The sequence below is a fragment of the Anolis sagrei genome, chromosome 4 (assembly GCF_037176765.1).
Source record: "Anolis sagrei isolate rAnoSag1 chromosome 4, rAnoSag1.mat, whole genome shotgun sequence".
Lineage (NCBI taxonomy): Eukaryota > Metazoa > Chordata > Lepidosauria > Squamata > Dactyloidae > Anolis > Anolis sagrei.
Window position 1 is genome coordinate 71,675,709 of NC_090024.1, and position 288,358 is coordinate 71,964,066.

At 39.1% G+C, this 288,358-nt stretch overlaps 2 protein-coding genes across 6 annotated transcripts in view; both read right to left on the bottom strand.

The window, feature by feature from the left end:
- Nucleotides 1–5,283, bottom strand: part of CBLN2 (cerebellin 2 precursor) — a 10,224-nt gene extending 4,941 nt beyond the window's left edge. For both annotated transcript variants that reach the window (XM_060774991.2, XM_060774990.2), the window contains exons 1-3: nucleotides 4,734–5,283; nucleotides 4,427–4,491; nucleotides 1,937–2,398 (exon numbers count right to left, since the gene is read on the bottom strand). In XM_060774991.2, the coding sequence (XP_060630974.1) occupies nucleotides 1,937–2,257 (321 nt within the window). In that variant the 5' untranslated portion in view covers nucleotides 2,258–2,398; nucleotides 4,427–4,491; nucleotides 4,734–5,283. The remainder of the gene's footprint in view (nucleotides 1–1,936; nucleotides 2,399–4,426; nucleotides 4,492–4,733) is intronic.
- A 66,107-nt stretch (nucleotides 5,284–71,390) lies between these two features.
- On the bottom strand, nucleotides 71,391–197,080 carry NETO1 (neuropilin and tolloid like 1). 4 transcript variants are annotated; one of them, XM_060774987.2, is made up of 11 exons: nucleotides 195,522–197,075; nucleotides 188,950–189,003; nucleotides 186,505–186,642; nucleotides 179,114–179,362; nucleotides 121,592–121,633; nucleotides 121,351–121,478; nucleotides 104,765–104,993; nucleotides 89,052–89,165; nucleotides 77,510–78,068; nucleotides 75,739–75,813; nucleotides 71,391–71,968 (listed from the first exon to the last, which is right to left on the bottom strand). In XM_060774987.2, the coding sequence occupies exons 1-10, from the start codon at nucleotides 195,547–195,549 to the stop codon at nucleotides 75,753–75,755; spliced, it is 1,602 nt and encodes a 533-aa protein (XP_060630970.1). In that variant the 5' UTR covers nucleotides 195,550–197,075; the 3' UTR covers nucleotides 71,391–71,968; nucleotides 75,739–75,752. The 4 variants fall into 4 exon arrangements, 3 of the variants coding, with proteins under 3 accessions (XP_060630970.1, XP_060630971.2, XP_060630972.1); XR_009631427.2 differs by lacking the exons at nucleotides 71,391–71,968; nucleotides 75,739–75,813; nucleotides 104,765–104,993 and having other exon boundaries at nucleotides 77,983–78,068; nucleotides 195,522–197,077; XM_060774988.2 differs by lacking the exons at nucleotides 71,391–71,968; nucleotides 75,739–75,813; nucleotides 77,510–78,068; nucleotides 89,052–89,165 and adding an exon at nucleotides 108,032–108,177 and having other exon boundaries at nucleotides 104,906–104,993; nucleotides 195,522–197,080.
- Nucleotides 197,081–288,358: the final 91,278 nt, after the last annotated feature.

The window sequence follows — 288,358 nt, forward strand, 5'->3', positions numbered from 1 at the left end:
GAAGAAGGGTCAATAAAGGATAACACTGATAAGGCTGTAGGGAAAGATCACTAAGTTCTGGACTCTGGAATGGATGGATTTAGACAGCTGGCTCTGAAGAACAAGATGGCAATGAGGTGGAGGAGAAGCTAAAAACAGTGAGATGCCATTGTGCCAAGTTGAGCATCCCTTATCTGAAATCTAACCCTGAAAGTCTTCAAAATTGTTCACATGGGTGTCTGAGATAGTGTATGTACCCAAATTTGTTTTGCACACAATTGTTTATAAAATTACCTTCACTGTTTGTGCACAAGATGTATCATTCATATACACAGTGTACATGAAAGATACATTAATTTTCTGTCCCCCACCATCAAGATACCTCATTATGCCCATATATTCTTTTTAAAAAAAACCAAAAACCAGAACATCTGAAATCTGAAACACTCCTGGTTCTAAGTATTTTGATATAAGGCTGTCAACCTGTACCAAGAACCTTTGCTTCCTGCACAAAAATTATTAAAAATATTGTGTATAAAATTACCCTTATTTCAAGATATTTCATTATCCGTATGCAAGTACAGGCAGTCCTCAAGTTACAAACAAGATAGTTCTTAAGTTGAATTTGTTTGTAAGTCGGAACATGTACATTTTTAAGTGTAACTCCAGCCATATATGTACATATGTGTGTGTATGTGTATGTATGTATGTATGTATGTGTGTATATACATATATACATACATACATACATACATGCTTTTGATAGCATAGGGAAGGGTTATCACACCTATGGTATTTGTTTTGCTGTCTGTGCCCATTAAGAGGATTTCACCTCACTTTGTTCCCCTGACAATTGGATTTTGAAAAATGTGGCTTGTTGTGGAAACAAGGCTTGGTGAGAAAGCTTCAGTGGAGAGCCCTTTTCCCCATGAACTCCTTCTGGTGTGAATTTCCCTTCCTAGGGTCAGTTTTTCTCATATCCTGTTGTCTTACCCTATTCTTAAGTATGGATTGTTCATTAGCTGGATGTTTGTAACTACTGAACTGCCTGAATTCCAAAATCTGGAAGAGGGGAAATCCAAAAATCTGAAAAAACTGTTTCCAACCATTTCAGATAAAGGATACTCAAGTTATATCAAAGGGGCTAGAGCAGGCACGGGCAAACTTCGGCCCACCATCCAGGGGTTTTGGACTTTTGGAAAGGCCTTTTCCTTTTTCCCCCTCAGCTGCTTAAGCTTAAATGGCTGAGAGGGAAAAGGATGGGGTTTGAGGCTGTTAGGAGCCCCTGGCGGCGCAGTGGGCTAAACTGCTGAGCTGCTGAACATGTGGACCATAAGGTCACAGGTTCGAATCCAGGGAGCGGCATGAGCTCCTGCTGTTAGGCCCAGCTTTTGCCAACCTAGCAGTTTGAAAACATGTGAATGTGAATAGATCAATAGATACAGCTTTGGTGGAAAGGTAAGGGTGCTCCATGCAGTCATGCCAGCCACATGAGGTGCTTATGGACAACATCGGCTCTTCGGCTTAGAAATGGAGATGAGTACCAACCCCCAGAGTTGGACACGACTGGACTTAATGTCAGGGGAAAACCTTTACCTTTAGCTGAGACTGTTAGGAAATGTGATTGAAGTCCAAAACCACTGGAGGGGGGGGGGAAGTTTGCCCATGTCTGGGCTAGAGTGCAGCCAGAAGTTAAGGGAGGGGGGTCACAAGAGCCATGCAGGAGGAATGCCAAAGAAGAGATCCAAAGAAGGACCACCATAGCTGCCAGGGAAAAGGACAAAGAGGGCAAGAGAGGTGGAGCAAGGTGAGCCAGGAAGGTAGTGATGTTCTCAATCCCAGGGCGTGGTAGATGGAGTGGGCGGGGCCGGGCTTGTGTGGGCGGGGCTTCGTCGTCGGGGGGCGGGGCTAGCGCGGGAGCGGCCGGGAGGGGAAGGGAGGGGAGCGCGCGCCTGACCTGGTCGAAGTAGATGGTCATGGTGCGGTTGCTCATCTCGGAGGGCTCGTGGTTGGTGCTGCGCGTGGCCGAGAAGGCCACCTTGGCGCTGCCGGAGCGGACGGAGATGCCGAGCGAGGAGGTGATGGCGCCGTCGGCCGAGGGGCTGGAGTCGCACACCACCAGGCACTTGCCCTCCAGCACGATGGGCTCCGTGTCGTTCAGCGCCGCCACGGCCGACCGGGCGCAGGGCAGGAAGAGCGCCCCCAGCAGGAGCAGCAAGGCCGCCACCAAGCAGCAGCCCCCGCCCACGCCGCCCTCGGACAGGCGCCGCCCGGGCATCTTGCCGCCCAGGCCAGCCGAAGGAGGGAGAGCGAGCGCGAGCGAGGCTCTTGGAAAGGCAGGGGAGGAGGGCCGGCTCTTTTCCCGCGCTTTTCTCCCCTCACAGGAAGGCGGGCGGCGGGGCGTCGGTGCTGCGGCAGCCTGCGGAAAGGGAAGAGCCGGGAGAAAAGGCAGCCGTCAGGGAGGAAACGGGCGTCGGAAGGAAGGAAGGAAGGGCGAGCTGAGCCGCTCTCCTCAGGCCTCCCTTCTTCATACAGTGGCAAACACACTTCCCCAGTGCGCGTGCACGAGGGTCTCTTCGAAGGCGGAGACCCCGACGGCCCTCGTCCCTCAGCGTCCTGCTCCTTTTTACCATGCCTCAAGGACAGATTTGGCACCCAATTAGACATATTTATACCCAATTAGACATATTTATATATACGAGTACGCACAGACATGCATATCTTGTGTCTATGTGTGGCAGAGGGGAAGCCACTCTCTCTCACACACACACATATACACACACATTTGTGTGCGCGCGCGTGTATCAATGGGACCCGGCTGTGCAGGAGGCAGGGTCAAAAAGCGCGGGATGCTGAAGGAGGAGGACAGGCGAGGTCTCTCCCCTCTTCGAAGACCTCTTTCCCGCTTGGATCCCAACACACTGCAGTCAATATAGAGGCCAGCACACATCCTCATTAACACGTGAATAAGTGATTCCCCCCCCCCCCCCATAATATATCATAGCTACTGCAGGATTCATATCCGCATGACTAGTTAGTGATAGCTATACATAGTCATCTTCGCCCAACACCTTTGTGCAACTTAATATAATAATATGATAAGATTTTTTTTTCATGTCAGGAGCGACTTGAGAAACTGCAAGTGGCTTCTGGTGTGAGAGAATTGGCCGTCTGCAAGGACGTTACCCAGGAGACGCCCGGATGTTTGATGTTTTACCATCCTTGTGGGAGGCTTCTCTTATGCCCCCCCCCCATGGGGAGCTGGAGCTGACAGGAGGAGCTCAATCCGCTCTCCGCGGATTCGAACCGCTGACCTGTGGGTCAGCAGTCCTGCCTGCACAAGGGTTTAGCCCATTGCGCCACGGGGGCTCCTTTTCAGTCAGTGACTAGTATTAAAGTGTGTGTGTGTGTGTGTGCTATCCGGTTGGAAAAGGGGGTCTTCAAAGACGGGAGGGACTCATCCTTCAGTGTGTATGTGTACGTTAGGGGTCTTCAAAAACGGGGAGACGCATCCTTACACACAACACACGCTAAAGGATGAGTCTTCCCCTTTATGAAGACCCCTTTTCCGCTCGGAAGACACACACACACGTTAGTATCGATGCAGTACAGGTTTCCAAATCCTGCTCTGAAGTGAGAGCCGGGTTGGAGTTCTTTCTCACGAGGTTGGCGCGGTTTCCGGCTGACCCCCGTGCGCTCTCTCGGGTCTTTTCGTCCCAAAGGAAAGCAGAGACGCGCCCGGCATAGCCTATCCTCCTTCATTCAGACAAAACACAGGTCTCAACCTTTGCTTCCACCGGCCAATAGCTCTCGCAACCCCTGAGGATGCCTGCCATAGATGCAGGCGAAACGTCAGGAGAGAATTCTCCTAGAACATGGCCATATAGCCCAAAAAACCCACAACAACCGACTCTCACACAGTTCAAAAGCTCCTCTCCCCCTCCTTTACATTTTCCTCCCCCAGCCAGCATATAAAAACCTCTTTTTTTCCTTCCCCCCTCTCTCTTCCCTCCCCCTTCTTTTACATTCTGCCCCAAAACAAGCCATCCCCGTTTTATCTGGTGTTGATTTCCGAGCGCTTAGGCATTTTCATGCGTCAGGATTTGGTTGTGTTTGAATGAGGTCCCTTCCCAGCCTTGTTTCAATTGTATCTTATTAAGGGGGTGGGGAGAGGTCCTGTCGGCGGATTTCCCAACACTGACCCAATAATCTCAGGACCAACTCTGCCCTCGTAACTTTTCCTCGTCTCGATCGCCAGGTTGTCAACCCGGAGAGAAAGAAGGAAAGGAGATCTAGGCAAGGTTCTCGCAAAGCACGAGTGGGCTTCCTATTCCCAAAGTTCCAAGGCAACCCCATCCATCCCTCCGGACGCCCCTTCTTTCCTCCCCCTTCCGTGGCTCCCACCCCGGGCTTGGTCTTTCCCCCGAAAAGGGTGGAGGGGGTCTACCTGGCAGGTCCATGGCGGGAAGCGAGTCAGGCGCAGAGGCGGCCGTCGTCCGGGAAGTTGCCTCGCTTGGAGAGAATGAATGAGCGCAGGGTTAGCTTGTTGCCAGGAGGGAGGAAGCGCCTTCGCCCGCCCATCGCCGAGGAGCCCCCCCCTCCCCGCCTTCCCCCCTTCTCTCCCGACACATCCGCGTTCACCCCAGAGAAACTCCCGCAAGATCTCTCTTTCTCTCTCTCTCTCTCAACACCCCCACTTCTCTGTTTGCGCTTACACACAACGATCTGGACACATCAGGGCATCGCAAACACACCTGGCGCGCTCCTTCTCCCCGGGATGGCCCCGAGACGCCTTGGATCTCCTGGCAGAACTTTCTCCGGATCCCTCCAAAGGGAAGCTAATCAGTAGATCCGCATCGTCTTCTTGAAGGGTGGGTCCTCTCCTCTCCCCCCGCCCGCCAATCCCTTTCCCAAAACCACGGCGGGAAAGTCGAGGGCGCTGTCTTCTTGGGCAAGGGATGGGACCTCTCTTCCGAGCGAGAAGCTCCAGTCCCGACCTGGGCAAGAGGCAGGCGGAGTGGGACGGAGGCAGAGGCGCGGCCCCTTAAAAACCTCTGGAAGGAAGACGGGGCTCGCGGAGCACAGGCGCCTTGTTAACTTGGGCTTCCTGCGCCCTCTTTTCTTTTCTTTTTTTCCTTCCCTTGGAATACCCTGGAATTAGACGTCTGGGGGAAGGAGCTAGGCGCGTCTTTGGAGGGGGGAGCGACTTATATGGCTGGGAGGAAAGAGCGAGGGCTTCAAATGTGGGGGTGGGGCGCCACCTAGCGACCACAAAGCGCTTTCGCCACCACTAGGCTTGGAAGGGAAAGGGATCCTGTGGAGGTGGGTGGGTTGTTTGGGTTGGAGACAGAGCCATGGGAGAGGGATTCCCGGGGAGAGCGAAGGGGGAGAAAGGGAGGGTGAACTTCCAGTTACATCCTCTGTCGCCTTCCCTCCCCTCCTCTCTTCCCTCTCCTAGATTTCTTTCTCCCTTCTAGAAGCCTGGGTAGATCTCCCTTCTGCTTTGCTCAACCTAAGGCTGCCCTGATGAGAAATGCGGCAGTCAAGGTTATCAGCAGTTATTATTGGCTGCAAAAATGTTTCTCACAGCTCGGCTTGTGCGGCAACAGCTGCTGCTGAGCTGAGTATCTAGGGATGGACAAACCAGACAAAAGGAGAAGGTGGGAGATAGATGTGCTAAAGCAGCCGTGGCCTCGGGGACACTTTTCTTCTCTCCCTTTGTTTTAGGTGTATTTAAAATCAACAGCTTAATGCCTGAACGCCTCTCAGAGCCTTTCCTTATCCATGAACAGATATTAATTAGTCATCAGGCTTAATTAATAGGAGGCAGCATTTACTTGGAGACTGTTTCAGGGCTGGTTAATAATGTGAAGGCTCAAGCCTGTCCAAAGTAAAGTGACAATGATCAAGAGACCTCTGGGATGTCAAAAGCATGTCTGTGTTTCCACACCATTAGCACCACAATTCAGGAATGGGTATCTAAGGCACAGCCTTCTGAAGCCCTGACATCTTTCTTTTATGAATGTTGTTAGTGTGTGGAATCTGGAGTTCTTTCCTTTGTGAACTAATATTCGCAGTGTCACATCAAACATGCAACTGGAAGAATATGAAGATGCACAGAAGAAAAATGTCCCAGATCTAAACAATGCAGGTCTTTAAAGCTCTTATAATCATAATCAACCAGAGAAAACAAATATATGTTGTAATTATATAAAATCAATTGATAAAATGAGCTTTACATGGAACTCAATAACCATCTATGATCACTGCCTCCCCTGGTCACTCTGCCAAGAAGGTTATACATCAGAGACATCAGAGATTATCTCATGAACCTCTGCTTTGTCTCCTTCTGAATAACATGCTGGTGGGAATGGAATTCAACTACTCCAGTTGTCCACAACTAAAGAAAGTTGGTGAGTGAGGCTGAAGGTGGTAGCTACCTTTTACTTGCTCCTTTACTCTCCTAGTAGGGTGGAACCTGATATCTTTGGCAGAATCACCCAGAGAGATATGAGGTGGAAATTGCATAGTATTGTTTTAGAAGAGGACAAATGAGCAGCTGCAAAAAATGTCAACCATCACATGTCAAACAGCTGAGCAGTTGTGCAAAGGCAGAATATCTGCAAAGTGTTAGTTCTCATCAGGTTGACTTTGACTTGTAGTGACCCCATGAGGTCAATGTAACTACCATGAGAGACTACTAAGAGACTCAGCTATCAATTGCAAATTCAGGAATATGGCCTACATGGCTAAATCAATCCACATACAGTGTGGTCTTTCTCTTGAATTGCCTTCTCCTTTGCCAAGCATTATCTTTTCTAAGGAATCACAACATCTAGTTATATGTCCAAAGTATGACGGCCTCCATTTAGTCACCTTTGCCTCTAATGAGACTGGAGGTTTGACTTCCTTATTTTCTTATTCATTTGTCTTCTTAGCAGTCCATGGTACCCAATGAATTCCTTTTAGCTTACTTCACTATCCAAATTTAGCATCCATGTATATAAACTTGAAATTATATGATTGGGATGAACTTGATTTTAATTATGTAGCTTCACACTTGAGGATCATAGAGGAAAATGCCAAGAAGAGGGATGAAGCAAGAAAAAGGTAACTCCTTGTCACTCTCTCACTTGCTCTGCTCATTTGCCCTTTGTCTCAGGACAGTGGAAACTGAATTAATTGAATTTAATGCTGATCAACATGCTGCTCGGAAAAAGAATGCAGAATATGTGTGACCAGATATGACCAACTCTCTGACTCTTGAGTAGGCAGAAGTGTCTCTGAGCCCATCTATGTTGGCCGGGAATGAATGTACTTCATGGTGTCCACATGAGACACACAGTCCATTTGCCTTAAAGTGACAAAAGGACACTTACCATTTGAGTCCAGTGTAACTGTAAATATTTGGATCACTTCCTATTTGGAAGTGCCATCTTCCATCTTTCTTTCCCTAGGGTTGGGCAGCCCAGAGACATGGGACAGCACTTATTTTTCTCTGTCATTCTGGCCTTAGTGGTGCCTGTTGAATATGAACATGATAATGGTCTCCACTCAGCGCCAGTAGTGATGATAGCTGGAGCGATAAGGCAATCAAAGAAGGGAGCAGAAAGGAGGAAGGGAGTCCGCCTTTACTCCTCTCCTTTCTCGTATTGCTTCACTTTTCTGGTTATTGTCATTACAGGTGGCCATCTGTTGGGGGTGCTTTAAATGTGATTTTCCTGCTTCTTGGCAGGGGGTTAGACTGGATGGCCCAAGAAGTCTCTTCCAATTCTATGATTCTATAATGGTGACCACTGCCATTTTCATGTCTGGTGGTCCCTGCTAAAGCCAGAAGAACAGGAGCAAGTAAGGATGGTAGGCCAGTGGCTCCAAACTAGTTATGGCATGGCTGGGCTGTGTGGCAGCCATCCAGCCACCAGACTGGCTCAGGGCCATGCACTGCAGACAGCTGCCAGCCCCAAGCCAACCCAGCAGTATGGGTGTGAAGACTCTGGCAATGCTGACCTGGAGTACCCCACTCTGAATCAGCATCACCTTTTGTAGCACACATAGTTGGCCCCTTCTTCTCTTTCTCTCAATCTCTGTTCCTCTAAGTTGCATCATGTCTTCAGTCCTTTCCTTTTGCTCTGAAGCTCAGAAAGAGTGATCAAGAGAAAGAAGGTAGAACTTTACTTATTTGCATACCTCCTTGTCAACTCCAGAAGCAGCAAAGTTCAGAGGAGAAAACACTGTATCTTGGAGACCTTGGGACTTCTCAGCTGGGCAAGATCTGTCTACTCTTTTTTTTGCCTCTGCTGACAAGGATAGGGAAAGAACAAAAGAACACCAGCTTCTTCCTGCCTAATTAATCGGCTGCTCCCCCCTCAAAACTGAAGCAGCTTTCTTTTCTAGTACATGTTCAGTGCCATGTCTAGTTAGGCTTTCAGTCCTTCTCCATTAAGTTCCTAGTTATTCTTTGTTTTGATTCCTCATTCTTCTTGAGCATGAGAGATTATTATAAATACAATTCATTTTCTCAAGTAAGTAGAATTATAGCACCTTAAACATTTGAACTACAGAGTGTACCCACTGAATTATGGAATGGCCACAACTTTTTCTCCCCTTGTTGACATTTTTATTCTGCAAGTGCCTTATTCAGAGGATTTTATAGGGGTGTCTTCATTTTGCAGCCCTCCTGTGCTTTCCCTTCACTTCTTCCATGTTTTTTCTTACCAGGGGAAAAAAGGGTCTGTTGAGGCATAAAAGATAGAACAGCTGCACTCTGCCTTTTGATTGGTATTCGTAGGTAGTCTAGAAGAAACAGTTGGTGTTCTTTGAACTAAGAAATGCAATAAAATTAACAGATTTAAATCCATGTGGTAGCTTTTGAAATACAGATTGGGGAAAATGACAGTCTTGCACTGACTCCAATATTCTTCAGTCAAGTGGTCTTCAGATGGTTCAGAGTGCAAGTCCCATTATCACCATTGCATATGTTTCAGGTATGTCAGACTGCAATCCTCATTATATATTAATTACAATGATTGTAGTTTGACATACCTGAGAACAACTGGATGGGGAACACTTCACTCTGACGGCTCTCGGGAATGATCATATCAGTCAAATGCCCAAATAGTTAAAATGGTCCTTGAGTTAAAATGGTCAATTACACTTCCCAAAATGTTATTGTCCAAGCTATCATAATTACTGCAATTAAGGTAAACAATTTATCACTTAATTCTCTAATAGAAATAACATAAAAGGAGCAAAGTTTCAGCATTGAACTACAGAATGGGATCTTTGTTCTCAATGAGTTTGGAACCCAAATTTCATCATAAAAGACATTATAGAGGAAAGAAAAGGAAATGGAGAAAGGAAAATAAAGAACTGTCATTGGCCTAATTCAACTTGAACAGCACTTATTTTAATTCAACACTAAAATGACAATTTGGCACAGCAGAACTTTAGCAATATTTCTGGATCATAATCCATAGATTAGATGAAGTAGGGCAGTGGCTAGACATATATATCTGTAATCTTAAAAGAAGCCACACTTGACGCAGGGGACAGATTCATAAAAACTGGAGTTTTAAGATAATTCTTGTGAGTGGCTGATCTGGGAATTGCTGAAAAATCGCATCACTACATAGATGAAGGAGCATAGAAGACTTTAAAAATATGTCCCAGAGTCCATTTCTTCAATTCTGTTGCACCATATGCTCTGCACATGCTGTCTTCATAAAATGTAACTCCAATGAGTTATAAAAACCCTTCTTATTCTTGAGGAAAAATGATGAGGGATCTACAACGGGGAACCATTACAAAGCATTTACAACTTAGTCATGTTTCTTTAAGTGGCAAAGTTCTGCAGTAAAAGTGACTCAGAGTCTAGATAAAAGAAAATGGTCCTTTACCAGTAGATCCTTTGGATGAATAACTTCATTGCACCAAACTATTTTATATTTTATTGTTATTGGTTTTTCAGTATCACTAGACAGCAAGTAGTGGTATATTATAACCTTACTTAACATCTAATAGTAAAAAGAGTGTGCATTCGTGTAGTGGCCACCATACTCAAGTACTATAGATTCCACTTAATTTTGTTGAATTTAAGAATATTTGTTGTAAAAGTAAACACTAGTGACATGTGCAAGTTTTGGATGTGAAGGTACTTTTCTGAGCAATGGGCAATGGCTATATCCAGCTGACAGCAACATAAGTAGAGTTCTTCCTTTAAAACCATTGAATCAATAGTAGCACATTTAAGTTTACAGAGTAACATGAAAATGTGCATCATTCATTGCCACTGCCCATTTTTTTTTTAAAAAACTGCCCAAATAGGATGCTAGCCATGGGCACTGACTATCCACATGCATTGCACTATATACAAAGATAATGTTACTCCAGCAGCAGATACTTCTCTTACACATAAGGGGTTCAAGATTTCTCTCATAGTGTCATTTTGTCTACTAATGATCCATATGAGATAATAGTCTCTCCAACTGAAATGTATTTTAGTCAACATGTTCTTTGTTCTCATATGCTTCCTTCTGTCAAGGAGCCATACTCTTGAGAAAGGAAGCATCAGGAAAATGTGGATTTTAAAAAAATGAAATGTACTTCAGCAGCTTGCAAACTGGTCAGCGTACATCCTATGTAGCCTATGTAAGAATAATCCTGTAGTGGGACTGGTAATAATTATTACCAAAATTATTAAAATTACTGTAGATGATAGTCTCTGTTTAGATTGTTGTTGTTGTTGTTATTCCCCACTTTATCTCCCCAATGGGGACTCAAAGAGTTACATATCAGAAGAGAAATAAAAAAAAATCTGATAAAAATCTAACTAAATTTGTCCAACCAAAGGTATAAAGAGACTTATTGATTGTTGCCTATTAAATGTTTGTTGATATTCAAACTTGGTTTTTTTTTTGGGGGGGGGGGGGGCTGGTTCAGCAGGAGCAGCAGATCTCACCTAAACCACATATTCCAGCCACCTCTGGGTGAAACACCATCATCTGGGAGGAATCTCTGAACCTCAGGGTTGCTCTGTGGCCAGCTTCCTTGGTTGAAAACACTACAACCCCAAGAGGAATCCCTGCAGTATTAGGGCTACTCACAGGCCAACCACAAACCGGTTGTCCAGAGGATGGGGTGGTCTCTGGGTCTGACAGAACAGACCCAGAGACCCCCCGCCCCAGGACAACAAATATATCCCCAGCCCCATGATCAGATGATACTCCAAGTTCCAAATTCCCATTTTTCTCCAAATGTGTAGCAGAAAGTACTCACACTTAAATCTTCCCTCGTAAACCACCTGGGGAAACCTATTTAAGGCACCACTCTATCCCAACTTTCAAGTCTCCCCAATTGACAGTGTAGGATAGGCAAAAGTAAATCCCCATTGAGTGGGAAAATTCCTACCAGACCCAGATGTGATCAGTAAAACTTACACTGGGAAAGGAGTTGGGAGGATGGGATGATCAATTGCAATAAGGTGGAAGAAGAAGCTAAGCTTAAATAGGCTTTAAACCTTACCCCTTCTCCCACAGTTTTGGAATGTAGTACCAGAACTGATTACATGGTAGCCCATAGCCTATGAAGGTTATCGAAGTGAGGGGAAATTAAATTATATGTAGGAAGGCTCCACTTACCTGTTGGGTTGAGAATCAGAGCACTGTCAGAAAATAAAATTGGTTGAGCACTGTCAGAAAGTGAAATTAATTGAAAAGTGGAACACAGCTTATTTTTGCATGCAAATGCATTTGGATTGCTGAAAAACATAAATAACATACTGTATAACACTTTTGAAGGTGTGATAAGACAACAAAACCTTTCAAAAACCATATTCAAGAATAGCTTTCACATATATGAACCAAAAAACATGTGCTCCCTAAGTAAACTTTTTTGTAATGCCTTCACGGTGCAATAGATCTCAGATTTATGGCTACAAAACCCCCCAAAAATAATGAGAATATTCAATAAAAACAAAGTTGATTTTTTAAAATAAAGTATTTCATTCCTGGAGGACAAAATGAAGATCTTGATTTCCTCCTACTTTTGTAAAAACTCAGAACTTTTTCTAGTCCCCATGCATGATATATTCTTGCAAGGTATCGCAGTCCTCCTGCTGACACCACCACCCTTTCCCCTCTTTGCTGATATAAAAATATTGATCCTAGTTATCATGTTTCTTTTCTGTCCAGCAAATGAAATGAGATTCTTGGCTCCAGAAATTTATGTATTTACATTTCATATCAACACGTATAGACTTTAAGCAGTATAAAAAGAGTAGAATGATATGTTTTGTGATATGGTATCTGTTTATTATTATATAATTATGTGTTGTCCTTTAGTTCTGAAATTACACTGTTGAATTTATGTAGACCCTGAAGAAAACTATTGAAATATATATAGACCAAAACTTGTTGGACTTTTTCCAAAATGGAAACAACCATCCATTAAGCACTTGGAGATGTGTCTCCCCTTTCCAACCTGTGGCTTGTATTGGGTGCTCCCCAGTTTTTGGCTGTTATTCATAGTGTATTTTGCCTAGTAATGGCCCATATGGGATAACAGCCTCTCTGACAGAAAGATCTTTTAATCAATATCGTCTTTGTTCTCATATCCTACCTGTACCAAGGAACTATGCCCTCCAGGGAGTCTCTTAAATGAATCATCATCATAATGTACAGAGCAAGAACAAAATGCCTTTATCCAGTAGACCTTTATGATCAGAATCCATTTTAAAGTTAGAGTCTAAATCAAGGTAGTTTTGTAATAGCATTCACCCAAATTCGGTTATAAAGACGTCAGCAGAACTTCATGTTCAACTCATGAACATCTCTGATGCTATCGGCTATGTTCAGGAGCATGGCTTACATAGATGCACCCTCACATTTTGGCCTCCATTCATTCAGGGAAATTTTTAAGCAGAGTTTTAAAAAGTTACTTTTGGAGACTAGCACACCCAGAATCCCCTTGTCAGTTTCTAGATTCTCAACACAGAGTATTAGGGAAATGAATATACAGAGGGAATTTTATTTTTCAGTTCAGTAAAGGATTAATGGGTAATGTTTATGAAATGCTGTTTGATGTCTACCATAAGAGGTGTATCCCCTTTAAACAACAACACAAAGAAATCCAGAAAAATATTTCAGGATTAAAACGACAAAAGGACTTTGGAGATCATTGTGGATATAATTGCTATAAATTTGAATGTGAAGTATTTTAATTTTATAGTAATAATAATTGTTTACTAGTCGTACAATAATGGGTTGGTGTAAATGATGGCAAAAATTAACAACCAGAAGTTGGCTCAAATGACCACAACTGTAGTGTTATTATAGCTCTATAAACTGGCCTAGTATTGGGTCACTAGATTAAACCCAGAGATTGTTTCACCCACACTCAAAGAAGAATGGAGTGAAGCAAACAGAAGAAGAATAATTGAGGAATATTTCCACTGTGTGGTTCTCTATCATATGAAGTGAGATGGATGACAACCATAAACTGGGCATGGCCCTCTATGCCTCCTCTCTACAACGTCCTGAAATGTTTCCCTGTTCCATGGGTCTAGCTCTTACTCACAATCTGCATCATTTCCCATGTCAAACCAAGAATGAATCCAAAGCAACCAGATACCAACAAGCCAGTATGCGTTTCCAAGCACAGCTCTCCTGAATTTATGCTTTCCAAGTGGACCTGACTGAAGCATGTATATGTGACTTCAAGGGAAGCACTCCTAATGCAGAGAAAATGGAAGTTCTGTTTCCCCATGCTCTCTGGAGCAGTCCACAAATCGGTCCCAAATAATATGGAACTTGTTGCATGTTATTAGTTAAAAGACATTAAACCAAGTCCCACTAATTTTAATGGCTCTTCTCCATACATGTCTAGTCTCAGTTCAACTATTAACAAGCTTAAACTGATTTACAATGTTTGCCATGATACAGTAATTGCTGGAGATAAAGTGGTTACTATGCTGACTATCTAGATAGGCAACCTTTTGGCAATCGGTGTTAAGGTATGTAAAATCCTTGCACATTATTAAAGGAACTTTATTTATCTAAAAAAGTGTGAGCATAGAATTTGTATTTGAATAGGAATAGAAATATCGACTCATCAGCGAACAACTGCATAAATACAGTATCAATTGTATGTCAATTACAGTGACCCAGAAGGCATGGTTAGTTTCGTAAAACATGAAGACCTTTCACATATGACAATGATGGCACCATTATTGTGCTTTGCCTATCATGGTTTATTTATTTATTTACTGTATTTATACCCCACTCTTCTCAATCTTGTAGGGGACTCAAGGTGGCTTACTTGTATAGGCAGCAATTTGATGCCAAAACACACATAATGAAACATATAATTATTGTTTTAATGATTAAAACAATCATTAAAAACATATAAAACCTTAAAACCACATATTAAAAATCACACAATTCAATATCTGCGTCAATTCCAATTTGTCATTGCCCAACTTACTTGTCCGAATGCATCTCCCCTTACGAACCATTGAGGGCTTTAAGATTGTCTGGGAAGCCCTGCTCTCGATCCCGCCTTCGTCACAAGTACGTCTGGTGGGGATGAGAGACAGGGCCTTCTCAGTGGTAGCCCCTCAGCTATGGAATGCCCTTTCTAGGGAGATCAGATCGGCTTCTTCGCTCCTAACATTTCAGAAAAAAACTCAAGACATGGCTATTCGAGCAAGAATTTGCAAATATTGAGACATAGGAAATGGAATAACAGACATAGGAAATGGAATAACTACACAATGGGACTGGACAATATTTTTATGAGTATTTATTGATTTATATTTTATTGCTGTTGTTATGATTTTATGGATGTTAACGTTTTTATGAGCCCCGGGTGGCGCAGTGGGTTCAACCGCTGAGCAGCTACACTTGTTGACCAAAAGGTCACAGATTTGAATCCGGGGAGTGGTGTGAGCTTCCACTGTCAGCCCCAGCTTCTGCCAGCCTAGCAGTTCAAAAACATAGAAATGTGAGTAGATCAATAGGTACCCCTCTGGTGGGAAAGTAGTGGTGCTCCATACAGTCATGCTGGCGACATGACCTTGGAGGTGTCTACGGACAATGCCAGCTCTTCAGCTTAGAAATAGAGATGAGCACCAACCCCCAGAGTCAGACATGACTAGACAATGTCAGGGGAAAACCTTTACCTTACCTTTAATGTTCTTATATTGTACTTGTGTTTTTGTGGCATTCAATCTTTGCCTTGTAAACTGCCTCAAGTCGCTGGAAGGCTGAGAGGTATACACATATAGCAAATAAATAAATAAATAAAAATTCCATTATTTTTCTTATTGCACTGATAAATTACTCACTGAATGCTTGGTTGCACACCCATGTCTTTTACCTTTTCCTAAAGGTCAGGAGGGAGGGGGCTCATCTAATTTCACTCAGGAGGGAGTTCAATAGCCATGGGGACACCACTGAGAAGGCCCTGTCTCTCGTCCCTGCCAACCGCACCTGTGAAAAAGGCGGGACTGAGAGCAGGGCCTCCCCAGAAGATCTTAACCTCCTAGCTGGCTCATAGATGTAAACTGGGCCAGAAACATTTCGGGCTCTATAGGCTAAAGCCAGCACTTTGAATTGTGCTCAGTAGCAGACTGGAAGACAGTGGAGCTGATGCATCAGGATGGTGAGCAGCACTCTATGGTTCCATCTTACAGCATCTTGGGAAAGTTGGGAAAGAATGGGTGGGGGGGGGGGAGGGTTAAGATTCTTAGCTAATCCCTCCAAAGTATAACCCCATAATCTCACAGAATGCTCCCATAGCAGTTTAAGAGGAGTCATAGCCCTATATTTCTGTAGTGGCGAAAGGGACCCTGATCAGGCAGCACTCTATGCTACAACCTTTTCTTATATGTCCCACTTGTATGTTTATTGCAAACCATCCTGCCCTGGGAAAGTCTTCTGAAAGCTAATTTACTGTTTTGTCCAATTTCAGGAAATAGCGGTTTCTCCCAGTGATCAACACACATGAATTATTTTGTCATTATAGTTCATTATAGAAGCATGCATCTTCTTTGCAAATTCATGTATTAAAAGCACCTGCAGAGGGCATTTTAGGACCATTATCACAGTATACCCATCATCCTTTTGATTTCTGCTCCTACAGAAATGCTGGATGATGTATCACAAAAAGCCGGATCCATTTGTTCATTGCCTTTATCCACCATTGCTTTGGAAAATAAATTTTATACCATTATTCTAAGCCTGCAGGACAAGACAAAATGTCTTATCAGGTATTCTGAAAGGAAAGTTGTAAAATGAACCAAACAATTAAGTGATGCTGTCTTCAGAACATGAAGTTATATCAGTGCTTGTTAAAATATTCTGATCTAAAACACATTGCAGAGAAGGCAATGTACTCAGTAGTGTTGTTATGTTAATTCTTGGCAGCTCTCTGCTGTCTGCCAGTTGCAAAACTACTCATTTATTGTAAATCAATAATTTATCTGCTTGTAATAAGTGAAAAAAGAAGCAGAAGTTTGTTGTTTTTCTTTTTTACCAAGTCATCAGGGAAGTGTTATATGAAAAAATGAAAGCAGAGAACAACCAGGTTGCTTCAAGTTTTCTTTAAACTGTTCTTGGCTGGTAAAGTTGGAAGATTCAGTTTGGCTGGCAAAACAAGCATTTCACTGCCACAAATCAAATGTCTAATTTAATATCACTCATCAATATATTTTTTCTATTTTCTTCAGACTTATTGATTGTTTTTCACATAATTATGTTCCAGAAGTTCCAAAGATTGCCATGCCAGCCTCTGTTCAGTTTAGAAAAATTCAACCAGCTGATCTTCAGATCAATGCTTGCAATAGAGCTTGGAAAAGTTATCTTTTTAACTACATTGCTCAGAATCCCCAAAGGGTTCTAAATGCTGTAGTCCAACAAAGCACCTTTCCTAAGCTTTGGCAATGAATATTAGGGAAGTGGGATCTTGTACACTCCTGCTTGTGTTGATTCTAAAAGTAATGATTGCATTAAAAGAAATATATGTTAGTCAAACAGATGATCCTCTGCATAATTGCTGATGAACAATCACTCTCTTTTGCCCCATTTGTTAGAATGACTGCCTTGCTTCTGGTGATCTATGACAAAGTTCCAAGGTGAGATCTGAGAAATATTCTATTAGACCAGTGGTTCCCAACCTTTTTTTAACCAGGGACCACTTGACCAAGGACCACTTTGACCAAGGACCACTTTAACCAGGGACCACTCTCCAACATTAGTACCAAAAGGGCTACGAATCAGTTTTTGGTCAGCTTTAGATTCAGTTTGGTTATTTGGGGTGCTGATTCTGAAAATTGCATTGGATAGACCACATCAGCTCTAGTTTCTGATACAGAGCATATGCCATCCAGTAGTTGCCATCTGTTTGCCCACATAAAAACATATTTAATAATCAAGAGCTGACGTGGTCTATCCAATACAATTTTTTGAATCAGCACCCCAAAAAACCCCAGGACCAGGCCTAAAAATGGTCCCCACTTCCAGATGCCCCCACTTCCAGATGCCACATGGAATGGATCTGCTCAGGGGGAGGGAGAAAGAGAAGCAGCAGCAGTCAGGAGGCTTGTTGTCTTGCCTTTCATGGGTACTCAACCTCTCCCCTCCCGACATCCCTGTTGCCTTGGCGCTATAAGAGGATTTTGCGAGACCAGTCACTCTCGTTGCAATAGTGTAGTAACAGTGAGGCCACGAGCCATACTTTAGTTCTTGGGGATCACTGGTAGGTCACGGACCATAGGTTGGGAACCACTCAGCAAAGGAGCATTTTCAGAACTTTGTGTTTCCCCATTTCCTTCCTATCTCGATCCCTAATCTTAGATTATTCCAAAAATCTGTATCTTGTGTTGACTTTATGATAAGATCAGATGGCCATATGTGTTGAACCTGGATGGAGCCTGGGCTTCCTTCACCATACACAATTATAGAATTATGATTTCATTTTAATTCTCATGGCAATATGAGGTTTGTAATTTGGTATGCTATCAGAGCTCTCTGGCTGATAATTCTAAATACTCCTCCCTAAACTGTAAATCCCATAGTTCGATAGGATGTTGCCATGGCAGTCAGAGTGGAATCATGCCACTATGTATTGTAGTGTGAAAGGATCCCTGGTTAGATGAAATTTTCTCCCAGCTAGGAAGGTATAATACAAGTGCCATTCAAACTAAGTATTATTTAAATAATCACATATAACTCTCCTACACTTGAAAAATGTACAGTAGCTTATTTTAGACTTTCTGAAACACTGGAATAACCTCACATGTATAAAATTATGATTTTAATATATAGAATTCAATAAGCACAAGCTTATACCGATTTATACCGTCCAGGGAGTAGTTAAAATCCTTGGAGAAAATTTGTAATTGTCTTGCTAACAACAGGAATCAGTTAACTGATTTTCCATAAAAATAGTACATTTTGTTTTTAGAATTCAATCTAAGGACAGATGGAGTCAATGTGAGAAACATAATTACCCTTCTGAGAATTAACACCACCTTTTCTGCTAAGTTCAAGCCGATTTTAAAAAGTTCCAATCTACTAAAGAAGGTGCCATGACATAGCCTACGTCAAGGCAATTCCTAGTTTATTAATGGCAATACTTTCCCAGATCTCTCAAAATGGGAGCTCTTGTTCTTTTGAAAAATCTCTTCTGAAAGTCCAGTAGCTGATGCATAATTTACACAGTCTAAAGGGTATCCTTCAGTAATGTATTATCTGGACACACAGAAAGAAAACCTTATACACACTGCGTATAAAAAATTAAACAATGTGACCCAATGAACTCCACAAGTGATTTCATTCAGCTCAGATTTGCTTCATATATCATAGATTCTTGATTCTTTCTTCTAACCACTTTTCAATTCACTTTACTATTTCCCCAACAAATTCAAGAGGCTTGATTTTCAAAACAGCTTTTCTTGAATCTGTGGCATCTTAAATATGTAAACCAAATATTGTCAGGTCCTCCTTCTAGTCAATCTTATTCTCCTTAAATTTGGTGACAAACCAAATTTGTTACTTTTATTCTCCATGTTCAACTCATTTAATAGTTAATGAATTTTCTGAGCATAAATATTGTTACATTCCAATGTTATGCTTCAACGAACACCACAACATTCTTGTCCCACCCACTTGCTTGTAAAACAGGGGAAATCATCCAAAGGTCTACAGATACTCTTGTGATCCCACAAACTTCATAGATTTTTCTTTGGCCATAGAGGAAGGGACACATCCACACATATGCATAGGTAAGTGCTGCATATGTTGAAGCAAAGAGACAACACAGTTCATTTCATTATTATTTATGAAAGTATATCTGAATGGAGGGAAGGCATTAAAGGAAAAGATGAAGTACTTTGGCTGTATAATGAGAAGACAGGATACCTTGGAGAAGATAACGTTGCTGGGGAAAATGGAAGGAAAAAGAAAGAGGGGGCTACCAAGGGCAAGATGGATGGATGTTCTTCTTAAAGTGACTGACTCGACCTTGAAGAACTTGAAGGCTGACGATGGACAACAGGAAGCTCTGGCATGGGCTGGTCCATGAGGTCATGAAAAGTAGGAAGCAACTGATCGAATAAACAAAAATATCTGAATGTATTATTTCACAGACTCAGTTGAAAGAGAACAGAAGAGCCATCTACCAAGATATTGCCATCCAAATCTCTGTCCAAAGAAGCAGAGCCCACCACCCACCAAGACAGTCTATTCTATTATTGAACAGATATTAGTGCCAAGAAGTTTGTCCCATTGCTTAAATTGATTGTAATTTGAATCTGTTGCTTTGTGATTTGATCTCTATAACAACTGGAAACAGGCTTGCTCCATGTTCTGTATGGCATCTCTTCAAAAATTTAAAGTCATGAAGAAATCACCTCCAGACTGGATGGCCCATGAGGTCTCTTCCAACTCTATGATTCTTTGATTCTAAGATAGGATCCTGAGAGCATCCAACGCATTGCATGGGAGTTTTTTGGCCCCTTACTCATCTGCAGCCAAGGATCCTGTTGAATGCCATCACATGATGCAGACCATGACCCCACCCCATTGATGGCTGAAGTGGCGAGGAAGCATTGCAAGAAGCTTCTTCACCAACCACTGTAAGAAATGGACTTTTGGAAAGCTGTGACAGAGCTACTCACAGTTTTTGGGCTTTCCTCCAGTCTGAAAGCCCAAAAACCGTGAAAGGGGGAAAGGGCAAAGCAGTATTGCATGTTGCCACACTTTCCCCTGTCTGATGGGGAAAGGGACAGAGCACCATCATACCTTGCCCTGATGCCCCCATGTAATTGGGGAAGGAGGAAGGATGTGCAGGTCATTGTGAGGCATCATGCACACCTTCCATTTTGCCAGTGATTGCCAGTGAAATAGAATGGGGGGGGGGGGGGAGAGGCATTGGTATGATGAGGTCCTTATAAAGTTGACTACGGAGCATGAAAATCGCTCTTTCATTAGCTACAACCACAAATTATTTTAACATTAAGGTTTTCTATTATTTAGACATATTCATATTGCCTTTTCTATAATGAGACTATTTGTATCTAACTGGTGTTCTACTGTTCACCGAGGAGAGTTATTACTTAGAAATATTTTTATTTCAAGCAGATGAAAGTTATCATTAGATGCCTATTTTATGTATCTACTAGAGCATAGTAGTGTTACATTTTGGTCTGCTCCTATAGCATAATTCTAGCTTTACCATACAAGAATCACTTGTATGTGATTCTTATAATCACTTATAAAGACAACTCTTTATAATTATCACATCTCTGGTAACACAGGATCTCCTATAACTATTTCTGATGGAGAAAAATCAGAGTAGGATGTAGCCTAGTCATCACCATTATGATCAGCACATCCTTACGTGCCCACAAGGTCCTAACATTAATGAATCACTGCGGAAATGAGTCACATTGTATAGCTTCTAATATAATTTCAAAACCTGTCCTAAGATGTCTATTTTAGACCAAACTTCAATTGTTATTCCCAATTATAATGGACCTACTGAAACAGTAGGATTTATCTAAACACTGACTTGCCATTTAACAATGCATTTAATGGGTCTAGTGAGATTGGGCACTGCAATTGGTTGTAGGCGGTGGACTGAAGCATTTTGCCTGCTGAAGACAGTAGGGCTGACATTCTCATCCATAACCACATTCATTTGAAATGCCAGCAGCTTAGTGATGTTACTGGAATTTCTATAATATGAGTTGTATTCATATTTAGTCAGATTTTCCAAAAGACTCATTTTAATCATTTTAGTCATAACTGTGTTCCATTGTTATGAGTGGGCCTACACAATTTATTACTAAGTCTGGATTCAACCAGCACATTTAGCATCAGTATATAGATACTTCTAAGAAGCTATATCAGCAAATAGCTCCAATGCTAGTATCTAAATATTTCTGCTTCACTTAGCAGCATATCATTGCCACTGCAGGACTCATTTACACATAACTAGTTAGTGATAGCTATACATAGTCATCTTAGCCCAAAAAACACCTTTGTGCAACTTCATATGGTGATATGATAAGTATTTTTTTAATGTGTCAGGAGCGACTTGAGAAATTGCAAGTCGCTTCTGGTGTGAGAGAATTGGCCGTCTGTAAGGATGTTGCCCAGGGTATGCTGGATGTTTGATATTTTACCATTCTTGTGGGAGGCTTCTCTCATGTCCCCACATGGGGACCCAGAGCTAACAGAGGGAGCTCATTCACACTCTCCCCGGATTCGAACCTGTGACCTGTCGGTCTTCAGTCCTGCTGGCACAAGAGTTTAACACATTGTGCCACCGGGAGCTCCACATGATATGAATGGAATGGTGCAAACAATGGCAACAATTATTATCACAGTTTATGATTAGCTGCTAATATTAATTTAATTACTTGAAAAATCAATTTACATTCTGCCTTGATTAGGGTAGAATGCAGATGTATCTTTCTCTAATGTAAATAGTCATTCTAAGGAGAAAGTATATATCTGTTTCTGTATTCAACCATAAAGTTTGCCACCAGAGAGAGAGAGAGAGAGAGGGAAACTGGGGGCAAGCTTCAAGGTGGATGCGTCATGTTTCAAGGCAAAATGGTGCGAAAAAAATACGAATGCATAACCTTTGAGGAGCATTTCTGCAATGTAATGTGCATTAACAAGGAGAATCAGTACATTACCAAGAGGCTTTAAGCACTTATACTTATATAGCTGTGTAACCATGGCCAATCATTATGAAACAGTGGATGCCCATTAAGTGCTAGGACTGACCACATTAAAAGCATTATCATCATCATCTGAAAAGAGATGGAAGATTGTTATTCATCAGCAACGACCAGAAATGAAGTCTGAAATGCTTAATGTTATGCATTAAGAAGTGTAGTAACATTGACAGAAATCATATTGCTGGCACACATATCTCAATGTCTCATAATTCACACATTAATCTTATCCACAGTATGTTGGGATGTGGAGTACTTTGTATTCTTGGAGTAAGCTCAGCATTGTTTCATAGTAACATAAATCTTCTGAATCATTAAAGGTGGAAAAGGAAATTAGACCAATTAAATGTCACACTAAAGGGTAAATGGTAGGAGCTGCTAAACAGGAGTTCACTCACACATTAAGTACAGCTACAGTTGTAGGTTAATATGCAGTGGAAATACCAAAGGGCTGATGTAAAAGAAGCTGAGAAATTAATATATACACAGCAGATCAGAGACTTAATGACTCTATTCTCACTGAGGATAGTAGTTCTCTTGGTTCAATGGAAGACGTTGGTCACTTCTCACTGTTCATTGGTTCCTCTTCTTGTATTGATATGTCTGCAGTCATCCACCCAGACTCTAATTACAACCATTCCATTTTAGTCACTTTTAAAAAATGTTTCCAAATGCTATGAGCTTCTCGAATGTGGTACAAATCACTTCTAACTATAAAATAAACTAAGGACTTCACCATTCTTACCAAAACAAATATCCTAGAATGCTTCCAGCCTTCTTCAGTGATCGAGTCCCATGTTGGCCATCACATGACATTGGCCGAGGCCCTGCCACCAACTGGGATGGGGGAAGTGTCCATGAATGCCTCTCCCCAAACTTGGGAGCCTTCCTGTGTTGTGCTGCCTCCAATGGAGACAGTACACTTCTGCCCTGTTTGGGCAATGATCCCCCCATGCCATGAAGGAAGTGTTGCCATACCAGAGCAGCACACATGGCAGAGGAGCTGCCCCTCACATCTGCCATTTCACCACACTTGCTGGTGCAATGGTACAGGCAGGCTCCCACATGTGATAAAGTTATAAAACTGTTATTGTCATACTACAAAAATGTGAAGTTATTCCACAGAATTTTGCAGCTATATACAGTATAACTTATTTGTACCTTAGTGACTGAAAAAAGGACATTAATGACAAGTTATGTTTTCAAGCTTTCTACCCCCCCCCCCCCCGGGTGTGTGGAATATGGGAAGCAGTGTGGATCAGAACAACTCCACTGAACCCCTGACTTAATTTGGATTTCATAACTTCAGCAACTACATGCAAAGGGTCGAATAAATGAGTCATCTGCTTAGAAAGAGCTACCTTTAATATTATTTTCAAAGTCCAATTTCCAAAAGAATAGCAACAATTTCTAATGTGGTTTGTCTCAGCAATTGCCTATTTCATATGTTTTCAAGTAAACTTTAGGGCATGTTTGATTAAATTGCCTTTATGGTTCTGAGCTTTGCTTTTCACTTAACGTCCTTCCAGCTTTCAGTTTGCTGTTCAAGCAATCTTCACTTACAAAGTGTGCATTGGGGGAAAATTTGAATCACTTTTATTGGCTTCAGGGTGATACTAAACCATAAGACCTACAACAGGTAAGGGCAGAAATTTCCATCATGCACACTATGATGAGGAAAGGGGGGAAATCCCCTCTCCTTTCTCATATACCCTGTGTATGTCAATATATTTTAAATAACTACATGCACTACCATATTTTTTATTTTTATACATAAAGACTAAACTGCACAGTATGCTAAATACGTAGTACACACACTATCTATCTTTCTTCAATGAAAGCTCATGCTGGTTTGGTTGAGATTAGGACTACTGTGCACTGCTAAGGAAGGCTTAAACCTTCCCTCAACAGCCATTCCCACCACTCACACACAAGCTTTAAAAGAAAAAAATACCCACAGTGGTAACAATTGAGATTCCTTTTTGAAATCCTTAGTTAGAATCAGGAAATTTAAGGAGGAAATGCCTGAGAGAAGGTTTAACCTTTTCCTAGCCATGTATGGTGGTTCCAGTTCATCTTGACCAGGCATGTAATGACCATATATACTCATGTATAAGTCAAGCACACGTATAACTCAAGAACAAATTTTAGGGCCAAAATTATGGATTTTGATTAGACCTGTGGATAAGTTGAGGGTTATTCAATGGAGAGAAGAGAAGAAAATTCCAATAGTACCGGGGGGGGGGGCACATCTGGTTGTCACCACTACTGCCACCATTTCCCAACCCAGAGTAGAAAGGGACAGTGTTCCTGTTACTTTCTCCCAATATCATAGAATCATAGAGTTGAAAGAGACCCCAAGAGCTATCTGGTCTCACCTCCTGACAGCCAGGAACGCACCATGGCAATCCAGCCTTTGCTTGAAAAACCTTCAGAGAAGGAGACTCCACTGTGTTCCAAACATCATATTCCAATGCCGAGCAGCTCTTGCCTTCTTGAATTGTGCTCTCCAGAACTCTACATAGTATTCCAGATGCTAAGGAGGGACCACTCTTTCATCATCCTACAGAGAAGGATATGATTTTTTAAAATTAAATTAAGGTACATTTGTCACATTGACCCAAGTGTTTTGGTTTGATTTTTTTTAAAAAAAAAATAAAGCTGTACATGAGTTTATAGGGCATTATAGGGCAAATGACAGAAAATAAGGCTGAACTGCCTTGTCTTTCCTAAAAAAGTAGAAAAAGGTTTATGTGACAATTCACATAAACAAACTATTCACAAACTATTCACAAAATTCACAAACTATTAACATTAGGAGCTTTTGGCTGAAACTGTGTATTTGCAGGAAGAAAGGTCAGCTACAGGTTGTATGATGTATATAGTTAAGATGAGAAGGGGGAGTAGGTGCAGGAGATAGAAAAGAGAGAAGAAGGCAGATAGCAGAAGAGACGGGGGAGGGGGGAGGTGATAAAATAAAGACAGAAGACTACAAAGGAGAAATGAGAGAGGAAGTGTTAATGACATATAGAGTGGTGAAGCAGAAGAGAGACTAAGGAGAAAGATTATGGATGCAATTTTTCAATAATTCCCTCCAGAAAAGAAGCAAAAAGTAATTTTACCAGTTTTCCTCCATCTGCAAGACAGTCTTCAAAATCTATTTACACTTCTGGGATGACAAAGTTGTTTTATGTGAAAATATAGCTTCTTGTATAGAAAACCACCTTTGTATGCAGAAAATGCTTATTCTGGGCAAAATTTGGATTTTTAATGAAGAAAAAAATATTTTTTGACAGGCAACAGCTTTTCCTGCACATAAATTCAGTATTTCTGTGAAAAGATTTTCTGCATGTGTGTTTTGTGGAAGTTACAGAGGAGTTCAGTGGAAAGAATGCAAGTAGAGTCCAGATAGTTGACATACAGAATGAAATAAGGTCAATACATGTGCACACACCAGAGAGGAGTATCCCAAATTTAATATTGATATAAATTATTACTATGTTAATAATTACAAATGGATATAGGAATCTTTGTACATAATTTAATTATTTTTTGGAAATGACTAGATTTCAGCCAAAAAATCAAGAGGTTTGTTTCATAGTCGGAGGAGGCACGAGCATTTACCCTTTGTTTGATTAAAAACACACTGGTACAGATAGAAAACAGGAGAAACCCTTCTAGTCAGAAAAGGAGAAAAGCTACTAGTAAAATGCCACTGTTTCTGCACTGAATAAGAGCAGCCATTTAAGTGTTGAGATAAACTCCAGCATTTGAAGGTAAGCATTTCTCAGAGAGATGGTCTTCTTAGGATGCTGTTGTTTTCTATATAACAAATAATGTGCCAACTGTCTTGAATCTATTGTGAATACAAAGTACTTTTCTTTCCCGTTTTTCTCCTCAGAGTTCTTTCTTTCTTTCCTTCTTTCTTTCTTGAAGTATATCCTTAAAAAGTAAGTGAAGAAAGAATGTGAAAGATACAAAGCCCTGAATAGCAACTGAATGGTAAACCGTTCTCCTGAGAAACAGCAGACAAGGAACCTAGTAACTCCCCAAATATCTGGTTCTATAAAATATATCTGAAGACATATAAAAGTATGATTCTGTTTTATTGAGCATTTGGACACTGCTTCTTAAAAATAATTCATGAGTCACATAGCATATCAATTATTAAATTGATATATCATCATGATGAAGGATGGGGATGGGTCTAATTGGCTATTTGTTTGTGGGAAAAAGTTTTTAATACCTTCCCTATCTCTATTTGTGTGTGTTCATTTTTAATTCATTCACTTTCATTTGCTGGATCAGAGAAATTAATCCCATCCCCCCCCCAAATCTCAAAACAAGGAGGAGGCCAAGGGAGACATCCAATCATCAATAGATGGGAAGTTTGTAATTATACTAACATAATATCATTATAAACAACCACTACAATTAACTTTAGTGTAATCAAGATCTACTTTTCAATGCAAGCATAATTAATGAAAGTTGTTTAGGGCAAGCATAGTATAATAGTATCTTTTCCCTGATGTGCGTCCATCTCTAAACTGAATAGAAAGTTCAGGGCAATCTAATATTCATGGGATCCAAAGTTATTTGAATATCTATACAGAAGTTTACCTGTGTTACCTCCATGTCTACCCTAAATGTACAGAGAAAAGGGGACAGCAGATACTCATTTGTTAGCTACCTCTCTAACATTGTTAGCTGCATCCCTAACTTCAGGTTCCCTATGCCAGCTAATTAATGTAGATTTGGAAGTGAAGCCAAACTACAGGCCAGGCCGGTTCAGGGCATATCACTGAGGCAGTTCTGTTCTCAGTACCTCTCTTTCCAGTAAACACAGAACTTACTTCTGAACAAGTTAGAGACTTTCTCTTAAAATTGTGAAGTGCATATATGGACCACATGGTGAAGACTCTACAGTTAGGTACAACTTTGATTATCTCTATGGTTAGAGAGCATTATGTACCAGAACACTGCATGTGACCAGAATAGAGCCTATGAGTTATGTAAGGCCTGAATGCCCTCTCACATGCCTTTTTAATTTTTACAGTGTGACCCATTCTTCCACCCTCAGTGCAGTGTGAGTTTATTTGATTACTTTTAAGCCTAGTAGAAATGTTCCCCTCTTCCCTTGTTTTTTCCCCTACCCCATATTGTATCTTATGAACTTTGGCCTTTGGCCTTTGATGGTGTCCCTAAGGATGTCATTGGGCAGTTTACAGGGAGAGAATGTAAGACTTTGGTGTTAATGTGGGACCCTCATGGTGTAAGGTACGACTCTGGAATGTTCTCCACAGGTAATATGACCAGGTGGAATGAATTGGGAAGGAGTCCACCTTAGAAGTGATAATTTGTTCTCACTTCTAAGGTCTTGCAACTGTATTCCAGTAAGTGACTGGCTGGAGAGCAACCCAACTATTGGACTTCTCTCAGCATCCAGGTGCTTTACTCAAGGTTGAAAAGATAGTCTAAAATAGACATATGGTCTCTGTTGAACACATATAAGGATGCCCACTCCTCTTGCATCTTTCAGTTCCAAACAATTTAAAATAGCATGTAGGTTGAAAAATGTGGACCTTATTCAACTCAGTCTTTGTGTTTGATCTCATTATTTCAAGGTTATGTTCAGGTTCAAAGGCACCAAGGTACAAAGAATAAAGAGGGGAATGCCTCTAGACCATGGCCTATAGCCCGAAAAAACCTACAACAACCCAAAGAGGGGAAGGACTAAATCCAATGTTTAGCCCTGAGTGGACCAATTAAATCAATGGCACATTTTAATCAATAAATATATGAATGTATAACTGGGTTAGTAGATTCACCTGAGCTGGGATTAACAATGGAATTAATCCCTAAATTATTATATTTCTAAAACACATTTTAAGTGTTTCACCAGAATATTTTCCAAACAGGTCACAGAGGAAGGTTTCTATTCTCATTCCAAATCCAACAAACAGCAAAGTAAAAGACCAAAAAGGTATTATTGGTTAGGAAACCAGAGTAATCACTTGAAAGTATCCATAATTGTTTGAGTCCACAGTTCTCTCTGGATGTAGGTGAACTACAATTCCAAAACTCAAGGTCAATGCCCACCAAATGCTTCTGGTATTTTCTGTTGGTCATGGGAGTTCTGTGTGCCAAATTTGGTTCAATTCCATTGCTGGTGGAGTTCAGAATGCTCTTTGATTGTAGATGAACTATAAATGCCAGCAACTACAACTCCCAAATGCTAAAATCAATTCTGCCCCCCCCCCCCCAGCTCAGCCCCACCAGTATTCAGATTTGGGCATATTGGGTATTTGTGCCAAATTTGGTCCAATTAATGAAAATACATCCTGCATATCAGATATTTACTTTACAATTTGTAACAGTAGCAAAATTACAATTATGAAGTATCCACAAAAATAATGTTATGGTCGGAGGTCATCACAACATGAGGAACTGTATTAAGGAATTGTGGCATTAGGAAGGTTGAGGACCACTGCCTTAGCAGATCACAATGGAGTTACTTTCCTTGAAAACTGCTCCTAAAAGTACTCAAACTGTTCTTCTGAACTGTTGAATGTCTTACGAATTTGCTGATAGCTGGTTATAATTACCAGCCAGTAAAGCCAACCACATCATTAGGAAGGAAACTGCAGAGCCAAGAGGCTAATGAAACATATTGCTCAGGTATTTCTTTCTCTTTGTAATTAATTTAACACCATAAGGGAAATTTGTCTCCTTCTCAGACAATTATATGCCCATTTTATTTTGATACCATATTGCACTTCAGATAGCCATGGGGAAATCCATGACTGGAATTTTGAATTCCGTTTTTGGGAATAGACTACATTCTATAATTAAAGAAGCTGTCAATATCTATAGCAGCCAGTTGAGATACAGAAAATTTCGACACTTTCTTGGTTCATAAGAATGATACCATCTGGTTGCAGGTGGAAATTAATAGTTCCAAAGGTATTTGGGGCTTAAACTCACTCGGAAGCAGAAACATGATGCTTGGGGCTACTTAGCAATGGAAAACGTTGTACGATTATGAGGCAGGGGATGTTGAATTAATATCAGTCTTGGAAAAAAAACCCACCGCATTTTAAAAACTGAAAGGTAGGGGAAATATGATATGATATGTTGAGCATATATCTAGTTAAGGTACTTCTAAGAAGTGGTAAAATGTTATAGGGTGCAATTTTTTCATATTTTAATAGACAAACATTCACAGAAAAGACCTAATAAGGGGAGAAAGGAGGCAGAAGACAGAAGATATTTAGAACTAGAGATGAAACCACGTTGGAATGTTTGCATGGGTCATAGTAGATGTTAGCCTAAATTAACTTGTTAGTCCAAGTTGGTATAGATATATTGCATCAAAATATTCCACTGATAAGCTGTAGTTGGAATTCACCAAGAGGATTCTAGCCCTAGTGTCAGTAAATATAGGATACAACTCTCATGTTGCCTGATAACAGGAAATATTGGCTCACATAAAGACAAATAAAATTGAAGAATATTGGTTAGGGCCACAGTTAACCTTTCCTATGCAATCTCTCTCAGATACAGATAAATTAGGAAAGGGGAAGGATACAAGAGAAAGGGGAATTCAGAAAGAGATTGTAAAAGGCCAGCATGATGCTTTACCTCCTCAGATCTTTCTAAGATTGCAGATAATTTAGGGCAATATGGTGGAAAGCCTTTGTTTCTGGAATATTCTCTTAGGCCCCAGTTACATTACCATGGAATCCATTTTCAGAATGCAGATTAACTGCATTGAACTGGATTATATGGCAGTGTAGACTCATATAATTTAGTTCAAAACAGGAAATCTGCATTCAGAAATTGGATTAGATGGCAGTGGAGATCCAGGCTGAATCAGGACAAAAGAATTTTGGTCACATCTACACTGTCAAATAATCCAATGTAGGAATCATGTTAGCCTGGTGCGTCCATAGAATGCATACAGGCCAATGAGATTGAACCCAGAGTAAGCCACTTAATCCGGGTTGACCACAAGTTTTGAAAAATACCAGGAAGTGTTTCAGTAGTGGAGAATGCCATGTCAAGTCCCCATGTGGGAATCAAGATTGGGTCACCACAGCTATTTCTAGGCTGCTCATGCTCAGGCAGCTTAGTAAAGTGGGGCAGTGGTGCCTTCTTGTCCACAGCACCCCACCCCACCCCCCCACCCCAAAATCAGAAACAGAAAATTCTTCCATTCCAGTTTCTTTCTCATTTTGGAAGCATCAGTGCTTTGGAGAATGGGAGGGGGCTTATTCCTCCAGAATGAGGAAGAAACAGGAAAGAAGACACTGCAACAATGGTAAGGGATAATTGTCTGTAGTTGGGGGTGCTGGGAGGGAGGGAAACAGAGCCCATGCTCAGCCCTATGTAAATAGCTTTGGTACAGCTGAACTGTCGAACCAGCCACCTACTATGGAGGTGACTTAAGGAAGCCTTGTATGGATAGGATGCAGCTTGGAACCAGCCAGTTCCAACTGTATTATGTGCTTGTGTGGAAGGGCACTATTTGATTCTTCCTTCCTGAGATGGGGTGTATCATTCAAAATTTCATATAGCTTCATTGTAGCATCAGCAGGACAACACCAGCTCACTTCTCCTAGCTTTGTTGTTTATTCGTTCAGTCTTTTCCAACTCTTTGTGACCTCATGGACCAGCCCATGCTAGAGCTCCCTGTCAGCTGTCACCACCCTCAGTTTCTTCAAGGTCAAGCCAGTCACTACAAGGATGCCATCCATCCATTTTGTCCTTGGTCAGCCCCTCTTCCTTTTTTCTTCTTCCAGCTACAGAACAGTAAATGGTCATGGTAGCATTTCAGGACACTTGAAATCTGCCTTCAGGAAAGGAAGGGAGGGAACACGCAGAACTATGTGATCAAAGTAGTAATGTTTTATTTGCATGATATAGCTTCCCATTCACTATGATGTAATGTTTGGTTTATTTTATTTATTTATTTATTTATTTATTTATTTATTTCCTATATTTAAACCCTTCCCTTCTCCCCGTGAAAGGGGACTCAGGGCGGCCTAACAAAAGCATCATAACAAAAGCATCATCATAAAAACAACCACAGTACAATCAAAATCTTAAAAATTAAAACAACAATTAAAACAATTAATTAAGACACATCCATTAAAATAAAAATCCAAAAACCAGCCTGGGTCAATTTATTGCCATAAGTTGTGTGATCTTCTTCCACTTGCTGCTCAATGATCAAATGCTTGGTCCCATAACCAGGTCTTGATTTTCCTTCTAAAAGACAACAGGGAGGTGACCAATCTGATATCTCTAGGAAGGGTTTTCCACAGGGGAGGGGCCACTGCTGAGAAGGCCCTGTCTCTCGTCCTCATCAACCATGTCTGCAATCGTGGTGGGATCGAGAGCAGGTCCTCTCCTGAAGATCTTAAACTTCGTGATGGTTTGTGGCAGGAGATACATTCGGACAGGTAGTCTGGGCCAGAACCATTTAGGGCTTTAAAGGTTAAAACCAGCACTTTGAATTGTGCTCGGAAGCTGATCCGTAGCCAGGAGTTGTGTGTTCCCTTGCTCCGGTGAGCAACCTGGCTGCCGATCGTTGGACTAGTTGAAGCTTCCGGGCAGTCTTCAACGGCAGCCCCATGTAGAGTGTGCTGCAGTAGTCTGTTCAGGATGCAACAAGAGAAAGGACCACCGTGGCCAAGTCAGACTTCTCAAGTAATGGCAAAGCTGGCGCACAAGTTTTAATTGTGCAAAAGCTCTCTCAGCTACCCCCGAGACCTGGGGTTCCAGGATCAGCTATGACTCCAGGATCACTCCTAAACTGCCAACCTGTGTCTTCAGGGGGAGTGTAACCCCGTCTAACACAGGCTGTAACCCTATCCCCTGTTCTGCCTTTCAACTGACCAGGAGTACCTCTGTCTGGTCTGGATTTGTACACATCCACTACCCATCAAAACTTGGAAGTAACCTTATAAGCAAAGTGCGTACTTATAGTATGTTATTCTGTTTTGACAAAGAAATTGCATTTCAAAAGCAGTAAAAAGGAGGGATGGTATCAAATTGGGGTAAATTTTCCCCAGTTACTTTTAGAAAAATAAAGCCATTTTTGTCCATTTAGATACATTTTGAAATAATGTTTATGTAGTTCTCTTCTCAATTTTCTTTCTACTCCATGAGAAAAGTGAAAAAAATATAATAGGTAGTGCAAAATACAATCACTCTCGACCACAAGTGACTGCAATACCTTAATAAAACAAATTGAATAGGAAATAATTGAAAACTAACGTTTTATGTTCTGGTAATTCTCTGCTTGTCCAACCAAGCTGGTGAATTTAATAGCAATTGAACAATGATATGGGAGGTATCAGGTTTTGCTGCTAAATGCATGAGAAGGAGCAGAATACCATAAAACCATGATGACAATTAAGACATAAGATAAAATAGTGGATAAATCTTTCCCCCTTATTTGAATTGTAATGTGAGAAACCTAATCCAGCAGAAACTGAAATAAACTGAAATAAACTATGCTCCATTGCATGCACTTAGGATCTGACCTAGCAGAATATGGCATATCAAGGTTGCTGATAATGGCTAGCTTCCTTCAAAGGCAATGAGCTTAGATAAAGATTTTGGTAGTCCCTTTTATTGCCCTTATATATTATTTAACTTTATTACAAATCAAAAATTTTATAAGCCATCTCAGTTTAATATGAGCTGCCGATTCCTTTATAGCTGTCTTCTTAAGACACCATCATTTTGATTTTGCAAGGAAAAGTTCTTTAATACAAGGAAGAAAATGAATGGGACCTCAAGCAGCTAGACTACAAGGTTCAATAGTCTCATGTAATTGAAAATTGTAATGATTACTTATGTAGCCATGTGTATGCCATCTCAGTATAGAAGAGGACACATTATGAACTTTCTCAACTAGAATGAGGTCGCATAAAAATTATAGACCCTTTGAAGCTCACTCTTATGGCCCATATCTTTCTGTTTCATCAAGTAAAAAAAGTTGTTTGCACTTTCAAAGGTCATATCCACCTGTTCAGTGATAATCGATACACATAATAATAGTGAAAAAGGTGTTTGTGGCGGAGGTGTCCACTTACAAAACAGCCTCCCACCTCTACAAACAGGAATACTTCAAAGTGTTTGAAGGCCAGGACATCCGTTGGGAGACCAAGGTGCTTCTTTATAAAGCTATTGTCCTCCCAACCCTGCTATATGCCTGTGAAACGTGGTCTGTCTACAGACGTCACACTCAACTCCTGGAGTGATTCCATCAGTGTTGCCTCCAAAAAATCCTGCAAATCTCTTGGGAAGACAGACGGACAAATGTCAGCATGTTGGAAAAAGCAAAGACCACCAGCATTGAAGCGATAGTCCTACGCCATCAGCTCTGCTGGACTGGTCATGTTATTCGAATGCCTGATTACCATCTCCCAAAGCAGTTACTACACTCCCACTCAAGAATGAGAAATATAATGTTGGTGGACAGGAAAAGAGATTTAAAGACGGGCTTAAATCCAACCTTAAAACCCATGGCATGGACAGGTTTTAAGGTTGGGACTAGGAAACTCTAGCCCTTGAGCGCTGTAACTGGAGGTCAGCTGTGACCAGAAGTGCTGCAGAATTTGAAAAGGTACGAATGTAGGGCAAAAGGAAGAAATGTGCCAAGAGGAAGGCACATCAAGCCAACCCTGACTGGGACCTCCTTCCACCTGGAAACTGATGTCTTCACTACAGGAGAACATGCGGATCAAGCCAACTACAAACCCACCGCCAAGACACTACACTTGGTGGACAATCAGCCTCGGGCTATGAGGGATCACCTAATTATAGTTCCAAGAGCTGAGAAGCTTTCAAAGGCACTTCCTCAACTAACATTGCAGGTTATAGCAGACGCCATGAACAACGTTGCCAATGTCTTCCCTAAACACACAAGAAATGCTTTTATTCAGGGAGAATTTCATCCTAGATTGGATGTGTTTCCTCCACCACAGGAAGGCATCCCGGGGTTTCTTGTGTGGAATTTGCCTGACCCCACTGACCGATTCTCCCTTCATCCTTTCCTACCCTTTCCTATAGCACACAGCAAACACAAAGAAATTGACCAGCAACTGAACAAACTGGAGGGGTTTGGGGACTGACCCAACAGGATGGAAGTTGTAGTTCACCCTGCATCAAGGCAGAGCACAGTGACTCCCCCCCCCCCTTTGATAATGGACCTGGATCACATTTTGCATGTAGAACCCCCATGAACAGGTTTAGGGAAACTGACCTTGATTTATAGGAGTTGTAGTTCACCAACATCCAGAGAGCACTGTGAACCCAACCAACGATGGATCTGGACCAAACTTGCCATGGATGATGGGATTTGCAGTAGCTTCACCCACTGTGATCCCCTCAAATGATGGACATGGACCAAACTTGGCACACAGACTCGCCGTGACCAAGAGAACATACAGGAGACATTTGAGGAAAATTGAACACAATTTATGGGAGTTATAGTTCACCTTCATCCAGGAAATTGTGACCTCTATCGACAATGGACAAGAACCAAACTTGGCACAGAGAAGCCCCATGACCAACTGAACATACTGGAGAGGATTGGGGGGAACTGACCTTCATTTCAGAGAGTTGTAGTTTACCCACATCCAGAGAGCACTGAACCCAGCCAACAACGGATCTGGACCAAACTTGGCACACAGACCCAACATGGCCAACTGAGAAACTGGCAGGCGGTTTGGTAGTGATTGCCCTGGGAATCTGGGAGTTGTAGTTCACTCTTATCTAGATATCACTGAACCCAGCTGATGTTGGATCTGAACCAAACTTGGCACACAGACCCAACATGGCCTTCTTTGAATAATGAAAAGAAAAACGGGTTCCCTTGGAACTGAAGAGACCAATATCCACTAATTGCAGTAATGCAAATATATCTAAATGAACTCAATGTATGCATACAAATACAAATGACAATAAAACATAGGATTGTTACATTCACATCAAACAGAAATAATTTGTTTTTTTCTTGAAAGATGAAAAAGTCTTCTTCACGTGTGTGGAAGTAATCCTTGTGTCTTTACTACAGACGAGTAGACTACAGGCCCTTGCACAATGAATGTCCTATTTTCTCGTTTAGATACATTTGCGTTTTGATACATTACTGCAGTTAATGGATATTGGTCTCTTGAACTGAATAATGGCAGGGTTTGGGAAGGATTGGCTCATGATTGTGGGAATTGTAGTTTATCCACATCCTTGTGCATTTTCTAATGGGAGCATTAATTAAAAAAAACAAAATGAAAGACTGGCTATTTTCGAATAAATACTGTTACACATCATGATATTTCCAAACTTTGTAAAACAAACAATGTCTTTCTCAAATAACCTGGGCACCGCCAGCTCCCCAAGCTAGTGATCAATATAATAGATAAGTTGTAGTTCAGTTTGTTCTTTTGAGTCACCCAGCAAATAGATTTCATGTTAGCCACAGTGTCTACATATTTTCTGAGTTCAAATTACAAAAGTGAAATACAGTCTGACATAAGAGAAGTGCAGAACCACACGGAACACATAAAACAAATCTAAGTGATTTTTTGTATAAAGGAAGTCAGATTTTGGACAGCACTTCGAGAAGAGCAATGCAAGCCTAAAGGCAAAAATCTATAACCCGCCATTACTACAACAAAACATATTGACATATTGAACTCAGAGTCAGTTCATAGATGAACTTCACTTATAAAATGTACAATATTCTAAAACTGAACAGATTTCTAGAGTAGCATTTTCTTGTTTTCATTTTTTTAAAAAACCAGAGGCCTCATCTACACTGATGAGTTTTAAACTGGTATTGAAAAAGATGGAACTAGTTTGAGCCCAGATGGTGAAAGCAAACCACAGAGCACTGATACACATTAAGGACTTCCTTTCACAGACTATTGTGGGAATTTATTGTCTGGCTGCAGACGTTTGGCACTAGCTTCAAACTGCATTAAGTGGTCAGTGTAGAAGGGGACTGACTGTAAAAGAATTATTGTAAAGAAAAAGTAGAGCAGGCCTGCACGGCTTGAAGCCCTTCAAGTGTTTTGGACATCAGCTTCCAGAATTCCTGACCATTGAACAAGCTAGCTAGCAGAGGTGTGCATTTTTTTATTAGCCCTCATAATTTGGATCAAATTTGTTAAATTCGTACTTACAAGGCGATATCTGATACATGGACATGGCTCACACCAAAAAATTAAGAATTAAAATTAACCCATACTTTTTTGTTTCAGTTTTGTAAATCTCGGGAGGCTTGCAAAGTCAGTTTCATATTCAGTGCAAGGAAGTGAAGATAAAAGCAAAGCCAAAGGCTGTCTTACTGTCTTGCCTTTCCTCTGTAAATTAATGGAGTCTCGCCATTAGGAGCGGGAGGAGGTGGGAGTAGTGTTTTTTGAGAACAGCACAGAACTCTGAGAAATGTAGTTTGGGAAGCCAGGAGCCCTATGCTAAAGAATTCAAAAGGCCCTGCCCTAAACTAAATTTCCCAGAATGCAGTGCACTGCTCAACATCAGATATATTTGCCCCTCCATAGCCAGCCAGAGTTCCAATAAATTATGATTTCTGTTCCTGAATTATAAATGTCATATTCCCAATTGGTTCTATCATAAAAATATGGCAAACATTTATTAAAATGCAAAAACTAGTTGTTTCCTATTCACATTCATGTTTGTGGTATCTTTGCCACAATAATACATGCCCCAAAACCCACCTGAAAATTCAGACAGTTGCACAAAGGGGCATAAGGAACTGGACAGAACATCTTCCTGTGCCCTGCCTGTCAGAACTTCAGAACTTTCTCAGTATAGCTGAGTATAGCTCAGTATAGTAACTCTCTCAGTATAGCTGCCCAGATTTTAAAGAGGGTTTCAAGGACAGCCATCATAGGACTTCATCTCATGGGATATGTGAAGCACTTGGGATAGTTGGTTTTCTCTTAAGTTTCACAACACCCCATTTAGAAATTAAATGGATGATTTTCCCACTCCCATCACACCTTCTCCTTTTCTCCACTTTCTTTAGGATTTGTAAATTTGATTTGCCATTGTAGAGATTTGTTTTTTCCCATTATCCCTCCAGGATTTTGATTATCTTTTTTAATGGTTTAAATTAACCCTGATCTTTCCTCAAGCCTCTGCATTTCAATCATAGGATGTGGTTTACAATGAGGGAAACTGACATTTTGGCTCCTCACACACAGCATTATCATTTTAGTTACAAGCAGGTAACAGGGATTAACATCACACAAGGAAATTGGCCATTTTGCCCACCTCTACATGGGGAATTTAAAAATAATTTGATTGGCAACTGGTTAGGAATTGTTGGGGAAATCAACACTTTAGAGGTGGCAAAATCCCTCAACCCCACTGTTGAAATTTGCATTGTGTGAACGGCACCATGGGTTGCCATTTCTTAAATGTGTCGAACTACTGATTTTGGTGTGTGGGATGAAGTCTCAAATCATGACATTGTGGCTGTGTGTTTGGTGCAGGATGTCTTCCAACTCTCCTCTTCAGAAAATCACTTGCTACATGTGGAAAATGAAAGATGTGAAGATACAAGGATTTGTTTTCTTCAGGTCTTTGAATGCCTCGATCGATCTTGATTTGAATTGAGCCACTCACTATGCTTAGGTTCTTTTGAGGAATCTGACCTGTTGATTTCCCCAAAATATCATCCGATATAACAAATTGCTTTTCCTGGAAATTTCCTGGGGTACAGCTTTACCTTTTCAAAGTAACTGTAGAACTGCAAAATGATTTGGTATTTAACTGACTAACATCCACACCAGAAGTGGACATCTGATCAATTCTAATTAGTACTCCTTCATTTTGGCACTTTTAGCTAGTAAAATCCAGGAAAATCCCATTAAATGAAAACTGCTCCTTCAGACTCATAGAACGTATTAATTCTGGGCCAGATAGATAAAAAGATCTTTGCATCCCCTATCTGAAGCATGATTGTCCAGAAACATTTTTCAATGGGGCAAAATGGTATCCTGAGATGGGTTTTAAGCAACTTTTAATGTGACTATAAGTGATTTTAATGTTTGTATATATTTATGGTTTTATGTCCTAGCATTGAATGTTTGCCGTGTATATGTTGTGCTCCACCCTGATTCCCCTGCAGGGTGAGAAGGGCAGAATATAAATGTTTTAAATAAATTTAAATAAATAATCTCTTTAACTAATTAAAGCTCAATTCTGAAAATCTTATTGGGAATCGATGCATACATTCAATTGTTCCATAATTTAACTTTTTTTCAGGGAAGATGTGAACATATGTTGCTAGAATATTATATCATGATCTATCTGATGGAACTCTTGGGAGAGTCTCCTGTTTTGGTGAGTCCTGACATATGGATCTGTTTGCTCATCCATTTGGCTGCAGATGCTTTTTGAGAAAGCCACTGCTGCCCTCTAGTGGATTATTATCACCTCTTTTAAAGGCTTTTTCTTTTTTCTTGGCTTGCCACATCACATGTGACATGATCAAGATAGATCTTCGCTTAAATTTATAAAAGAAAATGAACATACTTGCAAATATGTTCAACCAGACTAGAAAGTGCACTTTAATCACCTTTCAAATATTTTACATTTATATGTATATTTGGAATGTATCTGTGATCAAGACAGCCCAGATAGCACTTTTCCCCACAATTCCCAATACAATTAATCAGACCAGGAAGTATACACAACAAATCCTGCATATCCGATCAAAACTTAATTTAGGAGACTTTCAGATCCCAGCTACACTGCCATATAATACAGTTCCAAACTGCATTATATGGCCCTATAGATGGGCTTGCGTCTAATGAAGTTTAGTTGTCTTTGGTAGCACCTTCACTTTGTTTGATAAGGGGGAAATTGCCTGAAACGAGGGCTGGCTGATGGCTAACCTGGCTATACACCTATCATGCCAAGTGAAGGAAATGTAGAAATAGCACTGTGGCTTCCCCTGGTTTTTAATGTTGCCATTTGGGAAGAGGGATTTTGAAATAAAAAGTGATTGAGGCTTTTACGCTTCCCTACTGGCATACCTTGATCCTGATCTTGAAAAGCAAAACAGAAAAGGAGCTTACGCTGTACACCACCAATTTAGTATAGCATACAGTTTGGCTCTCAGTGGTTTGTTTTACAGGTATATGGATGCTCTAAAAGACCTTGTCCCAGAGACTTTAGTGAAAGGCCTTTCACACTGCACAGTAATAGAACTATGATTGCACTTTGACTGCCATGTATCCATCTTATGGAATCCTGAGATTTGCAGTTTAGGGATGAGATGAAGGCAGTCCGTGGTTTATGAGCAAGAGAAGCTCTGTAGGTTTGTTCTTAAGTTGAATTTGTATGTAAGTTGGAACAGGTACATTAAAAATGTTGTTCATTCGTTCAGTCGTCTCCGACTCTTCGTGACCTCATGGACCAGCCCACGCCAGAGCTCCCTGTCGGCCGTCACCACCCCCAGCTCCTTCAAGGTCAGTCCAGTCACTTCAAGGATGCCATCCATTAAAAGTGTAACTCCAGCCAATTTCATCTAAATTTTGGATAGCATAGGGAAAGATCAACACCCATGTAATGTTTGTTTTGCTATCTGTGCCCTTGTCAGAAGATTTCACCTCACTTTCTGTTTCTGTGACAATTGATTTTTGAAAAATTTGGATTGTTGTGGGAACAGGGGTTGATGATACAGCTTCAGTGGAGACACATTTTCCTCATGATAACTCTTACAGGAGTGAATTTCCCTTCCTAGGGGTAGATTGCCTGTATTTAGAATTGCCAGCCAGAGAATTCTGCTGCCTTACCAAACTACAACTCCAAGGATTCTGCAGAATGTAGCCATACACTTTGCTTCAAAGTGTTTTAATTGTGCAGTGTGAGAGGCGCTGGGTAAAATACTCCTATCTATTGAGTCCAGGCTTTCCTTAATGCTATGCCAAGCAACTTTTTGCAACCACATGGTACCTTAGAAAGTGCTTTTTCTTCATTATATAGGTTTGACTGTCTAAACTTTAGGACCAGCACAGTAAAAACAGAAGAGAGTAAACATTCATTTATTTATGAAGATTAGAACAAGTACCATCTGATATATTAATTCCTGTATCTGTATATAGTTTTTTAAAAAGCTTTTTGTTTCCAGTTATAATAGTCATTGTCATAAAGATACAGCTTGATTAAATTATGTTTTTCCATAACTGGAAATGATGACTATCTGTGCAAGAATCTCATTAATACTATATTATATTTGAAAATCAAATATTTGTTATTGTGTTCCTTTTTTGTAACTGAAAAATATCTTCAGATAAATCCATTTTACAAAATCTTAAAAAAGGACAACAACAATAAATCTTGACAGGTACAAGAATAAATGAAAAGGGCACCAAAATTTAACATTATATTTATGCAAGGTCAGATTAAATAAGATGTTTAACCTGTCTCTAAGTGGACCAGAGCCTCTGGAAAGAATGTTTACCAGCTCTAGTCACAACAATGTGATTTTGATGCCCATAATATGACTATCAATCCTCCAGAGTTTGCAAGGGAGGCAAGTGGATGTGATACAAGTCTTCACCAGCGTATGATAAATTTTGAGATAAAATGACTATAGAAAAGATATTTACACAGAAGTTGGCCCATTTATTTATTTATTTATTTAGACCATTTCTACCCCGCCCTTCTCACCCCCAAGGGGGGACTCATGGCAGCTAACACAGGCAACTATTCAATGCCAACAGTATCAAAACAATAATATAAAACAGCAATATAAAATCCATTACATAATAATTAAGCAGTGATATTAATTAAAATTACATAACCACATAGAACAGATCACATAATCACAGGTCATAAAGCCATATAGAGCTCTTAAAAGTTAAAGCAACATATTGAATTATGTCCAGAAGCAAACTAATGAATGCTAATTAAATAGTTACAAAGAAGGTATGACATTACTCCTATAAATTTATCAACAATTTAAAACTAGAATGGTTCCTCACCTCTAACTCTTTTACTGAGAAATTAAAAGTCCTTGCTACCTGTCAGCAAATCTGGATTCTGTTGGAGGTCCTACTGTCACCTTTTGGTTACCTAAGTACCTAATTCATGATGGTGGTTAAACCAGACTAAGGACTTTGTCACATTAGGAGATATTCAATTCTGAGACTGTATGAGAATGATTTCCAATGAGTCCCAATACATGACATTTGGCCAATCCTGTTGGTAATCCATCTAAATTCATCTGCAAAACATCGCAGAAACGGGGCATTTCCAGACAATATTCTAATCATAGTCTTTGAAAGACTACGTAGTTTTCCGTCTCTGAAGTTCTGGTTTTGCATGTGATTGGGAAATCAGTATGCATCCCATCAGCAATGATATGACTTGTCATCAGGAGGAATGTCTGGTGGACAGTTATTTTGATCTCGGAATTTTCATGACAAAAGCAGATGTCATTTCTGTTTCAGACATCAAAGGGGAAAGATCTCTGGGAGTAAGAAAATCAAGAATCACAGCTTCACCTCAGTTTGGTACCAGAATCTGTGAACTTTCTTCCTCTGCTGTATCTGTATTGCAGTGACAGACTTTATAGTCATATATAATTAATCAATAATGTATTGTCGAAAACTTTCATGGCCAGAATCACAAGAGTGTTGTGTGGTTTCTGGGTTGTATGGTATAAAGGTTTAGAGGCTTCTTTGGGAATAAAATCCCACAAGCTGACACCAATTATAATGGTAGGGGCTATTTAAATAATAAATCCCAGCAGCTGTGCACCAGTTGTATAGGAATGTGGCTTCTCTAATTAAAAATCAAAATCAAAAAGCTGTAATAGAGCTGTAAGAAAGCTGGAACTATCTTCTGGTCGAAAAAAACTTCTAAAAGAACTCCGGCCACCACCAAACTTAAAAGCAAAGTTAAGCCCTTGGCTTACTTGAAATATCTTAGGCAAAATTGTGCTGGATTAGCACTCAGGCTTGTGCTCTGAGGTAACACTGAAAAAATTACTTCTTTAAAATATACGCTGCCACCTTTTGATTGTTGCAGGAAACTGCTTTTAAAACTTCACCCACAGAGGCACACATGAGGCAGATGTTGTGAACAATAAAACAATGATGTTTATTTAAGAGAACTTGAACAAAACAGGCATTAAGCTTAGCTGTTCTGAAGTATTGATTTAAAAGCATGTGGTTTCTTTAAGCAGTTCAAATTTAGTTGCACATAAACACTCCTCTCTCCCTCCAGAAATTACTGACAGGATTCTTATCTGCCTAGCAATCCTAAACTCCTCCACATATAGTCCTTTCCTGGATCTATCTATTCACTCCTCCACCAGCTATCTTCCCTAATAGCTGTAGAATCTTCTCACTAGCTATCTCTGCTAGCTAACTGACCAATTTCAGGCCTCTCTCACTATTCTCTTCTCCACTCCAAACTCCTAACTCTTACTTCTTTGACACCCAGATTCAATCTGAGCTGACAGGGTTTTAAAACACACCCTTAAAATCCTTTTTTCCCCTTTTCTAAGTTAAGCTCTGCCCACTCTCTCCCAGCCAAACACTAACTCCCCTCATTTCCCTCCAAGCTGTTTCTAAGCATGCCAGGAAATGAGTATCTAAAATGGATTCCCCCGGCACCCTTTCCAAAATGGCTGCTGAACTTCCTGGGCCTACTTTTCTAGGCTTTTCCTAGCCTAACAGGTAGGGAATTTCTACCTGTTGTGTGGTTTCTGGGTTGTATGGCCATATTCTAGCAGTATTTTCTCCTGACATTTTGCCTGCATCTGTGGCTGGCATCTTCAGAAGAACCTCTAAAGATGCCAGCCACAGATGCAAGTGAAACATCACAAGAAAATACTGTTAGAACGCTGCCATACAACCCAGAAACCACACAACATTCCAATCAATAATGTATTGTTTCGAAATCTGATAAGATTAGATTCCTCAGAACTCTGTATTCATGCAGAAAGGTATTGATCAAGTGAATGTATTTACTGTGCAGTCACAAGTACATTTTCAAATCTTCCAAGAATGGTTGTCTAGGACTTGGAGGCTACGTTACTTCACAGATTTAGATTTTTTTTAAAGTCACAGAGTGACTTAGGGAGTCTTTTAAATGGATTGGGAGGGACCAGCCTTCCAAGGTGTGATGGAACAAAGCATGGTATTTTCTGAAGTTAGGAAAATAGTATTTGGGTTTCATGGGGTTAGTATGCATCCCATCTGCATTCAGTATGTATTCAGTCAGAAAAAAACGATGGGATATAAACTGATAGAAACAGAGTATTTCCTAATGTGATGAGGTCCAAGGTCCAAGGAGAGTTAATGTCAATGCTCCTCTTAATCATTCCTAAGTCTTGGAATCTCAAGATTTTTATATGGGAAATAAGCAGACTCTTTAGTAATCTTTTAGATGGTTTATTATACACATTCATAAATATACAAGCATACATTCTCATGAGGGAGAAACAAAGATATATCAGTGGCTGAGTGCTTGCTTTTATCTTATGTTTTATTGTATGTAAGGCACCAGACATTCATTATACATCATATGGTTGTTAGGATATTACACTTTCATAAGGATGGAGCCTGTGTTTCTCTTTGCAGCCATTGTAGTGGTTAACAGAGGGATATTATCCTTCTAAACCATATAACTTAAATCATGTAGTTAAGTATGCATTCTCAGCTGCTAAATACTTTAACCAGTCTTCCCTGTACACACAACCATTCAAAGGTTAATTTCCTTCAGCATTGTGAGATCTTAACAACATCCATAACAACCATTAAACACCTAACCCTTGTCATGACCATGTTCCATCTGTAACTATATGTGAAAGACCATATGGATCCAGTATAGGATCATTTACAGAACCATCACCAAGACTCTTCCTCTGGAAGACAATGATACTTGCCCACAAATTACCACCCATTATAATGGAACATAGCTCTAAGTAAACCACACCAGCATGGGCTATCTTCCAGCCCATCTTTCAGCATGTTTGGGCTGTTTATCAGTCTTAGGAATAAACCAACCAGTGTTCGTCATGTGCACACCTCTGTAGTATTCTAGAAGTCTCTGGTTGCCTGCCATCAGGTATCATACCTGATAGAAGTTATTCTCAGACATCTACTGATATATTGTAGTGCTATTATAGGTCTCATATCATATTATTAACATTATAGAAGATGTTTTTTCCCAGAATTCAGGCAGTGGTGTCAATGAGGTTGGTGTCATTCAATGTAGTAACTCATGGTATCATCCCTAGAGACTTCCTCTATATTAAACCATAATACTAGAATCTTCAATTATTTGCCCCTCCACCTCTCCTGCATCCTGAAATTGAGGGGATGATCCCATCTTAGCACATTCAAGGAAGGTGGTGAGAAGAAGAAGAATTGCTGTGAAATCCAGTCAAGATGGGATGAAGAGAACTCTTCAGTGACCCAAGAGACTAAAGACATTCAACATTATCTGGTTGCTTCCCCTTCCTCTTTGTCCATCCACTCTCCTAACCCTCTCTGACGATGTTACCTGACACAGCCCACCCTCTCTGCACCCCTTTACTGCCATTGCTTCATGTACCTCTAAGCTCTCTATGAAACACATGAACACATTCTAATATTATGCCATACTCTATAAGTTACATCAGGTTACAGTATGTATAGGTTTTTTTCCCCCAGGCTACAAAGATGGCAACTGAATATATCTGGTTTGTAATAAGTTAACTAGCCTGTATTCCAATACTGTTGAAGATTTGAACTACGTATTATCAAGGTTAGCCCCTCAAAGAGTTTATTGCAAAATTCTAGTAAGGCAATTGATCTCAAGTGAAGTCAGGTGCAAAACTACCAGTAGCGGGAAGAAGAGAAGAACCAACCACTAAACCTCATTTCATATATTGGGACACAATGTCAATCAGATGATTCATCGTGGTAGTGTTGATTAAATGCCTCTACAGCTTGGAGAATAATGTGACTAAGTCAGAAATGTACAAATAGAAAGAAATGGGGTGTGAGAAACAAAAACACAATGAAATGGTCAGAGAAATGTAATGGAAGTACAGGTTGCGCATCCATTATCTGGAATTATGAAATGCAATATACTCCAAAATCCAAAGATGTCCACATGTGTGGCTGAGATTCTGACATCCACATTTTCTGGTGGTTCAATGTATAAATATTTTGTTTCATGCATATTTTAAAAAATGTATAAAATTACTTTCAGGCTATGTGTTTAAGGTGTACATGAAACATAAATGAATGTCATACTTTTTCAAGATATATCAATTATGTATATGTGAATATAGGAATTCTAAAATAAAACAAACAATCCAGAGTCAAAAACACTTCTGATCCCAAGCATTCCAATACTGATTACTCAATCTGTATTGCATTGCACCCAGAACAGGAAAAGCATTGCCATTTTGTTTCCTGCAATTTTTTTTTTAGAGAATGTTCATTTTAACAGAAATATATCTCCTTCTTTGCCATTAGATGTCTCTGCTCTACTTTAAAAAGCAGATTCTCTTTCTGCTTCTACTATATATATTTGCTTTGAGCTGCTTTCCTCTTTTTGTTTTATCTTATTAAACTCAACAGTTCTGGTGAATGAACACTCGGTGTTGGATGGAGTTTTTGTTTAAACAGAATATTGGAACACATTCACAAAATAACTCGGGGGGATATGTTTAATAACAACTGAAGAAAAGAATCACAAAGACAATTTTTAATCTTTTTGGTTCTTTGATCGTATAACTCTTTAAATATCTAAGACCAAATAAAATTAGATCTAAGAGCCAGTGTGAAAAAATGATGGACAAGGATCAAGAAAACCCATGCATAAATCTCCAGGCATGCACAAAAGTAACTAAATGATGTAATACAAGACCCTACTCCCCGGTTTATTCCAAAGCCAAGTGTGGTAGAACATGCAGTCTACTGAGCTCAATGGAGGAAGGATGAGACAATGAATACAACAACAACAATAATAATAATAATAATAATAACACCACAAGCTTGATGACATGGACAAGCGTTATCATTTAATTATACTACAAATTTCTTTACAAGCTCTTTTGCCAGAACTGCTTTGGAATATTAACCAGTCACAAGAAAGGAAACAAAATCAAAAATATATTTTGAGGGAAATTATTGAAATTCTAGTCTTATGCATACCACAGGTTATGCAAAGTATAGTAATAGCAGCTCATATTTTCATTAGAAGTTTTCTTGTCTTTGGACAGTCAAAAACAAATACTTAGGAATTGCTATGTGAGCGATTTTGCTAAATGTATTATCTGCTATAATATGGCAGTATTCCATTTGCTGCTAGTTAGAATCATAAATCTAATTTAAAATTATTTAACTATGCTATGAAATTGGGGATAGGGAAAAATCCCCATTTTCAGAGAGTATGTGCAAGCTGAGGAAAGCTTTCATCTGCAGAAAATGTCACTTTAGGTCAAACTGGCCAGGTAGGCACACATAGATAAGCAGATTAAGTTCTTATGAGCCCCATTCCAAAGATTAGGAATTCTATCCTGCAACAGCCTAGATTTACATAGACTTCAAGGTACAGTTTGTTCTCAGTGTGCAGCTGGCAGAAACCACTTCAAAAATTGTATAATTTACAAGCATATTTTCTTTATGGGTATCTTTAGTGAATCAATAAATTCAGATGCTAAAATCTTACAATATTATACAAACTTAGAACATTGAGAATTATGGAACATGGTGTTAAAGACATTATCAATAGTTCACCATAGGAAGAAAAAAATCTGGTAAATTAACTGACTGAAACATTGCCTGAAAATTGTGACCTACCTAATAAATCAATAGAACCTTCTTAAATGTACAGTTATGTGCTATTAATATGGAGAGCAGAATCAAAAAAGTCAGGCTTGATAGTCTATGTGAGTAAGTTTGATTTAATCCACTTAGCCAGTGGTTCTCAACCTGGGGTCCCCAGATGTTTTTGGTCTTCAACTCCCAGAAATCCTAACAGCTGGTAAACTGGCTGGGATTTTGGGAGTTGTAGGCCAAAAACATTTGGGGAACCCCAGGTTGAGAACCACTGCGTTTAGCTATTAGTTATAGACTAATTAGCAATGACTTACACGCCAGAGACCTCTGCGATGTACTTCTCACATGAGCCATGACAATAACTGATGACTGCTGGACAGACCACCAATTAATTCGATCCACAAGGGTTGTCAAGATCACTCCCAAAGAAAGACTCCAAGGAAGAAAGATAAAAAAAATAAACACACAAGCCCTTCAAGAGCACTGTAAATGAGCCCTTCTCCAAGCAACACTTCAGAATCATCTACCCATGGAGCACCCTGAAAATGTTAAGGAACATTGGAATAAACTGAAGACCTCTATCATTACAGCCTGTGAAACAGGCATTGGATATCAAATGTGACACATTAGGACTAGTTTGATGAGAATGAAAAGGAAAGCCTTCCAAACATGGCAAAGAGACCTAAACTATGCCTCTAAGAAAAAGATCTACACTAGTGCAAAAGCTGAGGTCCAAAGAAGAACCAGAGAACTCAAGAGCACCTGGTGGACAAAAAAGGCGCAAGAAATTCAAAGCTTGTCCATGGGATTTTTCAAAGTTCATCTATGACCCAACAAATCTTTGTATATACCCTTCATGCTCATCCAATGGAACCAAACTTCTAAAGGACAAAAAATCAATTGTGCTGCATTAGAAAAAGCATTGCCATAACCTCCATAACTATAATTTCAATGTGGCTGAAGAAGTTATCTCACAAATCCCACAACAGCAAACCAGGGAATGAGCTTGCACCGCTGCTGCCTTGGAGGAAGTCAGTAAAGCCATCAACCAATTTTTAAAAATGCCAGTAGTCATGTGCTGACACAACACCACAAGCTCATTGAAAAAGTGTGGGTGATCGAGAACATCCCAGCAGACTTGAAGGATGCCATTATCATTGATTATTATTATTAATAATATTAAACTTTATTTGTACCCCGCTAGCATCTCCCGAAGGACTCGATGTGGCTTACAAAGGCCAAGGCCTCAATACACAACACAACAATACACTTAAAGCAAATTAAAAACAAATTAAAGCAGTATTAAGACAACAAGAAAACAAGCAATAAACAATACATCATCAAGATAAAACTGGGCCAGGCCAGAGTAAAGGGTACAGGATTAAAAAGTGCTGATGTGACAGGTAATATGTTTTCAAAAAGGGAGAAAGAATAGACTGTGGAAATGATTGAGGTATCCCCCTTTTAAGCTCTGCTAGGAAAATCCTCACAAGAATCTTCACAAACTGCCTTCCACCTATTTCAGAAGAAATCCTCTCTTAATCCAGAATGGCTTCTGCCCCTCTAGAGGAACAGTAAATATGATTCTCACTGCACAACAGCTCCAAGAAAAATGCAGGGAACAAAATCAAACCCTGTATATGGAATCCATCGACCTTGCAAAGGCCTTCAACACAATGAATTGTAATGCTCTCTAGGCCATCCTTCTGAAAATCAGATGCCCTGATACATTTGTGAGCATTCTGCAGCTTAGCCATGATGACATGATGGCAACTGTATCAATATCATAGACAGTGAAAAGTGAATGCAATCATATATGCCTTAATTCTGGATTATGGAACATACCCAAGACAACCTGCTTGATGTATGAGAGCGCCACCTAGAATGCCCTGATGTTTTCCAGTCGTGGCCCCTTTCTAAATTCTTCCTCCTTTTTAGAAGGGCTGACTACTGGCTAATATAGACAAAGAACAAGAAGTTGCCTAATCTCCCATTTGAGTGATAGAAGATGACTGAACTACCACCTGAATCTCACTTCAATATTAGTAATAGAATAGCATTATCAACCATTCCTAAAGAAGCAGAAATGTGTTGGATAAGGTGACTAACTGGCGTGCAGTCCACCGTTTGTTGTGGTGGGGCTCGATGGACTTTCCCAAACACCAAAAAACAAATCAACAGAACAAGAGAGCCAAGCAACGGTTCTTAATTTTTTATGCTAAGTATCAGTTGAATGCAATCTATTTAAAAAGTGGCTAGCCTTGATTCTCTTAATAGTGGAAATTTGCTGTCTTTTCTTTATGACCAGAGAAGGGGTTATCCTAAAATTTTGGGGAGGCCAAGGGTCACAAAACAAGTTTTGGGTCTCTTTGAATCTCTAGGGTCACACTTTGCTCATTCAACCAACATTGGCAAAGTTGGCAAAGGCCTAATGTCCAACAGAAGACAATTTTAGGGGAAGAGACTACTGTTCTCTGCAACCTACTTCCTGAGTTAATTCCCTAACTGTTCTTAGGGTTCATCCATACTACACAATGATAGCATTTTAGCTGTCATAGCAACATCCAACAAAATTCTTGGATGTATAGCTTGGAGAGGGGCATTCAGAATTATCAGCCTGAAAAAATATATCCAAAATCTGCACTCCAAGGATGCATTCATAGTTTCTGCAGTAATCATCAATATTCCTGTACAAATGCCACATCCTGATTGAAGACTGTTCCTTCATTGTTTGATTTGTTCACAGTTGTACTCTGAAATGGAAATCACTGGAGCCATGTGGTCCTGGAGAAAAAAATAATAAAGCAAAGTCTTTCACAGTTGCCATGCTGCACTTCTGTTGGTGGCTGCTCTTTGCTTCAAGTTAGGGTGAGGTGGGGGCAGCTTAACATGCCATCTGTTCCTTCTAAGAGAGAACAAGCATCATGAACTGTAGTTAATGCTGTTGGTGTAAAAGAGAGGGAGGATGTTATAAAACCGCACACTGGAAGATATAAACATGCTTTAAAACATGAATGAGTCCAATCAGCACAAGATGTATCTTTTACTCACCATCTGTTCTTGAAAGATGAGAGCAAAATGTGTTATTAAATAATATGCCAACAAAACATTGGCTCAACACATTGATTCAGCAGTCTTAAAAAACTGGCATCAGATTGGACTGATAGTAGGGATTGACAGAGTCAAATGGATACCATCTTTGTCCCCACATCTATTCTGGAATGCTATCACAGAGTCCATTAACATCACCTGCAACATCAGAAGTCCATTTAGCTATTCTCCCTCCAATGTGTTCTCCTTCCAATGTGATATATGTCATTCTATGCCAGCTATGCCCCTGTATACTCGATATTAGCCAAATTGAACAGTCTCTATGCATGAAAATAACAGGCACAAATCTGATCTTAGAAATGGCATAACCCCAAACCCAGTTGTGAAACATTTCAACCTTCTACGTACAAGATTTAAATGCATGGACTTTGGACAAGAAAATTACAAAGGATGAACAAAAAGAGAAACAAGTGAAATGAATTATGTTTACAAATTCCAATACATTAACAGAGGTATGAACAAAGACAGTTGCTTCGTGGTATACTACATGCCTTTTTCTATTGTTGAACGAGAAGATTCATGCATAAAAATATATCCAGATAGTGAATGTGATTCAGGATGGTAGATGTAATGTACTGACTTACTATGCAGGGCAGGTGTAAGGGATGACTGTACAGTATCAGGGATGGCTGTAAAAGGCCAAACATCGGGCAGCCATTTTGTTAGCCCAGAGCTGAGGGAGTGGAGCAAGCAGACAGCCATTTTGTGAGGACAGAGCTGAGGGAACGGAGCCAGCAGGCACCGCCTGATTGGTCAATAGTCCTGGGGCAGGCATGTAGCCGGGGGGGGGGCCCTCGGGGGGCTTCAGCCCCCCCCCGAAATTCTCATGGTGGTTCGCGAAAAGGCCTTACTGGTGCATTATTTAAACTGTTATGTTTATTAATATCATGATTTGATCACCATTCTCAATATATCCCATATGTATGGGGGTATTGGGGTAATGATACAAAAGGTTTGCTAGGCTAGACCCTCTTTCACTCAGACTCAGCCCCCCCCGAAACTCAGCCCCCCCCCCCCGAAATGAAATCCTGGCTACGGGCCTGTCCTGGGGGGAATCTGCTCAGTGAAGGAAGTGGACAGAGCTAAGCTGAGGCAAGAAGACAAGGAACTATTTTTATGTCAGTCTGGTTTAGAGAACTGTAGAACTAGTGTGGTTTGTGGAACTGTGTGAGAAGGACACAGTTCTGGGACTGTGCTGGAATAGCCAGTCTGAGTTTAAGACCTAAGGGCTGAAGAGAAGCAGGGAGCTTGGGGGAAAGGGCAGTGTTGTCTGCTGCAGGCTGCCTTTGACCTCAGCTCCTGGTGACTGGCTCCTTACAGACTCAGGCCCTGACTGCCTGGCTGAAGCAAGGCCCAGCAGAAACACCTGCTGCCTCCAGAGGCTGGGGCATAAAAGGAGGATGCCAGCAGGGGACCAGGCACACAGCGCCATCCAAGACAGCCAAAGAAGACCTTGGGACAGTGGTTCTTGGCCTGTGGGTCCCTGCGTGTTTTGGCCTGCAGCTCCCAGAAATTCCAGCCAATTTACCAGCTATTGGGATTTTTGGGAGTTGAGGGCCAGTGCACCTGGGGGTCTGCAGGTTGAGAGGCACTGCCATAGGATCCTGACTGGGGAAGGAGGAGACGCTAGTAGGTGCTTAAAGGATGTGTCATTTGTGTATGGGGTTATTATGATTTAATATGTTTAAAGGTTTTAAATGGTATTTATATACTTATTGTTTCTAGTGATTGTATGTTATGTTTTATATGGTTTGTATAATGAGGCACTGAATTTTTGCTTAGATGTATGATGTATGCTGCTCTGAGTCCCCTGAGGGATGAGAAGAGTGGGATAGAAACGAAGTAAATAAAAAGGCAGCTAGTGCCTGGTAGGGCAATAGGCAAGGAGTGCCTGGAGCCTAAAGCCTTGCAGTCTCAGTAAGGGCTGTAAAGGAGGAGGGAGGTTTAGTTTTAGTAGAGAAGTGAAACTTGTGGAAAAGTTTTAAAATAGTTACCTCGGGGAGGAGCTATTGGTTAAACAGACCCCATTGTGAGTGGGCAGTTTAGTTTTAGGGGTTTTTAAGAAACAAGTCTAAAAGTCTCCCATTTCAATGTTCTAGTGTTGAACCAGCAATTCAAGACTTGAATGATTTCTGTAACCCTCAAGCATTGTTCCAGTAATCTTCTGTGCCTGTATAAATAAACATTTTTCTCTGTTTGAACCAAATAAACATCTCTGTGTGCCTCACATACAAGCAACACATATAAGAAGGTAGCCTATGAAGTAATCTTAAATTGGTGGCAGCAAAAATAAACATCACAGTAATTCTATAACAGGGTAGGATTTCAAATAAGGCCCTTATCCTGCCCAGTCTTTTACATTTCATTTCATTTCAATTGGTTCAGCTCGAGGATGTGGACAAGATCCTTGGAGAGGCGAGGCCAAACACATGCATCCTAGACCCCTGCCCTTCCTGGCTGTTGAAGGAAGCCAAAGGGGGTCTGGCAGAGTGGGTCAAGGTGATGGCTAATGCCTCCCTGCAGGAAGGCAAGATTCCAGCCAGCCTAAAACAGGCTGTTATAAAACTGCTGTTGAAAAAAACTATCACTGGACCCCACTCAATTAGTCAAATATCGGCCAGTATCCAATCTCCCCTACTTGGGCAAAGTCATGGAACGTGTGGTGGCTTCGCAACTCCAGGGGTTCCTGGTAGACACTGATTATCTTGATCCAGCACAGTCTGGTTTTAGGCCGGGACATGGTACTGAAACAGCCTTAGTAGATGATCTACGGCGGGAGCTAGACAGGGGGAGTGTGTCTCTGTTAGTTCTGCTGGACCTCTCAGAGGCCTTCAATACCGTTGACCACGGTATCCTTCTGAGACACCTCGCAGAAATGGGACTCGAAGGTATTGCTTTGCAGTGGCTCCAGTCCTTCCTGGAGGGACAATCACTGAAGGTGTTATTGGGTGACACCTGTTCGGCTCCACAACCATTGTTTTGTGGAGTCCCTCAGGGCTCAGTACTGTCCCCGATGTTATTTAACATCTACATGAAGTCACTGGGGGAGATCATCCGGAGTTTCAGACTAAGATGTTATCTGTATGCAGATGACGTCCAAATCTGTCACTTCTTCCCACCTGTTACTAAGGAGGCTGTTCAGACCTTGAATCGGTGCTTGGCTGCTGTGTTGGACTGGATGAGGGCTAACAAATTGAAATTGAATCCAGACAAGACAGAGGTCCTCCTGGTCAGTTGAAAGGCCAAACAGGGCATAGGGTTACAGCCTGTGTTGGATGGGGTTACACTCCCCCTGAAGATGCAGGTTCTCAGCTTGGGAGTGATCCTGGATTTATCGCTGAGCCTGGAACCCCAGGTCTCAGCGGTGGCCAGGGGAGCTTTTGCACAGTTAAAGCTTGTGCACCAGTTGTGCCCATACCTTGGGAAGTCTGACTTGGCCATGGTGGTCCACGCTCTGGTTACATCCCGAATAGATTACTGTAATACACTCTACGTGGGGTTGCCTTTGAAGACTGTTCGGAGACTTCAACTAGTCCAATGGGCAGCAGCCAGATTACTCACCGGAGTGCCATACAGGGAGCATACCACCCCCTGCTGCGTCAGCTTCACTGGCTGCCGGTCCACCTCCGAGCACAATTCAAATTGCTGGTCTTGGCCTATAAAACCCTATATGGCCCAGCTTACTTATCCAAACGTATCTCTCTTTACGTTCCACTTCATAATTTAAGATCTACTGGGGAGACCCTGCTCTCGGTCCCACCAGAGTCTCAAATGCGTCTGATGGGGACGAGGGACAGGGCCTTCTTGGTGGTGACCCCCCGCTAATGGAATTCACTCCCCAGCAAGATTAGATTGGCGTCCTCCCTCCTTACTTTTAGGAAAAACCTAAAGACATGGTTTTGGAGCCAGGCCTTTGGCTTGGGGGCACAACAGCACTTTAGGCACTGAACTTGGACAATAGGGTTGTTTGAAAATTGGAAATGGCTTTATGACCTGTGATTATGTGATCTGTTCTATCTGGTTATGTAATTTTAATTAATATCACTGCTTAATTGTTATGTAATGGATTTTATATTGCTTATATTGTTGTTTTGATACTGTTGGCATTGAATAGTTGCCTGTGTTAGCCGACCTGAGTCCCCCCCTCGGGGGTGAGAAGGGTGGGGTAGAAATGGTCTAAATAAATAAATAATTTTGGTGACAGCGGTGGGATTTCCAAAATAATTGGTGGGATATATCAAATAGACTGACCCCAATGTGCTATAGTAGAGCTCTATGTAATTCAGCATGGTAGGGTTCTATGTCTATATTAAAATTCCTATGTCAGGATAGGGGTGAAAATTGCTGGAAGAAACTTTAACAACCTCAGATATGCAGATGACACCACTCTGATGGCCGAAAGTGAGGAGGAGCTGAGGAGACTTCTAATCAAGGTGAAAGAAGAAAGCGCAAAAGCCGGGTTGTAGCTAAACATAAAAAACCCAAGATTATGGCAACAAGAATGATTGACAACTGGGAAATAGAGGGAGAAAATGTGGAGGCCATGACAGACTTTGTATTTCTAGGTGCAAAGATTACTGCAGATGCAGACTGTGGCCAGGAAATCAGAAGACACTTACTTCTTGGGAGGAGAGCAATGTCCAATCTCGATAAAATAGTAAAGAGCAGAGACATCACACTGGCAACAAAGATCCGCATGGTCAAAGCCATGGTATTCCTTGTAGTAACCTACGGATGTGAGAGCTGGACCTTAGGGAAGGCTGAGCGAAGGAAGATAGATGCTTTTGAGCTGTGGTGTTGGAGGAAATTTCTGAGAGTGCCTTGGACTGCGAGAAGATCCAACCAGTCTATCCTCCAGGAAATAAAGCCTTACTGCTCACTGGAGTGAAGGATACTAGGGACAAAGTTGAAGTACTTTGGCTACATCATGAGGAGAAAGCAAAGCCTAGAGAAGGCAATTATGCTGGGGAAAGTAGAAGGTAAAAGGAAGAGGGGCCGACCAAGGGCAAGATGGATGGATGGCATCCTTGAAGCAAATGGACTGACCTTGAAGGAGCTGGGGGTGGTGACGGCCGACAGGGAGCTCTGGCGTGGGCTGGTCCATGAGGTCACGAAGAGTCGGAGATGACTGAACGAATGAACAACAACATCAAATAGACTGGCCCCAATGTGCTATAGTAGAGCTCTATGTAATTCAGCATGGTAGGGTTCTATGTCTATATTAAAATTCCTATGTCAGGATAGAAAAAGTGTTGGTCAGAAATGTATACATGCCCAAACAATTGATAACTATCCCTTTAATGCCAAAATAGAAGTTGCATAGCACCAAAACTATCAGACTTCATTTTTGCACTTTGGCAGGCTTAATTTCAATCTGAAGAGCTACTATGTCTAAAAATGCCATCCATTTCCAGCAAACTAAACAAAATATTATTTCTTGATATAAAGTGACAATCAATGGGAGGCACATTCTCCTCCAATAACATTAGAATATTGACAACATTCCAGTTTCAAAGTAAAGCTGAGCACATCACATACAATTTTGTCAACAAGAAGGTAATGGGTGATGAAATCTGTAATAAGATTTGGACCTGCACTCAGAACTTTACTAAGGTTAATGAAGGCCTTCCGTAATAAGTCTGTCAGTAATTCTTTCACAGAAATAAAAAAACACGTATTTCCAAAAATTAGAGAAAGGATAAATTTGGCAATTTCTGTCCACCTTTTAACTTGATGCAGCACTGGCAATATTGAGCAGAATGGTCTGAAATTCAATAGCTTTATAGACTCCATAAAATAGATCATAGATAAAAAGTCATGACAATTATCTCAACCGGCGCAACATTTATAAGGCATAGGGTTTTGAGATTTATAAATAGAAGTAATGAAAAAGTAATTTTGTTTATGTTTTCTGATATTTTCCCCCCAAAACACAGTCTTGGTCATGAAACAGTTAATGCAAAGATGTTCTCTGCAGCAAAAAGTTATTCAGCTTGGCAGGGAAACTTCGCAAATATTTTTTGATTAATGAGTGGCAAAACAAAATAGTCAGCATACATCACAACTGGAACTTTGCCTAGTTCAAGAGTACAGTCATGGAGAGAGAACAAGAGAAGCCATCCCTTGTACTACCTTACTGGTTTAAAAGTTAAATTGCAAAGGAGCTAAAATATATCCTTGTCAGACCTCTCAAAAGGTATAGCACTGCATCTTGTTAGTGCTCTACATAGGCATAACTCTGTCACCATAAGGCCTTGGATGCTTTCAATATGATGTTCTCTTTCTTCTTGATCTACGCACTTCTCTGAGCCATTCATTATTATGATCTCGGCATTTCCTAGCTCTCCAGATATTGAGAGCACATGACGTCCAAATAAGAAATGCTTCCTTTTGAAGCTTCTTTCTGTCAGCTAATATATGCCATTGGATCGGGGCCAAAGCTGATGTATTGGAATATTGTGCAAGAAGGTCAATGTGTGTGTATGTGGGGATGGGGAGGGGGAACAGGATGAGGGATTCCAGCTCTAAAATGTTGTTGCCAGAATCTACCATAGTTCTTGTAAAGAACTATATGTATAATATGTACAGAGCAGCTTCTCATTTGGGAGGAATTTTAGATGAATTTCTAAGTCATAGAATAATGCCTGTTTCCCTATGAAGACTTACAAATTCTCCATTCTCCATTTGCTGACAGTATTTTGAGTCTTTCTTTGAAGTCCTTGGTGACTTGAGTAATTGTTTCAGAAAGAGGATAAGGATGAACTGTATTCAACTAGCCCAACACTCTTTCATATTGAAGGATTTCTAAGACAAAATCATGGGTCATATCTGAGCAGACTCATTATTTAATTTCTACTTATAGGCATTTATTGAAAGTCAATTCTAGCTTGCAATAAAATTTCCTAAGCTGCTTGGATATTCCCTGTAGATGTCCCATTCTATGCACAGTTCTTCTCTGAATGTGAATAGTATATACCAGATTCTAGCAAACCTGATGCCACAGAAACTTTATCTCATACTTTAGAACATTTTTACTTGACCTAAGTTCCCTATTATTCTTTTTTCCCAAGAAAAACGAAGTTTCCAAACACTGGCCCCTGAAAGGTGTTAGGCACATTTTTTGATATCTGATATCCAAACTCTAAAAAGAATGCTTGGGACTATGAAATTGATAATTGTTTGAAGTATAGTCCTTTAAAAAAAAGTTTAAGATTTTGCATATATGTAAAACTAGGAAATTCAAAAATAAGGAGAAAAAAGGGGGAAAAAGTAAAAAAAGAAAAAAGTAAAGAAGAAAAGAAAGAAAGTAAATTTGGTTTTGCTTCTTGTCTTCTTCATCATGGTTATCTCCCTGCTCTCCAGCCATTTACTTCATGTCTTGTTGTGCACTTATTCTCTTCATTCCTTTTCCCCAGGCAGCATTTCTTGTGTTCTTCTATTATTCTATGTCGTCTTTCTTTTCTTTCTAAGTATAGTCTTTTATAATCAACAATTCCCTAATTTCATTTACTTCAGTTCTAGCACCATAACTCTTCCTGCCCAGTTTGTAAACAATCACTTTTGAGAGAGAGAGAATTTTTAAATTGATTTTCCTTTCCTGTCATCTTGGCAACTTTTATTGAACAATGTGTTCTTGACAAAACCAATTTCAAATTATACCCACCTTATTTTAACATTCAACAAATAAGATGTTTTGCAGATGAGTCATCAGTGCCCTTGATACACTCTTGCTCATGGTGGATGATCGGCTGCTACTAAAAATCACATATTTAGTTGAAGGCAAAAGTTGAAGGCAAAAGCTATGCAGGGTCAGCTCCGATTAGTACTTGGATGGAAAATTCTCAATGAATACTTAGTGTTGTAGACCATATTTCAGAGGAAGGAAATTAGGTGAAACTAGGAATTCTCCCACTGAACCTCCTTCTTCAATCTATATGTAACTCAGAGAGAACTTACTGTTGAGGTTTAAAGCAAGTTTAATGAAAAAAAATCTTGATGCTTTCATTTTCCACGCAGAAATGCACTATCACTTTGGAATAGGAAGAACAACAACCATACTCCAGTGATTTCTATCTACAGCTCTTGAGTTTCATTAACACATCTATGAGGACAATTAGAATAGCAACTTTAGTATCTAGGATGATCATGAAGATGAAAACCAGACTTGATCACAACAATACAAATAATGGACATATGCTTAAGTACTGTAAGTAAGGTAAGCAGAGGAGAAACTTAAACACCCTTGAAATGGGAGAAAATGTATTTTTTCTCATTTGTTGCCACTATCTTACCAAACCACCTCTCTAATGAAGGCTTATCTTGAAATGCAAATAGAATTTTGGGAAAGGATTTTTAAAACAAACTTTTGTCTCCTTACCTATCACCTCTTAGTTTTGAAAAAAAATAGATGAACATCCTTGTATTGTATTAGGTACATGTAAGAGCCATTTAAGTGGAAATAAGACTCAAGTTATTTGTCATCAGTGAAAAATGGTCTTGGAGGCAAGTACTTTGCTAATTATGAACCATCTGGCTTTACAAGAGAACTCGGCACTTCCAAAGTATCCACAGGCAAAAAGGATGTGTTTTACCTGTTAAAATAATGCAAACACGTACCACCATATGGTAGAGTTTAGGTAAGTAATGTGATAAATTAGTTGAATACATCCCCTTTTTTCAAGACAGATGTTAGGAGGAGATTATGGTCTAAATTATTGAGAATATAGTACAATTTAAAATTCACACATTTTTTAAAAAACAGATAATTACTTAAAGTCAAGAAACATCAAAGCTCAATGTAAATTTTACAAGCCACACCCTCAACCCTTCTCATAAATATCATACTCTTTCATATGGTGACAAAATAAAGGAGACTGTATTGGTTAAAATGAAGAGATGGGATTTTGTCCAGTTTATGAGGACCCCATAAATTTCACAGGTTTTTCTTAGACAAATCCTCAGAGGAAGATTTTCCAGTGATAAGTAACATGTGATGACTTGTAATACAAATAGGAATCCGTCTTTCTATCAGATTTGAACAGTTTGATGGCCCACTGCAAAAATTGTCAAACATGGAATGTGACTTTATGAATTTATCCAACAAAAATAAGGATTTTGTAACTATTCAAGTTATAGACAGCTGATTCAGACAGAAGAGGCATAGAACAGACAGGAAGAAGTTTTTTTTTTAGTCCCGCAATCACCACAGCCACATTTGGTGGGGACAAGCAGAGAACCTTTTCAGTAGCTGCTACAAGAGTGTGGAATTCTCTTCCACAAATGGCTGGATTGATCCCACTTTCTTTTTCTTCTGTCAACCAGTTGAGACATTTCTATTCACCCAGGTCTTTGTTAACAATCTATCCGAGAGGGTTCTTTTATTAAAGCGTGCTGTATTTTTATCATTACTACTATATTTTATGAAGGCTACTCCATTTCTTCGATGTTCCTCTTGTCCGCAGTAGTAGATCTGGTGGTCATCTGATGTGAAGTGGCCCATTCCAGTCCATTTCAGTTCGCTGACCCCCAGAATGTCTATCTTTAGTTTTGACATCTCACCAATAACAACATCCAATTTGCCCTGGCTCATAGATCTTACATTCCAGGTTCCTATGGTGTGTTGATCTTTAGAGCATCGGATTCGTCGTTCACCTCCAGTACCGTCGGCCGCTAGCCTTCCTTTCGGCTTTGAGCTAGCTGCGTCATCACATCTGGGGCTAGTTGAACTTATCCTCTGCTCCTCCCCAGTAGCATTTTGGCCATCTTCCGACCTGGGAGTCCCATCTTCCAATGGCATACCGACATATCTCTGGTTGTACTGGTCCATTTAGTTTTCTTGGCAAGGATACTGGAGTGGTTTGCCATTGCCTTCCCCAGGGATACCAAGCCACCTTGTCTCTCTCCTGAGGAATCTGTACAAGGACCAAGTAGCAACAGTCAGAACTGACCACGGAACAACAGACTGGTTCAAGATTGGGAAAGGCGTACGGCAAGGCTGCATACTCTCACCCAACCTTTTTAACTTGTATGCAGAACACATCATGCGATGTGCGGGGCTGGATGAATGCAAAGCTGGGGTGAAAATTGCTGGAAGAAACATTAACAACCTCAGATATGCAGATGACACCACTCTGATGGCCGAAAGCGAGGAGGAGCTGAGGAGCCTTCTAATCAAGGTGAAAGAAGAAAGCGCAAAAGCCGGGTTGCAGCTAAACGTCAAAAAAACCAAGATTATGGCAACAAGAATGATTGACAACTGGAAAATAGAGGGAGAAACCGTAGAGGCCGTGACAGACTTTGTATTTCTAGGTGCAAAGGTTACTGCAGATGCAGACTGTAGCCAGGAAATCAGAAGACGCTTACTTCTTGGGAGGAGAGCAATGTCCAGTCTCGATAAAATAGTGAAGAGTAGAGACATCAGACTGGCAACAAAGATCCGCCTAGTCAAAGCCATGGTATTCCCTGTAGTAACCTACGGATGTGAGAGCTGGACCTTAGGGAAGGCTGAGCGAAGGAAGATCGATGCTTTTGAGCTGTGGTGTTGGAGGAAAGTGCTGAGAGTGCCTTGGACTGCGAGAAGATCCAACCAGTCCATCCTCCAGGAAATAAAGCCCGACTACTCACTGGAGGGAAAGATACTAGAGACAAAGTTGAAGTACTTTGGCCACATCATGAGGAGACAGGAAAGCCTAGAGAAGACAATTATGCTGGGGAAAGTGGAAGGCAAAAGGAAGAGGGGCCGACCAAGGGCAAGATGGATGGATGGCATCCTTGAAGTGACTGGACTGACCTTGAGGGAGCTGGGGGTGGTAACGGCCGACAGGGAGCTCTGGCGTAGGCTGGTCCATGAGGTCACGAAGAGTCGGAGACGACTGAACGAATGAACAACAACTATATTTTATTTTTAGTTATGTCATTTCAAATCTGCTCTTCCATCCACCACTCCCAAAGCAGCTTTCTTAACCTGACAGAATCTCCTTTACACCAATACTAAATTATCTACTCAAGAGCAGAAGACAATTATAGTGGGGACAAAGTACTGTTGACTTCAAAAGCTCTTGCTGAGGCTGGCCAAAGGTTAACATAAAGTTGAGTTTCATCTATTATACTCTGTTTTTTAGTTGGTTATTTATTATTTTTATAGTCACTCTTTTATATTCACTTATAAAGGAACACAGAATTCCATAATAACTACTAGGGCTGGGCGGTTTTGTTCGTTAATTTTGTAATTTGTTAATAATTCGTTATTTTTCTTGAATACGAAGCGATAACCATCCAGGAGCAACTAAAAAACGAAACGAATTTTTAAAGCTATTTTGTAATTGTTTTGTAATTGTTTCGTTATTATTTTAGCTCCCGGGCTGCAAAGGGGCCCGAGCAGGGGCAAGGAGAAGGGAAGACAGGCGAGAGAGAGAGACTGAGAGAGCAAGCTCCCTTCCCGGCCTGGCTTCCTCCCCTCGCTCCCCTGGCTCCCCCCGCCCCCTTCTTCCCCCTTTTCCCGGCTCACCTGGGCATGCACACCCCACACATGCCCGGCCCGGCGCAGGGGTGGTCCGGCGTGCCCGCTCGGCAGGGCCCTGGCATCCGCCGCCCTGGGAAAGACCCCCGCCCAGCAGCAGCAGCAAGGCCGGCGATGCTGCGGTTGCTGACTCCCCCGATCGCCTCCCCCGCCGGGAAAAGGAAACGCAGGAGGAGGTGCAGCAACGAGACGGAGGCGACCGCCCGGTTGGTAGGGAGGGAGAGGGAGGGAGGGATAGAGAGGGGGCGGACTAAAACTATTATTAAAAACTATTATTATTAAAACTATTATTTAAAAAACTAATATTTTCATGTTGCGCAACCGCGTCTGCCATTTTAACGAATTGATTCATTAATAATAACGAAATTTCGTAAATACCGAACTTTTAAAAAGGAAAATTTTGTAATTATTTTAAATATCGAAACAAAAAAAACCCCCAAATACAAATCGATTTTAGAAACAAATTTTTGCATTGTTACCCAGGCCTAATAACTACCTAGCAAAATAACCCCCCAAAGAACATTTTCCTGCTTGTAATCAACTGCAATATTTAGCTACACTGCATTGCAATTTCAACAATGAAGTATTATTTCATTTCTTTTTTGGGGGTGTAACTTAAAATTTTAGTTATATTTATAGTTATGAGGTGTAGACAACAAAAGGTGGTAGAAAAATACCATCTATTTCCAGTATTAGATATCCTGCTGCCTTGTGCTCTGCTTATGATATTGGGAGAACAGTTATGCTGATGTGGAAATAATGCATTTTGTACCACAGTTCAGCAACTTGTGTCATTTAGTTTTTTAAAGTATAATTAGAATTGATGCTTTTTTGGTTATATTTTAGGAATGAAAAATTAAAGAGTGGAGAGAAGGCTGAATTTAATTCTATTTACATAGTCATAAGTTGGCGTTCAATCTCTTGAAATCCCATGGGTTTCTTTCTCTCCTTCCCTCCTTCCTATTGATCATGTTCACATCTAATTACATCAGCACTTCAGAAATTGAGTTTAACTCATTTCCACTGAAGCTTTTCTTTAGATTTCAGAAGTTTTAGTCAAGGTGCTATAGTCCTTTAGCAATAATATATTAGAAAAGCAGAGTGATGCTTTTGTTTTAGTGCCAACATTTCTGTTCACCTCATTTGAATTTTCTTCTGCTCCAGAGTAGGAAATTCAGTATTGATGTAAAGGAGTTGCTTTGTTGAATTTCTGTGCTGGAAACAACAGCTGTGTTTACTTGGCAGAGACTATCCATATTGGCCTCTGAGAGAGCACAAATATGGTCTATCTTACACAAGTACATATACATAAAGCACTGGTTTAATTCAAACCAACCTGGAAATGAAATCAAGAAGTCTTTTGTGATTCTCGGAACTCCCAGGAAATACTTTAAAATGAAGAAAACATCATATGAAAGTCCAAAATGAAATTGGTTTGGGGTTTCCAGAAACATTTTTTGGCATCTGGAGGCACAAATAGGTTGCTATCTTGATTCTCTTCATCATTTAAGATTCACGTCTTTTTTGCTTCTCTTGGAAAAGTTTGAAATTCACAGGAACATCAGCAATAAGTAAATTTCATTTTCAGAGGTAGCAAACAATACCATTTTTGTGGAAAATTATAACAGAAAGTTCAAAAAATGCTTAAATGTGCAGTTGCCTTGAGGCTTTGGAAATGTAACTACTTGCCTACTTGTTTTTCAGTTGATATGATGTTGGCACCAGGATATGCTTGTCAGCTGTTCCATAATTTTCTGAGATGTGGATGAAAAGAATATTAAAAGCAAAGGGAAATGAATGGTGATTTGTCTTTTTATCCTGAGTTTGTATAACAGATGCTTTCTGAATGTTGTGTCATGGAAACAGAATACATTTTTCCTCTCTGGATAAAATAGGGCAGAAAACCTGAGCAAATGATCTGTTGAATCCTTTTAAGTCACTTTCCTTCATCATGGCAGATTAAAAGATGTTTGTTATGTGTAGCATGAAATATCTGGAAAGAGATGAAAGCTGCTTCTGTTTAAACCACACAATCACCTTTACCAGAAGTGCTGGTATGGAGATATGCAGATGTATTAGTGAGGTTGGAAGTGTAGTCTTGGACTTTGTAGGATAAACTGGACTGCTATGTCCCAAGAATTTGCAATCTGTCAGATCATAACACCACATTTATAACTAGCACGAAGCATACACAGAAAATTAAATTAAAAATATCACCCTGTAATATAATTTATTTTATTAATCTATATGAAATTCAAAAATGTTAAAAGGACTCCAGATCTTTTATCATGTTGGTTATTTGGAATATAAATATGACTTAGCAATGCATACAGACAATTGTAGCAGCCATTCTAGAAAATACTACAACACCTACAAATGCAGATAATGGTATATACTGATTTTTAGAGAATTTCAGCAGCAATGCTACACAATGCTTCAAAAGTCACCAAGTGATGAAATACAGAATGTCAATTTTTCATCTTGGAACTTCAAAATATTTTGGATTACTAATCTGAACCAACTAATACTTGATGTTTTAGATTTGAAATATGTCCCGGGAATGTTAAATGAGTCAAAACCAATTTGTTTGACTTCCAATTGTATCTTGTCAATACGCTAACACCTGTGCCTGGCAGTGCAACGTTTGTTATGGGAGTGAGGCTTGGTCTTATCTATTCAAGTCAGAAGTTAGAAACTTTTTTCTGGGAAAGGCATATTCCTGTAACATTCCTCTGTTCTAACTCCAATCTATCAAACCTTTGACCAAAGACTAGGAATGCCAGTGTTGCTATTGAGAGAGAAAAGATTCAAGTACTTAATTTATCAATTTCAGATTTTAAAATACACAAAAAGACAAAGAAAAGAAAAGCTGCCAATTCCTCTGAAGTACTTGAAGAATGTAACACGTGCTTGCTGTGTGGATTGGTCTTCAGTGTCCAGTGCTGCAACCACTATTGTCCATTTTCTGGTAGTCAGGTCACCTCTCTATCGCATTCCAAAAAATTCCAAATACCATCTGAAAAGTGGTTCCAAAGCCATTCATACTGTATCATTGTAATGTTTCATACTGTATCATTGTAATGTTGAGCCAAGATCTAGATTCCATGAGAATTCCTCTAGTAAGTTCAATAAAGATGCAGAAGTATGAGAACAGGCATATTACAACTCAGGATTGAAGAATACCTGCAATTAAATGGGGCATAGATATCTTATTGCTTTTAATTACCAAAATGAATATCCTGCCAACATATAAAACGAGAGCACTTCTGAAAAATTGGAGTAGGGAAAACTTGCCAAATGTACTTTTTAAAATAGTTTATTACAGCCACTGTATCGACAGTCCTTTAGTACTGTTCCCTTTTATCCAGAGCTTATCAAACAACACTGCTCTATCAGATTGGAACTGCATTAGTTTACTGGGAGCTTATCACAAATGTGTGGTTCTCCCAGTGCTGTATTTGCAGCACCATTGTGGGGTCATTTGGATATTGGTGGGTATACATGCCTCATTCTGCATGGTTTCATAGTGGGTGCAGTTTGGACGTGGATTCATTGATTCTTCCATGGGAATTCCCTAGTTATCTCCACCAGAAGAATGTGAGACCACTTCTGGTGTCTGGGCTGGGAGAACTGCATTCTTTTTCTCTAGCAAATATTTTACAGTATTTACTAAAACATATTCACAATAAAGTTATTAACTCAATAGTATTACGGACTAATGCTCAAAAAAGCACTCCGTTCATAAAAAGTTGAAATAATAAATATACAAAACTTTGAAGAACAATGTATGAAAACAGACTGGAAAGTGTTGGTTCATTGGGGAAAGCATAGGAAAGCAATGGTGGAATTGATCTGTTGTATGTTCATCTTCCTGATCTAGGCAGGGAGTGAGAGCAATTACATAATGGTACAACTGGCTTCTCTATTTTGTAAAAAAATGTGGAATGAGAGAGGGAGCCAACAGTGTAGTATGAATGGTATTTCTGTATTTCAAATGTGAGAAAGCAAACACATGAAATAACACCATTACAACACAAATACAGTGATGGCGTGAAAGAGTGCATTGCCATTCTGCTTCCTTTCCAATTACAGGAAAAGTGGTTTTCTAGTGTACCTGAGATAAGGATTCTCTCAGGTGTTTGAGAGCTGGATTCCAGCAAATAAGCTACTACTTAATGCTTTGTAGCAGCAGGTTGATGTACAAGCATTATTGCTGAGGATTAACCACATTCATTCAGTGTATGTGAGGAGGAAAAAGAAAACCTAACTATTCCCAGGGAACCTTAGGCAAGGCTCTTTAGCTACCTGCATTATAAGTCCCAAATGATATTTTGGAAAAATGTACCTGTTTAAAAATGAACAAAAACTCCCATAATTTATTAAGAAGTGCTGAGACATACTTTTTTTTCTGAGTATTCTTCAAGAATGTTTTTCATATAACTCTTACTCCTAAAATGTTGCTGTTGGATGGGTAGTCAATATACTTTCCAATATTAATTGGCAACATTTGGTTAAAATGTACAGGCATGAACTTACCACATGTCACCATCTTCTTTAGGATCAATGTGTCTTCTCTCATCCAGAAACTTCATTAGACTATAATCCAGCTGCCTTATCCTGTAGTCCAGGAGGAGAGCAGTAGAAAGACATTCTGTCTTTTCAATTAATTAGAAGACAATCAATGTTTGGCTGCCCATTCCTTTTTTAAAAAATAAGTAAGAGAATTGTATTTTCACTTATATCCTTGCAGGAATTTGGATGCTTGCCAAGTTCCTTGGTGATGTTTGTGAAATTAATATTTCTCTGGGAAACTTTGATCAAATGGTTCACATGTTTGTTATTATAAAAGTGATATCCAGTAAGGTTGCTGTAAACATGGATTTCTCAAAACCAACTTATGCCAGACTACTCTTATCTCTTTTTTCAATAGAGTTACAAGCTTGGTAGATGCAGGGAATGATATGGATGTAGCATATCTTGATTTCAGTAAGGCCTCCGACAAAGTCCCCAATGACATTCTTGCAAGTGAAATAGTCAAATGTGGGCTAGGCAATGCTATTATTAGGTGGATCTGAAATTGGTTAAGTGACTGAACCCAAAGGGTACTCACCAATTGTTCCTCTTCATCCTGGAAAGTGACTAGTGGAGTGCCACAGGGTTTGGTCCTGGGGCCAGTACTGTTCAACATCTTTATTAATGACTTGGATGAAGGTTTAGAGGGTGTGCTTATCAAATTTGCAGATGACACCAAATTAGGAGGGATAGCTAATACTCCAGATGATAGGATCACAATTCAAAATTACCTTAACAGGTTAGAAAGCTGGACCAAAATTAACAAACTGAATTTCAACAAGGGCAAATGTAAAATACTAGACTCGGGCAGAAAAAAATGAAATACAAAGATACAGAATGGGTGATGCCTGGCTCATCATACTGCATTGGTTAGACCTCGCCTGGAATGTTGTGCCCAATTCTGAGCACCACAGTTCAAGAGATATTGACAGTCTGGAAGATGTTCAGAGGAAGGCAATAAAACGATCAAAGGTCTGGAGACCATGTTCTATGAGGAGTGTCTTAAAGAACTGGGTGTGTTTAGCCAGCAGAAAAGAAGACTGAGAGGAGACATGATAGCCATGTATAAATATATGAAAGGGTGTCATAAGGAAGAGGGAGCATGCTTGTTTTCTGCTGCCCTTGAAACTAGGGGCGCATCTAGACAGCCCCTTTAATGTGGGAGTTACCACAATAAAAAGGGGGCTGTTCAGATGTTGTCCTGGACAAACCTGAATTAATTTGCCACAAATCAGGAAAAACCCTGGTTTGTAGCAAATTAATTTGTTAGTGGGTTTATTCCTGCTTGGAAGGTGTGGGATAAACCCACTACTTCCAGTGTCTGGACTGCAGTCCACACAATATTCCCATGGTTTTCTGGGCTAAATTAGCACAGAAAACTGAGAGAATACCAACTTCCTCCCCAAAAGACCCCAAAAGCAGTGTAAAAAAAACAAAAGAACATACCTGGCCTCCATTAGAGGGCTGCCAGAGCTCTCCTGGCACATAGAAAGAAGGGGGGGGGAGGAAAATCGCTCCTGCCCCTCCCCTTTCTTCTGGCATGTCATTTGTATGTGCCAGGAGAACTCTGGCAGCCATCTAATGGAGGCAGGATAAGTAATTTTATTTTTTTTACTCTGCTTTTGGGATCTTTTTGAGAGGGGGTTAGAGTGTCCGGGAATTCTCCCAGAAAGTTCTGGAAGAACATCTGGACACCCACCCCAGAAAGCACATGCTTTCTGGGGTGAGTGTGGATAGGGGCCCAGGAACATTCACATTTTTTAAACATGAATGCTCCTGGGATAATGGGCTGTGTGGAAGCACCCTAGGACTAGGAGCAATGGGTTCAAATTACAGGAAAGGAGATTCCGCTTGAATTAGGAAAAACTTCTCGACCATATGAGCAGTTCAACAGTGGAATTCTCTGCCTCAGAGTGTGGTGGAAACTCATGCCTTGGAAATTTTTAAACAGTCTGGATGACCATCTGTTCAAGATACTTTAGTTGTGCTTTTCCTGCATGGCAGGAGGTTGGAGTAGATGGTCCACGTGCTCTCTTCCAATTCTATTATTCTATGACTCTATGATTTGTAGCAAAATATTCTGAAAACCTTTTTTCAATGTTTCAAAGAAGCAATCCTGCTCCCCCCCCCCCCCACACACACAAAAAGCATAGTCTTAAGAGATCCAGTCGGTCAGGGTCTCTAAGACTATGGGCACTAAATGCAGCTTGGAACTGGCATGAAAAATGTGTGTGTGTGTGTTCGCATGTTTGTGTGTGTGTATAATCTTTGAATGCTCATGTTTCATCAGATCCCATAGTCTCAGTAAAATAAATTCTGTTCTCCACTACTTTTCTAAGATGAAAATAAGCATCTAGAAATATAGTATTGTGCATTAGGAAAAGAGCTTTTCATTAAATCACGATGGAACTTACTGTTCAGAACACAGTACAAAGAATTTGACCTTTAAGGAGGCATAGTGTCCCCAAGTGTAATATTAGGATATTTAAACAGAGATCAGTACTAGTAAAGAAAATAGAAGCAATAAATTAAAAATAATAGGTGTGTGTGTATATATATATATGGGGGGATGAATAATATGGTGCAGTTGCTCTTAGCATGAGAGAAAACAATAAAATAAATGCTTTTTAAAAGCTACAGTGACTTGATTGCACGGAAGCAGAACCACTGAAATCCTTAGTCTAAGCAGACTTGTATTATGCTTCTAGATTTTGGAGCTCAAGGAAGGAACAACATGAGGACAATGTTTATTTCTACCAGTCCAAATGTCATGCACTAATATGGAAAGCAAGTGTATAAGTGTGCAGAAAAAAAGGAAAGAGTATCTCACACCCAAGTCTCTTAGGAGAATATAAAACTATACAGAAAATACAGTGGTAGCATGTGAGAGTTACCAGCTGCAAAAGTGAATAAGATTTCTGTACCTTTAACAATTGTTTAGGAAGGGAAATGTCAGTCTGTGAAACTTGTCATGTAAGCAACACTTACCAATGATTCCTCTTCTTCTCTTTTGCTTTCTAACACCTTGTTACAGTTGTCATTGGCCTAATTTACACTTGCCATCCAGGTGTGAAAAAGAAAGGCTCCCGGTAACAGAATTTAGTTTTTAGGGTCATTTTATATTTGGAGGGGTTTGTCCCATATCTGTGCTTCTAATTACAGTATGACTAAGAAATTTAAGCAAGTTTTCCATGGCTTTCATCTGTTTCTACTTTTTTGTGTGCTGTAGGTTGCTGGGTTAGGATCAACACATGGGAGCTCTATACTCCATTGGGTCTGGAGCCCCCAGTGGCGCAGTGGGTTAAATACTTGTGCCGGCAGGACTGCTGACAGATGAAATTAGGCCATCGGATTGAGTTCCCTCTGTCAACTCCAGCTCCTCATGAGGGGACATGAGAGAAACCTCCCACAGAATGGTAAAACATCAAACATCCGGGTGTCCCCTGGACAACATCCTTGCAGATGGCCAATTCTCTCACATCAGAAGTGACTTCCAGTTTCTCAAGTCACTCCTGACATGAAAAAAACTCAATTGGATTAACAGAGAGAGTGTTAAGGAGTGCAAGTCAAAATCTTTCATCTCCTCTCCTCTGCCAAAGTTAATAAGGAATTATCAGCTTTGCCATTTTATATGAACATCCAGAACAATATTAAAAAATGAGGATTTGATTAAAGGAAAGTTTTCATTTGGATAAAGATATTTTTAAATTAAAATCCCCTCACAATGTACCAAATACAGAATATTTTTAAATTAACAAATATTGGAATGGAAAAAATGAGTTTGGTTTACTCGAAATTATCTAATTTTCCAGTCTTGTTTGGAAAATGTTGTGTTGAGATTACCAATGAGTGGAAAACATTTCAAACAAATGTTCAATATGTTCATGTTTGCTTATGTCAAGTGAACTAGATATAAGCCTTTTAGTTGTACAAAACTCTTCATAACAAATATCAGGTAGAACCACTTTTTTTACCAGTTCTGTACAACATATATGCTTTTTTTCAAGTTTCAGTTGTTGTTATGTGCCTTCATGTTAAGCCTGATTTGTGACAACCCTATTATCGAGTTTTCTTAGCAGTATAGCATTCATCAATTTTTCCAGTAACATTTACAGTTCTTTTATGAAATTACCAAAATGAATCTAGTCATGAACCGGCAAGTGAACTACAGGCTTACTTTTAGATTGCAACTCCTGTTCTTTAATGTGAAAAGTGTCAGCCATTTACAAATACTCCTAACATGTAGTGTACTACAATCCTATGAATATCTATTTGGAAAGTAAGTCATGTTGAACTTAATAGGACTTACATTTGAGTATGCATACATAGGATTGCATTGAAAAAGAAGCACACATTTATATATGACATATATTTATTTTGAGAAAAATAGTTTAAAAATAGTCCTCAAAATTTTCTCATCATTTTCTGATGTTAGATATTTGGATATTATCACATCAATATCCAATATCTGCATAAAATACTTGGCATCTATTGATTTTTCAGTATGTTGTGGTTAAAATGTGGCATGTAATATTTAACACTGGGCCATTTGTGTTTAGTTTCTAGCAGCATTTGCAATCATCCTTAGCATATAAGTGTCAATAGTTTATCATAGCCATTTGTCAATCTCGAGGTCATCAGGAGATCCCAATGTGTCTAAACTTTGTTAAGCACTTGCTTTTTCAGTTTTGAATTCCATTTTACATTCAAAAGGTGAATTTAACATTTCTCATTCAATGTTGTGAAAGTCTACATTCATCTCTATGTGCACTCAAACCTGATATTGTTGGTATCTCTACTGGATAAGGTATGGTATATAATTCTCACTCTGATCCCATGAGGTGGAGTTGAAGAGGATTGAACATATGTTCACATGTGCACACATTCCTTAAAAAACAGTGAAACATCACCATAATGTTTGGGAGGAACAAAATCACTTCACTCCTAGTTCTCTTTTGCATGGCAGATGGCTGAGCAGCAGGACCTCAGTGTTTAAACAATATAGATGAGTAAGTTCCACACATGTAGTCTTAGTTATAAGTCAGCATGTGTGCATTGTAAACCCATTCTGAAAACTTGTGCGGAAGGATTATTTGCTGAAGTGAAATAAAAAGGACTTTAAAACTCAGTGTAAGAAATTATTATACATTGTTTTATGTATCTTTATATAAAAAGTTACAATTAGCAAGCATATGACACAAAGAAATGGATAGGAACAGCAGTAATATGAATGCATGCTTTTTACAATGTATCTCATCAAAGGGATTTCTTGCCATTGCTGTCTGGCCAACTCAAATATTCAGCAACGTACATGCAAATCAGTTTCTGAGAGTCAAATTCAGTTATATTGTTAGATTTATATCTAACAAATATTTCTAGTGAAGTGATTGTGAATGGGTAAATACCTGATTTAATCGTTTATTCCTGAAATTGGGTAATATTGTCTTCGTAACAAAATATAACAAAGCAAACAAAAAGTATAAATAAAGGAAAAACTGTAATAGTAAGAATAAATGATAGCAATGATAAGTAATAAGAGTCTTATTGCCATCCGTTAGGTTTACTCATTACTGACTGATGATTTTTTTCATGAAATTGGAATAGCTGGTCAGAGTCCAGAACATCTCTAGCTGGTAGTTCCAGGGCCGATTTTCACAATTCACTGTAGCATATTCAAAATCACTCAGGATCGCACTATTCTCAAGCAGTCTACATAATGAAAACAATGTACATATAACAAATTCAATGTAAATAATCATATCTGACATGACACATAATACAGCAGTACATAAGAAGGACATTAACTGGATGCCATGTTTAAAAAAATAATCCCAAACACACTCACTTGAAAATGTGTTCTATGGAAATATGCAGAATGCAACCTGCAGTATCTATGGCCTGAATTTTATACCTTAAAGCACTCACTTCAAAGTGTTTTACATGAACATAATCATACATATTATCTATATATCTGCCAAATAATTGAGATACTACAGGTTGAGTATCCATTGTCTAAAATTGTAAAATCTGAAATAGTCCAAAATTATCCTCATGGGCAACTGAGATAGTGAGACCTTTGTTTTTTGATAGTTCACTATTTTTTTCATGCACTAAATTACTAAAAATATTGTATTAAGTTACTTTCTGACTGTGTGAACAATATGTACATGAAGCAGAATTTTGTGTTTAGTCTTGATTTCGATCTCCAAGATATTTCATTAAGTGCATATATACAAAACAGGTATTCCAAAATCCTTCCCCTAAAAATCCAAAATCCATGACACTTCTACTCCCAGGCATTTCAGATAAGGGATTCTCAACCAGTACAAGAAATGTGTGGGAAACATTTCTTGTATGTGCAGACAGTCATGTAAAACACTCTTCATACAAAATGCTGTATATGCTGAGGTTTGATTGACAGGCACGTACACACAGAACTTCTATCCCCTGTCTATCTATAAATTAGCCAATATTTCTGAATTAATAGGTTTAGAATTAGGATGTAAAGATATAAACCTGTTCTGATTCAGAGAATAATAGTCAACAGATTGCAGCTGATTCCTATGTTTTTCTGGTGCCACAAGGTAAGTTTTGTAAGCTGCAATGAGAGGGCAGGGGGGCTCTACTGATGCATTTGTAACCAGAGGTCATAAAACTACAGCATATATGAATGGCAGAAATTGTTTATGATGGGAGGTGCAACACTGAGTAGTGTTTATCCATATCATTATCATTTCATAATCCATATAAAAAGAACTACTGATTTGGTGTCAGGTTGCAAATTCCATCACAAACCCGGGTAAACATTAAGGTGGTCCTCTTAAAACTTATCACTTTGTTCAATAAACATCGAGACAGGGCTTTTTTAATTAAGAAATTTTGTGTGCAGAGAGATTCTCCTTATAGGATTTTTTTTTAATTGAGCTACATCCTTAAAATTTACTCAAGCCTTTAATACATTTTCTTCCTAGCTTTAAGCTCTGCAAAAATGTCATTTTCTCCTGCTTCTGCACACTTTAGCCATTATATTCTGATTTATTTTAATTATTTATGTATTCAACTACTGCATATAAACACTAAAGGGCAAGATGGATCTGTCCTGTGGATCTCAGGATTAGAGCAGGATGATACTTGATTGAATCATTGGGTCTAATATTAGCTTGACTAACAATTAGCTAATCTGTTGTTATTGATAGCACAAGAAGAGCAAACTAGTCCGAACAGTAGCAGGACCTTGCTCCAAGATGTTGACTTAAATCTGTTTGTTAGTCCCAACTGAGGTAGAATTGTTGATTCAATGAAACACACATAAATAATGCTTTAATAAATTCAGTTTGATTTTTCTCTGTGTTTGTGTACAGAGTTGCCTGTCGATTTATTTCGATCCCATGGGTTTCATAAGCTTTTATGAATGGTCAGAGGTGTTTTTGCTAGTTCCTTATTCTGAGGTTCCATCTACACTGTCAAATAATGCAGTTTGAAACTGCATCATATGGTCAGTGTGGTCTCATATAATGCAGTTCAATGCCAATGAAGCAAAATATAGCAATGTAAATGGGATTTGTAATATACTCTACAGCTCCTGATATTGGTTGGCATTCCCCACCTCTAAGTCTTTTTTATAGAACCTCTTAACCACTGCATGTTGTGTGTATGTTTATGTGCCTTCAAGTTCCCTTTTGATGTATGGGAACCCCATGGAATTACACAAGGTTTTCCTGCACAAGGAATACCCAGAGTTGATTTTTAGTTTCTTCCTCTGAAATATAGCATGCAGCATCTGGTAATCACATGCGGTCTCACATCTAGCTACTAACTAAGGCTAACCCTGCTTCGCTTTCAAATCAGATGGATTCTGACTGTAACTTGCAAAAAAAAATGGCCATTGTACTCTCCTTTATACTTAAATTTTATTTATTATGAAAAGATATTTTAATGCAACTAATTATTCAGTTTTAGTAAAAATAGGTTTTAAAACAAAGAGCACTGAGCCATTTGTTTTAAAGGCAGCTTCTAAATGAAATGAGTTTCTTAGGAAAGGTCCTGTTTGTAGTATGAATACAAATAATGGAATTAAACTGAAAAATTTCCCACCTCTAAAAGCCTCCAAACTGTGGTTATTTTTTACCTTACTTTTTCCATTTATAAACAATAGGAAGTTTAATGATTTTACCCCTAGTATCTAAATACAGGGTGTGTTAACATTTCTTTCATAAACACTTCACACATTTCAGAACATATACAAAGTGACTTGAGTGGTTATACTGGAAAGCTAGGCAATACATGGAGGTCTCCTACTCATTTATTTGGATTATTAGAGAAAATTAGTTGTGCTCAGCAGGATGGAACAGAAATAGTTTCCCCTAATCCTGAAGACACTGGCTTCTGGAGTGGCTGGGAGGGCTTCAGAGGTACAACAGAGTAACATGGATCTTTTGAGTGTTTTGCATAGAATTTTTAAAAAATCAACATATCTGTTCACACACTTCAGAAAACAGCATGTAAACTGAAAATGGAACGTGATATAAATGGAATAGCTGGGTTAAATTCTTACAAGCTAGCTGTTAGTAAAGCATTTTCTGAATGTTTTGTTTCAAATCTTAGTTTGACTAAGCATTTAAGTGTTCTCAAACAAACAGCCTGATTCACAGCTCTTGAGGCGTTAGTATCAGTGCTAATCTCATTGCAGGGGCAAGCTTTTATATGATCTCCAAAAAGCAGTTATTTTAATCTCGCCTTCCATTTACTTTCTGGCTGGTTATTCAAGGCAGAAACTTACCTAGTGATAAACAAAGGGATGTGTACGACCTTTGCTACTTCATATATATTTGTGAATGTCCAAACAGCAGTGTAGGAATTAAACAGCACTGTGCATTGGGTTCTGATATTCAAAAATCTCACTGCAACTCTGCCACAAAGATATGGTCTGTCATGTTTAGACATATAAGAGAATGCATACAGCCCTGGGTTTGAAATTGAGATGCTATATCCCACAACTCTTATTTAAAAACTTCCAACCAAGATTGTTAGGATAGAACAGAGTAACCTTCTGTACACCTGAAGGAAACCTGGGATACCCTTTCAAAACAAAGAGATCTACACTTAAGACTCTTTCTATTCATTCAGCGTGGATCAGGCTGTAAGTTATTATTTGTTGAGATACTTTAAATATAATTTGCTTAAATAAAGTGAATGTTCATGGCCAAGCATCTGTTTAAAATTCAAGCTTAAAATGGAGGTTATATACAGCAAAACGTTATAATGCATAGTGACTTATAGGTTTTATACTGGCCTCTTGGATGTAATTCTGAATTCTTTGTAGGCTTAAAGCATAGCACCATTTTCAAACAAAACAACACATACATAAAAGCACACACATACATACACACAAAGCAAATGATAAACAGCAGTCAGACTTATTTGGAAGAAAACAAATGGAATGCAAGTGATGAAAAATTGAGAGCTATATATTTACTTACCTTTAGTCTGTCTTTTACACCCTAGTTGTGTTGTACTCAGATTCATGTTTGTTTAGAGACCCAATGAGGCAGAACCTGGAATGTTATGGCTATTTCATTCAACATAATAATGTTCACATAGAAAAAAGAAATATATGCATATACATTCTTAATTGAAAGTATACCTTAGAAACCTGATAAAATTGATCCAAGACACTTAAAACTGGCATGCAGGTAGAAAAAAATAATGTTCTTGTTAACATAACCAACCCTTAAAGTAACTGTTCTCATGCTCCATTTTAAGCCAATGGGACTACTGACAGATAACTTTAAGAGTCTGGTGTCTCTAGTGACTTGTATGTACAAAACTGAAACAAGGGGCATGTAAAGAGAACAACAAATCACATAGAGATAGAAAAACATGCATATGAAACACAAATCTCTTTTAAAGGTTCTGATTTCAAATACCTTGTATGCGAGTGCTTTTGTTTTTGTGGTTAGTTGCAGAATTTTAAACCATTCTTATTTACAGGCATTCAAGATGCAATACATAGCAAAAGATGTTCCAGGTCAATAGATAAAACAGAAATCATGCCAAACTTGAATTAGGAAAGTTATTCTCTACTACACTGTTTCCCATAAGGAGTTTTAAGAGAAAATCAAGCTAAAGCAATATAAAAATTATGCTGTAGTCTAAATGACAAATAATTTGGACAAGCAGCGATTATATGGTCAGCAATAGAAATCTTATTGTAATACTTTGAAAGATTGATATTGGCTATATTAAAAAGCTGTGTTTCATGTTAAAGATTGGTTTCTCTCACTGATCTATTCTGAATCAAACAGTATTTCTGTGATTTCAGAGTACTTAGATTTTTCAACTACATTGAAGCCATGGTAATACTGACTTTTCCAAGAAAACTTCCCTTTTTGCTGCAAAATAGTCTTTGCACAGTAAAATATACCTGTCTTTTCTTTCATGTGTGTGTGCGTGCATATAAATACAATTTAAACTTTTTTTAAAAAAATAAAAAATGTAATTATAGAGAGCTTTTGATAAAAGACAGAAGACCAAACTAAATATGACATAGAAGATTGATATTTAGGAAGTCCTACTTAAAAGCAAAAGTGACATAGTGGCTTAGTGTTGATCTTTCCCTAATCTACAACACTCTATCCAAAAGCAGCTACTGAACTTGGTTGGAAGAAGAACCATTCTCTATATCACACCAATAACTGCTTCAGAATGGTAGAAACTAGTTCAGGGAAAAGCAGTGGAGGGGATAAGCTAAGCATCAATACTCAATTTTCAAAGGAGCAGTATAGTTCCAATTTTTTCTAGTTAGTGAAATAAACTCAGAAAACCATTAGTAATGTGGGTGAGCCCAATTGTAAATTTTCTATGGTCCCATTTCATTTGGCCCAAAAAGGAAAAAATGGAAAGACTGAAAGACCTATTTGTATAACATATGTCAATCTGACTAATAAATAATTGATAAATATATAAATGATTTTCAATAATAGCTTTGTATTCTTGGCAAGATATGTCTTTTACTTTTTTACTTCCATTTGGTGGTAGCCTCCAAACCCTCCCCTTTTTGTGCATATATTCATACCACAAACTATGTAAATGCATCTTGGGTAGAGAAATAATGTAAAGAACTGATATAAGATGATCTGAACTCTAAATGGAAGTATAAATTAGAGAACAGAAAGAAAGAGAGAGAGAAAAATGTGGGATTGAACCCAGTCCTTACACAACAGTCTTCATCAAAAATCTATTGATACTGACCGCTGGACAGCTTTATCGTGTCTGGACAGCCTGTGACTCGTGGTTGGTACCTCTTCGATTTCATCGATCTCACACGCATCTGCTGCATCTTGTGAATAGCTATGTTTCATGACAAGAATATTTCTTCGGTTCATGGGTTGGATCAGGGGCTTTACAGGCTGAGGTTGAATTTCTGTCAAGATAGGCGTATCTCTTGTGCTGAGGTTACTACGGCTGCCCTTAGTGCTAGATAACTGTGATCCACAGTGATGGTCATGAATGCATTTTGAAGATGATCTACGCAGTTTATGATAATTTTCAAAATCATCTGCAACATCTGCAAGGTCCGCTGTAGCCCCTGTTCCTCTAAGAGTGCATAACTCATAGTGAGGAGGCTCAAACACCTCCTGGAATACTGTTTGATCAAAGTCTGCTTTCCTCTGGACAAATCTTTTACGAGGCTGTTTGACTTGTACTATAACAGAGATAATGATAAGGAGAACCACAATACAACAGGTCACCCCAATTACTGTCCCACTGGTATTGGTAAGCTGGTCCAACAGGTTGGCTTTTCTCTTCTCTGTGGAATGCAGGAGAAGGAAATAAAACAGATAAACAGCAGAATTAATATACATCAAAACAAAAAGTAATGTTCCTTTTGATAGTTATCACCAACACATTGCCATTTGTACTATTATAAAGGAGATTAACTGAAAGACAAATTCAAAATGACACAAATGGTGAAGTCTCATCATTAATGGCAACCATCCAAAATGGTTCTGGCCATATACAAGTTAAAACTTGTCTATGTAACACTGATAAAAACTTTCTCAAAACTATGTGCAATGGCTTTCTTTTTAAGATGGTGTGACTGGTCTAGGAATTCTACTGTTCCCAAACTAGTGTCTTCCAGAAAACCCTTCCAGGATCAGGAAGATCAGCACGGTACAATTAATAGACAGGACAGATGTTCAAACTCCTTAATTAATAGAAGCTGTCCAGGAGAAGCAGCAAGACCCATAGATTCCCCCTGTGGGAGTGTGTGAGGTTATAGCCTCTCCAAAAAGACAGCACCCATTAGACAGGAGATGAACGCACACATTATCGTTAGTGGCTGTTCTTATCAGTTACAAATGCTGGCCAATCCAACTATGTTTTTTTTTTTTCATTTTGTTTTTATTTCTATTTTATTTCCTTTCCCACACCCTTGGAGTTAGTTGCAACAAAGAAATAAGGAACAAAGAAAGACAAGGATACTTACGCTGCTGGATAGAGGAGGGAAGAAAGAATCTAACTGAATTCTGGACAGACTGGCAAGTACATTAATTGAAAGGATCTAATGAGTTATCCTTTTGAAACAAATTCATTGGAAAGACAGCCGAAATGAAGGTAGATTTAACAAAGCAATAAGATCATTTTGAAGTGAAACTAACAAACATATTAAGAAAGAGAGAAAAGTGGTGGATTTCTGTTGAAGAAAAAAAATTCAAATAAAATATAAAGTACTTTTTTGTTATAAAGCAACAAATAATTTGCTCAGCTGTGATTGCAAGTTATCAGATTGAAGAAGGGGAGTGGGAGAATCCAGAGAAATTTGACCTTGGGAAAAGTGCAGCCATAACATTCCACTTTGCTCTATGCTTCTAAGAAATGAGAGACTTTGTTTCTTTAACAGTCAAATAGTAAGCATAAAGAAGGTGACACCCTGTTGTCAAGTGAATTAGGTCATATAGTGTTTTAACTAACCCAAATGAATAATGATGAATAAAGGAACAAAAGAAGACAGCCAAAGGCAAATGAAGCTGCAAATTGAGAAGTTGATTGAATGTGTGGATAGTGTTAATAAAAGACTATACGATATTTTGTGGATAGAGTCAATAAAAGACTATATGATATTTTGAAAGGGGTCAGAGAATTCGATGCCAAATTGGAAATTTTAGCTCACAAATTGAACCAATCAGAAAAAACAAAACACAAAGGGAGGTGATGATGGAGGAGGTAAAGCATCACACAGGAGGGAATCAACCACAGCAGCAACCTTCAATAAGAGTTTTGAAAGAAACTATACCACCACAACAATTGGACCAGCCACTTAAATTTCTTGAGGTTGCTCAAAATTTGAGAAAAATGCTGCAGATTTATGAGATAAATTTTGAGTGTGACACCGAGAATACAATCCTTAGAGATGTAGTTAAGATATCCAAGAACAAATCAAGAGATTTTATTTCTAGGTGGCAACTGGAAGAGCCAGTAAAATGGATTACAAGAAAAATATAGCTTTGAACGACTATGGATAGACTACAGGACTTTGGCTAAAAATAAATATCAATAAGAAAGGGAACCTTACATGTGACTGATTAAGTATTAAAGGCAATAGCTATATCAGGATTTGTTGACCAAAAATATGTAGACTGTCCTATAGCTACATTGTGTATTGTCTGAATCTCTACATTTAAGAACCCGGGACTATAATTAAAATATGGAATGTTTATATAAAAATACAAATTTTATGTAATACATCTACCCACACCTAAGAGATTTTGAAATGTGATGATTCAATATCTCTTAAATAGGTAAGTACATAGAAATACCTAAGTGCTATGTAATGTTAAGGGGGAAGAATGGTAGCCGTAATGATATACAGCAAATTTTGTTTCTACAATACTAACTTCCTACAGACTATCTTGAACTTTTAGATTTCTTAGGTAATAATTAGAATTAGATAAAGATCTAAAAGAAACAGTCTGACAAGAATAGTCAAGATGGATTTTTAAAGAAGAAGGCTGGAAAAGAAGAATTGTATGAGAAAACACAAGAAGACATTAGAGGAAATTACTATCAGATTTAAAACTGACTGATAATATCACCCCTCTCTTTGTTATACATATGAACTTTTAAATAGCTTTTAAATACCTTAAGTAATGAAAATAAGTGTAATGGAAATGAAAAACTAGATGTAATAATTATAACTACTACATACATTATCTTTTTTTCCTACCTCCACACCACTCCCCTGCAAATGGTGTGCAAGACTTAATTTACTAACAATAAGTTCACTACCCGTACCTCCCCTTTCTTTTGCCCCAACCTCCATGCCCCCTTGTATGTGTGTGAAAATAATATGGAAACGTCTAATAATATATATACACAAACACAAAAAAACCCATGTGAAATAGCAATGGGAGAAATACCCCCTGCCTACAAAGAGCAAATTCCCAGATGGTATTTAATGGAAGTGGTATCTTCCCTTTCCAGATATTTTTGGAACAATAATTTCAGCCTACACAACTTCACTTTGGTTCAAGGAATACAGTTTTCCTAACAATATAAAAGTAAAATAGAAGCCCAGATAGAAGTCTAGGCCAAATGAGGGTCTTCCTCCTTCTGTTTTTTTTTTTTCTAAAGCAGGTCATTAAACATTCCAAGAAAATCAGTGAAGAAATGAATATTATTAAATTGTGCTGTAAACTACCCTCAACTCTAGCCTTTCCAAAATCAAGGAAAGAAAGTCAAACACATTTACCATACTATGTATAAGTCAACCTCGTGTTGGTGTTGGGGCAACATTATTGGATTTTCATGTGACCTGTGAGTAAATCATGCATCATTCTGTGAAGGGAAAGTGTCAATACTTCATTGTAGGGTGGGGGGGACCTGCCATGGCTACCACAAGTATTTATCAACCCAGGTATTCCAAAATCCCAAAAGCAATGTCATGGTGGGGAGACTAGATGGGAATGGTGTTTCTTTTAGATTCTCACAGGATTGATCTTGCCTTTGGCCACTTACACAGAGAAGAGAGTGGTTCCTTTTTTTTTTTTTTTTTTTTTGAGAAGAGGTAAGGTACAGTAGTCACATAGACCTATGGATAAGTCAAGTTTTTCAGGTTAATGTTTTGACCAGAATTTCAAGATTTATACATGGGTATGTAGGTACCATCTGGAGCTGCCTCCTTTACTTTATCTTATGGTGAGCATTGGACATTTCATGTGAAGCCATGCTCAGAAATAAAATGGATATTGTATGGCATGGAGTTTGAAACAATGACTTCAAAGGTTTATTGTTTATAACAGATTAACTAATTGGTAAACTAGCATCAGTTTATGGAGTTTAAATAGAAATGCTCCTACCTCCTTGAAACTTACCTCAAGTCTAAACATTAATGATGTATTTGAAATTACTATTGTTAGATAACATTTAGCTGACTGAGGAGGAACAGCAAAACTTATTAGAAATATGCTCACCCAAAATGGAAAAAAATACCTTCTCTGTAAGTCATTACTTACCCTTTTACTCTAAGAAGCAGTTTAAGGTTCATGAATATAAATCTGTAGTGCATCACTGCTCTACAGCCAGAGAACAATCTTCTCAGGCTTCTTGTCACAGCTGTTCATTCTGGTAGCATAAATTTTCCTTGCTGTGCTCCAGTGACCATGTGATTATCACTATATGCTGAACTGATTTCCAAGTCTTGCCAAAACTTGTTTTAAAATAGCACCACTACTTAGTAAAGTGAAAAGTTTTGCAAAACAAATGGTTCTTCAACAGATTTCAAAAGATTCTTACTGCTGGTGTGCCTCAGACAGAGAAAGAATTGGGGATATTTTTTCCTCATTTTTCTTCTCAAAGGTATCAACAAGTAAATTACAAAAATTACAAAATAGCAGTTTCTGCATTGGATATAGCATTTTCTCTACAGAAATGAACTGGATTTTCTGTGCAAAATAGACTGAAATATCTTTACAGAATAGGATATGCATAAAAATCTCTTCACAGAAAAATAATGTTTTCTGCACAAAACAACGTGTCCATTTTGTAATTCCAATGGCAAAAATTCTTGTCATTGTTTCTCAAGGAAAAAAAGTCAATTCTTAACCCCCCCCCCCCAGAAGGAAATGATGGTGTGGAGAAGAGGGCACTAGGGAAAAAAGCTGTAAAGTTAATGGAAAAGCATTGGGTTTCCATGTATCTTACGAACTTTGATACCTTTGGAGCTTCTTATCATATGGGCCCTGGGAAATGCTATCTTACTGGCTACTGTGGAAGGTTCTAGATTAGCAATAATTCCATGGATAGTCAAATGGGTAGTTGCATAGCCTTTTGACTTGTATGACTTCTATGTTGGAAAATGTGTTGTAAGATTCAAAAACTCATAATGATGCAGGCATATTATTTCAGTAATAAATGTAAAGAAATGCATTAGTATTAATTTTTCCCCAGAATATTACTAAAGAGTAAAGAACATGGGTTTTCAGCCATTTGTGACAAGTTTGCAAGCTCTACTGAAACTTTCAAAATTCTCAGTACATATACATGCATCTCTCCATATATCTCCCATCCCCTTTTGCGACCCACTAGTGCTTTGACCCCTCCTATCAGTCTCCCCCTTTCTCGGTTCCATGCCTCTTAAATTTACCTGTGTTTTTAAACTGTATTTTTTTTAAAAAAATATCTAATTTGTTTTTTAATAACTGCCTCACTGGGGAGCTGTGTTTCCCTTTCCCAGGGCGCTTGTGTTCTGCTTTGTGCTGGTCAGTGGCCATAAAAAAATTGTATTGTAAGTTTAGGTCTTGATGAATGTGCACATGCATGTAAACACACATTCACAGAACCTAGTCTGATAAAGAGTTGTGAAAAATTCAAAAGACTGCACATTTTGTTGCATTTAATTAAGGTATTAGCCAATTTGTATATATTTTTATATGCTTCTACCTTACTGTTACAATATCTTTCCTTTGGTTTCTCTCTCCCCCCCCCCCCTTCCTATTGTGCCAAAGAACAGAAAAACACCTAAGAAGCAATGCTGAATTCAACCAAAGGGGATGGGCTATGGCTTGACTACAGAAGCAGAAGAGAAGGATTTGGTGGTATAATTATCTCTGTCTATTTAATACGTATGGGAGACTTTAAGAAATGCAGTAATTACATGAATATAAAACTGAATCAATGGCTGGATTTCGTAAAATATAAATATATAAATAAAATGGGATCAATGATAAGTCTACCTGCATAAATAATGCATCTTCAACTCTATAATTTCAAGGCTTTCATTGAAAAGAAATGTTTTTTTATCCTAAAATGTAAAGGCTCTCTAAATGGCTTTTCAGAAAATTGAACAGCAAGGCTCTCATTTCATTTGGGTTACATTGGATACAATATCATGTACCATAAAATGTTTTCAATTTGAGAAGAGAAGTAAGCCTGAAAATGGCAGGATGCTTTCTTGTCCCTGTAGAAAGGCTAAAAATATCAATGTCTGGCCCATAGTATAATTTGTTTGGTAGAAGAATGCCTAAGGGTGGAGAGCCAATGCAACTCTAAATAGTGAACATAAAAAAATGTTATTACTCAGTATGCTTAATATGTTGGAAAATAAACCACAGGGAAATGTCTAAGTGAGAAAATGTGGAAATGAAATTATTTATTTGTGAAATTTTTGAGCATTTAGGAAATATTGATATAGGGAAAAGTATTTCTTCTTTCCATTATCCACAAGATCATTTAAACTAGCTCAAGAGGAGGAAAGGGGAGAAAATGGAGATGAACGTTTGTCTTGTAGTCTCTTTAAAAACTGATAATTGCAAAGTGAAGAGCACCAAGAACTGAAAACATGTTTTCAACAAAAACAGGGATTCACATTTGCTTTTACTGAGGAGACTGGCAAAGTAGGATTTACAAAAACCCTAAAACAAAACATTACTTCTGATATCCCTATTAAGGACTGTAGAAATCTATCAATCCCCTTCTTTCTATATCCATGCAGGAGGGGGCCAGTTTCCTGGGTTTACAAATTTCTTGTTGTGCTCACTGTAGCATAAGAGCCACCGTAACCCTATTCATCTTTTTTCAGTGCAGTAAGCTATTTTAGCAGCTAGAGATGAAGTGTTAGTCTGCTTCTTGTATCCCTATCCATTGCCAGTTTAAAAGATTAAGGTAGCACATGAGAGCTATTCAGACATTTTCTCATACTGGTATACTAAAAGCATGGAGGAAAGAATGGAACCATAATTTCTGTCCCCATACATTGCTCATATCTGTCCAAGCAGCTTCTTTGAGTGATTATGATCCATTTTCAGTGGATTCAACCACTGGTGTTTTGTTTGTTTGTTTGTTTGTTTTGTTCAAGAAGTATCTAGTTACTAGATACCTAGAATTGAACAAGTTTTTAAAATCATCATCTGACACTATTGACTCATATTTAGCATGTGTTTCACAAAGACCCCCCAGATCCTTTTCACTCATAACACTTTGATGCCAAATATAATATATTCCATATTTTTGTATTTCATCTTTGAAATAATGATTATACTATGTTCTTTTTAAAAAGTATTGTATGAAAGTTGGTTTAAAGTTCAGTTTGCATATACCACCTATATAGGCAAACATTGTAAGGCTTGTGATTAGTTCCCTCCCTAAAATCCTTAATTATTGACTTTAAATCACAAGATATAGAAAGGATAGAAAATTTATATTGCCTGCTCCCTGAGAATTCTAGATCAACCAAGGATGTTGTTATTATCCTGGAACTCTCTTCCTCACCCCTGTTACCTTGTCTCAAACCTTTTAGTATGGAATCTACGAACAATTCAGGTTGAGATCTTTGCACAGCTGAAGCTCTGCCTTAGATGAAAATACTAGCATTCTCAATTGCATATTTTGTAGGGACTCAACATTTGACAATTGAACATACATGAGCTTTTTCTGCTGTGATGTATATATCAGGTGGTTGTAGGTGGGGAGATACTGGGTATAGTCTATATTCCACTGTCATTATGTATAGTTTTATGTGCATAAAAGGAATGGTGTAAAAGCTGGTAAACTTCATGGATATCATCAAGTCACTAACAAAATGATACTGGTTATGATGGCTCATGATGACTGTAAGTACAAAAACTTGGAAGCAGCTGTTCTTGTGAATGGATGAAGAGTTCCAGAATGAATTAGGAGTGTAAATGCTCTGATTTCTGCTTTCCAGGATTGAAAGAATCTTCAATAAATTCATGTAATCTACCAACATCAGCTATAATAGCTAAAGAGAATGACTATTATCAAAAGCAGAACATCTCTGAATACCACTTATTGTGGAGAACCGCAGGGAGAAGGTGGTGGCTTCAGGGTAAAGATGAGTATTCTCTGTGGAAAGCAATCTCTGTGGAAAAATCTACTTTTTTAGACTGCAACTCCCAGAACCCTACAGCTAGAAAGACCAGTTGCATATCACCTTCTGCTATTTTGTGCAGTTAGGTTTAGCTGTCATTCAGAACCTCAGGTCATATTTCTGATATTGCACAGAGGATAATAGGGACAAACTTGTGCTACAAAACAGATTACTTTATAAAGCCACTACGACATTAGTCAACAGAGAGAAGCTTAATGACTCAGTACCTATATTGGGATTTGGATGTTATTTCTTAAATCAGTTTTGCTTACCTTTATAACTTTGGATAGTTCTACCTGATCATCCCGCTCAGCTCAGTTCAACTTATTGTTTTAATTTCCAGTTTTATTTGCAAATAAATTTTCTTCCAAAAGCACACCAAAAGTGCCCATTCCTATCTAACTTACCCCAAAGTGCTACTAGTTGTATACTATCAGAAAAGAAGGTAAATAAGGATACATTTTTCAGACACTTTTAATGGATAATACATACACACCTTATATTTTGTACTTCCCAACTAAAAACGAAGATTGGGATGTTTGCTGTTTGTCATAACAATGCCCCCATTTACAAATCATTTCATGACAGTCTGTAAATATGTTTTGACTTTTAATTCAGCTTGATTTTCCTGGGAGGCATAGCTTTGACATGAAAAGCCATTGTAAAACAAATAGATAGCTGTTGACTTGCTGGCAGGAGCCTTTACTTGTGACCAGCATGATATTTGAAAATACTTCTCCATTTCCTAGTAAACTGCTGTTACAGCTAGAGATTAGTTCCAGTGTCTTACAACTGAATCATGAAAATGTAAAAACACAATTTTCCAGAAGATGAAGCGAACTGTACACAAATCAGTACTGCCAAATCTTTTTCAGTTTTCTTCACATATTGATTACCTGAAAGAGGTTTGTGTATTGAAAGAGTTTCCAGTTGGATCCATTCCCACAGACTGTGCTTCCTCAATCCTGTTGCTTGAGTTCTATCCATTACACTTGGATATCCAAGCATGGGAGCCTACATCCTTAAAAGCTTCTACAGCAGGTGTTGATAGTTCACAGTCTTCCAGTTCTTGTTAGACTGGAACTATCATCATCCCTACCCAGTATGGTTGAAGGGGTTATGGGATCTGAGGTACAGGAGCATCAAGAATGATTCATTTCTGGCATACACACTTAAGATTCCCCTAGGAGTAGAAATTCTGGTTGCAAAGTTTTCTTGTGAAAGCATATACGGGAAGAGTTCTATGTAAGAATGTTTCCTAGTCCAGTGTGTGGATATTGTGGGAGCAAAGGCAGTGAGGTATGTGAGACTTTGAAAATGGGCCCCAGTATTGTATTTGTTATGCCTCTGTGAATACATATGTAACATATGATGAGGTATCAGTCAACTGGAACTCAGAATTTGAGATCCTGGGATTGTAGGGCTGAAAGCAATCATGACAACATAATTGCTGAATATACAAATGAACAATCCCAATGATTCAGGTATATGAAAGACACATTGTGTTTACAATAAATACAAAATATTGTTGTTCTATGGTGATATTTTAGATGTTAACAAATCTATTCTTAGTTACATCCCGTCTGGACTGTAACACGCTCTATGTGGGGCTGCCTCTGAGTAGTGCTTGGAAACTTCAGCTGGTCCAAAGGGTGCAGCCTGGTTCTTAATTGGGGCTGGCTACAAGAGCAGACAACCCCCCCCCCCCCCATTACAGCAGCTCCACTGGCTGCCAGCCTGTTTCTGGGCACAGTTCAAAGTACTGGCTATGACCTTTAAAGTCATAGATGGCTCAGGTCCAGGCTATTTGGCTGGCCATATCTCCTTGTACAAACCTGCCCGGGCCCTGAGATCTTCAGGAGAGGCCCTTCTCTCGGTCCCACCTATGTCTCTCGGTCCCACCTAAGCTTAATTAATGGGAATGAGAGAGAGGACCTTCTAAGTGGTTGCCCCTCAACTCTCGAACTCCCTGCCCAAGGAAGCCAGAATGGCCCACTCCCTGCTGTCCTTCCAGCGGCAGGGTAAAATGTTTTTATTCAGGCAGGCTTTTAAAGATGAAAAGATCAAGTCAGGGGGTGCTGTGGCTTTAACTTTGAATATGCATTGAATATGTTTGAATGGTTTTTTCTGAATTTTTAATATTGTTAATTTAATTCTCTTTTAATGTTTAGATATTTGTATATTTTAAATTGTGTACTAATGCTTTTATGTTAAGCCGCTTTGAGTACCCTTCGGGAGAGATAAAACAGGGTATAAATAAATACACTACTACTACTACTACTAATAATAATAATAATAGTCTGTTTGGTTTTGAACAAAAAATCAATTTTTTCTACTCAATTTCTTTTGTCAGATTTGAGTGGAATGGACTATTACACTCACATATTGTACAAATTTTCTCACATGAAATAGTATAATAGTATTATATATAATATGCCATGTTTACCTACACTTTTAAAATTATTTTAAAAAGAAAGCCACATGAACCACAACCTAAGTGAAACATTATCACAAAGGTATCACAAAGCCCCTGTGATCAACATCTATTTTATGGTAGACTTTGACCCTTGTTTCTTTTATAAGTTATTCGTTATAAAAAAAATCACCCAGATCTAGATGACGAGGTTTTAATGTAGTACAATCAGTTCCCATTAGAAAATGAATTTTAGTCTGTAAAAATGCTTGCTCTCAGACAAGAACAAAAGAAATGAGTTTTTGCTGTTTCTGAGTATTATTTTATCATCAAAAAATGGGCAGCTTTATACATATTACTGGCATCAAATGTACAATTATACCCGCAATATGAAGAAATGTGTTTTCTCAATAAGCAGATGCCTCAATAAAATTTCATAGCAGAAACAGGCAGAAAGGAAAGATGATGCATGGATAAAACCATTTTCCCTTGACTACTGTGTTCATATGAAAAAGTTCAAAGGCTCACATTTATCAAGGCAATGTTTTAGCTTTGTACCAGGAAGTCCTAAATATGGTGATCTCTATACATGGTGGAGATCAAATCTTCCCATCATAATCATGAGCTCAACTGCAGTATGCTCTTTTAAAAATTAGTATGGTGTTTCACAAGCAGTGATAATCCAGTTACTAGTCTTAGCTATGACACACTGAAGTTCCAACTCAATTTTAAAACTGTACCCTCCTCGTCTCTCTCTTCTTTTAAATGCATATACCATGCATGGAAATTTAAGGTGCAGTGAAATACACATTCATGTATTTATTCAAGCATCACTGGAAGTCATTCAGAAACTACAGATAGCAAAAGGACACACACACACAACAAATGGATTATTGTTATGAATGGTTAGGTATTACTTGACAATGACAATAGGGCAGTGAAAGAAATAATCCATCATTTTTCCAATTTCATTTCCATCTATCTATATTTACCTTTGCAGTGGTTTTCATCCCATGGATACACACAGTTCTGAAGTCCATTGCAGACTAATGTATTATTAATACACATATTACTATGGCAAAAGAATGTGTTGGCTTCACAGGGGGCTAAAAGAAGAGAGAGAAAATGCATCAGTGGTAACCCAAAACATATTTCTATGCCCTCACCCACAAGCAACAAGGCAATTAGACAACCTAACATAGTCAAACAAGGTTTTCTTTAATCCTTTTTTAATCCACAAAGCTGTAAACATTGAAAACATATCAAGAATTCCAGTGAAACCTCAGAGTAGGATCTTTTGTGGTTCAAATATCAGCATTTCATTACTCTGCTTAACCTTTCCTGGAAATATCAATAATTATGGAGATGATGATACTGATGAGCAAATTACGTATGAACATGCAGGTTTATTTTGCATAATTTATACATTTTGGAATACAGTTATTCTTGGAATAGGACTTTGTTTCTTATTCATATCATTCAGTCCAGAACTAATACCTCAAATAAAATTGCCCACAAATTGTAAAGATGATTGTACTGGAGATTATTGAAGTTACCATTCCAATGTCTGCAAGTCAAGCTTCATGTACATGATATTCTACCACACAGAACCACTTATGGGCACATAGAAAAAAATGCCAACAGGAGGCTAACTATCCCTGGCAGCAGCCAGCATTTTCTCACCCAGGCATTCAAAAGGACCAGATATGGTAGAGAGAGCAGAAAAGGATGGTGCTTAGTTTGGGTTCTCCCAGGATGGATTAAGCTCTTGCCTTTTGCCATGCTACTCAAAGTAGGTTATTATTCCTTTGTTGCTGAGAGATAAGGTACCGTATTTGCAATGACCTTTGGATAAGTCAACCCAGGTTTTTGGGGTGAATTTTAAAATTAAAATGTTTAGACTTATACATGAGTAGGCACATTATTTTTGCAATCTACTCACGAATCTGTTAAAAGAGGGGCTTGTTATTATCAAGGGGAATTGGTAACTACTGTAGACATGAGAGAGAGAGAGAAGGGGGAACTAATATAATATACTGGATCTGAAAATTTGTATTTCAACTTTGACTTCTCTAGAGCACAATGCTGTGACTGAAAAATAAGGGCCCTTCCATACAGACCCAAAACCCATGATGGGTTGTCAATTACTCCAGAATAAATAAATAAATAAAAACACCTCAACAGATCCAAACCTTACTACAAGGTCTGGCTCTGTTGAGGTGTTAGGCCTGGGGGGACTGACTCTCAGGGCTGCCTTCCATGATCCTGAGGTCCAAGCTCCATTGTTATCCTAGTTCTTCAGACTGAAGGAGCAGGAGGCACCCTACATTACCCTCTTGGATCCCAGCTTTCCCTGTAAATTTACCGGAGGGGCCGGGCTGCATCCTCAGGTCCCTTGGAGAGAGCTTCCAAAATGCCAAAAGACTTATGAGGAACTTTGGAAAGGGGAGGGGGCATTTTACAGGGAAATCGTGGGGGTGGGGTTGAACCTCTGGTTGACCCAGGAGGTCATGTTCTAGGAAAACCTGTAGTTTAGGCCCAATGATTCCTTTCATGTTTATGGTCTGAAAGGAATCTAAGGTCAAACAAGGAGAGCAATCATTCATCACAAAGAACATTCCAGTGGAATGTTCAAGCATGTATACTTCTTTAAAATAGGCAGATAAGAAAGTATAGCTACAATAAGTACAGTATGTTTGCCTTTCTGATATTGCATGAACAAGATTTTCACAGTCCTTGAGCAGAAAGCAAACCACAGTAGCCTAAGGCTCACAAACCAGTAGAATCAAGTTGCTAATATCACTAAAGCCCCAGGATGAAAGTATAACCGGAGGCCATGTTCTTCATTTCAGTATTCACAGGCAAACCCAATGTTCTCAATGAGAATTTTACAACTCAGTGGGGATTGTGCCATTTCTGCAAGTTCACAGAGTCTAAATTAAGGTTATTCCCCTAGCATAATTATACATTTTTATGTTCACACAGTTAGACTACTACTTGCATAATTGTACATGCAATCATTTCTAAATTTGAATTAAAAGGATAAGAGGGGGGGAAAAAACCCATACGTATTTTTTTTTACAATTTAGGTTGAAATGTTTAAAATATTTAAAGCATTTATGTTTTATCCTGTATTCATCTGTGGCAGAAAGTAAATGCAAGATACATACATAGTTTTACACCTGAAGATATAGTGTGCTCTCTCTCTCTCTCTCTCTCTCTCTCTCTGTATGTATATATGTGTATGTGTGTGAAAATATTTTGTATGTATGTATCTGTATGTATTTTCGAAGATGGCTCCCACTTCCATGCTAAATATCAAAATGCTAAGATGCACTGCTGCATTAATTAGTGCCTTGAGGAATATTGTATAAAACTAAGAAAAATATTTCAATAATATGTAATAAATTAAACATAAATTTAATAAGTGTTATTTGGAGAATGTTAACAAGTTAACAGTAAAAATGCAAAAAAAAGTGGAAAGTGATTTTTTTTTCTGCTGTTATTAGTTCTGCCCCAATGATCATGCTGCAAAAACAAATTTCAAAGGAAAAACTCAGAAAGTATGATCAATCTAAAAGGGTCTTAAGGTTTCCATTTAAAAGACTGAGGAAAACATATCAAAACAAAATGTTAACAAAAAGATCTCTTCTACAATCCCAGGCATAGTGACCCTGCTGAGAGAGGAGTATATAATTCACTCCAAAATCACAACAAACAGCATTTGCAGTATACAAATATATAAAGAATATGTTTCTTCTTCAGTCGTATCTTCTTATAAGATACAGTTACAGATCGGTTTAGTCTTCCTTTTTGGGTTGTTCCTACTCACACATATAGTGCGAAGTAAGTTACATAGGGAAGATCTGAATTCTTTTTGTTTCTGTGATTTAAGGAAACTTCATTTTTTTTCACAAAAAAGTATAGTAAAACAATTTTTCTTGAGTCCCCCAGATAATACGGCTACTGTCCATGCCAATTGGGGGATAATGTGAGTTGCAGTCTCAAAAATAATTTTTCATAGTTTGATTCATGCAAGCTATTGGCATTTCACTTGAGATTATTAGACAGAAAAAAATGATGTAGGTCTGTGGCTTAATCCAGTAAATCAGTGTCTGTGATCTTCTTAGTTTCTGTTGCAAACACTGGCATTGAACACAAGGTGGCAAACTAAGTCTAGGATCCAAAGATATATGTCAATTCTCAAAATATGTATTAATCCGATCACTCTTTTTCCACAAGTGGTTTTTCTTCAACCACCCCACCACCCCCGACAATGATTAAAGACAAAAATATCAAACAATATGATCCACATATTTATTTATGTACATTAAGACCATGGGTATGCAGAAATTCCCTCTTCAGTATTTATTCTTATTGCTTTCTCTTTTTTTTAAACTGAGTATTGAATGTTTCCATTAATTTTAAACTGCTTTGTTTTAATGCTTTTTATAACAATTATGAATGAATGTGAGCCCCTTGGAGATGCCATGATTTTTTTATATCTTTATTTTTCAGTCCAAATATTTGCAGTGGCACCATTTTTAAATTTACCATTTTTCATTGCATCGGTGGCCTAAAATCTGTTTGCACCATTTTTGCAGATAAAACGTAACTAGATATACCATAGATCAGCATGTGCAATTGATTAAAAATGTTTCAGAAATCATTACACAATTAGGGGGCTCTGGCATTTCATTTCTAATGTAATAATAACAATAATAATAATTTTATACCCCACCACCATCTCCCTAAAGGGACTCGGTGCTGCTTACAAGGGGGGGGGGGTGAGTGTTTCTAAAGTATATTTAGTGAAAATTTCATTACTGTAACAAGAGTAACATAACCTTGTTATTATTTTGTTATAGTAATAGTGCACTGGGGAAACTTCAGGGGCTATTTGCGTGAAACTTGCTACAAAGGTAGACCACATTAACCACTGTTAGCCCATCAAGTTTCAGAATGTTTCACTTATCCATGGATTTTGGGGGATTTTCAAAGTTTTTATAAACATTTTTGTAAAAAAAAAAACCTACAAGAGCTATCTTCTTGAATTTTCTATACAATGATGCAAGATAACAGGGGATCATTCCCCTAACTTTCTGAAATATTAATACATTTAAAAGTTTTGACAACAGTTTTTTTTAAAAAAACCAAAACAGCCTTCTCATGGAATGTCTCTCATATTTTCCAGTTCTACATTTTCATAGAATCCTAGAGTTGGAGGGGACCCCCAAGGGCCATCTAGTCCAATTCCCTTTTTCCAGGCAGAAGGGCACCATCAAAACCCTCCTGACAGATGGCCACCCAGCCTCTAAACTAATTAATATATCTCCCCTACTGAGTTGGAAGGGACCCCCAAGGGTACCTCCAGAGAGGGGAAAGCATCAACATAATCTCAGGGAGCCAGTTGCCCCTGGCCACCATTGCTATTTTCCCACACAGCTACTCAAAAAGACCTTTGCCATTCTACTCAATGAAAGGGATCATTTTGATCTAAGTTAAGATACAGTACTAACTTTTATATAAAAAAGCAACCATCTCGGAGTTGAGTAGCAAAATAATAATAATAATTAGTCTCTAAGAGACTCTAAAAGTAGCACTGACTGCCTATATTTATTTACTATTTATTTACTATATTTATATCCTATTTTCTCTTACCCCAAAGTGGACTCAGAGTGGCTTTTTTGGTAATTCCTTGAGAGAAAGTGCCAAACAGTTGCCACTACTGCCCATATATTGAAAAAGTCCAGAAGTGGTGCCACAGAAGAGAGACTAGAGAGATGCTTTTTTAGGATCTCACAGAATGAACTAAGCTCTTTCCTTTCACTATTTGGCTGAGAGAATGTTAAGGTTTCTTTTTGATAATTGTTAAGATACAGTACTGATACAGTTATGTGGATAAGTCAGCCTAGGCTTTGGGGGGTCAACATTTTGATTACAACTTTTAGACTTCTAGAGTTTATACAGTACATATACCAAGTTTAAATGGTATTACTGAATAGCATTGTAAACCATCCACCTAGGACCATTTCTGCATTAAGTTTCTTCTGAAATGAGTCCAGTAAAAGAACTATATTGAAGTCATACTTACAGTGATGATAGAATTTACACATTTTTACATTTTCTTCCTCCTAGGCAGTCATTTATACTTGTCTTCATTTTTATTTTTCATTTTAAGCTTGGTACTCTAATCTATCTGGTTTTTCCTGAATTTTAATTTCCTTCCTATGCAGCTGAAGCACCTTCACAGGCACGAACTATATTATAAAATGTTTGGTTAATGCAGTAAAATACCATTTTAATAAAACTATGTTAGCTACTTACACTCAGACACAAGAATTAATATAGAACAATCCAACAAACAGTGAATTCAAGGGCATTCATTTCTGCTTTCATGAGACACAGCAAAGACTACTTTAAATAAATCTGTACAAAATTATCCTTAGAATCATAGAATTGGAAGAGACCACATGGGCCATCTAGTCCAACCCCCCTGCCATTCAGGAAAAGCACAAAGTTCCCCTGACAGATGGCCATCCAGCCTGTTTAAAATCTTTCACAGAAGGAGCTTCCACCACACTCTGAAGCAGAGAGTTCCACAGCTGAACACGTCTTACTGTCAGGAAGTTATTCCTAATGTTCAGGTGGAATCTCATTTTGAGATTTGAATCCATCGCTCCAAGTCCTAGTTTCAAGGGCAGCAAAAAAAAAAAAAAAAAAAAAAAAAAAAAAAAAAAAACCTAAACCCATCCATCATTAAGTGCCTTCTCTTTTAGTATTCCTGTCCATGGGATCATGCTCAGTATTTCCTTAAATATCCTGGTCAGCTCTCCTAAAGTCTAGAATGCATATTTGACTTTTCATAGGGCCCTTCCACACAGCTGAATAAAATCCCACATTTTCTGCTTTGAACTGGAATATATGGCAGTGTGAACTCAGATAGCCCAGTTCAAAGCAGATATTGTGGGATTTTCTGCCTTGATATTCTGGGTTACATGGCTGTGTGGAAGGGCCCTTTGACTCACCCTTCCTTTGTATCACAAACTCCAGGAGCACATGGTCATTCCCACCTAAGGATCCCACCACTTCCACTCCATTGACCAGATCCCCAGTGTTGTTTAGGATCAGATCAAAAATCGATGATACCCTTGTTGCATTTTCTACCTTTTGAACAATACAATTGTCTGATAGGCAAGTGAGGAATTTGTTGAACTTTGTACTCTTAGCAAAGTTTGGTTTCCAACAAATATCAGAGTAGTTGAAATCCCCCATTACTACTCTATCTCCTCTTTCTGTATTCATCCAGGCTTCATCCATTTCTACCATCTGACTGAAGGTCTGTAGTAGACCCCCACAACTAGATCTTTTTCCATCCTTGTTCCGTTAATTCTTATCCAAATGCTCTCAACCTGGTTTTCAGGATTGAAGTCTTGCATCTTTTCACATGTATAAATATTTTTGACATATAATACTACTCTACCCCCTCTATTGTTTGGTCTATTTTTCTGAAATAGGTTATACTCCTCCATTGCTACATTCCAATTATAGGAATTTTCCCACCAGGTTTCAGTTATGACTATTACATTGTAACTGTTTTATCGTGCTAATAGTTCCAGCTCATCTTATTTATTTCCCATACTCTGGGCATTAGTGGGATATTCTTCTTAGCTGTTTGTTTGATATTATTGTTCCCTAGCTGCTTGGTACTTGTTGTCTTTATCCAACCCTCTCTCTACTGTTCCCAAGGATGTCACCGTCCCCCACGCAACCTAGCTTAAAGTCCACCTGATCAGGATTGCCAGTCTCTGAGCAAAAACATTCCTTCCTACTTCTGTGAGGTGCAACCCATCCCGTGCCAATAGGCCATCTTCCTGGAAAAGCATACCATGGACCAGGAAGCCAAACTGTTCTTCTTGACACCATCTGAAATGATTTACCATTACTAATTTTCTCACTCTTTCTAGGCCCTGTCGTACAATGGGGAGGAAATCTTCTGTGTAGTTCTGATGTAGTTCTGATCTTCAGATGTAGTTGTGAGGGTCTACTACAGACCTTAGCAGATGTCCCTTAGCAGCCATCTTATAGGATCTGATCTAATTTCAAAATTTCAGGATCCTAGGATGTTTCCAGGACACTGGGGGGATGGAGTCTGCTGTAGCTCATCAGACAACATAGGGCTATTTCCAGCAGAGCTCTGTGCTTCCAGCAGCCTGGCAGCATTCTAGCACATGCTAGGGCGAATGGGGAGGGGGGGATTGTAACTCTTCCCCTGTGGGATGGATAAGGGCAATGCAGACAATGTGGGATGCTGGGTTGCAGTTTCCCCCATTGCCCGCTGGATTTGCCATGCTGGCTGCTGAACTCCCCCCCCCCCCCCACTGTTACCCACTCTATGGACCTCAGTGTGATCACATCCATAGTGTAACTTGACACTGGTTGCTTGGTTTCTAGCATCACAGTTATCTCTTCCAATACAACTTTTAAATGAATATTGCAAAAGCTTCATCAAAGCAGATAGATCCTATTACTTTTTCAAAATGAGGATGCAATGGGAGATTAGGTTTAGTTTATGGGAAATGTTTTATAACTATGTTTAAATAGCACTGGTTGCATTGAATCTCGCTGGAGTTGTAAGCCACCTTGAGTCTCCCTGCGGGGGTGAGAAAGGCGGTGTATAAATTAAGCAAATAAATAAATAATTCCAAGACACTATATTGCTTATCTAAAATGGTATCATTGTTATATATTTATACACACTAATCTTTAACCCCCTGGTGGCGCAGTGGGTTAAAGTGCTGAGCTGCTGAGCTTGTTGACCGAAAGGTCGCAGGTTCGAATCCGGGGAACAGCGTGAGTTGGCAGAAGCTGACAACTCCAGCTTCTGCCAAACTAGCAGTTTGAAAACATGCAAATGTGACTAGAACAATAGGTACCGCTCCAGCAGGAAGGTAACGGCGCTCATGTGCAGTCATGCTGGCCACATGACCTTGGAGGTCTCTATGGACAATGCCAGCTCTTCGGCTTAGAAATGAAGATGAGCACCACATCCCAGATTCGGACATGACTGAACTTCATGTCAGGGGAAAACTTTTACCTTTACCCTAATCTTTAACCTCTAAATTATCATATTTCAAGCATAGAATTCCTCCTCACTTCCCTTCTCAAAAAGCTGAGCACACCATTAAGGAAGAAACACTTGCTCTGCCTATGGAATTGAAGAGGCATTGTCTCATCACATTTTCAAAATTTGCCCGCATATTGAATATAAAGAAAAATGAGGCTACATTCTATTCAGTGTTTGCAATCAGAATATAAGAAGAAGACCATCTGAACGGCAGATTTGTACAAGCGTACTCCTTTCTCATACATATTTTAAATGTTTGCATGGTCTTCAAATCTCCTTGTTTAACTTTTATGTTTCATTTCCCTAATCTGGAGATACTATATTCCAATATATAGCAAGAAAACTATGTTTTCATTTGTATACCTCCCCTCAACCTTTGATAGTCACTGTTTGCTGTTTCCATGCATTTGGTTGTATCCCAAATGACAGTATAATAGTGACAACTTGATTCTCTCAAAATTGCTTTTTTCATTACATTTTATTGCATTGAAGGATCTATTCACAATTTTCTACTGGATGTGCAGGGTGATCATTTTTGAAGTATAATCTATGAAGTTATGTTAGTGTATTAGTTAAATACCATAAACAGAAGAGCTTCATCTTAGTGTAATATCAAGTTCCTCTTTATTTGAAAGGATAATTCTGCTTAAGAGCCTGACTGCATTTTTGAAGTCTTAATTTTTTAATGTTTGCATACAAATATATGAGTGAAATGTTGTACTCTTCTTTCACACTTCTATCATCCTTCTGTGATAAAGAAGGAAATTAATTTTTTCGCAATGAAGAAAGTTAAGTTGCATTTTACATACAATTCCAAAAAGAATGGAAAGAAAATATGTCTTAAGAGACTTAAAACACTGCTAGTTTGTGATGACTAATACATTTTGAAGCTCAACGTAAGTAAATATAATTGTTTTATGGGGGTTTTATTTGCTGCCAAGAACAGAAGCTGTTGAAAAACTGTAACTTTATAAATGTAACATTGATCTTTTAAAACGGGACTTGTATACAATAAAAACTAAGGGCATGAAAACTGCCCATTACAGCTATTTTGTCTTTTGTTGTTGTTCATTCGTTCAGTTGCTTCCGACTCTTCATCACCTCATGGACCAGCCCACGTCAGAGCTCCCTGTTTGCCGTCACCACCCCCAGCTCCTTCAAGGTCAAGCCAGTCACTTCAAGGATACCACCCATCCATCTTGCCCTTGGTCAGCCCCTCTTCTATTTTCCTTCCATTTTCCCCAGCATCGTCTTCTCTATTCTTTCCTGTCTTCTCATTATGTAGCCAAAATACTTCATCTTTACTTCTAATATCCTTCCCTCCAATGAGAAGTCGGACTTTATTTCCTGAAGTATGGACTGGTTGGATCTTCTTGCAGTCCAAGGCACTCTCAGAATTCTCCTCCAACACCACAATTCAAAAGCATCTAGCTTCCTTCGCTCAGTCTTCCTTATGGTCCAGCTCTCATATCCGTAAGTTACTACGGGGAATACCATTGCTTTTACTATGCGGATCTTCGTTGCCAGTATGATGATTTTGTATTAGTGACAGCAAATATATAGAATTAAACACTATGACAAACTATCACTAAATTAGCTATCTTGAAGAAATTCGGTTTTCAGATAGGAGAATGCTTAAGGCAATTCCTTTTTGTGGCAAGAAGACCTGATACTCTTAGAAAGAAAGGTGTTAAGAGTTGGTATACTGTTATTAAAGGTGATAAAATGAGTGTCTTTTCCACTGTGCTAATAATGGGATTTCCTCTGAACCCCATGTCCTGAATCCCCGTATTTTCTTTTAGGTTACCATGTAGGTGTTTCTGTTCAGAAGTTAAACACTTTGAAAGAGCTGTGGGCGTAGCAGGTCTATAACTAATAAGGCTGGATATAGCTGCATTTTAAAAGAGACCACTTTTACTTTTTTTCTTTCTTTGTCTTCAACTTCTCATCAGTTTTATTAGGAGCAGTGCAAGTCAAGCTATTTATAGTTCCTAAAGAGCAGAAGAGGCTTTATTCAAAAAATTCAACAAGAGGAAATAGCTATTTTAGGGATATTGATTAGACAGAGCTTGACATATGAAAAGTAAGCATGTCATCAGATTCTGCATAAAGCAACAAGGTTATCTTTGGTTCAGGTTTTCTATATAAGGTGAAAGATGTAATTTGCAAGTCTTTGCCATGTTCTGAGCCACATGATTCAAAAATATTTGGATGTGTTGTCTACCAAAATAGCTAATATTGCACTTTCTACATTGCATGTTAAATGGAAACCAAAGTATCCACTTGGCCATCTTCCATTGGTATGTATGAACAATGTTACAGTTCCCTGCAGTATTTTGATTTAGCTAATTATGGTCTCCAAGGAATGGATTAAATGATATGACATCATGGTGCTAAGTTATGTCTTCCAAGTTGACTCACTACTACAATTACTATTAAATTAAAACTTGTGCACCAGTTGCGCCCGTACCTCGGGAAGTCTGATCTGGCCACGGTGGTCCATGCTCTTGTTACATCCCGAATAGACTACTGCAATGCTCTCTATGTGGGGTTGCCCTTGAAGACTGTTTGGAAACTTCAACTAGTCCAGCGAGCGGCAGCCAGATTGCACACCGGAGCGACATACAGGGAGCATACCACCCCCCTGCTGTGCCAGCTCCACTGGCTGCCGATTCAGTTCCGAGCACAATTCAAGGTGCTGGTTTTGACCTACAAAACCCTATACGGTTCCGGTCCAGTGTATCTGTCCGAACGTATCTCCCTCTACGTCCCACCCCAGAGTCTGAGATCATCTGGGGAGGCCCTGCTCACGACCCCACCACTGTCACAAGTGAGACTGGTGGGGACGAGGAGCAGGGCTTTCTCAGTGGTAGCCCCCCACCTGTGGAACTCACTCCCCGGGGAAATCAGGGCATCATCATCCCTCCATGCCTTCAGGAGGAGGGTGAAGACTTGGTTATGGGACCAGGCCTTTGGGCACTCTGGCAATTAAATCAGATAATCAGGCGAGTAAGACCAGCAGGATTGATGTAGCGGAACGTAAAACTAGATCTATGTGTTAACGAACGCTGACCATGTAAGAGGAGAAATTGGGTTTGTATTTGGTTTTTTATTGATTTTATTGATTTTATGGTTATAATGCATGAATTGTTGTTAACTGTGAATTGATGTAATTTTGTGTATGATTGTTTTATGATGCAGGCATCAAATTGTGCCTTTGCTTTTGTAAGCAGCCCTGAGTCCCCTTCGGGGTGAGAAGGGCGGGGTAAAAGAACCCCAAATAAATAAATAAATAAATATTACTATCACTTGATGCTTTCTATTAATATTTCTTGGATGCTTCAAGGAATTTTACAATCTACCAGTAAGTACAATTTGCAATAGTAAAGAACAATAATGCCACATTCCCCAAAATAAATAGAATCTCAGTTAAACTATGGGCTCATTTACATGGCCACTGTAATTCAGAGCCAGACTGGAGCATTTCTGCTTTGGACTGGTCTTGAATTCAGTGGAGCTAATTAGATGCTACATCCCTGAGACACAGGAGCAGTGAGTCCAGACAAGAGTTGGGTTCAGACTATCCAATTGACCTAACTCCATTTGACTGCTAAATGGTCACCTTGATGTCATCTCTGTCACTGGCAAAGGGCATTAGAGAACTCCTGGCTGCTGCTGTGCAAGTATGCTAATATTGGCAAAGGTGCCCACACAACCAAGCAGAAGGAAGAGGGATTTTCCCCTCTTTCTGGTCCCCTACAACATCTGTTATTCAGTAGCAGTCTCTCATCCAAGCACTAACCAGACCTGACCATGCTTAACTTGATCAGACAGAATCTGGCTCCTTTATGGTATTTAGGCTACATATTGTTTAAGATTATCAGGGCCCATTTCTCTATGACAAAGGTGTATTGATAAAAGTAAGAGAGTGACAGGATACAAAGAAGTTTTCAATTAATTGTCCTAACAACAAATAATAGCTTTGCTTCTTATCTTACTCCTATGTTTTGTCACACCACAATTCTCTCTGCCTCTAATTCTTAGAGCTCAACTAAACTGTGGCGATTAATGAAGATGATTTATAGGACAGTGAAATGCCATCTGTCTCTGCTGTTGAATTTCCTTTTTTATTTCCTTTTGCTCTGAATGGACTAAATCCCTCTCTCTATTTCATATAACTTAGTATTCTGAGACTGGTCTCATGACAGTATCCCACAGATAGTGTGCCTTGGGAAGCACAAAATACTGTCCTGTCTGAATAACTGCTTTTATAACTGGAACATATCTGACTTGTGGGACAAACATAATTTTCTATAATGAATTGTTTGCCTTTACTATTCAGTAAACAGTGTCCTATCCAACTGACACAGTACAAAAGGGAAAACCCTGTGAGAGGAAATGGGTCCATTCAATCATTCAGACCCAAATACAGTTTTCACAGCAGTTCCGGAAGTGTATAAATGAACAGTCAGCAGTATGTTTCCAAAATGTTGCCCACTTTTTAAAAAATCAACATAAGTAGTAATATAGCCTGCACATTTCTGTACCTTTTCTCACTAGTAAACACTAACATAATACTCAGTGCTTAGTGACAAGCACTGGTGTAAACAAAAACTTACTCTGTATTAGATGCCATGTAATATATAACTGATAAAGGAAATTGCTGAAACTGGAAAAGGGGGGATACTTTTCCTTGGATTTGAAAACTCTACAAGTATATTCTCACATCGAAGCACAAATTGGTGACTACATGACTACCCTTCAGGCTTTTTAAAATCAGTGAATCCCCAATGTCTGTGTGGTTTGTTTCTAAGGTAACAGAATGTGACATCTTCAGTTTAAATGAATAAAAACCTGAATATTCAAGCTTGCTTCAGCCACAAGAACACACAAGTACCAATGGCATCAGACTAATACAGAGTATTATCTCTGGGTCCAGCTTGATTTATGAACAAGAGAGGCATAAATTACCTTTGAAGCTGTGTCATACCAGAAAAGGAAGAGACATATTTTCTGTCTAGGAAAATGAATCAGAATTGTGTTCAAGCTCACCCCATATCAAGAAAAGAGGACCCCCTAAAAAGATATCCACAGTGATTGAATTTCTTGCGTTTCTTCCACTCTACCAAAGACATTTTCATGTTGAATAATCGTGTATTTGTTTGTTTGTTTGTTTGTTTGTTTGTTTGTTTAAAAAACAGGTAGTCTTTAACCATGGAGATTCCTGACATTTGTAACTTCCACTATCTTGCTTTAATGCACTGTAATTTTATATGCTCATGTCAGAGAGATACAAAATCAATTTTTAATACAGATTTCCCCTCATCACTTCATGGCTGGGTGGGATTATTTCCCCACTTTTAAGAGGATTTTTCACCTACCCTACACAGTCATTAGGGACCTGCCAATTGGTCAAGGATGGTGTCTTAAATAGTTCCTCACAGGAAGATTTGGGGTGGAAATATGAGTTTTGTGAGCACCTTCTGGCACACATTTGGTGAAGGATGGGAAACTGCAATGGCCCCTGAGTATCAAGCAATAATGGACAGGGAAAGTTCCTATCCTTGGAGCTAGTCTCTGGGTCTTCACCCTCAATATGCGCTGCACAGATTAAGGGTTAATACTGTCTGATCAGTCTACTTGTTAATAGCTCACCTGGGAGCAACCCAATTTGGGTTCCTTTTACAGGCTATGGTAATCTTGCCCAGGGAAGTTGGGATGCAAACCTGTGGGGATCACTGCCTAAGCTGCTACCATACCAGATTTATCCCCTTATCAGGCGTTGAAAATAATAAAGAAACAATTAAATAGGTAACATTTATAAATTTCCCCTTATTTCAACCCATATGTCTTTGGGCGGTATTGCTATTCCATCAGTAAGTACTGATGGCAGAAACTAATAGTGAAATACCAGACATGTCTGTTCAGAAACAATTTCTATAAAATTCAATGAGATTCACTCTCAGGTAAGTGGGTACATGATTGTAATTCTGAGCTCTATTATATGGGAAAAGACTCATTCAACATACTGATTTCTGAATACAGCTGCCTAGGATTATATTATAAGGTTTGATACAATGTACTACAGTGGTTCTAAACCAAGAAAAATACAAGTTGCTGTGAGCTTTCTGGGCTGTATGGCCAAGTTCCAGAAGCATTCTCTGCTGACATTTCACTCACATCTATGGCAGGCATTCTCAGAGGTTGTTATGTATGTTGGAAACTAGGCAAGTGAGGTTTGTATATCTGTGGATGTCCAGGGTGGGAGAAAGAACTCTTGTCTGTTTGAGGCAAGTGTGAATGTTGCAACTAGCACGCTTGATTAGCATTGAATTGTCTTGCAGCTTCAAGGACTGGCTGCTTCCTGCTTGGGGGAATCCTTTGTTGGGAGGTGTTAGCTGATCCAGATTGTCAAGAACACAGAATTGCTGGACCACTCAGCAACTACCATGTCAAACTACACAGAGATGCCACTGAAATCCACAAGCATATGGACAATTTCAATAGAAAGAGGAAACCATGAAAATGAACAAAATCTGGCTACCCATATTAAAATAACTCTGAAAGCAGGACATCAGATAAAGAACAGCTCTCAGAAAATAGAGGAATTCCAGACAGGAAACAATCAGGGACCTCCCAACCAAGGATTCCCCCAGGCAAGAAGCAGCCAGGCCTTGAAGCTGCAAGACAATTCAATGCTAATCAAGCGTGCTAGTTGCAACATTCACACTTGCCTCAAACAGACAAGAGTTCTTTCTCCCACCCTGGACATCCACAGATATACAAACCTCACTTTCGTAAATTTCGAAATTTGGAAAATGGAAATTTCGGAAGTCCTATCAAAATCGAAACGCTAGCACCCCCTGGAAACGAAATGAGTTTAGAACCAAATTTTTTTCTTGATCGCCCAAGCCTAGTATTTACAAATGGTGAATATACAAGATGAAGCTCCTTTCCAATACCTCCATTTTGTAAATAAAGTGGGATGATATAAGTCAAACAAGTTGAAAAAAGACGTATTCAAGATTACACCAATCACCATAATCAGAATCAAATTCAGAATTGCAACCTCCTAGTTCCAAACTCTAATATTTCATTTCGGTATACACTATAGTGTGTACTGAAGCAGACTTCTGTAAGTTTAGGTAACATTACCAAAAATGGTTTCATTCTAACATATATTCTGTGTTGGGAGTAGTAATAATGTTTCACATTTAAAGACTTTTCATAATCTACTCCAAAACTAAAGTTTACTTCATTTGCATATGGTGATATTCCTTGGCGGAGGACTAAATATATGCCTTGGTTATAGTATGCAAAGATGTCACATCATTCATTCGAAGCAGATACCCTGGCCTCCATTAATGTTCCTGATGACAAAGGAAATCTAAGGGTTTTTTTTTTTTAAAAAAAGGCATATGGGCATTGCTTTACCTGTAGGGAACTAGACAGAGCAGGATTACACACACACACACACACTTTTTTTTTTCATGTTTTGGAGCTTATTACACCACATGAGGGAAACACCATAAATGTTTTATGAGACTTGAATCATTTGATATCCTGATAGAGTCTTACGTTCTTGGAAAGATGTGAAGAGCATCTGGAATCGGCTGCTTCGACTGCCTTCATCTGCCCACATGCGGATTACTCCAAGACCTGTGCGCAGCATCACATCATTAGCAACAGTGCTGCAAAACTTAGCTTTTAAATCCTCCACTGAGCTACTTCCATCATAGACAGCCACAAAATTCCTTTTGCATTCATTAGAATTCTGCATTTCATAGTCCAAGAATCGTAAATATATCTACAAAACAAAAACACAGTGAATATGACAGCATAAACCATTCAATACTGGAACAAGAGGCATTGCAACATCATTCTTTCCTTTTAGAAATTTTAGAAACCCACTGCTGATTAATAAGAACACTGCCAATATTGATAGTCTCAGAGAATAGCAAACAGCAATATACATAGATTATGAATAAGGCTGAGCAGTATTTTAATCATTACCACCAGATGACAATCCTGCTAAGATAATGGGATACTTTTCTCTCTTAAATATTTATTCTTTCCCTGCAGACACACAATATTTATGTATGCTTGCTTATCACTTACTGACTGAAGCTGGTGAACCAGCTGCAACAAAAAATCACCATGGAGAGGATGCTGTATAACTGTGATTGGAACAAGAAACTAAAAGCTTCTTATTGAACTTTTAGAATCTGTTAGGTTATTTGCACAGAAAGAAGAATATTTGCCTGTATTCTTTTTTTCAGGATTTGTCTTCTTTGCAATATGTTTGAAATCCTTTCCTATGGTACTGATTTTCATTTCCCGTTTCCTCAAGCATGTATATAGATTGTAAAGCAAATTCCATGTTTGTTAATCTTGCTATAATTTAGCAGTTTAATATCAAAGTCATTTTACATTTATTGATTTAATTAGTTCTCTCATATTCTTTAATTATAATCCAAAATTGATTTTAAAAACCCAAACTGAATAAAGAACCAAACATAATACAACAAGAAGAGCTAGCAATTTGGACCAGAAAATTATTTTTAATGAATTCAAAACTTCTAAAGGCTTGGACAATAAAAATGCCTTTGCTTGGCTTAGTATAAAAAGATAGCTAAAAAGTATCAAATAAAAGTCTTCTGGAAGATTCCATACAAAAGACACGACCACTCAAATGCCATCCCTCTGGGTCCCACTGTTTTTCTGGCTTCGTCTACACTGCCATGTAATGCAGTTTGAAATTGCATTATATGGTCAGTGTAGACCAGGTATGGGCAAACTTTGACCCTCCAGGTGTTTTGGACTTCAACACCCACAATTCCCAACAGCTGGTAGACTGTTAAGAATTGTGGGAGTTGAAGTCCCAAAAACCTAGAGGGTCGAAGTTCGCCCATGCCCGGTGTAGACCCATAGAAGGCAATTTAGCAGCTCTGAACTGACCATAACTTTTAGTGTAGATGGGATGTCTGTTTAGCACCCACTTCAACTCATCCAAGATCTATTACTTCTCTGTGCAGAAACCCTAGTTTTGCCTTTTGCCTAAGCTTAGCACAGTTCTCTCAGTGCACTATTTACTAGGCCTGGGTAACAACGGAAAAATTTGTTTCTAAAATCGATTTGTATTTGGGGGTTTTTTTGTTTCGATATTTAAAATAATTACAAAATTTTCCCTTAAAAAAGTTCGGTATTTACGAAATTTCATTAATATTAACGAATCAATTCGTTAAAATGGCGGACGCAATTGCGCGACGTGAAAATAATAGTTTTAAATAATAGTTTTAACCTCGGAGAAGGAAAGAGGGGGGAAAGAGAGAGAGAGGAGGGGTGAAACAAACCACTTTCTGCCTTCGTGAATGTAAGGGACAGTGAAAGCAGTACTGAAAGATGGCCATCCATTCTTAATAATAATAATAATAATAATAATAGTAATAAATATAATTAATATAATAGTTTTAACCTGGAGAAGGAAAGGGGGGGAAGGAGAGAGAGAGGAGGGTGGGTGAGATCTCTATTCTGGTTTGACAATGCTTCTTCTCAATAATAATAATAATAATAATAATAATAACAAACCACTTTCTGCCTTCGTGAATGTAAGGGACAGTGAAAGCAGTACTGAAAGATGGCCATCCATTCTTAATAATAATAATAATAAATATAATTAATATAATAGTTTTAACCTGGAGAAGGAAAGAGGTTAGGCAGGCAACAGGCAGGTCTCTGAGTGCTGCACTGCTGTGTCTCTTTGCCCAATGCATGCAGGCCAGAGTGAGGAACGAGGTGAGGTGACGACAGGAGGAGAGGAGAATTTGATTCACTTAAGCAGAGGCCAGGGACCCGGAAGTGGGGTAAATGCCGACCGCTTGCAACCAGGGAGAGGGGAGGGAAACAACTATAAAACTTGCACCAGACACATACGGAAATAATAACGAAACAATAACAAAACAATTACGAAATAGCTTTAAAAATTCGTTTCGTTTTTTAGTTGCTCCTGGATGGTTTGTTATCGCTTCGTTTACCCAAAAATAACGAATTATTAACGAATTACGAAATTTACGAACGAAACCGCCCAGCCCTACTATTTACATATTTGCAGAGAACTGGAAGTTTCTGGCTTCTATATGGCATAAGCCATAAGACTAATGACAATGACTTTTTTACAACATAATTTGTACTGAAACAAGCTTTTGAGATTTCATCCATTTATGAATATTGCATTCATAACTTATGAAGTTTCCATCCTTCAGTCTGGCAGCTGATCTGTGATAACATTTAACAAATGATTTGTTCTTTGATGGCTGCAATTAAATCAAGCATGATGGGTCTGTGGGATTTTTGCAGAAAAGATAGAAAATTGAAATATGTGTGAACAGAATACACAAGAATTTAAGAGACTGTTTTATTCAGATCTTTGACCCTTCTAGCTTAGTACTATCTGCAGACTAGGGCTCGAATCATCATTGAATAAGGCAAAGGCAAAACACTTTGAACAATTCTTGCCTAGAAAATCCCATGACATGTTCACCATAGGGTTGAAATAAATTGGAAATGACTTGAAGGCACACAGCAGTAACAAAACAAATTATCAGCAGAATAGTTAACATTTACCTGCCACATATATTCAATAATTTCCTGCAATAAATTAAGCTAAAAGCTTTACTTATGTTTGGCTAACCTCAGGTTCTAATGGCAACTCATCTCAGTCTGTGTTTTTTTTTTTTTAATGTGGGGGAGATGTCAGTGAAAAGGAACAGGCGCAACAAACCTAAAATAGATTTGGTTTGTTTTACTGCTCTGAGCTGCTACCTTGCAGCCTCAGATTCAACTCACCAAGCTTTTACTTTATGGCTGCTGGAGTAAGCATGACAGAGAGGATTATGTTGCAAACAAACTGGTGTTGAGGGAATCCTACTCCTGAACAATCTTGGTAGCTTTGGGAAGCAGCATAAGCTGATCAAACTCTTGCATGTGGTGCTCTGTAAAAATGGAATACTTTGTTTTAATCCACAAGCTCTTTAGCCTGCAAAGCATTATGATAGATGCAGCAATATTTATTCTGTATTTCACACATTAGTAATCGTGAGATTAACTCATTATGTCTAGTACTCTACTATTATTTCAGAAATATATAAAAATAGAAAGACTGACTTGACAATTATAATATTGTACTATTTCAGAATCAGAAAGGGAGAGATTGACTTGATAATTCTAGTGTTATTCTTCTAGTACTACAATTGTCCAAGTCAATAGCATTTGATTAGTAATGTGTGAAATGCAGAATAAGTACTGCTACATCTATTATAATGCTTTGCAGATGAAGGAGTCTGGATTAAAGCAAGGTGATATTTATATGGAATATAATGAAGTTCCTGCTTTAGAGACTAATACTAGACTCCAGATATCAACTCTAAGCCATGGAAGTTGCCAAATTTATATTAAAAATAATTTTCACTATTGATAAGTGCTGTATACATAGATAATTCCACATCAGAGCATGAACATGGGGATTATATGCACACAAATTATTCCAACATTGCAAAAATTACACTATTTCATCCAGAATCTGTCAAATTTAATTTAAGCAATACACTAGTAGGAGTTTTAGCTTTCAAACCTGTGTACCACTGGAAATATTTCCACTAACTCAGTGAATCTTAATTTCATGTATACATGCTTAAGGTTACACTGTTGGTAATTTTTTTACTTCCCTTTTCAGGAAAAAATATTATTAGTATTATTGTTTTATAATATTTTAAATAATTATATTTCTATAATTTTTATATATTGTTTTATAATATTTATAATATTTACTTGCACTCTCCCATGAAGATATTTGAATGATAACAGCTACATTTCAACTAAGGCTAGGAGAGAAATTTGTTCACATTTTATGGCAAATCTATTTATTTCCATGTCTTATGTCACATCATTTTTAACATATTTGATAATCACATTAATCTAAGTGTATATTGACCTAAAACTGACTTTTTGAAAAAACTTGCCTTTTTTCCTTCTGGTTATGTTTGCAAAAGCAAGACCATTATATCTTTGTGTTAGATGGCTTCAGAGAATACAGATAGTGGGCTACTCATTACACAAATCTTCTAATCCACAGAGGAAATATAAACCTGACTGTTTGAGAATGGATATGTAGCCTGAGCTTTGCAAAGATACTGGGAAAAAGATTTAAAAGCACCATTTATATGTTTAAATTACCTTTGCTCAAAGTTGATTAGTTGATTCTGATAAAGAATCCAGTGTATAAAGAATCCAATAATCTTTGTATTTTCCAGTTTTTGGAAGTTAGGTATCTATATATTTTTGCTCAGAATCTGTCAGAATTTTGACATACTTTTTGAACCACACCAATGTCAACAAAAGATTAATTGTTATAGTCCAATTAGATCAAATTATATCAAAGAGATGAACAAAATAATAACATGCAAACAAGGAAATGCACAAAATAAAAAGATAATATTTCCAGGGTCTTCTCCATGATAACGTGGTAGGGCTACATAGGGAAGCTTTTGAGAAATTAGTATGCTTAATATGCATACTAATTTATATGCAAAATAAATATTTTGGCATCTGTCAACTTTCAAAGGTAAAGTCTTCCCTCCCCAGTTACTTGAAATAAATCTGCACAAAAATAGACTAAAATGGATGGCCAGAGCTTGGAAATAAATTAGTTTTTAACTAACACTGTACTAACCCATTTTCTGCCTCCCCCAATGAGACATACTGAATATATTTGCTGATTAACTGCACTAACTATTTCTTTGGAGCAACATGTGAGAGATTCTGCCTCATTATTCATTGCTCAAGTGGTCTCAGGAGGAATAGAGCTGGAGAGTACTAGGGTTGTGAGAAACTGGAGCTAGCAGAGATGGAGACTGGAAGTTCTTGCTCCTGCATGCAAAACAGTACAGCACAACCCTTGTATCTGCAGTGGATATGTTTCCAGACTTCATGTGGATACAAGAAACCATAGATAATAGTGAGCCCTGTAAAACTTAATGGAACAAAAAATAGAAGTACTGTACCTAGAAGAGGGTCTAGTTCATATGGGAGCACCCTAATAATCGAATAAATAAAACTGGGATAAGTAAAACTACATATACCAATTTTATGGATACAGGAATCATACTGTATATGATACTTATCTTTGTAGATCAAGCTTCAAGATATTATTTCCCTGGCAATTAGTTATCACAGGCCATCAATGTGCCTCTAGTTATGAAAGAAAGTTTGATCACACTCAGTATCTAAAAAATGAAAAGCCATTACTGGGTTGAAACGAGCAATTTTTATTAGTTAAACTAGCCATCCCCTGCCACGCGTTGCTGTGGCCCAGTCTGGTGATCTGGAAAATAAAGTAATTAGAAATTGTTGGTGTCTAATATATGTAATTTCTTTATGCTTGTGGGTCAACAGTATTTCTTGTTGTTTCTTTGTCAGTGTTGATGTTGAGAGTGTCTGGTTTGCCTACTCGTATAATTTGCAACGTATAATTGTCCTTCTTTAGGGGTCCCTTTCAAATCTATGATACTATAACTCTCTGTGTGTGAATCATATATAACTATCTATATCTATGGCTGGATGGCTCTTTGTCAGGAGGGCTTTGATTACGTTTTCTTGTCCTGGTGAAGAGAGTTGGGCTGGGTGGCCTTAAGTATTTTCTGTTGGTCATGTGGGTTCTATGTGGGAGGTTTGCCCCAATTCTGTCATTGGTGGGGTTCAGAATGCTCTTTGATTGTAGGTGAACTATAAATCCCAGTAACTACAACTCCCAAATGTCCGGGTCTATTTCCCCCTAACTCCATCTGTGTTGATATTTGGGTATATGGAATATTTGTGCCAAATTTGGTCCAGATCCATCACTGTTTGAGTCCACAATGCTCTCTGGGTGGAAGTGAACTACAACTCCCAAATTCAAGGTCAATGCCAACCAAACCCTTCCGGTGTTTTCTGTTGGTCATGGGAGGCCTGTGTGCCAAGTGTGGTTCAATTCCATTGTCGGTGGAGCTTAGAATGCTCTTTGATTGTAGGCGAACTATAAATCCAAGCAACTACAATCTTTTTTTTTTTTTGAGTGAAGGACATACATTGGGTTGTTAGGTGTCTTGCGTGCAAATTTGGTGTCAATTCCCCCAGTGGTTTTTGAGTTCTGTTAATCCCACAAACGAACATTACATTTTTATTTATATAGATGGCACTGCAAATATAAACTTCTTATGGAAATGAATGCAAACACAAATCACAATCTCAGTATGGTTAGTGAGAAGTCATTAAATAGCACATATGTGATGTGCTGCTAGAAAAAACTGAGTGTCACTATCTCCATTTCACTTTCTTTATAACAAGTCAGCAGTTCACATATTCCTAAATTTCATGTTGTGATTACAATAGTGTCTTCACATTAAAGTGTGATGTAACAAGACAATGATAATGCAAAGAGGAAAGAATATCTCGCCATAAAGGAGTATACTCTTCTTGTGGATGTTTAATAGTATTCCATTCACTCTTCTAAGTGGGCTCGGCTAGGGGAACTTCTAAGTACACCTTTTAGATGATTGGATGGGAGAAATTATTTGCCCTCTCCCTGAGTGTTTATATCTTGAGTCTGGTAGAGTAGTTTTACATTTTCTTTTGAAAGTATAATGTGATCAACCCTATATCTTTCAATATAGATACACAGATTTTGCTTTATACACAAAATTTTGACAATCTTACAAGTGCTCTCTTATAAAAATTGTGTAATACAAAGGACAGAACAACTACATATTATGTTTTAATTCTTCTGCCTGAAATGTCAGTGAACGCCTCTCTTTGAAATCATCAGTTCTGTATCATTTTGAATAAAATAAATGGCATGGAGTTGAATTCTGGTAATGCTTGGATTTTGGTATAGCACTGCAAAATGTCAGTGACTTTAGCAATAAAAGTGATAAAAATTTCACTATAGCTCTGGCATATATAATTTATAGTCCCTGATTGCACTGTCGCTTAAATGATTGTCTTGTCATCTTTAATGGTTGCATTCTGATTATAATGATGGAAAAGCAAAACAGGCTGAACTAAACTATTTCTCCTTCTCATTTTAACATTAACACAACAGAAAGTTCTGACTGCATGCATTAAGAGAGAAAAATACTGGACACTGTGAATAACACAAAACTTCAGTAAAAGCCTTATCATGATCCCTTTATAGGGAATCACTTTTGATGAATTCTTTTTCATCAGATGCTAAAGTTTTGCTCAAACAAGATTAATGGAGTAGGTCATGAAACCATCAAATGCCTTAGCACATATTCCAGCAATTTTTGTCCTATTTTTTTCTACCATATTGCAGCTAGGGAAAAATATATTTATTGGAACCATCATAAATCTACTTACAAGGATATTGCAGTTGCAAGTTTTAAGAAATATGCAGACCTGCATCTGAAAGAGTAATCATCATTTGATTTCTGAGAAACCAAAATGTAGTAAAGTTCAAATCTGCCTAAGAGACACCTTTTTCGGGTTTATAAAGCTTGACCTACCAATATTTTCTAGCTACTTCAGGCCACGGTAATTTCCCAGAAATTATATGCTCAAAGGCACTGAAAAATTGAGTTGGCAGGTTCACTTGTGCTTTATCATTACCTTGTAAAGAGTCAGCATTAAGGTTCATTCTGAATAGTTCTAGTTTGATTAACTAGATTAGACAGACAAGAAGGAAGAGGAAGAAAGTGAAAACGTGCTCTCAACTTCTAGAGGCTTCCTGCTGGTGCAGCAACTTGCCAGGGTATAGAAAGTCTATAATAATGTATCCTCCTATTTCCAATTATTTCTGTCTCTCAAGCACTGCATTCTGATTTAAGTGGTAGACAGATTTTTCAGAAACAACATGATCTTATCCAGCAGTTTTTTTTAAAGCCCCTACAATGGAAAGTGTTAGGGATGTCTGATGACTTCATTCATTTGCAAAATTACAACATGAACTAACATAATACATACCTTCTTAGATCAGTTTCCAAATCAGAAATCAGAACTGACATATTTTGTATCTTCCCTCCCTCCAAAAAATCTCAAAATGATTTTTTAAATGCATTAGATTTTTTTTAAAAAAAATCACAAATTAATCTTGAACAGAAATATATTTAGACATGTACTTAATGGTTGCATTTCTATCAATAAAACACAAATCAATGTGGGAACAGGATGGGATGACTTTATGGCTGCAGGAAAGTAACACAAATGGGTACAAACAAATTTATCCATCCCTAGCCAATGTTGAGAAAGTGCCAACTAAATATATAATAGTTATAAATTGCTCAACATTTTTGTAACATCTCAAATTCAAAGTGAGTGAAGATATAAAATATTTTTATGATATCAGAACACCTAAAAAACAAACTACCCAAAAGTAAACATGTATAAAGCATTTTAATGTTATAGCACTTGAAAATGCACTTCTCAGTTTATATGCTTGCTCTAGAATTTTAAATGGTAGTTAACTAATGGGATAGATGGCAAACTGCATTGACATTAAACAACAAATCATGACCTTATGACAAAACTGAAAGCACAGTGATTTTACCTTTTCAAAATAGCTGTTCCTTCAGCTATAGACTTTATGCAGAGGAGACCATGTCTAGTCCATTCTTTAAAGAACAGGAAAGTAAAGCCCACTGCACATTCAACAGCAATTCAAGCCAATAAGGACGACCAATCTTTACAAGGGAAAACCACCAACCACTCCTCCTCTCCTTACCTTTTCTTTATATATATATTTTTATTAGGATTTTTTTTTCATACAGTAAAAGCTGGGGAACAATCAAGTGTATAGGAAAGTAGGAAGTGGTAAGCGGGGGGGGGGGGAGAAGAAGTAAAAGGGAGAGAAAGAGGGGGTGAGGAAGGGGGGACGCAGGGTGAGAGGGATGAATCTTACTGGGAGGGTAACCATGAGGGGCTGACTCTAATACTCATATTCTCATGAACTTGGTAATCTTTCTCTTCTTCTCTTTTATGCTCTCTCTTCTTCCGTGAATTCAAATTTCTTTTTCTTTTCTCTTGGTTTTATTTCATTTAACTCAAACTATTTAAACTTCTGCTCCTTCAAGTATTCTCTTAACAGTGACCAGTCGGTCTTGTGAGTATTCAACTGGTCTTGAAGTAGGAATGTTAAGTAATCCATATCCATATAGTCTCTTGATTTGCTAAACCAATTTTCAATTAGTGGAGTCTCCTTTAGATGCCACTTCTGAGCTAGGATAGATCTTGCTGCGGTTGTTAGATAAAAGTAAATTATATCATTGTTTTTATTAAACTCTGCTTTTGTTAAATTCAATAAGTAATATTCGGGTTTGAGATCAAATTTAGTTTTCAAAATTTTCTGGGAGTGTCCATGTATTTTTTTCCAAAATTTTTGGATTTCCTTGCATGACCACCAGGCATGATAGTAGGTTCCTGTGTCCTCGCCGCATTTCCAGCATTTGTTATTTTGATTTTTATAGAATCTCGCTAATTTTTCCGGGGTTAGGTGCCATCTGACAAACATTTTGTACCAGTTTTCGTTCACATTTAGTGATCTCGAATATTTTAATTTTGTTTTCCAGACATGCTCCCAATCCTCCAAGAGGATTGTGTGCCGATGTCCCTTGCCCATTTAATCATATTTTCTTTAATTAATTCAGTTTCCAAATTCCACTTGAGAAGTTTTTGATATATTAACTTCATTAATTTTTTCCCTTTGCCATCATTATATCCCAGCTCGACTCTTGTGTTGTAAAGTCCTCTTTTTTATCGTCCTTATAAAAATCCATTATTTGTCTAAACTGAAACCAGGAGATGTTATGACCCTCCTGTCTTAACTCCTCGAGGGTTTTTTAAAGTTAAAGTGTTAGGCTGCTTTTTGAAGAGTATCTTCTTACCTTTTCTTAATGTAATACCACCCACTAACACCTAACAATGCAGGATTATCCAGTCACCCAAAATAAGATGAGTAGTACTTTTTACATGATTTTTTCTAATTATCTTCCAGTTGATTCCTGATAGTAATAAGACATTTAAACGTATTCAGCTGAAGAATCACTCCTTGCACTGATTGTGCAAAAGTGCAAATGTTACCTAGAAAAACAAGGTATGGGGCAGGGCTTGCAAAAGAAGCTTGTGCCTTCTTTCTCTGCTATTTCTGTGCTATATGAAATTATAACTGGTAAGTGTTCTATGTAACTAACACTGGTCACTGGCACTGGACTACTGGCAGCTATGGCTATTATCACTGCATAGAGATACAGCTACAGCAGGAGCAAGGTGAGGGCATTGCCCCTCCAAAATAAGAATGTTGTCCGCCAAATCAAATTTTGCTATCATGCCCAAATTTCTAACATTGCAATAACTGAAAACTTCAATTGAGCAATTAGAAAGATAGTTTAAGCATCCAAGAAAAAGGGCAGGCCAAGGAAATGCAAACACAATATACATAAAACTTCTCGGTCTGAACCATTTTAGAGTCTCATTCACTGCAGTGCTTGCTGTCTACATAATAATTATCACCTTTCGGTCATTCTCATAAAAGGCAACAGTTCACAAGTTAAGCATCAACCTGACACAAACATGCGCAGGAAAAGGTAAATCAGAACTACACATTATCCCCTCCTATAGCAATCATGAGTGGAGCTGTGGTCGTGCAGCAGGTTAAACTGCTGAGCTGAGAACTTGCTGACCAGAACGTTGGCTGTTCGAATCCATGGGATGGGGTGAGCTCCTGCTGTTAGCCCCAGTTTCTGTCAACCTAGCATTTCAAAAACATGCAAATATGAGTAGATCAATAGGTACCACTTTGGTGGAAAGGTAATGACGCTCCATGCAGTCATGCCAGTCACATGACCTAGGAGGCAATGCCAGCTCTTTGACTTAGAAATGGAGATGAGCACCACCCTCCAGAGTTGGACTTGATTAGACTTAATTTCAAGGGGAAAACTTTGCCTTTATAGTAATTATGAAATGCTTACATTTTCCTCCATTTCCCTTAGTTAAGATTTTCCCTTGTTTTCTATGGGGAAGATATACTGTTGAACTGCATCACTCCTAGGCAACCTGGCTAAGAGCAAATGAGTATAGACCCTTCTGCACAATTCTTAGAAAGCCATGTGCTGCCTATCCCTTGCTTGTGTATACTCTCCTTCCTTCCTTTCCTCCTGTGAGGGACCTAAGGTGGATTTCACTTTTTAATCTTGCCACTACGGGAGTTTAAACATTTAATTGTAAATAAATGCACTTACATGCATTTGTTACTTTAACAACACACGCACAAAATTAAATAAACAAAAACTTTAATACGCTGGACAGTAGAACATAGCATATTTCTTCAAAAAGATAATTGCTTCTCCTTTGCAAGGCCAAGGCCACAATTGTGGATTTAGAGCTATAAAAATGTCCATGGAATAAACAAATACTTGGGCATTCACAAGAAGAGGGGGGAAAACAGGAGACTTCTCTCTTTGTTTCAAAATGATTTAGCAAGAGTAAATGGTGACTAGAGAGGGAAACACAGAAATAAATTAAGGTCAAACAATACATAAGTAAGACAAATACATAGACCTGCACCAAGGACACTAAATGATGGGCGTTTTTTGCAACACTAAAAAAATGAAAGAAAGAATATTTAATAGCAATGTAATATATTTACAGGCAAAGAAACAGGGGTTTATTTACATTCTTTACTGTGCAAATCATTTGCAGTATTTCCAGGTAAAGAACACAACTATACTCTTCATAAAGAAATATACCGGTATTTAAAAGCATACTGTTACATGAGCATACACAAGAAACCACAAAGATAATGTTATCCACCTATAGTGCCATAACAAGACTCTGCTGTGAATTTGGACTCTATTTTCATTATTATATATGAGCAAACAAAAGCTGACTCCCCAGTTGTCATAGTTGTTTAAATGGCCTGTCCAATAAAAGTTTAATCTCCAAGTAAAATTAAAATAATTGCATTGCAATCTAAATGTGAGATAATTCAATCATGAAAAAGCAATAAAGTAAGACAAAATCTTAGAACTGTATTGATATTAAGCTTTCTATCACTTATATCACCAAACAGACTATATAGACAGGAGCACCTCCATAGCAAGACCACAGACTATATTATTTTCACATAAATACTCTTCCGCCAGAATATAATTAATAGCCATTAGTGCAAAATCTGGTGGCCAGATTATTGAACAAGGGGACATCTACACAGGCACTTTATTCGGAAGATGGGCAAATCAGCTCCATGGTGGCTTCATGATAGATACAGCTGATTCTGAGCTAACGTGTTAACAAAATTCAGGAGTTGCTCTGAAGTTTTCCCAAGAATCCATAGCAAATTGAAACAGAAATTTACATATTCCCTGATCTCAGACAGACCATGAACATAGGATGGATTTTATCACCCTTCTTCTGTTCTCATCATAGCAGCGGCTACTGATGGCAATTGAATTAACAGTTGAACAGACTGCCTCAAAGGATGGCGATATCTCCTTCTTTGGGAATTTGTAGCAAGATTGGATGGTCATATCTCAGAAGTGCTTTAGTTGTTTGTTCTTGGATGGCACAATTTGGACTAAATGGTATTTGCAGTCCCTTCTAACCTTAACATTCTATAATCACTCGCAATCATGGAACCCAAACTACAAGAGAGGAGATTCCATCTGAACATGAGGAAGAACTTCCTGACTGTGAGAGCCATTTAGCAGTGGAACTCTCTGCCCCGGAGTGTGGTGGAGGCTCCTTCTTTGGAAGCTTTTAAACAGAGGCTGGATGGCCATCTGTCAGGGGTGATTTGAATGCAACATTTCTGCTTCTTGGCAGGGGGTTGGACTGGATGGCCCATGAGGTCTCTTCCAACTCTTTGATTCTATGATTCTATGAACCCTTCTATGACCAGCTTCAGTTTCCATTGAAAAAGTTTAGAAGGAAGGCTGGAACACATTGCCACTCTAAACCAATGGTATTCACCAAACTTTTAAAAACTGTCAAGTAACTGGATGGCTTATCAAATTAAGGGCAGTAAAGTCCATTGAGCAAAGCAGGGAAAAAATCCAAGTTAAGCCCCTTAATGTGCTTCAGTGAGCACCAAATCTAAACCACATTGCATAACAAAATTGGCTCCACAGAATGTGAAGTGGTTTATAGGCACCCACACACAAGTGCTTTGTATGATTCAGAATGCAGGGGCAGCAGACCTCCAAAACACATCCCAAAGACATAGCTGGACATCAATAAGGCTAACTGACCTCCTGGAACTGATTACTTCCACTGCTAATGGTCACTTTTCCCTCTCTCCCCCATCCCATATGCCTTCAGAGCACTAGTCTACATCTCAACCAGTAATTGGGGGGGGGGGGCACCTGTATTCTCCAGTGGCTGTGAAATAATAGATACTGCAGATTCCGAAACTGGGTTTGGGCGCTTTCCATGGTTCATGCAAACACCTTCATGGCATCAAATCTGTTGCAGACATATCATTCTAATCATCTACACAGTGAAATAGGTTTCTCCCAAATTAGTTCCAACCCAAGCTAAGAGGTCACTGTAGATAAGCCCTTTGCCTTTTTTCAATTATTGTAAAACAGTTAAGTGGATTGCATTTTGCTAGAATCTGTAGGTTTATTTTTAATAGCAAGTTGCTTTCAAAACACACAGTGGTCTGGTATACATCTTGATAAAATGTTAGCCAGGAACATAATCGCTGTTCTTGATCTTCTGCAATGTGGAGGATATTGTGGTAATGTACTACAGTTAAACCCACAGCTTGTGCTTCTAGACTGCACAGAAGTGGATGAATATTCCCTTGGTCAGTCATTACATATTCCTAGGATTGCTATTTTTCTAATGCATTGGTTTGTTCACAGAGATTTAGCACTTTCAAGTGGTCTCACTGTGGTTTTGTTAAACATTAAGAACAGTATATATGTTGAGTGTTTCCAAGTCTTTTCCCAATAATGGTGTCACTAAAGCAAACCTATTGTGGGATTTTCTTGGTAAGATTTGGGGGGGGGGGGGGCGGCGGTGGCGAGTTGTACCTTTGCCTTCCTCTGAGACTAAAAGTCACCTAATGGTTTGCATGGCTGTTTGGGGATTTGAAAGCTGTTGCAATGATTGTGCACCTTTATGTGAACTCCATCATATAGTGTCCCAATCATAATGTTCATGACCAGTCAAATCCTGATCTTCCAGAATCGAATCCAATACTCAAACTACTATCTCACACTGGTTCTTGCCAGAGTCTTTAGAGCTACGATATAGGCAAAAGCATCAATTTCTTCCTCTTGTTGGGTGCAAATCAAATGAAGTTTAATCCTAGATAAGTGTATGTAGGTGCACACTCCTTACAGTCCTATCTCACCTGTGTCCTATGTACAAGTAAGTTCCATTCAGCTTATAAAGAATGGTAGCTTGAAAATGTGCTTTAGGGTTGAAATACAGGGCAGAGCTCTTGTTCCTACTGATTATGCAGAAGAGATCATTTCAGGACATGAAAAACAGCCGAAGTGTAATAGCAACCTCCTGTAATTTTCTATTGCTGATAAAGAAAAGGAGTTATGTTTATAAACTGGAACTGGGAAAAAACTTTTTAATCAAAATGGTGAAGCATCTGTTTTTAATAGGTTGGTGTTAATCACCATCAAGTCAACTTCAACTTATGGAAAACTGTGAATGAGGGACCTCCAGATTCAGGGCTATAGTGTCCTTGTTTGATTCTAATAATTTATAATGTAGTATTGTATTTTCCTATCGGCTTCTACCTTACCAAACATCATTGTCTCTTCTAGTGAGTTTCATATATTTTCATGTCCAAAGTACGATGGGCTCGATCATCTTAGGTTTTAGAGAGAGTTAAGTTTCGATTAGCTCTGGGACCCATTTATGGGTTGTTTTTACAGTCTACTGCACCCAAATATCATTTCTATAACACCACATTTCAAACTGGACAATTTTCTTCCTATCAGCTTTTTTCACCAACATAGCTAGAAATGATAAATATGATGGCATGGCCACTCCTAACCTTAGTATTTAGTTATATGGCTTTACACTCCAGGATCTTATCTAGTTCCTTCCTTGCTGCCCTTCCAAATTCTCACATTTCTCTGATTTCTTTACTGGAGTCTTTCTGTTTAATCAGATTTAAAAAATCTTGAAATATTTCAAAGTTTTCATTATCAACTTTAAATTTCTGTAAATAATCTGTGGTCATTGCTTTTGTTTTCTTATAATTTCTAAACCTGCCATTATGCTTTCTTCTTCCTTGATTTTCTTCAGTATTTTTACTTTAATTTAATTTGCATGCCACTTTTCTCCTGGAATGGAACCCAAGGGGCTCAGAAATGATTTTGATGAAAACCTATACATATTTCTTATAAAAAATTAAGAACATCTGAACAAAACTATTTTTAAAAAATACAAAAGCCAAAATCATAAATAAATAAAGTACACATCTCTTGGGAGTGACTGAATATTAAAAGGCTGCTTGAGCGAAAGGAAATCAGGGTAAGGGCCAGCCTCACCTCCCATGGACGGTCATTCAAAAGAATAGGAGCAGCCACTGAGAAGGCTCTTTCTTGTGTCCTCACCAAATGATCCTGTGGGGGTCACAAAATTCCTCACCTGTGTCATTTCCTCCTCCTGCCACTGCCTAGTACATTATTACATTAAAATGGATGAAAAGTTGTGTTCATTATGGAAAATAATAATAATCAAAGGGCACATCTTTCATATGTGAAAACAGAAGTCATTTTAATAGCTTCAGAAAAATGCTGGTGGATATAGTAGTAGAGCAGATGTTACACTATTATTATTAAAATCAAGATAAACTAAAATAAGGTGAAAATTGATAAAATGGTATGTGGGTATGTTATTCATTCTCGAATTCCCTGTAGCTCAAAATGACCTACCTATTATGCAGCCCACAACATTATTTATAGCAAGTGAAGGTTACTCTGTGCAGTGATAAATTGCTTTCCCCTCAGAGAAAAGAAAATAATAGTTTACAGGTTCAATACTGCAAACCTTATTAAGTAAAACCTGTCTGTACAGAGTAATAAATGCAGTATTAGTAAAGTCACTTTCTTAAATTAAGTCCCCAAATCAGAGAATAGAACAGGACTGACCTTGGATCGTGGTGGTGCTCGGATATACCATTTACAATCTACTGCTTCATTGTCAGAAGCTTTCCCTTCTTTTCCAATTTGCACAGATTCCACAATTCCTTCAGATCCTCCCATCTCAAACTCACAAACTGAGAAATGACAACAATACAACAAAATCAAAAGATCAAGCTCAAGCAAGAAGATAAAAAGTTTTAAATATGCAATATACTGCTGAGTGTTGTGGAACATTGAACATACCAACCTGGCAATGGTTTCAAAACACCAAGGTCTTTGAAGTCTGGATCTTAAAGTGAAATGGAGAAAGAGGAAAATTAGCCTTTACCCTCCAAAATAAAATCTAATTACAAACTAAAATAATGTTGGGGAACTGAGAGTATTAGTGTGCATTCCTTTTGAAGATCAAATTGACAGTCTAAGGATAATAAAATACATTCATTCTCGAATTCTCTGTTGCTCAAAATGACCTACCTATTATGCTATTTGAATTAGATGTATTTGTTTTAGGGCTTTTTTTCATTTCTAAGAAACCTTTTTAAATCAAAAAATTATTCTCATCAAAATAAAATATACCAAAACAAAGCTTCGATTAAGGTTGGTGGCTACATAAAAAGGTTAACCCAAAAAATTCTTTTAAACAATCTAAATATCTATTTGAAACAAGGTTGATGTCCTACAAATAGTGTATATAATGCATTTTTATACATGTCAAAGCTACATTACTTGCTAGAATTGCATGAACACTTGAGTATGACATGGAGTACAACCTTGCAGCAACAGAGACCCTGAACTGCATCTTGAAGAGGACAAGAGGTGCACACCTCAGTCCTTCAGCCAGTATAACAGATATGATTCCAAAGGAAGAAGGATGAAAAGATCATGAACACTCTCTAAAAATGCAAGTGAAAATCTTTGGAAGAAACAGGTGCATGAATGTAACTATGGAGTGGCAGGTAAGGGTAGTCCTTCCAAAATGAGGCATTCCACATGATTTTTTTAAAATTCCCAAATGGTTAGTATTGTAGTAACTTACAATTTCACTAGAACATTTAGAAATAGAGTTTAGGCATCCAAAACAAACAGTCACCAAGGGAATGCAAGCACAGCAAGCAAATGTTTTGAGGCGTGAAGTGTCTTCAGTGCCTCACTTTATGCAATGTTAGATTTTTGGGGACTTAACGAAAATGTTTTGGGTATCTAAATTAGGTGTCTTTGGAGTCTCTCTCTATAGCTGATAAGCCTCCTATTCTCCTATTTTCTTGAAGAAACTTTTGCTCAAAACTGGATATTTCTCAATATCTGCTGTTAATAAAAAGGACAGCATGATGTTGCTGCAAAGACTTCAGTAACAGTAATACTGAGTTAAAAGTTTTGCATCCCTGCCATTCTTTACTTTTCTTTACATAAGAAGCTAGTATCATTAGAAATAGCATCTCCCCCATATGGAATTATTTCCTGTCTCCCCTAAAGTGCAAGTTTGCAAAGGCTGAGAACTTTCAAAAAATTACTGTGCGATATTTTCCTGTTTCAGATGTTATTTGGTATTCATAGTTAACTTGTATAATTATGAGGAGTCAGCTAAGATTTAAATGTTTCATGATGTTCTGGGTGTTCTTTCCTAGATTTAATCACTCCAATGGGTTTATGCTAGCATTCCTAGATTATTTAACCAATTGGCAGAAAGAAAGAAAGAAAGAAAGAAAGAAAGAAAGAAAGAAAGAAAGACAAGCAAAGGAGAAAAACTCCGCAAAATATAAATAAATACAGATTGCACAATCTATTTTGTAGGCATAATTAATATTTCACCTTCATAAACAGCCATTCCTTTCCCCCCAAAATTGCTGACCTAGAAAGTTTGACATAAATCAGTTGGGACTCAGCCTACTAAAATTGATGTTTAATTCTTGTTAATTGGTTCAATGAGTTTATTAACTTATTAAATTGTGTTTTTACCTATTTGTATTAGGTTGCAATATCATAGCACTGGAAATAATATTTTGAAATATGCAAACAGATAATGGTTGAATAGGCAAGGATAAGAACACTAAGAACATAATATTTGATATATTCTGAAATGGTGATGGATTGTGAGATTATTCTATCTGTGTCTGCAATAATAACATATTTAAAAAAAACAGAGGCACAGAAAATGCCCACATGCCATTATACTTGTGTATGTATTGGGTAATCACCAAAATCAGAACTAAAACATATACAAACAATTACTGAATGTAAACCTTATTCACATAGTTTTACACATTTATTATTTATTCAAGTTTTAAGTGCTTAAATGTATTGTAGTTAACTATTCCAGAAGTGTTAGGATAGGGATTTGTGTTTATTGTGTCTTTGCATACTTGTCTTTTGTCTTTTACTGTTGATATGGTCAGAGGATTAATCAATAAACAAATCTATCTACAAACATAATTCTTCAGAAATGTACTGTACTTTTAAATATTCTTTACTATTTTAAATACATTTTAATTTGTTTTTTTCTCCTTTTAATACAACAACATTTTATTATGGTCCAAAGACCCTTACTGCACTTTAAACATACAGGGTATGCAGGCAACGAGATTAAAACATCCAGTTGATTGAACACACAAATGGATAAAATTTGCAAGAGTAAAAACTGCTTAAAATACATGTTGACTAAGACATTAAAAGACAAAAGACTTCGAGGTCTTATCAAGGCCCTTGACAGGGACAGCAAATTTCAGATCAGATGTGGCAACCTGGGCCAACTCTCTGGTGAGATATTCATGTCCAAAGGGGTACATCAAGGATGCATCCTTGCCCCCACCCTATACAACATATTCATAAATGATATGGAGGATAACCTTCTGTACTCCAATGGTCACTTGCCCAAGCTTGAAACTAGAAGAATGCCCTTACTGCTTTATGCAGATAAAGTTGCCATCATCTCGTGCTCCAGGGCAGGTCTTAATTACCTTTTAATAGGACTCCTTGTTTATTTTTTTAAAACTTTTAATGATTAGGTTTTTGGCTATACTTTGTTTTACTTTTATGGTAAGCTTTTTTGGATCTTGGATAAATAATTAAATAAATGAAGAATGAGTGGATGGATTCTACTTGTTAATAACTACATTAATCTCTTCAAGTACTAATTATTCAGGAATGTGTGGATACTTGCTTAGTTAGTGAATGAGGGGATGTTTTTTGTTAATAATGATATCTTTGTTAGTGTGTGTGTGTGTATGTGCGTGCAATTTAATGTTAAACTCATTAAACCAATTAAATTCCATATTAAATTACAATTTTATGTAAACTGTTGCAATTTTGTCTTTGTGCAACAATGAAATGTTTGCATTGATGAGGTACTGAGTTGCAAACCTCACTTAAAGGTTCTCTCAAAACTTCATGATCCCTTTCTACCATTGAAATACTTATTCCTGTTAAGGATGCATGCATTTTTGGCAAAAAAGTATCAAGAATTATAAACCATTGAGGAAGATACCCTGTATATAATTAATGAACATATACCAGGCAATCTATATGTATTGGATATCTAGAGCAGGGGTCCTCAAACTAAGGCCCGAGGGCCGGATGCGGCCTTCCAAGGTCATTTACCCGGCCCTTGCTCAGGGTCAATCTAAGTCTGAAATGACTTGAAAGCACATAACAACAACAACTATCCTATCTCATCAGCCAAAAGCAGGCCCACATTTCCCATTGAAATACTAATAAGTTTATATTTGTTAACATTGTTCCTCATTTTAATTATTGTATTGTTTTTAAATGTTTATTACACTACAAATAAGATATGTGCAGCGTGCACAGGAATTCATGTTTTATTTTTCAAATTATAATCCGGCCCTCCAACAGTTTGAGGGACTGTGACCTGGCCCTCTGCTTTAAATGTTTGTGGACCCCTGATCTAGAGAATGCCGATATTTCTTTCTTGAAGACTGACCAAAATGAATAAGAGAACTAGATAATTCTGAATAAGATTGTTAAGACATTATATAGACAGAAATGTAGCTATACCTAAAGGGCAGAAGGTTACACCAAATAGAAATGGCAATGCAACATATGGACGGAAAAATCAAGGAGAAACCTCTAAAGATATGAAAGGCCACCTCACTCAGACAAAATATCTTTGGACCACTTTGTATAACCTTGCCACTTCCTCTTTCTTTCCTCCACCGGCATGCAGACATACATAGCAGGAGAACTGATAACAGGACATCTTAAGGATACTTTTGAGCATTAAAGAGAATTCTTCTAGGTGCAAAGGTACTTGTAGGTGGGGGCCTTTCAAAGGTATCTAAAATATCCTAAAGACCCTTGACCCCATCAAATTTTATAAACTGAGCACTGTCAGCCCTGTTTGGTATTTGGTCAGTCCTAGGTAGTGCTTGGATAGGAGAACCCAGCAAATACCAAGTGCTGTAGACTATGTTCCAGAAGAAGGAATGGTCAAAAACCCCTTTGAGCATTCCTTGCCTAAGAAAACCGTGTGAAATTAATGAGTTTCTAGAAATTGACAGACGGCTAACAAAGCGCACTGTGAACTATCCGAGGTCCCGATTCTTGCTTACTTGAACCTCCCATAACATTGTTAGTAGGCATGCCTTGGCCAACAGGATTTTACACTACATCAACTTTACTGATTTTGGCCTAATCTAATTGATTAGAGCTGATTTGCCATAACTTGACAGACCTGGCTATATTGTAACCCGACGCATGCCCACCACACATACATGACAGCATGTGGCTCATTTCATCATGGATCTGTTCAATTCAGTTTACTTCTCATTCTGTGGACATTAGGTTCTTATGAAACAGGATACAGGGTCATAATCCCAAGTGTTAGGCCCAATTGGTTTTACGTAAGTGTTGATGTAACTGTCAGCAATTAATTCAATTTGTTTAATTAGAACAAAGCATTGAATTTATGCTGTAATACTTTGAAAGGGTTTTCTATAAAAAAAACTAGGGAAGGAAAGAGGGAAGAAAGAGAAGACAAAGTAAGATGCAGAAATTTCAAAACTCCATGGGAAAGAAAGTGGTACAAGAAAAACCTGAACTGAAATCCAAATTAAAAGTATGTATATATGTCTGTGTATATGTGTGTGTATGAAGATTGTTCCTAAAGCATTCTAATACAGCTAGGAAATGAGTGAATTATATAAAGTTAGATTCATACCTTGTCTAATACACTAACAAGTGGCTTATGTTGAGTATACTGGGATATAATTCAGACTAAGCAAACAAGATTGCACTGCAAAGTCATTATTCCAGAAGGAAACAGAGGCAAAGGGACTAGGAAAAATAACTAAAATCCAAAAGCTTTATTTATTATCTTTCTAGTATACTACCGTTCCTACAAAAAGTACTATTTTGTTTTTTAACTAGTACACTTTTATTTAATAAACCTGTTCAGCATATCACAATCACACTTTTTTATATTGGTTTTTGTTTTGTTTTTTCAGAGAGTTCAAACAATGCAGTAAACATATATCCTAGAGCAAAGTTTCTACACTTCTCCTTGGATTTATTGACCTAGACAGTTATAGTGAAAAGGCTGAACAAGCTTCCTTTCACTGTAAATTTGTAAAAAGGCTACATTTATCTATTAGAAGCTTTATTACATATACCAGATTGAGCAGGCTCTTAGGACAAGGTGTCCCAAAAGTCATCATGCATAGGGGAAATGGGAAATTGTAACTAAATGTACCTTTATTAACAAAATATTCATTACAAAAATTTCTCTACATGTTGACCATCTTTTTCTGCACATAGATGATGTCAGCTTGGGAATAGCAAGGGGGAAAGGAGGAGAATCCTATCCCTGACGTCACATTACTGGTGGCACACTGGCACAGAAGTTACTGTAAAGTTACATCTTTCAGTTATGAATGCAGAAAATATTCAAAAATATTTTTTTAAAGGGGGAAATAACATTTTGGAAAAATCAGATGAAGAGGATATTAGACTGATAATTTTTGCAACATGTGCATATTTTGTGTAAATTCCACATATGGCTTTTCTGTGTGGAGAAAGTAGAACACTTTTGTGGAAAAAGCGGCAGTTACAGAAATATTATTCTAATTGTATAAAGCTAGTTTCTTGTTTAAAAAAATCATTTTTTCTGTGCACAAATTTGGTAAATCTTAACCAGTGGTGGTTTCAACACAGTTTCCTAAGATTTTCTTGCAGGAAAAAAATTGCTGATGTTATCCATTGCTTCTTTCAAGAATGAAATTGGAAAGAATTACATACCTATTTGTCCCAGTGAGACTTAATTAAATATTTTTGTCTGGAAGCAATGATACTATTCAGCATGTCTTTCAAGATACACATGTCCAAAAATATTTAGTATTTTGACAGAGCAAGTCACAGTTAGCCAGAACATTTTAAAGAATTCTTGATCTTATTGCAAACTTTCATTTGCTAAATCAGGGCTTGATGTTATGTAAACTCTCCTTTGTTAAATTAAAAAATGTTTAAACTTTACCAAAATTGGCTTCATGTTGTTTAAAATAATAGCTATCACCAATTTGATAAATTAGGCAAGAAATGAATCACATTCCTGGCAAGTCTGGCATTTTATATAATTTGAAAGATTTTGTTCTTTCAATAACATAATATTTGCTTATTTGCTTCAGGTTTTGTAGGGAAAAGCTTGTTCTTAAATTGAATTTGTTTATAAATTGGAACAGGTACATTTTTAAAGTGTAACTCCAGCCAAAAAATGTATATATTTTAGTTTTGGATAGCTTAGAAAATGGTTAAGACCCCTGTGATGTTTGTTTTTCACCTCACTTTCTGTCCCGGTGATAGTAGGGTTTTGAAAAAAGTGGCTTGTTGTAGAAACAAGGATTGGTGAGAAAGCTTCAGTGGAGACCCCTTTTCCCCATAACTCTTACAAGAGTTAATTTCCCTTCTGAGGGATAGATTTCTCTCACTTCCTGTTGTCTCACCCACATTCTTAACTATGAGTTGTTTGTAAGTCAGATGCTTGAAAATAGGGGACTGCCTGTATTCAAAATGCCTGATCCATTATAGCCAAAATCCGTGGTCACTGCACTATGCTTCTTTGACTATGAAGGCTATCCATACACTAGAAGTGTACAATCATCTCGGTGGAGAAAGAAACAACTTCTGGGGGTTCATGATCAAAATATCAAAGTTTTGGAAGCTATGAGGGGTATCATCCAAATCTATGATTTTATTATTTGAAGAGCATATGGTGCACATGCTGAGCGGGACTGCCTTAAAACCTACCATCAACAATGGAACAATTATTTTGACCAGTCCAATTAAAGTGTGCATTTGTGTACTAATGCATCACCCATCGCAATCCCACCCAAGACTGCAATCTGTTTTTTTGATCCAGAGCTATTGACTGATTAGCTGGGTGAAGAGAATAGGGCATCCTAGGGCTGAAGAAGTCACAAAAATTAGTCACAGCTTCCATACATGTAACATATACATTGATTTTGCCCCAAGCAAAATGACAGCATCAAATTAATCCTTGGGCTGACACTGGCTACTGTCTTTAACTGATCTGATTTATTATTTCTATCACAGAATTTTTGATGCAACGGGTTCTACGTATGGAACTAACTTACAGTTCTATGTCGAATTTTATTTGATGCAATTGCTCAACTTGCCACACTAGGGGCAAATATATTCATTTGCCCCTATTGCCCATCACAAAAGGAAGATTCAGGGCATTAAGGGGAATTCAGACTGCCTATATCTTTGCTGAAATCAATCCAATCATCAGTGAATGAAAATAAGTGCACATCTGCAATAACTAAAGACATGATGTCTCAAATGAAGGACATCAAGCTGGCTCTAAGCCCAGTCCAAAATAAAATCTGAGATGTGTTTATGTCAGTCTATTTGCAAATTCAATCAAAGAAGGGTGTAGATCAACTCATACTAATTCCTGCTGATAAGCATTTAGAAAAAAACAAGTAGATCTATCTAAGTCCAATACCACCTCCTACTTCTCAGGTCTGTAGGCTTTAAGCTGTTGTGATAAGATAGCAAACCAAAGAGATGTCTTAGGGCACTCACTGGTGTTCTATACAATTTATGTCGCATGTGACAAAATAAATAATCAAATACAGAAATTAAACTAAGCAGCAGTATGGAGTAGTCAAAGAAGGAGTATTATAAAATAATAAATAGCTTCGAGAATTCCTACTCAGGTTCACAAAAGGTGATGAGCAAAACCTCATACCTTTGTGGGAAAAGGGGGTGTTGTTTGCTGGCCTAAAACAAAGACAGTTATAAAATGGCATTTTGGTTTAAATAGGTCTGTGCACATCAGCTCTCATGAAAACTGGAAAACTGGGAAAGTTATTTCTTCCTTCTGTAAATATCTTGTAGGACATGCCATTGCACGGGTTTTTCAGGAAAGTTTCTATATATACACAACATAGCTATCAGTTAAGGGATTTCCACTGCACTTACAAATATGCAGGTTTTCTTCATCACAAAGAGAAACATGATTGATAGTTGCCAGTTCCATATATTTCTACATTTTTCCCTAGTGCCCATCTATACAGGCCACTTAATGTGGGGCTGGTCCAGAATGGTAGCACTGTAATAGTGGGACCTAGGATGCCCAGCCCACTGGGTGGACACTCTTTCTGTGCCAATTTTTCGCCATTGTAGCAGCAATCATGGAACTCCTGGCTGTTGCTTGGCACCTTTGCCAATGTCAGAAAATGTGGCCACATGACTTGGAGAGGGGAGGGGGCAAGGAAGGGGCAATTTCCTTCTCTTCTCATAGTCAAGTCAAACCTTTTCTTACATCAGCAAAGCTGCGGAGCAATGGCCAGAAGCACTCTGGACCCCCTCCCCCTTGCAATTGCTACAGCAACAAAGAAAAACACAGATAAGTGCCACCTGATTTTCTCCATGCCAATAAAACAAGAGGAAGAAAGCAACAAATGACAATTTGGGTCTCTTGCAGGGTTATCTTCTGCCAAAGCAATTGAAAAAAAGAAACCTATTGATTTAAATTTGAACTGAGAATACTTTAACTTATGCCAGAACTTTAACAGGTGGATTTTATCAAAGGGATTTGAACAGAAAAGACAAGAGACCCCATTGCTCAATTTAACACCTGCCAAAGACCTGAAAACATTTCTCTCTTCTCTACTCAGGCTCAGCTATTTGGTGTGACCGGCTATTTTTTTTTAAAAAAAAAGACTTGCCAATAATATTCCAATTGGCTACTAGTGTTCATTTGATGTGCTACTTGTTATGCCTGGTTATTAGTTTGACCAGTGGTTCTCAACATTTCTAATGCTTCAACCCCTTAATACAGTTCTTAATGTTGTAGTGACCCCAACCATAAAATTATTTGTGTTGCTACTTCATAACTGCAATTTTGCTACTGTTGTGAATTGTAATGCAAATATCTGATATGCAAAATATATTTTCATTTACTGGACCAAATTTGGAACAAATACCCAATATGCTCAAATTTGAATACTGGTGGGGTTGGAAGGCGGGGTGGGGTTGGAAGGCGGTATTCATTTTGTCATTTGGGAGTTGTAGTTGCTGGGATTTATAGTTCACCTACAATCAAAGAGCATTCTGAACTCTACCAACAATGGAATTAAACCAAATTTGGCACACAGAACTCCCATAAACAACAGAAAATACTGGAAGGGTTTGGTGGGCATTGACCTTGAGTTTTGGAGTTATAGTTCACCTACATCCAGTGAGCACTGTGGACTCAAACAATTATGGATCTGGACCAAATACTCAATAAACCCAAATGTGAACAGTGGTGGAACTTGGAGAAAATATACCTTGAGATTTGAGAGTTGTAGTTGCAGCTCACCTACAATCAAAGAGCCCCTTGAACCCCACCAATGATAGAATGGGGCCAAACTTCCTACACAGAATCCCCATGACCAACAGAAAATACTCAAAGGGATGTGGGAGGAATTGACAGTAATTTAAGGAAGAGCACGCCTGCTCTCCCCTCCTCGCCCGGAGTCTCAGAAACAGCCCTCCCCTTGTTTGAGAGGCGAACTGAGAGGCTGGCCAATCACAGCAGGAGGAGGACTTTTGGTCTGAGGATTTGCCATCTGTTTCCAAAAAGGAAGTGAACGACAGGCAGAGAGATATTCAGCCTTCTCTGCCAAAGGGGTTCTTAAGACAATCAGAAATATATGTTTTCTGAAGGTCTTTGGTGACCCCTCTGAAACCCCCTCATGACCCCCCCCCTCCAGGGGTCCCGACCCCCAGGTTGAGAAACACTGAGTTAGACCAGGGCTGTAAATTATATGGGCTTAACCAATGCTGAGGGAAGCTGAGAGTTTTAGTTCAACATCTGGATAGTCCCCAATTCTTGCCCCTGCTCTAGACTGAGGTTCTCATTTGAAAACACAAAAGCAGAAGTATCAAACTGAAGATATGGGAAGATAAGAAAATATAGTCAACCTGGTTGTTTGTAACTATGATAAGCAACAAAGCTATAAAAAATACAGAATGTAATTTAAATGCAAGGTTATTATATGACAAAAACAGATTTCTTCTACATATCTAAAGATCTACATTTTGATTGCCTTTTTTCCTTTTCATCTTTGGCAGAAGGAATGTAAATTAGATATGTGAAATATATGGGATAATTTTTTCTACAAAATCATAAATCTATCAAGATATAATTTTTAATAATAAAATTCTGCCATATGATTTAATTAGAATAATTTTATAGGTATCAATGAGAAAATTCCAAAGTTCATTGTTCTATGTGCTACTAAACAAAATGGGGAGGGGGGGGGGGACATCTGTGCTTGACCAGTTGCCATCAATGTTTTTTAAATGCAGCTACAGCAGGGAGGATTTTGATCAGAACAATGGCAATGGGGAAGACTTTAATCTTACTTCCCATTAGCATTTTCCCAACTGAAGTTTATGTGATACATGGATGTTGCCCAGCAAATAAAATAGTAGCCTCAAGAGACAATGAGCAATGATTTTAACTGGTAAAATAGTTTTATTTCACACAATGTAGACAGATAAGCCCCTTTCTGTGCCTGCGGTGACAAACATACAATGTTTTTTTCTTTGTTATTTCATTCTTAATGAACGTTTATTCAGAACCCCAAAACGGAGTCATCAATTTAGAGTGATGTTCCTGGCTATTCAAGAGGTTATTTTAATTTTACTTATAAAAAAATCTTAGCTCCTTGAGACAGCTTCAGTTTCTTCTATGATTTCATTGACTGCTTCCCAGTTTCTGCTTATCATCACCTATATTTTCAATAATTTTGGCTTCAAATATGGGTAATATTCCAATCATGCCTCACTCCATTCTCACAAATTTCAATGGCTTTACATTTAGTATGACCCAATCTGAATCTAGTTCTATTACAGACACTTCACAGATGTCACAATAAAAAAAAGAACCCTGAATTCCATATCACTTTGCTGCATTGATACTCTGTCAGATGCAGAGCCAACCTTAAGAAATGGGGCTACAAAGTGGAATCCACGACATGCAAGTGTGGAGAAGAACAAACCACAGACCACCTACTACAATGCAACCTGAGCCCTGACACATGCACAATGGAGGACCTTCTTACAGCAACACCAGAGGCACTCCAAGTGGCCAGCTACTGGTCAAAGGATATTTAATAGAATGCCAAGTTTGCAAACTTTGTATTTTGTTTGTTTGTTTGTTTGTTTGTTTGTTTTTTAATACAATTCAACTGTTTGATTCCCTCCTGACATGATAAATAAAATAAAATAAAATAAAATAAAAATACTCTGTCACTACCCATAAATGAATCCCAAACTTAGTCTTGACTTGCAGTTTTTTCCCCACTATACTATCCATAGGGAAAAAGCAGGCACATTTTTTTTTGTATTGGAGACTTTTTCATACTTTGGGTTGGAACAACTATTGTATGTTTATTACAATAAGCGCCTCTAGTATACATGTGCAATATATGAAAAGCAAATATAATGAAGGTAAAATGCATGACGTTTCTTTAAAAACAAATTATCACAACAAAACACAGTTGTCTTAATCATACTTGGTGTGGGGGTAGCAGGGAGTTGGTAATTTGTAGCTTGTTGCAGTTTGAAAACCCCACTGGTTTCTCTAAAATTACATCCATTTCCACCAAATACATGATCAGCTTTACTCATAAATCAATTAAACTGGAATATTTGGATTTAAATTGATGCTCTACACTACACTACACTTCAACTTAATTTTAAAAATCCAGTTTAATTGATTTGTGAATTACTATAAAATCAAATCAAGGAAATTGTTAGAAAATAAATTATAATAACAATTTTCCTGTAAGAAAGAAATAAGCTGTAATTGAGAGGGAAAAGTTGTTTATGCCTCACCATATTTCTTCAAAGTTTTAATATAAGTCACTAAACGTAAAACTAATGAAAATGCCAGTCAAATCACTTTTCATGTACAGTGCTTTGAACAGTCTTCAATTTCTTCACATGGGCTGGCAGAATAGGATGGATCACAGCATCCCATTCACATGGGATGCATTGTGGCGAATCTGGCAACTGCCGCTGGAGAGCATGGGGAACCCATTGCCCCATGCCCCACATCACCTGGCTTACCTTTAAGCTGATCCCACGGGGGGTGGGGGGAGAGCTGAAGTGAGTTGAGATCTGTTAAAGCTGGGATGGAAACCTGTAATACCATTTGAATACCTATTGTTTGTACTTCATGAATTTTAATAGAACTAGTACTTATATCAGGCCTTCAAAATACTGACATTTTTGAGGGAAAAATAATGTAAAACAGTCAGCTGTCATCCCCATCCCTTTTTCAAAGTAAATACAGAATCACAGAATGGAAGGAATACTAGAGATGGAAGGGATGAGAGTGGCCACCTTTTGTAGCCCATACCATGCAGTAATACATCACTAAAGCTTGTCCATCCAAACTTCAGAATAATATAATATTGTTGGAGGAGACCATATGGGCTAACTCATCCAACTCCCTGCCATGCAGGAAAAGAACAATCAAAGTACTTCTGACAGATATCCATCCAGCTCTGTTTAAAAACCTTCAAGGAAGGAGCTTCCACCACACTCCAAGGCAGAGAGTTCCACTGCTGAACAGCTCTTACAGACTGGATTATATGGCAGTGTGGATTCAGATAACACAGTTCAAAGTAGATATCTGCCTTGATATTCTGGGTTATATGTGGAAGGGCTCTCCTTCCTAATGTTCTGGTAGAATCTCCTTTCCTGTAATTTGCAACCATTGCTCTAAGTCATAGTCTCCAGGGCAGCAGAAAACCCTCTTCCTCATGACATTCTTACACATATTTATGCATAGCTATCATGTCTTCTCTCAACCTTCTCTTCTGCAGTCTAAACAGACCCAGTTCTTTTAGACATTCCTCATACGGCATGGTCTTCAGACCTTTGATCATTTTAGTGGCCCTTCTCTGGATGCCTTTCAGCTTGTTTAAAGACTTCCAAGATGAAGACTCTACCTCACTTTGAGACAGTCTATTCCACTGTTTAACAGCTATTATATTAAGACAGATCTTCCAAATGTTTAGATAAAATCTCTGTTCTTCTCATTTGAATCTATTAATGTTATAATCTCTGAGGCAGTAAAAAAAAAAGGAGGGGAATACTTTGACCTCTTCCACACAGCTACATAAAATCCACATTGAACTAGATTATGTGTCAGTGTGGGCTCAGATAATCCAGTTCAAAGCAGATATTATGGATTATCTGCCTTGATATTCTGGGTTATATGGCTGTGTGGAAGGGCCCTATGCTTCTGTTATGCTGTATTTTTTATCTGTTACTTTGTTAGGATATGTTATAAATTGTTAAATTGTTTTTTCATCTTATGCATTTTACTGTATTGCACTTTATTATAAATTTATATTGTAAGCCCCCTGGGGAAAAGGGGCAGGATAAAAATAAACTATTATTATTATTATTTTACTGACACAAAAACACAATATGTCACAGCAAATGAGATTTCGTATCACAAAATCACAAGTCGAACATTTCCCAAGCGTCTAGGACTGTGTGATTGTGTGATTATTATTATTATTATTATTATTATTATTATTATTCAGTGAAATGCAACAAATTGCATTCAATGTTTTCATGTCCCCTAATAATAACTGCCGATTTTAAGGATTTCCACAAAAGAATTGACTTTTAAATTACTATTCATTTTATTATTTTACTTACTTATTTTCTCAATTATTCTTAAGTCAACCACAGAGCTCAAAAATAAAAAACTGTAACCATTAATGGAAATACATATGGAAATTTTCCACACTTCCACAAGATGCTTTCTTTGAAATTCTGTCTTGCTTTCTAGAAAGGAATGTTAAACTGTCAGCAGTGATGAAATGTGCAAGAGCAAACAGCAGGGCAGGAGGAAAGTTCTTGGTTTTAGTTGTGTTGCAGATCTTAAAAAGATAAATCATCATCACATAAAGTGTCAGAACAGTCTAGCCTGTCTATCAGAAGTCTTACTTGAACAAGAAATTCACCTTTCTCTTGAAGCAAGAGAAAATCTGGAGACAGCTCGTTATCTAATCAATACCCTGCATGCTTGTCATAGATAACACTGGGAAGAAGTTAAAGCAAAGGCTGACATGACAAGATCCAGCATGAAATAATTGACATGTATTTGAATATAGAAACGCATGCACAAATAACTCCAGATGCTTTGCTAGCACACCAGACACTAACAGAAACAAAGACACAGATCTAAAGCTGGTGTTCATCAAGGAAGTGACATGTAGGTACATATTTTTTTCTTTATATAATTATGGGGTGGACAGCATGGGGGTGGGAAGGTTTCTCACTAATACATGTGCATGCAGACATGCATGCATCTTTCTAGCTAGATTTTTTGTAATATGCCAGACAGAGAAATCAATAAGAAGAATTTAGATAATCTTTATCTAAATTGTCCAAATATCTATGTACTGTTTCTCCCTTTGAGCATTAAGAAAACATTTGTAGATGTAGATGAATGAAATGGCTTTCACTAGTAATTAAATATTGTTATGCTCTTTCCTGAAATCTTTTGTCCATTGATTTTATTAGTTTTGTAACAGAGTTTATTGTCATACAGTATTGGCATATCTGAATCCTATGTCTGCACTTACTGAATGCAGTTAATTACAAACAATGAGCATATAAATGAAAGTGATCTGACTTGACAATCTTATTTTACTAAATATAATATGATAAATGAAAGGTATGTCTCAGAATAAAGTGATTGTCAAAATCATTTTCTTCAAGAAAAAAATAACATTATTTTATGAACTGTTGGTCACTACAAAACCAGTAATCATATGCTGATTATTCTATATACAAAAGCACTTAAACTACCTGAAGTGCAATCCAACACAGGAAGAAGAATAAGGAGAACAACCCCATGGCAGCAATCAAAACCTTTTATCCCTGTTGGGTGCCCATTTCCACGGGTCACTGCAAAAATACCAGGCTATGGCAGTTATACAAACCCAGATCTTTTTCTTATAAGCATTGGAGTGATATTCATTTGCTATGAATCATAATGTCAATGACCACTCATAGTCATGAATAAGTTGAGGGCAGGTATGGAATAAAATTATGGAATTTGATATAACCCATGGATATTTCATGGTTATTCCACAGAGAAGGGAAAGCACCAATGCTAACTCAGGAGAGCAGCCACATCTGACTGTCCCCACTATTTCCCTACCCAGACATTCAAAAAGGCTAGAAACAGTGCCATGGGAGAAAGAGTATTAGGGTAGGCACTTTTTAAAGACTCTCCCAGGATGGATTAAGTTCTTGCCTTTTGACACTCTACTCAGAGAAGGAGATGTTTCCTCTTTTTCTGTAAGAGTTAAGATATGGTACTTAGATTGACTCACAGAGAAGTTGACTTAGGATTCTAGACTTGTACATGAGTATATAGGGTAACAAAATCCTTCCCTCTTCTCCTTTAAAAAAACAACTGAAGACCTACTTTTGCTCACTAGCATATGGAGAGGAGGGGGATTAGATGGTTGAGAGATCACTGTCGGGTCTCTAAGTTGAGAACTATGTGTATTTGGGCTTTCTTAGCCCACACCAGCCCAATGACCTCATTTGACTACATATCCAACCCATACCATTTTGTGAACCCTTGCTGGCTGTTGTACACTAATGGGGATGTTTTGTTTAGATTTATGTTATTATAGAATTTGGTCTTATTATGTGTAATTTATTTTATTGATGTCAGGTTTAATTTACTGATGTTAGGTCTTAATTTGATGTTAGGCTTTAATGTTATTTTTATATGTGAGGGTTTTCTGAGTTTTTATGTTAGTATCATGTGTTTTACGCAGGCACTGAATGTTTGCCATTGTTATGTTGGAATCCACCCTGAGTCTCTTCAGGGGGATAGGGTGGAATACAAATGAAGTTTTATTATTATTTATTGTTATAAATCTCTACCACCCAGAACTACATACAATCCTCAATTCTGTTGTACAGTGGCATTCATGGTTTCATAACTTTTGTGATGCAGTTAATGAAATTAATGTGGTAACAACTGGAACAGTTGGACTCTCCCAGACTTCCTCCCTAGCTTCCCCCTGGATTAAAATGATTGAGCTCCAAAGAGAAACACTGAATGCTGAGTTGCACCCAGGCTGGCCATCTCTGGTAGAGGCAAAACACTCAGGACATCCCCAAGAATAGTCTCCTTCCCCATCCTTCTGGTTGCATGATGCACAGAAGCAGTTTCAAAGGCCTATCTTTCACCAACATAGATACTCACTAGGCTTTCCCCATCCCCTGCAGCTGATGGTCTATTTAAAATTTCACCCTAGCTAAACATTTCCCCTGTCAACAGTGCAAGGTGGGGAAATTTGGAAAAGAGAAAAAAACTTACCTGTACCTGAAAGGATCAGATAGCATACACAGTTGGCTGGCCAAAGAGGCTAGACAAAGGAGGAGCAGGGGATGCCCCGAACTTAAGTAAATGCCCCCTGACTCTCCATGTCCCATCATGAGCATCAAGATATCAATTATAATGCAGCCTCCTTTCTTTGAAGGCCAGCAAAGTATGTCCCTTGATACACTGTGCTAAGACCAGGAAATCAATAGTTTCAGACATTCTTTTTGATTCTTAAATTCCACCCCCACCTTTCCTGCTTGTTTTACTATCAATTCATATGCACAAATTTTACGAATTTGATACAAAATATGAAGAATAACGACAGGTTCCCCTGCACAACTTATTATTAATATTTTCATAGTTTATCCAGCAATGCAAAAAGCCTATGAGGCATACAGTATAGTTGTTTGTGGAAGAGGCAGCTATATCTGAGCTACACTGACTTAAGCAACCCTGAAATATTTTCACCAGCTAATCAATCGAATACAGCAATGACCTTTTAATTATGTTAAACAAATCATCAGATTTAGTCAGACAAGTTAGGACTGACAAATAAGCCATTTTCATGACAAATATGCCATTTTCCCCTCCCACATTTCATAGTTTTCTACCTATCTTGCTCACACAACAAGGAACTTGTAATTATAAACTTGCAGATAACATGTGACATGTAAACAAAAGCAGGAGAAAATAACAACAAAAATACAGTAACAAGCAGAATTTTGCTAAATACAAATATTTTGTAGCTAAGTGACACACAACTGTTTACAGCATGTGTTGTGTCATACAACAGGATCAAGTTCATAAAGATATCTAGCAGTTCATTATGTGCAAAACATACATATTGCAGCTCAAACACCGCAAATGTCCCAATTTGGCAAGAACAGTCCCAATTAATCCACGTTCATCCCATTTTTCAGATGCTATTAAAATGATAATGAAGGTAATGGCCTAGCATGCTCTATCTCAGAAGCAGAAAAAAAATTCCAGAAAAAAACGAGTATGAGCCTCCCTCAAAGAAGGAAATCCTTGAAAATGAATTAAATGTTGTATGTCTTGTGCTATGGTATTAAATTGGTTAGTTGCATATTTTGTCTTTACTTTAATGATTTAAAAGTGGGTATTAGTAAATTCAACTCTATTCCAGTCCTTGACATATGTAGAAATAAGCTTATTTTCTCTATTACAACTAAGTCTGAACCACATTTTTAAATCATGAAAGTAAACTCCAGAACTATAATCTTGAAGTTCTTTAGTTTGTATAAATCTTTCATTGGGGAAAGTAATCTGATCAATTGCACAAGTGTAAATAAGCATAAACCAGTAAATACTGATTTCAGGAAGAATGCATGATACTAAATGTTCTGCTGCTGATGTTTAGGTCTCAGAAGATATGTGAGTACATAAACTATACTTAATTTACAAGTTACATATTAAAGATGTATACCAGTGGGATTTCATGAAAAAAGTAAAATTTTTACACATTTCAAAGTTGTGTTGAAATTCCTAAATTAATAATCAACACCACATTAAATGCATACATCACAATATGTATTAGAATTAATGACTCTATTTTTTAAAAAAATGAATATTAAAGTACTTATTTGTATGACATAAATGTTTCAAGAGTGAAAACTGATCATGCTTGAAATCACATCGCTGTCTCAATTTCAAAAATAAATCCCATATAATAACTGAGGCTTGAACATTTTAATAAACAAAATCTCAAGGTGAAGTAAGTAAAAGGGTTAGTTTTAAAGGTGCTACAAGATACCTTTCCTTTGTTTTTATATTATCTGAATTTAATTTGCCAGGTCTTTGAAAGAATTGTTTGGTCGGGGTTCAGAGGGGGCTTCTTGACTGGACCTTCCAAGGTATTGGAGCTCCTTTCCAAAACAGGTTTAGCTAAGTCCTTCCTTGGTATCCTTCTGCTAGCAGCACTAAGGATTAATTTTTCTTAATTTCAATTTTTCACAAAAGAACAAATTAATTTAAAATATTTTCTACGTACTCTCCAAGTATTGAGTTTATGCACATTTTTAAAGGATCAAGAGAATATTTGAAAAAAAGTAACAAAACTTTTAAAAAACATGAAGAATCCTGAGCTTAGTTAGACAATCCGTATCTTCAGTTTCATAGAATCATAGAATCAAAGAGTTGGAAGAGACCTCATGGGCCATCCAGTCCAACCCCCTGCCAAGAAGCAGGAATATTGCATTCAAATCACCCCTGACAGATGGCCATCCAGCCTCTGTTTAAAAGATTCCAAAGAAGGAGCCTCCACCACACTCCAGGGCAGAGAGTTCCACTGCTGAACAGCTCTCACAGTCAGGAAGTTCTTCCTCATGTTCAGATGGAATCTCCTTTCTTGTAGTTTGAAGCCATTGTTCTGCATCCTAATCTCCATGGAAGCAGTAAACAAGCTTGCTCCCTCCTCCCTGTGGCTTCCTCTCACATATTTATACATGGCTATCATATCTCCTCTCAGCCTTCTCTTCTTCAGGCTAAACATGCTCAGCTCCTTAAGCCGCTCCTCATAGGGTTGTTCTCCAGACCCTTGATCATTTTAGTCGCCCTCCTCTGGACACATTCCAGCTTGTCAATATTCCAGATGTGGTCTAACCAAAGCAGAATAGAGGGGTAGCATCACCTCCCTAGATCTAGACACTATGCTCCTATTGATGCAGGCCAAAATCCCATTGGCTTTTTTTGCCACCACATCACATTGTTGGCTCATGTTTAACTTGTTGTCCACAAGGACTCCAAGATCTTTTTCACATGTACTGCTCTCGAGCCTGGTGTCCCCCATTCTGTATCTTTGCATTTTGCTTTTTCTGCCTAAGTGGAGTATCTTGCATTTGTCACTGTTGAACTTCATTTTGTTAGTTTTGGCCTATCTCTCTAATCTGTCAAGATCCCTTTGAATCCTGCTCCTGTATTGGCTATCCCTCCCAATTTGGTGTCGTCTGCAAACTTAATGATCATGCCTTCTAGCCCTTCATCTAAGTCATTAATAAAGATGTTGGACAGGACTGGGCCCAGGACGGAACCCTGTAGCACTCCACTTGTCACTTCTTTCCAGGACGAAGAGGAAGCATTGGTGAGCACCCACTGGGTTCATCCATTTAACCAATTACAGATCCACCTCACCGTAGTTTTGCCTAGCCCACATTGGACTAGTTTATTTGCCAGAAGGTCATGGGGGACCTTGTCGAAGGCCTTACTGAAATCCAGGTACGCTACATCCATGGCATTCCCCGCATCTATCCAGCTTGTAACTGTCTGTGACTCATTCTTCATAAAATTTCATTTCCACCAAAATTAGGATTGTATACAAAATGCAACACTTTGCTTTGAAATTTCTGCATTTTTGGACAAAACTAATTATTATCTATATAAAACTATTTCTGTACAAAATATGTTTTTGTAGATCAGATGCACTCTGAAACACACAAATAATGGAAGAAAGATCATCTCTGAACACATGCTCTGTATAAGCAAACACATTTCAGGAGTGGAGATTAAACATACTACAGTGAGACTACACATTATCACATTAAAGAACAGCTGTTCTACTAAAAACAAAGCACCATAGAAAACTGGGTTAGATCAGGATGTTATTGGTAAATCAAAGGGAAGGAAACAGCGCACACTTTTCATTTTCAACATGAGGTCGAGTGCACTGGTCAGTCCATACATCCAGGATTTTGAAGTGTAGGTCAGCAGCTTATCCAGTAGGCAGGCAATAATTAAATTTCACTCTACTGAATAAGGGCTTTGGCTGCCAAATGAGAAGATTTCTTCTAGCATGATCAAAAGGACTTGTTTAAAGCTACAGTAATAAAAGCTCCTATTTAAACAGAATACTTTATCCTCAAATGTGCAACAAACTCATGCAGGGTCACAATTGTGCCAGCATTATCTGAAATACTGAGGTTTTTTTATAGGACTAAACATAAGTCTGATTTCCTACTGGTATCAATGGAATTTATGAGTAATTAAACTTGAATTAATTTGCTATAGGTTAAGGTTATAAAGTGCCTTGGAATTGAAATCTGCATTAGCCACTGAATAGATGCTCTGTTGTCCATGGAGCATATTTCATGAAAATGTGCAAGAGGCTGGACATTCTACCATGGTCTGAGCAAAGGGGGGGCATGTTTCCCATCTTGTTGCAATATGACTCATGTTTCTAATTCAGAAGTATATGTATGATTTTCCATTGATACATAAACATATCTCTAAGCATCTTGGATTTGACTGGTAATGTTGAGGAAGGAGATTCCATCTGAACATGAGGAAGAACTTCCTGACTGTGAGAGCTGTTCAGCAATGGAACTCTCTGCCCCGGAGTGTGGTGGAGGCTCCATCTTTGGAAGCTTTTAAACAGAGGCTGGATGGCCATCTGTCAGGGGTGATTTGAATGCAATATTCCTGCTTCTTGGCAGGGGGTTGGACTGGATGGCCCATGAGGTCTCTTCCAACTCTTTGATTCTATGATTCTATGATTCTATGATGAGAGAAGAGAAGGGAAGGGGGTAGTTCTAGGAAGGAAATTCAAGGATTCAGGAATGAAAAGTTGTTTAAAAACATTTCTTTTTAAGACATCATGCTGATACCCAGGAGATAGGATATGTGAGTAAGAATGGATGCTAATGCTAGTGTAAAAACCAGGAACTGAAAAAAGAAGTTGGATTTCTAAAAGACATATGCATAAACTTGTCTTCACTCTTTGATGTAAGACAGAGATATAATTATTCAGTAATTTACTTCTTCAGTGATCATAGGGATCACTGAAACCTGGTGGGATGACTCCTATCGCTGGAATGTAGATATCGAGGGGTATAACCTCTTTCACAGAAACCGAACAAAGGGGAGAGGAGGCGGAGTAGCCTTATATGTCAAAAACTCTTATGCTGCAGAAGAGATTCAAGACAGCAATCTGGGAAACCAGCTTGAAATCATCTGGATAAGAATCAAGGGAACTGGGACTCAAAAAGATGTAATTGTAGGTGTCTACTACAGACCCCCAAGCCAGGAGGAAGAACTTGATGAAGTCTTCTGCCAACAGTTGACCAAACAGGCACGGAGAAGAGATGTAGTAGTCATGGGCGATTTCAACTATCCCGATATTTGCTGGAAAACAAACTCGGCCAAGAGTACAAGGTCCAACAAATTCCTCGCTTGCCTTGCAGACAATTTCATGGTCCAGAAGGTAGAAGAGGCAACAAGGGGATTGGCTACTCTTGATCTCATCCTAACAAATGCGGAGGACCTGATCGATGCGGTCAAAGTGGTAGGATCCTTAGGGGCAAGTGACCATGTGCTCCTGCAATTTGAGGTACAAAGGAAGGCCGAAACTAAGACAAGTCAAACCCGCATTTTGGACTTTAGGAGAGCTGATTTCCAAAAAATGAAGGAAACGCTAAGCAGAATTCCGTGGACACAGATACTAAAAGACAAGGGAGTTACGGATGGATGGGAATTTCTCAAGAGTGAAATACTCAAGGCGCAATTGCAAACCGTGCCAACAAAGAGAAAAAACAGGACAAGTGCAAAGAAGCCAGAATGGATGTCCAAAGAACTTCTAACTGTGCTAAGATACAAAAGAGACATGCACAAGAAGTGGAAAAAGGGAGAAATCACCAAAGAAGAATTCAAACAAATAGCCAACACCTGTAGGGAAAAGGTCCGCAAGGCTAAAGCAAAAAACGAGCTCAGACTTGCCAGGGACATTAAAAACAATAAAAAGGGCTTCTATTCTTATGTCAGTAGAAAAAGAAAAAACAAGGAGGCGATAGGACCTCTTCGAGGAGAAGATAGGGCAATGCTGACAGGGGATAGGGAAAAGGCAGAACTACTTAATGCCTTCTTTGCCTCGGTCTTCTCACAAAAAGAGAGTCTTCAACCTCAGCAAGATGGAGTGGATGAGGGATTGGAGGACATCCAACCCCAAATTGGGAAAGAAGTCGTCCAGGAATACCTGGCCGCTCTTAATGAGTTCAAGTCCCCAGGGCCAGATCAACTACACCCCAAAGTATTGAAGGAACTAGCGGAAGTCATTTCGGAACCATTGGCAACCATCTTTGAGAGTTCTTGGAGAATGGGAGAAGTTCCAGCAGATTGGAGGAGGGCCAATGTGGTCCCAATCTTCAAGAAGGGAAAAAAGGATGACCCAAACAACTACCGTCCGGTCAGCCTCACATCGATACCGGGTAAGATTCTGGAAAAGATTGTTAAGGAAGCAGTCTGCAAACACTTAGAAACAAATGCAGTCATCGCTAATAGTCAACATGGATTTATCAAAAACAAGTCATGCCAGACTAATCTGATCTCTTTCTTCGATAGAGCTACAAGCTGGGTAGATGCGGGGAATGCCGTGGATGTAGCGTACCTGGATTTCAGTAAGGCCTTCGACAAGGTCCCCCATGACCTTCTGGCAAGGAAACTAGTCCACTGTGGGCTAGGCAAAACTACGGTGAGGTGGATCTGTAATTGGTTAAGTGGACGAACACAGAGAGCGCTCACTAATGCTTCCTCTTCATCTTGGAAAGAAGTGACAAGTGGAGTGCTACAGGGTTCCGTCCTGGGCCCGGTCCTGTTCAACATCTTTATTAATGACTTAGATGAAGGGCTAGAAGGCATGATCATCAAGTTTGCAGACGACACCAAATTGGGAGGGATAGCCAATAGTCCAGAGGACAGGAGCAGAATTCAAAACGATCTTGACAGATTAGAGAGATGGGCCAAAACTAACAAAATGAAGTTCAACAGTGACAAATGCAAGATACTCCACTTTGGCAGAAAAAAGGAAACGCAAAGATACAGAATGGGTGACGCCTGGCTCGAGAGCAGTACGTGTGAAAAAGATCTTGGAGTCCTCGTGGACAACAAGTTAAACATGAGCCAACAATGTGATGTGGCGGCAAAAAAAGCCAATGGGATTTTGGCCTGCATCAATAGGAGCATAGTGTCTAGATCTAGGGAGGTGATGCTACCCCTCTATTCTGCTTTGGTTAGACCACATCTGGAATATTGTGTCCAATTCTGGGCACCACAATTCAAGAGAGATATTGACAAGCTGGAATGTGTCCAGAGGAGGGCGACTAAAATGATCAAGGGTCTGGAGAACAAGCCCTATGAAGAGCGGCTTAGGGAACTGGGCATGTTTAGCCTGAAGAAGAGAAGGCTGAGAGGAGATATGATAGCCATGTATAAATATGTGAGAGGAAGCCACAGGGAGGAGGGAGCAAGCTTGTTTTCTGCTTCCTTGGAGACTAGGACGCGGAACAATGGCTTCAAACTACAAGAGAGGAGATTCCATCTGAACATTAGGAAGAACTTCCTGACTGTGAGAGCCGTTCAGCAGTGGAACTCTCTGCCCCGGAGTGTGGTGGAGGCTCCTTCTTTGGAAGCTTTTAAGCAGAGGCTGGATGGCCATTTGTCAGGGGTGATTTGAATGCAATATTCCTGCTTCTTGGCAGGGGGTTGGACTGGATGGCCCATGAGGTCTCTTCCAACTCTTTGATTCTATGATTCTTGAAGAAAGCACTGAATATTTTTTAGCAATTTTATTATTACTGTAAGAAACTCTTTGAAAACTGCACAGTGTTTGAAGACTATTCACAGTTGAGGGCTTATTCTATGCAAAATTTCAGTGACCTTTTTGCACAGAAAGCAGTATTTTTAGAAGGAAACATTATTTTCTGCACATAAAATAATGGTTTTTTTTGTACAGAAAAAAGCTGAAATAGGGGCAATTCAAACAAGGGTTTCTCTTCTCACACAAAAACAGCATTTTCCATGCAAGAAACTGCTGTTTCCTATGCAAAATTACTCTCCAAATCTGTAAAGATTCTTTCCTGCCCCACATTCTTTTTTGCCAGAGTTTCTTGATGCTTAGAAACATGTCAAATGTCTTATCCATCCCTTGTGTCATATAAATGAAATTCTGGGCAAGTTTTTTTTCCTCCTAAAATAGAAGACAGTCTTCTCAGAGTCCTTCCAGGTAGGCCTTTAATGTGAAAACTGTTTTTCTTTTACCAGAGGCATTCAAACGACACCTCTGGTAAAAGCGAATTAATGTGGAGTAAACTGAGTTTACCAGTTTACTCAGCATTAATTAATTAAACACCTGGTAAGATTCAAACCTTTTCAATCTTCCATTAAACTTCATCCAATATAAGATTTATACAGTCAAATGGGAAAGAAATAGTCTGATGCTTTAAAAACTCACATTCTGACATAAATATATTCATTGATTTTATTTTTGAGCCTCTCCTATAAAATATCATCTCTGTGCACAACTCATTTCTTGTGAATAGAGAGGTCTTGATAGAGGCCACTCAGAGCTAATGTTCTCAAACCAATACAACAACGTCATGTGGATTATTTGCTTTGATAATCTGGATTACATGGCAGTGTCATCATCATTGGCAATCACTTGTGGCTGAGTATGATTGTCTTCCAAGTATAGGCTCTTGGTGGTGGGTCCGTAGATAACTGTAGAGACCAATTCTTGATCTACATCTTTTTCCAGATGGAAGGCAGTTTCGGTCAAAGTTAGCTTGATGAGTTTTCCTTTGACACGTTTCTCCCTTTCACCCTCCATTTGTACCTATTCAAATTCCACAGTACTGTGTCGAATGCATTTGTAAGGTCAATGGATGAAATGTACAGAGGTTGATTTTGTTCCTTGCATTTTTCTGGGAGCTGCTGCGCAGTGAAGATCATATCCATTGCTCCTCTAAAAGAGCAGAAGCAGTTCAGGGATTCTGGGAGGATGTCTTCTGAGATAGGTAGAAGGCAGTTTGCAAGGATTCTTGCGAGGCTTTTCCCAGCAGAGATTAGAAGGGAGCTACCCCAATAGTTTCCACAGTCTGTTCTTCCCTCTTTTTAAAAAGGGTGGTGATGGTGGCATTTTTGTAGCCTCTTGGGATTTTCTTGGTCACCCACACTTTTTCAATGAGCTGGTGGAGTTGTTGTGTCAGCTCAGGTCCACCCTCTTTAAAGATTTCTCAGGGATCCCAACAGGTCTGCTGACTTTGTTATTTTTTGTTGGCTGATGGCTTTCAAACTGCTTCCAAATTAGGCAGTGCTGCAAGTTCATCCCTGGTTTGTTATTGCAGGATCTGTGAGAGAACCACGTTGGAGCTGTGGTTTAGAAGGTTGTTGTAGTACTCTTTCCAATATAGTGCAATTGAATTTTTTTTATCCTTCAGAAGTTTGGTTCCATCTGATAAGCATAAAGCAGTGTTTCTCAGCCTTGGAGTTGGGGTCCCTGGGGGGGGTCACAAAGGGGGTTTCAGAAGGGTCAACAAAGACCATCAGAAAGCACATATTTCCGTTTGTCTTAGGAAACCCTTTGGAAGATAAGGCTGAAGATCTCTCTGACTGTTCTTCTTTTCCTTTTGGAAACAGACTGTGAATCATCCCACCTAAAGCCCTTCTCCTGCTGTGATTGGCCGGCCTCTCAGCTGGCCTCTCACCAAAGGGGAGGGCTGTTTCTGAGACTCCAGGTGGGGAGGAGAGAGCAGGCATGCTCTCTTCTAAATCACTGTCAATTCCTCTCAAATCCTTTGAGTATTTTCTGTTGGTCATTGGGGTTCTGACTTGACTCATCCTCCAACAGCAGGCCCACACTTCTCTTTGAAATATTGGTAAGTTTATTTATTTATTTATTTATTTACTTTGCTTATATACCGCTGTATCTCAAGCCCGAAGGCGACTCACAGCGGTTCACAAACAGTAAAAACAGTAGAAACAGCAGTGGTTCCATACAACATATAACAATTGACTTAACACATTATCCATAAATTACCAATAAGCAATTACAATGCACAATTATTACAAAAAACAACCGTACCCAATCTTCTCATCATCCAAGCGTAGTCCAGGTTCGTCGTCCATTGTTCCATTCCTATGTTCCATTACCATTATGTTGATTAAAAGTGTTCTTTGTTTTAAATATTGCATTGTTCTTTTATTTTTTTGCAAATAAGATATGCGCAGTGTGCATAAACATGAAGGTAAAAAATTTTCTCTGACATTAAGTCCAGGAGTATTTAACTATGGAGGTTTCTAAGCTGAAGAGCTGGCATTGTCCATAGACACCTCCAAGATCATGTGGTCAGCATGACTGCAAGGAGCACTGTTATCTTCTCGCTGGAGTGGTACCTATTGATCTACTCACATTTGCATGTTTTTTGAACTGCTAGGTTGGCAAAAGCTGGGGCTAATAGCAGGAGTTCTCTCCACTTCCTAGAAACTAACCTGTGACCAGTGTGCATACGAATTCATTTTGTCAAACTACAGTCACAGTATGAGGGAAAGTTTGGCCCAATTTTTCATTGGTGGGGTTCAAGGGGCTCTTTGATTGTAGGTGAACTATAAATCCCAGAAACTACAACTCCCAAATGACAAAATCAAACCCGACCTAACCCCACCAGTATTCAAATTTGGGCATTTTAAGTGTTTGTGCCAAATTTGGTCCAGTGAATGAAAATACACCCTGCATATCAGATATTTATTCATAGCAGTAGTAAAATTACAGTTATGAAGTCGCAACAGAAATAATGTTATGGTTGGGGGTCACCACTATATAAGGAAATGTATTAAGGGGTGGCAGCATTAAGAAGATTGAGAACCACTGGCATAGAGGGTGTATGCCATGATTTCTTGGGCCATTGATTACCGTTGTGACATTCAAGAATCCCTGTGCATCATGGACATCTGCAAAGTTAGATTTTTTTAGTCTTTTTTGTCCACCAGATGTTTTTGAGTTCCGTAGTTCTTCTTTGCATCTCAGCTTTTGCACTTGGCATAGGTCATTTTCTTAGTAGTGCAGTTGGTGTCTCTCTGCCATATTTGGAAGGCTTTACTTTTCTTATCAATTAACTGTTGGATCTCATTATCATTTTAATCAAACCAGTCTATATGTTTCATAGTTTGGTATCCAATGGTTTCTTCACAGTCTGTGATAATGGAGGTCTTCAGTTTATTCCAATGTTCTTCAACATTTTCAGGGTATTCTATGTGTAGGTGATCCTTGAGTGTTGTTTGTAGAATGGCTCGTTTGGAGAGCTCTTCAAGGGCTTGGGTGTTCATTTCACATCTTATCTTCCTTCGAGTCTGGGTTTAGGGATGCTCTTGATGGCGATTGTGGATCGAATTAGCTTGTGGTCTGTCCAGCAGTCATCAGAATCTGTCATGGCTCTTGCAAGAAGCACATTACAGTGGTCTCTGGCATGTATAATAATTACATAGTCTAAGACGCGCCAGTGCTTTGACCAGGAGTGCCTCCATGAAGTCTTAAGCTTGTTTTTCTGTTGGAAGAGTGTGTTCATGCTGACAAAGTTGGCAGTGTAGAAGGGGCCTGAAGCTGTTGCATTGGTTAGGGAGCATCAGCTTTGTGTAGCTTGTATCAAGGTCTCTCTATGCAAAACAAATGAATTTCCAGTCTTGTCTTACAGGGATTCCCCTCCCATTGATTTCAAGGCACTTGTCAGCTGCTACAACTGCCTCTTCCATTGCCTTAGGGTCTTTTCCCAACATATAGCACACAACATCCTTAGGGGTGTGCCATGAGAATAGTTCCAATGCAACTAGAAAGTTTATATCCTTTTCGGTAGAAGACTTTACTCCCTGGAATCTCTCCCATGCTCCACTATATATGCTAGCTCTCAATAGGAAATTCCAGGCTAGAGCTCTAAAACATTTGCAAGCAGTTTCTGGGGTGAGACACAGGCATTGTTTGCCCTTACTACAAATTAGTCAAAATTGCCCATGTTTTACAATGACTTTTTGGGTTTAACTGTCTGCAAGGCTCCTCAGAATTTGTCCCCAGGGATACCATAATGCACACAAGCTCTCTGGAAGCTCACCAGAAAAACTTTTTAAAAAAATTCCAGCTCTTTTCCTTCTAGGTTGAACTGGTTGGCCAAGTGTAAGAAAGTTTATTCATGCAGAATTTCCCATCCTCTCATTAAGCAAATGAAGTTTCTGGACTTCTAGTTGAAGATGGAGCAATTCCTTGGCTGTCTTTCCTAACTATGTTCCAGTGTGTGAGCTTTCACAAAAGAACCAAAAAAGATTGTGGCTGAATAAAATCAGGCAGAGTAATTATTTCCCTTTTCAGAGAAAGAATGAGAATCATATAGGATAGGAAAAAGAGAAAAATCCTGAATGAATCCCACCTGTATTCAATTGGCAATTTAGCCTCAACTGGATTCCCTTTTCATCTTTATGGTGAAAATTGTGTCTCTGTGGAGAGAGCTCCAGTCTTCTCAGAGCAAAACTGTTTCCCCCTCTGCACATTCACAAAAAAACAAGTATAGAACGAGGCAGAAAGAGTAAAAAACAAAGCTGGACTCTTCAAAAGGAATCAGCCCCCTCCCCCTTGTCTTCTCTTACCCAGAAAGCATTCACACTCTTATCTTATGTGAGCCAGGAAGACAAACTCAGGCAAAGGGAGAAATTTTATGGCATGACAGTCAGCGACAATACTTCTCAAAGGTAGAAAAATCAGAAAAAGCCTTTATGCTACCAAGGAAATTCTCAGGAAACACTGCAAGGAGTCTGCAGGGCTGCAATACCTTCCATTTCCTCCTAGCACCACATATCAGGGAAAGATGTGTGCTTTCCCCTTCCCATAGCTCTCTTCTCCTTAGGTGAGCACAGATCTAAGCAACTAACTGAGCAACTAAAAGATAACAGTTACCCTTCCCTTTTCACGCCACACACATTCCCAAAGTGTCTAACTAAAACATTTCCTATTCTACTCACAATGTGGATGGAGTTCAGGCTTGGATGTTCATGGGGAAGTTGGGGAGTCTGAATATTTTCCTCCAGCCTCAACCCAACTCTCTCAGGCAGCCTTTGAATCTCTTTCACCCTTTCTACACTGCCATATAATGCAGTTTGAAACTGCATTCAACTGCATTATATGAGTCTACACTGGCAATATAATGCAGTTTCAAGCTTCTTTATATGACAGTATATATGGGGCCTTTGTCTCCTTCTTTGGCTGTCCGCCACATGGCATTCTTCTGAGGGTTTTACAATTTCTCCACAGAAGTGCCTCAAAGCTTCCTCAAGTTGGTCACTTGTCTCTCATGACAAGCTTCATGATGCTGACCTCAATAAATATAAGTTAACCGGACACATTCTTAACTCTTTGTTTATCCAAAGGGAAAAACTATACCCCTCAATTGCATTGGCTGAATAATTGAGAAGCCCATTATCACACATGATAACTCTGGATTTCCCTGTGCTGTTCAGAGAAGAATAAGATGCTTTGTGCTGCTTTCTTCAATTTCCTACCTAGCATTTTATAACCATTGAATGTGACATTGTGGTCAATTTCTTTGTCCCGTGTTCATTTCCAGATTCCTGAGCAATACAATCATGAACATAGTGATCCTGGAATTCTATACTGCAATTAGTTGGCAAAATCAATGAGACTCAAACTATAATAATATGGATAGCTATTTAGGACTAAGGCCCAGTAAACTGTTTTTCCAAGTAACCAAAAGTCAGCTTGTTGCAGGCTATGCATTTGTGATTATCAATGGCTATAAAAAAACTAAGAAAAGCTAAGACTGCAATTCTATACATATTTAAGTCTGACTGAACCTCTGTGGGCTTATGTCTTCGTAGATAGATGGTATCAGCCCCTTTCAGGTATTCCACAGAAGTCCTGAGGGCTACAAGTGGGGAAAGGGATCTGTCCATGATTGCTAGTCCCACTTTCAACATACCAGTTTGTACTGTGCTTTGCTCCTTCATTTCCTGAACTCCTTTCACTGGCAAAAGAGGCCAATGGCACCAAATTTATTATGGTATACACTTTTGTGCATTGCAGTGAACCATCAGGGTCAAATGGTGTTATCAGCTACAAATAAGATATACAAGATTTATGCAACAGTATTTCAATGAGTCAGAAGGACATAAAATACAGACACACAATGTTAATTTCATTATCGACAATGATGAGTCACACAACAGCTGTTGTTTATAACACATATATCTTAGTATGTGATGTGACAAAAGTTAATTACCTTTTTTTCCAGCCACAAGTGAACTGGATTTCTGATAATTGAAATTGATAACTATTGTTGTTGTGTGCCTTCGGTAATTCCCAAACCCTTAAAGCAAATCTATCGTGGAGTTTTCTTGGTGAGATTTAGTCAGAAAGACTTTATCTTTGCCTTCCTCTGATCTGAGGGAGTGTGACTTATTCAGGGTTAACCAATGGGTTTCCACGGCTAAGAGGAATCTCCAGAATCTTAGTCTAATGTTCAACCTACTACACCATACTGGCTCAGTGAATAACTATCGTTTGTGGGGGGGGGGGTGTCATAAAATGTGTTTATCTTAAGATTCCTTGTTGTTTCGCTGCTATAGACTAATAAAACTGTCCTTCTGTGGAGGGGGGAATAAAATAAAATATAGAAATCAATAAAATCAGAATACCTTTATGGACCTCATCAGACGGGGGGGGGGGGGGGGAATTAGCATCCTAGGATGCTTTCTCTCTATCTAATGGATGGAGCTGGATGCTTTCCCCACAACATAGGGGCCTCACCAGGAAGATGACATGTGATGGAGAAAGCGTCACCGAGAGGGATCTGCACATAGGGCAACAGATTCGCCCTGCTGCCCCTCCCCTTTCACCTCTATGCCAGGCAAAGTGGGACAGTTCGCCTGCTCTTTGTGATGAGGTCTTTGTATAGGTAGTAGATGGCATGTTTTGTTGCACGTAGTTCTCATCTTGTAGAATTTAACTCTACAGTGCAAACAGATGTAACTCTTAATGAGCTACATAACCAATTCCATGTCTTATCATCATAAAAGCAATTTAGATATGAATATGAGTGAGCTCAGCAAAAAAAGCTAGAATAATTTTGAAGAATGCAGAACTACAAGCAAGAGCAAATTTTTGTTGAACTAAAATTGATAGGCAAAAATATGCTGCCTCTGCTTTCTAAGAGCAAAAATATTCTGCTGGCAGTAATACAGTATTACAGGATTTATATATATATATATATATATATGTCTGTAATTTTTGCAATGCAACAATATAAATAGTAATGTGCTATACAACTGACAACGAGCATACAAGTATCTCTGGCAAGAAGAAAGAGATGAGCATTTGATACATGAATGAGTTGGCAAGTAAAGTTTTTTTTAAAAAAAAAAAACCACTGTAGGGTCTGTTCCACATACTCTTCATTCATCCATCTGTCCTTTGTATGCTTTTCTCAACAACAACAATCTGAGCCAAATATGTATGTACCTGGAAAGCCCTGCTACAACAATACATTTCCCAGGGGAATTTAAACCATTGGTCATATATGCCTCATGTTTTGTGACATAATGATTCATTAACCAGTTATAAAAAAATATGGGTTTAACCTATTATATTAAATAACCATTGTCAAAACACCTGTACAGAAATCTGAGAAACTAAATACCTGTGATTCAAATAACTATTGATCTGGAAGTGATAACACTAATAAATATTGTTTTGTGGTTAACTGTTAGTTTGCCTTTCAAAAATACACAATAGTTTTTGGATTTACACTTGTTCCTCACTGTATTATTCCAGAATAATTGATTTTGCAATAAAGCATCATATGGGTCTACATGTGCTAAATTTGTCATTGTGCACTGTATCTGGTGTTAGGGGCCCATTTATATTAAAGATGGAAGGTGTTGGGATATGTTTTTTTTTGGGGGGGGGGTCCATGGGGAATCAGGCAATCATCCAAATTCCTGAATTTGTATATGCAGCAATGGGCCTCTGGAAGTGGCTCCACATCTTCTGGACAGCAGCAATTCATAATGAAGAGATGTGCAGCCCACCAAAGTTATCCATGCCATTTTCATGTCCCCACCACCACTGAATTCTGCTCTCACCCTAAAAACCCAAATAAGCAGACACCACTGCTTTCACTTTAGTAATACCATCACAGAAGCACAATTCGATGCCAGTATTGCAGGCATCGAATTGTGCCTTTTGTAAGCCGCCCTGAGTCCCCTTCGGGGTTTGAGAAGGGCGGGGTAGAAATGCTCAAAATAAATAAAATAACACCAACAGAGATTGTCAATTTGGGAAGGTTAAAGTCTCCCCCATGTAGCAACCTCACTTCTAGGTAGAAACAATGATATCAGCTGGCATTTGGAAGAAAAGTGGCTTTTGCTTCTCACTGTCTCAATGGCCAGAATTAATCCTCCTTGTCTCTTCCCAATCATCTTGCATAGGATAAAGAAGGGGTTGAAGCCCTCTGCCATCCTAATGTCTGTGTTTGAAAGAGAGATGGGTTGTACATAGACACAACTGTGTATGTGCAATCCCTCACTTCCCCCAGTAGCAGCTGTCAGTGAAAAATAAGTTGGACATCCCATAATAAATTATAAAAAATAATATAGTGGGCTCTTTGCAACCAGATACTAGCTCACAAATGTGCTAACAATGCTTACATGTTCACATATACTGTATATGCTCATGTATAACTCTAGAGTTATCCACGGGTCAATGTAAGTACTGTACCTTAACTCTTATCAAAAAGGAACCATCCTCTTCTCTGAATAGCAAATCCATCCCAGGTAAATCTAAAAGAAACACTAGTCTCTCTTGCCCTCAATATATACATGATGTCATCTCATAAATGAGTATATACAGTACCCACAGCCATAACACTAGCATTACTGGAAGAATTGATCTATGTGAGTTATTCATAGTTTGTTCATAATGAGGGGGAATGGACCCTAAGGCTGGGTGCATCCTTTGTGCAAAATCTACATTCTGGAACAGATTAAGTCCAATCTGGAGGATCTCAAAGCAGATCACACTCTTCCTAATGCATTTTCTCTAATACATTTTCCTTATGATGAAGGATTTTGGAGAAGTGCTGGAGTGATAATTCTAGCCTCCAGATTGTGGCAAAAGTATAATTCTTGTAATGACATTTTTGGTGTTCTGTTTGGCACTCCAAGGGCCTCAAGAGTACAAACTTTCCCATGCCCCCACTGTAGTTTCCAATGTCTTCATTAATGCTGCAGGTTTTCTGGCAAAAGAAGGCTCAGCATTACTGCAGTGGGTCCATGGGACAAGTTTCTATTTTCAAGGGCTACGTGGGCCATTAAAATACCCCCCAAAAGAAAACATACTAGAAGTGGACAGAAATCCACTTCTAGTTTTTAAAAGAAAGGGGTGAACTGCTACTAATTTTGAAGGTACTTTTATATTCATGCAGGATGTGACAAGACCTAATTAATTTATTGGATGACCACTAGAAGGCCACTTTAGAGAGCACAGAGGGGCCACAGTCTGCAAAAACAACCTTGGAGTGCCACATTTTTTGCCCAACCTTTATCTGATAGTCTCCTCTACCCTCCACAACTTTAGTAAGCAACACTTCTAGCCAATGTTGGAAGTAGAGAAATATGTCAGCAGCTGCTCCCCTTCTCTTGTTTTTTTTTCCTGTTTATAGACACATAGATCTTCATCTTTTTAAACCTCTTTGGTCTGATGACCTTGGGACTGCTATGCAAGCTACTAAAATATATAGATATGTTTTAATTTGAATATCAAGCAAAATAGCTTCTGTAGCATCTCATCTGTTAAGACTTATCCACAAAAGACAATTCCAAAGCACAGCCACTCTAAATGGAAGATGAAAACTAAAATGAACTTTTGCCCCATTTTCACCACATATTATTAGCCAATTATAAGTCAAATTATTTTCCACTGACTTCTTAACAGGACATAAATCATCACTTTCCCGTATTTCCATTATAAGACTGTTAAGTACAGGTTCCTTAATAAGGAACATTAAAATCTCAAACTCAAATAATAATTTAAAGGATGTAAAAAATTAATATTTTATATAATGTAAAATAGATGATGATACAAAGACTAATCTATACATATTTATTCAGCAAAAAATATTGCTGTTTTCAGTGGGATGTACAAGAGTGTTCATGAATGCAGCCTAAGCACCTCATAACATGGAGTGTTTTCCTCATCATAGGACACTTCATCTCTGTTTCAAGGATGAAGAGGCACAGAGCCCATCAACATGATATTTGCCTACTTCTGGCCGTCATATATTGTGCTTTGTCCTTCAAATGGAGATGAAGTATGCTGAAAGGAGGGAGCACAGAATAGGAGGGAGAAATCGTGTTCTCAGCCCCTGGTGCGTGCCAGACCTGTAGCTAATACCAGAAAACACATGTGATGGGATCTGACAAATTTGCCTATGTTGAATTGTTTCAGTGATGTGGAGGAATGGGCATTCCTTACTACTTTGCTTTCACTGAATTTTCTCCTTAATAGTAATCAGACTTGAAATAATACTGCTCTAATGGAGGGAAGGAAAGCTGAGCAGGAGGGGGATCGTGTCAAAGTGATTTATAATTACACTGGTATGAGGAGCATACCAGTGTCTTCCTATCTTTCCTGTCTTCCTATCTTTCTTTCTTTTCTTTTCTTTCTCTCTCCTCCCTTCCATCCTTCCTTCCTTCCTTCCCTCTCCCCCCTACCTTTTCCTCTTTCTCCCTTCCTTTCTGTCTTCATCTCCCATTCCTTTTCTTTCTTAATTTTCTCTCTCTCTCCCTTCCTTCCATGGGAAGGGGTTTATAATTACACTGGTCTAATGGGAAGCACAGGAGAGGGAGGAGAAAAAGGATTATCTGTGTGATGGTTCAAACAAAGGCAAGAATGGACCAAAACCGAAGAGGGAAACACGTGGGATGGGAAGACAGAACTTGAAACAAAACAATTGGGGATCGAAAGGTATGATTTCCTTCACTAGACAGATAGACCCCATGCTTCTCAAGGTCTATGTAATGAGGTCATAAGATTACCTTAATTTATATTCATTTAAGTAGTACGTATAATTGCTCTTCTAACAGATATTACACTAATATGGACACCCACACACACACACACGGTTGCCAACATTGACACACATACTTTTTAAAAAAATAATAAAACTAATAAAACTTTATACCCCGCCCCATATCCCAAAAAGAAATTCAGAGCGGCCTCACATATTTTCCTGGTGTCCTTTCTATTTTGGCCAGTATCGAAACTGATGTTGCTATGTTAACTGTTAGAAAATTCATTTGTATTTGCCTAAAGTAAATTCTATTTATCAAAAGATTTTAATGTATAAATGTCAAATGTTTCTCAATAACCAGAATATCCAATTATATATCACCAAACTGACTCTCTTTGTCTGTCCTTGCATATGAACTCTAATCTGTGTGTACACTTTACATACCAGTCAATACTAGAAGCCACTCTCTAATATTAATCTGGTAACTTTGCTCACTGAAGCAATTATTTGCACCTTTTGATGAAGATTCATGGTGGGAGGAAATAGTATGCAGGAAATGGGGACAAAACTTACTACCTCATAAAACGAGGTTTTTTCCCCGTCCTAGTGCACTGCTGGCACGTTGCCGGGACAGAGTCTGAGGAATTCTATCACATGACACAAGGCTGCTTCCAGCAGGGCTCCATCCCAGCAGTGTTCTGGCAGCACTACCCGTATCCTCATTGAAGAAGCCAGGAACAGCATGAGAGGAAGCTGGGAACACTCAGGAAGCATCATGGGATGGCAGCCCATGACCAACCACAGTAAGAAGACAAAGCTAGGGGCTACCCCACGGTTTCCCTGTCTCCAGACTTCTGGACCTCCTTGTGACAAGGTCCTTAATCTCTTTCCTATTTCAGCATTACTGGCATCATAGAACACAATAATCATCATCATCATCATCACCACCACCATCTTTATTGGTAGACCACCCTATCACCCCAAAGGGACTCAAGGTGGTTTCCCTTTTTGGCAAACATTCAATGCCAAAAAGGGAAAAGCACAGCTCAGTTGGCCAATCTTTGCAGTGCTACAACCTCATTGTTCTTAAAACACTTGAACTGCTGGAAGCATCTTCCTTGGAAGCTTTTAAACAGAGCCTGGATGGCCATCTGTCAGAGGGACTTTGATTGTGCTTTTCCTGCATGGCAGGGGGTTGGACTAGATGGCTCATGTGGTCTCTTCCAACTCTATTATTCTATGATTCTATGAACTGTTACTGTTGAAAAATCTACAAAGGAACAAGGAACTGGGAATAGACAATGTCACCTAAATTGTAAGGACAGTGCACCAGTGGCACATAAAATTCAAAAATAGGAAAATATTTAAAAGATAAAACATACTCGGAGTAACTCCAGTTCATCTATATTATACTATGAATTCTTCATGATTATGATTATGATTCAGAGGAAAAAAATAGCACTGTGGTTTTTTTTCTTTTGGTTCTACCTGTAGATTCCCCATGATTACCCTAAATCATATTTCATAAAATATGAGGCACAATCCAGTTGAAGTTCCATACTGTTAAAGCCCATTCACACACTCATACTAACTTGCTCACACATACACATCCCACTGGAGAAATAATGTTATGTATTTAAACATCCGCTATTGAATCAAGGATACTTAGAAGTGTTTGGATTTGTCAGTTTCATACCCACGCTCCATACAAATAATTAAATATTTGTTCTACATGGTTGTCAGCTTTGATAAGTCTTCACTTCCTAACAATCATAACACAAGCTGCCTATTTTTTTTTTAAAAAAAAGGGGGGGGGAGATCAGAATGTGTAATTTCTACCATATGGCAGTTAAATGGTACAAATTAAAACAAAAGAGGATCTTCCCATCTACTTGTGTTGGCATCATTATCTTCTTGCTATGTAAGTACTTGGAAGCTTTAATTTCTTTCCAAAGAAGGGAAACATCACATTTGCCAACACCACTGAAGCTATCACATCTCTAATCTAGGAAGCAGAACATTAAAACCTCAAAACCTGGCCACAATCTACATTCAGTGGTACTCTAGTCTGTCAAGGCTGACCTCTCCCTTTTGTGTAAGGTTTGTTTAGTTGTTCCCACTAATTATTATTATTAAATAATAATAATAAAAACTTTCTATCCTGCCCTCTCTCCCCTGGGGGACTCAAGCAGAAGCAATCCGGCAAAATGTATCAGCAAGCTGTATCAACATATTTTGTGTGAACTAGACCAAAATATTCTCCTTAGGTTCTAGAGAAGTCATCTTTTTGGACTGAAAACCCTTCCAATAACTTTCACTACTGAAGAAGGAAGGGGAGGAGGAGAAGCAGAAATGTCTCTCTTGGAAGCTTCAAGGAGCAGCAATTCAACTTTTATATAGATTTCATGACACTCTTGTCATACTATTTAACATTAAACAGTATCCATTCTGTAAGTAAGGAGACTTCCAGCCTTCTGATTTCTTTGTTGCTATAACTATTTGTTATTATTGCAGCCCATTGGGCCAGGAAGTTTCAGAAAAGTGGTCCCGAGCCCTCTGATGTTGCCCATCCCCAGTCTAATATTGTTTTGAAGATTTAAATATTTATACTTTAGTGACACAGGGCACAACACTTGCAACATAACCCCATCCAGAAAGAAAGCTAATTAAGATAATTGGGACTTATCAGGTCTGAGAAACAGAAGGCAACTTTTTATTTTATTTTGATCATTGGTTGTTGTTTGTGCTGATGTTATACTATTGTTGTTGGCAACACCAATGAGGAAAAGTGGTCACCAGTCATCACTTGAAGAAGAAAAAAAACAGTGCCGATGGGTTGCATATACTTAAATACAGAGAAACCTGCCTGACCAGATCAGATAACAGTAATACTGTTATATAATTTCAAATTTTGATACCCAAATTCACTCTCCTGTTCTATCTCTATTCTTTATTTATATATATATATTGTTTATGCTTAATTGTAAGCTCAAAACAGCTGGGCTTGTTCTTCAGTCTACATGCAGTACTTAACATGTTCTGGGATTTTTTAAAAAAAATTACAACAAAGCAGCAAATATTGTTCATTACTATTTTTTGTTATAATTTTCTGTAGTAATAATGGATTTCACTGTAATTTTATGTTCATATAGAATCAATAAGAGCTGATGAACCTAGTTGATGTTTGTGGCTTTTTTTCCTGTGTTGTATCTGTTATGTCACTTTGTTATGCATTCTAAAAGACTTAAATACATTTTTTTCAAATTTTCATTGTCCAGGACAGAATTCTGTGCAATGATATTTCTTCCCAAACATTGCACAAGTATTAATGTTTTTCAGAGAATCTGGTGAGGAAGCAGTCCAGGTGAAGAACTCTGTTCTAGAGACCTGCACATTACATATGTCACAACCTCCAAATATGAAATAAAAATATACCCCAGAGATATCTGCAGGAGTGCCAAGGGTCTGTCATCCAAGTTATCACAGATGTAGAGAAAACATTCACTCTTATGAAGCAATAGTTTTGATTGACTGCTGTTGTAGATGTATTGAGAAGTATCTTTAATTCTCCTACAGCAGAAACAAATCTGTGTTTTTCCCAAGGGAAATCATAAGGCAAGAGAACCACATCACTTTTAGGAAGGCTTTGACTCACTAGTATACAGTCTAAAGAAATTAAGTTCTTCAAACCCAAAAATCCATTCACTCTTTTTAATCAGATGTTGACAGAGTTATAGCCAAGTGAGTGGTTCGAATATTAACACTTTACAAAAGAAAATTGCATATGTCAATGACAGAAATACATCCAAGCAAATAACTGTCTCCCTGGAACTGACTTGAAAGGAAATACGGAGAAGTGTAATCCCACAGTCCTAAGCAAATATCAGAATTAAAAGTGTAAATGGAATATAAAAGAAGATATAAGTCTTTAATTATGACAGATAGAAATCTTTGTGATCAGTTTTCCTTAGATTGCCATAGTCCAAAATATCTTGAAGGCAGCCAACAACAAAACAATAGCTAGTGCCATTATGTAAGACATTTACAGTGTCCTGAGCATGTATAGCGACACTGAATAGCTATGATGCAAAAAGAAAACAGAGTATAAAGAGGAACTTAAGGAATTCAGGGACCAATTACTGGATAACTGGTAGTCTAACATGATCAACATGCATACCTCCCAATATTTAAATGCATTGAATAGATATACTCCTTCATCTTAATGTTGGATGGGACTAGAACAGGCATGGGAAAACTTTCTAAGTTGGGGGCTGCATGGAAGACCAGAGCAGAGTGACAGGCCAGGAGGGAGGGAGTTCTCCCCAAGTCCCCTTCCTGCCCTTTCCTCCCCTTCCTCTTCTCTTTCAGAGGCAGAAAGTGAAGGAAAGACGGAAAATGTCTGGATCCCAAAAGTGTTGGCCTTGGTCAGGACAAGATGGTGGAAGCGAGAGAGAAAATGACCCCGTCTTGTCTATTCCTGATATATAATCCTAGTATCCTAGAGCTGGAAGAGAACCCCAAGGGCTCAAGTTCAACCCCCTGTCATGCTAGAAGGTACAATCAAAGCACTCCCAATAGACAGCCTCTGTGGAAAAGCCTCCAGAGGAGACTCCACCACACTCCCAGGCAGCCTATGTCACTCTCCAGGAAGTTCTTCCTAATTTTTTCAGATGAATCGCTTTCCCTGCCATTTGAAAACATTGCTCCCTTGTGCCCTGGTCTCTAGAACAGCAGAAAGTCAATTTTTCCCTCCGACTCAATGGGACATCCTTTAAAATCTTGAAACATGGTTCTCATGTTCCCTCTCTACCTTCTCTTCTCCCAACTGAACATCCCCCAGGAGAAAGGAGGAAGGAAAAAGAGAAAGGAGAGAGGAAGGGAAAGAGAAAAGAAAGGAAGGAAACACAAAAAGGAAGGAAGGAGAAAGAGAGAGAGGGAAGGGGGGAGAAAAGAGAGAAGGAAGTATGTAAGGGTGGAAGGGAAAGAGGAAAGGAGAAAGAGGGAGGGAGGGAAGGAAGGCAGGGACGGAGGGAAGGAGGGAAGGAAGGAAGGAGGGAAGGAGGAAGGAAGAAGAGAGAAGGAAGGAAGGACAGGATAGTGAGAGAGAGGAGGGTCTGAGAAAAGAGCCCAAGGGACCGCACCTGGCCCCCAGGCCTGGGTTTGCCCATACCTGGACTAAAATGTGTCTGCTGCATGCTACTATGTTCTAATTTCTAATTTCTCAAATCCAGGGAGAGTTATTTGAATTTTGAATATGATCTTGGAGCCCCCGGTGGCAAAATGGGTTAAACCACTGAGCTGCTGAGCTTATTGACTGAAAGGTTGCAGGTTTTACATATGATCTTAAACACCTTAATTATTAAAATACTTTTCTTCCACCTTGCTTCAGTGTGAACACAATTTACTGTGTGTTGCAGGCACTAGTTTTAAAGAGCCATTATGGTGTAATAGAAGTGTTATACTTGTATTGGAAGATCCATGCTAAAATCCCTGCTTGGTCACAAAGCTGACAGGGTGACCTTGAGCAGTTCAATCAAACCTTCCTGAAGCTTTCCTGTGTGTGTATGATTAAATGATAATAGGGGAACCATGTAAGTCACCCACTTCACACACAGGAATCTGTAATGATTTTTTTAATTCTTTTCTTATCATTTTTAACTGATGGCTAAAACCAAGTATCTATGAAAAGAGAATAAGAAACTATGAAGAGTTCTCTCTTAGAAAACCATGAAGAATAAAATAAGGGTAAACTGAAAGAATTATACAGGAAATGCAAGGTTTGATTTCCCTCAGGGATGCAGATTTAATATTTTATTTTGACTTGAAAATATTGTAGTTTAACTTCAAGTGTACTCCTCAATTTTTCATCACAATAAATTCAAAATTCAGCTCATTTATGCAGTGCATGCTATCACCCAAGAAATGTTTATTAATGACCACAGTTAAGGTAATAATCAATATTTGGACGTTTTGCATTTCAACTCCCATTGATTACAACTTCCTATCTAAACACAATCTGCCAACTGAGGTTAGACTCAATGCATTTTGTGATTCATTGAGTCAATCCACAAATAAGGCTGAACTTGTCATAGGCACAGAAAAGCAACTACACAAGGCATTAGGAAATCAGAACTAGGGGACTGTGTTGCAACCTTCATTGAGAGGGTCAAACTGCTACTACCTCAGTTAACACCCTTCTCATCTCCTTCACTTTGCCACTATATCCTCCATCCATACCTTCACCTACCATCTATTGTTATTTGAAATTGCTTTCCTGAAATATGTGAGTGAGACAGACAGACAGAGACAGACAAACACTTATCTCTAAGTAATCCTTTCTCTCTCACTGAACCCTACCCTTCATTCCACTCCTCTCCTCTCAGATTCAACCTACACTAGTCAATAAATACAAATCAAAGCTTGCTTCAAACTGTGGCAAACAGACAACAAATTAATATCATGAAAATGTGCAAAAGAAAGCTTTTAATGCATAGCAGTGCTCTGTGATTTATGCAATCACTACTTGGGCCTCAAACTACTTCCAGGATTTCTATATAATCATCAGCACAGAAAAAACTACTTTCTTCAATACCAGTTTGAAACTGCATTAAATTGTCTGTATAGATGGGGCCCCACACTTTCCCAACTTCTCTTTTCTTCCTGGAAACACTCATTTCATTTCTTGCAATGTCTACATCACATGGATCTTCCAATTTTTTCTGGAAATCCAGTAAAGATTAAATAAAATGGATCATTTCTAGCATAAACAGTAGAATACAAGGAATTCAAAATATTACTGATTTTAATGGGAATGTAACCTGCTTTACATAGGTATATTATTGTGTTTCATTTCCCATTATTCCTCCCTATGGGTTAGCTCCACTGCTTTCTATGCATTTCAGATTTCAATGAAGGAAGCTATGAGACTTCAGTCAATTGTTATACACTGAAAGATGGCAACAGGCTCTTTTCTCACAAAACAACAGGATTGCACCTTTGCTCCAGCGGGCTGGAGGGTTACTTTAAAAAATAACAACAAAACCAGACCAGCTAATGGTCCAAAAGAGCACCGTATACAGAATCCAGTTATCTCTGAACACATAGCCTGACAACCCTTGTGTTTTTCTCTAAGCATTTGAAGATACACAGACAAAGCTTTATTAAGAGAAACAACGGAAAAACTTGGAAGAAGAAAAAACTCTGCCTTCCGTAAAAAACACATACTTTCAGTTTCCTTCCCAAAGAGCCATGAAAAAATTATTGTATGTGTGTGTAGAATACATTAGCTTAATTTATTATTATTATTATTATTATTATTATTATTATTATTATTATTTAATTCTTATGCGGGTTACAGCATAATTAAAACACATAAACATTGTAAAAATGTTATACATACATTAAAATATACATTATTTCTATAAAAGATATATACTTAAAATGTATTTCTATAAAATACATATTGAAATATACATAACAGAGATTAATCTCAAAACCCGAGTTTAAAATTCATGTTTAAAACTGGCTGGGTCTGCCTTCCAGAAGAGATAGGTCTTCAGATGGGTTTTAAATTCCAACACCTCATTTAGCTGTCGGAGCTCTTCTGGCAGGTCATTCCACAGTTATATCCATAACAGCCAGATAGTTACCCACCCCTTTCAACCAATAACTGATGCAACCACATTTTCTCAAAGCTATGGCAATTCTAACATGACTGGCAAAGAAAGTTATTTAATTGTTCATAAATGAGAAAGGGAAGCCAATTTCCAGATACATTCTAATGTAGGGGTCCTCAAACTTTTTAAGCAGAAAGCCAGTTCTCCAACTATACTCTGTTGGGGGGGACGGGGGGACAACCATGAACAAATTCCTATGCACACTGCACATATCTTATTTGTAATGCAAAAAATGAATGAACAATACAATATTTAAAATGAAGAACAATTTTAACCATCATAAACTTACCAGCATGAGCTCGCATTTGGCTGATGAGACAGTCAAGTTAATTAAGATTTTTGTTGTTGTGTGCCTTCAAGTCATTTTAGACTTAGAGCAACCCTAAGTCAACAATATAGAGTGGGAGCTAGGTAAATGATGGGCCCGTGGGCCTTGGTTTGGGGACCCCTACTCTAACAGTTTTATTTGTGTTTTCACTCATTGTCATAATTATCAATTCTGAAAACCATAGTTCTGCATGTTCCCTACAAGGTTTACCATTGAGTTATTATTTATTTATACCACTTATTTTAAAGGAATTAAGTACCAATGAAAAATTCATTTATTGCTATGCTCCTTACTCTGTGAAAAAATGGACAGCACAGTTGCTTCTATGTAAGTACTGTTGGGAGAGTGGGCTTATTAACAAAAAACCCTCCTTATAAACGTACAGCAGAGTCACTTATTAGCAGCAGCATGACTCAGCACCAGTAGCCAAAAGTGATAAAAAGAACAAAAATACACAGACCAATGTTATATCTTCCATTGGAGTCTTCTTTATAGCAAAATAACATGGTTGCACTATTTACAAGAACAAGGTTTCCATAACACAAATAAAGTTCTTTATACTTCCTCCTTTTCTTCCTTGCTGGGCTACTTTCTCATAAAAACAGATAAATAGCTTTGCTTTCATTCAGTTTCCTCTCACACTGAACTTACACAGAAACTTCACCCAGTAGCTTTTTACACACAGCAGCCTTCACACCAGAGCTTCATACACAAGGTCTTCAACCTGGGGTTTCTCTCACTGAAGCTTCTCACACTAGGCCTTCTCACACACTGAGGCCTACTAACACTGAGGTTTACCTCACACCAAGGCTTCTCTGACTGAGGCCTCTCTCAGGCTGAAACATCTTCATACTGAGGGCAACTAACACTGAGGAGTATTAAGCTACAGGCATACCTACTTGTACTGAACTGCAGCTTTTGCTGAGTCATTGCATCCATTAAACCATTTCAGTGCTTGACTCACATTTTTGTAATTAAAAATATCAAGTTAATTTTTAATATTTATGACAAGTACCAATACATATATGGAACAGATTTTATGTACATTTTTCTCAATAGTAACTTTGAACATTATGTTATGAAAATGACATAGCATTTTGACATCTCCAATTTGTGCAATAATTAATCAACTACCAATACCAGTTTTTGGGGAAAGACAAGGCATAAAGTTAATCATTGTTTTAATCATCACCACCACCATCATCATCATTTATTATCATACCGCTATTAAACAACAAAAACTGATTAGGTCTTTACGTAACTGAGATTCACTAACAACTGTAAATATTGTAAAAGACAACAAAACTTTTTTGTACATTAGTCAGAGCCTCCGGTGGCACAGTGGGTTAAACCCCTGTGCTGGCAGGACTGAAGACCGACAGGTCACAGGTTCGAATCCGGGGCGAGGCGGATGAGCTCCCTCTATGAACTCCAGCTCCTCATGCGGGGACATGAGAGAAGCCCACAAGGATGATAAAAACATCAAATCATCCACCCCTGGGCAACATCCTTGCAGTCAGCCAAATCTCTGACACCAGAAACGACTTGCAGTTTCTCAAGTCGCTCCTGACACGACAAAAAAAAAGTCAGTGAAAACCAAGTATTCTAGATGTGAAAATCTCAACAGTAATGCCATCACATATGCATCAAGGTATTATAAATAAAAGGTATTATATGCACAGATACATCAATCCTAGTTGGATTTTTTTTTTTTTTTTTTTGTGGACTGAAACTCTGTACCATTGATTTTGGCAAAAAAAATACAGGTTTGGGACCCTGCTTCCAGCCCTGCATTGAGGCAATAAAGCTGAACTGATATTTCCTTTTCTTGAAAATACAGTCTACCAGAACAGATAGTAGGAGGAACTGAGATTTTTTTCCTTTAAACACAGGAACTTTAATTCCTAATAAAAGTTAGGCAGGTAGTAGCCTAGCCTGTGCTTACTAGTGCCTAGCATGCTCTCTTCTCTCCTGCCCACTCTCCCAGTTCACTCGCAATAGAGGCTGCAAGCTGGCGTTTCTTAATATTGTGTCATATGTACGAATCTAACAAAATCCATCCAACATACAACACAGAAACGATTTTTTTACACAGCCTCACTCTCCAATATCTGGGTGAAATCCAATTACTGTTCCAGTGATATATTCCAGTGACTTTTAGCAAGTCTGAGGGATGACGGCTATTTCAAAAGCTTTGGTATTGTGGGGTGGAATTCCATAGCAATGCCTTCTCTTTCTTGTTTTGTTGACAGCAGGAAGTTGCCCCATAAACAATTCATTAAAGTAATGATCCAAAAAGAAGACACAGTTTCCAACTGGCTGCTTCAAACCAGCAGTTGCTACAATGGCTTACACTTCAAATACCCCTACTATAAAAACTAAGATCATAACTACTAGAAACATCCCTGATTTCTTTTGTATCAAGTAACACTATCCTAAACATCTCTTTCACCCCTTCTCTGCCTTTTCCAACAGCCACCTACCTACTCCATAAAACCACCCTATTATTTCACCAGATGCTCCCTCACCCACCTTGCTTGGCTAGGTCACCTTTCCTCCTTAGTCACTCTGTGTGTGTGTGTGTGTGTGCACTCTGTCAATCTGTCCTCCATTCCTTCTAGCAAAACTTTCAATAGTCAGCAAGATCACAATGAGAAGACTAAATTAGTAGGCAGGAAATGAAACTGCAGTGGACATTTTTAAAGTCTCCCAATCCCCAAATGTTTTAAAAATCCACTCAGAGAAAAAATTTAGATGTGAAAAAGGAAGTTTGGCCACAAAGGCATTGCCCTTCTTGAAAGTGACACCTAAATCACATTTTTTCAAGTCTGAAATGTAGATTTTGGATGCTTCAAGAAAGTAGGAGGCAAAGGAACATCCACTGTAGTTCTGTAATGTCATTGGTTAATTTCTTGATTTTAAAGATATGATAATATCTCTAGTGCAAACAGAAAATGCTATACATGCATAATGATCTGCATACAAACAAAAAACGAATCATGTACTGAAAGTCTAACAAAATGCCTATAGTTTCAAATGTGGAAATAATCAAATTGCAACATAATGGTATAGATACATTTACATTACTACTCTGGTCCAAGGACACTAGAGATGGAGACAAAAACTCTAGCACAACCGCAAATTGTCTTAAGACTCAGCACCCAAATGGCAGATGTCAAGTATTCTGCAGTATGATTTGTTTCTAGCTGTCCTTGGTACACTACAATAATGTCTCACCATACAGCACCCTATGGCTTTTGACCTGAAGCCAGGACAGTGCTGTGACAGCTTTTCTGTAACAGGAGCTTACGAGGTAGAAGAGAAGATAACCTGGCAAGAAAGAAAACTGCTGCACTTCTTGAGCACTGTGACAGATGCACGAATAGCTTCCTATAGCTACATTAACAAAATCTGAATTATATTTGCATACAATTCACCTTAATGGTATCATAGTTTGTACCCAAACAGATCCAGCACAAATTATCTTAGGGAAGACAATTCTCAAGGCTAAGAACATAATATTTGTAAATTATTTCCTATAAGTTAATCACTTTTATTGTTCTGAAGTACACTGAACTGTCAGTACCCACTGGGGTTTGGTTCAAGGATACACACACACACCCCACACCCATCCAAAATCCATGGATAATTAAGTGCCATTATACAATGGAACAGTAAAATGATGATCCTTGCATAAATGATGAACAATTCTCATGAGTAACAAAGAGAGGTTGAGAATCTGTGAAATGGAGGGAGATTACAGCAATGTATGCTTACACATCAGCATAGAGCTTAACAAACAGAAAAATCAAGATTTGTTTAGTGGAAGATTTTTCCCTGAATATTTTCAAATTATAGTTGGTTTTATTTATTTCTCGTGTCAGGGCAGCTAGTCAATTATATTACATTTCTAACAGAACAAAGCAAACAAACAGAGAAAATACAAAATGTGTGAGTTTGGTAGTTGATTAAATGTCCTTTGACCAGTATCTGGCCACTTGGAGTGCTTCTGGTGTTGCTGCAAAAAGGCCCTCCATTTTGCATGTGGTTGGGCTTAGGTTGCATTGCAGCAGTGGTCAGTGGTTTGCTCCTCTCCACACTCGCATGTCGAGGATTCCACTTTGTAGCCCCATTTCTAAAGGTTGGCTCTGCATCTTGTGGTGCCAGAACGCAGTCTGTTCAGCGCCTTCCAAATCGCCCAGTCCTCTGTGTGCCCGGGGGGAGTTTCTCATTTGGTATCAGCCATTGGTTGAGGTTCTGGGTTTGAGCCTGCCACTTTTGGACTCTCGCTTGCTGAGGTGATTATAGTTGGTTAAATCCATGCATGAAGAATCCATGAATCAAGAAGTTAACATCCTAAATTATTTTGGATAAGTAGTAAATCAATTCAATTTGCTCTCTCAAAAATTAGGAATCAATCAGATGATTGCAACTTCTAGAATATTGAATGAATTGATATATGTACAGAACAATTGATATATGTACACAGAAAGAGATGCCAGAATTTACCAATCTTTCATTATAGCCCATATGGTGTAGTCTTGGCATAGCAATTGACAGCAATGTGTTGTAATAGATGCCTCAGCACAGACTGGGTAGGGCCAATGGGTCCAGGAGACCAATTCCATGCTTCCCAGATCCACTGTTAAACACCCACAAAACTAAAAGTTCCTTTAAGTTGATATCTGGTTTCTGAAACACCCTGAAATTGAGAAAATCCAAAGCAAGGCTAAAGGTACATTTTGCCTTTTTAATAAAGAGAATGACACTTCCTAGACGATTGTAGGAATACTATTCTTCTTTTTAAAAAATTGAATGGCAGAAGCTTTTGGGCTACCTCCTACCCATTACTGCCATAGCTAATATGTAGTAAAATGGAGGATAGCCCATAGCAGGTGCCAGTAGATATTAGAAGACAATTATAAGTACTAATTCTAGGAGAAGTGAGTGTAGTAGAATTAAAGTTTATCCTAAAGTAATTTCTGGGTTAGAAAAGGGAAAATACAGGAGGAAGAAATCTATAAAAACAACAGCAGTGCAATCAATTTTGTTTTTTTCAGATGAAACCTAGATATTTCCAAAACAAAGGTCAGAACTATATTGCACAGGAACCCGTTTGTTACTACAGAATTATCTATGTTATGACATTATACAACTCACTTTTAGGTTAAGAGTCAAATCAAAACACGGACGTATTTTGAGGGCCAAATTGGGTAAATAAGAATGCTCTGTTCAAGTTCAAATTACCAACATTTCCTAATTTCTCTGGAAAGACCTTAACAGAGAAATCCATTTATTTGTTTATATGATTCCCTATCAATACTTTCTCCTATCTTTTTTCTGCTCATGTACTGCATACACCTTTTTGTTTTGCTTTCAAAGACTGATCATACAGTGAAATATATAGCATAGCTGACATTCACATCAATGAAGCCAAATAGAAACACAGATGGCTTCCACCAACTGATGGAATTGAGAATAATAATGTGCCATCTGAGGCCACAGACTTGCAGATTCCAAGAGGGAGAAACCAAGATAAAAAGAAATCTGATTATTCCAGATGAATAAGAGTGATCAGCTTAGAGCACAGCCTCTCTCTGTCTGGATCTCTGTCTGCTGCACAATAAAATTGACTCACTGCAAAAAAAAAAAAATGACTCTGAGCAACAGATGCCCTTAAACCATCTGGTAGCACAGAAAACAGAAAACTACATTCCACACCACTTAAGGGGAATGTGTTGAAACAAGACTTTTCTAAATGCCTTCAGCAACAGGATAGAGGGAAATAAGAAATAATGTAGCAGTATCATTTCATCTCATAATTCAAGTGAATTAAAGAACACAAATTATAGGACAAAGGTGAGTAAGATGCAAGCACTACATACAAAAAATAAACAACAACAAGTGGAATGGAAAGGATTACATCTCACTGTGATGCCCTTCCTACCAGATTTTTTCTAAAAAGAAATTTTTTTGAAGTTCTCCAAAAGCTCAAACATAGTGCACAGACCATAGTGTCAGTTCCTGCAGCATGGTTTTAGGCTTCTGAAAAACATTTTTTTCTTCAAAAGCAGGCAGTAAGATGTGTGATCAATAAAAAAAAAGTTTTAAGAGTCATTACAAAAATGGGAGGGGGCATTTGTGCTTTGTTTCTAAAGTATAATTAGTGAAATTTTCATTACTATAATGAGAATAACAATTTTTTGTTACTATTTCATTATGGTAATTGCACATACAGTAATTAATTACTATAATTGAGAGGGATTCAGGGGCTTCCTTCTCCCTCATTGTTAAAGCTATTGGGGTGAAACTTGTGCCTATGGTAGAACACATTTACCACTGCTAGCTCACCAAATTTCAGAACGTGGCACAAGCTACGTTTAATTGGTGGAGATTCAACATACTATATAGCAAAATATGCTACAGCACAATGTCCCTTCAGCATTTATTGGAACTCTGGCTTGCTATGGAGGGCAAATCTCTTTCTCCCCCATCCTAATTTGTGCTTTCTGATGAGTTCTAGAAATGTAGTTTAGTGTGGGGCCTTTTGAATTATCTGGCATAAGGCTCCTCCCTTTCCAAACTACATTCCCCAGAGTTCTGTGCTTTTCCCAGCAAACTCTACTCCCTCTTTTCCATCTCCTAATGGTGAGAGGCCATTAATTTACAGAGGAATGGGAGCTTTTGGCATTGCTTTGCTTGCTTGCCATGAAAAGGAAGACCAAGCTGACTTTGGGAGGGAGCCTTTTGAGATTTACAAAATACAAACAAAAATGTATTGGGTCAGTTTTGATTCTAAAGTTTTTTGTGTGGGCCATGCAAATGTGTTGGATATTATTACAGAATGTGCATATGTAAGCTAAGTCTTTACAAGGATCATTGCCTGTATGGGTGCGTGTTGAGGAAGAACACCTGGACAATTAAGCAATTAAGCTTTAACCACTCCCTGAATGGAGTATATCATGAGGAGTTTTCTTGATGTATTCAGGTGATTAGATGATTGAGAAGAGACCGGATGGGACTTCTATACTACAGGACTTGCTGAAGTTCCTGAACCATTTACTACAAGACTCCTTGCACCATTGAGGAAGCAGAGAATGCATGATTTCAATGCATTGAACTTTTGTGTGAGTTATTTTGCTGCAATGGACTAAGTTTATTTCCAAGGCTGGTTATTTTGTAAAGCTGAATATTTATCTCTGACTACTCAAGAGTAAATTTTGTTTTTCCTTTTACTCTGTCTCTGTGTGATTCAACAAGAGGACTGGGAAGACTGCTGGGTAGCTTCCGCATAGACTGATAAACTGCAACAGATATTGCTTCAGATGTACAAATTTCCTTCCAACTTACAAAACATCTGAAAAGTTTACACACATTTAGTAGGCAATAAATCAAACATTCTGGTTGATTTTGTGCTGTTTCTTTGTTTTATAAAAGCCTGTTCTCAATATAAAACAGTCTGGGAAACCAAAAACTGACAAAAATTGTCTCCATGCCCCCCAGTAATAAATATATAGGGGTTTTTAAAATTACTTTCCCCACTTTTCTGCTAGATTGAGTATTTGAAGACTATACTATGTGGTGTCTATCATCAAGTTAGCTTCAGTTCAAAATCTGTCCAAAATGTACAGCTGGGATACAATGCTTGTTATCAATGGAATGCAAAAGGTCATTATCTGCATTTTTGTGACATATTGGCACATATGCCAGTTCACAGACTTTCCAAGCTAGTGTCCGACTAGTCATAAAAACATTATGATCTTTGTAGAACCTTAAAGAGTAATTAGCTCCATTTGCCATATGTTTTTGTGGACTACAATCAGTTACATTACATACATGATACATTGTGGCTAATGTAAAGCTAAAAGCTAATATAAAATGAGATCTGTTCATCTTTAAAGTGCAACAGATTAATATGGCTGCTGTCCTTCAGGTTAGTCTAATAACCACACAGCAGGGGTGGAATACTCTCCTCCCCCCCCCCCAATCCTGATAATGTCCCTCACAAAATATTATCTCCATATGTGCAGGTCTTTTTGTGTGGCGATATTATCTTCCTCATACAATAGGCAGGGGGTTGGAAATAATTTATCAAGTCATCACATGCGTACAAATCTGGGCAGAGTATTGTTCATTATTGTTATGTCTCACATTTGGTGCATGCTGATAAAGTAACCTGTGTGCCAATCTGTCCAAGAAAGCAGAATACTAGCTTAGTGTGAAGTGATGCATAAAACATGCCCAAATCAGATTTCTAATTCTAAACTTCCAATCAAGGCCAGGGTCCAATTAATCCCAAATGGAGTAGATCTCCAGAAGTAAAGGAATTTACCTAGATGCTGAGTCAACAATTTATCACTGATTAAGTGAGGCTCCTGTGGCTGAGGGTTAGCAGCTAGATTTAGTGTTAAAGACATCACATGAGATGTGAAATAATCACAACACAGTTATAGTAATATGCCAGAATAATCATCATGCCATGGTAATAGGACAATCAGGTGGAACATACTGATAGTAGCCTTTGAGAAATAAGAAAGTGTCAGAATGCTCAAGAAGTTGAAATTGTTATTAATTTTTTGTATTAGATAACATTATGTGTTTATTATACCTTATTATAATAAACACATAAACAACAGCATACATTCAAACACTCCCAAACACTGTGGATACCTGAAATAATGGATAATAGTAAACCCTATATTTTGACCATATTTTGGCCTGAAACATACTGCAGAATGACACTGGAGGATCTAAATAGACCCCCTCCCAAGGAGAAAAATATTTTTGGGCATATGGTTAACGGTGAATTTTGAATCCATTGATAAGAAGACCATACTATACAGTATTGTGTTTTGTTGGAAAAGAGAGGCAATGTTTACAGCATACCATCATAGTTTTATTTCTGTATGTCAGAAGCTAAAAAGATAAAGATCCAAATCAAATATAACTAATCAGATATCTAATTATCCCCTGTAATCAAGATAATTGCAAAACAATTGGAAGCCATCAAATTAATAAGAAAACACTCATGAGAAATCCATAAGTATATGAATAAATTTTAAGAACCTGGAAATCATTGGTGCAGTATATTTAGAGTAAAAAGCATGGGTATTAACAAAATAGAATATTGTAAAAAAAAACCACTATGGTGTTAAAATCTGTTAAAGCAAAGTGTCTTAATTTTACATGGTAATAATAAAAAGGAGGGGAAAGTGACATTCCTTTAAAAAGCAACAAGAAAAGTTCTCTCTCGCCAGTCATCACTTTGCCTCTACATATATCAATATGCTCACTATTACAGCCTGTTCAAATCTAATTTCCAAACTACACTACCTACCAGCTGTGAAATAAATGACAGTTGGCAGTTACCCAAACAAATATCTAATAATTGTTCACATTATAAATATTCAACCTTTACACAGTACAGAGTATGTAAAACAGATACCCTTTTTCCAAAAATAAGACCTCTCCCAAAAATAAGCCCTAGCATGACTTTTCAGGATTTTTTAGAGTGCTTGAAATACAAGCTATACTTCATAAAAACATCAATTTGGAAAAATAAGACATCACCTGAAAATAAGACCTAATGCATATTTGGAGCAACAGGATACTATTTGGACAAACTGGAATGTCCCCTCAAAATTACAGTTCTTATTGTGTTGCAGGAACACATCCCTATCTTTTCCATTTTATTTCTGACTCTGTACCAACATTTCTATTAAATTCATGCCCAGGAACAAAGTTAATAATTAACTGTGTTATACCTATACTTGTATAAACCATAGGTTTATAGAAGTGATGTTTCAGGAAACCACCACTGCTAAAGATTGAAGCAGCACCAGTGACAAAGCTAAAGCACAAATGACACAGTTTGACTTTTGCATTTAGTGAATTTATCCTTTTCTGTCTGAAATACTCAACAATGCAGGCTCAGTTGCTAGTACTGGACCTTGGCCACTTGGATCACACCATCATTGATTATGACCTTTTATACCCATGGCAGCATCCCAGAAAGTAATTATGTTTCCATGTTCCTACTGCTTGCTAACTGACATTTGGTTCAACTAGGTCCTATTCACTAGAGTATTAACAAAAATCAATGCATTTTCCAGTCTTGTTTCTGTACTGACCTCTGCTGGTTTCACTTTCCATCAATACACTAGGCACCTATAGAGCTTATGAACTTATGTATACGCTCTGATTTGCTACATTTTCTACATGAAAGCTAGGCATTGTTAGTTCCACCTTCAAACACAGACTTTTAACTGTGAAGTGCAAAGAAGAACAATCCCAATTCTGACAAGGTTTTGATCTCTCCTTCCTGCCTTTTCAAGCAGATTACTCCCTTTTCCTCATTCCCATTCAGTCTAGTTAATTTTGGCTTAGGTGATGGGCTTTATAGTCCAACTTATTCAGAGGGATTCAGATAAGTCTCTTACTTTAGGCTTTTGTTCTGAGATATCTTTCATCCATTACTGCAATAAGGCTTTCCCATTCTGTGACTTTTTCTTATTTATTTTATTTATTTTTATCCTGCCTTTCTCCTAATATAGGGGCTCAAAGCAGTTTCTAGTTTCTTCTAGTTTCCTACTGTATTTTTTTTGCATGTATGAGAGAACTTAAAGTTGTGCCCATGATGAACATTATCAGACTTACTCTAAAACTGACATGCCAACACTCATGTATAGCTATGGGAACTAGGTAAACTTCCCTTTGATTTTTATTACAATTTACTATTTTTTTCCATTATGTTGTAGTAATCTGCAACATACACAAAACTCCAAACCTTCTGTTCGAGCCTAAAAACATGGCTATTTACATAGGTCTTTGACCTGGAGTAATGTACTATGATCATGTGATGACGTCAATCATTGTTATTTGGCACTTTAGTTTGTGTTTGAAAAAAAACATTGGCCCGCAGGTATTACTGTGTTTTAGATTTTTTTAAAAAAATAAATGATTTTATCAATTGACATTGTCCATTGTTTGTATCCTGTCAAATGGGTATTTTTGATGATATGTAATTCTATTTCATGTTTGCCACCTTGAGTGCTTTGTTAGCTGCCCCGATTCCCTTCGCAGAGATGGTGGCAGTGTACAAATAAATTTATTATTATTATTATTATTATTATTATTATTATTATTATTATGTGTTACCATTTTTGAAATAGAGCTCATTTTAAAACCTCATTCTCATCCTTCTCTTTTACTTTCCCACTGACTTCCAAGAGAAAAAAAAGTCTTACCTGTGAAATTGAATAAGGGACAACTTGGGGTATTTACTAAAGATACCACAACCTATGCAAACTATAAGTTATAGTCAGATTAATACTAAATTTCTCATGATCCATGACAGAAAACCCATTCCTCCACATGAGAAGCATCAAGTCCTTTTTCTTCTTGGTCTGCAATGACTCCCCCCACCCCTACATTTCAGTTTGTGTTTTGCTTGGAAATGGGTGGGTAACAATGACATCAAATCTTATTATGACCTATACTAAATTTCAGAGGGCTTCATCTGCAATGTAGTAAAGCTTGCTAGGACCTCATCATATTGGGGGGGGGGGGGGGGGAGAGAAATGTGGAGGAAACTGTCTTCTTTCATTCCCTACCATCGAGTTTCCGTGCCTTTCTATCTTTTGTGATCGCAAGTCAGTTGCCATCACACCTTCTTTGTCCACCCTTCTCCACTTTTATCTATGTTCTCTCTTTGGGAGAGAGTCTTCCCTCTTTTTCCCTGCACTGCAGCAAAGCAGTCCCACAGGCAATGACCAGAAATGGCCTTGCTTCATGTGATAGCCTCCATGGGACTCCGTTTCGGCAATGCAGAGAAACAGAGAGAAGACTATGTGGGATCAAGTCCTTAATTTAAGATTATTCTGAATTACCAAATGCTGAATTCACAGGCAAAAAGGGATTAACAATTTTGACCCTTTTCCTTTTCCATTTTTTTAGTTCATTTTGTTCAATTCTTCAGTCCACTTCATCCCATTCCCACAGCCATTTGTAAAATTGTCTAACACTAAATTTCTATGTATTTTGGAGCTAATCCATCTGAATGTTTCATTTAACAATGGAATTTTTACAAGCCTTGCCAGCAGCCAAAGGATTTGACTGGGTGCAAGCTATTAACGTGCCCATGAAGAGACCAGTATTGATGTATTGACTGGAAAGACATAGGTTGGTTTCACCAAAATGTGAACTAGAAGCAATTATCCTTCTTCCACATTTGTAAGTGGAAGAAGGATAACTTTTGGATGAAAGATGCCAGGCTGAAGAACTGGTTTTGCTCAACACTGAAAAATTGTGCCTCCTAGATGTTTTTTGGATCCCAATTCTTATAACAATCCAAGGGCCACATTTTGCCACACTGCTTGTTGTACTCTGCCAGTACTTACTAACATTATAAAGTCCATACCTGACATAAGGTTGCAATCCCTACTGAAATACATGGAAATTGGATGGGTTCATAATAATGGAAGTTGGGCATTCATAACTGAATATTGGACAGTGGATTTATTTTGTCCATCTATATCCTACATTTTCTCCAAAAATGGATTTAGGGTGACTTAAATTTATTACAAACCATATGGATTATAAATTATATGCATATCATTAAAATATAAATATAAAAGTTATTTTAAAACAATGGAACAATTTAAAAAGTGAAAACCAGATTAATACCCTTTAACAAATGTTACCTAAAAAGCAGGGTGACTTGGTGGATATTTCATATCAAAAAGTAGCATATCAAAAAGCAGCATAAAGAAATTTCAGGAACTGAATTCTTATGAGAATTTCAGTTGTAGTTCTTTAAAAATGTTTTTAAAAATGCCATTCCATTGTGCCATGGGCACCTAATAGAAGCTGTAATTAGAAAACTAACAAAACGACATAAATTATCAAAAATATTTCTCTGCAGAAGAAGTAATAATAAGGACTTTTCATTCATTCATAAATATAGAGACGGCACGAAAATACATCCTTTTGAAGTTTCTGTATTGCAGCCACCCCCCCCCCCCCCACACACACACACACACACATATTTGAAAAATAGGAAAATACTTCACTGACAACATGACTGGAAATGTCCATTTTACCCTCATAAATTAAAGCATACAATTTGACAAAAGACATTATGGAACCTTAGCAATTAAGATTAGAAAAATATTTCATAGAAGTGTTTAATTAAATGCACACTATTATGTGCATCTCCAAATCCTTGGTAAAACTGGTTTCACTTTGCTTTAATGGAGCTGATGGATGGGGAGTGGAATCACTCCAGCAAATTCTGCCTTTACAAAAAGTGATGTTCATAGAAAGAAGGAATGATATAAGCAGAAATCCATCTTCTTTTTTCTAGGAATGAATAAGACCGTAGTTCTGCTGCTGAAACCATTTTAAGGACAAAACTATGAATGGCATGTTGCTTATTTTCCTATATCAGATGCATCACTGCACTTAGTCTTTCATAAAAGATCAACAGCATGGAGGCATAAGATGAATTCTAATACCCTACTGATAACCCATTCACCTAGCTGACTAAGCTTATTGTGTGTTACTTTATTCCCACTGGAATGTATCACTTCTGCACAATGGATAAGCTATTATGAAGAAAGCCAACATGTGGTGAAAGTTTCAAACATCATTACTATTATGTGGCAATAATGTTCTCTGCATGAAAAATATGTTTACATTTTCCAACATATTCATCAGTATTCAGAGGAAGCTATTACATTTCTTTTAGTCTCCAGACATCATTAGGCAGGGTTAAGGACATACATAGTATGTAGAAGTATGTTGTAGAAAGCAGAGTTTTAATTCTGGGGAAGAGACCATTCTGGGTGAGTAATTAGGAACAAATGACTGCAAAATATACATTTTGTTCCAAAAGCATTTTTTTTAAAAAAAGTACTTTATATTAACAAAAAATTGCTATCTTATCTCAATACTTCCATATCCTATCAGCATAAATCCCCCAAAACTATCATCCAAAATTATGAAACGTTTTACTTACCAGGTGTGAAATTGTATCGTGCAGAAAATCCCAAAGATTCAAGTTCACCATCAGCAAAAAATTTAATCCACAGGAATCTGCCACTGGATTTTATTTTAGGTGGGTTTTGTTGTCCACAGAAACGACCAATTATTGGGGAAAAGCCAAAGGGTCCATCCCGCACTTCAATGTGATCAAATTTACACTCCCAAGAAGGTTCTATGGAATACTTTTCATCGAAGTGTAATTCAATACATTGTCTTGGAGCAGCTGAAGATTAAAACAGAACCATTTTAAATAGCTTTGTACTTTCAAGAATATTGCTAATCTCCCAACCATTCTAACCCATATTTTATTGAATTTTATTGTCAGTTATGTCAAACAATCCTTGTTCAGAAAGAAATGTGAATGATGTAAACAAAGTGAACTTCATATCTTTTTATTTTCATATAAAATGCATTTCTCATTTAAAACATGGGTGTGGATGCTTTTCTGTTGTAGAGCAGGCAGTTGCATCTTTTGTCACTATGGCCAGGGTACATAGACTCTAACATGTGCATAATATCTTTTTCTCAATCCATCTGTCCTCATGTGATTTCTTCTTCTGAAACAGTGTGGGAGGGACACTGGGGACAGTTGGGAGAGGGGGATGTGTTTGGAAATTATTTGTGAACATAGCTTTCACCTTCAGCCATCTGGAGCATGCTGAGCAGAACTAGGTTTTCAACTTGTTCCCAATGGCAGGAATAAACTCTGGATGCAATTCATTAAGTAACAAAATCTAAACATTAACTTCTGAGGTTGATCAGAGTTCAGCCTTTTCTGAATTTGAGAACTTCATTAATGCTACCATTCTATATCCCCTTATCTAGGAGTAATAGATAAGTACTCAACGGGACTTGCTTCTGAATGGACAGATGAAGGAATGTGCTAAATGCAACTTTAAATAATAGGTTGTTAAAGAATTGCATGTTTAACCCCTCATGTTCTACGGTTCACACTGTTGAAGCTATGAATCCATCGTCCACAGTTTTTTCTCCCTTTGGATTAACAAAACAGATTGAACTACAGTAAAGTACCATGTGATGGATCAAAGGATTATTTAAGAGCTTTCTATACCCTTTGCCAAGGAATAGGGTCATGTGATGAACTTAAAGCATGAAGCAGAATTAAATTCTTTATTTTAGGAAACTTTGCCCTAATTCCAAATGGTAGTTCCAACAAGAGTAGAACTATTGAATGAATGGAAACTTGATAACTGAGCATTTAAGTAAATTTCATTGATTCAGTACTTTCACTCTAGTTGAGACTAGCAATCGGATTTAAACCTCTAGCTTTTCCCAAACGTATAATAAAATCTATCTTACCAAACGTGCAGTCTTCCTGCAGTAAGCACTATTTCTTATCCACAAGACTTTTTAAAATAAATTATCTATTGTAGTTGAATATTTTCAAATGTCAGAAATGTGTATATATATATTTTTAAAAAAGATATGACTATATACATTCTACAATGCTGTGTGTTTTACTTTTCTGTTACTGTCATATGTTTCCTTCTACTTCTGAAACTTGAATCCTATTACAAGTTCTTGATATGCATGTGATTAGATATACAACACTATAAAATTTATTTATTTTTACTTACTTCAGAGTAAGATGTATATTAATTTGAAGTTATATGGGGCAAATACTACTAAAGCATAGATTTTTCACGAAATATTTATGAACTACCACATGCAAAACTATGGTCTCTTTATTTTTTATGGTGCTACAACAGAAATCCATTGATGGAACTGCACAGTAGAGGCAAGAACTTCAGAATTAGCCCCAATTCTGTTATAATAATGGTACTGACTATTTATACATTCTAAATGGTTAATCAGCATTGACTTGCCAAACAGATAAAATGGCATAGCTGAAATAAAAAAAGAAATATCTTGTCCTCAGGAGCTGGTCAGGACAACAAGAGAACATTCCGAAGAAGAGGTTTTGTCACCCAGAAGGCAACAAGGAGGAAGAGAATAGAAAGTGATCCCCATCACTCTAGCAGGCATCTGGTGTTTTATTTAAAGCCTTGTTTGAAATGATGTTAACTGTATTTACAATGGTGAGGCACTAGAGTTCTCTGGTTTTAGTCTACATACCCCTCTCTAAACTGTACATTACAATATTCCATATTATGTTGCTGTGGCAGTTAGAGGTAAATTATAGAAATATAATTGTATGTTGTAGTATAAAAGGACCCCATGTTTTTCCTTAAAATGCACTGCTTTCAATGCAAATGCATTGTATTATTGGGGGGGGAGCAATTCAGTGCCAAATGAAATTTTGGAGGGGTGGGGGGAATTCATTTTGGGTCTAAAGGGTGGTGAGTAACATTTTTTTTTCAAGAGGATTAAACCCTTCCCATTACTCATGCTCTAATATTGAGACCTTTTCTTAAACCTTTCCTGAAACACAAAAAGCAGTGACTTTAATCCTAAAAAAAATCTGTCAGGCTAGATCTACACTACCATATAATCCAGATTATCAAATCAGATAATCCAGATTATTTTATTTGGAACATTTATATCCTGTCCTTCTCACCTCCAAAGAGGGACCCAGGACGGCTACCAACAGGCACTATTCAATGCCAACACCATATAAAACATAACATGCAATACAATTAGCATATATTAAAAACAGTTATAAATATACATTAAAAACAGGTAAATCAACTGATGTGAACTGGATTATATGAGTCTACACTCATATAATCCAGTCCAGTTCAAAGCAAATAATTTGAATTTTATATGGCACTGTAGATGGAGCCTCAGTACTCAAATGCCATGTAACTATCTTATGATAGTACTCACAAACTGCTACTGACTCCCTGAACATAATCTTGAAATCTCAAGCATATACAAGACCTCATGAAAGAGCTAAAATCATGATTAGAACAGGATTGTAAGTATCAGTTTAGCTGGCTAATTTGGTATTTTGATCCTGAAGTAGCTATTAGGCATTTTGTTGAATAATCTAAGGTTTTGAGCTGGTAATATTTAGATACACTTATTTTCAAGCAATTTTGCATTTTGACCTATGATTTTTCCTGGTCCAGCCAAATCTGCCTCACATTCCATAACCTACCAAATTGAACTTCTTAACCAATTAGGTTCCACTACCTAACTCTGATGTAAATATGTCTACATTAAGAGACCACTTATAACTTGGCTATTCTGCCAGAAAGCTAAACAGTTACTGGATTAATGCAGCCATTCAATGGCTGGCATTGCTTCATTTACCAAAACTAAGAAGGGTGATTTCTACTTGTACTTTCAGCCTCTGCATGACATCAGAACTACAAAATGCCTCCAGAAAAATGTTTTATCATCACAACAGACAGCAGGGAGCAACAGGAGAGAGAATGAGCCCCATCACTTTAGCAGATACTGGTGTTATATTTAAAGCCTCATTTTAACAGCTGTTGGAAATGATGTCCGACTTTTCCTGGATGGTCTCTCATACCTTACATCAACTGCTTTTGTAATGCATGTCTTTTTCTAATACAACACCTGCATTCCAAGATAGTACTGATCTAGACATGTTGTAAACACAGCAGACATTTCATAAGAATCTTACAGCAAATATTTCCATTACTTAGATTTGTCATTTTCCCTACACGTTTGAGGGGGAAAGTTCAACAAATAGGACCTGGCTTTCGAGCTGTCAAATTAACAGTCTGCACATAGACTATATTGTTTGTTATGACTCAGGAAACCATGTTAGATTGTATGGTTTTGGACAAAGTGTGTGTGTGCGTTGTAAAAACAAAGATATTGCTAAGAAATTCAGAGATAATCTAAAGCAGCTGTCCTACAATGAGCTTTTACTATTTGAATTCTTAGCATTTTCTAAAAAGATAGGTTCTAATTACCTTTCTTCAAAGAGTCTTAATAACATGGAAAAGACTGCTTAATGCTTGCATGTCTTGTCATCTTTTTCATCTAATTATCTTATACAAGTGCTATCTTGAGATTTTACATCTGCTTAAAAAGGCTCTGGGTTCTAACTAGAAACAGAGGAACAGTTGCCGAGAAATAGCCCCATACAATTAAGGTTTAAATTCTTACCAGCCTGTAATTTCATGTAGCTGACAGTGATGCAAAGCAGGAAAAAGGTCTGTTTCAGTTTAACAAAATGTCTGGAATTGAGAGATTGATCTAAACATCTCCCCTACAGAAATGCGAGCTGGTACCACACTAATGGATTGGAATAATCCTTGATATCTCCAGTTGCTCAGCAATTGAATAGGGAGAGCCAGGGTCATTTTTCTTTCAAAAGGAGATTCACTACTGGCTTTGAAGAATGCATTTTGAATACAAGGAATCTGAATAGAATTAGAGGATAGCATTACTCATGCAGATAATTATATAGATGTGCTTTGGAAAAGCAAAATACCACTGCTTTTCAGCAGAGATATTGCTAGAAGAAGAAAAAGAAACACTTCATCAGTTTTACAAAAATGAAGATGGTCTTTGAGGAAATGGCTGCTAATAGTTTTGTATTGTGTTTAATAACTCAATCTTGTTTATGTCACAAGAAAATACAGGCTCCGTTTTCAAAATCTTCAGTGGTTATGTTTACAAATAAGAATGTTATTGGGAAACAATCACTGAGCAAAAACAATTTATTGAATAATGCAACCTCACATTTCTGGCTGAAATGGACAAGCAGACTTATTATATTTTAATAAATATATTTAAATATGGCTAAGACTTTCCATGGGATTGGAAGCATCAAACATGTGCATCATACAATTACACTTGTCACAAAGGCCTAATTGGCTGCAACACCCTCTTGGTGCACTTTGTTAGAAACACGGGTTAGCTGTCAAGTATTGTGTGAAATTACTATAAGGTTAAGTATTTTATTAATCATATAACATGATTGCTCTTGTTATCACTAAGCATTGATTAATAACTTTACTATCTGATACTAAATAAGTAAGTGAATACTGTGGTGTAAATGTTATATTAGTCTTACCTATAGTAAACCTTCTGAAATCAATAGAATCCAGTGTAGTTATGACTAACAAATCATATTCATATCGTATTGTCAAAGGCTTTCAGGTGCTTGCCATAGATGCAGGCGAAACGTCAGGAGAAAAATTGCCTCCAGAACATGGCCATATAGCCCGGAAAAACCTACAACCCATATTCATATCAATATGTCAACTCCAGGCAGGTCTAAAATTAGATTTTGCTTCTTCTATTAATTTCTCAGCTTGCACATGTGTGCAATATTTAGGTATCTGTAAATACAACAAAAACTCAGTCCTTAATTTGACCTTGGGAAATTACTTCAGATATTGTTACAATGTTATGTAATGAGGATGGGTGACTATATGTTTTTATTTCCCCTAATAATCTGAGAAATATTTGTAATTATAAAAAGCCTATATCAAAAGCCGAGATATTTTCACACACTCTGTCACCCTCCCTTTTCTGTTCTCTTTATCCTCCTTCTCCTCCTCATCCCCATTTTCTGTCCACTCACAAACATGATGAGACAGTTAACTGCATAAATAAGAAAGGGAGAGAAATAACACATTTCTCGAGTAATGTTTTGGGGGGAAAATCCCTTTTCTGTTGTATGTTATCCAGTCTAAAATGAACATATGCATGGAAATACTTTAAGAAACAAATCAAATCACTCTTCCAAATCAGTATCATGGGTCGAGAAACACCTAGATCAATGTGTTTAGGAATGTAATTATTTGCTGATGTTGTTTTTGGAGGAAGGAACAAGTAATGAGAAATGTTATTTCCACAATGAAAACATCTACAGAAAGTATGGATGGGGTTTTGTGGTAATCTATCTGCACAGGAAACAGCATTACTGCTCAGAAAATGTTATGTGCAGACATGGACAAGGACATCAGTATTTGTACATAAGTATCATGAATCGGAGCCCCCGGTGGCGCAGTGGGTTAAAGCACTGAGCTGCTGAGCTTGTTGATCGAAAGGTCGCAGGTTCGATTCCGGGGAGTGGCGTGAGCTTCCGCTGTCAGCCCTAGCTTCTGCCAACCTAGCAGTTCGAAAACATGCAAATGTGAGTAGATCAATAGGTACCACTCCGGCGGGAAGGTAACGGCACTCCATGAAGTCATGCCAGCCACATGACCTTGGAGGTGTCTACGGACAACACTGGCTCTTCGGCTTAGAAATGGAGATGAGCACCACACCCCAGAGTCAGACATGACTGGACTTAATGTCAGGGGACTACCTTTACCTTTACCTATCATGAATCATGTTCAGATTAGTCTACCCGATAAGAGATAAATGAAGAAAATGAAAAATGTATTCAGACCCATATAAGTAACATTGTATACTGTAACACCCATACTGTAATATTTTCAAATTCTATGTACAAGTGTGGATTTGGGGCAGTGAAGTAAGCTAACAGAAAGAAAATGAACTCATTTGAAATGTGATGCTGGAAGAGAATTCTATGGATAACATGGGCTGCCAGAGAGATTTGCTTAGTGCAAATCTAGTGCCTAAACTCTCACTAGAAGCCAGAAGGACCTCACTGAGACTACTTTATTTTGCCCATATCATGGTAAAAGAGAAGGATGATATTACAGGTGGATAAACTAATGTCTCAAGTTTGTAGGATCTGAGTGGGGCTATTGGTAACAGAAGATCACTTCCTCATAGAGCTGCCATAACTTAACTGAAGCAAACTTGATGGCAATTGAGAACAGCAAGTTTAAGTGTTCTTTGACTGCCAAGAAGGAAAGGTTGCTACAATAAAAACTGAGGTAGGAAAGAGAAGAGATAAGGGAATAGTAAGAGCCACAGTTCTGTGCCATGTTCCCTCAACTTTATTGTGAAGCTATAGAAGGAGATGGCTACTCTCTGTGTTTAATCTTTCAATTCTAGTCTTGCTTTCCCTTAACCAAAAAAAAAAGGGGGGGGTTAGAATGGAAACTGTCATAAAATGATATTTCATATCTCTGGCTGTGTAAATGAAATGTTGAGATGTGGCAGCTCCAGTGCTCTGTTTTCCCCTGTTTTCAGGCAAAGAGAGAGAGAGATGAGCTGAGATAAGGCCAGCAGCTGCTATCATATAGTTGTGTTCTTACTCAGATTTTGCAATATATGAACATACTATACAGCTGTACTCTAATAGGTAGAAGTGAAAGAGGAAACAGGTCCAGTAAGATTGCAATTCCTCATTCTCCATGAAACCCAAGCACATATGGGTAGTTATGTGTGTAGTGTTACTAGACTGCCTACCTTACAACAGAAAAGCTTTATATTTTGCCATGCTGTCAAAAGACTTTCACAGTGATTCTTAAATCTAACCATTGTAGATATAACAAAAATATCAATTTAAAAAGAAGGAAGACTGTATTGGGTACTTACCTTCTATAATGTAGACACACTCTCTGTCAGGAGGGTATTTGTTGGGGTAATTGGGAGAAGTGAAGATGCCTCCTTCTGGGTATTTTGTCCAGGTTCCACACTGCACTGTTTTTTGTCCTTCTGAAGTGGTTTGCTTTTCTGAAATAAAAACAAAGAGTGACACACGTGGCGCACACACTGGAGCTTCTGCTTACTTACTTGTAACAACACAGGATTAATATAGCCCTCCAGCTTTGTTGGACTGCAACTTTCAGCAGTCTTAACTATTTTGGGAAATGTTTCATGCTTAATTTCTTGGTACCATTTTAAAAATAGTCTTGAGACTTATTGAGGTTTTGTCTGTACTGACATTTATTAAGAAGATCATATTTTCCCTTCTTCATTTCCCTAGAAGTAAGACAAAGAAACTGTGGCTATTCAGGTTATGTTGGATTCCAGCTCCTTATGTCATCTACCAACATCAATCTTATTAACAGCTGGGAGATAAAATTCATCATCCATGTTCTAGAACCACAAGAACTATCTCATTTTTTAAAAAACATGCTGGAAAGTATGCGTTAAGTTGTACTTTTGGAATGCTGAAATAAGTGTGTTTTGCTCAGGCTGAAATCATTTTAATCACTGTAATTCTCTCTCAGTTGAAGCTGGATTGGAACCTGCAAGAACACTCAGTGTTTCTTTATGGTTTGTAGCTGAGCTCTCTTTTGGTTAAATATGGGCTACATTGAGCCATCTGTGGAATATACAACCATTTTGTTCATTTACAGCATATTGTGGCATGGTCTGTGCAGATTCAGGAAGAAAGGATAGAGAAGGGATAGGCTTTGAAGGTTTGTGAGCTTTAACTGATGACAGATGAACTTCCTCAGCTCAGTTTATATATTGTTCACCAATAGAAACCATTTTTTAAAAAAATCCAATAAAAACAACCTCATACCTGCCTTGCTCAGGAATTCTAAATCAAGACTGGACAGAAGGTAGATCATAATCTACTGTGAAAAATTAATCTCTGGATTATTTCCAGGGGAATAACAAGTGTCCAATTCCTATGATGTAAAAATAGCAATAACAAAAAAAACCCCACTTTCCCATTCTAAATTAGCCAGGACAAACTTTTATGGAAAAGGGCTGTGTATGTGCTTAAAATCTCTCATTAAAAACAAATATCTGGGCAAATTTATGTCCACCATGAGCCAAAATTTCATATCCTGCTCCAAATAATGGAAATTGAGGTTTAAAAAAACCAATAGTAAATCCTGGAAGTTAAATATCTATATATTATATTCTAAATCAGTGGTTCCCAACCTGTGTGGTCCATGGACGACCAGCAATCTGCAAGAACTAAAATATGGTCTGCAGTATCATCATTACTACACCATTGTAATAAGAGCAACTGGTCTCACAAAACCCTTATAGTACCAAAGCTTATTAAATATGGTTTTCTATGGAACAGGTGGAGACGACTAGATGGCATATTTCTGTATCAGAAATTAGAGCTGGCGTGGTTTATCCAATGCAATTTTCTGAATCAGCACCCCAAATAACCAAATCGAATCTAAAGTTGACCAAAAACCAATTCGTAACCCTTTTGGTACTAATGTTGGAGAGTGATCCATGGTCAAAATGGTCCCTGGTCAAATTGGTCCCTGGTCAAGTGGTCCTTAGTCAATTGGTTCCTGGTCAGAGTGGTCCCTAGTCAAGTAGGCCCTGGTCAAAGTGGTCCCTAGCCAAATGGTTCCTGATCAAAGTGGTCCCTGGTCAATAAAAGGTTGGGAACCACTGTTCTAAATCAACACACAGTAAGGTTTCCACATGTTGACTGAAGACTAGATGAACTATATATAACTTCTATTCTAAACCACTAGATAATGCTTAAGGATATTTTGTTCATCTTTATTTGACATAAATATCATAAACTGCTTATGCTCATATCTCATAATAAAAAACAGAAATCTTAGTGTCATTGCTTAGAAACTTCACTGAGTTAGAATATTTTGTGTCTTTTCTGTAATCATATCAACACTAAAAACGATGAGATGCTAAGATATATCAGGATGCAGAAAACCCATAGTATGACTAAAATGTCCTAATATGTAGTGTACATAGCATGTAACAACCCAGGGGTTGGCATGCCTATGTATTCTATAGTCATTTTCCAGATTTTACTGAAGTTTCATTTCTTCCTGTGCTCTCTCACTCCTTTTGATCTTTTGATCCAAGCATCAGAATAAGATAGTATGATCAATTTGTGCTAAAAGAAATATGTGATTTACAGTTTCGTTAGTGCTCTAGTTTTGAAAAAATAAAATATTCTTTAAATATCATATTTTGTCTATTTTTTTTAAAAAAAAATCACTCAGTGGCTCAATATAAATATAAAGCTATTTTATGCTTGGCTAAATTTACATCCTGATAATTTTTCATTTTAAACAGAAAGAAACATACCTGCTCCTTTTTTTGTTGCCCCAGCCCAATGTAGGATGATAAAACTTGCTACAACTGAAAGAGAAAAAAGACATTAGTTGAAATAATAGATTAATCAAAGAAGGAAAATATCTAACAACAAATGAAAAATGTGTTTTGTGGCCCTGTTTAGTTATGTAATCACTTACTGGAGGTAGTTTAAAAAGTATTATAGAGTTCAACCAAATGGCTACTACATGGTCATATTGAAAGCCATGTCACTACATGAACACATTAAGACTATATGTCTATGCCCACTTAGTGGAGAGTAAGCCACACTGAACTCAGTAGAACTCATTTTCAAGCAGGCATGGTTTGAGATTGGCTGTTAGTATTCCAGTGAACTGGAGTGGGTGATATAATATTAAATTCTATTATTAAAGCTACTAACGGTTTGGCAAAACCATGTATGCACCGAATATAATCATTGCAGTTATTGTTACCTACAATTCACATTCAACTAGCCAGAAAAAACTCATTTCATATTATTTGACTTAATTTTACATTATTCAAATAAGCCAAGCCAGTTTGCTATCAGCAGAGCAACATTCTCTTATGAACTTAACTAATTTGGGAAGATTATTTTCCAGCACACCCTTAGAATTCACCCCTTATTCTTGTTCTTATTCTTCTTCTTCAAGAGGAATTGTATAGGTTTCTGGGAAAAGCTGACTGGAAAAAGATATAGGAAATGTCTCTTACACAAAACTTCTTAGATAAAACTGCATAGTTCAAAGTCTTTATGTTTCATTCTTTAGCTGCATCTGATGAAATGGGAATTGTTTGTGATATCCTTAGTTTCAACATTAACAGCCAAATTAGTGATTGCTTACATAGACAAGCACTATGTAAGCACCATTTTGCTGAGTATTATGTGTTGGCAGAGTATTTTAAGGCTGGACATTTCCTTAGCAGAGAAAATACTATTACACAACCTCAGAGGATGCCAGCCATAGATGTAGGAGAAATGTCAGGAGAAAATGCCTCTGGAGCATGGTCATACAGCCCAGAAAACTCACAGAAACCCAAAATACTATTTGCTTTTGATGATGAACTAACAAACAGGATAACAGAACCACGGTTTCTGTAAACTGCTTTGATTGATGATGTTACATCCATAAACCCACTGTTACTTAAGTATACATTTATTGGATATTATTCATATTTTAATATATACTCATAATGTGTTCACTATGTTTGTTTCCCTATATAAGTTTTGCACAACTGTAAATTCTCTAATGTTTTTTTTAAATGGATTGTTCCAATATTTGGGATTTAATAAGCCTGCAGTATTGTTACAGCTTGAAACATGAGCACAGTGAAGCTATGCATTTACTAATACATATTTTATGTGGGAGAGAAACAATAAAATGTATTATTTGCCTATTGAAACATCATTGCACATATTTTCTCAATAATATAAAGGTCTGATCTTTGAATCTAGAAAACTAGGGAGCAAAAATTGATCCCCTGTATGGTACTTTTATAAGGCATTTAGCACACACTAAATGTGTTAAAAGTTCTAATCAGTAGCATTTTTAAGACATTGTTTTATTTACATTTGAAACAGAGGTGAGGGGATTATTATTTCTTCAAGATCATCTAATGAATAAAGTTAATAAATTCTCCATTTATCTGGCTATATCGTAACTATCATTTTAGCAGCCATTTACATAAAATGAGAAGGAATAACTAGCAATATAAACAGTAATGATGTGTCATTCCTGACCATTTAGGATACTATGCAGGAATCAGGATACATTCTTTGATATGCAACCCTTGACATCAAGACTGAGCTTTTAGACAATTGAAGAAAGACATTATAGTGTATCTGCACTATCAAGTGCAAACATTACTTTGAAATTTCTTGAATAGTTATCATAGCAGACCCTGGTCTGAAAAATATAACTCTTCTAAAAAGGAATGATGTCCACTCACTGGTCAGTTATATCCTCATGAGATTGGTCTCATTGCTTTCAGCCATTTTTATAGCTATAACAGTCAAACCATGTGAACAGGAGTGTGCACACAAGCACATGTGTGTGCACACAACACTGGTTGAGCCACAAACACTCCACACATAACCAGAGCATGCTTCATCTTTTCCATAGAGATCCAATTGAACAAAAGAACTTCAGGAAGTTCATAGTTTCACTATCTTGACTTCCTTTTGTAGCTACCCAAGATCTCTGAAAAGCCACCCAGAGGTCCAAGACATTGCTAGCAGAAGGGAAGATTTTCCTTTTGAACTTGTTTAATTTGCCTTAGGATTTGAGAGCAGTTTCAGCAGCTTATAGTATCCAATCCACATTGTACTGAATATGTTTTGGAGACCTTTGGGACTAGTAATAATAGAAGAAAAAAGGAAATACTTTTAGGAGCTATGTTATTATTTTCATCGGAAGTTTTGAACTTTTCACAAGAATCCATGTATTGACAGTGAAAGAATGTGCCTCCACTAGCAGTTGTCAAGGACATGAGTAACATGATGGCACCATGCCACAGAAGTGCCCCTTAGTGTTGTGGCATGGGATTAGAGATCTTATTTTGATGTCATCCCAGTGGCAAGTGTTATATATGCTTTGACTCGTAGTGAGTCCTGAACATTGGTCCTGACAGGCCTCAGCTACTTGACCACATACATTTTATATCCACCTGCAAAGCTACTAGACTGTTTGTACACACCTGCAATCTGCCACTCTATTTCTGCCTTTCTGTCTCATACTTCCTTGCTTTCTTATACAATGGATCTTTCTACCTTTCTTCCATTTCCAGCCTTTCCACAGCATCTAGGCTGTCAATTCAACATACTGCTTTAACATTATGCTATGTGGGGTAATTTTGCAAGTCATTATTTAAAAGCAGTACTGCCAATTTCATAATAAACATATCCTTGCTGTAAAAACCAGGAAAACTCACGTTTTCGTTCACCCTTCAGGATATATATGAGAAACTGGATGAATTCTACATATGAATGCAGTGCTCAGTTTACACAAACAAGCCTTATAAAGGAGTCCAAACTGTCTAGCCTCAAGACTACACACTGGAGAAACAGTTGGTCTCCTGACTGGTTAAAATGCTAGACTACTAGGGGGGAATTCAGATCTTGGCACACCTATAAAGCTGATCTGGTTACTTTAGCTCCTGAAATGTAGATAAATAAATAATGGTATAACTAATCCCTTCCCATATCTCAAGTCAAATCATTCATCTGTGACACCATTCTAAGTCACAGTTGCCCTTATAAGTGGGGAAAGAGCTGGATTTGTCTCAGCCACACTTTATTTTCTTCTGTTAGTGTTGTGAAAGTCAGCATCATGCATTCTTAAAAATGTATTGTGTTAAAACTAATTAATTGGAAAGAGCCCCTGAGCAATCTATCAAGAACCACTGAAAAATGGGAATAATACTCTTCCAGCAGGTATGCAGTGGAAAACATATTTTCCACCATATATTAAGTCCTTCCTCGGAATGGATTAGCATGCCAGAGAACACAGGAGGAGTGAAGTAGATGGGACTGATTTTGATTTCTAGATATAAAAGTTCATAAGATTTATTCCAGTATTACAAATTGGTTAGTAACAATTTAATAGTCAGCATGCAATATATAGATGTTAAAAATTGTCATTTTTAATGGAAGAAATTAAGAAAGCTACCAACACTTGTCCTCAACTGCATTTATACAAAATACTCCAATTTCATAAAGAATGCTATAAAGCCACATAGTGATTCTGAAAGAGCCAATGAGGTTTCAAGGATTCCAAGAATGGAAGGAAGGAAAGAACAATTCATAAGCTGTTCTTTGACAAAAGGATTTTGAGCCATGCATAGTGCATACATTGTGAATTAAGGTGCTACCATGGACAGCTCCTAGTCCAAGGCGTTGTGCAGTGTGCTCCATCTACTGACATTGTTTCTGATATGGAAAAAGTTTGAAGGAGTGGAAAGAAAACATTGCCACATTATAAAGGGAAGAAGAAGGATTACTTTTTTTCCATTCCATGGGAATTGTACAAGAAAATGCTTGCCTAAGCATAGGTTCCTATTATAATACCATATAATGTTTTAAATTCATGAACACTTTCATCAAAATCAGTATGTTGTACTCAGTCATACTTTTTAAACCCATTCACTAATGTTAGTTTCTCATAAGCAAGCCCAGGTTCATTTTGATGAAACCAATCTCTGTAGACTAGATTGATTTTGAGTTTAACTACAAGATGAATTGTATTTGTGTGATCTAGAACAGGTGCATTTGGCAGGAAAACCAAATGGTTGAAAGAATTTAATTCCAGCCAAGTCTGCTTACAAGCACAACTGTTCAGCAGTATCCTGTGCAAGTTTACTCAGCCCCAGTGAGTTTCACAAGGTTTAATCCTGAGTAAGTTACATCTTGAGTGAATCATGGAAATAAATTCATAAAATCTAAAGATAATGTCACTAAATTATTTCCGTCTTTACCTGAAAAATGGCCATAGCAGTGACATTAAATGGGCATTGTGATTTCAAACAAAGTATACTGATTTAAATTTATTGGTGCTGGATATTGCAAATTCGGGTACACCTTGGAAAAATCAAATAAGTTAACCATTCCTACTGGCTGCTACACATGGATGCTAATGATTTGTTTCTGGATAGATCCAATTTAGAACATTAATTTTCACATGATTTCAAAAGTAATAATGAAAAATCTATCTTCCTCTCAAATGTTCAATTTCTAAGGCCTCTATTAAAGGGAAGCTACATAGAGATGCTGTGGCACCTTGACAAACCTGTTCCCATCACTGGAATTCAGAGAAGTAAAAACAACAAGAGTTTGAATCATATTTGTGTTCATTTTTCTTTCTCATTTGCTACTATATCACTATAGGGCCTACATACTGCAAAGAGATCAGAATCCATCTGATCTTGGAAGCTAATGAGAGTCAGCTCTGGTTAGTACTTGGATAACAAACAAATACCAGGAACTGTAGGTTACATTTCAGAGGAAGGGACTGCCAAAATCACCTCTGAGTATTCCTTACCTAAGAAAACCCTACAAAATGCATAGGGTTGCAATAAATTAATGGCATACACACACAGAGGAAACTTGGCATTTTGTTTTCTGCTGTTTTACAATCCCAATTTAATTCTCTCCCTGCTCAATATACTAATATAACTTGGTGATATAAGCCAAGAACAGGGAAACAGACAGAAGACAAACTAAAGCTTCACTGGAGCTCAAAAATGAGTTAGTGTTCCCAGTTAAGAAAACAAAAAGTGTTTAGTCCAGGTACTTGGTCTCACTTGTGTATCAGGATGTTGGTAGCGTCTACCATCTTATTACTTCTTTCTAACTCAAACTAATACAGAACCAGCCATATATGAGTACTTAAAAGAAACACTAGGTAAGTAGATAAACAGACAACTGATGTGGAACACAGCAGTAAAATAGTAACAGTTCTCAAGAAAAACTTTTAAAATCATATGTTGGGGAAAGAAACGAAGGAAAGCTGTTACTTCTACACCAGGCACGGGCATACTTTGGCCCTCCAGGACTTCAACTCCCACAATCCCTAACAGTCACCAAGCTGTTAGGAGTTGTGGGAGTGGAAGTCCAAAACACCTATAAGGCCAAAGTTTGCCCATGCCTGTTCTACACTGTGGACATATTAAGAACCAATTTCAATCCAAATAACTGATGAGGATGGGATGAGTACAGTGGAAACACAGCAGCAGTGGAATTAATCCTGACTAATGACAGTAATCAATGCGTGTATCTTCTGGATTAGTGCTGATGCTGTGGAATTGGCACCAGGGAGGGATATGTGTGTCGTTTGATTACAACCCAGCCTCAAACCTTAAACTCTGGGTCCGATGCAAAGAGATGGAATGAACATTATCGGAAGCTCAGTTGCCTCCATTCGGGGAAAGGGTTTTTTTTCTTAACGGAAGCAAGGGCCATTGAGTCTTGTTAGACAGGCATCCAAGTTACCCAAACTACAAACCCCAGAATTCTGCAGGAGGCAGAAACGGGATTCAAAGTGGATTCATTCTCTAGTGTGATGAGGTCCTTGGCCATTGAAGACTGCAGCCAGCAAGGGAGGGGGAAGAGAGGGGCTTTCTAATCCCTTCTCCTACACAATTATGTAGTTAAGTCCCATTGATTCTTGTGCTGCTGAGCTTACCCTGGCCTAAACCCTCTATAGCTCAGCTGAGCCATGGAGAGAGTCAAGAGTGGAGAGAGTTTTGCAGATCAATCCCACCCACCCCCTCCTTCTCCCCTCACTCCAATCCCTCCTCATGACTTTGAAAGCAATTCGCTCTGGGAGCTTCCTGAATTTCATCCGTAGTAGAAGCAAAAGCAATGAATGTCTAGCAGCAGAGGGGGGGGGGGAGGAAAAGGAGAGTTGGGATGGGAGATTTACACCTACGCCATTAAGGTTCCTGCATCTCTTTCCTGGATGTGGGTAGTTGGTAGGGACAGAAAAGAGGGAGGGGGGGTTGGGAGGGAGGGAGAGAGAGAGAGAGAGAGAGAGAGAGAGAGAGAGAGAAAGAAAGAGATGTGGACTCACTGTGAATCAAGCTGCGCCCATGGATCATGTCTGTTCCTTACACCAGGGGCTCCGCTCTCCACTAATTCCATTTAGAGACGGGAGGGCTTCTTCCAGCGGCGGGCGGAGGGCGGGAGCAGGGCAGCCCGGCAGCCCACGCGCGCCTCAAGTCCACGCCGACTGGGCCCCCGCGGGATCCGCGTCCCCGGGCAGCTCTGGCTCTCCCCCTCAGCCCCCCATCGCCAGAGCCCCGGGCTCCAGCCAACAGCATCGGGTCCTACCAGCCGCCGCCACCGCGGAGGAGGAGGAGGAGGAGGAGAGTCTGCATAACTCGCCCAGGAGCGGCGAGGAAAGACAGAGAGGCGAGAAGAGGCAGAGGCAGAGGATCGAGAGAGGTGGCGGCAGTCCCCCGCCGCCGGCCAGAGCCACCCCTTGGGCTCCGGGAGGGAGGGAAGGAGGGCAACTTTGGCTCCTAATCGCCGGTTTCGTAGCCCACCACCAAGAGCCCCAAAGCTTCCCGGGAGAGAGGCGAGGCCACGCGTTCCCGGCCTTGAGGGTCTCCGCGATGCATCCAAAGGCGGGCCACGGGGTCCCTCATCAGTTCTTCCAAAAGAGGGAGCGCAGAGCAAGGCCTGGCGTCACCCAACCGGGGGCCGCGTCTTCCTCGCCGCGGCCATGCAGTCCGTCTTCTCCTTAGGGGCGGAATCCCTTCACCCCGGCCAAATCCATCTCACCCTCTTTGGGGCAGCAGGTCGAGGCGGAGGGAGGAGAGCAGCGCCTGGGACGAGGAGGTGATAGAAACAGGAGAGTCCTGCCTGGAGGGAGGTCTCCTCGTCGCCCAAGCAGGCTAGAGAAGGGCCCCTCCTCCCGCCCCCTTTTTCTCCAGGGTCCAAACTATCCCTCCTTCTCCAATCCTAGGACCTCCATTCGCAACAGAAGAGAAGGGCAGCTGGAGGCAGAGGAAGAAACAAAAGTTTAGGGAGGAATCCAGAGAAATGGGTCCTCTGCTTCCTTCCAAGTCAAAGCTCCATCCTTGAAGGCAGGCGCCGGGAGAGAGGAGGAGGAAAGAGAGGAGGAGGAAGAAGGGAGGGGAGAGGGAGGGGGCGTGGGGTCTGACACCAAACTCGGAGGCTCAGCAAACAAGGAGAGGGGAGGGGGGAAGAGGGCGCTCCTCTAGCTCCGTCCTTTCGGAGCGCCTGCTTTGCGGGAGCCGCTGCCAAGGGCAAAGTCCGCAGTCCCGGCTCTTTCCTTCTTTCCTTCCCGCGCCGGGGTTTTCCCAGCCAGCCAGTCCTCCTCCTCCTCCTTTTCCTTTCCTTCTGGTCCACTCAGGAAGAAACAGCAGGGGGGGGGGCTGCGTGGAGAGGGGAAAGAGGCAAGTGGAGAAACGGCTTCGGGACAAAACGAGGGTTTCTCCACGCTCCCTGCCTCCTCCAACACCTGCTGCTTCTCGAAGCTGATGCAGAGCGGCGAGGGGAGGGGCAGGCTGGGACGCTGCGGAGGGAAAAAGCGCGGGAGGATTCCGGAGATGAGGAGGGCTGCTTCTCTCTCTCTCTCTCTCTCTCTTTCTCTCTCTCTCTCTGCTAATCCAGCCGCATCACAATGTGTGGGAGGGGGCTCGCCTCAACGCCGTGGGAGGGTCCCCTTGCGCCCCTTTTTGGTTCTCTCTTCTAAGAGAGGGAGGCAACTCCGCTGTGCAGGCACCGACCTCAAACGCTTTCCCCTCAGAGTAAACAGACCTCCGCCAAAGATGCAGGTGAAACGTCAGAAGAGAATGCTTCTAGAACATAGCCATACAGCCCGAAAAACCTACAACAACCCAGTGATTCTGGCCATGAAAGCCTTCCACAACACATTAGACAGCTACTCATCGGAATAAGTTTGTAAGGGCCTTGGGGGTGATGCCAGGCAGGCGCCCAGCAGACTTGTAGGCAGGGTCAGAAGTGGTTTCCCTCCCGTGTCGGCTGCCTTCCTTCCCCGCGTGGGCTCCTTGCGCTCGACCTTGGGCAGGGAGCCAGGCCAGCTGGAGGGCCAGAGGAGGGGCTCCGAGGAAGGAGCGCGGTCGCGACCTCAGGCAGCGGGAAGCGGGGGCGTCTTGGCGCCAAGAAAGAGGCCAGAGGCTCAGGCGCCCGTGCCCCGCTTCGCCCGCCCTGGAGGGACTCCCTAGCCTACCAGGGCGGGAAAAAGGGACAGGCAGGCAGAGCGCTGCCTCAAGCCACTGGCTCTGAGAATCCTTCGTGTTCTGAGCCCCTCAAGCGGAACACTCTAGTCTAAGGCATCTGTTGGGAAGTTTGCCTGTATGAATGGCAGCTCACAAAGGGTTCCCGCGCTTGTTTCGGTCCCGTCAGATCCGAGGCAGAGTTGCCCACAACCGAAATGGGATTCCGCTTCAGTTGAGGCGCGAGTCGAGTCGGCAGCTGCAGAGAGAACCCACGAAGCCAAAACCGGTTTTCACCCATGTTTGCCTCCATCATGTAAACATGGAGTCACGGGTTTGCCAGTCACAGATATTGTAATGTGTTGTCGAAGGCTTTCATGGCCGGACTGAAGATCGACAGGTCGAAGGTTCGAATCCAGGGAGAGCGCGGATGAGCTCTCTCTGTCAGCTCCAGTTCCCCATGCGGGGACATCAGAGAAGCCTGCCACAAGGATGGTAAAACATCCGGGCGTCCCCTGAGTAACGTCCTTGCAGACGGCCAATTCTCTCACACCAGAAAAAACTTGCAATTTCTCAAGTCGCTCCTGACACTATCGCCATGTTGCAGAAGCATTCTCTCCTGACGTTTCACCTAAATTCACAGAGGTGGTGAGTTCTGTTGGAAACTAGGCAAGTGGGATTTATATATCTGGAATGTCCACGGTGGAAGAACGAACTCTTGTCTGCTTGAGGCAGGTGTGAATGCTACAATTGACCACCTTGATTAGAATGGAATAGCCTTGCAGCTTCAAAGCCTGGTTGGTTGCTGCCTGTGGGAATCCTTTGTTGGGAAGTGTTAACTGGCTCTGATTGGTGTCTGGAATTACCCTGCTTTTTGAGAGTTGTTCTTTTTCTTTACTGTCCTGATTTAGAGGGTTTTTTAAAATACTGGTAGCCAGATTTTGTTCATTTTCATGGTTTTCTCCTTTCTGTTGAAATTCTAAAATCAGGACGCTAAATAAAGAGCAGGGGTATTTCAAACAGGAAACAATCAGGGCCAGCGAACACCTCCCAACAAAGAATTCCCACAGGCATCAAGCAGCCAGACTTTGAAGCTGCCTCAAGCAGGGACACCCTGGGCATTCCACAGATAGCTAAACCTCACCTGCCCAGTTTCCAACAGACCCCCTCAACCTCTAAGGATGCCTGCCATAGATGTGGGCAAAACATCAGGAGAGAATGCTTCTTGAACACGGCCAGAAAACTCAAAGCAACACAGATATTTCACCTCACATGCAATACCAAGAACCAGGCCTGTAGCCAAGATTTTGAATTGGGGGGGGGGGGGCTGAGTCTGCGTGAAAGAGGGTCTACCCTAGCAAACCTTTTGTATCGTTACCCCAATACCCCCATGTATATGAGATATATTGAGCCCCCCCCCCCCCCCCGGCTACATGCCTGCCAAGAACATTTGTGAACTCATCCCAACAAGTGGGATCCCTTTTCTTTCCATTTTTATTTCTCTCTTTCAATATTCAATTTTTTTTAAAAAAATGGCTTGAATTGAATAAGTCTTTTGCTAGATATCACCCACTCTTGCTTTCGGGGCCAACCTTGTGAATCTGGACCTTGGTATCAACCAAATGAGGGAAGCCGGACTCTTCATCATCTTTAGACATATAGGGGAAGCTGTGAATAACCGCCAAGACCCATCTTTTTTAAAAAACCACCCTTTCTTTCTGCTTTCTGTTCTTTCCCTTCTTCCTCCCCCACCCTCTGAGCAACAGAGGAATCTCCTGTTTGTAGCAAAGGCTGAGGAGAGGAAGAGAGCCTGAGCCAGCCGACTTTGACAACATTCCCTGCAGGGCAATGCAGGCAACCTTATGGCTAAGTTTCAAGTTATGGTTTGCTTACAAAAGATTACAATAAGAAAAAAAGTGGGGGGAGGAAACCGCTGAATAGGCTGTTCTGGGCATAAATGTGCTGTGTCGCCTTTTCTCTAAGCAACCATCTCTCCTTCCTCTTGCCAGATGTAGGCTATATGTTGGACAAAGAAAAGATGTCTGGATCGGGGACATAATTTCACAGTGCTTTCCAGGTGGATGTTGTGCCCTGCAGGATTTAAAAGATTTAAAAGGGGGCTGTACGGGAAAGACAAGAACAGTTCGAATTCATACTTGGCAATCTAGGATGAACAGTTGCTGTCAAGTCAGCTTTGATTTGTGGTGACCCAATGAAGGAGAGGTTTCCAAGACACCTCAGGTCTTGCAAACCAAATGTAGTGGCTTCCTTGATACAATCTATCCAGGTTTAATGTGCAACATCTGCTGGATAATGGAGGAAGGCAGGGAGTTTCAGGAAAAAAAATCTATTTCAGTTTTATTTACTATTCTGAAGCCTTTGACTGTGTGTATCATAATAAACTGTGGCAAGTTCTTGGTGGTATGGGGATACCAAACCACCTTGTCTGTCTCCTGAGGAATCTGTATAACAACCAAGTAGCAACAGTAAGAACAGACCACAGAAAAACAGACTGGTTCAAGATTGGGAAGGAGTACGGCACGGCTGTATACTCTCACCCTACCTATTCAACTTGTATGCAAAACACATGCTTGAGTTAAAATTGCTGAAGTTAAAATTGCTGTATGAAATATTAACAACCTAGATATGCAGATGATATCACTTTAATGGCTAAAAGCGAGGGGGAGTTGAGGAGCCTGATAACTAAGGTGAAAGAAGAAAGTGCAAAAGCTGGGTTACAGTTAAACATAAAAAACCCCAAGATTATGGCAACCAGACTGATTGATAACTGGCAAATAGAGGGGAAAAACACAGAGGCAGAGACAGACTTTGTATTTCTAGGCATGAAGATTACTGCAGATGCAGACTGCAGCCAGGAAATCAGAAGACGGTTACTTCTTAGGATGAAAGCAATGATCAATCTCGATAAAATAGTGAAAACTAGAGACATCACACTGGCAACAAAGATCTGCATAGTTAAAGCAATGGTATTCCCCGTAGTAACTTATGGAGGTGAGAGCTGGACCATAAGGAAGGCTGAGCGAAGGAATATTGACGCTTTTGAACTGTGGTGTTGGAGGAAAATTCTGAGAGTGCCTTGGACTGCGAGAAGATTCAACCAGTCCATCCTCCAGGAAATAAAGCCCGACTGCTCATTGGAGGGAAGGATATTAGAGGCAAAGATGAAGTACTTTGGCCACATAATGAGAAGACAGGAAAGCTTGGAGACTATAATGATGCTGGGGAAAATTGAAAGAGAAAGAAAAGGGGGCTGACCAAGGGCAAGATGGATGTATCTTATCCTTGAAGTGACTGGCTTGACCTTGAAGGAGCTGGAGGTGACTGACAGGGAGCTCTGATGTGGGCTGGTCCATGAGGTCACGAAGAGTTGGAAGAGACTGAATGAATAACAAAACAACAAATGTGCTCTTCCTCTTTTGCCACTGCCTTTCACTTTACTAGCCATCTTGTATTTTTCAAGGAGAGTAAGGTTGCTTACCTGTAATCATGTTTCTTCTAGTGGTAACTGTGAAATTCACACCTGTGGTATTTCCCTGCGTCCACGCAGCTGACTCGGATCTTTCTTGAAAGCTTTTCCTAATTAGGGACTCCAGCCCCGCCCATCTACTCCTAATAAAGCCAGGCAGCGGGGCTTGGAGCCTTAATTCCGTACCGCGAAAGACAGTCGGAGATAAAAGGCATGACAGAATGTGGGGAGGATGGGCGGGTTGTGTGAATTTCACAGTTACCACTAGAAGAAACATGATTACAGGTAAGCAACCTTACTTTCTTCTGCGTGGTACTGTGAAATCCACACCTGTGGTAGACTAGCGAGCAGTCCCATGGATGGTGGGTGTCATGCTAGAGCAGAAAAAAGTACTGCTCTCCCAAAAGCCGTCTCCTTCTTGGCAGCTAAATCCAATTTATAATGGGAGACAAAAGTATGCGGTGTTGACCATATGGCCACCCGACAGATATCATGCAGAGGCACACTGTGCAAAAAAAAACCATGGAGGCTGCCAATGCTCTAGTGGAATGAGCATGGATCTGAACAGGTAAGTCCAGTCCTGCCATTTCACAAGCTAGCCGGATAGCTGCAACTATCCAGGCCGCCACCTCTGGGTAGAAACAGGAAGGCCCACAGTATCCCTACGGTACTTAACAAAAAGTCGTAGTGACTTCCGTAATGGAGCTGTGCGGTGGACATAAAAAGCAAGAGCCCTCCGCACATCAAGAAGGTGCAAAGACTGCTCCAGGGGAGTAGAAGGATTTGGAAATAAAGTTGGAAGGACAATGTCCTGAGACATATGAAACTATGATGCTGCCTTAGGTAAGAAGGAAATGTCTGTGCCCAGCATGACATCCTTATGAAATTTCAGGTAAGGACTATCGACTCAAGAGCCATAAGCTCGCTAGCGCGACAAGCAAAAGTAATAGGCACTAAAAATGCCATTTTCCATGATAGATGGAACACGTCAGAAGTGGCCATTGGCTCAAATGGTGGTTTCGTAAGGGCGAAAAGAACAACCTCCAACCTCCAAGAGGGGGGACAGGCCTACTTGGGGCCAGAAATTTCTAAAGCCTTGCAGAAATCTCTTTACAAGAGGATCGGATAAAGGAGAGGGAAGAGAATGCTCGCTTCTAAACGAATCTATATTTGCCAGATTGACCTTCAAGAATAATAATGAGAGTCCTGAATCTGACAGAGAGATCAAAAAACCCAGGAGGAGGGAAGTGGAAGCAGACAGAGGCTGAACCCCTTGCTTTTGTGAAAAAATGCAAAAATGACACCACTTACAAATGTAACAATGTTTAGTGGCAGGTCTCAGGGCAAGGTCCAAAATGCCCTTTACTGGTTGAGAGAGGGCTGAGGCTGGAGCTGCCACGCCGTCAACCGGAACTGAATGATCTGGGAGTACGGGACTGGGCTGTTGCCCATAGCCAGCAAGTCTGGCCTGAGTGGCAACTGAATGTAACAGCTGCCTGCAAGTTGGAGCAGAATGACAAACCATGGCTGGCGGGGCCACCATGGTGTGATGAGAATGCAATCTACCTGCTCTGCTTGAAGACGAGAGACCACGCTGGACAGCACTGGCAATAGTGGAAAGATGTACAGGAGGGTGGATGTCCAATCCAGGAGGAAGGCATCTCCCAACAGCCTGTCTGGTGGAGGCAAGACGTGCTCCAAAGAATTGGCACTTCATGTTGGCGGGAGAGGCAAACAAGTCCAGAAGGGGAGTGTGCCATCTGACAAAGAGTTCCCATACCTGGGAAGGATGAAGGGACCATTAGTGGTCAGTATAAACTGTCTGACTGAGGGAGCCAGCAAGAGAGTTCTTGATGAATGGCACTGATGGTTATGGTATACCAGTCCCAGATTCTGATGATGAGGGCAAGCAAATCACAATCGTGGTGGTGGTGGTAAGCTGGACAATACTGTCCATGAGCAAATGACAGATAAGGTGCAGTGCCATTTCTACTGCGAGTAACTCCAAACAGTTGATGTGCTCCATGCCCTCTATGGCCGCCTAAGGACCATGGATGGTGTGACCCTTGAGGTGAGCTCACCACACTGAGAGGGAAGTGTCGGTTGCTAACATCGCCCACACAGAGATTGGAACGATGAGTCCACTAGTTGAGAGACCTGTGGATGGCTAGAGGGACAATGACACATTCATTGGGCTCATCCTGCATGGGATGAAGTGCCCGAAGAAACCAATTCTGGAGAGGCCGAAGGTGCAAACAGGAGAAAGGAGTGGCAGCTGTGGCGAATGCCATGTGTCCCAAAAAGCACTGGACATCCTTGGCATGGATGTATGGCGTCTGCCAGACTCAAAGAGCTAATGAATGCAGATTCAGAAATCTGTCTGCTAGCAAGTAGGCCCTTGCATGCCAAGAGTCCAATAAAGGCCCATGAATTGGTTGTTTGGATAGGCTGAAGAAGAGATTTTACCGTGTTGATAAAAAGACCAAGCGTCTGCTATAAAGACAGAGTAAAGTGAATGTTCCTCTGTAGATACTCACAGGACTGTGCACCAGCAACCAGCCAGAAATATAGGGGTAAACTACTACCCCGTGCACCCAGGGATGAACCGGCATACAGCCATCTCCTTAGTAACACCTGTGGAGCTGTGGAGATACCAGAATGAAGAACTTGAAATGAAAAAGCCTGACCCATGTCTTGCTGGACAACAGAGGGAGGATGGTTGGTAATGACAATACCTGAAATTTGCACTATGCAATATATGCATAAAATCCTGTAAGGTCCAAACCTGGCGAAAGCCCACTGCCTTTATTGGAAACCAAAAAACAGCTGGGGAAAAGGAAAAAGAAGGAAACATAGAAAGATGTAAAGAAGCTACTGCTCCTTTTGAAACAAAGTAATTACCTCCTGCTAGAACACAGGAGGAGGAGTGGCCCGTAGAGTCCCTACTGGGGACAGTTTGAAAAATTCAATTGCATAAACATGCTCTGTAATCTCCAACACCCATGAGTGAGAAGAGATCTAATGCCATGCATCTAAAAATGATGAGGTGGAGCTCCAAAAACTGGAGCTGAAGGGTTGGAGGCTATGAAAGAAGAGAAAATGCATGCGAAAAAACTATTGGCCCTGATCTACTTCTTCCCTTTAGTTTGTTGTCACCCCTGGATAATTAAGCTGAGGGGCTGGCCACCACAATCTAGGCTAGATTGTGGTAAAAAGCCAAACTTAGAAGCAGGCTATGTTCTGCCATGGGCAGTTATCCTGCCATTGCTCTGCCTTCTTTGGAGAGGGTAGAGGATCTACACATGCTGGTGGATGGCTGCTGCAACAGCAGCAAACACCTTAGTACTGTATCGGTGCTGTGCTTAGCCGTAGCGTTGTGATGAGAAGCTAAGGTGAGATACTACTGACAGAAAGCCCTTGGGATCTGTTGATGTTGTAGGGGAAGAAGATCCAAATAAGGTGCTGAGCTAAGCCACAAGAGCACCTGATAGGCTGCCATACAAGCATGGTAATGAATCATGCAAGTGAGTAGGCTAGCAGTGGGGTGGATCTTCTTATCACAGTGGATTAAACAACTTTGACCACAATAAAGTTCAGTTTAGTAGGCTTAACTAACCACTCTGCTGAAGAGGTGCGTATGCAGTAAAGTGCATTTACAAACTTAGAAATTCCAGACACAGATACAGGAGTTGCCCTTTGTTTTTCTCCAAGCTTAAGCGAATATGGAAGTGCTGGGAGAACTGTACTTGGAGCTTGTTTCTGCTGTTGCTCAACTCAGAAAAGCAGATCCTCTAAGCAATCAAGGAGGAAAAATTAGGTAACACATCCCCTAAGGAAGCTGGGATGGAAAAATCCTCCTCAAGAGTAGGAGAAATCTGCTACTCATAGGAGTCAGAATCTACATCAGACTCATTGACTGGTTGCAGCTGAAGGAAGCACCAGAATGAGCTTAGGAAAAAGTTTTAATAAATTCCTGAAAACCAAAAGAAGGGACTATAAATCCTTGAAAAGGAAAGGAGGGTGCAGTTTGCCTATGCAAAAGAGTAGCAACCTACCTGTTGAGGCATGGGCCAAGTGGAGATGGGGCCCAAAAGACACAGTACTTACAGTCTGAGCCGTCACTGAAGCTCCCAGGCAGCATGACGCAGAGGGAGGATAGTAGCCCGAAGGCTCCTCCAAGGAGTTATATTCCATGGGCTTAGACCCAAAGCCTTGGCAGCCATCACTCACACAGGTGGCGTGGCTACCTTGAGCCTCCCCTCCCCTGAGGGGGGCAAAAGCATGGCAGGAATTGTTGCAACCCAAAGGCCCCTCCAAGGCGTTATATGCCATGGGCGTGGAGGCAAAGCCTTGGCTAGCCATCACTCACATAGGTGGCGTGGCTGCCTTGAGCCTCCCCTCCCCTGAGGGGGGCAAAAGCATGGCAGGAATTGTTGCAACCCAAAGGCCCCTCCAAGGCGTTATATGCCATGGGCGTGGAGGCAAAGCCTTGGCTAGCCATCACTCACACAGGTGGCGTGGCTGCCTTGAGCCTCCCCTCCCCTGAGGGGGGCAAAAGCATGGCAGGATTGTTGCAACCCAAAGGCTCCTCCAAGGCGTTATATGCCATGGGCGTGGAGGCAAAGCCTTGGCTAGCCATCACTCACACAGGTGGCGTGGCTGCCTTGAGCCTCCCCTCCCCTGAGGGGGGCAAAAGCATGGCAGGGATCGTTGCAGCGTCCACTGCCTGCTGGGGTAAATGGGGCAGGGAAAGCACGGGCAGTGAGAGCAAGCTGTCCTTAAAAAACAGAGACAGCTGAGAGGCGTGGCTGCAACCCAAAACAAAGTTATTGGCACAAAGCCACAGTGGCAGTTTGTTGCCACAAGCTCTACCAGTTCCTGGGTCTGTAAGGGGTGGTAGGCTGGTAAAAGTCTTCTTCCCTCCTGCTTTCTGAGCGAGGGGAACAGAAGAAAAAGAAGGTAAGTTACTGCCAAAGGCAAAAAAAGCCTGCGCCTCAGAGGACACGGCATTTTTTTTTTTTAGAGGAAGGGAGTGGGTTTGTCCTCCCACTAGCCTAAATAGGATAAACAAAGGTCCCAGAACACAAGTTGGAATTGCTGTCTGTTAGAGTAGTCAAACTGGAGTCCTTGAGTCAAACCAATAGTTGTTTTTAGGAGAGAACACCGAGTTGTTGTTGCTGCTTTCGCGGACAAAAGGAATTAAGGCTCCAAGCCCCGCTGCCTGGCTTTATTAGGAGTAGATGGGCGGGGCTGGAGTCCCTAATTAGGAAAAGCTTTCAAGAAAGATCCGAGTCAGCTGCGTGGACGCAGGGAAATACCACAGGTGTGGATTTCACAGTACCACGCAGAAGAATCATATTGTCTCATAATATGTCCAAAGTACAATCTTTAAATATAAAAATGCTCTGTGCATGATGAGTACCTTAAAAACAAAAGAACCAATGAATGAAATCACACCAAATTTGGCAACAAAATGTCTCACAACACAAGGAGTGACCATCACTTAAAAATTATGATTTTGTCATTTGGGAGTTGTAGTTGCTGGGAGTTGTAGTTCACGTACAATCAAAGAGCATTCTGAACTCCATCAACGATGGAATTGAACCAAACTTGGCACACACAACTCCCATGACCAACAGAAAATATTGGAAGGGTTTGGTGGGCATTGACCTTTAGTTTGGGAGTTGTAGTTCACCTACATCCAGAGAGCACCGTGGACTCAAACAATGATGGATCTGGACCAAACTTGGCACAAATGCTCAGTATGTCCAAATATAAACACAGATGGAGTTCAGGGGAATTAGACCTTGACACTTGGGAGTTGTAGTTACATAAAGAAATTACATACATTAGAAACCAACACTTTGTCATTACTTTATTTTCCAGATCAACAGACTGGGCCACAGCAACAAATGACAGGGGCAGCTAATATCCTATGTTTGGATATTTTGTCTTCAAGGGAGAGCTCAGGCTTGATTTCATTTCAGGCCTGTGTATTTTGTTATTAGGCAAACAGTGGTATCATCCATAGAATTCTCTCAGGACTGCCATTTGTGACACCACATTTCAAACTGTCTCTTACCTAGTATTATTTCCTATGAACACCACTGCAATGTTGAAACTAGGTCTGTTACAACATTTCACCCATTACAGCACCCTTTTCTCCTTTTTTCGGAACTATCAGGCTCCACTTTGTTTGATCAATAGTCAGATGTAGAGCAGGGCTTCTTAAACCTTTTCCACTAGTAAACCCTTTCTGCCTTAAGAAAATTCTCTGCCTGCAAAGTTCACTGTAAATGACATGCTGTGTTTAGAGTGAACTCTTTAAAAATGCTTCAGCTGTAATACATAAAAAGAAAAACCAACCTGCTTAGCAAGCCTTGCAATTACTGATTTATTATCAGTAAATGTTTGATTTTTTATTCCTGTATTATATTCCTATACACCTGGGTTATGAAAAAATTCTTGGGCAGAAAGGTCACAAATGGAAAACGTGTATTAAACCCTTATCCTTTCTGATCCCCAGCCAACATTACACTACAGTCCAATAATGCCCTCCACCATTCATATGGTTATCATCTACATACCTTGGCTTTAGGCAACTTCTTTCCTCCTGTCAATGATCATGATTAAAACTGAATGTTTCACCTCATCATCATACTCAGAAGTTTTGCATGTGATGACCAACATAGAAAAAAAGGAGAAACTGTGTAAAAAAAGAGAGCATTTTATTTAACCTTATCTTTTTGTGTTGAATCTGAAAGGAGAAACCAGATACAGGTCTAGCTGAAGCCATGCATCTACCCTAGACAACCTCCTCAGCCTTTCCTTTCATAAAAACACCTGTGTCCCGAGGGTCTTCCAAAAGTTGAGTTGCTCCCCAACCAGCTGCTCACTTATGGAGGGTTAACCCCGGAGTATTCCTATCCAAATCCCAGGACTTTAAGTGAGAGCAAAGCCTCAAAGGTAGACTCCTTCCTCACCTCCTAATTCCTAGGAGTTACTAAGGTCATTTAAGAGGCCTATCCTTCACCAAAGGGGTTCCATGGTGCACAGCAAACTTTTAAATTCTTCCCCTACTGCCTGCCAAATGACAGCCTATTTACAGATACCATCCTGAGCCATTCATCTCCTCTTGACTATAGAGTAAGCAAAGGGAAAAAAGCAAGTAAAGCAAACAAAATCCCTACTGAGCCCTAAAATGACCAGAATACTCACACTGCATTGAGGTGGGGAGGGGGGAATGTCCTGCAATGATCCAAAGAAGCATGTAAAGGAGCTGCCAAAACTTTAATCATGTGCAGCCACCCACCATGTGCCTTCTGGTACCTTGTACCACATGCAAACTCTCTTGGTTTCTGACCATAGAGACCCTTTTCCTGCACTGGTCCAGGTACACATTATTGACCAATTATGGAATAACAAGATCTGATGCAGAGTAGATAGATAAAGATTTCCCTGGCATTGTCTAGTTGTATCTGACCCTGGTGGGTGGTGCTCATCTCAGTTTTTTAACCAAAGAGTCGGTGTTGTCCATAGATGCCTCCAAGGTCATGTGGCTGGCATGACTGCATAGAGCACCATTACCTTCCCGCCGGAGTGATACCTATTGATCTACTCATATTTGCATGTTTTCAAACTGCTAGGTTGGCAGAAGTTGGGACTAACTGTGGGAGCTCACCCCACTCCCCAGATTTGAACTGCCAACCTTTTGGTCAGCAAGTTCAGCAGCTCAGCAGCTGCGCTACCGGGGACTCCAATCTGATACAGAAAATAGAGTTAAATAAGAGCCACTTTACTTTACCTATATCCTATTTAAATTAAGTGAACCTGAAAGGAGTAAGAGACTGGAGCAATGTGATGTGGACACAGTCAAAGCCAGGTACCCTAGACTATCTCTTTGGCCTTTACCTGGACAAAACACCAGAGCCTTATTCCTTTATCAAAAAGGGAATCTTAAATTCCTCTCCCACTGCCTGTCACGAACAAGTTTCTGCTTAGTCCCTTTCCCCCACTAGGCTAGTCAATAAGATGCTCACTTCCAGTGTAAGTCTCCTAGGAATATCAAATTGCCTACATCTGAAAGAGCTGAGAAGTCAATGGCAAAAAATAGGCTTACAATCTTTCACACTGGCATATTACTTGGGCTGTATCTCTCTGTCCGTAAGTAAGAATTATTGGTTAGATCAAAATGGGACCTACTGATATGAATGCTAAGCATCCTATTCTTATTTAAATTCAGAGGCAAACCAGCTCCAGTAATTCTGCTGCTAAATGATATTATTTAAGTAACACAGAACAGAGCTAGCCAAACAACTCAGAATACAGTAAGCAATATTAATAGTGAACAGCAAGAAAAAATATGAGAAATTACTTACTATAAGAAACAGGCATATTTCTTGAGGAGGAAAAATAAAGATTATGTAGGGTAAATGTAGAGCAGATGCACATGGCAGCCAGGAAATCAGATGACATTTCCTTCTTGGGAGGAGAGCAATGACCAATCTCGATAAAATAGTTAAAAGTAGACACATCACACTGGGAACAAAGATCTGCATGGTTAAAGCAATGGTATTCCCCGTAGTGACCTATGGATGTGAGAGCTGGACCGTAAGGAAGGCTGAGCAAAGGAAGATAGATGCTTTTGAACTGTGGTGCTGGAGGAAAATTCTGAGAGTGCCTTGGACCACAAGAAGATCAACCCTGTCCATACACTAGGAAATAATGCCTGGCTCCTCACTGGAGGGAAGGATAGTAGAGGCAAAGATGAAGTACTTTGGCCACATAATGAGAAGACAGGAAAGCTTGGAGAAGACAATGATGCTGGGGAAAATGAAAGGAAAAAGGAAGAGGGGCCGATCAAGGACAAGATGGATGGATGGTATCCTTGAAGTGACTGGCTTGACCTTGAAGGTGCTGGGCATGGCCATGGCTGACAGGGAGCTCTGGGGTGGGCTGGTCCATGAGGTCATGAAGAGTTGAAAGCAACTAAACAAATAAACAACAAAAATGGTAAACCTGCTTATCACCAAGGATAAGTAAATGGAGAATCTACAAAATAAAAACATCCACACCCTGAAGGCTAAAGTCTAAATTTTCCGTCTTTATTTTTTTTAAAGACAAAACCTCTGTAAAGTGATCAAAGTTATTGTTAAATCTAATATACACTATAATATATCATATTGCTGTTAGAAAAATATATATATTGATAAAAGCATAATCTGTGAGCTTGCTTGTAAATTCATTTTATCCAGGAGCTGTGAAGTAAAGCACAATAAAGACTGCAAAATGCTTAGCAACTTTAAAGGTTCTTTGAAAATGATTGGAAGCCATAGGTCAGCACTTCCAAGATGGAAGTCTTTGTGGAGAAAAAAAATCTGTGTTTGTGCTAAGAAGATTGTAGAAATGGAGGAGAAGAGGGGGCAGGTGTGAGTCTAAAAGTTGCGGCTGAACAAATTTGTTATGTTCTCATAGAAGGTTGAAAAGGCAAAGATTCACAACCTGCAAAACAACATATTAGTATTGTCATTCTATAAAATATCCCTCTGTCTGAAACAAACCACTTTATAAAATTAGGTAAATGAAAAAAAAAAGAAAATAATAATTGAATGGTGAATTCTTTCTCTTTTTCCTTTGGCTTATATTCAGTGATGGAAATATAAATTCAGTGAATGTTCTCCACCAAGTAGATACATGTGTGCTTTCAAGCCCCTTCGTTAAAGTGTCCTTAACAATGTGATGGAGGTGCCAAAGAAAAAGAATTAAAAGAAGTCACTGTCGAATATATGCCACCTTATCAGTCCAGTATGCTCCTTTTAAGAAGCCAATCTAATTTTCTTTTATAGGAAATAGTTTTAACTTCTGTGATGAAATGATGAAACAAGCCAAGTCCATCAGAATTACATTGGAACAAATATGAACATGAGTCAGGGCAACCATCTTTTAAAAGGAACAAGCATCTGCCTGATTAACCCCCACCCCTCCAGCAAGGAAGTTAGAACTGAACAGAATTGGATACATCTAATGGCCACAATTTTTCTCCACTATTCTGGTGCCAACAGAGTCAAAGCAGAGTTGGCACGTATTATTTTACTGCACGAAGTACAAAACTAAGTTTTGGACACCCAGCAAAAACAGATACATATAATTTAATCAGTAAACCAGAAATGGCATCTTCAGTTAGATGCTACTGAGACATTGGCTGGAGGAATAAAATTTGTGAAAATTAATGCGAACAGTAGACCATATTTTAAAAATACCTTATTTAAGAGACCTCATATCACTATTAAAATATTGATTTTTGGGTGGAGTGTTTTCAAATTTAAAGGCTCCTTATAATCTGAATCACTAAACACAGATTTTCTGCTAAATTTTGATTGCTTAAGTATCTTAGTTCAGATCGATGGATGCTGTTATTTTTAAACAACTTAGTTTAGGTGGGTGGATATTGTTATCACTGGGTTGTTGTGTGTTTTCTGGGCTGTATGGCCATGATCCAGAAGCATTCTCTCCTGACGTTTCACATGCATCTATGGCAGGCATCCTCAGAGGTTGTGAGGTCTGTTGTAAACTAGGAAAATTGGGTTTATATATCTGTGGAATAGACCTCACAACCTCACAAAATGCATAGATGCAGGTGAAACGTCAGGAGAGAATGCTGCTGGAACATGCCCATACAGCCCAGAAAACTCACTACAACCCAGTGATTCCAGCCATGAAAACCTTTGACAATACATTGTTATCCCTTTTATAGATCTACTGTAAATCGTGTAGGTAGATTCTGATTTATCTCATGTCCCTGGAAGTGCAAGTTGATATCTATCCTAGAGCATCTCTTCTTCCATTTGGGAAGACAAAGCAACAGAGAATATTATATAGTTCTGAGCAACTATATAATCCCTATAATTTTAAAAAGACTATCGTTTTTTCACACATGGAGATTTACAACAAAACAAGTCTACTGCAAAGGAACTTCTAATGTCTTTGTCCTTTTTCTTTTCAACAAAAGTGTATCACAGTTTCATTATAGTGGCTCGAGTCATTTGCTAACAGGGCCACTTATAAAGTAAACTTACCAGCTTGTTATCTAGTCAGAGCACTGTGTTCCTTTTTTCCGCTGCAGGGTATTCTAACTTCAAACTCCTTAAAATGTGTAAAAAGTGCTTACCAAAAGAATAAGACAAGCTTTAGAGCCTCAATGTGTTAGGACAAAATGCCTTAAGAAAGCTGTAAGTATTAAAATGGTCTACATAGCCTTGTCCAAAGTAATTGTTTCTCTGGTCATTATACTACTAGCCAGAGGGCAAGGAAGGAGGCTTCTATTTGTGAATGCTTTGATTCTGGAGCATTTTGCAGAGGATACTAATAAAGTTGCCAACTGGCCTGTTTATGTCTTTAAAAGCAACTTGATGAGGAAATCTCTAGTTTTTCAGATACTAGGCTACAAATGCTACAATCCCTGTCCATTGGCCCTTGTCAGCTCAGGCACTGAAGACAACTAACATCTAGAAACCATAAGCTCTTTCCCCCAGTATACATGAATCAACATCTGTATACATTCATTGCTTCGTAACACTGAAATCAATGTTGTTCCAATGTTCATGAATCAAGTTGCCCTTAGGTCACAAGATCAATGTTGCCAATGTATTGTTGAAAGCTTTTATGGCCGGAATCACTGGGTTGTTGTAGGTTTTTTCGGGCTATATGACCATGTTCTAGAGCAATGATGGGCAATCTTTTGAGCTTGGTGTGTCAATACTTGCCAAAAAAACAAGCATAACTCGGGTGGGGTGTCACTTCGAGAAAAAAACCATAATTTCATGATATTTATAGTTTAATAACAAAAATATATTATTGTAATATATAACTGTATTTAATAAACCAAAAACTAATTATTTAACTTACCTGCTTTTTCTATAATGCCATATATCTTGGAATTATAGAAAAATGCTGGTGTAGGAGCCAAGGATGAAATGTCCTTCTTGGGATGTGGCCCCATCTTCTCTGTATGCGGTCGCATGCGACCATGTGTCATCGAAAATGGCTACGCGTGTCAGTGCTGACACACGTGTCATAAGTTCACCATCATGGTTCTAGAGGCATGCTCTCCTGACGTTTCACTTGCATCTATGGCAAGCATCCTCAGAGGTTGTGAGGTCTGTTGGAACTAAGAAAATTGGGTTTATATATCTGTGAAATGTCCAGGGTAGGACAAAGCACTCTTGTCTGTTGCTTCTGACATGAAAAAAAAGTTATTTGAAGGTGAAAGTCTACTACACAGAGGAGGCTAAATGGTCGTTTATTTCAGAGCTGCATACAGCCAGTGAAAATTTCTTATTTCATATTTCACTCACTGCTATTCAAAAACAAAGATCTCTATCAATGATATCAATATCCAAGATATCATATGAGATGAGCAATGGACCTGAATAAGGCCATAGCTTCAGGACACTCAAGAATTCATAATTCTCTCCAAATTATGGGAAATGGCATAGTTGTCCTACAAAAGCTGTGCAGCTTGCCCAGAAAACTACAGCTTTCAATACAGAAAAGTGTATCACATTCAGACTGGCTTCAGTTTCTTAAACACTTGTACAATTTTTAAAAACTGCACCATTTATTTTGTGGAAGAAAAACAACAACAAAAAGCCACATAACTTCAAATGTCAAAAAAAATGACATCCTGTTTTTCTTTCCACTCACTTTCTTCAAGGGTTGGGAGGTCCAAATTCATCTCTAATAAGGAAAAGGATGAATTCCCATTCCATTTACATAAATTAGATTCTGTAGGGGTACTTATACAAGTTGATAGGATGATATTAATACATTTGGGTTTGTTTGACACACAAAAATAGAGACAACTGTTAAAATACATCATGCTTATTTCATTTTAACCAGTTATCAGAGTAGCAAGATTTTTCTGTTGTTTACTGCTCTAGGAAAGAAAATTGCAGGCTTCTCTGAGTCACAAGGTTAAACATTGTTTGAACAGTCTGGATGTTTTACCAACACTCTGCCTGATGCTTTTCAAACTGCTGCACAGCTCAACTGGTGGCTGCTCATTTTTAGAAAGCCAATACAAAATGCACTGAGTGGAATGAGCCATCATTCAAACAACCGTCATGCTGTTCACTTAAACACGAAGGCCTCTGTAGAAATGTTTATATGTGAGCATTGAACAAAAGAGAGAAATCAAAGCCAGTTTTGAGATTTCTCAGATAAGCATTAAATGTTGATAAAACAATAATTTAGTTACCCCTCCAAGGGCTTGCTTGTGAAGCCAAGCAATTTTGTTTTTAAAATATATGCTGCAATGAGTATTTTCTATGGTACAGTTCAATCTAATAGTTACATTGCCACAGAATGGATTATCTTTATATGACAATGTCATGAAAATATTTTTGTTTAGGAGCATTTTATTCATGGCTGATGGTTCTAACCTCATGGATTGATTGACATGGACACCACTTAAAATACCGGTAATTTGCTGTGGTCAAGTAAAGGCAGCTGTGTGCAGAAATAAGCTTATGGGTATGGGTCAGCTTTTGGCTGTAATCCCACATGAAGCTAACATTTTGTATTGGAAGAAAAGCACTCTCATCTAGCACCTGAGGCTTGATGCCATTTTCTATAGATATACTGCCAGACAGTTGCACAGTACTGTGAGTGCTACTTCTTTACTCAACAATTAGAGGACAAAGTTATACCTTAGGGGTGAAATAATCTAATCCTTTGTCATCTAAAGTATGTCAATTTTGGTGGCTGATTGTCAGAAGATGAGTACATGACAGAGGAGAAGGAGGGAGAGGCAGATAGGGAGATAGAGAGGTTTAGATGGGGGGGGGGCATTCTTCCATAGTAGAGATTTTTATACTGTGCTCAATGGATCCTTAGCAAGTCTATGAACTTTAACAAAGAAAGAGATGGTGTCTTCTGTTTCTGCTACCAATGTGGTTGCGTTTCTCTTTTCTAGTGCTTCATGTGCATAGAACAAGTTAGCTCTTTTATCTACTCAGTTCTAACATCCTTAACATCAGATTTTGTATTTGTGAAAAAACAAACAGCAACACATATTTATAAATTAGGACCTCATTAGACATCATCTTTTCGGTGTCAATTCTCCATTTTCAAGTGCTGACAAAATGGAGTTCGATAGAGGCCATCCCACAATCCACAGGCACTTCCTGGTGACTGCCAGTGAGAATCCATGTTGACATTATGTTAAAATGGAGAAAAAACTGGGAGGAAGCAGGGAAACCACAGGAAGTGACAGGAAATGATGTGGAATGGTCAGCCATCCCAAAAGATGGAGAAAGACAGCAGGGAATAAGAAAAGATGGTTCCCTCCGCTTTCCCGCTCTTTCCCCCTTCCTGTCTGATGAGGCCATTTCAGTTTTCATTTACCTGAGAATGTGCTTAACATTTCCAGCATACCAGGGAGGATTTGCTATGAGGAGACTACTAAATTTTCTTTGGGCTCATGTGCTTCCTCTCCTACCTTCCTTATTATTTCAGAATTATAATTTAGGTTTATATAAAGATGCATGCAATAGCTTCCTAAAGATTTGGGCTATACAATTATATGGTAAATTAACGAACATGGATAACTAGTAGAAACCTGCCATGTTGCTGATAGTAACATTAAAGACTTCATCCCACTGTGCATGTCAAGTGTCTGGAAGTGTAGGTTTACCATACAGCTCAGGCATACCCCATTTTGAAATTAAATTAATGATTACACGCTACCAAACTATGTATCCACTTTATTCAGGAGTTCTCAGTTGATTTGCCATCACATTGTAGAGATTTGTTCCTTCCCACTGTCCCTCCCTCGTTTTCTTTGTGAAAAGAAACAACTCCTCTCCTGAACTATTATTTTTGTTCCTGGGTTATAAATGTCATTTCCTAATTGGCTCTATCATAAACACATGGGAAAATTTATTACACTGCAAAAACATAGTCTTTGCAGGAGGGACATCCTGCTATAGCACATTTTGTTCTAGTTTCACAATAATTAAATATCTTGTAGAGTCTCCACCAAATTAACAAAGTTTGTGGACACAAAAATTAAGTTTCTGGAGCACAACAACTACTTACAAAGTAAGGAGTACAAATTAAACAATAAATAATACTTGAAAAACTAGGATCACGTTTTCTTTATTATTATTATTATTATTATTATTATTATTATTATTCAGAAGCAGGATGGCCATCTGTTGTGGATTCTTTGATTGTGCTTTTTCTACATGGCAGAAAGTAGGGGGTTGGACTAAATGGCCTTTGGGGTCAACCAGAAAAGGAGGAGGAGGGAAGGAGGCATCTGGGGGCTCCCGTTGCCGGCATTCCGGCAATCCTCCTCTCTCTTTCTCTCTTTCCCCATATTGGAAGAAGGAATGGGGGAGGGAAAGAAGGAGGGAAGGAGAGAAGGAGGAATCTGGGGGTTCTCCCTTTGCCACAATCCCTGTTATCCTCCTCTCTCTCTCCTTCCCCTTGTTGGAAGAAGGAAAGGAGGGAGGGAAAGAAGGACAGGAGATGGAGGTAACACATGGCACACACAGCACACGGAAGGAAGGCTCCCAGAAAGTGCATGAGACAGAAAGGAACACAAAATACTGCCCATCTTCCCTCCTCTGTGAGCAAAAGGTAATGGTAGATTTTTCTCAAAGGGGCATTTCAGCTCCTCCCACAAATTGCATAACCATATCATTTTAAAGCGGAGAATGATGAATACCATCACATGACAAAATATGCCATTATGCCCATCTCTATCCGGATAATTTGAAAAAAAAGTCACTTGCCAACCAGCTTAGAAAGCATCTGAAAAGATAATCCTTTGCAACCCTTTTTAAATGCCAAGATATCTCTATCCTACACTTGAAGCCTTTGTCATGTGATAAACACAGTTGGTTGCCATTTCTTAAATGGGTGGCTCAGCAGTACTTAGTGAATGTGGTGGAGGAGTAGCAAGTTTTCAGCAAAATTATGAGTTCATATCCTTTATAGATTGTCACAATTTCTCTGAATCTTTTGAATATGATGTTCCAGTCATTTGTGCATTTATTTTAATATAGTTGTGAGGCTGGACTCAAAAATATATAGGTAAATGCTATATTTTTCCAAGCACTAGGAGGTCGAGGTAGCTTTTGAATAGGAGCAGAAGGCCCGAATCAGAAATGAATATCCCTGTGTACCTGCCAAAGCTCATCCGTCAGAACTAGACCTGTTACTGACCCCAGGACTTCCTTGCTATACCACAGGTCCTCTTTGCTTGTTTGCCTGGTATCCAGTTGCCGATAAGACTTGGAACATGTATAATATTAATTTCAAGAGATAAAAAGGAAAAGAATATTAATAAAAGTTGTGAACTTTCTTCTCATGGCTTCTAAAACCCATTGAAACACCTTGAACACACTATTGCACTACTGAGTGAAGAAAAATATTATTCTTCCTAATCACTTTACTTAATAGGCATTCCTTCTGCAGTTTCTTATCTCTTCTGTGGAAATCTAGCTAGACTACAAATTACGTGTATCCAAGACTTTCAACTTGAGTTTCAGAGATATTTTAAAGTGCTTAGCCCACACTCAATAAGTGATTGGGCATCCCAAATAATGCCTTCAAATTTTAAAGTAAAACTCAGATCAGATCCACTACTTCTTTGGCATAGGAACCACTAACTGGCACTGGTTATAGCAAAACCTTCTCCAGTTCATTTTTGGAGACTTGAGAAAGCAGCTAATTTGTGTGGGCTCAATTCAGTCTACCTCTTGGGCAACAGAAAAGCTCCAAAGTTGATTAACTTGAGTCTGAAGATGGCCTTTTTTGCCCCCACCATAGAGGCCTTAGCATAGCAAGAAGATACTGGCTGTCACCACAGTGCAATGACTGTTTTTAAGGGGTAAGTAGGTTCAACCTAATGAAGAGCAGATGTTTTCCTGGTTAAAATGGCAAGTGGGTGTACCCTGGTTTAAAGGAACAACTAGTTCAGATTCTTTCTCAGGAAGTCAATAAGAGCAATAGTAGACAGCAGTATAATCATCTCAGTTCAGAACTGAAGCTTGTAAGAAAGTTTTATCAGAGTTACATATCAGGGAATAGTTCAAAGTAAAACTGAAGTCTGGAAACCAGCCGAGCAAGAGACATGAAACAAAGCAACACAGCCTCAGTATTTTTCTTTTAAAGATGAGTGAGAATCCTTTTTTTTACAACTCTGTTTTGATGATGCTCAGAGGTGGGAAGTGTCTTAGCATCTGAATCCAGTTGAATTCCCACCACGAAATAAAGAGCCCAGACACAAGATGTGTAGAAATAAATGGGTCATTTATTGACCTAATTAGAAACTGTTAATTGAGCTAATTGACTAATTGTGAGGGGAGCACTGCGACATGGGTAATGGTATCAGGCCAGGTATCTTTTGGGGCCATCTGCCAAGCTAACCACTGGGTGAAACACCTGACCCCGGGGACACTCCACATTGATGGTTTGCCATCCCGGCCAGTCATTACTGGAAGGCCATCCCTGGGAACCTCCCCCCCCCCGGACCATAAAGCCCCATAGGAGAGAAGCAAAACCCCCAAGGGAAGCTTTAAGAGATATATTATGAGGACCCCCCCCCCAAGCCATAGAGCTTACAGAGATAAACCCAAAATTCCCTCTTCACCCCAGTATAGAGGTGTGCCAAGGTGTATGCCTTTCAAGCTCTCCTCCCACTTTCTGCCATAAAAAGTCTCAGACATCTGCCTAGTGTCTTCCCCCCATGAATGCAGGGGGGGGTTACCTGCTGAAAGATTCCCTAGGCCCCTCCCCTCTGTAAGCTGGTGGGAATGCCAGCTAGAACCAACTGGTCCGTCATAGGGGATTCAATTGCTCCCTTCTGGCCCTCTGGTTGGCTCCTTCTGTCCAGAGGTGTGTGTTCTTGAGAAGCCTCAGTATCTATAGTGGTTGCTCAAAACTCTTCCTCCAATGATTCCCAAGGAAATTATTACCATCAAAAGCCTCCAATAGTTCCCACCCTTTCCCCCTCATCACTCTAGGAGGGTCTCTTCACTTAAGAAAGAACAGATATTTCAGTTGACATGGAACTCCTCCAAAAGAGTCCAAACAAAAATCTGAACACTCTTAGGAATTCATTAGATCTCGAATTGGGAGGCACCTTTAAGCACAGTATGACTCTAATAACAGATACATTTATCCCTAAGTTCTAGGGCTGGGTAACCACGGAAAAATTTGTTTCTAAACTCGATTCGTTTTTAGGGGGTTTTTGCGTTTCGTTTTTTAAAAGAATTCCGAAAATTTTCTTTAAAAAAGTTCGAAATACACGAAATTTCGGAAATTACGAAACAATTACGAATTGATTCGTTAATGGCGGACGCGATTGCGCAATACGCTAAAAAAACCTCCAAATGGGACAGGGGGAACTTCTGAAGCTTCCCTCTCCCTCTGTTGTTGACTGTTGGTGTGATAATTTATTTTTTTATCACTGATAAAACAAACAACAACTATAAAACTTGCACCAGACATACGGAAATAATAATGAAACAATTTCGAAACGATTTTGAAACAATTTCGAACCAATTACGAAACAATTACGAAATAAATTGAAAAATTCGTTTCGATTTTTAGTTGCTCCTGCATGGCTCAATATCGGATTGTAAGCTAATTTAAATACGAATCAATAACGAATTACAAAATTAACGAACAAAACCGCCCAGCCCTACTAAGTTCTAAATTTAAGTCATTCTCCAGTATACAGAAAAGGGAAATGAAGGGAATCAGCTTTAGCTTTATGACAGCTTGTACTATCATCTAATACAGGCAATAATTTTACCATGCTTTTCCAATCCCAGAACTTTAGGGAAACGATGCTAAGGTAACATAATAGGACTGATGTAATACTTCACTGCTTTTCACTAATTTTCTTTTCCAAGAGTAAGAGTATAATATAAGTTTGGGTCAGTTTGTGGAATCTTGGAGAAATTGCATGCTTGGAAAATTCTGGATATTCAAATACTTCTGCATTTCCCATTATATGTTCTGGCTCCATTATCCATCCCATTCTGGTGCCAACTAAACAGAAAGCAACAGCTGCAGCAACAACAATTTAAAAATGCAAGAGCTTTAAATTGTTTTTCTTTCATCATATTCTGCATCTGATCCTTTGAAATTATGCAGAATTCTTGCCTAGGGATACTCTATGACATGTGTTCATTTCATATAAATTGTCCTGAAATATATAAATATATATAAAAAAGAACAAATTTCCCCCACCCTGCTCCAATTCGGAAACACCTTGTTTATTGTTTAATCAAAATTATCTAGATTTTTTTCTCAGATTATTGAACTAAAGATATGTGGATGGATCCTGAAGCAGAGGGGTTTATGCCCCCTAAAGCTAATCTAGAAGAGACAGAGCTCCTTCCTTGCAAAATTACCAGGTAGAATTGGACTGTATGCCCCACTCCATTATCAATCAAATGTATGTTAAGTGATCCAGCACGAAAAATGATCAAGACAAGGTTTGTAGGTGAGACTCCCAGGAGCAGCTAAACCTCCATGCAATCTTTCATATGCACACATATTTGGGGATGCTGCACATAACATTCAGGCTGGGATACTTCATGGGATTGTGTAGTAAAAATCTTTGTGAGCAATTACATATTAACGGTGTGACACAAACCTTGCATTGAATGGCAGTATTACAAATGTCCTGCTCTTAACCTCAAACAATGTTCAGAATTTCTGAGTCAGTAAGTTGTAAAAGCAAGAGGTATTTGTTGCCAAACAATCCAGAGCCAAGAAAGTCATACATGAGAGTTGGAGTTCTGATGAGTTATGGGAGATTAGTTGCTAAAAACAGTCTGTGTATCATAAATCTGATAGACTTAGACACACCTTTGGAAGGTAAGTTGTTAAGAGCAAGACAGAAGTTGTCCTCAGTAAGGTAGTTGGTGATTGTAACTTCCTTCTACAAGGTAGCATATCTAGCTGACACCCAGATCCCGGGCAATATTTAGGAAGTGTGCAAGGAATAATAATAATAATAATAATAATAATAATAATAATAATAATTTTATTTCGTACCCAACTCTCCTTGTGTGCTATAACACACAAAATGATCTAAAAACATTCTGCAAAACACACATGTTAAAATATATTTTTACAAAATACATATTAAAATACACAGAAAAAAAGATTAAACATAAGACACAAGTTTAAAATTCATGATTAAAATTGGCTGGGTATGCCTGCCAGAACAGATAGCTCTTCAAATGTGTTTTAAATTCCAACAGCTGATCTAGCTGTCAGAGCTCTTCTGGCAGGTCATTCCACAATCTTAGGACAGACAATGAAAAGGTCCTCTGGGTGACGGTTGCTAGTCAGAAGAGATGGATCCAGGAGCACTCCCAAGATGCAAACAGAGTCTTTCAGGGGAGGTGTAACCCCATCCAGGACTGGTTGATATATACCTCAATTCCCAGGTTAGGAACTTAAATGGTAAGCATCTCTGTTTTGCCTAGATTCGGTTTCAATTTGTTTTTTCCTTATCCAGCCCATTACTTCCTCCAGGCATTCATTCAGAGGAGACATGCTATCCTTAGCTAAGGCTGTTTTGAAAGGCATGGAGAAATATATTTTGGTGTCAGCAGCACACTGACAACACTACTCCCCATGACTACAGATGATCTCTCCCAGCCATTTCATGTAAATATTAAAAAGCATTGGGGATTGAGTGGCACCTTGTGGGATACCAGATCTTTTTTGAGCAGCAGCTATCCACAAGTACCACCATCTGAAACCTGCCTGAGAGGTATGATTGGAACCTCTGCAGCACAATGTCTCCAATTCTGAAACTCCACAAGCATTCCAGAACGATACCATGGTCAATGGTATCAAAAGCTGCTGAGAGATCTAGAAGCACCAACAGAGACGCACACCCATTGTCAGTGTTACAACATAGACCATCCACTTAGGACTCATTACATGCAATAAAAACAAAAAAGTGTGCTTTTTTCCCTATGCTTCCTAAGTCAATTGGCAATGACTTCTTTTTTAATTCTCCAAGTAAACAAGTGTAAAAATTTGAAATTTGACATATGATGGGAATTCCCCATTGTCCCCTTGTAAAGATAACGATGATGTTGTTCTGGAGAGAGGAACCAAGAGGCATAGAATCCTTTCTTCCACCATAATCTTTAGAACTGAGGAGGTAGGAATGGTAATTTATATCTTTTTTAACAATGTAAATAGATTAGCATTACCTTTTGAATTGAGGTGTATTTGTACTATCAACTGTAATACAGAATAATATAGAATAGAAGAAATCCCGTTTAATGAGCTTGTGTTAAAAAGTACTTCCATGAGAACAAACACAGAGTATTTCTCCATGTAAAAAAAATGAGGGAGGAGACAGTGGGAGGAGAATGTCTCCTTTGTGATGGGATGGCAAATGGATAATTTGAAAAGAAAGCTGAATGAAGCATGTGATGTGGGTAGGAAAATCATTCATTTAATTTCCAAATGGGTGTTGCAAAGTTTAAGGGAGAAACAACTATCTCAATGCTTTACTTATTGTATGGGATGAAGTCCTAACATGACCACAGCCATCTCAACTCAGTATCCTCCTCTGAAACCAGTTTGAAATGAGTCATGGAAGTGTATGTCATCCAATACTGCCTGAAGTTGGAGGGCAACTGCCTTCTCAATCATTTTGCCAAAAAAGGAAAGTTAGAGACTAACTATATCAAGGGGTAGGGGAGTAGCAAGAGCAGGACAACAAGTAGATCTGAATGAGGAGTCGGATACAACACTGGATACACAATGGAATGTACAACTGAATAAGCAATAAAATCAGAATGAATGCCCACATGTGTAATAGCACCACATGTACTGCTCTACTGAATGGAGAAGAAAAAATGTTGCAATCATTTCTGCAGCAAAGCCTGCACCTGAATTTCAGATTCATCAAGGGGAACTCCACCCTACAACCCACCAAACCAAAAGTAAGACTCAAAGGGAAGCACCAAAAACATAGGTTTCTAACTTCCCCAATTTCTTGAGTAATATAACATTGTTTTGATATTTTGTGGGCAGTTTCATGAGTCATTTTGCATTTTGGTTTGCATTTTCTTTATATTGTTATTTTTGTTCCCTGCGAGCCACCCAAGGGGTGAATAAGAATGGATTTTAAATACCATAACTAGCCGTCCCTGCCACGTGTTGCTGTGGCCCACTCTGGTGGTCATGGGGGTTCTGTGTGGGAGGTTTGGCCCAATTCTCTCATTGGTGGGGTTCAGAATGCTCTTTGATTGTAGGTGAACTATAAATCCCAGCAACTACAACTCCCAAATGTCAAGGTCTATTTTCCCCAAACTCCACCAGTGCTCACATTTGGGCATATTGAGTATTCATGTAGAGTTTGGTCCAGATCCATCGTTGCTTGAGACCACAGTGATCTCTGGATGTAGGTGAACTACAACTCCAAAACCAAAGGACACTGCCCACCAAACCCTTCCAGTATTTTCTGTTGGTCATGGGAGAACTGTGTGCCAAGTTTGGTTCAATTCCATCGTTGGTGGGGTTCAGAATGCTCTTTGATTGTAGGTGAACTATAAATCCCAGCAACTACAACTCCCAAATGACAAAATCAATTTTTTGAGTGAAGGACATACATTGGGTTGTTAGGTGTCCTGTGTCCAAATTTGGTGTCAATTCACCCAGTGGTTTTTGAGTTCTTTTAATCCCACAAACGAACATTACATTTTTATTTATATAGATTGGTAGTATCCAGACCCACAGGTCAAACAGAATAAAAATAATTTTTCATTTACATTTTATTTAATATTGTCTGTCTAGTGTCAGACAATATTGGGTTTATTTATATTTCTCCTCTATTATACATTGTATTTTTATTTATTCCTTAATAAAACTCATGGTTAGTTTCTGACCTAGGGGTTCTGCTGCTTCTGTGATTGAAATAAAGCTGTCTGTCTAACTATCATTAAAGTGTTCTTCCATGTATGTGCCAAAGAGTGAGAGCCAACCAGAGAATGTCCTTTAAGGAAATATGATATGCCCTAGGCTTATAAAAAGATATTACACCACTGTGTGTATCCTGATCTAGACTTAAAGATAAATATCTGAAAGGATTTATGAGTCACCATATGGAGCCAAAACAGAGGTAAATATTTATCTGGTACAAATAGATGCTACATAAAATACTTATATTATGTTAATTATAAATTGACCTTTCGCTTGCCAGCTTTTCATAACAACCCAAAGAACAACTATTGGCTAATGGATTTTTTCTGGCACTCCTGATTGTTCTGACTCCTTCACTTTAAACAGGTTAGAAAGATTGATTCACTGTACATAATAAAATGTTGATTAACTTCATTATCTTTTCACATTTTACAGGTTTTTCGATCTACATAATCTCGAACAATTAGTACATTTCACTTAGCACATTTTACTTCTTCATTAGCTGCCAATGAGAGTATTCAAAGATAATTTAATAAAAATATCTGTTCTAAATAAAATAAAACTTGTAGATGCAACTTTTCTTAGGGTGCCTCTATACTGTATAATAAATGCAGTTGGACACCACTTTAAGTGCCATGGCTTGATGCTGGGACAGGTAGTATCATGGGCACCTACACTCTTTGGCAGAGAAGGTAAAGAACTTGTAATAACACAGTTCCCAGGATCCTATAGAAGTGAGCCTTGGTAGTTAAACTGGCATCAAATTGCATTAATTCTATAGTGTAAAGGTGCACTGAGACAATTTCCCCACTTTGATGAAGATGTATTGGACATTTTATGTATACTGTTGTACATACAACATGGACAAGAACTTTGAAGTCCTACATTCATAGAGGTAAGGATTTTGTGGCCCTTCGGTTCTTGTTGGAAATCAGTTCCCAGAAGCTCCAGCTAGCGCAAGACTGGTGAGGAAAGCTGCAATGTATTGTTTAACAGCATTTCGATGATCCCAACATATATAGATTGATTAGGTACAGGCTTGTTAAATATTAGTCAGATGCATTAGCCCTTTCCCACTAATCTTCCCATTTTCATTGAGTAAGAGCATTAAACAACAACATATTGTGATATTTAATTGGTGTGGAGCATGATTTTTGGTGGGAAAGTATTGTAGATGGAAAAAAATCCCTTTTCTCATGTTATGGAAATAATGCTTCACTCAATTCTCCAAAGTCCATATTATCTTGTGTGAGAACTGTTATTACTGCTCGGTATGACAAAATGTATAATGTGTGATCATGTCTTGTCATTTGTATTATCCCAAAGTTTCACATTCATATTTTAGATATTGACAATGCAAAACTTCATTTACGTGCCATAGGTGCTTGTGGGGGCCCTTCCAGACAAGCCCTCTATCCCAAGATCTGATCCCAGGTTTTCTGCTTTAAACTGGATTATATGAGTCCACACTGCCAGATAATCTTGGATGTATGTATGTATTTTACTGTACCTTGTGTATTCTGTTGACCTACTATGTGCTTTTGTAAGCTGCTTCAAGTCCCTTTTGGGAGATGGTGGCGGGATACAAATAAAGTTGCTGCTGCTGCTTCTGCTGTTGTTATTGTTAACAGAAAACCTGGGATCACATCCTGGGATATAGGGCCTGTCTGGAAAGGCCTTGAGAGAGCTCAAGGAAAATATTTACAGGTTTCAACAGTTGAACAGCTAAATGGCTGGAAAAGGTAACATGATAACAATATGAACAATTTCCTTTTGTTTTAATAATCACACTCTTCACCTTCACTGAATCTCAGAAATGGGATAGCTTAGGAATAAAGCATAGCAAAAACTATACTTATATTCAGGTATTACTATGACTGATGCTATTTATTCAGAGCTTAAGCAGACAGCCTTAGAGCTGACCTGCCAATGAATATACCTCTAGCCTGGAGGGATATTACCTCCTAGAATTTAATTCCTGCTCCTCCTGGTAGATTAATCCTAGTGTTTGCTGGAAGGCATTTTCCAATAGGTGGCAAATCTCATATGTTTCTAAATGGAAATTACAAAATATATATGAAAGTTTTAAAGTGCTAGACCAAGCAAAGGAGAGTCATTTTAGTGCAACGGGGCACATTTCTTGTTGTTTTCTTCTCTTCTTCCTGTTCCCACTATATTGAGAGTCCACTATTCTGAGATAGGCGTTAAGAAGGCAAAAAAAGAAGTCATAAGGAGATTTTAAAATGTAGAATGGATTTTTCTGAGAAATGATAATAATCAGGTGTGTCTTAGAGGAAAAAGGGAAAGTTACACTCCAAAAGACATTGCACCCTTTCACCCCTCTTCATTTCTGGACTCCTCTCATTACTTGAAAGCAGTCCTTTTTTACGGATTTATTTTTTTACAAAATTTTATATTACTGTTTGCTTTCATAATTCAGTAACAAACTGATAAATGCACTGCAGAGAATAAAAATGACCTTTCTAGTCAATGGAATAGTCAATACCATAGTCAATGTATTAGACAATTTTATTCCTTTTTGCTTAATAACCATATTGATTATTATATTGGGACTTTTTATTATCACACTCATATTAGTTAGTCCATCTGAGTGCATAAAGATAAGATTCACAAAGGCAGAACAATTTATTAATCAAGTATGAGTAGATGACTTCATTTGTTCATAACATTTAACATTAATAGCAACATTTAATGAAGACCTTTTTAAAGAAATACATTTACAGCTACTTTGAATCTATTTTACACTCATGACACTATTTTTTTCAAATGTATTTTAGCTCTTTTATAAGTTTGGTTCTTGGCCAATCTGAAAAGTGGCCAGAACTGTAGTAGTTGCCCATCCTTGGTGTCATCTTGGATAATTCTTCTTCCTCCCATGAATCAACAAAGACTCCACATTTTGTAGATACTTAATACTTCTTAAGGAACAAACAGGTTACTAAAAGGATAAAGAGAAGGAGAAAGGACATGAGAGCAGGAGAGAGAAGACATGGGCAGATGTATTGCATGTAAGGGCTACAGCCTCTGTTGGTTATTCTGGAGTCTCCCTTATTACTTTCTTATGCAGGTATAGACTGGCCTCCATTTTTTCATTCTTGTTCGGCTACTTTCCCAGGATGTATTCCAGCCCAAATTCAGCGGGGGGGGGGGGGGGATTGGGAATGGTATATCAGCACACGCTTCCCAGGTCAGGACTGGAATTGGAGTGAAGCAAGCAGACATATCACATCTAATTTGGAAAAGCGAACAAAATTCTCCAGTTGGAGTGGAAAGAATATTCATAATGCTTTGTTCTTGCCAAGAAAAAGACATAACCAGCTAGAGTTTCATACTATTTTCTTCTGGCATCTCAACATTCTGAGGTCTTTTCTACATGTTCTAATATTTTAAAGTGTTTGGATATAGAGAAAATACTCTGGAGGAATGTACATTTTGTCCTGCAGTGTGATTTTGAAAGACAGTAAGACCCCCCCCCCCCCCGCATTATGCATGGTTTAACTTAATCAAGTCTGACAAAATATTATTTATTTACAATATTTGTATAGTGCTTTTCTCACCCTGAGGGGGACTCAAAGCGGTTTACACATAAGTAATGGCAAAATTAAATGCCAGTACAAACAATTACAATTATACACTACAATTAGACATAAATCAAGTTAAAACAATACATCCACAACCAACAAAACAACCATTAAAACAAACAGTCTCCTCCATCAAATCGCCGTTCCAGTCATTGTCTTTCTGAAATGCTGCATACATACAAATATGTCCTCTCTAAGCATTTTCTAAGCCCTCCAGGTATGCTTTTGCTGGAGATTGACCATATAGTTGCTCTGGAGGATTTAGCAATACATAAAGATGTATCCTCACCAGGCATTTCTCAGATCCTCCAGAGCAACTCTATAATATACTTCCACGAGAAGTCATTTGTTCAATAGGGTTTGCTATTACCTGCACTTTTGCAAAACAACTAGAAGTCTTGGAAAATATCCTCCATTGATAAGGGGCTCATACTTTACTCAAGGATTTATACATTGATTTATCTAGACAGCAACAAATGCTCTTCTCTGCTTGTAGGAAAACAGTAGAAGAAGGTAGCTCCTGTCATGCATTGCACTTAGTAGAGGCTGGGTAAGCAACCCTATGTATATATGGAGCAGCCAGATTTCTCCTGTTTCTAAACACTTATCCTACATATCCTTCCTGTTAGGGAATGAAGAAACCCAGACAGTTTGTGATGTATCGAGGAAATATAACAAAACAAGAATGAATTTAGATATGTCAAGGTTGGAAGGTAGGCGCATACAGCATGGTCTGATGTGTTTGAGAACAGGTTGTGACACATAAGCAATGCCTGAGTGGAAGCTTAAATGGGAGAGCTTCTGCAATTGCAGTTCTTCAAATTCCACTGTCCTATGCCTGAACAACTGCCCTGTATTGGCAGTGTAATTTGAATTAGGAAAGTACTGTTACCTGGTGTGGGATATAGTCTAATCCTGTCAATACATAAGGAGTATGGGAGTTGTATTTGTCTTAGCAGACTTGGAGTGGGAGTTGTGTGACTGTGAATGAAGGTGGAGTGCATCCTTACAATCCCTGTATGACAAGGCTCGACACATTAAAGAAAAAAAGAGGGTGTTTTTCAAGGAGCTCATGGCACTGTATTTGATTCTTCTCCCTTCCTTACTGTTACAACAGGTAGTTAGATACCAAACCTTTTAAAATGCAATTACATATAGCCTGATAGTTTTGAAGCCACTGCTGTATCTGGAAATTAGCCAGAGGGTGTTAAAGCAAAATAGATCTTAAGAGATGTACAGAGACCAAAATATTGGTGCAAGATGTAAACTCAGTATTTTTGTAAATAAATTAATACCTTGTCTCTATACAGGCCCGTAGCCAGGATTTCATTTCGGGGGGGGCTAAAAAAATTTCAGGGGGGGTTTCGGGGGGGGCTGAGTTTCAGGGGGGGGCTGAGTCTGAGTGAAAGAGAGTCTAGCCTGGCAAACCTTTTGTATCATTACTCCAATACCCCCATACATATGGGATATATTGAGAATGGTGATCAAATCATGATATTAATAAACATAACAGTTTAAATAATGCACCAGTAAGGCCTTTTCGCGAACCACCATGAGAATTTCGGGGGGGGCTGAAGCCCCCCGAGCCCCCCCCCCTGGCTACATGCCTGTCTCTATATTAATTGGGCAATCTGGCTTGGTGTTGGGATCAGTTCAGGAATATGTTGATGAAAACGGAGTGATCTTGGCCTGCCACCAATATAGTCAGTATAGTCTACACTGAAGGATTGTTGTGAAGATATATAAGTTCCTGGAAAGAAAGCTGGAATAAAATTGGAATTGGTCTCATGTGCATATCCTCTGGCTATGGGCATCATGCAAAACTGGAGTGAAAAAAGAAAGGAGTCTGTTCAATAAACTTGAAGGGGTGGAGGGAGAACAAGCTGTCAAAAGAATTTTTGCATAGCTCCTGAAAGTTGTAAATATAGATAGAATTTCTTACTTTGGTGGATGTACATAGATCCTGGCTGAAGAAATCAAACAATTATGTTTTTTCGCAAGCTGTTGAAATATTCAAACATAACTTAGGGTTTGTCACACTCATCATAAGAAATGGGGCCACAAAATGGACTCCACGACATGTGAGTTTGGAGAAAAGCAAACCACAGATCACCTATTACAATGCAGTCTGAGCCCTGCCACATGTACAACGGAGGACCTTCTTACAGCAATACCAGAGGCACTCCTTCAATTGTCCAGTTACTGGTCAAAGGACATTTAGTATAATGCCAAGTTTTTAAACTTTATGTGTGTGTGGTTATGTTTTGAATACATTGCAATTGTACCTTCAGTTCGCTTCTGATATGATAAAAAAACACTCTCATCATGGTGTAAGATCACCATAACCAGCCACACATTTCCCCTTCCAAAATCATCTCACCATTAGGAAGTAGTCCACATTTCCAATTCTTCATATTATTTTCAGCAATGTGGCCAAGGTCACTCAACTTTTCTGTTTTGTTTCGTTATGCTTGAAAATAAATATATTTTTTGCTAAGTAGAAGTACACTAATACTGATACACTGTATATCCATGCATAGAAACATTATTTTTAAATTCAGCTCAGGAAAGAATCATTTCCTGATGCAAATGCTTACAATCAATTTTGGCCACTTTTAACTTTTCCCTACAACTAAATAGAAAAGCAATGTCTCCTGGAGTGTTGGACCCATGCCTAAAAATCAGGATTTTGTGTAAAACATCAGAGTAAAGGGCAAGGATAATTTTTAAAAGGCAGTAAAAGGCAGGATTATTTTTAATATATATGTGTTATTGTGATAATTGTATGCTTATGTTATTTTGTTAATTTATGTTATGCTGTTTACTCTGTATGTTTTGGTGATGCTACTTGGAAACTGCCCTAAATCCCCCTCGGGGAGATAGAGCGGTATATAAATAAAGTTGATTTATAAGTTTATACAGATTTTTTGAAAAAAAAATTAAGCCCAAAAATGCATCATAATGGATGTCTTGTGTCAGGATCAGAGCATCTATGAGGGAGACATTTTTTGCTCTATTTAGACAAGCCCTTCAAAAGAGTTTATCTTTCACAGGTACAAAGAAAAAACATGCTTATTCTCCATGTGTGTGATTTACACACAAGTAAATCATATACGTCAGCAATGTTTGGGGGGTTGTACCTGTTATAAGGGCCAAAAGGCACTTATTCTCAACTGCACAAGTGTATGCTATCAAAGCTGCCAGTTTTATCTTCTTTGGGTCTGTCAAAATAAATCCTAAGCAGACAAATATCCAGCAACAGAAAATAAATTTAGTAAACTACCATTTTCTGGACCATTTCTGCTAATCTGTCAAGAAAGACAGGGAACAGCTTTTTTTTTTTATCAATCATGTACCGTCTTTCCCAGCATTTGCTTCTGCTGCCTCATTATTCTAGGCCTGATGGCATGTTGAATAGCATCTAAATATCTGTGATGATTTGTACAGTAGAGTTGGCTGCTTCAGGACAAAACTGTGTCAAATGACTGGAATTATCTAGCTGGTCTAGCTCATCTTATGTAACCTGTATTAGACTTATGAGTTAGAAAGCTTTCCTGGAATGTTGCCAAGCTTTAAGAATTCAGTGGTATTTTAAAAACTTACTGTGATCTTAGCTATTAACTCGGGGAATTGCCTCTTTCATAAAAAAAAATCTGCTGATTTTTCAAATCAGAGGAAAAAGAGGGAAATATGCCTTAGAGATTTCAGCAGATCCAAAGAATACATAACATGTTGAGCTATGTCCTTTCTAACAAGTTGCTTTCAAACTTTATTTTTTAGTCTCTGGCTAGTACTTTTCCCAGAAAGCCCTGAAGCAATTAACCTATGGGGCAAATTAACTGTCTATAGCCTGAAGGTCTAATATGACATGTTGTAAACATGTTAGCTTTATATATAAGGTGAGGATATCGCTAGTAGATCAGATCAAAAGTGAATCTAGAACTTGACATCTTGTCACCATTTGTTTCAGTTTTTCAACTCCCCCATCCCTTCCTGAAAAAGGACAAATTGAAGTATCTTTTCACTACATCATCAGTGGAGACCTTGCAGAAATCAGTTTGGGGCTACATATTAAAATGCCAGTGAATCTGAAGACTGGCTCTCTTTGCCTGCTTTGATTTTGTCTGTATTCCTCTTCCTGCTCTTTCTCACCCCAAGGATAAATAATGTGCCATGGGACAAGACAAAGGATATGCAGATGTGGCAAAAATAAGTCTTTCATGTCTCTAGAATGAGTTTTTCCAATGGAAGTCAAGGAATTCTAGAAAATCATATTAAAGCACTGATATTCTAAATATCACACATGCCAAGGAGATGATGACCAGTCCCTAAATAATCCTGTTCATCCTTCTAATGGGCCTTTGAATTATGTTAGAGAAAGAGATGTTGAATACACCAAAGTCATTTGGTATGCATGGTGGGTGAATGTAAATCTGGAAAATGCTTGATCAGACTGATCAGACTGCATTCTAACCAGTGCATTATATCAGATCTAGAAGTCCGTTTTAACTTGCATTATATTGTGACTTTTCATTCAACTCAAACTTATTTAGTCTAACATTTGCTGCTACAAGTTTATGGAGAATTTACACACAGAAAACTGTGGACTTCGAGCAGAAAAAAATTAAGAATATGCAGAGCCAATAAATTCGTAATGCAACCATACATTTCATCTTCTGCCCATATGAAACAAACAAGGAAATATTTTCCTAACTTCATGCTGGCTTTGCTGTGCTGCATGCTTTGCTGCATGCTTTGACCCAAGTGATGTCTAGCCTTAATTTGAGATGCATAACATATGCCATATATCAGTCTTCATCTGCTCAACCATAGAAAATCATGATAACCTTATCTAAGAAATTAGAGCTGATATGGTCTATCCAATGCGATTTTCTGAATCAACACCCCAAATAACCAGGAACAGAACTAAAAACCAAGATACCAATAATGTTTTTAGTTGAGCTGTATAATAATACATATGACTCACTAACCATTGTGAAATTGCAAGGCACAATGCACAAGGGCAATGAACATAAACAATAAACATTTGCACACTGCTATGTGTACTTTAACATGCTACTACATGTGTAACAGTTCCATTTATGCTGCCACCAGTGGTAAACAATAATTGAGTATCTTCCTCAAAAATTCCATCATTCTGCATGCACAGCTGGTTGTTTCTTGTTTATTGCAGTCACAAACCAAAATAAATAAATACTACAAGGTTAAAATGGAATAGACCATAAAAATTAAACAATTTATACAATTATATACTTAATAAAATATTGGGATCTTTGCATTTCTCATGATGATCTTTGAGATTAAAAATACCCTGATCAGTTTTTCAGAAATTAAGGGAGATGAATATTCAGCAGCACACCAAGAAACAATATGTACCAAAGAGTTTACAGAAAAGAGCTGTTAATAGAGAAGAGATTAGCTATTCTCTGCAATCTTGCATGCTCAACTGTTTCCAATATTTCTGCTTATAGACATTTTCACTTATTAGATGAGATTTTATTCAATCGACCTTGTAATAATGCTGATGGTAAAACACTGAAGTGGGCAAAAGTAAATACTGTTCTATATTGAGGGATATTTAATGACTACAGATTAGAAGTTCCAAAAATTCCACAGCCTGAGGCACTATTGAAAAATAATACTGAACAAGGATCCCAAAGTCACAGGCTGAATGTCTAGATCACATAATCTTTGGACCGTATGAAATTGTGCTTTCTGTAGCTAAGAGTTGCCCAGAGTCTCAGGTAAATGCAGAACACAGCTAGCACATGCGTATGTCACTTGTAAATGTGTGAAAAATGCATCTTGTTTCCTCTAACCCCCTTTTCTCCATACTTTTAATTTCATGGGGAAAAAATTGCTTGCTGTGCAAAACAGGGAATTTTAAGACCTTAAGACCTCATCCCATTTTGGGCATAAGGCAGAGGAAAACATCTTCTTACTGTAGTGTTTCATGCCTTTCCATTTTTAAGAAAAACAGATAATTTATTCACCATCATCACACATGATTGACTTTATCCATTTCTAGACAAATCCTCCGCTTACTGAACTATCACATGGGGAAGTGTAGCCTCTGCCCACATCACTTTCATATATATGGGAAATGTTGCTATTGCAAATCCCAGATTAGCTACAACAACAAATTAGAGATATCAAAATTGTGCATTTACTGAATTATGCATCTACTGAAGTTTTTATAAATATCGCCATTAAAGTTGCATGTAAGATTATTAATGGTGACAAAAGAAACATCAAAGCACTTTTAAAGACCACCCACGAGAATGCCCACATTTTCATGTCAGTAAAACGATCTAAAATGGAGAATTCCAACAGTTCCCATCCCACCTTAAAATAAGTGCCATTAGTGGTTTCTACATGAATGAGGAGCTCTGGAGTCAGTTGCTCCCTGACTCCAAAAACTCAGTTTCTACACACTATAGAAATGGAGTCCCATGGGGAACCAATGGAAGTACTCATGCATTGTTTACTGGGTTCTATGGGACTCAGTCTTTAAAATGTTGTTTAGGAACAAGGAAAAGCCAGTATATGATGAGGTCCTTAATAATTTTTTTTGCCAGTTCCTTCCTCTGAAATCTGTTTTATAGCGCTTGGTATTCATTGACAATCTCCCATCCAAGTACTACCCATGGCTGATCCTGCTTAGCTTACTAGATTAATCCTTTGAAAAACAAACACTTAAATGTTCCCTTTGTCCTTAGATGTTTAAGTTTCCAGATATTTGCATGCATCTAAAGCTTTAGTAATCACCTGAGTAGATGGATCTATTCATGCATTAAGAACACCTTGTCAGTATTAGAGAAACTGAAGGAATTTTTATCTTAAAGTTCACACAGATACCTTTTAAAAGATATTCCAACAATATCATAATATGGAGAACTCATAGGAAGAAAATAGATATTAACAAAAAATGCACTGTATTTTTATAAGAAGAACCATATGACATGGAGTGGCCACTTTAGAGTAGATAATTGAGGTCTTTGCTAGTCTGCCACATTCAGAAGAGGCAGAAACTGTTCCCCAGTTTTCTTATTTTAATATCTTAGAAAATTATCTATGTGAGCTTGAGGATAAATTTCCCTGGATTCCTGTAATATTGGGTGATAATATGTAAAATTTTAACTTATGTAGATGGGACCTATGTTAAAATTTTAAAAAGCTCTTCAGATTTATGTAAAGACCTGGAAATCTAATTACCAATTTTGGGTTTAATATTTTTGCATTACTAATTAAACTAAACTTAATATTAATGGCTCACAACTGGATAAGTCACAAAGAGAATTTGCTTAATATGGGGGCAAACACTGTAGCTTATATGATGATTTCCAACTCATTTGAATCGACAATGTTGCCCTTTACAACAGATGTTGTGGCTGGTAGCAATCATTAGCCAATCTTTTTAATACAGTGGACCAGCATCATTAATACAAATTCTAGTAACCACTTAAAAATTTAATCAGTCAATTTTAACATCAGATGGGCAGATCAAATTGGATCCCTTGCAACAATCTTACCTGAAACAGACACCCAATTCAAAAGAAGTATCACAACTAAAGAATAATCTAGCCCAAGTCCTCTGTAATGAATTAGTGATACAATTGTGTGAACAATTAATACCTCTATGAACAAGGTACCACTGTTAAAGACCTATCAAATTAATAGGGGTAATAAATGGTTTGATGAAGACTGAAGTAAACCGAAAAAACAGATGGCAAAAGAAATAAAGTCTACTCTCAGAAGTGGTTCTTCTATGCTCTTCAATTTTATGAAGTTCACAAAGGTACAAAACATTAGTGAATGGAAAAAAGAGGGTCTGTTATGAGGAACAGTGGGAGGAATTAGGCCTTGCTCTTTTGGAGCAAAAATCCAAGCAAATTCTGCAATATATTTTCCAGGCAATAAAAGATATTCAGTCCTGTTCTAAAGAGCTATATTGTTAATTCTGAATGGGAAAGCAATTTTGGGAAGGAAATTGATTAGCCTAGCCTCCCTGGTACCTATTTCAATATTTAGGGAACACTGCTGGGAAAGAATTGTGTTGGATAAGGCCAAGTCATGAATTTCAAGATTAAAAATTGGAAAACCTCATGGACTATATGGACTTCCACCAGAACTTTTTACTACATTCCCTCCAATTGGGCTCCAATACTTGCATCATTATTTCCCTTAATTAACATCTCTGGCATATTGTCTCTACTAGGTCCACAGCTAGTGTTATTCAAGTTTATAAAAAGGGACAGCCTTGGATAGCTGGGATTAAGGCAGGGTTTCTCAACCTTGGGGTCGGGACCCCTGGGGGGAGGGTCATGACGGGGTGTCAAAGGGGTGGCCAAAGACCATAAGTAAATACACTATTTTCTATTGGTCATGGGGGTTCTGTGTGGGAGGTTTGGCCCAATTCTTTCATTAGTGGGGTTCAGAATTCTCTTTGATTGTAGGTGAACTATAAATTCCAGCAACTATAACTCCCAAATGTCAAGTTCTATTTTCCCCAAACTCCACCAGTGTTCACATTTGGGAAAGTTGAGTATTTTTTGTCAAGATTGGTCCAGATCCATCATTGTTTGAGTCCACAGTGCTCTCTGGATGTAGGTGAACTACAACTCCAAACCTCAAGGTTAATGCCCACCAAACCCTTCCAGTATTTTCTTTTGATCATAGGAGTTCTGTGTGCCAAGTTGGATTAAATTCCATCATTGGTGCAGTTCAGAATGCTCTTTGATTGTAGGTTAACTATAAATTCCAGCAATTACAACTCCCAAATGGAAAAATTAACTCCTTTGCAACCCTACTAGTATTCAAATTTGGGCGTATTGGGTATTTGTGCGAATTTGATCCAGTGAATGAAAATATATCTTGCATATCAGATATTTACATTATGATTCTTAACAGTAGCAAAGTTACAGTTATGAAGCAGCAACAAAATAATTTTATGGTTGGGGGTCACCACAATATGAGTAACTCTATTAAGGGGTTGTGGCATTTGGAAGGTTGAGAAACACTGGATTAAGGTTTGTCAATCTAATACTTTTTGTGCCTCTTTAATTCTTTAAGGATGTACAGAAAATTACCCAAAATCTAATGAATTTCACTGGCCAACATATATTTTGGTACCTGAAATGTTAGTCCTGTTTCTGTGTATATTTGACCTGCTGATTCAAAAAATGGCACCGCTTTTCCTTTATCAGCTCTAGTTTTGGAGATACCAAACATATACCATATACCAGTCTTCATCTGCTCTACAACAGAAAATCATGATAACCATATTTAAGAAACTAGAGTTTATACAGTCTATCCAATGTACTGTTATTTTCTGAATCCATGGTCCAAATTACCATAGGAACAAGTCTAAAAACCAAAACACAAATATTTGTTTAATTGGACAGTGGGTTTTTTTCAAGCTTTAACCATGTATAATGGCAAATTGCAAAACTATAATAAGCCTCTCTTCTAATCTGCTCTTATTTGAACCAATTGCAGAATAATCATGATGAACAAAAGCAAAGGAATGACCAGTGAAGAGGTGTTCTCACCTTGATTCTTCATTTGTCCTCTTACTTAAAAAATGAAGGTACACCAGATTAGAAAAAAGAACAAAATCTTGGAAATAAGAACGTTGCCTTAAGACTTTTTGACAGTTTGATTTATCTGCTTTATTGGTTCTTATTTGGCAGAGCAGCAGGTATTGTTCCTTCTGTTTTTATCATCTGGGCAATAAGAAGTTCTGGGAGAAAAAAATCTTGGATCATACTAACAGTCCCTTTAATAATCTCTAAGTGTCCTTGAAAGTATTAGCCTAATTACAAAATTATTCTATGCATATTTTCAATCTGCTGTTTGTTTCTCATAGTCTTATATTCATCTCTGAGGAATCTTTGGCAATCTTTACAGTAGTGTTCTCAGATATATTCTCAGTTTATATCACTAATTATAATGTACTATAATATGTGACTGTAATGTATTAACAATGTTGGTTCAGATTATACAAGTTATGCTATTCACCAGAGTTCTGTATGTTTTGTAGATCAATGGTATGCTAAAATTGAATGTACTTTCCATCATTGTTGGAGGGGAAATGGAGAGAGTCCTTCAATATGGCCCAAACTGGGAGGATTGGAGAGGAAGCTATTGTTCATAAGTTATCTATGAAACCATGCAGGGAAAGTGAAGATATGCAATGATCATTTAACGAAAATAGTTTTCAGCAGATGGTGTCATTTAATGAATAAGTAAATTGTCATAAAGCTAGCAATGAAGCTTGGCATTAGCCTACAAGGTTAAACAATGTTACATTGGTGATTACCCATTTCTGTGCAGGTAAGCACATGCACACACACACACATCACTGAATGTTAAAAGTCACTTTAGCAGTGATGGGTCAAACACGAACCAGCAATCTGAAAACCCCTTCAGATATTCTTTAAAAATCCAGATTGTTCAAATTTGAAAAAGTTTCAGTTCTTCAAAATTGTACATCTATCAGTAGACCAAAACAGATCATGCTTCAAGATGCTGAAGTTTGTTCTTACTTTTACTTACTTACTTAGGCGATCCCTCGCTTTCCGAGGATGATTGTCTTCCAATATTCTTGTGGGTCCATATGTGGCTGTGGACCCCTATTCTTGCTCTGTATCTTCTTCCGCAGTGAGGGCATTGGTTTCCAGGTGGAAGGCGGTCTCGACCGGGGTTGGCTTGATGTGCCTTCCTCTTGGCACGTTTGTTCTATCACCTAATAATAATAATAATAATAATAATAATAATAATATCTCATTTGCTGTGTCGTACTGTGTTTTTGTGTCAGTAGAATAATAATACAGCAATATCAATTTTATTTTTGCATCTCAACACCAAGCCCAGTCAAACAGAATTAAAATACACACAATAAAAATACATACACAACATCATAAGAACATCATAAAAACATAATTCATCATACAACAGCCTTATGTTACATATGGTCTTACACAACAAGCTACATGTCATGTATCTGCCTACAAAACACTAAATGCTTTAGATCCAGAAAAAGAAGAGAGAAAGATACTCCCTTAGATTCTATCATCATCTCTAGTATTAATACAGATAGTTTAAAAATCTATTACAAATATTTTATGCAGTGATATCTGGCATGCCCACATCCAAGTCTACTAGTAATTGAACTAACAGAGTAGATTTTTCAGGCTATATGGCTATGTTTTAGAAGCATTCTCTCCTGACATTTCACCTTCATCTATGGCAAGCATCCTCAGAGGTTGTGAGGTCTGTTGGAACAGACCTCAGAATCTCTGAGGATGCTTGCCATAGGTGCAGGCAAAACATCAGGAGAGAATGCTTCTAAAACATGGCCATATAGCCCGAAAAAACTACAACAACCCAGTGATTCCAGCCATGAAAGCCTTTGACAATACACTTAACAGCATAGACTGGTTAAATTAGTGGGAATGACATAGGTGTTTGTTCACCATCCAACTACTGACTGAACAGATCTACTATTCTTGGGACTATTAATAGGATTTATGCTAAAGTTTTCACAGTTTTATGAAGACAAAACTGCTTTGAATATATAAAATGATGGATACTTAAAGCAGCTATGCCCATGCTTTTTCACACATTCATATTGCTTTGTATGCCATCTTAGGTTTCAGTCTGGGAGAAAGGTGGTGTACAAATGCAACAAAGAAAGGGAAAAAGGAGCTCAAGGCTACATTTTTACTCAAAAGTAAATTCCTTTAGTTTAATTGAGTTTATTCCTAAACATAACTCAACAATCCTGATTAACAGCAGAAATGCTTTTCTGAGAACAGAACCATCTTCTCAAGCAAAAACATGGCTGTGTAACTGTTTGGGCAGGACAAGAAATGAGCCCGTACCTTGGGAAGTCTGACTTGGCCATGGTGGTACATGCTCTGGTTACATCCCGTATAGACTACTGCAATGCTCTCTACGTGGGTTTGCCTCTGAAGACAACTCGAAGCTACAACTAGTACAACTAGTACAACGAGTGGCAGCCAGATTACTAACGGGAGCGGGGTACAGGGAGCATACTACTCCTCTGTTGCGCCAACTCCACTGGCTGCCAATCAGCTTCCGAGCACAATTCAAAGTGCTGGTGTTGACCTATAAATCCCTAAACGGTACTGGCCCTATTTTCCTGTCTGAACGGATTCTCCCCTATGAATCATCAAGGTTGTTAAGATCTTCTGGAGGGGCCCTGCTCTCGGTCTCACCGCCTTCACAATCGCGTTTGGTGGGGACGAGGGACAAGGCTTTTTCGGTGGTGGCCCCTCGGCTTTGGAACTCCCTCCCGATGGAGATTAGATCTGCCTCTTCCCTCCTGACATTTAGAAAGCTGGTAAAAACATGGCTTTGGGATACTGCATTTGCAGAATGATGACTGAGTCAATAACTGTTGACCTTTCTGGTGGATGGCGATGAATTTGTGATTCTTTTTGACGAACTGATTTTTGCTGTAACTTGTATGAATTGTATGAATTGTATTTTAATGTATTTTATATTGATGATTTATAATGTTTTTCTTATTGTATTGAATCTTATGTTGTTAGCCGGCCTGAGTCCCTCCTCGGCAGTTGAGAAGACCGGTTTATAAAAACTCCAAATAAATAAATAAATAAATGTGCAATTGTTATTTGATATTGGAACGGCCTGGACCATGCTTTTGGATCATGTGATTTTAATGTTTACATTAATGTCTTTTTAATCACTTGTTTTAAAGTTTAAATGTGTTTATGTTGTATGATTCAAATGATAGTTTTATGTTATTGTTGTTTTATGTTAAGTTTTCATGTCTTGTAAGGCACTGAATTTTGCCATGAATATGTTGGAAACCGCTTTGAGTCCCCCCAGGGATGAGAAAAGTGGTATATAAATAAATATACAATGGATGCGTTTCAGTTAAAGTGGTGTCAATTTGTCAAACTGTATTAATTCTGCAGTGTAGGGGCATCCCCAGCCCCTCTTTTCCATCTGATTCTTTGGATGTTTCCAGTTCCTCCTGCCTTTGGGCATCTTGGCTAATTAGGCATCAATCTGAGTTGTAACAGAATTCCCAATATATATATTACTTTATAGATCATCTATGTGTACAGCATTTCCCTTCAATCTTATATATAGGGGGGGGGAGAGGGAGAGTATTCTGACTATAGCACTTTAAAGAGATGTTTGTATGTAAATGCATGTCACTAACTGGACGTGGTAATTATTTGATTAAATACAACTTATAATTCCTTATTTTATATTAACTATCATGCAATTTTTTTTGCAATTCAAGATAACTGGCCTGAACTGGAAAGGTTTAAAAATTCTATTACTGGAGAACAAAAGAAGCATGGCAAAGAAGAATCTCTCTGAAATCTTAATTACTTCTGAATTTATTGTGTCAAGCACAAAGTGGGCCATATTTCACTACATATAAGCTTTTGACTTTCAGTTGCAGGATTTCTTTTATAACAAAGCCATTTACAACAATGGAAAGTTGCATAGAATAATGGCATATGAGGAAAAGAGATGAGTAAGAAAGATGCGTATGTTCCACAAATAAAAATAAAACTATTCTGACATCTTGGAAATCCAAGATACTTGTATATGGATCACATGAAATGATGACACTCTTATTTCTTTCTCATCAGTCTAAGATCATTTCATATGATTTCATTGGATTAGAAGAATGATGTATTCCTCATAAAGGAAGGAGACTTACACAGTTTTAAGAACAGTTTTGTAAGGCATTGAATTACTCTTCCTCAAGTTTTTTTTTAAAAAAGCTTTTTAATATATTAAACTGAATTAGTCATTTATTGCCATTGAGGAAAAAATATTCAAAAATGCAAAAGAAATTGAGCAAATAGGATTAAACAGCAGTAGGTCAGCATGCCCTTATTGATGTTTGTTTGAAAAATATGACATTCTGGTTCTGTGAAATCCAGTTACAACTTCCTAGAATTAATGAGAACATTCATTTATTTTTATTGAGAAATTATCCAGATTGAATGTGCAGAGACATCATTCAGAAGGTAAGGATGTGAATTTAATACATAAAAATAACATTACATCAAACTCCTGTTGCTTTTCTTAGCCCGTTCTCCTCAGTCCCTGGCTTTCTTTATACACAGCTCTGCTTCAAGCCCTGGATTCAAGAATTCCTAACCCATCTAAAGGAAAGAGCAAGGTGTTTATCCAGACACTGGCTGGACTAGTACAGGTTAGAGCAGACATGGGTAAACTTTGGTCCTCCTGATGTTTTGGACTTCAACTCCCAGTAATCTCAGCCAGCTTACCAGCTGTTTGAAATTGTGGGAGTTGAAGTCCCAACCACCTGGAGGGCTGAAGTTTACACATGCCTGGGTTAGAGGCACACTGACAATTGACTGCTCTAAGATCTACAAACACATGATGTTTATTGTAAGGTTGGTGTACAATACAGTTCCTAGACATTCCTCACTGTGTCAAATATTAAGTATTTACCTATTTTCCTGGAAGAATGATGTGAAATGGATCTGGTATGTTAGCAGCAGAGATTATACTTATACTCAACCACAGAGTATCCCTTTCTCCCTTTGGTCTTGCCCCATTAAGTATGAGGGATGTCTTCCAGTCCACATGGAAACAGGCAATGAGCATCCAATTAAAATCTCATTCCTGGTCTTCTCTCCAGGGATGCTACTCAGTATGGGATACGATCAAAGCAATGCATATTACACACAGAGAACCAATTGGATCTAGCCAGTGCCCCAACCTTTCGTATCAATGAAGCCAGTACAAAGTCCAAAAATATTATCAATTTATCCCTTCTTAAGCAATAGGTTAAGATGGTGCATAGCAAGGTACTTTTGGAGCTGTTTCTTATATGGAATTAGCTCTATTACATATATAATCCTTTGGGCCAAAATCCAAATATTTGGAGTCATGAAAGGTATGCTGATGAATAGGCCTGTGTATGGGATACTTTATGATAAAGGAGAAAATTACTAAGATATATATCTTTAGCTGTATACCACTCATTTATTTTCTACTTTAGAAGTCAAAAGAATCAGTGCATGAAAAATGTCTGCGAGCATAATTTCACAGAGTAAGTCATGGATATTAATCACTAAAATCAGCAAGCTCTTCTAAGGTGCAAATTTGCATCTGAAGCAAAATGGAAGGTATTATTTAATCAAATGATTCTTATACTAAGGAACAGTGAAATAGTGGTGTGGATCCTAATGCAAGTTAGTTTATTTATTTATTTTTGAAAAAAGGTGTTTCCATCCTTTCCTCCTCTCTGCTCCCTACTCAGGATTTTGAGATCGCAGGAATGCCTCCTGAGCAATAGGGATAGTCTATGAGATTCCTGCTTTGAAAATAAGTTAAATAAGGCTTTGAACACAATTTAGAGCTAGTCCATCCTCCAGCCATATCACAAATTAGTCAAGAGTCTTCCTCTAATGCAGGGTAACAAATCTTCCTTTCTTGAACTACCTAAGCTTATCTTAAAATCTAACCCATAAACATTGATGATGAAAGACCTCACCCAGCAATGGGCATTGAGGATAAAATTATAACATTGTGTTTGCATCTATATTCCCCTCTTGAAAGGAAAGAACTGTAGTGCTGGAAAACAAAGTTCTATAGATACTGTAGATTGCTAAGGAGACAAATAAATGGGCCCTAGAGCAAATCATGTCTGAACTCTTCCTAGAAGCCAAGGTGACTTGATGATGAGTCCCTTTTGGGGAGATAAAGCAGAGTAATAATAATAATAATAATAATAATAATAATAATAATAATAATAATAATAATAATACGCTGGGGAATGTGCCAGCATATGCCATGCCAGATTGGCCCCAGAATAGTGGGTCAGAGTAGATCCAACCCTGAACAGGTCTATTGATGATGACCCAGAGGTCTCATTCATAGACTGTCATGAGTCAAAGTAAACTTGAATAGATATTTCCACCTGGAAGTAAGAGATTTTTTTCTTTTTGTTGCAGCATTTTGCTATTGCTTAACTCCATCATCAAAGAATAGTATATCTTTTGCAATTTGATTACTTGAAGCTATTTCCTTGTGCATAAAGATGCCCATAGCCCCATGCTTCCAATTACAAAGAATGAGTAATTACCTTTTAAATACATTTTTACAGCTACATTAAACAAAGGTCTTAAAAGCATCTTTAAATGAAATGCTTGACTTGTAATAATAGTAAGATCTTGGAAATTCAGTGCTTCATAGCCACAATTTGTATTTCATAAACCCTTAATGCATTTATAGTAATTGTATTTGGCCCTTGGGGACCCAAAGTATGTTTCTCAGAGCCCACAAATCTTAAAATAAAAAAAACATTTTATCACAAATTTTTTTATCTCCACCACATTGACTTCGTTCTTCACTTTCCGTTGAATTTTAGCTGGCTTTTGAAAGTTCTGGCAGGTATTTAAGGTATGTTGAAAACTTGAATGTATGGGAGTGAAAAATCGCACAGATTTTTTTAAAAAACAATTGTGATTGCAGTGCCATTGATGTGCTGGTGTGGCTCACTGTTGGGTGCATGACGACTGCTTCTGGCCACAAAAACAGCAGGTGTGAGGTGTGGGCAGCCTGGTAAAGTTTCCAGTTTTTCCTTGGATTACTGGTTAGTGAGGACCTGCCTTTCCTCAACCACATTTTCATTTGCTTCATTGTGCTATATGTGGCAAAATGTAAAACAGACCATGTGTAGTTCATGTTTGATCAGTCCGCACATTGCCTTGCCAAGGAAAGAAAATATGTCATGCAGATGAACAATACAGAACAAGTAGTATACTCTTCATAACTCAGAACAACATATTTACAATCATGTGATCAGTTGCATCAACTTACATAATGTCCTTTTATGAGAATTTTAAAATAGTATTTCTTTGTCCTTCCAGCAGCTTATGAACCGAAAACACACTCCAAAATCTGTCTCTCTCTTCTTCTCCCTCTGCACCTGCATAGCTCAAACCTGAACAAAAATGTATCAGTAACCAAAAGTCCCAGGCTCATCCATCACTCCAGGCATTGCCTGTCCAATCAGCTTCATGCATCTTATTTTACAGTTGACACACATGCGCGCGCACACGCGCACACACACACACACCCACAGAGATTCCTTGCATGCTCCAACACTATATAGCCTTTTCATGCTGTAAATTGCAGTTGGTAGGGCTAGCAATAATAATCAGCTGAGTAGAAAGAAAGAAAGAAGTGTGCTTTGGCAAATTCAGAAGTCCTTTTTCAAATCTCTTTTAGACTTATTTCTCCTCCCTTGACCTTATCATTAAGCTGGTGAATGCTTCGGGTTTTAATTTCTATATTTTAAGGATTTTTACAATTAAATCCTTCAAATCTTCTCATCTAATTTGCCATTGGCACTGAGTGGGCTGAGAGTAGCTCAAAATTGTCTTTGCTTTATACTATAAATGGGCCTTCTGTCCACTGCTAATTGGCATTGAGCCCAATGCACTTTTTAACTAATTCTACCTAAAAGTGAATCCCATAACAACAACAGCAGCAGCAACAGCAGCAGCAACAACAACAACAACAACAACAACAACAACAACAACAACAACAACAACTTTATATATATATCCTGCCACATCTCCCTGTGAGGACTTGAAGTGGCTTACAACAGTGTAACTAACACAACAATAATAAAAATAAAATGATGATAATAAAACAATAAACCAATTTAAATAGAATGAACACAAGTAACTAAATGATCCATAAAAGTTCCAATTCAGCTCATTGAATTTGGAGGTGTACAAGGAAGAACAAACAGAATGTTCCAAATCTAGTTTTCACGGAGTTCCCCATAATTCTAGACTACACAATAAAAAGTTGTGTTTATTTAACCAAACTCCCCTGTTTTTCATCTTATATCTTCTAGTGGAAAACTGGATGATCAGAACAGTAGCAGTCCTTACCACTCTGAGAAAGAATGTTTCTATAAAGATGTAGTATCATTCCAAATGATAACCTGAAGGGACCCTAAATGGCTTGGGAGTCAGGCATTTGATTCTGGGGAATCATCCAGAAAACAGGAAGAAAGGAGCTAACATTTAGACTCAGCCCATGCTTGCAACTGTTAACTAAGAGCACACGTGGGAGTCCCCAACTTCTATGACCAGTGACCAGAGACAATGGGGACAACTTTTCCTACTATCCAGGAAGAATTCGGAGGAAAAGGGATTCTGTAGCAAGTTGGATGGAAAACTTCTATGGGAAAGACTTGGTTCCTGGGTCAGGAATTCTTCCCTGTCCTTGGCCTTTTTTTATTTGGAGGCACTTCTTTCAAACAGCTCTTTCAACTAGCCTCACCTTCAGAGATCATACGGATATCTATGGGAAAAAGAGTTTCTCAGTTCTAGTGGAACATCAAAGAAAGGACCTTCTGCAGCATTATTCCATGTTTCCTAGTACTAGACAAATGCCTTTTTAATTTTTTCCAGGGCTTTGAAAACTTTTGTTGAATCTAATCTTTTTCTACTACTGCAATTTTTGTTGTATCTTTATGTTTTATAGCTTATCCTGTTTTATTGTTGTTGGTTTGAGCATATTGATTTCAATTGTATTTTATATTTTGCTACCCCCTGGAATGATACACATTTTTAAGATAAATAATAGTCTAATTCTGAGTGGAACATTAACTCTTTTCCAAAAAACGTTAAAACTCAAATGCACAAAATGTAAGGGAAAAAAGAGTTTTCCTCCCAAAATTGATTTTGAATGTATATTCTTTCTAAATCAATGGAAAGCTAAAATCACAATCAATTGTTATGCTGGGAGAGGGGAGGGGGGAAGGGGGCTCTGAAAAAAAAAATCAAAAAGCTAAAACCATATCTGAAAAGCAATAGTACTCCAAGATGTGTATCCTTTCAGTTTCTGATGCAATTAATTTCTTGGCCTAATTCTATAAGCATGCTGTCATATATATATATATATATATATCCCCAACCTGACCAGCTTGCTGTGAAATCATCTTTATCTGCCAAGAAGAGATTTTCTTTTGGAACTGTCAGCACCATTTGTTGTAAAAATGCTGGACTAAAGCTAAGGATAAAAGGGTAAACAATTCCAACGACTGATTTCTTTAACACTAGAAAAAAACATACAGAACCTCCATTACACAAATACTCTACTGATGCCAAAAGCACCAATTCAGTGCACATAGCACTTATGAAATGCAAAGCATTTGTGCAACATATGAAAATGAACTTGTAACTAACTGGAAAAAACAGTCAATATATTATTAATTCTTGTGGTCTGATCCTGAAAAGGTCAGCATGAGGATAGTATAAGGATGTGATGCATTGTGTTTGCACTTGCATGACCAGTGACGGTAATTTTCTTAAGATGTGACTCACTGGGAGACACTCAAATGTGAATCTGAAGTCAATTTCACATTAGAACTTTCTTTCCCTTTCCACTTTAACCTGTCTCTCTAGCATCCAATAAGCCACTGAAAACCAAATCCTGAGAGCTTCTGCCCTTTTTGTGAATACAGAAGGAAATAAAGAATATTGCCCTTCTTGTGATTCAATAGTAGGGCAATAGAAGCAGCTCAGTTGCCCATTGGAGTGCAGTTTGCAGCCTCTGAGAGAATTAATTTGATGTTAGAAGCAATTTGATGTTTTGGCCTGGGATCTGACTAGAAGCAAATAAAAAAATTCCATGACGAAACAGAGATAGGATGCTGAGAAGCCCATTGCTACAAATGGCACATCACAGAGACAGACTCTGAAAATGATGCAACTGTCTATTACAACTTGTCTCGCTGGCTCAACAAATGAGCAGGCCAAATCATCAATCTGAGGAAAACTTTGGAATGATCAGCTTACCTCAAAGGCTTCCAAACTTGAAGCTGCTGTTCAAACAGAATACAAAACACAAGCGAATCTGTCCAAGGTTCTGAACTGACAACAAAAGGGCAATCCTTCATTTTGTATTGGCTGAGCAGATCAGGAAAACTCTGTCTGAGGTGTTGCAAGCAAATGAAAAGCTGCATAGAGTTAGATTTAAAAGAAGGTGAAACTGTTTGCCTGAAAGGACAGAACAAAGTTCTTGCAGAACTAGCAAGCCATGTACAATATATAGCAAATATGAATGAGACATTTAATTAGATAAAAGACATGGAAATCTAAAGCCTGAGGTGAGCATATAAAGAAAGAAGATGGAACTAAAATGGGAAAAAATGTAACTTCCCAGTGATTATTTACAGCATTGTATAGATCTGCCCGCAAACAGAATAGTTTGGGGACCTCTAAAGAGTAAAGTGAATTGCCAAAGTTGTGTTTTATAGTAAAAAGAGAGAAGTCTTTTGAAAATTAAACTGAAATTGAAAATAATCTAGCTGTGATTATATCCTGGAAGGATAAAGAAGGGGAAACATATCAGCAGCTCCTCTGACTGACCTTGAAGCCCTACACTTTCCGAGTAAGATTTCTCATAGAGAGAAGCATCCTTCCCCTGACTTAGATCTTCATCATTTGAGTCCCAGGAAATCTCACAGGCAATCTCACAATCTTCTCTAAATAAACCATCAGCCTCAGAAGTCTCCGGTTTATCTCCAACACTATCCCCTCCCAAGCCCCCCCCCCTTGACCTTCCCTGGAAGCCAAGACTTGGTGGGGTACTCCCTGTGGAACTGAGGTACTAACTCTGGTGCATAAACATCACTAGCATCCACCCATGAATGTTCTTCAGGACCGGAGCCAGCCCAGTCCATCGGGTACTACAAATGATGGTGATGAAGCCGTGAGTCCAGAATGTCCTTGACTTCATACTCCTCTTCACTCTCACACAGGACCGGGCTATTTTTAAGTCTTGATTAATTTAATCAATATGGATCAGGATCAAATGCCAGAAGTAGGTGAACATAGTCCTCTTACTGCTCCCATTTATTTTTCACTCACTCATCCTGGAATATGAGGGCATATTTTGAGCAGTGGTGTAACTAACATATTTGACACATGGTGTGGATCATTTTTTTTTTAAAAAAACTCCTCATGTAAAGCAAAATTATTAATGATAATAATAAAAATAATAGCCAGAAAGGAAACATGCTGACTTAAGTTAATTTTGTTGTTTATTTTAATTAATTATTATTCATGGTTTGCACTATTATTGTGATGTAAGCTACTTGGAGTCCCATCGGGGAGATGGGGTGGGATACAAATAAAGTTGTTGTTGTTGTTGTTGTTGTTGTTAATATTTCTTGAGCTTTGTATATGTAAGTATGCCTGTGTGTGCATGTGTGTGTGTGTGTGTATGTGTGTATAATGCCATAATAACATAGTAAATAAAATAAATATTGCAATACAAAAAGAAATAGGCTAATATGCTTAAACTGCATTAATGTATACTTTGAAAAAGGTGGAATTATATAAAATAAGTTAGCAATAAGTTCTCTAGAGTTGCTTCATTTTCTGAGCCTACCTTTAATCTGCCATTTCTTGTTCCATATATTGTAGTAGACAATGTTAAATAATTTTGGGTATCATTTTGCTGCATGGAAAATTTGTACAACTGTCTTATGTTTACTGTAATCCCTGGAAAATTATATTTAAGGGCAGATGAAAGACAAAAAAGGAGGAATGAAGATGAATCTACAGTACTTTTAAGACTGTTTTATATTTTAACATGATATTTTGTGGATATCAATCCTTTCTTTTAGATGAAATGAGTAGGAAGTGAACCAAATTCCACAAAAGCTCTTGCTAAATATAAGCCAGCTAGTCTTAAAGGGTCTATTAGAGCCCCCTTTTGCCTTCCTCAGCCTTTTTCCTTCTGAGGCAATAGACTAGCAGGACTTCTTCTTTAGGAATCAATGTTTTCATTTTCAAAAGGAAGTAGCACCTACCTTCACCTCAGCTTTCATCTCCTCCTGACGTTTCTGCTTTACTCTAATTTCAAGGGGAGGAATTGTCAATTAGACATCACTGAATCAAAACATGTATACTTACTGCACATACTCAAAGTATTCTTCTATGTCATCACAGCACACACTGGAGGAAGAACTGAAGTAACAAGGCAGTCATATCATTTACAGATGAAAGGTGAAGGAACTAGGAGAGGAAGCAAGATGTCAACCTAGTAACCATCTATCCTTGCATTATATGTTTTGAAGCACAGAATGACATCACCAAACCAAGTATTTGAGGCACAGCACTGCTGTCCACATATTTGACCCACCATCTAGTTGTCAGAGGAAATGACAGATGACAGTAAGGAGGTGATGCATGGTGATAAATGCAAGAAGATAACATGAAGAATGACTCGGTGCTGGCAATGAGGTAAGCAGGCAAAATGGATTGACAGCAGTGGTACCTCTCCTCCTCTCACCTTAGTTAGTGAGATAGCTTATGTCACTCCTGCTATCAGAAGATTCCATCTGTTCTGCTTGAAATTAGAGGAGAGAAAAGTGCTTCAGGTGCATTTTCCTTCTATCGATATTTTAAAATGCAATAGTTAAGTTCTTAAACACCATGTTCATAATTTGCTGGTAGTCAAGCTGTTGCTCCATCTAGTTTAGTATTATCTACTGACTGCCAGCCCTCTTCTAGGGTTTTAAGACAAAGGTCCTTTCAAGCCCTACCTGGGTGTGGCACCGATTGAATCAGGAACGATTTCTACTCTTCTCCAACACTATTGTCTAAAATTCACTTGAACTAGTACCATAAACACTATTTAAATATCCCAAAGTAGACTTCAAACAAAATAGTCCCATTGAGTAAACAAACCAAAGAGAGGGATGGTAACACTAAAGAGCCCATCCCTCTGGACTTGTAGGGTGTTCATTATAAATGTCTCCCATGCAAATACAAACACTTTACTCTTTTCTGGCCTCCTGATTAAATCCATAAAATGATGTTATTGAATTAAATGTTTTTTTTCTTTATTAAGCTTGCAGTATCCTTTTTTGTTTGTTTCTCCAATAATACTTATGTGACAGATGTCAATAAATGTCTATGTTGTAGACAGTGTATAAATGTAAAGTGATAATGCTGACACAAATGTTTCTCCATTTGGCAAGAAGTTAGACTGACACAAATGGCTAAAAGGAAATTGTTGTTGCCAGAACTCTGCATTTGTTAAAAGCGACTGCAGTATTTTTACACATGCCTGTTTAGCACTTTCTAAATTACAAGCATCATTTGATTTAGAATACCCAAGATAATTGGCTGGCATTCTCTTAGTAACACACTTTCAGTACTGAACTTTTTGGTCATTGCAGAAGAAAGAACTTACAAACTCCATCACCTAATAACCAGAGCTTTTCCATGACCCTTCTTCATGTACCCTGCATCGCACCTGCAACAGCCATTTAGTGGCCAGGGGAGGAGAAGGATATTGAAGAAACATTTAACCATGTTCCTATGAGGTTCAGACAGCCCCTCACTACTGTCATTTTGGAAGCAAGTAAAAACCTTCCTTTGGAAGCAGGCCTTCCCTGAAGAAGACCAGTATATCAATAGTCATTGTGATGTGCAATATGTGAACTATATAGCGGACCCGTGGCATTTGGTTTGTTTCATGGCTTAAAGAAACAGGACATTACATGAGTTTTAACTAATAGGTTTTTAATTTATGTTGCTATGCTAGTTTTATGCTAGCTGACATGGGTAACGGGAGTTCATAATGTTTTAATATTTTAAATTGTTAATTTCTCATTCATCAGGGCTCATGTTCATATTTTTTGTTTGCAATGGTTTTGATTTTACATGCTGTATGCCGCTTTGAGTCCCATTGTGAGAGAAAAGCAGGATATAAATAAATAAATAAATGTATTCCAGGGTGAGAAGCACCTCTGTACTTAACTTCACACTCCAATCTAATGTAAGTCAGCAAAGCAGTTTATTGAAGAATATATAAAAAGCAGTTCAGCAAAAACAGTAAAACATCTAAGTCAAAATGTAAGAAATAGTCCAAGGGACAAGAGTTGTATCAAAAACTAGGAATGTAATAGAATCAGGATACTCAAGGAAGCATAGAATCCAATACACAGAATGCTTCAAGTTGTCTCTGGTTGCTTCTGGGTTGAGAGAATCGGCCGTCTACGAAGAAGTTGCCCAGGGGACGCCCGGATGTCTTGCAATCCTGCGAGGAGGCTTCTCTCATGTCCCCCAGCACATAGAAGATGGCTTTGAAAGGCAGCAGATCACAGGAGCTGTCTTCATAGACTTGTCAGCAGCCTATGATACTGTGAATCACCGCCTCCTCCTGAGAAAAATGTATAATATCACAAAGGACTACCACCTCACCCACCTCATAGGAAACCTGCTACAAAACAGGAGCTTTTTTGTTGAGTTCCAGGGCCAGAGAAGCAGATGGCGGAAACAGAAGAACGGCCTGCCTCAGGGGAGCGTGCTTGCTCCATCCATGTTCAACATCTACACAAATGACCAGCCACTGCCAGAAGGGACAGAGAGTTTCATCTATGCTGATGATCGTGCCATTACTGCTCAAGCAGGGAGCTTTGAGATGGTAGAACAGAAGCTCTCCGAAGCTCTAGGTGCTCTTACTGCCTATTACAGGGAAAGCCAGCTGATCCCTAATCCATCTAAAACACAGACATGTGCCTTTCACCTTAAGAACAGACAAGCATCCCGAGCCCTGAGGATTACCAGGGAAGGAATCCCACTGGAGCATTGCAGCGCACCCAAATACCTGGGAGTCACTTTGGACCGCGCTCTGACCTACAAGAAGCACTGCCTGAACATCAAACAAAAAGTGGGCGCTAGAAACAACATCATACGAAAGCTGACTGGCACAACCTGGGGATCACAACCAGACACAGTGAAGACATCTGCCCTTGCGTTATGCTACTCTGCTGCTGAGTATGCATGCCCAGTGTGGAACACATCTCATCACACTAAAACAGTGGATGTGGCTCTTAATGAGACATGCCGCATTATCATGGGGTGTCTGCGCCCCACACCACCTGCGCCTGACATCCGCCGGGAAGTAGCAGCCAATAGTGAAAGGACCAAGGCAGAGACATCTCCAGCTCATCCCCTGTTTGGGTATCAGCCAGCACGTCAACGACTTAAATCAAGACATAGTTTTCTTAGATCTACAGAGACACTCGCTGGAACACCCCAGCAAGCGAGAGTCCAAAAGTGGCAGGCCCAAACCCAGCACCTCAATTCATGGGTGATACCAGATGAGAGACTCCTCCCTGGGCACTCAGAAGACTGGGCGACTTGGAAGGCGCTGAACAGATTGCGCTCTGGCACCACGAGATGCAGAGCCAATCTTAAGAAATGGGGCTACAGGGTGGAATCCTTGGCATGCGAGTGCGGACAAGAACAAACCACTGACCACCTGCTGCAATGCACCCTGAGCCCTGCCACATGCACGATGGAGGACCTTCTTGCGGCAACCCCAGAGGCACTGCAAGTGGCCAGATACTGGTCAAAGGACATTTAACCAAATACCAAATTTACAAAATCTGTGTGGTTTTTTTTCTTTCTTTTTTTTCTTTTTCTTTTTAATCTCTGTGTTTGTTTTGCTCTGTTAGAATTGTAATACAATGGTTGCTGATGACACGATAAATAAATAAATACACAGAATACAGGAACAATCCCTTAAACTTGGAAGCATGGAACATTAACCACTGGAGACATGAAACTAGAATTCTCTTAGCTGGCTTGATTGGGACTTTACAAAAGATGTTGCTTCAAACTTCAGCATTGACCAGACTGCTGAAAAATCCCTCTGGTCTCTCTAATAAAGCCATGAAATCATGCTGTTTGCCCTGGCAAACTGATAATGGTTTTTTCATTTTGATAATGGTGCTGTGACCTTTGCCGAGTCTGTGAAGCAGCTCAGAGTTTGCGAAAACTAAGTCTTCTATCTAACAGCTCAACAACCTTTCCACCTTACAGTTAATTCTCTGAACTCGCTTACTTAGAGAAAGACTTCTCTGGACCCCTCTCTGGAATGTGACCCTCACATTCACTAACTGCAGGAAACACAGAACAATTTCAGGACTTAAAATCTTATGCTGGCTCACAGGCTCTGCTGGTCCAGAAATCCCATGATCTTCCGCATTGACATTAGGCACAATCATTGGCTGAATTACAACACTAATAATGATATGGCCATGGCCAGACACAGACTGCACAGGTCCTGAGGGATTATATCATTATTATTTGTTTGCTTATATGCACACAATCAGTTGCATTTCTGATGCTCTGCACTTTCCACTTACTATTAAATGCACATGGAATCCTGTCTTGCACCCAACTAAAGGAGGAAGGAGACTCCTACAGAAGAGAAGAATTCTTGCCAAGTCTCCTGGTGCAGGATATTGAAAATTATTTTAGAATATTTGGCTCTGTTTAGCTTGAAGGGGAAAAGGCTGAGAGGGGACATGGTAGTCGTGTTTAAATATTTGAAAAGATGCCACACTAAGGAGGCAAGCTTGTTTTCTGCTGCTTTGGGGAACAGATTCAACTTGCAAGAAAAGAGATTCCACAGATCTGTTTGGCAATGAAATATGCTGCCTCAGAGCATGGTGGAGTCCCCTTCTCTGGAGGATTTTAAATTGAAGATGGATGGTCATCTATTGAGAGTGATTTGATTTTCCTGCAAGGTATGAGGTTAGACTGGATGGTCCTTGTAGTCTGTTCCAACCCTGTGATTTGATTATTTCTCGTGTAATTTCCCTCCCACCTAGGACTTCAGAACACTTCAATCAAACCAAACTAATTTTATATGAGGGCCTGGTAACAGGTCAAATGGCACAATTTCCCCTGTGTTACTTCGAGCTTCTATTTTAGGTTGAAAGTTTCAGTGCATAGGACTCACTAACCAGAAGAGTATTTTGTTCTGAACAAACACATTTATTGTTGCTTTATATAGCACTAATGATTGTATGCAGTTTAAATATGACCTGCTCTTCAAATTACTTCCATAATTACCCAAAAGGCTATCATTAAAGGTTAAAATTTTAATATCTCAACAGTAACCTCATCTAGAGGCCAAGATGAAGTATTTTGGCCACATCATGAGAAGAAAGGAAAGCTTAGAGAAGACAATGATGCTGGGGAAAATGGAAGGAAAAAAGAAGAGGGGCCGACCAAGGGCAAGATGGATGGATGGTATCCTTGAAGTGACTGGACTGACCTTGAAGGAGCTGGGGGTGGTGACAACCGACAGGGAGCTCTGGCGTGGACTAGTCCATTAGGGCACAAAGAGTTGGAAACAACTGAACAAATGAACAACAAAACAACCTCATCTTCACTGCTATTTCATATCCTTGACTGAGGACAGAAACAACAACATACCATTAAAATCTGAATGACACAATTCTTACTAACTTAAAACAATTTGATATCATACTCAAACTGCATTTCTGTGTATCTTCCACCTAGACAGACCACTGCTAACTGTGAATTTGGAACTCCCTTCAAAACAATGCCAAAATTTTGCAATTGTTTAGCAAGGGGAGTGCCACATTTTCCATTACAGACAAAAGTGAGAGATGTATTCTGGAGGCTATACCTGCGCTCATTTATACTGAAGATCTACAACCCATCTGGTGTTTCTGCTAGCGTCACCCAAAATTATTTCATTCGTTCTATTGGGAAACACAGCATACCCTGTTTTCCAGCAGAAGCAAATACCTAACAACGTATTGCAAGTGCTGGTATTTTGAGAACAGAGGCCCTTCTCTTGCCTATCACATTTCCCAACAGAAGGGCTGGTATTTTGGAATGGGAGGAGGATTGAGTTGCACAGAAAAGGCAGGTGGAGGAATAAGCATTCCCATGCCCTTCGTATTCCCCAACTAAACAAAAGAATTATGCCATTCTTACTTAAGCCATGATGCTGAAGCTTACTACAGCTTTCTGTACTATTTCATCATTTTCATCTGTTTATGTAACTATCTACTTTATATCCCAAAACTAAAATTTAAGGTTATTCAGAGCATTATTAAAAATCACATGCAGCTAAAAATGCAATATGTCACAATATTAAACATAATTACATCACATAAAAACAGAAGCTGATTTAAAAACATAAAAAGCACACCAGATCCTATTTCCAAAAGTCATTACAAGCTCCTTCTTCAATAGCAAGTCAGTTGCCAAAATATTTTCTGAATTTAAATAAAAGACCGTTGCCTTCTGTGAGAAAGAGAACAGGGAAGGGAGCAGTCTAGTTTTCACGAATGAGAGCATCACAAGATGGGAGAAGTCATTGAGAAGTCCTCATTTCATGTCCTCAGAAAACCTGTCTCTAAGGGCACTGGGACTAATAAAACATCCTCTCCAGAAGATCTTAAAACTTGGGCAGAGTCAGGCTGAGAAATATGGTTTCTTTGATAGCCTAGATCAACCCATAGGCTACATTTCTCAGACATAAGCATAGTATGGTAGAGATACTATGTGTGTGCTTCACATGCATTGTTTTTTTATTTTTCCATTGCCGGGCCAAGGATGAGTCCATATTGTTGTGTGCTAGTGGGAAAGGGACATGGGAGGGAGGCAATTCAGACTGGAGAAGCACCTCAGCTGGGGAAAGAGGTAAGGGTACACTCTGAGATTTTCTTTCTCCCGGGAGCTTAGACAAGCTGAGAGTTTGGATCTTTCTGTTATGAATCAACTCCTTCTACCTACTTCTTTCTTCTCGTAACAAGGGAATGGTACCAACTCCTGCAGAGCACTGGCAGCTACTGGAATGGATGGAAGGGGGTTATGGGTGGAGCACAAAGAGAAAGAAATAGCCTTCTGCATCCCGCTGAAGTCTGTAAGTTCTGACCTTAGCAGACCGGCCTTTATGGATGAAACAAGTATTTTTGTCATTTTTTCTTGAGAAAGGTACGTCAATGTATCAAGACACTCCATACATTGTGTTTCAGGACTTTTTTGGGATGGCAGTGATAAAATGTTCAGCTTTGTGCTCAAAACCATTGTTTTCTGCTGAAAATGGAATAGTGATAGAAAGGAAATAATGAGTTTTATGAAAATATATCCTAAAATATCCTCAAAAAAGGACCAAAAATGAGTAAACTTCTTCCTCTTCCTCATCACAATGAAACAGATAAAGTACATTTCTATCAGCTGCCATCATTTCTATCAGCTGTCATCAGCAATACCAGTCTCCCATCTTAATAGGTCATGGTGAAATACATCTATTTTAATTGTTAGTTAATTAGTTAAATGCTTATCTTAGTATGTGATTGACTATGGGTGCAATTACACTGTATAGTATAATTAATGCTGTTTTATACCACTTTAACTACCATCACCCAATATTATGGAATCCTGAGATTTGTAGTATGGTGAGGCACCAGCACTTATTGGCAGAAAATGCTAAAGACCCTGAAAAACTACAACTTTCATTATAACATTGATCCATGGCAGTCAAACTTCACTAATTTTACAGTGTGGATGCACCATATGTCACATGTCTAGGCAAATCTAATTTTAGCTGCATCTTTGTGGCATTCTTGAATACATTTTATTCACAAATAATAAAAATACCTTTATTTAAAAAAGAACACAGGAGTCAACTTGCACAATACATATGGCATTCTAGCCTTGGGGTGAGATGTCGGATCATGTACAGATAATGCATGAGAGGACCTTCAACATTTTCCTGATAGGTATAAGCTCAGATTTATATTTCCTAAGACAGGAGACATAATTCAAGCTCTGGCAAATGGCAGTAATCAAGTCACTTATTAGCATAAAATTTCAGCTGCTCCTTAGAACAATTGCATTTAATAGGCAATTAATTCTCTAGTGATGCCATGCCTATTAATAGCAATTGAAACAGCAGTTACAGCAGTGGAGCTAGATCCTCCAGCTGATTGTGTAAACATTTCTACGTAATGTACATATAGTGACTGGATTTATTATTATGTATCTAGCATTAAAATTCTATGAGTCCATTACTGCACACACGAAACAGAAGAACTTGAAACAGGATGTTCACCAATGGTTCTTCTTCATCATCATGGAAAGAAGTGACTAGTGGAGTGCCACAGGGTTCGATCCTGGGCCCAGTACTGTTCAACATTTTTATTAATGACTTAGATGAAGGCTTAGAGGGTGTGCTTATCAAGTTTGCAGATGACACCAAATTAGGAGGAATAGCTAATACCCCAGAGGACAGGATTACAACTCAAAAAGACCTTAACAGATTACAGAACTGGACCAAAACTAACAAAATGTATTCCAACAAGGACAAATGTACAACACTACACTTAGGCAAAAAAAGAAAAAGAAATGCAAAGATACAGGATGGGTGATGCCTGGCTCAACAACAGTCCATGTGAGAAAGATCTTGAAGTCTTTGTGGAAACAAGTTGACCTGACCCAACAGTGTGATGCAGCAGCTTAAAAAGCCAATGGGATTTTGGGCTGCATCAAAAAGGGTATAGTATCTAGATTGAGGTCATGGTGTCTTTGTATTCTGCTTTGGTTAGAACTCACCTGGAATACTGTGTCCAATTCTGAGCACCACAGTTCAAAAAAGATATCGATAAGCTGGAAGGTGTCCAGAGGAGGGCAACTAAAATCTGGAGACCATGCCCTACAAGGAGTGTCTGAAAGAACTGAGTATGTTTAGCCTGCAGAAGAGAAGGTTGATAGTAGAAAGGGTGTAATAAGGAAGAAGGAACAGGTACATTTTCTGCTACTCTTGAAACTAGCACTAGGAGCAATGGGTTCAAATAAAAGGAAAGGAGATTCCACCTGAACATTAGGAAGAACTTCCTGATCATATGGGCTGTTCAACTGTGGAACTCTTTGCCTCAGAGTGTGGTGGAAACTCCTTCCTTGGAAACTTTTAAACAAAGGCTGGATGGCCATCTGTCAGGGATACTTTGATTGTGCTTTTCCTGCATGGCAGAGGGTTGGACTAGATGGCCCATGTGGTCTCTTCCAATTCTATTATTCTATAATTCTGTTTCTAACTTGTTGAAAGAGTGGTAAAATATTATGCTTTGGAAACAGAAAGGCAGCAATAACATGCCTGTGTAATACAGGTATAAATGTGATTACTCTCTTGCAAGCAAACTATATAAAAACAGGATTAGAAAACGTATTTTCAACCAATGTCCTTATCTAAAGTTAAATCACTAGTTTCTCCGCAATAAAATACACAATGCTCTGTCTTTGTCCACTTTTACACTAATCAGTTTTCAAGTACAGTGTTTTTGAACCCCACAATATGCATGTTTTGAGTGAGATAGTCAAAGGAATCTCAAATTGCTCTATACCACTATATGCAGCATTATATAGGGACACTCAAGGACATTACTAACTAGGAGTGTGTGACTCAGCAAAAAAAAACCATGCCCCCCCCCCTCCCGTTTACTGGGAAATGCTCGAAATTAGAAGGGGTAAGATTTGATCCATTGGCACAAATGGGAAAACTTTAGAGGTTTGTTTCTTTGTCATTTTTAGCCCTATTATGGTGAAACGTGTCTCTTTTGTAGGCCACATTTACTACTGCAATTTTGCCAAATTTCAGAATGTTTCAACAATCCACTGATTTTTGGGAAAATTTTAAAGTTTGTACCATAACATTTTTTAAAAAAAGTTATGGTACAGTGCATGCCAGAAGAGGGGAGGAGAATGGACACAGCCAACAAGGCCTCTGATTGACTGGGAAAAATATGTGAGAAACAAGAGGGGGGGGGACCTTAACTCTCATCATGCCCGGGGAGGGAGTGCAGAGGCTCCTTCAATGCCCGTGCCAACCAGAGTGCTGCTGGGAAAGCAAGTTTTTGATGGGGCCCTCTCTGGAGGAGAGGCCTAAGGAAGCCTTTCCTGCCTTTCTCTCTCTCTGTGGCCTTATTTGCCTCAATCAGGGGCTCCGGCGGGGGTATAGGGACTTCAGCAAGGGATGGAGGAAGCTGCTGGGGAAGAAAGAAGAGGAAGAGCCACCAGCACCAGGCACCCATTCTTGCCTGATTTGTGAGGCTGCCCACACTGCAGTCTCTGCCTCAGGCAAAGTGCCACTCAGCTCCATTTTCCCCCATCAGCCAAAAGATCCAGCTAGTTGTGATCCATTCCAGCTGAGCCTTTGGCTGCCCCCTGCCCAGTCTGTTTTTGGTGGTCTGGCTGCTGGATCACCAAATTTTCCCAAATACAGTATAGCCAAATGGAATCATGCTGTTACTAACTCTCCATAAGTACTGTAAAGAAGAATTATTTGTACACATGGAAGGATTAGAAATGTGTTTTAATCTCCCTGTATAATTCCTCTCTTTTAATGGATAGGGTTTTTTAAAAAAAATATTCTCTGTGTGCAAGCAGAACTTATGCAGTTTATCTACCAGCTCTCTGCACAATTTTGTATATTTTATAGTTTCTCCCCTCATTCTGAATGTGTGTTTATGTGATCCCAGGGCTATATACACCAGGAACTCACACACATATAGTGCAAACTTTGGTAAATTAGCACTCTTACTTATATTATTGAAAATTAAAATATCATTTGCAATGTTCAAAGACTAATCAATCCAAAGAACAAGAAGAAATCAACATATTATATTCCCTTCTATGATGAGGCTACAGAAAAGATACCAGCAGAATCAACATGCTATGCCTGACTCAGCCAAAGAAGCAAAGCTGCCTACGACCCTTTGATTCTGCCAAAGTAATGACTTAATGCAGTTTCCAAGTAAAACAATGTCCAAGTATTCTCAAATACTCAAGCTTTCTCTGAGCAGAAACAAATTCAGAGCCCTTTCACAGTATATAATAATAGTGTTGTGATTCCACCTTATGAAATCCTTAGGGAAAGATATTTAGACCAGTCAACTAGAGATCTGTAGTGCCTCACTAGAATTCCAAAAGGTGTAGCCATGGCAATTCAAGTGTACCCATTTAAGTTAGGCTTATGCAACGCAGGTAAACCTTGACCCATTTTGTGTCCCGGCTTTTGGTAGGGGCCCCAATCCATTTTTGGGAGACTCCCGGAATTGGGCAAGCAGATATCTGTTTTCGCTCTGGGGTGTTAAAAGGTCCATTTTCTATCGGTCCATTATGGGGAGGGGGGTGTGTACCAGTCTCCCATTGTTGTTTTAGGCATTTAAGCTGTTTCTAGAGGAGAGGTACTCAGCTGCAGGCAGGCATGTGCTTTAAGGAGGCTTCCTACCTGTTTCTACTCTAGAGAAAATGCTCTCGGCAGCAGGCAGGTGTGCTCCTTCTCTTTCAGACCTGCATGGCACACACAGTCTCTCTCTTTCCAAGGCATTTAAAGGGGCAAGTTCAAAACTGCTTCTTACTCTAGAAGAGACTCAGGAGAGGTGCTTGGCTGCAGGCAGTCTCACACACTTTCTATCTCAGGCCTGTATGCCACACACACTCTTTCCAAGTCAAACAAAAGATGCACTCTTCCAAGTAAGGAAGAGTGATGACCTCCTGGAAAAGCAGAGGTAACTAGTAGTAGTTTTCAGAGAATGAGGATTTTCTTTTTGTGTGTTTGGGGATTAATAAAAAAGATTAGACTATTACGCCAAAAAGCAGAGGAGGAGCCGAGATTGGCTCCCACTTGCTTTCGTGTCAGGCAAGTCTTCATACCAGAAAGGCCCTTCCCATTATGAGTTCCCAAAGTACCAAAGGTACCAGAAGAAACGGAAGAAACAAATTCCATGCACAACTCTAATTTAAGCAACTTAGGTGGGCTTATTTAGGCCATTTTTCAGGGTGTTCAGAAAAAGGAGATCATTCTTAAGACAGAAAAGGGACAATGGAGGGTCTGGAAGGGATTGGGGCTTTAAAATAAAGGTCAAGAAAGGAGACGGGAGGGAAAAAATAATCTTGGGAGCCACACTATTGGTGCTGCTGCTGTTTAATTTATATGTTGCCTTTCTCTTAGAGTGGAACCCAAGCTGGCTTCCAAAAACATATTTTCTCAGGGCTACGTTTTCCTCCATTTTTGGAGTAATAGTTCAGAACAGCCAGCTCCCTTGCTTGTTAGAGAAAAGGGGCTTAAGAACTTGTTTGGACAACCAAATGTAATAATTAAAGTGAGCTGCAAGTAGCATATGAGGATAAAATTCACTCCTGTTCTTTCATGAAAACAAACAAGAACTTCTCTCTTTTATCTCGTAATGTTCTAGTCCCCAGAAGGCAATTCCCTTTTTATTGCAATTTGATATCCAAATTGTAGCAAACGACAAGTCTGTGACCTTGTAGCATAGGGTTTTTTTGTTATTTAGAAAATCACCTTGCAAAACAAACAAAATCCACAAAGTTTTTTTTGTTCCAGTTTAGGAAAGAAAACAGAAAGAACAAAAATATTTCTTAATAGTTTTGTAGGCAAATTATACAGCACCTCTGTCAAAGGTTTAGGCAGTAAAAACAAAAGATGCACGTTTAAAAGGCAGCACTTTCTTGTCTGTATTATCCACAAGGCATACTTGGTGGTCTGTTTATAGTTACCCACAGAGGATTTTTCTAAAAGCCTATTTAGATGAAACCATAGAAATCTATTGTCATGGTTGGTCCTGAAAAGGTCCGTTGGTTGTTTTGCTTGCTTGCTTGCATGCTGCAAGTCACTTCTGGTTGCTTCTGAGGTGAGAGAATTAGCCATCTATGAAGACATTGCCCAGGGGACGCCCGGATGTCTTGCAATCCTGCGAGGAGGCTTCTCTCATGCCATTATCGCTCAAGCAAGGAGCTTTGAGATGGTTGAACAGAAGCTCTCCGAAGCTCTAGGTGCTCTTACTGCCTATTATAGGGAAAACCAACTGATCCCTAATCCATCTAAAACACAGACATTTGCCTTTCACCTTAAGAACAGACAAGCATCCTGAGCTCTGAGGATTACCTGGGAAGGAATCCCGCTGGAGCATTGCAGCACACCCAAATACCTGGGAGTCACTCTGGACCGTGCTCTGACCTACAAGAAGCACTGCCTGAACAGCAAGCAAAAAGTGGGGTGCTAGAAACAATATCATACGAAAGCTGACTGGCACAACCTGGGGATCACAACCAGATACAGTGAAGACATCTGCCCTTGCGTTATGCTACTCTGCTGCTGAGTACGCATGCCCAGTGTGGAACACATCTCACCACACTAAAACAGTGGATGTGGCTCTTAATGGGACATACCGCATTATCACAGGGTGTCTGTGCCCTACACCACTGGAGAAATTACACTGCTTAGCCGGTGTTGCACCACCTGACATCCGCCGGGAAGTAGCAGCCAATAGTGAAAGGACCAAGGCAGTGACATCTCCAGCTCATCCCTTGTTTGGGTATCAACCAGCAAGTCAATGACTATTTATTTATTTTATTTATCGTGTCATCCGCAACCAGAACATTGTATTACATTTCTAACAGAACAAAATGACTTAATGACTTTCTAACAGAACAAAATGACTTAATGACTTAAATCAAGAAATAGTTTTCTTAGATCTACAGAGACACTCGCTGGAACACCTCAGCAAGCAAGAGTCCAAAAGTGGCAGGCTCAAACCCAGCACCTCAATCCGTGGGTGATACCAGATGAGAGACTCCCTCCTGGGCACACAGAAGACTGGGCAACTTGGAAGGCGATGAACAGACTGCGTTCTGGCATCACGAGATGCAGAGCCAATTTTAAGAAATGGGGCTACAGAGTTGAATCCACGACATGCGAGTGTGGAGAAGAGCAAACCACAGACCACCTGCTGCAATGCAACCTGTGCCCTGCTACATGCAGAAGGACCTTCTTGCGGCAACACCAGAGGCACTCCAAGTGGCCAGATACTGGTCAAAGGACATTTAATCAACTACCAAGTTTGCAAAATTTGTGGGGTTTTTTTTATCTGTTTGTTTGTTTTGTTCTGTTCGAAATGTAATACAATGGTATGGTTGCTGATGACACGATAAATAAATAAATAGGAATCTATGACCAGATCTGGCTCTTTCGGGGCCTTTCCATGTGTACTATAATTTAACTTTGTTTTACAAACATGTTTTAAAAGTTTGATAAATTCACCAGTAATAATAATCAACTAGACTACCATTAGAACTGATCAATTCAATAGACGTAATTCTTTTCTGTACAGGGAATATAGTACTATTTGCCTGCCATATAGTACTAACAATGATGAGCATTTTAGAATAAGGAAGGTCTTAACTGAATTAGGGATAATATATAAAGGGATTCAAACCTAGCCTTTAAACAATTAAACTTACTTTGCCTTAAAGTTACAGTTAAATCTTACAGTTTCAAATATGAATAGGATTTTACCCCACATGGGAATCAGGCTAACTGAAAGAAATAGAAGGTTGATCCATGGGACTCATTCCTTCAAGGTGGTTTCATATGCCCCCATCTACACTGCTCTATAATGAAACTGAATTATTTGGCAGTGTAGATCTACCCTTAGACATCTTGAAGGCTGAAGATGGGTCAATTATAATAATACTGCACTGTCCGTACAGTGTTTAGTTTAGCCATATAATTAAACCCTTGTGCCAGCAGGACAGAAGACCAACAGGTTAAGGTTCAAATCTGGGGAGAGTGTGGATGAGCTCCCTCTGTCAGCTCCAGCTCCTGATGAGAGGACATGAGAGAAGCCTCCCACAAGGATGATAAAACATCAAAGCGTCCCGTGGGTAACATCCTTGCAGGCGGCCAGTTCTCTCACACCAGAAGCGACATGATAAAAAAATTAAACTAATTTGGGGAGGGGAGATCCATTCATAAAGAATCCTAGTGGAAAAAAGTAGCATACAGCAATTAGAAAAAAACAATAAGCAAACAAAAAAGTGCAATCAGCTGTATTATATGATTTAATGGCATTACTGGGTTTTCTTTTATTTCAATCCAGCCTTCATTTCCAGAAATGATACAACCACAGTCTGCATTTATACACAAATTTGAAAAATCTTAAATGTTCCAACATCAAAGGCATTACCTTACCAGGTATTTAAGATGAAAGCTGTTCACAAGCCCAAGGATACATTCTGGAGATTATCTGGCCCTAGATGATAATAATATTAGTAATATTAATAATAATGCCTATGTGTATGCTGGGACATGCATTTATCTTCATTTTATGCTTTATTGGCATTTTGCTATGCACAGATTTAAAAATGAATAGCTAAGCAAGGTCAAATGCAGCAAATGAGATAATCAAGGCAGTAAATTGAAGACAGGGTGACCTTTTGGAAGGTTCATCAATGATTTACATACAGTAATTTGTATTCTTTTTGGCCTAATTCTATATCTTGCCATGTTCAGCAATGCCGTCATCAGTACCGTCAAGGAAGAAGCCAGCCAACTGTGGCCAGCATTGCTGAGAAAGCATGAGATCCAAAACATTCTTTCCCTGTTAGGTAAGCAACAAGCCAGTGGGGTATTTCTGAGCCAGCTGCATTTAGCAGAAGTTAATGTTGCCAAGAACAAAAGCAGTTACTTGATTCTGCTTATGCGTATAGCTGGAAAGCTGGCAAAACCATGACCAGATTACAGGACTCTGTTCTGGTGGCAAATATATTATTGCTATATTTAATTTTTATCTAGTGGCATGCCATGCTATGAGCTTTGAAGTGATTCCATTCCTTGCTTGAGAGCTTCCTATCCATGCCAGATTGACTGTAGCAGGGGGTCAGGGGTAGGAAAAAGAGTGTGGAATGAATAGAGGGGAATACAGAAATCAGGCAGCAGTGAAGGAGCAAATGAGAGGACCTGTGTATGTGGCTATCTGCAGTGGAGACAATGCATGTGTGAGTAGGTTGGCGTGTTTTTGACACAGCATGCAGTCTATTTGAATATGAAGCATCATTGGGGATTTTGAGAGCATTAGTGGGATAGGTCATTGTTGGTGTTATCCCATCAATGCTCCGTTTTTGTGCCCCATAACACAATATGCTTGTGACTTTTGATGCGCCTGACAACCAGCTCTGTGTTCATCTTCCGCCACTTACTCTTTTGTATGTCTGTCTTTATTAATGTTGTGGAATCTAAAAGAGAGGCAGAAAGGACTCAGGTGTAGAAAGGCCTTTGGTTTCAGACTACTAACACATGCTCTCATTATAGAGAGGGGAGGAGCTGTTGGTGGACACCTGCTTGGCTCCACAGCTGTTGTCCTGTGGAGTCCTGCAGGATTCAATAGTGTCCCCTATGTTGTTTAACATCTACATGAAGCCATTGTGTGAGATCATCCAGAGTTTTGGAGTTTGGTATCATCTGTATGCAGATGACTCCCAACTCTACTACTCCTTTTCATCAGCTATTGGCCATTGTCAAGCTGGATGAAGGTGAACAAATTGAAGTTGAATCCAGACAAAACAGAGGTACTCCTAGTCAGTTGCAAGGCTGAACATCCTGTGCTGGATGAGGTTACACTCCCACTGAAGGCACAGGTTCACAGTTTGGGAGTCCTCCTGAATGCATAGCTGAGCCTGGAACCCCAGATGTCAGTGGTGACCAGGGGGGCATTTGCACAACTAAGACTTATGCCCCAACTTCGCCCGTACTTTGGGAAGTCTGGCTTGCCCATGGTAGTTCACTCTCTTGTTACACCCCATTTAGACTACTGCAATGCACTCTAAGTGGGGTTGCCTTCGAAGACTGTTCAGAAGCTGCAAATAGTCCAGTGTGCTGCAGCCATGATGTTAACTGAGGCATCACACAGAGAGAATACAACCCCTCTGTTGTAGCAACTCCACTGGCTGCCTATTAGCTACCAAGCACAATTCAAAGTGCTGGCTTTAGCCTATAAAGCCTTAAACGGCTCTGGTCCAACTTACCTGTTCAAACGTATCTTCCTCTATGAACCTGTTCATAGATTAAGATCACAGGTATGGCTGATGGGGATGAGGGACATGGCCTTTTTGGTGGTGGCCCCATGGCTATGGAACTCCCTCCTGAGTGAGATCAGGTTGGCCCCCTCCCTCCTGACCTTTAGGAGACACTTAAAGACCTGGCTGTGGAACCAAGCGTTTGGCCCATCCTAGATGTATTTAAAGTTAAAGTTGAAAGTGCAATGATCCAGGACTGTTTAAAACAACATCTATGTATTTCTGTGATATGTGATGTTATTATATGTGATGTGTTTAATAATGTTTAATGTTTTATTAGGGGAGGGTCAATTTTGATGTTTTATACTGTTGTTTTTATCAATTGCATTGAATTATTGCCAATACTGTGAGCCACTCTGAGTACCCTTCAGGGCTAAGAAGCGTGGTATACAAATAGTACAAATAAATACATAAATAATTTTACGTCCTGCTCTAATGTCTTTAAGGGTATGCAGAGGAAAGATGACTTGTAGAGTGAAACACAGGGAGAAAGTGAGTAAATGTAAAGATGACATGAGAGATGAGAGAAGTTGAGAAAGAAGGCACATTGTGGTTGGAGAGACAAGACAGCAGATGACGAAAGAGACACAAAGAGCAACTGAACCATTTGAGGTGAAGTAGAAATTCTTTCCAAATTTGTCTTAAGATTTCTATCTAATTTTTCTTTGAGGATGGAAATAAATCAGGACAACCAGTTGTTAAGAATATAAAAGAAAGCCCTACTGTGTCATGTATTTTTGTGGTTGTGTATTGTATTCACAAAGGATTTAAATACCCTAAAGACATGAGATCTCATCTGATCTTGAAAGCTAATGGGTCAGCCCTGGTAAGTGTTTGGATGGGAATGAATACCAGGTATGTAGTCTACATTTCAGGGGAAGGAACTTGCAATGACCTCTAAGTATCTTTGCTTAAGATAACTCTATGAAATTCATGGGGTCACTATAGGTTAATAGGCAACTTGAAGACAGATCTATACATATTGTATCCACATAATCCACTGATAGCATGTTGGCTTAGTTTTCTAATATAGGTTGGATAAAAGAATACATTCAATGCAGTTAAAACCAACACAGTTTCAAGGTGATATCATGCTTTCTATGCTACTTAAAATATTATGCTCCAGGAGAATTGCTTTCTTGTGGATTGTAAAGAACCAAGATGCAGCATATCTTTAATATCTCAAGGGTATACATTTTAAGGCAGAGAATGTAAGAATTAATGGCTCACATAAACTACTGCATCAGAAAGGCTTACTTTAGGATTAATGTGATATACTAGTAAAAAACACTATCATTTGTGTTGACTTATGATAACTGATGTTTTTATTTTAAGTGTTTTTGGGGGGTTTTAACGGCATAAAATGAAATGCTTAGAAAACAGCACATTTGCATAAGAAAACAGAATCAATAAAGTGTGTTTCTGTGTGCCTTCAAGTAATTTCTGATTAAGGCAGGCCTATCATGTGGTTTTGCTGGCAAGATTTGTTTACAAAGAGTTGGCCTTCCTCTGAAGCTGAGGGTCTGCCTTATGCAAAGTTATCCCATACATTTCCATAGATGAGTAAGGATCCAAGCCCTGGTCTCCAGAGACATAGTCCAGCACTCAAACCACTAAACCACATTAGCTCCCCAGAGTAAAGTAATACTGTCACCTTATTTTTTTAAAGTGGGTACAGTTCAGAGCCAACCCACAAATGGCATGGCTTGCCCTTCATTGCATAAATATCATGCTATTTTCATGCATAAATAACAAGTGATCTCATTTCTGCTTCCCCTGAGTCAGACAAATATCTTGATATTGAGAGTGGGGTTTAAGTGAGATGTTAAGCCCCTGCCTCGCTGTTCCTGTATCTAAAATGTTTCCCATGTGCCATCCATTTTCAGGATGGGGGCAAACTTTAATTAAAACTAATGGAAACTATTCCTCCCATGCAAATAGCAGACAGAGGAGGATAATTCATACTGGGTGTATGATGGGTGGTGAGCGGAGTGATAAAAGCCTTCTCACAGCCCAACTTGAGAAGCTTTCTCATAGCCCAAGGCATATTGATGTTTGAGGCACAGCAGCCAAAGGCATCCCCATTCATCCAAGCCAAACGGGATAGCAGTTGAAGCCAACAATGTTATTTTGCAGCAAGGCAGAAAATCTTCATTTTCTGGCAAGAAAAATTCAGTAATGAAGTGCATGATTAACAATTTGCTCATGGCACTCAAAACCATTGTCTGAAACAGCAACCTCATTCTGTATAATGGTAGCACCAGCCTTGCTGTTTATGAAAAAATAAAAGCCTCCCACATTCAAGGATAAACCATGTGATCAATATTACATGTAATTTGAAATTTCTGAGACCTCTTTACACTACACAATGATAGTGTAGAACTTTAACTATTAACATTTTATGAAGTCCTGAAAATTGCAGTATATGCTCAGATATTTCAAAATCTCATTTCATTGGTTGTTTTTATTATTGGGAACACCAGTTTTCAGGGAACTATAATGCAATGGAATCTGTGTTTCTGAGATACTTCCAATGACTAATGTAATATATAACCTCTAATTTTGCAATGGATTAAACAACATGCAGGAACTTCTTTTATAGGAGGGTTATAATGAAAAACCTTAGTCAAGGGAAAAATTCCCTTCCCACATATGCAGATCTATCTGAAATATTTTTTCTTGTAACAAATCTTTGCCTAAGCAATATGGTTGGAAAGCAACTAGGTAATTAAAAGAAGTAACTCAACAAAAAAGATATTAGTAGAATGAAACAATCCCAGTGATAATGAGCTATACAAATCTCTGAGCATAAAGTAAACCCAAAAGGTCTTTTTCAAGTAAAAAGTAATTAGAAAATACCCAATGTTTTAGAGCACTCTGAAGTATTTTTAAAATAGCTCTATACTCATAGCTATAATGCTAAAGAACGTAGAAATTATATTGTTATGCTAAGTTCCTTAGGCTAGCTCTAGAAATCTTGTGGTATATTCTCACACTAGCATACTATGCCATTGACTGTGCCTAATGATGCTGAGAGCTAAAGTCCAACAACTAATTTAGGGCCACATGATTCCCACTCCTGCTTATAGGATATCATCATGACCAAGTTATAGATGCATGAAGTCATCTTAGTCGGTTTAGAGAAACCTGGGATTTGTAATTTGCAGAGATGTGTCTAATTCTATGCTGCAAAGTCTAACACTGCAGCTCAAGGAGAGAATTTGAGCTCTGTAGCAGAATGCCATATTTCTCACCTGTTTCCGGGTCTCCAAACTCCCCCCTGGGCACACAGAAGACTGGGGTGACTTGGAAGGCGCTGAACAGACTGCGCTCTGGCACCACAAGATGCAGAGCCAACCTTCAGAAATGGGGCTACAAAGTGGAATCCTTGACATGCGAGTGTGGAGAAGAGCGAACCTCTGACCACCTGCTGCAATGCAACCTGAGCCCTGCCACATGCACAATGGAGGACCTTCTTGCAGCAACACCAGAGGCACTCCAAGTGGCCAGGTACTGGTCAAAGGACATTTAATCATCTACCAAACTCACACATTTTGTATTTTCTCTGTTTGTTTGCTTTGTTCTGTTAGAAATGTAAAATAATTTGACTGGTTATCCTGACACGACAAATAAATTCCTTTCCCTTGTATGGCATGACAGACCATATCTTTAGGCAGGACCAGAAAAGCCCCAGTTCAAAATCATTGCTGTTAACAACTGTCAACTTAGCTTACCACAACCCTATGAAGGAAAGACCTCCAAGAAACCTAATCTTCAACATCCTTGTTCTGATCATATACACTCAGGGCCATGACTTTCTGATTGAGTCTATCCACCAATACTGCAGTCATCTTCTTTTCCCACTGCCTTCTGTCTTACCAAGCATTATTGTCTTTTCTAGTGAGTCATGTCTTCTGATGATATGTCAAAAGTATGACAGTCTCAGTTTAGTCATCTTGGCTTCTAGGGAGAGTTCAGGCTTGATTTGCTCTAATGCCCATTTATTTGTCTTTTGGCAGTCCACAGTAACCGCAGAACTCTTCTCCAGCACTGCATTTCAAATGCGTTGGGTTTTTTTTTTTCCAATCGTCTTTCTTCACTGCCAAGTTTTCACAACTGTATATAGAATCTGGAAAGATGATAGCATAGAGGATCCTAACTTTAGCATCCAATCATATATCCTGGAACTTCAGAAATTTGTCTAGTTCCTTTATATCTGCCCTTCCAAGTACTACTCTTAGGATAGTTCCACACATGACTTTAACCCCTGCCCAGTCGGGTTATTTAAACCTGATTGGGCATGGATTCAAGTCCACATACCTCCCCCACCACCTCAACATCTGCACTTTTGTGGGGGGGGGGTTCTGGACACAGAACAAAACCCTCCATTCCCCCTTCTCTGGAGCTCTCCTGGTGCATAGACATGGCACGCCAAGAGAAGGAGGGGGGAGAGGAAAATTGTTCCTGGCCTGCTTTCTCCTGGTGCATCATTTCTATGCATCAGGAGAGCTCCAGAGAATGGCAAATGGTGGCTGGGTAAACTATTTTTCAGTTTCAAAAGAGATTTTGGGGAGGAGGAACTCAGCCCTCTGAGTTTTCTGGGCTGATTAAGCTCAGAAAACATGAGTGGGTTCTGTGGACGGCCCCTTGGGAAGTCCCAGAATTTTTGAGGAAGCAGTCCAGACAGAGCCCATATTGGTTAGACCTGGGTCTTTCAGGAAGACCTGGGTCTTTCCAGTATTAAATTACTTTGGAATAAAGCAGGGTTTTCCTGCTTTGTCCCAAAGGAATTCATTTTTACCTGAATCATTGTTTCGATGCCCCAGGTGAAAACATAAGTGTTCACACTTTTTAACTGCTGTCTGGATGCACCCTCATTTTTATTTATTGACCGTAGTCTTCATTCTTGTTAATTACTGAAATAAAGTATGGAAAATCTTGAACTATTTCAATTTCTCCACCCCCAACTTTAAAGTTATATAAAGCACCTGTGCTCATTATTGACTTAATATTCAGCTATAGAACTGTCTTTTCACTTTCTTCTTTGATTTTCATCAGTAAATGTTCTGAGTTTTGCTACTTTTTGCTACTGGTGTGGTATCAATTGCATATCTTAAAATGTTGGTGTGCTTTCCTCCAATGTTTACTACTTCTCAGAATCAAATCAGGAGGAACGCTTTGGCTTCCTCGACCATGGCCTGCTTTTCCAGGAGGATGGCCTACTGGCAAGGGATGGGGTGCATCTCACACAAGTAGGAAAACACCTTTTTGCTCACAGACTCGCAAACCTCATTAGACGCACTTTAAACTAGGTCCACCGGGGGAGGGGGACAACAGCCTTGCGAACACTATTTTACCCATAATGTCTGGGAATCGCCAGAAGGCTAAACGGAGGGCTGCACAAACACAACAAGGACCAAGTACCAAAAGCACAATAATCCCAATTAAACAGCTCAAGGGAAGATCCCAGGGGCTCACATGTCTTTACACTAATGCACAGAGCATGGGAAATAAACAAGACGAACTCCAACTTCTAGCACAACACCACAAATATGATATCATAGCCATCACTGAAACCTGGTGGGATGACTCCTATCGCTGGAATGTAGATATCGAGGGGTATAACCTCTTTCACAGAAACCGAACAAAGGGGAGAGGAGGCGGAGTAGCCTTATATGTCAAAAACTCTTATACTGCAGAAGAAATTCAAGACAGCAATCTGGGAAACCAGCTTGAAATCATCTGGATAAGAATCAAGGGAACTGGGACTCAAAAAGATGTCGTTGTAGGCGTCTACTACAGACCCCCAAGCCAGGAGGAAGATCTTGATGAAGTCTTCTGCCAACAGTTGACCAAACAGGCACAGAAAAGAGATGTAGTAGTCATGGGCGATTTCAACTATCCCGATATTTGCTGGAAAACAAACTCGGCCAAGAGTACAAGGTCCAACAAATTCCTCGCTTGCCTTGCAGACAATTTCATGGTCCAGAAGGTAGAAGAGGCAACAAGGGGATTGGCTACTCTTGATCTCATCCTAACAAATGCGGAGGACCTGATCGATGCGGTCGAAGTGGTAGGATCCTTAGGGGCAAGTGACCATGTGCTCCTGCAATTTGAGGTACAAAGGAAGGCCGAAACTAAGACAAGTCAAACCCGCATTTTGGACTTTAGGAGAGCTGATTTCCAAAAAATGAAGGAAACGCTGAGCAGCATTCCGTGGACACAGATACTAAAAGACAAGGGAGTTACGGATGGATGGGAATTTCTCAAGAGTGAAATACTCAAGGCGCAATTGCAAACCGTGCCAACAAAGAGAAAAAATAGGACAAGTGCAAAGAAGCCAGAATGGATGTCCAAAGAACTTCTAACTGTGCTAAGACACAAAAGGGACATGCACAAGAAGTGGAAAAAGGGAGAAATCACCAAAGAAGAATTCAAACAAATAGCCAACACCTGTAGGGAAAAGGTCCGCAAAGCTAAAGCAAAAAACGAGCTCAGACTTGCCAGGGACATTAAAAACAATAAAAAGGGCTTCTATTCTTATGTCAGTAGAAAAAGGAAAAACAAGGAGGTGATAGGACCTCTTCGAGGAGAAGATGGGGCAATGCTGACAGGGGATAGGGAAAAGGCAGAACTACTTAATGCCTTCTTTGCCTCGGTCTTCTCACAAAAAGAGAGTCTTCAACCTCAGCAAGATGGAGTGGATGAGGGATTGGAGGACATCCAACCCCAAATTGGGAAAGAAGTCGTCCAGGAATACCTGGCCGCTCTTAATGAGTTCAAGTCCCCAGGGCCAGATCAACTACACCCAAGAGTATTGAAGGAACTAGCGGAAGTCATTTCGGAACCATTGGCAACCATCTTTGAGAGTTCTTGGAGAACGGGAGAAGTTCCAGCAGATTGGAGGAGGGCCAATGTGGTCCCAATCTTCAAGAAGGGAAAAAAGGACGACCCAAACAACTACCGTCCGGTCAGCCTCACGTCGATACCGGGCAAGATTCTGGAAAAGATTGTTAAGGAAGCGGTCTGCAAACACTTAGAAACAAATGCAGTCATCGCTAATAGTCAACATGGATTTATCAAAAACAAGTCATGCCAGACTAATCTGATCTCTTTCTTCGATAGAGCTACAAGCTGGGTAGATGCGGGGAATGCCGTGGATGTAGCGTACCTGGATTTCAGTAAGGCCTTTGACAAGGTCCCCCATGACCTTCTGGCAAGGAAACTAGTCCAATGTGGGCTAGGCAAAACTACGGTGAGGTGGATCTGTAATTGGTTAAGTGGACGAACACAGAGAGTGCTCACTAATGCTTCCTCTTCATCTTGGAAAGAAGTGACGAGCGGAGTGCCGCAGGGTTCCGTCCTGGGCCCGGTCCTGTTCAACATCTTTATTAATGACTTAGATGAAGGGCTAGAAGGCATGATCATCAAGTTTGCAGACGACACCAAATTGGGAGGGATAGCCAATAGTCCAGAGGACAGGAGCAGAATTCAAAACGATCTTGACAGATTAGAGAGATGGGCCAAAACTAACAAAATGAAGTTCAACAGTGACAAATGCAAGATACTCCACTTTGGCAGAAAAAATGAAATGCAAAGATACAGAATGGGGGATGCCTGGCTCGAGAGCAGTACGTGTGAAAAAGATCTTGGAGTCCTCGTGGACAACAAGTTAAACATGAGCCAACAATGTGATGTGGCGGCAAAAAAAGCCAATGGGATTTTGGCCTGCATCAATAGGAGCATAGTGTCTAGATCTAAGGAAGTAATGCTACCCCTCTATTCTGCTTTGGTTAGACCACACCTGGAATATTGTGTCCAATTCTGGGCACCACAATTCAAGAGAGATATTGACAAGCTGGAATGTGTCCAGAGGAGGGCGACTAAAATGATCAAGGGTCTGGAGAACAAGCCCTATGAGGAGCGGCTTAGGGAACTGGGCATGTTTAGCCTGAAGAAGAGAAAGCTGAGAGGAGATATGATAGCCATGTATAAATATGTGAGAGGAAGCCACAGGGAGGAGGGAGCAAGCTTGTTTTCTGCTTCCTTGGAGACTAGGACGCGGAACAATGGCTTCAAACTACAAGAGAGGAGATTCCATCTGAACATTAGGAAGAACTTCCTGACTGTGAGAGCCGTTCAGCAGTGGAACTCTCTGCCCCGGAGTGTGGTGGAGGCTCCTTCTTTGGAAGCTTTTAAGCAGAGGCTGGATGGCCATTTGTCAGGGGTGATTTGAATGCAATATTCCTGCTTCTTGGCAGGGGGTTGGACTGGATGGCCCATGAGGTCTCTTCCAACTCTTTGATTCTATGATTCTATGATTTACATATGCAATACATAGTTTAAATGATCAACAGAATAAAAGACTTTGCTACCATCTGTAAAGCACAGAGTGATTTTAAAAAAAATTCTTTGGTGCACTCCATTATCCAATGTATATTTGCAATATAACCTCTTCATTTTCTCTTGCAATGTAACCTCTTCCTTTTCTGAACCCAGCTTGGACATCATTGCAATTGTTGTTAATTTAAAATCTCTTAATGAACCATTGGCAGCTCTGTAAATTGAGGTTCATTTTTTATGGTTAGATATAATTTTATTGTTTATCTGTTTGCATAATTTTAGGACTTATGTTCTAAGTTGTTTGATGTTGGTTTGCTTGGGATTGGGTGGGTCATTAATGTATTCATGTTTGTACCTGTTTTTTTTATATAAATTTTTATTAGTAAATTTTCTTTGTACAGCTATAAAAAATGGGAAGGTGATCATAGGAATATGGGGGGGAGGGGGTAGGTGAAAGGAGCAGAAGGGTGTGTGTGTGTGTGTGTGTGTGTGTGTGTGTGTGTGTGTGTGTATATATACACACACACACACACACACACATATATACACACAGGGAAAGGGAGGGGGGTGTCTTCTTCCGTTTCTCTTCAAAGTGGGGTTTTCTGCTTGTATTTCTTCCTTCTTAGGTTGGGGCATTTCTTTAGATTATCCCCGGAGGTGGGACGCTCCTTCTTTTGTATTTATTCTTTGCAGTCTCCTAATCCCATTTCTTAGATTAGTAATTTCACGTTACTTTCTTTCAACCATGTCTTCACTGGTGTCCAATCTGTCATCTTTCTTGGTTTGTTTTGTATTTTAGATACCAGAGATGTTAGTTTATCCATATTCATTGTGTCAAGGATTTTCTTTATCCAGTCTCCTTTTCGTGATCTTATTTTCAGTTTCCATAATTTTGCATAACTCAGTCGTGCCACTGTGGTCATGTAGACAAATATTTTGTCCTCATTTATACTCCATTGAGTGTCAGAGAAACTTAACAGGAAATAGTCTGGTTTAAAGGGGATCTTCTTTTTCAGTACTCTCTGGCAGATGTCATGGATTTCTTTCCAAAAGGCCTTGGCTATTTCGCAGTTCCACCATATGTGGATGAAAGTACCTTTGCACTTCCCACATTTCCAGCATCTATCACTAAGATTTCTGTTGAATTTCGCTATCTTCTCCAGGGTCATGTGCCATTGATGGAACATCTTTATTATATTTTCTTTATAGTCATATGCATACATATAATTAAGTTTTTTGGTCCAAAGTGATTCCCATTCTTCCAGGAGTATAGTTCTTTTTAAATCTCTGGCCCATTTGATCATGCAGTTTTTTATTTGTTCTCTTTCTGTGCTCCATAGCAGTAGCTATTGGTATATCTGTTTGTACCTGTTTTGAGGCATTGAATGTTTGCCTCTGTGTTTTGTTTGTTGGAATCTGCCCTAAGTCCCCTGAGGGCAGATAGGGTGGAATACAAATATAATAATAATAATAATAATAATTATTATTATTATTATTATTATTATCTTATTTTCTGCATATACTGTAAATGTCATTGTGATAGAATTTTGAGCATCACTATGTATCCATTGAAGACTAAAGCCATGATCTTGTGGTTACTGCAATCCTTACGTCCTCTTACTTGGGGACTGCAAGGTATATTGAGTATTTCCAATTTATGAGCCATTTTTTTCTTAATTTATTGATATATTTTAATTAGAACTATAGTTCTATAGTATGATGTTTCATCAGCTATGATGTTTCATCAAAATAGAGTTTAGACTACCAAAAAAAATCAGCATGCAGATAAATTTGTAATTCTAAGTTTTGCTAAGAATTCTATTGCCATACTATCTGATCTTGCGATTTATTTTTACTCCAAATGTTCTACATGCAACTTCCACTTCACTTTCTAATATTACAAATTTGTCTCCATGTGATTCTTTGTCATATGCATCTATCATTCTCTCACTTCTTTACACATTGCACTGTTTCAATTGTGTTCTTATTTCCTCATCTTCATGTAAAGTGTGTTCATGTAAAGTGACTTAGCAATATTCACATCCCTAATTATGGATTCGACCGTGAACTCTTTATAGGAAAGATAAAATATTAATGAAAATAATGATACCTGCAATTGTGGATTTTTTAATGGGTTCATTATCCAAAATATCCAAGTTGGCTAAGATTAGGAAAACACTCTTTGTCAATAAGATAATCACAGGTTAAATCAGTTTCTTTAAAGTAAAGCAGTAGACATTTTGCATTGATTCTCTGGAATATGCAAATCTAGGGTTCACTAGTATAGTTTATTTTTTTATGGGGATCTGCGCTGCAAAACAAAACAAAAATTTACAATTGTTAAGGGCTGTGTGAACATATCAGAAAAGAAACAAGCAATATGGGTATGATTTAGTAGAAAATATGTCTCATTGTTCTTTGTTTTGTTTTATTCCTAGGACAAAAACCTTTCAAAGGCATTCTTTCCTCCAATGTGGGCTTGTCACCTAACCTGAATATTGCTATTGCAAGGCCTTGGAGCTAAGCTGGAGCCAATTTAAAAGAACAATAGTCTGTGACAGCTATTAAAGCTTAAAATGTCTGTGGACTTTTAGAAGCATCCCTAAAGGAAATAGATAGAAGAGAGTGAATATTCAACAGGATTAAAACGTGGACTCCTTTATCTGGACAGCATCCTAAATTGAAAGTGTTCTCAGGGTGGCAAGGTTAATGAGTGTTATCTACAGGAAGCAATCTGAGAGCCTATTTAACTTCAACATCATGTGGAGATGAGCCCTGACCTAGTAAGTTAATAAATAGGGGTTTCCACATACACAAGACAGAAGCCAAGCACGTAATTAGCTGCCCTTTCCATTTGAATAAGCTGATACAGTCTGAAAACATTTCATTCCACAAAAAAGGGGAAAAATGAAGACAAAAATAGTCCATAGAGTTCCATCAAGCTATTAGAAGATGCTTTAATAATATTCCTTCCTGTGTTTTGGGACTGGTTGCAAAATCAAATATAGGGGATTTTATTCCCCTGTAATTGCCTTGATATAATTCTTGCCTGTATAAAAAGGAAAGGAGTGTGCGTGTCAACAGAATTCTAACTATAATGTAGGTATACTTGCCCATTGACTAGAAATCAGGGATGTCATAGGGTTTTCTTAGGAATACTCAAAGTTAGTTTGCCATTACCTTCCTCTGAAATATAGCCTTGGCAGTCCCCCAACCAAGTTCTAACCAGGGCTCAACCAGTTTAGCTTAGTAAATCAAACACAATCTGGTGCCTTCACAGTATTTAGTCCCCTCTAGTTACAGTATCTGATATGGATTCCTGATGTTTACTTTTGCCAGTCATAGACCTTTGTAGGCAGGCCCATAGCCAGAATTTTGATTCAGGGGGAGGGGGGCTGAGTCTGAGTGAAAGAGGGTCTACCCTAGCAAACCTTTTGTATCGTTACCCCAACACCCCCATGCATATGGTATATATTGAGCATGGTGATCAGATCATGATATGAATAAACATAACAGTTTAAATAATGTACCAGTAAGGCCTACTTGCAGACCACCATGAGAATTTCGGGGGGGGGGGGGGCTGAAGCCCCTCAAGCCCCCCCCCCCCCCAGGCTACATGCCTGCTTGTAGGGCTACAAATTTACTCCCACATCCAGTAACAGAATGTGCAGACTGCTGATGCACACCTTCAATATTACAAAAAAGCATGGCTTATGAGAATGTGATTGATGGATACATCTATGCTGGAAGGCTTGTGAATGATAGGTGCAAATCTCTATGTCTATTAAAATAATAGCTGAAAAAATGTAGCCCAAAAAGAACCCAGTGTGCCATTGACCACGGGACTACCTGTTGATCAGCATAAAACAAGCATTTCAAAACATTTAAAAGGCAGCACATCTAATAGCTGCATTCTATTTGTCAGTCTTTGAAATACAAACTTATAGGACAACAAGCAACTATCCATATTGCTTGCCCTATCAACACACTCAAGAATGAAGACAAGATAATGAAATTGGATTTGTACATGGGCTTCAGTTTATTTAAATTAAACTAATCTGCAACATAGAAAGCAATAAACCATGCTAACACTTAAAGTGTGGTCCCAGAGGTCATTCCATGTGGCAAGTTGAAAGTGAAACTTCTCCGTTCAAAAGTAGGCATGAAGCAATGCTTCACCATGGCCTGTCGTATGTAAATTTCCCAACTGGATGCACAGAGAGGAGGTCCTGTCTGGTAGGTCACATTTGGGTTATCTAATTCTTGTGATTGTCAATCCTAATCTTCTTGTCAATCCTAATAAGAAAACAATTGAAAAAAGGACCCTTCACTTGATAGCTATAAGGTGCTGACAGATGTTTTACCATGTGTTTACCAGGAAGTCCAAATGCCCATACCCACCTTGAACTTGGTAAATCTGATTAGCCATTTCAGAAAGATAAAGCTGCCAAATGATAAAAAGGTCAATTAAATGACACAATACCAAATAGAACAATAGTGAAAACCCCTCATAAGATGAAAACAGCATGAAGTAGGGGAAAAAGAGAGAGGTGATCCTCTCAGTTTTGATACCCCCTTCTCAAAAAATCGCTACTCTGCTTGAAATGTGGCAACTAGATAAACCTAAACTGAACCCTAAATAGGCAAAAGATTGGGGGCTCAAGAAGAGACAAAACAGAAACAAGACACAAGAAAGAGGATCATCATCACACAGATTACCCAGTTTTACATAAATTCTAAAATTACTTCTTTCCATTTATTTATTTATTTGTAACCTGCCCTATTTGGGATCTTTGACAGTAAAGTACAGAGTAAAACCCAGAGTAGATTTGCTACACAGTTTACATGGGATCCATTGCAGATATTAACTTCAATTAGATTAGTAGAAGGCCACCTTCTACTTATATCAGTTTTTATTGGCAACTAGGCAGAACCAATGACCATATACAGGGTTAGTCAAAATGAATAGGCCAATATGTATGTTTACTGTAACCTACTGTGGCCTATTCATTTTGACTAACCCTGTAATATGTATGTTTCTTTCCCTTTTCTTGCAGGCATTTCATAATCCACTCTAAGGACTTCATCACACTTACCAATTTAAGTGCCTTAGGATGCTTGCCAGCCAGTTGAGGGATAAATGGGCATGCAGCACATCACATAACGCCCCTCCTCTAATCAGCATGGAAGCATCCTAGGACACTTCCTCATCAACATGGGAAGGCTCCTGTTTTCGTTGAGTGATGGTTTCCCCTATTTAAAACAGTGTAGCATGCCCAGAAAAGTATATCACTTTCCAGAAACCACATGGCTTCTCCTGAGACTAATACAGATTTCCCAGAAAATTTTGCTGATTTCAGCACAGCTCTGATATTTTTGAAATTGTGCATATATATCAATATAAATTCTGAAATGTCATTCAAAACTTTTCTCCCTCTATGTCTTGTTTTCCAACAGTTTTCCAATCACCCTCAGTTTCTACAATGTTGAATTCTTAATTAAATTATTCATATAAGGATATAATATTCAATTTAGTGTTATGTTTTGTGTTAATTTTCAAAGTGCATAGCCAAAAAAACCCCACAACAAATCAATAAAAGTGAGTTTCTTCTTTAAAAATTTCCTTTTAATTTTCTGTGTGGTGAAAAGACTTAGGTATTTACAGCAAAGCTGCACAGTTTCTCAATAAGTGCATAATATCCATGCCATTCTAGTCCTGTTGACGATTTTATATGACAAGTATAATAGCAGAAAATTCCACTAAGATTTATTTCAGCAAAATCTAAAACACTGTCTTAAGATCATCCATCAATGCTACCTCATTCATCTCCAAAAAAGGGGTCTCTTTACACTTTTGCAGAAAATATAGAACTTTAGAAGCAACATGGTAGTTCCGTTGGCCTATGCAGCATTTTGAGCTCAATGTTTTGTTTGAAATTGAAATTATTATAATACAGAAACCCACATTCAAATATTGTACAAAAAGACACAATCACATTTCTTTGCATAGTTACTTGCCTACTCACCATGCCCATCAATTGGAGGCATAGACAGACATTTTAATTCACACAAAAGTCTGCCAAAATATGGCACTTAATGGTCACAGAAACTTAAGAATTGCTAGCAGGCTAAAACAAATATATAAAAATCTGATTTCCTTGTTCTGATTATGCAGACTCAAGACAATGTATTCAGGTGACACCAGAACATAAAAATGTATTTTGAACTAATTAGAAAGTTGATTAATATTGGCAACCATTCTTGTTTTTATTAATAAATTATATTATCTTTATTACTTGTGTTATCTGTATTATTTATGGTCTATTAATTTTAATATCTCCAGCAAAGGATCACCGCCTTGTCGGGGCGCTGGAGCTTGTGCACCTCAATGATGTCATGAGCGAAACCGTGAAGGGCCACCCAAGACGGGACGGTTGTGGCAGAGAGGTCAGACCAAGCGTGATCCCTGGGGAAGGCAATGGCAAACCACTCCAGTATCCTTGCCAAGAAAACTAAATGGACCAGTACAACCAGAGATATGTCGGTATGCCATTGGAAGATGGGACTCCCAGGTCGGAAGATGGCCAAAATGCTACTGGGGAGGAGCAGAGGATAAGTTCAACTAGCCCCAGATGTGATGACGCAGCTAGCTCAAAGCCGAAAGGAAGGCTAGCGGCCGACGGTACTGGAGGCGAACGACGAATCCGATGCTCTAAAGATCAACACACCATAGGAACCTGGAATGTAAGATCTATGAGCCAGGGCAAACTGGATGTTGTTATTGGTGAGATGTCAAGACTAAAGATAGACATTCTGGGGGTCAGCGAACTGAAATGGACTGGAATGGGCCACTTCACATCAGATGACCACCAGATCTACTACTGCGGACAAGAGGAACATCGAAGAAATGGAGTAGCCTTCATAATTAATAAGAAATTCGCTAAAGCGGTGCTTGGATACAACCCAAAAAATGACAGAATGATCTCAATTCGAGTGCAAGGAAAGCCTTTCAACATTACAGTGATCCAAATATACGCCCCAACCACAGCTGCTGAAGAAGCAGAAGTAGATCAGTTCTATGAGGATCTGCAGGACCTACTGGATAATACACCAAAAAGAGACATTATTTTCATTACAGGAGACTGGAATGCCAAGGTGGGAAGTCAAATGACAACAGGGATCACAGGCAAGCATGGTCTGGGAGAACAAAATGAAGCGGGACGCAGGCTGATAGAATTTTGCCAGGAAAACTCGCTGTGTATAACAAACACTCTCTTCCAACAACCCAAAAGACGGCTTTACACATGGACTTCACCAGATGGTCAGCACCGAAATCAGATTGACTACATCCTCTGCAGCCAAAGGTGGCGGACATCCATCCAGTCGGTGAAAACAAGACCTGGGGCTGACTGTAGCTCAGATCACGAACTTCTTATTGCTCAATTTAGAATAAAACTAAAGAGATCAGGGAAAATACACAGACCAGTTAGATATGATCTCACTAACATTCCGAGCGAATATACAGTGGAAGTGAAGAACAGATTTGAAGGACTAGATTTAGTAAACAGAGTCCCAGAAGAACTATGGACAGAAGTCCGCGACATTGTTCAGGAGGCGGCAACAAAGTACGTTCCAAAGAAAAAGAAAACCAAGAAGGCAAAATGGTTGTCTGCTGAGACACTGGAAGTAGCCCAAGAAAGGAGGAAAGCAAAAGGAAACAGTGATAATAAGGGGAGATATGCCCAGTTAAATGCGCAATTCCAGAGGTTAGCCAGAAGAGATAAGGAACTATTTTTAAATAAGCAATGCATGGAAGTGGAAGAAGACAACAGAATAGGAAGGACAAGAGACCTCTTCCAGAAAATTAGAAACATTGGAGGTAAATTTCAGGCAAAAATTGGTATGATAAGAAACAAAGATGGCAAGGACCTAACAGAAGCTGAAGAGATAAAGAGAAGGTGGCGAGACTATACAGAAGATCTGTATAAGAAGGATAATAATATTGAGGATAGTTATGACGGTGTGGTGAATGAATTAGAACCAGACATCCTGAGGAGTGAGGTTGAATGGGCCTTAAGAAGCATTGCTAACAACAAGGCAGCAGGAGACGACCGGATCCCAGCTGAACTGTTTAAAATCTTAAAAGATGATGCTGTCAAGGTGATGCATGCCATTTGCCAGCAAATATGGAAAACACAAGAATGGCCATCAGACTGGAAAAAATCAACTTATATCCCCATACCAAAAAAGGGAAATGCGAAAGACTGCTCCAACTTCCGTACAGTGGCCCTTATTTCTCATGCCAGTAAGGTAATGCTCAAGATCCTGCAAGGAAGACTCCAGCAATACATGGAGCGAGAGTTGCCAGATGTCCAAGCTGGGTTTAGAAAAGGCAGAGGAACGAGAGACCAGATTGCCAATATCCGCTGGATAATGGAGAAAGGCAGGGAGTTTCAGAAAAACATCTACTTCTGCTTCATTGACTATTCTAAAGCCTTTGACTGTGTGGATCATAATAAATTGTGGCAAGTTCTTAGTGGGATGGGCATCCCAAGCCACCTTGTCTCTCTCCTGAGGAATCTGTACAAGGACCAAGTAGCAACAGTCAGAACTGACCACGGAACAACAGACTGGTTCAAGATTGGGAAAGGCGTACGGCAAGGCTGCATCCTCTCACCCAACCTTTTTAACTTGTATGCAGAACACATCATGCGATGTGCGGGGCTGGATGAATGCAAGGCTGGGGTGAAAATTGCTGGAAGAAACATTAACAACCTCAGATATGCAGATGACACCACCCTGATGGCCGAAAGCGAGGAGGATCTGAGGAGCCTTCTAATCAAGGTGAAAGAAGAAAGCGCAAAAGCCGGGTTGCAGCTAAACGTCAAAAAAACCAAGATTATGGCAACAAGAATGATTGACAACTGGAAAATAGAGGGAGAAACCGTGGAGGCTGTGACAGACTTTGTATTTCTAGGGGCAAAGATTACTGCAGATGCAGACTGTAGCCAGGAAATCGGAAGACGCTTACTTCTTGGGAGGAGAGCAATGTCCAGTCTCGATAAAATAGTGAAGAGTAGAGACATCACACTGGCAACAAAGATCCGCCTAGTCAAAGCCATGGTATTCCCTGTAGTAACCTACGGATGTGAGAGCTGGACCTTAGGGAAGGCTGAGCGAAGGAAGATCGATGCTTTTGAGCTGTGGTGTTGGAGGAAAGTGCTGAGAGTGCCTTGGACTGCGAGAAGATCCAACCAGTCCATCCTCCAGGAAATAAAGCCCGACTGCTCACTGGAGGGAAAGATACTAGAGACAAAGTTGAAGTACTTTGGCCACATCATGAGGAGACAGGAAAGCCTAGAGAAGACAATTATGCTGGGGAAAGTGGAAGGCAAAAGGAAGAGGGGCCGACCAAGGGCAAGATGGATGGATGGCATCCTTGAAGTGACTGGACTGACCTTGAGGGAGCTGGGGGTGGTAACGGCCGACAGGGAGCTCTGGCGTGGACTGGTCCATGAGGTCACGAAGAGTCGGAGACGACTGAACGAATGAACAACAACAATTTTAATATATCAGGCTGTTTTATACTGTAGTTTTCACATTTCTGAAATATGAAAATGGGCATTTATCCAAAAAGATTCCAAGAGTTACTTTGTCTGGACATTAATTTTTGGGAGAGGGGATTGCATGTTTCCCAGTTTGCTCAGAGCACATTTGATGCTTGTTCCAAATTCTAGTTCTCACTGCAGCAAACATCAGAATTAATGCTGTCCTTCATTCTCCCCTAATCCCATTTCTTTTAACCACATAGTATTTTCCTTAGACTCACAGGCTTGTTTTGCCTTTCACTTCCTAGATCCTGCAGCTGACTATCCAAGCAGGACTCACCATCTGTAATGCTGGCCTGCCGTGGCGATACTATAAAGCTTTAGTGTTCAGGTTACAAAGAAGGAATACAGTAGTACTGCTTGCAGCTGCTTTCATCTTTGGGGGGAAATACTACTAAGGAGAGAGTTGCATCTCATTACTGTGCATCCTACTAAGTGCTTTCATAAGAAGCAGAAAGGAAAATCCTTATCCAAAGGTAAAGCTGAAGCATGTGCTATGATTAACAGAGCAGCCTCAGCTCCTTTCAAGTTATTATTATTATTATTATTATTATTATTATTATTATTTTCAATGCCCAAATGAAACAATCAGAGCTCCCTTTGCTTTGTCACCAGAAAATACCACCATCCTTTAAGGTACCCTTGCAAAACACCTTTTCAAAGAGAACACAGCCTCCCTTCTTATTATAAGGGACTCTCCACACCAACACAGTTGGTGGGGAGAGCGATTTGCCCCACCCCCTGAAGGGAGAGAATGGGAGGTTCCAGTTAGAACCTCCTAGAAGAGGGGCGGGGGCTGGCTAGTCACGTGAGCCAGCCCCTTACCTTCAGTCTTGTCAGACTTTCCGAAGAGACAAGACGTTGCTTCTGCTGCTCCAGGTCGGTGGTGAACTGGATGGGAAGGAGGGTGCTGCTGCTCCTTCCCATCGGGCCTGGAGGCGAGAGCAGCTGAACTAGGGAGCGCGGCTGATGTTTCCCTTGTTGGCTCCCTTTCTTATTTGGCTGGGACGGAGCGAGGCTCGGCGTGCGCGGGGCTTCCGCCTCGGCTGCGGGCCGTTTTGGTTGCTATTGGGGCAGGTCGGGAGGCCGGGGCGCGCATTGGCGCACAGCCGCGTTTGCGCTCCCTCCTGTTCCCCACCCTGTTGTATTTTGCCGCGGCGTGGGCCGCGAGCACGGCAGGGCACGGCGCAGCCTGATTTTGGGGGAATTGGGAGGCCAGGGCGGGCGTTGGCGCGCAGGCGCGTTTGCGCTCCCTCTTGTTTCCCCGCCCTGTGGAATTTTGCCTCAGCAGAGCGCGTAGCCGAGGCTGCGGCCTAGCTTGTTTGGCGGCGGCGAACTGTTGCGGCCGCCATTTTAGTTTTGTTTGGGCGGGAACCGCCGCCATTTTGGGGGCTGTTTTTTCGCCGTTTCGGCTACGGTCGCCATTTTTGAGTTGGGAATTTTTTAAGAAATAGGCCTGCAGCTGGCAGCGGGGCCTGGGTATTGGGGTTTTGATTTTGTTTCGTTAAGGGGTTTAAGGGGCGCTTGGGGCAAGTTGGGAGGCCGGGGCGCGCGTTGGCGCGTAGCCGCGTTTGCGCTCCCTCTTGTTCCCCACACCGTTGGTTTTGCCGCGGCGGAGGCCGCGAGCATGGCTGTGCGCGGCGCAGCCTTAATTTGGGAGAGTCGCGAGGCCGGGGCGCGTGTTGGCGCGCAGCCGCGTTTGCGCTCCCTCCTGTTTCCCACCCTGGGGAATTTTGCCGCGGGGGGGGCTGTGAGCACGGCTGTGCGCGGCGCAGCCTTATTTTGGAAGTCCTGGGGCGGCAGAGAGCGCTCGGTCGAAGCTGCGGCCTAGCGCGTTTTGTTGGCAGCGGAGGGTTGCGGCCGCCATTTTAGTTTTTGTTTAGGCGGCAACCGCCGCCATTTTGGGGCCGTTCTTCGCCGTTCGGCAACGGTCGCCATTTTGGGGGTTTATGTGTTTGGAATTTTTAGGTAATAGGCCCGCAGCTGGCAGCGGGGCCTGGGTTTTTAGGTTTGGATTGAGGCCTTGGGGGGAATAAGTTGTATGGAGTACATATACAGTAGGTAAACACATAAATAATATGCTTAAAAAAAAAAAAAAAAAGAAATGATTAAATAACTACAGTGAAGCACAGTAAAATAATAATATATAATATAACCGCGTACATTCATGTACATATCTATATTGTATATAAATAACGAGAATAGGTATATATAATATATTAAATAAATAAATAAAAAATAAAAAATATAATAATACATAAGACTAAAATAAAATTGAAATAATGTAATAATTATAATTATAATGACATTATTAATATTAGTTATATATATGTATATATTTGAATATATATATATACATACATATATTAAAAAAAAAAAAAAGAAAGAAAGAAAAAAGAGAGGGGAGAGGGATGAACTTCACTTACATACTTAAGATTAATAATATAATACTAATATTAATAATGCATTAAGGACATAAGTTAATACATGAATACTTCATTGATCAGCATGGGGGGAGTCACTAATGCACTCAAAGGATATTCATATTTATATAGCTATGCCGCTAATAGGGTGTGCGTGGCTTGTGAGGAGGCTACTTATAAAATTCTCTTCCAACTCTTTGATTCTATTATGCAATAGGGGGTGAGGGTAATGTCACCTTCCTTTTCTGCTGTTGAGATTTGGGGTCTTTTCCAACTCTTTGATTCTGTGATGCTAAGGCAACATAGGGGGTGAGGTAGAAGGGCGCCGGGGGTGTCTTTCAATTCTTTGATTCTACGATCAGGTGGGCTGTTGGAGCTCCTGCTCCGCATTAAGTTGCTGGAGTGTATGTCACCGAGGCAAGGTTACGGTGGGGAGCTAGCTCTGATTGGTGCCTTCTATTCTTTCTATTCTTTAGAATGCCTTCAAGGAAGAACAGAGGGGGCCCTAAGGGAAAGGGTCCCGCTGAGAAGTCGGGTCACAAGCGACCTTTGCGTTTGGATGGGTCATCGTCAGAGGAAGATGGTGTCTCTATGGAAGACTTAGAGGCCCTGTTGCAGCGTGTTAATCAAGTTGAAAGGAATAGGGGGGTTGGTTTGGTTGGGGCTGGTTCGTCTACTCACCGGGCAAGTAAGAAACAGTTGTTTAAATCTTTGTTGTCCCGGGTTTCTATTTTAGAGTCGGCTTCGTCCGTGGGGGCTGAAAGGGCGGTCCGGCTTCCTGACCAATCGGCTGCTCCAGGGGCTGCTGTGGGATCTACTTTGGTGTCTTCGGCTGTGCAGGACATCACCAGCACTGAGGCTCATCCAGATGTGCAGGCTGCGTCCGGGCCCGTGGCGGCTGCTGTGGCCGGACCCAGTCAGCCCGCGGCATTGGCCTCCGGGTCCAGTGCCGCGGCCGGGTCCACCCAGGCGGTTGGGTCGTTGGCTGCTTCTTCCGAGGTAGCAGGGCGTGAACAATTGGGGACGGCTGTCCCAGCAGGTAATGGCATCACACTCACATCAGGAAGTCCCGCACTCACATCAGTTAGTTCGGCCACTTCAATTACATGGCCGTGGGGCCAGGGGCTGGCTCAGTCGGGGGTGGGTGCGCAGTCACAGGTTGCAGTAGGGGCTCCATCGGTGGGTGGTTGGGATCCCAAGTTAGGGGAAAACAAGGATGATGCCACCACCCAAGCGGTCAAGCCAGTAACTGTCACCCTGGAGTCGGCCCGAACTGGGGAGGCGAGCAAATTTTGGGGAACTGCTAAATGGCCTCCACAGGCGACCCCTACTGTTAATCTCTCAGGTTTGGGTTCCCATTTGGCATCAAAAACATTGGAGAAGATATTGAGAAATGAATATGTTGATATCTTTTCACTGTATTTTAGGGATATGGATAAGAAGG

Bases quoted from the DNA above. Each gene is read 5' to 3' on its own strand.
- NETO1 (XM_060774987.2), bottom strand. From the start codon at position 195,549: ATGATCCATGGGCGCAGCTTGATTCACA. The intron at 179,363-186,504 runs GTAAGTACCCAA...TTTAATCTTCAG, and splicing joins GTGTGTCTACATTATAGAAG to CTGCTCCAAGACAATGTATT. The intron at 75,814-77,509 runs GTCAGTATCAAT...ATAACATTCCAG, and splicing joins CACGATAAAGCTGTCCAGCG to GTTCTGCCTCATTGGGTCTC.